This window comes from Mastigoproctus giganteus, chromosome 11, assembly GCF_048544385.1.
Source record: "Mastigoproctus giganteus isolate SK-2022 chromosome 11, ASM4854438v1, whole genome shotgun sequence".
NCBI classification, from domain to species: domain Eukaryota; kingdom Metazoa; phylum Arthropoda; class Arachnida; order Uropygi; family Thelyphonidae; genus Mastigoproctus; species Mastigoproctus giganteus.
The window spans coordinates 90,846,232-91,134,589 of record NC_143585.1 but is presented as its reverse complement, the minus strand read 5'-3'; the positions used below and the strand labels follow the sequence as shown (position 1 = coordinate 91,134,589).

The 288,358-nt window shown below is 38.3% G+C and overlaps 2 protein-coding genes and 1 pseudogene across 2 annotated transcripts in view; all 3 read right to left on the bottom strand.

The window, feature by feature from the left end:
* Positions 1–104,199, bottom strand: part of LOC150078253 (exonuclease 3'-5' domain-containing protein 2-like) — a 163,514-nt gene extending 59,315 nt beyond the window's left edge. The window contains exons 1-7 of the mRNA XM_090384514.1: positions 104,022–104,199; positions 83,755–83,897; positions 58,638–58,798; positions 44,064–44,195; positions 26,180–26,291; positions 9,783–9,983; positions 3,727–3,892 (exon numbers count right to left, since the gene is read on the bottom strand). Coding sequence (XP_090240640.1) covers positions 3,727–3,892; positions 9,783–9,983; positions 26,180–26,291; positions 44,064–44,195; positions 58,638–58,798; positions 83,755–83,897; positions 104,022–104,028 — 922 coding nt within the window. The 5' untranslated portion in view covers positions 104,029–104,199. The remainder of the gene's footprint in view (positions 1–3,726; positions 3,893–9,782; positions 9,984–26,179; positions 26,292–44,063; positions 44,196–58,637; positions 58,799–83,754; positions 83,898–104,021) is intronic.
* A 2,100-nt stretch (positions 104,200–106,299) lies between these two features.
* LOC150078252 (uncharacterized) lies at positions 106,300–106,823 on the bottom strand (annotated as a pseudogene).
* A 19,639-nt stretch (positions 106,824–126,462) lies between these two features.
* LOC150078251 (sperm flagella and cilia-associated protein 1-like) lies at positions 126,463–261,144 on the bottom strand. Its single transcript, XM_090384513.1, has 7 exons — positions 261,030–261,144; positions 220,421–220,532; positions 212,250–212,449; positions 205,678–205,750; positions 177,353–177,433; positions 152,959–153,082; positions 126,463–126,579 (listed from the first exon to the last, which is right to left on the bottom strand). The coding sequence occupies exons 1-7, from the start codon at positions 261,142–261,144 to the stop codon at positions 126,463–126,465; spliced, it is 822 nt and encodes a 273-aa protein (XP_090240639.1).
* Between the last annotated feature and the right edge of the window lie 27,214 nt (positions 261,145–288,358).

The window sequence follows — 288,358 nt, the reverse complement described above, 5'->3', positions numbered from 1 at the left end:
TAATCTAGTTTGGAATGAACTATAGATCGATAAAGTTTGAAAAGTGTATATCGATCTGCTCCCCAAGTTGTTGCGGAAAGAACTCTGAGAATGTTTAATTTCTTTAAGCAAGAAAGTCTGAGTTGTTTAATGTGATCAAGGAACGTTACTTTCTTATCCAAGAGAAGTACTAAGAATCTTATGCTTGGTATTACTGGAATAATATGTCCGTCAAGTTTCAACTCAGGATTAGGTTTCATTTCGTTTTCTACAGAAGTGTATACACAGTTTTTTTGTGTGGAAATCCGGAAGCCATTTGTTTGAGCCCATTTGCTTATTTTGTTTATTGTTCCTTGTAGCTGCCATTCTATACTTCGCATATTCTGAGAGTGATAGGAAATGCTGAAATTGTCAACGTATAAAGCTGCATCAACGATTCTTGGAATGTGCTCGGTTATTGTATTTATTTTAATAGCAAAATAGGTAGTGCTAAGCACAGACCCCTGAGGCACGCCTTCTTCTTGGTTGAAAATCTTTAACAGGGTTGTCTGCAGCGTAACTTGGAATGTCCTGTGTTGCAAGAAATTTTGGATATATTTAGGAAGATGTCTACGTAAACCAAGGAGGTATAGGTTTTGGAGAATTCCATAATGCCATGCCGTATCGTAAGCCTTTTCTATATCAAAACAGATCATGACGTGATGTTCCTTTCAGATGAAGGCATTCTGTACACTGTTTTCTAATTTGATAATTAAATCTAGAGTTTGAACGATTTTTTCTGAAACCATGCGGTGCTGGATCGAGAAGGTTATTTCTGTTTAAATACCAAGTTAAACGAGAATTGATAATTTTTTCCATAACTTTATCTAGGCAACTTATTAAAGCAATTGGACGGTAGTTGCGTGGGTTAGAGAGATCCTTTCCCCATTTTGGGAAAACTAGAATTATTGCATGATGCCAACTATCTGGAAACTGGTTTGTTTGGAAGATTTTGTTATACAGTTCAAGTAACGCCATTTGGGATTGGTGGTCAAGTTCCTTTATCATCATGTAGTGAATTTGGTCTGGTCCTACAGCGCTTTGCTTTGTCTGCGACAGAGCTGTTTTTAATCCATGAAAAGTTAACGGAAGGTTGTAACATCATTTCTTGTGGAAAAATTCAGTTTGTGTTTTTCTATTCTTGCCTTGTATATTTGAAAACTAGGAGTATATGATATGGTTGCTGATGTTTTTGCAAAGGTTTCAGCCAGTACATTGGCTATTTCTGAAGGCTGTGTGGTGATTTGTCCATTCCAGTTTAGGATTGGAGGTGGATTAATCTGGTATCTGCCATTCATTTTGCTGGTGATATTGTAATTATTTGGTTTTTAGGAGCATTAGCAACTAAGGCCATATTGCTCTGGGTATAGCGGTGGTCATTCCATGACCTTTCCGCATTCTCTGTATTTGGTAGTCACGGGCTCGAACCCCGGTCTAATCAAGAAGCGTGTGCTATGCACTGCTGCTCCTGCCCACCTGGCTACAGAGGCGCCTTCATTTTGCTGATTTTATTCCAGACGGTTTGAGATAGTGTGGAACTTGTTAAAGTGGATGCAAATTTTATCCAGGATGCCTTCCTACTGGATCTTCTAACATATCTGGCTCGCGCCTTTTTGAATAATACAAGGTTCTCTGTAGTGGGACATCTTCGGAAATTATTCCAGGTTTTATTTCTTTCTCTTTTAGCTTGTAAACATTCTTCATTCCACCATGAATTTTGGATGTGTTGGAAAGTGTCATGATGTTTTTGGAATAGTCTGCTCAGCAGCTTGGATTAGTTTATTTGTTTCATACTGTACTGCTGAATCTAATGGTTTTTGCTTGATAATATCTGCGTCTAATTTTGCAATAGATTTATACATTTCCCAATCCGCTTCATTTACTTTCCATCTGGGATTTCTAGGTGACTGACATGTGGTTTCTAATGTCATGGTAATGATTATCGGATAGTGATCGCTGCTGAGAGGATCTCTGTATACAGACCAATCAAGTATTGGAAATAATGTTGGAGAGCATATTGATAGATCGATAGCTGTGCTGTTTCCCAATGGAGGACGCGTGTATGTATGTGTGCCGTCATTCAATACGGTTAAGTCATTCTGTTCTATCCATTTTTCAATGTTTTCCTCTCTGGTCTATAGCTGTGTTACCCAACAAAGGGATGTGTCCGTTGAGGTCTCCCAGTATACAGAAGGGTGGAGGTAACTGAGTTAGTATATCTTCTAAGTCTTGTTCTTGTAATTCTTGGTTTGGGGGAACATAAATTGTTATAATAGTTATGAGAGATTTAATGACTATGCGTACTGCAACTGCTTCAAGGGTTATGTTTAGTGGAAGAAATGTGTGAATTTACCAAAATTGCCACACCAACCATGGGTCGTGCCGCCTGTTACTCTGTCTTTATGATATATGATATAGTTCTTTACTCTGGGAGAGTCTTGAGGTCTGAGATATGTTTCTTGCAGGCAAAGACACAGCGAGGTATGCTGTGCAATCAGATCATATATATCATGTACATTAGTGCGGAATCCTCTGCAGTTCCATTGGATTATAGTCCTCAGTATTTGGTTTTGGAGAATGTGTCAGACTGTTTCTTAGACGTTGCTTTAAGCTTTTCAAACTTAGGTTTTTCCTTTGGAAAATATGGTTTACCGGTATCCATATCTTCTTCTGCAAAAATCTCTAGTAATGATTCCTCTGCTTGATTGGTCGCTTCTGTATCCATGTGTTCCGTTGGCTTCTGGCTTGTGATATGTTTTTCTGTGGCTTTTGTTTCCGAGTGTTTTGCATTGGGAGGTACAGATAGTGGTGTGTTTGTGAGTTTCTCTTTTTGTTTTGGCTGGGATGTTATAAGTAGAGCTTGTGCCCAGTCTGAAATAGACTTCTTTGGAGGAATCATGAAATCTATTTGGGTCTTATGCCGATTCTTTATGACTTGTGCATAGGAATGTCTGTTTAAGATAGTCGGGAGTAAAGTTCAGTTAGCTTCTTGGTATGTGACAGAGTGTTCTACTTTATATCATTGAATCTGCTTTTCTCTTTTCCAATATTCACAGTCCTTAGAATAGGCGGAATGGTCCCCCTTACAGTTTGGCCACTTTGGTTGCTCGGTTGGACAGTGATTGGTGTGATCTTGAGATCCACAGTCGGAACAGATAGCAACTCCACAGCATGCCATTTGTGAATGACCATACTTTTGGCATTTAAAGCAGCAGAGAGGATTCGGAATGTACAGTCTGATGTTACAATTTAGATATCCGGCCTTTACCATTGTAGGTAGTTTGGGAGTGTTAAAGGTTAGTATCAGATTTCTGGTTGGAGTAAGTATACCATCTCTAGTAATTTTAATCTTTCTCACGGCTATGACACCTTGATCTTCCAGCTCATTTTTAATTTCTTCTTCTGAGATGCTAATAAGGTCCATCAAGACATCACAGCGATGGAACAAAGATACAAAAGCAAATTGAGTGCCACAATGTTAGCCGATTATTGTTGGGTGGTGAAAACGGATGCTCCCAAAGCTGAATACAAGCGAAAGGCAAAACGGTCCGGTGTTTGATTTCCGGGTTTAGCACCCCAAAATCTATAAAGTAAACTTACTTTCAAGCCCGTAACAAGATATGATGCAAAATTTGTTGTTCAGTGTAATCTAAAGAAAGAAAGAAAACAAAAAACAAAAAAAAAAAAACACAGTAAAACAAACTCTACCTCCCAGATTTTTTTCTAGATACCACCGAGCTTTTTTTACATCACAAGTGCAGAGCAACTCATTGTCTGGTGCTAAAATGTAACAGTTATGGTACAATGGCTTCTTTCGACTGGTGTAAGCACGAGTGAAATGACATTTATGACCAGATACATTATGAAGTTGAGCCTGGAAATACAAAACAATAGTAATATAATACATTTGATATAAAAAGGTAAGCACATTATAAAAGTCACTTTAAATTAGAACATTACTGTATTCTCTGGTCACGTAGATTTTAATTGTAGTCGTTTACAATGCGTGTGCTACTGGACTGCTGCTTAACTATTACGTAAGTTAGGCGACTAAATAAGGAAGGCACTAACTTAAGGAAATTTGAAGTACCTTTTCCCATTTTCTTAATTAGCTGTGGTTTTCGTAGTGATGGAATACACCAGCAAAGAGATTAAAAGGAAAAAGATGCTTTTTTTCAGTAAAATCATTACTGATATTTCAGGTGCTTTAAGAGCTATGTTTTCAATTTCAGTGATGCTACTGACTTCCAGGAATGCATCATTAATTTATGTATTTGGTATTAGGAGAAATCTTCAGAGTAAAGAGACTTGTGGCCATTTTAAGCCCTTTGTTTTCAGGGGAAAAAAGTAGATATTAGCATAAAAAAATACGGTATCTTTGATTGATTTCAATATTAATTTAATGATTATTATTTGTACCAGCATGTTAGAGAAAATACTAGTGGTGAGAATATTCTTGACCTCATCATTACTAATGAATCAGATGGTATCACAGGGCTTAAAGTACAGGAACAATTGTCAGGAAGTAATCATGCAATTGCCAGTTGGAAGATGAAGAGAGATGTTGCAATAGTTAAAGGGTAAAGGTTTGGTGTCAGGAGAGAGGACTTTGACAGTTTAAAACTATATGGCATCTGTGAATTGGATGGATTGCTGAGGGATGGCACATACATTTGAATTATGGAATACTTTTAGAGAAAAAAAATCACAGAAGCCTTCTTAAAGGTATGCATGTGTTCATGCTTACCATTAAGAAAATATTGCAGGAGGAGGATGCTGAAATGGATGAATGCGGAGCTGGCTGGTGAAATAGACAGAAACAGATAGCATGGGACAGTTATAGAGCAATGAAAAGTACTGAAGCCTGCAACAGGTACAAGTTAATAAGCTGATCTGTAATAGTACCACAAATAAGGTCCAGAGTAGCCAAGGCTGCATATAAGAAAGCATTGGCTAAGACAGCAAAGAATGGGGACAAGGAACTTTTCAGGTATGTGAATATAACAAAGAAGAAAGCTAATCTGATCAGACCCTTGTGCACTGGGTGTGGGAAAGTCTTAGATAACCCAACTGATTTTGCAGATGATCGAACTTTGCATCAGTCTTTACTGACGAAAGACTCTCCATACTAAGAAGAGGCTAAGCTATATGAAATTAGTCATGTCGTAAGACATGACTAATTTATGTATTGGTGATACATTTACCAATATATCACCAATACATAAAAGCGGTTCTAAGAGTGAAGTTGGTAACTACAGACCGGTTAGTCTGACTTCAGTGGTAGGAAAAATCTTAGAGGCAATGATTAAGAGTGCAATCCAGAGATATTTAGATAGATTTGGCATTCTGAAGGACACACACTGACATAGCTTTGTTAAGGGAAAATCATGCTTAACTAACTTAGTATTTTGACACAGATACTCATGAGCTGGATTTAGGGAACAATTTCGACATAGTTTATTTGGATTTTAGCAAAACATGTGACTTGGTCCCTCATGAGAGGTTACTGTATAAACTTGAACAGAGATTACTGGTAAGATTCTAAGATGGATTTATGGGTGGCTGCAGAGCAGAAGACAGAGGGTTGTGATTAATGGATGTTCTTCAAGACTGCGTAATTTCAGGAGTGGGGTCCCACAAGGATCAGTTCTTGGACCACTGTTGTTTCTCAATTTCATAAATGACATTGATGAAGGGATAGAAGTCATGATGACAAACTTTGCAGGTGATGTAAAGATTGACATAGTTGTTAATGATCGGTGCCAAGTAGCACTACTTCAGGATGACTTGAAGAGACTTCAAAGGTGGTCAGAGAGGTGGCAGATGTGTTTTAATGCTGCTAAATGTAAAGCCTTATGCTTGGGGAATAGCAACCCACAAATAAATTGGTGGGATTGAATTAAAAACAGCAGAGGAGGAAAGGGATCTGGAAGTTACAATACAGGCAGATATGAAGTTTTCTGAAGAGTATAAACAGGCAGCTAGGAAAGCCCATAGGGTCATATCTACGATTTATCGAATATTATCCTGTAGTGATAGGGTGGTCATAATCTCACCATATAAGTCAATTGTAACACCACATTTGGAATAATGTGTTCAAGTATGGAGATCTCACCTGAAAAAAGACATTGAGCTCTTGAAAGAGACCAAAAATGGGAAACTCACAGGTTAAATCAGCAAAATGGAAACCATAAGGAAAGACTGTATATGTGGACTTCAGTGCTTGCAACCAGGCACCTCAGAGGTGAGGTGCCTGAGGTTTATAAGGCTCTGAGAGGATTAGCAAAATGAATATATGTACAATTCTAACTGTTATAAAGAATTCCAGAACTAGGGTAAGAAAAAATCTTAGACACTACAAAACATCTTTCATGAAGTCATTTTATCTTAACTATTATTTATTTACTATTATTTTTACAATTTTATTAACGTATTATTTTACTAGTTTGAGCTTTTCAAACTATTTTGCTCATTTAAAAACATGACCACTGGTATATGTATTTTGAAAAATCTGTACACTAAAATAAATGAATTGCCCATTGTTTACTGACATTGGTATATTGGATGCTATAAAACAAAATAAAGATTTAAACTCCTCTGGTCACCTTTGGACTGCATTTTTCTACAAAGAGAAACTTTAAACATTAAAAAAAAATTTAAAATACATTTTGAAATTTACAATACTATTAATATATATAAAAAGGAAAATATAGAAAAATATGGAGGGGTGACCTTAAGTAATACTCTTGATCTAATTATCAGCAGTGATTATTCATGCATTAAGAAACTTCAGATAAAGAAATCAACTAGGTGGCAGTGATCACAGTGTACTGATGTGGGGTTTACTTAAAAATAACCTACCATCAGGGGTAAAGGAAAGGCTTTTTGCTTTCATAACAGTGACTACAGTGGTCTCAGAGATTTTCTATTGATGATGTTACCAATATACTGTTCAAGGCAGATGAACTAATAACAAAATCAGCAATGAAGAAAAATGCATGGGACACACAAATTATCAGGTGACACAGTAGCTTATGGCAGATATAAGATAGTCTGTAATCAAGTCATAAAGGACATTAGTCAAGCGAAGGCGGATTACTAGAAATCTTCGGCAAAGGATGTAAAGTAAAACAGCAAAGGCATCTTTACATATGTAAACTCTAGAAGGAAGAGGATGAATCAGACTGTTCCACTTGATATCTGTGATTCGACTGTTGATGATTCTGCTCAGGTAGCTGACAAATTGAATAAGTATTTTGCATCTACATTCATACATGAGGAATTCTGGGGGAAGTGGAGGCCAGAAGCTTATCAAACTTCAACAGGGGGCTAAATGATTTTGTAATAACTGAGAGTAAAGTGGAGAGGAAATTGTTGAAGTTAAGCATAAGAGTATATGCTTAAGATCTCATTCATCCCAGGTGAATGGGATCTATCCAGCTATATTAAAGAAGGCAGCAAAAGAAAAGCAAACCCTTAGCCATAATTATGAGAGCATCCTTGGACTCAGGGAAGGTCCCCATGGACTGGAGATGTGCAAATGTATCCCCAATTCGTAAGAGGGATCAAAGGGGATGTGAGTAATTACATACTGTATACAGGTCTGGAGGCTTCATTTCAAGAAGGATATAGAGATGCTGGAACGAGTACAGAGAAGGGCAACAAGATTAGTGAATGGAACAAAGGGTTGCTCTTATGAAGAAAGGCTTAAGTTTTGCAAATTACAGTGTCTGGAGACTAGGCACTGGCGAGGTGATCTGATAGAGGTGTATAAAGGCCTGAATGGTTTGAGCATGCTGAATGCTGATGGGATTCTGCCTCTTGCTCAGAATAATCACCTGAGAGGGCATAAATTCAAATTGAGGAAAGACAGATGTAGGATAGATGTGTGGAAATTTGCCTTTAGACAGCAGGTAGTTGGTTGGTTGGTGGAACAGACTTCTATCCCTTGTTGTGGAAGTTGATAGCCTAAATAAATTTAAGGCTCAGCTGGACAGGTATTTCGAATGAACGGAGGGATGAAGTCGAAGTTTTTTTTTTTTTTTTTTTTTGGCTGATGCTGCATAAGCTTGCTTTCTTGCATCATATGCCTCTACTAATGCTAATGCTAAATATCACCTGCAAAAAAACAAATGGCATGGCATGTACTTTAAGATGGCATATTTGTAATTTGACAAATACCAATTCTTTATTTAATTACCGAGTTTTTAAAATTGCCTGTTTCCCTGCCTCACTCTGTACTTACCTGACAACACTGTTCATTGAAGAACAGTGAAAACACTGATATTTAAGTTTACCCTAATTACTAATATTTGTTTGTACAAATGGCATCACCAAGAGCATCAACCAGTATTTGTCTAAAACTCAGGATACCATTCTGACTGCTCTTTCAAGGTTTGCCAGTCTCTCATCAAATGACCAGTGACCTCTATTAGTGAACATATGCAATCTGTGAATAACATTGAGTTTATGTGGGCAGACAAGCTTACTTAGATTCAATATGAAAGAGAAACTTCCAATGAAATCCAAAAAAGGTTATATGCTTCTTTAACCCCTGATACTGGCCAAACCATCCCTAATGAGCAAAACAGTAACGGTTATAGGGGTTATAATTCAATGCTGTCATTGAAATAATTTGAAATTGTACACATCTCTTATGTTTCATTTTTGTCTTGAGGATGCACTGATCCTTATAACAACATAGGTTCACTTTTGGCCACTACAACTTTAGCTTATGCTCACATTAGATCAAAAAGCATTATTCAAAGGTTGACCTAAATAGATAATATCATTTCATATAAACAGCATCACGAATAAGTGAACCTACTATTTGTCTAAAACAGATCAACATATACTGACTAACTGAGGCCAGTTATTGATTAATTTTCAGACTTACAACAAAGAAGTCTTGAAACAGCTGTCACAATAATGCTGAGTTTTAGATAAATTATGGATTCACTTTCTGTGATGTTATTTCTACAAACAAAATCACTCCCAGGGGCTCACATCTGGTGAGTATGGGCTTGGCACACCCAGGGTCCTGAGCTGGATATCGTCATTCTTCTCTTTCTTGGTGATTTCCTTTTGACTCTCTCTCTCTCTCTCTCTCTCTCTCTCTCTCTTAGATAAATTATGGATTCACTTTCTGTGATGTTATTTCTACAAACAAAATCACTCCCAGGGGCTCACATCTGGTGAGTATGGGCTTGGCACACCCAGGGTCCTGAGCTGGATATCGTCATTCTTCTCTTTCTTGGTGATTTCCTTTTGACTCTCTCTCTCTCTCTCTCTCTCTCTCTCTCTCTCTCTCTCTCTCTCAGGGTAACTCGGGAATTTTTTTTTGGCTGGTGCAGCATAAGCCTCAGGCTTATGCTGCACCATAAAGCTAATAATAATAATAAAAATATTAGCAATATAGGTTGATCTGTTGATAATAATTCAGCTTCTCTAATGGGAGTATAAACCTAAACATTGATGACTTTGTCACTGAATGGGCCAAACCAACCCTAAGATGGAAAATGAATATACAGATTCATACAGGTTTTTAAATTATGTCAATGCCTATGATGAAATATAACCCTGTGACCTTTACTATTAAATATAGTATGAAATGTACCACAACTGGTTATTTATCTTTGAGCAAGTAACAGGAAGATTAAATTTATGAATAAAATTAATATTATAATGAAACATTTCCATTTTCCATTCAGTTCTAATCAATTTCGTGGATATCAACTTAACTAATGTGAAACTAAACAATATACCTTTGGAGATGAATGAGAAGAACAGGCTTTAAACTGTACATCAATTCTACCATTACACAGTCTTCTGGCTTCTTTCACAATCTCATCTTGTGTGGGATACTTAAAATAAGACCAAAACCATCTTCTTTTAGTTAGATGATGTTTTACCAATTCCTCAAATATCTGAGCCGCTATAAATGCATCTTCAGCAGCATATTTTAACTAAAAATTTTTTAGAAATGAGAAATCCATAACAGTCATACATAAGAGTAATATTAAAAGCAAGAGCTACTAAAAGAATGAAATATTTAAGTTTTTATCTCTTGGTCATCATATTAAAGATCATTAGTAATGAAAAATTTATCATCATAATAAGTCTAACGCTGTTCATATGATATACACATCTTTTATTAATCATTTTATATTTTTGAACTTCATATATAAGGTTTTAGATCTTAACTGTATATTTTGATTTCATATGTCAGCACTTTTCAACCTTTATACCCTTTTTCAAACCCAAAATTTCTTCAGAACTCCATTCCGTTCTCCTTTAAAAAAGAACTCCTTTAAAAAAGATGATACAGACTGAAAATCACTGTCAAAGCCAAAAGCTAATTCAAAAGTAAAATGCAGTTCTGAATTACTGTAGTAATGCTATCTCCATATATAAACTAATAAAACTATAAAAAGTTAATAAAATACACTTTTATTAATATATGGATATGTTGGAAAAACATACACAAATCTGCCCTACCATGGAATACTGTTCTCACATCTGGGCCAGTGCCCCCAAAACCTCTCAGGCTTCTAGATTCCATTCAAAAGATGGCAGTTAGGTTAATTTAATGACTCCTCTCTAACAGAGTCTCTCCACTCGCTGTCTCATAGACGTACTGCTTCTGCTGCATGCCTTTTCTACGGATACTTCCATGGGCACTGTTCTTCTGAATTGGCTTCTATAATTCCCACTCTCTCTTTCAAAACAGTCCAAACACGTGCCACCACCACCAGCCAAATCCATTTACTGTCCAACTTCAAACTCACTGAACCAACTTTTCATCTTCCTCGTTTATTCATTCAACTGCCGTTTTCTGGAACAACCTTCCTTCATACGTATTTCCCGAAAATTAGAGTCTACAGAAGTTCAAGTCTAATGTCAACAAATATCTTCTTTCGTCTTCTCAACCTCCAACTCAAGCACAGTACTAAGTACTATAGGTTCTAATACCTCTCGTGTTTGGGGTTTTTATAAAAAATAAAATAAAAATACTCTTTCCAACATAGCCTAATATATAACCATCATCACTCAGCAAGAATAGTAAGCATACAAATATGCCACAAGCATACCACAAGACTGGGTTTAAGGTATAGTGAACAACAGTGAAAATTGAGCTCCTAAAAATGGATAAGATTTTGGAATTTTTTTTTTTTTTTTTATACTTAATTAACATACTAAATTGTCCAGATCATGTATATTTGCTTGTTTTTGAATTTTGCTAAAGATTTAATAAGTAACAATGTAATAATCATAGAAACTTTGTTATCATGATTTTGGCATAAAAAAAACATAACCAATAGCTTGCAATGTAGTACACAATAGTAGTTACACTATTTTAAATTGATTGTAGTAAATAACTAGTCCAAAAGTCTTAATAATGTAGGTTAACATATTCCTATATTTAGCTAAGCAGTTCGAAAGTCAGTAATGATATTTGGAAATGTAACAGCATGGTATGTACTTCACAGTATAATCTGGGAATAGCACAGTATTATTATACTCTTATCCCTTAATTCGTGCAATAACCTTAAATTAAATTTAGACTAGAATTGTGCATAAAACAAGAGCAGCAAAACAAAAAGGTCAAAGTTGTAGGAATGGAAATCGTCTTGTAAATCAGAGCTGCAATCATTGTGCTAACTGTTGTCTTTCTGCTGAGTTCTCTAGTGGGAACCAATACAGCCAAAGGGGATGTCTCTGAGGATTTTTGTCACAGAGAGTGTGAAGAAATAAATTAAGTGCTGATTCAGCATTCTGACTGCTTATATGAGAGCTTGAGAAACGAAGTTGATGCCCTCAAGGAATTAAAAAGAGGGACCCATCATGCACTCAGCCACCTAGCACAATGTTGAAGACTACACTCATGCATCACACAACACAACGAAATCTTCCACAGCAGAAAGCACTGGTTCCACAGGAAGTAGTCACTGTTGATGACTATTTGTCAGGAAAAAGGGAAATATATTTTGTAAAAAGGATAGGCGGAATATGACCAGGGTATGTCTTCCTGGGGCAAAAGTTGAGCATACACCAACAATCATCTTTTAAGGGCACAAAAGATGATATTGTAAAAATACAGGGCACCATCCAAGTTAAGATTAAATTTTAAAGTGTCTGTAATTCTTCAAAGACATGACAGGAAAGATTATTGATGAGAGCCTTGTCAATCAATTTGGCCCTGGAAAGAATGTGCAAGACTCATGGGATAGAATTTTTCTTAGTGCGGTCTGTGCTTGTTAACAAGAGAGATTGTTTTAACAGGGATTGTATACACTTAAATAGAAGGACTACAAGAATATTTGCTGATGTTACTGAGGGCAGGATTAGGTGGGTTGGAAAACTGCTAGCAAGAAGAGATACACAAGCTAATAGATTAACAGCAGACACAGCCAGAAGTGAAAGTGATTCTTGCACTGCTTCTATTGGTACACAGAGGTCTGGAAAGCAAGGTGTCCAGGATTAGAAAGCCTGCTAGGAGTACTCATAGAACAAGCAAATACAAGGGCGTGTTAGGATTACTAATAGTAAAAACAGATACATATATACTTGAATGTACAATGATGCTAGGAGTATAGTAAGCAAATTTCGTGAATTTGAAGTACTGGTAAAGTCATCAAACACAGACATTGTAGGAATAGCTGAGACATGGTGCCAATCAGACATAATGGATACAGAATTAGAAATGGGTAGTATAATTATTTTTCTGTACACATAATGCATACAGAAAAAACATACAGGGCAGGGGGGAGAAGAGATGCTCTTAATTAAGAAGCACACAAAATCTGATGAAATGATTTGACATGGGTAGTCAGTGCAATATTGAATCGGTTTGGTGTGACATAAGGCCTCTGTAGCAGAGTGCAGTGGCACACTCTCTTTGAGTAGACCGGGGTTTGAGCCTGACTGCTAAATACGGTCAATCTGCCGACCTGCACTGAACCAGTGTGGCAGATTATGGTCCATTTCCCTCAACATGAATTGTTGAGGAGGCTTCCATCCTGCAGTGGGTTGATAATGGCTGCAGTTTACCTTTATTTATTATTATTTTTTTTAAGTACTGGGAAAGAAATATGAGAGGAGTGTGTTATGTATGCCAAATGACTGTGATCCGTATAAAGTGCTCATATGGAGTGAGCCAGTAATTCAAAATGTCTTATAACGGGGATTTTACCTTTTCAGATACTGACTGTAAATGGCAGATTTAGTCACTCACACGGTAGTAGAAAATTTCTGGAGTTGCTGGATGACTCTTTTCTATATACTAGAGAGGCAACAAGAAAAAGAAATTCTCTCAATCTGATTATCCACAGCAACTCTTCATGCATTAGGAATTTGTAGATAGAAGAACCATTAAGAGCAAAGATCAGTGTAATGATGTGGAATTTGCTTAAGACATAACTATTGTCAAGGGTAAAGGGAAGGGAGTGGTTTTTGCTTTTCTAAAGGTGACTACAAGGTCTCACAGTTTTTAAATTCTATTCAGTGAATCCAACTGAGATTGTTCAGCAATTTCTAAATATGAAGCAGTCAGGGAATTAAATGCAGAAGCTACTAGGCAATGTTCACACAGGGTGTATATAAGTTATCAGGAAATACATATGAAAGCATACTAAATATACACTAGTATGCAATCAAGTCACAAAAGGAGTTAGGAAAGCTAAGAAGATAATGAGAAGTTGCTAGCAAAAAATGCAAACAAAAAAAAAATGTAAATAAATGTTTGAAAGAAAGGAATGAAGCGCATTGGTCCACTAAATATAAATTATATCACTGTTGACGATCCTGCTCGGGATGCTGACAAACTGAATAGATATTTTGCATTTACATTCATACATGATGAATTTTTTAAGGGTGGTGATGCCAGAAGTATATCAAATTCTAACATGGAGCTAAATGATTTTGTAATAACTGAGAGAAAAGAAATTGTTGAAACTAAAAGTGAATAAGGCACCTGTATCAGGCAAGGTCCATCCATTATATTAAGAGCATGAGCAAAGGCTTCAGAAATAATTATTAGAGTACCCTTGGATTCAAGTGAGGTCCCTATGGTGTGGAGATGTCAAAACTTTCCTCAATTCCCAAAGGGAGGTTAAAGAGCGAAGTGGGTAATTACAGACTTGTAAGTTTCACTTCTATTCCAGAGAAAATAATAGAATCACTGGTTAAATAAGTAATGCAGGACCACTTAGAGAGGAGTGAAGTTATACAACAGTCACAGCATGGATTTGTTAAAGGAAGAGCTCATCTGACAAATCTGACTGGATACTATGATGTAGCCACAAAGACACTTGATTCAAAATGGTATTTCTTAGTTGGTATGAAATGTCTAGTAGCTTTTATGATTTTTTTCCCTGAATATTTCCCATTTAGAATTTGTTGTCAGTAATAACGTTCATTGGTCCCATTGTATAGAATTTAAAACTGTCAGAGACCACTGTAGTCACCTTTATGAATGCAAAATTCCTTTCCTTAGCTAGCCTTGATGGTAGTTACATCTTTAAGTAAATCCCACCTCACATTGTGATCACTGCCACCTAGTGGTTCTTTTATCTGCAGATTCTTAATGCATGAATTATCACTGCTCATAATCAGATAAAAAATATTACCCTCTCTTTTGTTGACTCTCTAACGTGCTGCTGTAGAAAACAGTTATCTTTGCTTTTTTCAAGAAACGAGTAGTAAAATTCTGTTGATAAACAAAGAGATCCAATTTTCTGCCAAAACTTAAAATATTTTATTTGATGTAGATTATTTGAATTCCTTTATGTACTTTTTGATAAGATTGAAAACATAGTCACATTCTGAATTACTGTGAGAAATAATGGGGATATACAAAGCAGTTTTATTTATTCTAATCTTACTTCCAAATTTCACTGCCCATTTTGCATCAATAATATCTTCTATTGTGATAATTGATATATTGTCCATTTTCAGAAGCAATTATTGCTTCTGGACATCTGCATGTAAGCAATGGAAGAATTTTTTATAGCTTCTTAGGTGCTTGACACCAATGCATTTGAAAACTACATTGAAAATAAATGAATCCTCATGTAAATTTGCATATTCCCAATTCCTTGCATATAACCAATATTTTTTTTCAAAAACAAATTAGAATTAACCTAACAAATTTTAGTAAAACTAAACAATATAAAAGAGCACAAATCGCAGAATACATGGACACACTAATACCACCTGACATTAAAACATAACCTAAAGCACATAGCAGATCTCACACACTCAGAATACAAAATACTCTTTGCTAAAGATGAGTAGAATCACCTAACAGTGGCTATGACCTCCACATTAATATAGTTAGTAAGGTCTGTATTTGTAAAACATAACAAATATGTACATTTTAAAAACATATACAGTAGAACCCAGGTAAGAAGTTCTCCAAGGGACTGGAAGCTTAGAACTTCTTATGCAGGAAAACTTCTTAGAAGGAAAAATGACCTAAGGGTATAAAATATTAACTACACAAATAAAGATGAAAAGATACACATACATAAGTTAAAGATCATTTTTAAGTACTACAGGCTGGCCTTATAATTGGTCCTTGACCTTCTGGAATGTCCATAAAGAATTTTAAAAATAACTTTTTAACTGTATACAATGTAAAAGATAATGAAAATAATTATGGAATTAAATATTTATTGCATAAAACAGCAGTTCCCAAACTGTGCGCTGCGGAATATTTTAAATTTTCGAGGGAAACACAGTGATACTCGACATCTGTCGGACACCGCGAGAACTACTAGCTCGAGGTAATTTACAGTTTCAACATTTCTTATTAAGTTGTTTGGACCTAACTGCTAAACGGAACTGTTGGGTATTTCTTTTGGTCTGGGTGTGCCGTGAAAAAATTACTGAGACACTAAGGGCACTGTGAACCGAGAGAGAGATTGGGAACCTCTGACATAAAATACATAATGAAGAAATGACTGTTGCGGAAATATTTGAACAGTGTTGATTTTCTCTTTTCATCAATCAATTTCCGATAGCCGACAACAATCTTCTCTGGGCTCTGACCAAATAAATATTGTGGAGAACCTCAAACCCTTTGTTTGAGGTTTTCTGTGATATGCAAGATTTCATCTAGTTCTTTTACCGTTATCTCCTTCACAGTAACATTTTCATCTGGCTCATTTAAAATTTTGAATTTTTAAATGCAAGTCTGCATTGACTTTATTAGCAGGAGACAAACAAGTAACACGTCTTCTTCTGATGGTTGATGGAACACACTGAGGCGGGCAGCAGGCAAATGTTTGTTTATTGCCCATCCGACGCACGATTCAAATCTTTTTCGACTATTGCATAAAAAAAAAAAAGATCGAGTTAATTGGAAATTTGCATCGTGTAAAGTGAAAAGTGGTATAATTTTTTTCAAATAGCGGTAACTGAAAAACGCATTAATCGAACTCGCGTTATGCGAGGCCTGGCTGTATTTCCGAATTTATAAATATTTTACTCTGCCTAGGGGAAACCTTTTTACACTAGATTTCTAATTGCTAAACATTCTGTTCATTAAACTCATTATCAAGTTGGAAGGATGAGCTCCTTTGAGGTTTCAACATACCTTAAAAGGTTACAATACAATTACAATAAGACACAGCAAAAATACACTAAGCAGTTAAAAACTGTTCACAACCATCACAACTTAACAGCAAATGCTTCACTGTGCTTCATGCAGTCAACACTATCCAATTATGGATATCAATGTAAACAATTGGAATATGTCACTTCCATTATATCAAAATGTTTATACTAAAAAGGTTTTAGCACTGAAAGCCTCAGTCTATGGAAAATTCACTAATCGAACAAGTTAGTGTAAAGCATCATTTTAGTTCATAGAAAAGAAGTAGGCAAAATGGCATCATTTATGTGATATCTCATATTGTGAATGCCACAAGTTGCCCTGATATTGAACTATCTTGAATAAGTAATGCTTCGACACTATATTCTCGAACAGGCAACACTTTGCCAGTGGATTCTCGGCAAGAATAAGTAACTAATGTTACTTATTCACTTAATGAGAATAAGTAACATTAGTATTCCCAATTGGAGGTAGTGCAATATCAGGGCAACTCGTTGTGAAGGCAATCATAATATGAGATACTGAATATCAAAAACGATGACATTTCACCTACTTTGGTGATTTACTACGAACTAAAATGATGCTTGGCACTAATTTGTTCAATTACCAAATGTTTATATTGTTTATATTTTTTAATATTAAAAATAAAGAATTTCTATATTTAAAAAACATTATGTGGGAAAAAAGTCATTATAATAATGCACTGTGTATTCTTTATCATGAACTTTTTAAGCAGGAAAATTTTTTTTTCACTCGGGAAACTTCTTGCACAGGAAAATCATACATTATAATATACAGAGTTGAAATCAAGACTTAAAAAATCAAACCTAGTACAGGGGAAAACTTGTTATGCGGGAATTTCTTATCCAGGTTCTATTGTATTACAAACTTGACTAAAATTTGGAAGTAATGTGAATGTTCTCCATAATGCAAAAATTTTCTTTAAAACTTAAAAGAATTTCTGGAAATTTTCTGGGAAAACCAAAAAAACTGACAGGTACAAATTACCAATAAAAGCCAGAAATATATATTATTACTTCCTGGCAGAAATGTGCCCAAAATATTATATGTAGTCAGGTATGCTACAACGAAACGATGCTACAATGAACGAATGTTACAATGAACAGTTTTTATGAATAAAATCAGGATGCTACAATGAACGTGGAGAAATACTATCGGCTGACGTAGCATGCATGTGCGCATGACGTGTTGGGGTCTTCCTGCTTTGATTAGAGTGTCAATTATCATTTTTCTTATCATTTGAAAGGTTCAGTTATTAGTTTAGTTCAGTTATCTGCCCTTTAGCAGCAAAAATATTTTTAAAAATTATTCTGCTATATAATTTTAGCCATGAGCCAGCAAAATAGAGTGAGAAAGCTAATTAACTTAGACATTAAGAAAGAAATAATCTCCAAGTGAGAAAGTGGAAAAAGTGTAGGAGATCTAAGTGCTGAATATGGTATGGATAAATCAACAATCAGTACAATTTTTAAAAAACAAGGAAGAAATAAAAAGTGCACAGGTTGCAAAGGGAATCTCTAGGTTACGCAGTTCACGTTGTAATATCACAGAAAAGATCAAAACTCTTCTATTAGTGTGGATTAATGAAAAACAAATGGCAGGTGATTGTGTCAGTTAAGCGATTATTTGTGAAAAGGCCAAAAAATTGTTTGAGGAACTTGGTGCTAAGGCTTCTAGTACAAGTACTGGTTCTGTGAAGGAGTTTTTTGGCACCAAGGGATGCCAAAAAACCGGATTTAGGAAAAGGACTGGATTACATAGTGTTGTGAGGCTGCCAGTGCAGATAGGGATGCTGCTGAGCAACATCGTGAGAAATTTAAGATTGAGGCTTTCTTTCGCAGCAGGTGTTTAACTGCGACGAAACTAGCCTTTTCTTGAAGAGAATGCCACGTAGAACATATATCATGAAGGAGGAGACCACCTTGCCTGGCCATAAGCCAATGAAAGACTGGCTTACATTGCTCTTTTGTGCCAATGCTTCAGGTGACTGCAAGGTCAAACCACTGCTCGTGTACAATTCGGAGAATTGCAGAGCTTTTAAAAACGTCAGGAAAAACTGCCTTGGAGTTTTGTGGCATTCCAACCACAAGGCTTGGGTGACCAGGAGTCTTTTCCCCGACTGGGTGACTGAGGTGTTTGGCCCCACTGTCCATGACTACCTTAGGGAGAAGGTTCTTCCATTGAAGGTTCTTTTGGTCATGGGAAATGCTCCAGCCCACCCTCCTAATTTGATGGAAGAATTACCAAATAAGTTTGGTTTTATCAAGGTTCATTTCTTGCCACCTAATAGAATGCCTGTCCTGCAGCCTATGGACCAGCAGGTGATCGCAAATTTAAAAAAAAAAAACTCTACACTAAGGCACTGTTCAGGAAATGTTTTGAGGCCACTTCTTCCAGTGATGTGACTCTGAAGGACTTTTTGAAGGGTCACTTCAATATAGCGGATGCTGTTTTCCTAATTGTGGTTGCTTGGAAGGAGGTTTCTGTTAGCTGCTTGAATTCGGCTTGGAGGCCATTGTGGCCTGACGCTGTGGCTTCAAGGGACTTTCAACAATTGGGACTTCCTCCAACTGTTGAAAGCCTTCAACAGTTGGAGGAAGAGCCTGTTATGCAGAAAATTGTGTGTCTGGGCAGTTCCATGGGCCTGGAGATCAATGAGGAGGACATAGAGAAATTGGTGGAGGACCACAGGAAAGAGCTATCATCTGAGGGGCTAGCAGAGCTTCACAATGAATAGGTACTGAAGAAGAGGAAAGCTTTTGGGGACAAGAAGTAAGAGGACAAGGAAAAAAGTCACAGCATTCCAGCTGAGGACCTTGAAGAAGTGTTCTCTTGCTGAAATAAACTGTCCAAATTTATAAAAGATTATCACCAGGTATTGCTGCTGTGGAAATGGGCTTTAATCATTTTAATGACACTTCGATGGCCCACTTTTGGAGGGTCCAAAAATCCAGGGTAAAGCAGTCAACCCTGAATTCATTCTTCAAAAATGTGACCTCCAACTGATGAACCTCCCACAGGACAGTCACTCAAGATGAGTAGGAATGATGATTCCTCTCCTTCAACCTCTGTGATTTTTTAATTTTTATTAGAGAAAATTTGTTTATATTTTCACTGGGGGAATATCGTTTATCCTTTTCATGTGCATTAGATTGTTTATGCTTTTTATTAGGGGAAGTTTGTTCATATTTTTCACTCAGGAAAACAGTTTATGCTTTTCAAATTTTATGTACAGTATATAAAAATTAAATAAATTTAATAAAAATTAAATAAAAACTAGATTTTTTCCTTCGCTCCCAGCATTACTTTTCTTCCAAACAGCTGTAATCTCTCTGTACAAATTGCAAATCTGCCCTAAGATGGAATATTGTTCCCACATCTCGTCTGGGGTGGTGCTTCCAAAAGCTCTCTCAAGCTTCTAGATTCCATTCAGAAGAGGGCAGTTAGGTTAATTAATGACTTCTCTCTAACAGAGTCTCTCCACTTGCTGTCTCATGGACATACTGTTTTATATTATTTTATATTATTATATTATTTTTTTATATTATTATATTTTTTTATATTATTTATTATTTTTACTCATATTTTTCATTTTGAATTATATTTTTCCTGTTTAAATCGTTGTATTCAATGGTAACTTTGCTCTAGACTGTGGGCCTGGAACAGATTACCCCTAAATACATATATTTTAATGTATGCGAATAGATGCTATAACGAACGAGGTTCTAGAACCAATTACATTCTAGCATACCCACTGTATATTATTAATATTTTATATTTTTTCTCTAATGCTTCTAGTAAGCATTCTTTACTTGTGGTTCTGTTATTAGTATTAGTAATGGCCACATGGTGCAAGGAAACCTATGGCTTATGCTGCACCAGCCAAAAAAAAAAGAAGAAAATAAATAAATAATAATAATAAAATAAAATAAGAAAAAATACATAAAATAAAATATAATAAGAATAAAAGCAAAAATTAATAATAATAGAACAAAATTTTTAAAAAAATAAATAATAATAATAATAAAAATTAATAAGACAAAAGGAAGTGGACAACCTATCCAGCTGACCTTTGAATTTCCCCAAACTGTCAGCCTCTACCACCCGTGTAGGTAACTTATTCCAGTAATTTATAACTCGCTAGCTAAAATAAAACTTCATGCAATCCAGTCTAAACAACTCCCCCGGTAACTTGAAATTATGGCCCCCTATTTCTAGAATCATTTATAACCATGAAAATTTCATCCTTATGCTTATTCATCATCATCATTTTGCTTATGCCTCTCAGAATCTTAAACACCTCAATCAAGTCTCCTCTAAGGTGCCTAGTTTTCAAGCTCTGCAACCCATATATTCGAAGTCTTTTCTCATATGGACACCCTTTTGCTGGTCTCACCAGGTGAGTTACCCATCTTTGGACCCTTTCAAGAAGAACAATGTCTTTCTTTAGGTGCAGTCTCCATACTTGAACACAGTATTCCAAGTGTGGTCTAACAAAAGCCTTATATAATGGGATTACGACGTCCTTATCTCTACTAGCGATTGTTCAATAAATCATCGATAGGACACCATGGGCTCTCCTCGCAACCAGTAGACAATGCTCGGAGAATTTCATATCTGACCGTATCGTAATACCCAAGTCCCTTTCCTCCACTACCGGCTTTAGTTCAACTCCGCCAAGTGTATATGTTATTTTAGGATTACTGTTCCCCAGGTGCAACACCTTACACTTTGCTGGATTAAAGCATAGCTGCCATTTTTCTGACCATCTCTGAAGTTTATCTAGGCCATTCTGAAGAAGCTCTGCTTGGCAACAATCATTAACTACTCTACCAATCTTTACATCAAATTTAGACATCACACCCTCTATCCCTTCATAAATGTCATTTATAAAAATCAAAAACAACAATGGTCGTAATACTGATCCTTGCAGAACCCCACTGCTTATATCCACCCAATCTGAGGAATAACCATTTATCACAACTCTCTGCCTCCTGCCCTGAAGCCACCCTGCTATCCACCTAAGCATTTTCCCTGTGATTTCAACCTCTTCCAGCTTATAAAGTAACCACTCATGTGGGACTGAGTCAAATGCTTTGCTGAAATCCAAATAAACAACATCAAAATTATTCCCTAAGTCCAGCTCATGAGTGACCCTGTCAAAATAGCTAATCATATTAGTTAAACATGATTTTCCCTTTACAAAACCATGGCAAGGTTCAGACGGTCTGTGACAGCCAAATCCTCTGCTTGCACCTTCATGATGGTGGGACTGTTAGTAAACCGGGGTATAAACTCCATGCATAAGCACACAGTGGGTGACCACCCAGATGTGAACCAACGTAAGCAGGGTTTTGAGGTGTGGCATCTACACCACATGGAGGAATGCTGCCCATCTGAGTTACCAGGCAATACTAGGTGGCGGATGACTCTCATCAACTGGTGCAATACCACCACTTTGCTTATTGGAGGCTTGAAGTGGTGGAACTCATGTTTAGTCTCCAGAGCTAAGTTCCAGTCAACCCTTTCCCATCTCTTCCATCATGCAGTATGACTAACGACGTTTAAGGTTACGATGAACATCATAGCGAGATCCAGCCTTCCTTACGTTTCGAGGGTACAGCTCTAAAATGGTGTTCGCAGGCCGGCCGCTAGTTAGTACACCAGACCGAACCTATTGGTAACTCTTAAGGAGGCTTCCAGAGCAGCTGGTGTATAATCCTGCTGCTACTACTCTGCCAGATAGTGAGTCCAAGCAGAGTGTATACAGGGGGCATTGTCGAGGTAACGTTAAGTCAAGGATCTGGGTATATTCTTACCACGTGTACGCCATATCCAAAAATTTCATTACTTCATACAGCATGTCCCCCCCACTTTTTACTTACTATTGAATACACCATGAATTGCCAAACGAATACAGTAAGCTTATCTGCAAAAAGATCTAAACCTCCCAAACACTTTCTAGTTCATTTCAAAAATATACGTGGTCTCAATTCTAATCTCAGCGATATCCATTTCCACTTGAAGTCTGCCAAACTCCATGTACTTTTTCTGACAGGATCTCAGTTATCGGTTGATTCAACTACTGCTCATCTCAATTGCCGAAATTATTCGCTGTATGATTCCTTTCGTGTCAAAGGTGGTACTTGTGCATATATTCTTTCCAATATTCCCTGTCAGAGACTTGGTAATTTGGAATCTCCATTTTTTGATCTTCTCTGGTTTGAAATCTCTCTACCTCATTGTGTAAAATTCAAGTGGTGTCCCAACTCCACTAATCACTTGGAGCTCTTTGACTTTCTCCAGTCCAACTTTCCTAACAGTGAGGTAATTTTCCTTGGTGATTTTAATGTTCACAACTCCAGCTGGCTTCCATTTTGTACTCACACCGAACCAGCTGGTCAAGATGCTGAGGCTTTTGCAATTACTAATAACCTTGCACAGATTGTTCATTTACCTACAAGAATAACGGATGATCCTAACCATACAGCCGACACGCTTGATCTTTTTCTCACAAACAACCCTTCTAAGTACATGGTCGAAGTGAGTGGTCCTTTAGGCATCTAACATCACAATTTGATGATCATCTCTTCTCCAATGGAGCCTTTATCTCATGGCTATTCCCAACCTCATATTTTTTGGCATTACAAGAATGCAAAATGGGATGACCTGCGAGATTTCTTTTCTTCTTTTCCTTGGTCGGATTACTGTTTCAAAACTTCTGATATCAACTCAGATCATGTCAGTGAAATTATTCTTGTAGGAATGGAATCCTTTATTCCACACTCCACTTTAAAATCTCGTCCTTTATCTAAACCTCAGTTTTCCAATAAATGTGCTAAGGCTGTTCAAGAGAAGAACGTTGCATATCGTGATTGGCTTGTTTCCAATTCTTCAGTTTCATTTTCTGCCTACAACAAAGCTCGCAACAATTGTAAAGCAGTTATTAACCAGTCCAAACTAGATTTTAAACAGACTAAGAGTAGAAAACTTGCTTCTTGCCCTAATGGTAGCCGAGCATTCTGGTCTCTTGCCAAAACTATTGGCTGCAACTTTTGCCCATCTCTGCTCCCAACTCTGTCAAAACCAGATGGTTCTGTTGGCACTTCAGCCAAGGATAAAGCTGATCTGCTAGCATCCCAGTTTTCTTCCAACTCATATATTAATGATCTTGGTAAAATACCTCCCATCATTCTCAACACGCCCCATTCAATGCCTCCTATGGTCTTCCATCAAAAGGATGTCAGAAGGATTCTAACGAATCTTGATGCTAAGAAAGCTCCAGAACCTGATGGTATTTCTCCACTTGTTCTCAAAACCTATGCTCCTGAACTTATTCCTGTTCTTTGCCGCCTTTTTTCACTTTCTTATTCCAAAGGTGTTTTTCCTTCTGCTTGGAAATTTGCTTATATCGAGCCAGTTCCTAAAAAGGGTGACAAATCCCTCCCATTCAATTATCATCCGATTACAATTACTTCTACTCTTTCTAAAGTAATGGATAAATTAACCGCCAACTCAAACTACCTAGAAACCTTCCATCTGATCAATGATCTCCAGTATGGATTCCGTCAGTGTCGATCCACTGGTGATATTCTAGCTTATGTTACCCATTTATGGACAAATTCAATGAAAAAGTTTGGTGAAACACAAGCAGTTGCTCTTGACATCTCTAAGGCTTTCAATCGTGTTTGGCATAAAGGTCTTCTAAACAAGTTTCCATCTTATGGTTTGTCAACTGTTTTTTGTAATTGGTTATCCAGTTTTCTCTCTGACTGCTCACTGAGGGTGATGGTAGATGGCTCTCTGTCTTCTAACTTCTCCACTAATGCTGGTGTCCCCCAAGGTTCAGTTCTTTTCCTCTTGTATATTAATGACCTTCTTCCATTGACTGGAAATCCTATTCATAGTTTTGCCAATGATAGCACATTGCATTCCACATTTCATTTTGAGAAACCTTGCCCTGCTCAATGAGCTTCAACTTCTCAAATATCCACTACCAATTCCTTAAATGCCGATCTCCAGGTAATCTTCCAGTGGGGCAAAGACAACTTAGTTGATTTCAATCCTTCTAAAACTCAGTCTTGTCTTATATCTCGCAAAAAGGATTCTTCTATGCTTATCTTTGGTGACACTCCGATTTGTTGGCACAATGTTATATCTCTTTTGGGGATTACCCTGACTTCTGATCTCTCTTGGCACAAGCACATTACAAATATTGCTTTCTGTGCATCTAAAAAACTAGATTTTTTCCTTCGCTCCCGGCGTTACTTTTCTTCCAAACAGCTGCAATCTCTCTGTACAAATTGCAAATCTGCCCTAAGATGGAATATTGTTCCCACATCTCGTCTGGGGTGGTGCTTCCAAAAGCTCTCTCAAGCTTCTAGATTCCATTCAGAAGAGGGCAGTTAGGTTAATTAATGACTTCTCTCTAACAGAGTCTCTCCACTTGCTGTCTCATGGACATACTGTTTCTGCTGCATGCCTTTTCTACAGATACTTCCATGGGCACTGTTCTTCTGAATTGGCTTCTATAATTCATTCTCTCTCTTTCAAAACATCCAACCACATGCTGCCACCAGCCAACATCCATTTACTGTCCAACTTCAAACTCACAGAACCAACTTTTCATCTTCCTTGTTTATTCATTCAACTGCTGTTTTCTGGAACAACCTTCCTTCATACGTATTTCCCGAAAATTACAGTCTACAGAAGTTCAAGTCTAATGTCAACAAATATCTTCTTTCATCTTCTCAACCTCAAACCCAAGCACAGTACCAAGTACTATAGGTTCTAGTACCTTTTGTGTTTGGGAGTTTCATTAAAAAAAAATCAATTAGAGGCAAATTGAAGTCACCCATAATAAGACATTCACATTTACTTGCCCATGCCATTTGCATATAGAGGCTCTCATCATAATCACCTGGCCTGTAGATTACTCCCACTCTCATTATACCTTTGCTTCCAGCTAATTCACACCATACAGATTCTATACTAGCAAGCGAAACGTCTGAATCCGGGAAAGCTTTTGTCATGCTCAGGTTACTTTTGATAAGAAGCATGACCCCACCTCCCCTTCTATCTTCCCTGTCCTTCCTAAATACACTATACATACCATACTGAAACTCATCATCCCTTATCTCAGGGTGACACCATGTTTCTGTAAGGTTAGGATAAGCATTACTTATCCTAACCAGCAGTTCGAATTTACTCATTATAGTTCTTAAAGGGCAAAACAAGGACTACAAACAGAACAGTTTCAAAAAAAAAAAAAAAAAAAAAAGCATGTAGCATCCAAAAATTTTCACTATTAAAAATTCACAAAAATCAATGTAAAATTTGGAAAAATATTTGATTTATTAAATTTATTTCTTAAGAAGGGCCAACATTTTCAAATTAAAATTAACTGCAAAATAATTTTTAGAATTTCAGAAAGGCACAAGTTTTAAATCTGCAATGGTTTGCACTTTAGAGTAAAAACTGTTAACTGTTTTTATATATATATATATATATATATAAAGTGCATACTTGTTCTTGGCTTAACACATCAGCTTCCCAATCACTACATCGTAAATGTGATGATTTGTTAAGCTTTACTCCAAGCACATTAGCAGCTAAACTCCTCAACCCACTTTTTTTACTGAAAAATAAATATTCGTAAAATAAAAATTACCAACAAATGAATCTGAATACAATTTATATAACAGAAACCTGATAATCCAGCATCCAGAGACCACAACAGAACTGGATTATCAGATATTTTTAATTATTGAACATTTATCTAAAAATACTTATGAAGTGTATTCATGTAACCCAAAAATTTTGGGGTATCTGTATGATACTTAATTTATATTTTATCTAGCTATTATTTTATGCAATTAAAATAATAAAAATTAGAAAATTTGTAAAGTACAGAAACAAAATTAACCTTCAAATGCTTTAATTGTTAATTTTTGCTCTTTCATGTCATGCATAATAGAAAAGGCATTATTAAAACTCAGCCATGATACTGATTTTCAGCAATCATACAAGGAACTTGATCCTATGGAAAAGAGCTGGATATCATCATTCTCCTCTTTGTTGGTGATTCCTCTCTCTCTCTCTCTCTCTCTCTCTCTCTCTCTCTCTCTCTCTCTCTCTCTCTCTCTCTCTCTCGGGGGGTAACTTGGGAATTTTTTTTTTTTTTTCGCTGGTGCAGCATAAGCCTCAGGCTTCCTTGTACCATATGGCTAATAATAATAATAATAATAATCTGCTGTAGCACAAGCCTTCCTAAGTAGCATATTCATGATAATTCACATTATGATATGAATCAATCCATTGATAATTAAACTTGGAAAATTAAAAACCTTTAACTTTCTCTATAAATAACCTTTATCCTGTGCACTAAATTAATTAAAAATTAAGAATAAATTCAATTACTTCTGGCATATTGAAACATTACAACCTGAAAATTTACATGGTTCTCCCCAAGCTTTGAATGCCTGACTCATGAACATTGTGCAAAGCTCCATAAAGATTAGTGATGAGTATAATCAATTATTTCAATTATATTTATTTTTATTGTATTCATATCATTCAACAATTCATTCAATTATGGAAAATGTTTTATCGTTTGAATGATATAATCAAATGAATAGTAGATTAGTTACTACTATTCATTTAATTATTTTGATTATTGAAAAATCCTGATTACTAATGATTCGATTATGCCCATCACTAATAAAGACTGATACAAACTACCTACGCTCTTTACATCATGATAAAATCATTTATTATTCATAAAATTCCTCCATTTTTTGTCATTGATTAAGGAATTCTATATGCAGCCTGACTTTACTGGTTTCTTCCCCCCTATGTTTTTCTTTTTCTTTCACCATAAATACCATGTGCAGTCCTTAATTAACTTTAATCAAGACTTGGAATGAGTTCCTTTCTTTGTGAGAATATCCATAAATGTCAATACAAATTATCTACACTCTTTAGACCAAAATAAAATCATTTCATTTTATTTAAAGAGAAAACAACTTTTTGGATAAACCCCATGAAGAAAACAATTTGTTCAAAGTTTTGATTAAAGCTCCATTAGATGTACTGCAACTGCTGTCATGAATGAACCACCATTTTTTATTCATGATAAATATAAATGTGTATATGAAATATAATAGGTGAAATTTGTTGTACAGGTTTTGTTTACAAACACAATAATAAAAATGTATGTTATTGACATGACTGGAGCAAAAATTAGAATCAGAAGATTTAAAACTAGTTGAACCAAGGGGAACAGATAAGGCAAAGAATGGCCATGAAGAGGCTTTATTGGAGAAGAGCCCATTATCAAGTTATTAAATGAGGTACCTAGAGGACAATTATCATTAACTGTATACTTTGAAAGTTTGTTGATGAGAAAAAAAATATGAAGAATGTTAGGTGTGTCACTAAGGTTGTCTTGTATTCTAGTATGAAAATAAACGAATTGTGTATGTTAGCATTAGCATAGGCATATGATGCAAGAAAGCCAGCTTATACAGCATCAGCCAAAAAAAAAAAATCTTCCTAATTCACCCATCCATTTGCTCCAAAAGTTTGTCCACTTCTTCCCTGAATTTATTTAAGCTATCAACTTCTAAAATGACAGATGGAAGTTTCTTCTAGCAATCAACTAACTGCTGGCTAAAGTCAAATTTCCGCACATCTATTCTATAACTATCTTTCCTCAATTTGAGTTTATGCCCCCTCTGGTTTGTAATCAGAGCAAGAGGAAAAATCCCATCAACATTGAGCCTGCTCAAACCATTCAAGGACATATACACCTCATCAGATCACCTCACAGGTGCCTAGTCTCCAGATGCTACAGTTTGCAGCATTTGGAGACTAAGCACCTGCAAGGTGATTTCAGACTAGCTTATATAAGATTACAGTCTATCTTATAGCTATCATACAAAGGGTACTAGGAAAGTTTTGCAATATGACGCAACAATGAATCACAGGAAGCTGCTTGTTGCTGCATGTTGAGACATGTTCATACGTGCATAGTAGCCGCCGCGCCAAGTCGATGGGCTCAGTTATTCATTAGTAGTGAGAGTGTAAAGTGCTTGCGATGGCATCGTGGTCACGAAATGAGATAAGGACAGTTTTGTGGTATAATTTCGTGCGTGGTTTAACCATAGACCAGTGCTTAGAAGAAATGACTCTTGCACTAGATGATGATTGTCCACATCGTACAACGATATTCAGGTGGTATAGAGAATTCCAAAGGGGAAATTTCACTCTGGAGGATTCTGAGAGGCCGGGAAGGCCACGAACGTCAGTTACGGAGGAAAACGTTACTGCTGTGAGGAAAATGCTTGACGAAAACAGGCGAGTGACCTACCAACAGATAGAGGATACTTTGGGCCTAAATGCACCAGCAATTCGTTTGATTCTGCAAGATCATTTGCACGTGAAGAAACTTTGTTCTCTCTGGGTGCCGCATCAACTGACTGAAGAGCAGATGACACGACGTGTGACTTGGTGCCGGGAGATGTTAAAAAAGTTTGATAAGGGACAATCTCGGTATGTGAACAACATCGTGACAGGTGACGAGACTTGGCTGTACTATTACGATCTGCCGACCAAGGCTCAAAACAAAGTCTGGGTCTTTGATGATGACGACACACCCGTAATTGTCAGAAAATCCTGATCTGTAAAGAAGAAAATGATAGCTGTATTTTTCAAATCGAGTGGAATTGTGGAACGTGTCGTTTTGGACACGCAGAAGACAGTCACAGCTAAGTGGTATACTGAACAATGCCTGCCTAAAGTCATTGGATCTATGAAGAACCTGCGGCCAAAGTCAAGAATGGACACCTGGTACCTCCATCACGAAAATGCTCCAGCTCACCGCGCCAAAGCCTGCACCGAATATTTGACCACGACAGGACTGAAACTTCTCGAGCACCCTCCCTACAGTCCAGACCTTGCTCCCTGCGACTTTGCACTGTTCCCGCATGTGAAAATGAAGCTAAAAGGGAGGCGGTTTTCCAGTGATGAGGACCTTCTACGGGCTTGGGACAACGAGTGTGCTTTACTCCCTAGTGAAACTTGGCAGAACTGGTTTAAAGATTGGTTTCGGAGGATGGAGAGGTGTATTGAATGTAGAGGAAATTACTTTGAAAAAATTAAATAAACAAAGCTGTATTGCAAAACTTTCCTAGTACCCTTTGTATAAAGATTACACTACCTTATAAATATTACAGACTAGCTTATATCTATATTCATAATAATTACACAATACACCAACCGATGTTATAAATAGTGTAATATTTATTAAGATTAGTGAATGGAACAAATCATCATCATCATCATCAGCCATTTTCAATCCACTGCAGGATGAAGGCCTCTCCAGCAACTTTCCAGTTCCTTCTGTTTTGAGCACTGGCCATCCATTTACTACTCAAAAACTCATGAATTTCATCTATCCACCTCCGCCTTTGTCTTCCAGGTTTTCTTCTAGCTCCTCTTGGGTACCATTCTGTTATTTTCTTAGTCCATCTGTCATCATGTCTTCGAGCTATGTGTCCTGCCCAAGACCATTTTAGTTCTTTAGTTTTGATAAGAATGTCCTTTACTTGAGTTTGCTGCCTAATCCATGTGTTTCTCTTCTTATCTAACAGTCTGATTCCCAATATAATTTGTTCCATTCTTCGCTGTGTAGTTCTTAGCTTCTCTTCCATTCTTTTGGTGAGTGCCCAAGTTTCACTTCCATAAGTCATGGTGGGGAGTATACATTGATTCATTATTTTACGTTTCAGACAAACTGGGATATTGCTCTTCAGTATGTGACTATATTTCCTGAATGCTATCCATCCAAAATTTATTCTTCTCTTGACTTCCAGCCATTTATCATTATTACAGCTAATAACTTGTCCCAGATAAGTATATGACTCCACCTTTTCAATTACTGCTCCTTCAATCATTATTTCCCTTTCCGTGGCATACTTGTTCATCATTACTTTTGTTTTAGCCATATTCATCTTTAGTCCAAAATCCTTACTAACTGTGCATAACTGATTAAGATTTTCCTCTAATTCTTTGGGATCGTGGCTTATGACCACAATGTCATCTGCAAATCGTAAATGGTTTAGGTACTCTCCGTTCACATTGACTCCTTTCTGCGACCAGTCTAATCTTCTGAAAGCTTCCTCAAGGGCAGCAGTAAACAGCTTCGGAGATATTGTGTCTCCTTGTCGAACTCCTTTCTCGATTTTAAATTTGCTACTGTCTTTGTCTAGTCTAATAAAGGATGTAGCACTCTCATATTTTCTTCAAAATCATAATATATGGAGTATCTATGCCTTGTCTTTCCAGTGCCCGAAACATTGCCTTATGCTGTATGGAGTCAAATGCCTTTTCATAATCCACAAATGCTAGGCATAATGGTGTTTTATATTCATTTGCTTTCTCCATTAGCTGTGATATTACGTGAAGGTGATCCATAGTTGAGAATCCTGTCCTAAAGCCAGCTTGCTCTTTCGGTTGATTCTCATCAAGTATTCTTTCTAATCTGTTAGTAATGACCCTTGTGAACAACTTGTAGATATGGGATAACAAGCTAATTGGTCTATAATTTCCAATTTCTGATTTATCTCCTTTCTTATGCAGCAAAACTATGATTGCATTATTCCACTGCTTAGGCATCACACCTTTTCTAATGCACTTTGTGAAGAGCCTTGCCAGTTTTTGTGTTATGTCTCTTCCTCCCAATTTTAACAACTCTACAGTAACTTCATCTTCCCCCGGGGCTTTCCGATTCTTCATTTTCTTCAATGCATGTTCTACCTCATCAGGAAGAATATCGGGTATGTCGTGTGTGTTGCTACTTTGCAATCCATCTTCCTCACTGCTGGTATCATTCCCTCGCTCCTTGTATAATTCTCTATAGTAGTCTTCTGCTATTTGAATTATGCCTTCTCTGCTGTTTATAAGTACACCATCGCTATTCTTCAGTTTCAGTATCATTTGTCTTTCTGTATTACTGCTCATGGCTGCTGATTTAAATCCTTTGTTTTCCCTTAATGCTTGTTCTACTTTTCTTGTATTAAATCTTCTTATGTCCTCTCTGAGTCTCTTTCTAATGGCTTTGCATAACTCAGTATACTCAATTTTCTCCCTGGCAGTGTTTTTCTTGCTCTTCATTTGTCGTCTTTGGTTCATCATGACAAGTGTTTCTTGACTAATTTTTTCTTCTTTGGATTTCTGTTTCCCTATAGGTTTCTTGGGCTTTATCACTTTCAGAAAGTTGTAATATTCCTCGTCGATATCTTGGTCCTGAGCAGTCTGCAGAAGCTCAAACTTGTTCTTAAGTTCCAGTACATACTGCTTTTTCTCCTCCTCTGTTATTTCAAAGACCTTTGTATTATTTACTCGAGTCAGTTTTTTCCTTTCCTTTCCTACATCTATATCAAGTGTACATCTTACCATTCTGTGATCACTTCCAACATTTACCTTATTCAGGACGGTAACATCATTCACAATATATCTTCTGTTAGTGAGGATGAAGTCGATTTCATTAGTTGTTAATCCATTTGGACTCTTCCATGTCCACTTTCTGTTCACCCTTTTCTTGAAAAAAGTGTTCATTACTGACATTCCTTGAGATTCTGCAAATTCCACAAGTCTTTCACCTCTTTTATTTCTTTCACCAATTCCAAAATTTCCTATAGTTCCTCTTTCTGCACTGTTTTGCCTTTTTCCAACCTTAGCATTGAAGTCGCCCATAATAATAGTGTAGTGGGTTTTCTGCTCATCTAGAAGGCTCTCAATTTCAGTGTACATTTCTTCAACCTCTTCATCATCATGGCTCGATGTTGGTGCATAAATCATAATCTTTAGCTTGTACCTCTTAGAAATCTTGAGTATTAGTCTTGACACCCTTGGTGATGTACTTTTGAATTCCAAAATGTTGTTTTTAAAATCTTTATGGACCAGAAACCCAACTCCACCTCCACTCCTTTCACTGTTTCCATTGGTGTACAGCAGATTTCCACTTGATAAACTTATAAGTGATTCATTTCTTCTTCTTGTTTCAGCCAAACCGATGATATTCCAATTCACATTTTCTAATTCCTTTTCCAGCTCTAATATCCTGTCTTCACCGATGAGTGATCGTACGTTATAACAGGCCAAGTTCAATTTCCGTGCATGGCAGCCTGGTCGTACCCAGAGATTCTTAGCACCCTCTGCTTCCACTCTGATCCTCTCGCTGCCGTAAGAGGGAGAGTGAAAGCTGCTGGGGACTGAGGGCCATTTGTATTGTTGTGCTCTCATTGCTGGAGGGTTTGGTCTTTTCCTCTTCACGCTGACCAGGCGTCTTGAAGAGAACCACTCTACACGTTCGTTGCCACCTAAGTGACGTAACAGGGCTTACCATCGAGAAGGTGTGCATGAGTGGATTTTAGGGAGGCAGGCCAACCGGACTTCTCCTAAATCTTCTGTAATAGAGAGATATTGGATCCATCAGTGTTTTAGGCTGAGTGTCTGATAACACACAGGATACCTGTTCCCCTCTAAGCCCCCTCTAAGAATGGAACAAAGGGGTGCTCTTACGAAGAAAGGCTGAAGTTTTGCAAATTACAGTGTCTGGAGACTAGACACCAGCGAGGTGATCTGATAGAGGTGTATAAAGCCTTGAATGGTTTAAGCATGCTCAATGCTGATGGGATTCTTCCTCTAGCTCAGAAAAATCACACGAGAGGGCATAAATTCAAATTGAGGAAAGACAGATGTAGGATAGACGTGCGGAAATTTGCCTTTAGCCAGCGGGTGGTTGGTTGGTGGAACAGACTTCCATCCCTTGTGGTGGAGGTTGATAGCCTAAATAAGTTTAAGGCTCAGCTGGACAGGTATTTTGAACGAACAGAGGGGTGAAGTGGAAGTGGTTTTTTTTTTTTTTTTTTTTTTTGGCTGATGCTGCATAAGCTTGCTTTCTTGCATCAAATGCCTCTACTAATGCTAATGCTAAAATAATGTTATAAATAAAATAAAATTCCAATAAAAACTGACTGTACGATATAATATGAATTTAAACTGCAAAGAATTATTTACAATAAAACAATGTAGACGAAACACAGGATGATAAAAGCACTAAAATACCGTAGCTTTCAGAGGCATCCACCTCCTTTTTTCCGATGATCCCTCCTAATCTGCCAATTGCAGAAGTAGATATGGGTATTGAAAGGGCAGTGAGTAAATTACCTGAGGTCGTGACCAATGAAATCCGCCTAAGAACCTCAGCCATCTTGAGTCAGGCTAGGGCAGCTCCCTCCAACCTCAGCATTAGCCAGAAGAAAGCGCTTAAGGAGCTTAGACGAGATGATAGTATCGTGGTCTTGCCCGCAGATAAAGGTAGGTCAACGGTGATTCTTGATAAAGAAGAGTATAATAGTAAAGCTTTAGAACTTTTGAATGATAGAGCAACACATAAGGTTACTCGTAGGAATCCGCTGGTGGGTCTGGAAAGTCAGGTAAACAAGATTTTACAAGTTTGGCTAAAGGCTGAAAAGATTTCCAAAGATGTATATTGGACATTGCATGCAACAGGTTGCCGATTACCTAGGTTTTACGGTCTTCCAAAGACTCATAAGGCGGGGGTTCTGCTTAGGCCGATTGTGTCATTTATAGGCAGTCCTACACATGCTTTGTCCAGGTTTCTAGCCAGACTGATTTCCCCAATAATGTAGTTGGACGTTCCGATTTCACCATCAGGGATAGTGGAGACTTCGTGCGATTCGTAAGGGATCGGGCTATAGAAGAGGGCGAGGCCATGGTATCATTTGATGTGATATCCTTATTCACGTGTATTCCTATTGACCATGGGGTCCAACGTGCATGCATGGCATTAGAGAAGGATGACACTCTAAATAATAGGACTCCGTTAAGCGTGGAGGACATTTGTAGAGGGGTAAAGCTATGTCTCAAGCACCACTATGGTGTTTCAAAACACAATGTACAAGCAGGTTCATGGCGCGGCAATGGGTTCCCCTATTAGTACTATCATAGCAAATTTAGCGATGGAGGAGCTTGAAGACAGGATTTTTGACGGGTTGGCTTTCCCAATGTGCGCATGGAAATGATACGTCGACGATACATTCACAATTATTTGGAAGGGGCAAGAAGATGAAGTGCTTAGTTTCCTTAATAGCTTCTCCCCATTTATTCAGTTTACCTCGGAGGTGGAAACAGAGGGTACCCTCCCTTTCCTTGATGTGTTGGTGCATAGGGAAGGCCCTAGGCTAAAAACTAGTGTATATAGAAAGCCCATGTGCCGGGGCCAATATACGCATTGTAATACGGCACAAACCAACCTTCACAAGAATAGTGTTATCAGGGCATTGTTAGATAGAGCTGGGTCCCATTGCAGCACCTCCGAGAATAGAAAAGAAGAAATCAAACGTCTCACAGCGGATCTCAAAAAATGCGGCTACCCCCAGAAGATCACAGACAAATACATCCGAGGTGAGCACGAACAAAGAGAACCATTCACACCAATGGCCACGGCATACATTCCCTACTATCCGGACCTAACTGAACGCATACCTCGTGTATTGCGTGATTGCCAGACACGCTGTGTGCAGATTCTAGGGCGTAAGTTGCACACAGTTGTCACAGGTTAAGGACCCTGTACCAAGGGAATCTACAAGTGGGGTCGTGTATGAGATTAGATGCCCGGATTGTGGGGAACGTTATGTTGGTGAAACGAAACGGCAGTTCAAAGATCGTCTGGGGGAGCATATGAACGCGTTAAAGACCGTGGATTATGGAAGATCTGCTGTGGCAGAACATTTTTGGGAGGAACACCATCAAATCTCCCCAGACGAAGCTGTTCGATCAGCACATAGATTTTGGGACTGCAAGTGGCTCGAGAGCTTGCGGATTTGTTCCTCTGAGAGCAATACCGTTAATAGAGACAGGGGAATCCACATTCATCCCCTCTTCGAGGCAGTGGTTCTTGAATGGGATGAGTGGTTCCACTTGGCACGCTCCCGAGCCATTTCCGGTTCCAGTGCACATGGGGAGAGCGATGCCCATGTTCCTGTGGAACCACGTGCCGAGAACCGTGAGCCTACTGATATTTAAGGATGTGCCGTATGATAAGCCTCACTGTTGAAAAAGGAGGCGGATGCCTCTCAAAGCTAAGGTATTTTAGCACTTTTATCATCCTGTGTTTCATCTACATTGTTTTATTGTAAATAATTCTTTGCAGTTTAAATTCATATTATATTGTACTGTCAGTTTTTATTGGAATTTTATTTTATTTACAACAGTTTAATAAACATTACACTATTTATAACATTGGTTGGTGTATTGTGTAATTATTATGAATATGAATATTTCCAAACCCAGAGGCCTATTTGAAGATTTAGCTTATATCTACCATAGGCTTCTGCATTGACTGATAATTTATAAGCATTCCATGCATTTTTCTTCTCTGCCATGAGCGTCATTAATTCATCTGACATCCAATTTGAGCCTAAACCTTGAACAGTGTTTATTAGTTAGTATGAAAAGCCTAGTAGCTTCCAAGATTAATTCCTTGAATGCTTCCCAGTTAGAATTTGCTGTTGGTAACATTATCAGTTGGTCCCACTGTATACAATTTAAAAAATCTCTGAGACCACTATAGTCACCTTTATGAAAGCAAAAACCCTTCCCTTTACCCCTGATGGTAGTTACATCAGTAATCACTGATGTGGCACTCCATCAGAGATCACTCCAGTGAATCCAGCTGGAGTTGTATACATTAAAATCAACAGGAAACATTACTATACTATTATGAAAGCCAGACTAGTGAAAGTCAAGTTTCAAAGAAAGTAAGTCAAAAAAGCTCTTTAAGGAGATTCCATATTAGAAATATCGTGAGAAAAAATCAGATCATGGTTGAGCAACCTGATAATTGGGATTTTTAATTCATATAATTCAAAGATGTCAATTTGGAAGAATTCACATCTTTGGGAATATAAATATAAATAGCAGAAACTAAACATCTATGAGACAAATAGTAAAGAGATCTCTTGAGGTAGATCATTAATTAACTTGACTGCTCTCTTTTAAATAGAGTCAAGGACCTGAAAAGAAATTTTGTGTGCACCATCACAGATATAGGAACAATATTCCAGAGTAGGGCAGATTTGTACAGAGTAAGCAGCTATCTAAATGAAAAGTAACAGAGTGAAAAACCCAGTTTCTTTTAAGGAGAGGAAGCAATTCTGTGATGTTCTTATGCCAGGAGAGATTAGGTCAGGATGATTACCAATAAAGACAAGTAATCTTGTCTAGAAATCTGAGTGTTATCAAAAATGAACAAGGGAGTAAGTTTTTTTTTTTTTTTTTTTTTTTTACGAGAAATAATACAGGACTGAGTTTTAGGATTGAAGTTAACTATATTTTCTTTGCCCCTTTTAAGAATGATCTTGGGATTAGTATTTCTGGAATTACCAGTGGTTATTCAAGAAGAAGCTGTTTGTGCCAAGCAAAATTTCTGGAACCAGAAGGTAAATTTTAGTGTGCTGTCATCGGCAAAACTATGGAAAGACCTCCACTCAGTGGAAGAAGGGCATTAAAATACAAACAGAAGAGAGAGAGAGAGAGAGAGAGAGAGAGAGAACAGAACCTTGGGGAACATTGGCATTAGTTGAGAAATTAAATAATTTATTTAACAAACAGCTAAAAAGAGAGCGCTGCCTTCACTTGCAGTGAGAAAACTGACTAAAGAACTGAAAAAAGCAGAAGACAAACTATATATAATCAAAAGCCTTGGAAACATTAAGAGCAACTGCTTCTATATCAGAGAACTTTTCCATTGAATCTGTCCAAAGATGAATAACACAAGCCAAGGTATAACCAGTGATCCATCCTGATGGAATTCATATTGGAAATCATTAATCTGATAGAAGGTTTCAGATAGTGTAAGAGTGGGTTATTGATGGATTTCTCCATTACTTGTGGAAAGAGTTAGAAGAAAAGTAGAATGCTAGTAAGTCAGCTTTATCTTTAGCTGAGGACGCAATAGAATTGTTTGTTTGTTATTTGGTTTTTAGGAGCATTAGCAACTAAGGCCATATTGCTCCGGGAGATGCGGTGATCATTCCCTGACCTTTTCGCATCCTCCGTATTTGGTGGTGACGGGCTCGAACCCCGGTCTAATCAAGAAGCGTGTGCTACGCACTGTTGCTCCTTCCCACCTGGCTACGGAGGCGCCTCGCACGCAATAGAACTATCGGGTTTTAACAGAGATGGCAGTATAGGTAGACAAAAGTTGCAGCCAAAAATTTCACAAGGGCCAGAATGCTCAACATTTGGATCAGTTGTTATGTTATTTGTTATTATTTGGTTTTTAGGAGCATTAGCAACCAAGGCCATATTGCTCCGGGGATATGCAGTGGTCATTCCCTGACCTTTCTGCATCCTCCGTATTTGGTGGTCACAGGTCAGAATTCAGCATGCTCAACCCATTCAAGGCCTTATATACCTCAATCAGATCACCGCGCAGGTGCCTAGTCCCCAGCCACTGCAATTTGCAGAACTTAAGCCTCTCTTGGTAAGAGGATCCCTTCATTCCCCTCACCAATCTTGTTGACCTTCTCTGTACACGCTCAAGTAAATCTACATCCTTCCTAAAATGAGGCCTCCAGATCTGTAAGCAGTACTCAAGGCGTGGCCTGACCATTGCCTTATACAGAGGGATAATCACCTCCTTTTCCCTGCTAGAAATTCCTATATATCATTGACAAAACCCCATGACCTGCCCTGGCAGCCTGCCTACATTGCTCAGAGAACTTCATATCTGACTGCACAATTACTCCCAGGTCTTTTTCATTTTCTACCACCTTAAGTGTAGTACCACACAGTTGGTACGTTTCTCTGGGGTTACTTCTACCCATATGCAGTACTTTGCATTTGTCAAGGTTAAACTTCAGTTGCCACTTCTTAGCCCATCTGCCCAAATTATCTAGATCCTGTTGCAGTAGCACACTGCCATTACTGTCATTAACAACCCTGCCAACCTTTGTATCATCTGCAAACTTCGACATTAAGCCTGATATACCTTCATCAATATCATTGATAAATATACAAAACAACAGTGGACCTAACACCGAACCCTGTGGGACTCCACTAATAACATTAGTCCAAGAAGAGCAGCACCCATTGATTACCACCCTCTGTCTTCTCCCACTTAACCATCCTTTTATCCATTGTAGCAACTTACCCTTAATACCATTCTGCTCCAATTTGTACAATAGTCTTCCATGCGCAACAGTGTCAAAAGCTTTTCTGAAATCCAAATATATGATATCAAAATTATTTTTTGCATCCAGTTCCTTTGTAACCACATCATAATATCCTATCAAATTTGTCAGACAAGACTTTCCCTTAACAAACCCATGCTGTGTCTGAATTATTGCTGCAGTCTTGTCTAGATGATCCTGCAATGCATCTTTAACCAGCGACTCCATTATTTTACCCGGAACAGAAGTTAAACTAACTGGTCTGTAATTACTCGTGTCACCCTTCGATCCCCCTTTGTGAATTGGGGATACACAATACATGCACATTGCATATTTTAATCCATATTTCGCTATTAAAGATGTGTGGAACTCTGTTACATGAGTGTCATGTGTAGCTAATAATAATAATAAAATGATGGCTGTATAAAATATGTACATAAAGGGTAAACATACAAAAATTACAAATGTATTCAGCTTACACTATGCTGCACTGATGTGTGTGTTTTTTTTTTTTTTTTTTTTTGCTATTATATGAAATTTGCAGACCCAATCTAATTGCAGCCATAATTTTCTCAATGGCATTTTGAACTTTAAAATGTGGAAGGTCATATCATGTCAGCAATTATTGTTTATTCTCTTATACTTTATTTCACAAATCCAGCAACCTTCAAAAGCACTAGATGCAGAGGAGATGAGATTATCTCAGCAAACTGAAATGTATTCTAATGAGTGCTTCTAAAGATAATTTCTTTCAGTCCCAACACAAAGTAAATTCAAGTGGCAAGTATCTTCAAGTATTGTCTTTTATCTTCTCGACCTTTAACCTATGCATGGTATTTAGTATTACATGTTTGGAGTTTTCACTAAAAAAAAAAAAATTAGTAGATAAAGTTATGGCTGTTCAAGAACATAAACAGAAATAATAATTAACAGATTCTGTGAAGTTTTAAAGTTAGTAGTAGTAGTAATAGTGGCATGTGATGCAAGAAAGCAAGCGTATGAGGCTTATGCAGCATCAACCAAAAAAAAAAAAAAAAAAAAAAAAAATTACACAATTCCCTCTAAATGTTTGTCCAGTTCCTCCTTAAATTTATTTACTATCAACTTCCACAACGACAGATGGAAGTTTGATCCAGAAATCAACCACCTGCTGGCTAAAGGCAAATTTCCACACATCTATTCTACGTCTGTCTTTCCTCAATTTGAATTTATGCCCCCTTAGGCTCGTAATCTGAACAAATGGAAGAATCCCATCAGAATTCAGTGTGCTCAACCCATTCAAGGCCTTATACACCTCAATCAGGAAATACATGTGAAGTGTGCCTAGTCTCCAGCCGCTGCAATTTGCAGAACTTAAGCCTCTCTTGATAAGAGGATCCCTTCATTCCCCTCACCAATCTTGTTGCCCTTCTCTGTACACACTAAGAAAATCTACATTCTTCCTAAAATGAGGCCTCCAGACCTGTACGCAGTACTCAAGGCGTGACCCGACCCTTGCCTTATACAGAGGGACAATCACCTCCTTTTCCCTGCTATACAAATACTATATGCAAAATTCCTGTATACCATTGACAAAACCCCATGACCTGCCCTGGCAGCCTTCATATCTTTATATGCTGAAAATTGCATAATCTTCATATGAAGAAAACTGCATATCTGACTGCACAATTACTCACAGGTCTTTTTCATTTTCTACCACCTTCAGTGTAGTACCACACAGTTGGTATGTTCCTCTGGGTTTACTTCTACCCATATGCAGTACTTTGCATTTGTCAATGTTAAACTCTAGTTGCCACTTCTTAGCCCAGCTGCCCAAATTTTCTAGATGCTGTTGCAGTAGCACACTGCCATTACTGTCATTAACAACCCTACCAACTAGGTTACTAGTATAAGAATCTTCCTAAAATATGGCTTGATAAAGCCAATGTGCCTGGTTAGATTTATTCCTCAGCAAATTTTTCTGACATTCATAACTGAAAAATTTTATATTGTAAAATAAAATATATCTCCATAAGATTTAGTTATGTGTGCATTAATATACACATCAAATCATGCGGATGATTTGATGTGTATATTAATATAACACGGTTATTAGGTTCCTGTAAAATGCTGTGTTGTGTTCCAAAAGCAAACAAAAATACCCTATTTTGTTAACGAAATGTGAACAAAACTAACAAAAATCTTCTACTCTAAAAAAATCAGTAATCTAGGGAACTAAGCATTTTTGAAGTTCCCTTTTGAACTTTGGGCTCCTTTCATTCAAGAACCTACATTCAAAAAATAAGATTCTCATTGCAGGGGTAACATTATGCCTTCCCATATGCTTTTTAGTGTAAAATGTGGAAGTTTAGAATTTTCATCTGTGCTATCAATCTTCTGAATTGATTTAGTTTTACCTCCGATGTCATTTCCACGAATCCGCTTCGCCAGCCTCTTTTTCTACTAGTAATACTTGAACATCTTCAGTAATATCTTCTTTTATTTTTTTAGGAGCATTGCCGACTAAGGCCATATTGCTCTGCATATATTGTCTATAAATTGCATGTCCTGAGGCCGATTTTCTGTTTTTCTGGAAGAAAAACCTGAGTTTCCAGAAGAAAACACCATGCTACCCTCGCCCGACTAACTCAGCCACGTTGCGAAAAAGACCCATAAAAATTGCTCCTTTCATCAACGAGATTCGAACTCTGGTCTTTTCTACCTGGTGTGGGGAGGAGGGCGATTCTATCAACTGTGCTACCCACGAGGGCTTCGGTAGTCATATCATCAAAACCTTCTTCCCCTTCTACCTATCGCACCAATTCCGTTTTCTGCCCGTTCAATCATATTTCCTGAATGAACTGATTCTGGCCATACATTTTTCCACACGCCTTTAACATTTATGGTTTTACTTCTTTCAGTGATAAAGCTATGATTCTGATACAGTCCACAATTGAGAAATGTTTCCATGCCTCCATTACTTCAATAGATTCGGAATCAATTTTTTTCAAAATCCATTGTAATAATTTTCTGATGGAATGAGTTTTAAAGGTGGATATAATGCCTTGATCTAATGGCTTAAAGAAAGAAGTTGTATTAACCCAGTACAACTGTGGTGGTAGGAACATAACTTCAACGTTTGGATGACTTAAATCTTTTGGATGGCCTGGTGTGCTTTTTACTATTGCTATCCAATAGTAATATAACTTTGAAATCTAGATTTTTCCACAAGTTCAATAGCATGGAACGTAACATGGGAATTTCCCAACAAAATAAAATACACAGATTTCTCAAAAATTTTTTTTGACTAGCGAGCCAACAGCGGGGATTCAAAAAGAGTGCGAATGCTGAAAAATTACATCCAACATAATAGCAGGGGTTCCCCCACACAAAAATACCCTGCAAAATTGTCTAACCGTGTTAGAACGAAACTGTGTTATTTGAGTACCATTTTGTGCAAGAATTGCTGCAATTTATCAACCGTGTTAGAGTGAAACAGTGTTTTAGAAGTACAGTGTTATACGGGGGTTGCCTGTACTCACAAATATCTGCATCAAATCGTGTGTGATATGCATACCACATACAAGAAATTGTATCTGATTTTGAAACTTTAATAAGAATAGGTAATATATTCCATTTAGATTCTAGATTTCATTAATTTTTGATAAAAAGTGTATTTACAACCAAGAACAAATATGTGATTCATAATTGATGCCACCATAACTTTATAAACATAATTAAAATAAAATTACAAATAAAAAATATAAAATAAATAAATAAATAAAATACAGAATCGAATGTAAAATATAATATAAAATACAATAGATGATATAACTAAGAATATAAAATATATATATACTGTATTAAAAGCATTAAATCTGTATTACTATAAAAACTTTAAAATACTATACATTAAAAGCATTAAACTCATACTACTGTAAAACTGAAGCTTTCGGCAGCATCTGCTGCCTTCCTCAACATAAGAAGTGCTGCATCAACAATTCATTATAAAGTACTAAGCCTTCCCAGCAGGTCCAGGGCGTGCTATGGTACCTGCACATGCTCCGTTTCCTGTATATCAAAACCGGAAGTGGCATGGGGCTGTACGACCTTAAAACAATCATCCCTATCCAGGATAACGGTCTCAAAAATTACACTGATCCTACAACCCTTATCCCTATTCAAGCTATGATCACCCAAGGAACAAATCCTTAGGCTCTCCAGCCACTTCCAGTTCCAGAAACCCTCTACCTTATCTGTAATTACAGCTCCTTCGGCTGTTATACCATGCTCAGTTTCCCAGGCATGTTCTGCCATGGTTGATCCTGAGACATTAGCCAACCTAAGGATCGGCTGTGGGATGAGCGTTTTAAGGTCATACAGCCCCGTGCCACTTCTGGTTCTGATATACAGGAAACGGAGCATGCGCAGGTACCATAGTACACCCTGGGCCTGCTGGGAAGGCTTAGTACTTTATAATGAATTGTTGATGCAGCACTACTTTTGTTGAGGAAGGCAGCAGATGCTGCCAAAAGTTTCAGTTTTACAGTAGTATGAGTTTAATGCTTTTAATGTATAGTATTTTAAAGTTTTTATAGTAATACGGGTTTAACGTTTTTAATGTATAGTATTTTAAAGTTTTTATAGTAATACGGGTTTAACGTTTTTAATACAATATATATATTTTATATTCTTAGTAAATTTATATCATCTATTGCAGTGGTCTCAAACTCAAATTGCATGTGGGCCGAATGCACGATCTAAAAGCAGCTGACGGGCCGGAATTTTTTTTTTTTTTTTTGGCAAAATGAGAGTGAATATAAGCACCATATTTACAACAAATACATAATTGAAATGTATTCGCGGGCTGTGTAAAATTGCTTCGGGGGCCAGATGCAGCCCACCAGTTTGAGACCACTGATCTATTGTATTTTAAATTATATTATATTTTACAGTCAATTCTATGTATTTTATTTATTTATTTTATATTTTTATTTGTAATTTTTAATTTGTAATTTTATTTTAATTATATTTATAAAGTTATAATTGGTCGGGGCTGGCGGCATCAATTATGGATAGATTTCCTGACCACAGAGGCCTTTTTAGTGAACCAATTTGTGATGTCTGAGTTTCCAGTTAAATGGAGGGGAGAGAATTAATGTTCTTACTCTTGTCCATGCTGGATGTCTTCTATTCTTCCAACTAAATGCCGAAGATCCAAGCACCCTTCCACAGCAATTTTATAGTCTTTCAAAAGTTTTCGGCTGTCATTATATATGCCAACTCCAACTTTCAAAATACTGAAAATTAAAAAAAATATATATATATTTTTTAAATAGCATAGACAAGAATCACCATAAAAATTAGTAACTTAAATACAGGGTAAGTCAAAAGTAGTGTTACAGATTTGGGTTGTTGTGTTTATATAAAAAATGCACATTATACTGGGAGAAAATTAGTGTGCAAATCCAAAGTTGCAGGGAAAGTAACAGTTACAACATTTTACTTCCAGCAGTAATACAGCACACATCCAAACAGTAATTTTTTTTTTTATTGTTTTATTGGTAGTTGTTGGCACATAGGCTTCTGTGGCCATAATGCACCTCCCAAGGTTTTTGCAGTACTTTGTTCCAAGCCCGAGGCGGGAATCGAACCCGCGACCTTTGGGTTGCCAGGCAGGCACTTTACCCACCCGGCTAGCCCGGTCGGCCAAACAGTAATCAATCTCATGACAGATGCAAGAGACTAGGGGATTTTAACTTTCTAGATATTGACTAGAACTTTTGGCTTGGTCACTCACACACTAGCAAGACCTTTGCAGATTTATCAGATGACTGTTTTCTATAGTAGCTTGTTAGAGAGGCTACAAGAGAAAGCTGTACTCTTGATCTGGTTATCAGCAGCAATTCTTTGGGCATTAAGAATCTACGGGTAAAAGACCCACTGAGTGACAGTGATCACAGGGTACTGATGTGGAATTTATTTAAAGATGTAACTACTGTAGAGGTTAAAGGGAAAGGCATTTTTTTTGTAAGGGTTATCAGAGTGTTCTCAGACAGTTTTTAAATTCTATACAGTGGGACCATCTGAAGACATTACCCACAGCAAATTCTAAACTAGAAACATTCAGGAAAGTTATCATAGAAGCTACTAGGCTTTCCATACCAACTAAGAAATACCATTCCAGGCTTAGACCTAAATGGATGTCAGATGAACTGAACAGACTTAAGGCAGAGAAAAAAAAATATGCATGGGATATGCATAAAGTATCAGTTGATACAGAAGCCTATGGTAGGTATAAACTAGTCTATAAAAAAAGTCACAAAGAAAGTTAGGCCAGATTGTGAGAAGCCTCTGACAAAGAATGCAAAGACTTCTTTTCTGATATTAACAGCAGAAGAAAGGGGTCTGAATCACAATTGTTAATGACCCTACTCAGGTTGCTGACAAACTGAATAGGTATTTTGAAACTATATTTACACATCAGGAATTCTTTAGGGAAGGGGATGCCTGAAGTCGTCCATCAAAATCTAACAGGGAGCTAAATGATTTTGCGATAACTTAGAGCAGTAGTGTCCAACCTTTTTCTGTACTGTATTCAAACTTTTCCTGGGCTGTATTCAAAGTTAGATTTGTTTCGCGGGCCACAGAGTGATTCGAGGAAAAATTGTCACATTTTCTATATCTTGTTACTCGTAAAAGGAAGTTTCTATTTTCATTTTACCGCTTTTTCTTTTCAAGCTATATATAAAAAATGCAAATTCCCAGCACTTTTATGTGCAACAAATCTATGTCAGTGATTTATTTTTTAGATCTTATTAAAATTATAAACATATGACTTACTCTTTTTTTTAAATACTTTACTTTTGTTTCTGTTGGAAATACTTCACTTTTGTTTCTGTTGGAAATACTTCACTTTTGTTTAAAAGTAAAGTAAAATACTTTACTTTTGTTTTTAAATGCTCATTTTAGAAAATTTACAACCTGAAAAGGATCATAGCTTTTCAATATTAAGGTGAATAAATAAATATAATGATAAACCTAAAATTGAAATATTCGAAAATTTTATTATGTACAATAAACAATAACATTTACTGAACAAAACTTAACACTTAATGAGATGATTGAGGCTGGATATTTTTAAATAATTGTTCAAAATTTGGTTGTAAGTTTGTGACACCAATCTCAATACATAATGAAGATTATGTCCTGATAGTATTTCTCGATGGAGCTCCACTTGTTCTCAAAACCTGTGCTCCTGAAATTACTCCTGTTCTATGCCACCTTTATTCACTTTCTTATTCCAAAGGTGTTTTTCCTTCTGCTTGGAAATTTGCTCATATCTAGCCAGTTCCTAAAAAGGGTGACAAATGCCTCCCATCCAATTATCGTCCCATTGCAATTACTTCTACTCTTTCTAAAGTAATGGAGAAATCACTTAACCGTCAACTTTTAAACTATCTAGAAACCTTCCGTTTTAAAAACGATCACCAGTATGGATTCCGTCAGTGTCGATCCAGAGGTGATATTCTGGCCTATGTTACCAATTTATGGACAAATTCAATGGAAAATTTCGGTAAAACGCAAGCAGTTGCTCTTGACATCTCAAGGGCTTTCGATCATGTTTGACATAAAGATCTTCTAAACAAGCTTCCATCTTATGGTTTGCCAACTGTTCTTTGTAATTGGTTATCCAGTTTTTTTTCTCTGACCGCTCACGGAGGATGAGGGTAGACAGCTCTCTGTCTTCTAACTTCACTACTAATGCTGGTGTCCCCCCCCCAAGATTCAGTTCTTTCCCTCCATTCTTTTCCGCTTGTATATTAATGACCTTCTTTCATTGATCGGAAATTCTATCCACAGTTTTGCTGATGATAGCACATTGCATTCTACTTTCTATTTTGAGAAACCTGCACTGCTCAATCAACTTCAACTTCTCAAATATCCGCTACCAATTCCTGAAATGCCGATCTCCAGGTAATTCTCCAGTGGGACAAAGACAACTTAGTTGATTTCAATTCTTCTAAAACTGAGTCCTGTCTTATATCTCGCAAAAAGGATTCTTCTGCTTCTATGCTTATCTTTAGTGACATTCTGATTTCTAGACAAGTTGATATATCTCTTTTGGGGATTACCCTGACTTCTAATCTCTCTTGGTGCAAGCACATTGCAAATATTGCTTCCTCTGCATCTAAAAAACTTGGTTTTCTCTTTCGCTCTTGGTGTTACTTTTCTTCCAAACAGCTGTTCACTCTGTACAAATCGCAAATCCACCCTACCATGGAATATTGTTCCCACATCTGGGGTGGTGCCCCCAAAACCTCTCCCAGGCTTCCATTCAGAAGAAGGCAGTTAGGTTAATTAATGAATCCTCTCTAACAGAGTCTCTCCACTCTCTGTCTCATAGTCGTACTGTTTCTGCTGCATGCCTTTTCTACAGATACTTCCATGGGCACTGTTCAGAAGAACAGTGCCCATAGAAGTATCTGTACCAAAACAGCCCGAACATGTACGGCCACCAGCCAACATCCATTTACTGTCCAACTTCAAACTCACAGAACCAACTTTTCATCTTCCTCGTTTATTCATTCAACTTATGTTTTTCTGGAACAACCTTCCTTCATATGTATTTTCTGAAAATTACAGTTTACAGAAGTTCAAGTCCAATATCAACAAATATCTTCTTTCATCTTCTCAACCTCCAACCAATGCACAGTACTATAGGTTCTAATACCTCTCGTGTTTGGGGTTTTCATAAAAAAAAAAAAAAAAAAAAAAAAAAAATGCTCATCTGTTATTCTGTTTCTTTTTAAATATTTATTTGATTTTACGAGTGAAAAAAATCTGTTTGCAAACATATGTTCGGATTTCATGACATTTTCTTTTTTTAGGGGAAAATCTTCAGATGGGAAAGCCTTATAGAATTCAAATAGTTTAGTTTTGCAGCCTATATACTTATTTTTGAATCATATTTTGGCTTGAAGATCAATAATTTCAAGTTGCAATCTGGGATTGTAGTTTTCAGCCATAGAAGTAAATTGGTTCTGAAACAAAAGTTTGTTTTTTCATGGGATTTGATATCAGAAAATCGACTTTCAAACTTGTCAAATAGTAACTGGAATCACGAACGGCAACGATTCTTTGGAAATGTGTTTCTCCTTTAGCTCAGCACAACATTCAAAGTGAACTAAATTGTCCTGTTTGACTGGGATTTAAATAATAACAACTTATTCTGAAATGATTTGATGTCACCAAACAAATCAGACCAATTTTCCTTTCCCTTGAAGTTTTAAATTAAGAGCATTTAAATAACTAGAAATGTATGTATGAACTGCAAGATCAGACAGCCACTCCATATTTGATAGTTGTTTTATTGGTTTCCCTTTTTCTGTGTTGAAACATTCGGTGATGTTTCAACAACCACATTAAAGGCCATGCGATCTTGTAAAATTTACAGTTGAAATAACCACATTCATAACGTGTTGGAGATCCAATACTTTCCCATAAAGAGCTTCTTGATGCACAATGCAATGAATTCCAATCAGAGTTTCAGCTCCGATATTTATCATTTTCTTGGTTATTCTACCCATGACCCAATGTTTTAACTAATCATATTTTTTGCACTGCCAGTGGTGACACCTACCAGGTTTTTAATATTTAATCCTAAATTTTCGACAGATTGGCAAAAATTTTCAAAAAGATTTTCACCTGTAGTTGTTCCGCGCATACTCTGTAGATCAGCTAAATCTTCAACTGGTACAAAATTATCATTAATTCCACGTATGAAGATGAGGAGTTGGGCTGTGTCATTTACATCAGTATTGTCACCCAGTGCCACACTAAAATATTTCATTTGTTTTATGTTTTTCAAAAGTTGTTCGAACAAATTCTTTCCAATACTTTCTACTCTTCTCATAATTGTTTGTCGAGACAAACTAATGTCTTGTATCATTGTTCGTTTCTCCAGACAAATTTCTTCCACAACTTTTAACAAACAACACTTAACAAATTCACCATCATTGAATGATTTAGTTTCAAAAGCGATCAAACGTGCAACAAGATCTAGAAAATCTTGATAACTGGCACGTACAGCAGATAAATTTCTTGACTGATACGTTTTCAGTATGTTTTGTTGTTGTTTTCTTAATTCGTTTTGTAACTTTGAACACTTTTCTTTTTTGCAGCACTCCTTTATGTTGATCATAAGATTTATGATTGGAATCGGTGTCGTTTTAAATTATATTCTTTAAAAACTCCCACAGTCTCCTGACGCACCAAACACACTGCTTTTTCATGGTAATCAATGAAGAAATAGTCTTCAATTCAGCTTGGATCAAAAACACGACACTCCAAATCGATTTTCCCCTTTTGGAGCATTTTTAATGATTTTTTTTTAATTCAATACAAATTAATAATTAATTCAGTGCAATGGACAAGCTATATCAAAATACATAACTGTATTTAGCCTACATATGACGGCACTGAACCACTGTACATGTTTGATACAGTCGAGCTGGACACTTGCATGTCCTTTACATGCAGTGGCGATTGATGCTGTTTTAGTTCACTTTCTGCGCGGGCCTTATAAAAATTATTCGTGGGCCGGATCCGGCCCGTAGGTTGGACACCACTGACTTAGAGGAAAGTAGAAGAGAAATTACTGAAGCTTAACATAAGGTGGTTGGGATCTATCTGATTATATTAAGGGAGGAAGCAAAGGAGGTACCGTATTTCCCTGAAAATAAGACCAGGTCTTATATTAATTTTTGCTCCAAAAGACGCATTAGGGTTTATTTTCAGAGGATGTCTTATTTTTTCATGCACAACAATTTACATTTATTCGTTTACAACAATCTACATTTATTCATATATTCATGTACAAGAATCTACATTTATTCATATATTCATGTACAAAAATTTACATTTATTCAAGTACAGTCGTGTCATCTTCTTCTGGAGTATTGTATCATTTCGCAGTTCATATCGCTGAAGGAAGCCATCCATCCAGTGTTGTGATGCTTTGAATTCTTCTGGGGATATGTCTAACTGTGGTGCCATTGCAAGGGCAAATGCTTGAATATCAGCCCTGCGAACAACCAAAACCTTTGCTCTTCTGTCAGCAATCCATTCATAGATGATGTCTTCCAACTCAGGAAATAATGGTTGCCGACCTGATCCACACTTGTGCTTCTTAGCATTTCCCTCGTCCACCTGTTGACTGAAGTTATCGTACTCTGATCACCATTTTTGGACTATTCAGAGATCCAACTTCTTCTCTTTGCAGAAAGCTGTAAGATCCTTGCCCCGGGAGTTCTCCACGATTTTAGACGCCTCCGTAGCCAGGTGGGAAGGAGCAGCAGTGCTTAACACGCTTCTTGATTAGACCGGGGTTCGAGCCCGTCACCACCAAACACGGAGGATGCGGAAAGGTCAGAGAATGACCACTGCATATCCCGGAGCAATATGGCCTTAGTTGCTAATGCTCCTAAAAACCAAATAACAATAACAATCTCCACGATTCCTTTCTTGTACTTGACGGAATAGCTCTTTCTTTTTGCACTCATCTTGTTTAGGAATCAAAATATTATTCCCTTTAAATCTATTATTAAATCAAGTGTTAATTGAAGACTTACGAGACAGGAGTGGCAACAAAAACTGTTAAGAATGATGGACCACACAAAAGCGACGAAAAGCTACAGGCACAAAATTCAGAAAACGTTTCTTTATTTCACACGAGTGCATCAGCATGTGCCTTTGGTAGTGCATTTTCAAATTCTTGATAATGTTTTTGTCCATTGGCTGCAGTTTAGATGAAGTATTCAGAGGGATGAAAACAAGCTTCACATTTGTAAGTTTCGAAATTACCAAGTGAAGGTGGGCAGGGCAGTTGTCAACAATCAAAGTGATTTTTCTGTTTTCTTTCATCATCTTTCTGTCGAAATTTAAAATACACCGTTCAAAAATTTCACTTTTCATCCAAGCTTTTATGTTGTAATTGTAGTTCAACTCTAATGACTTTACTCCTTTGAAACATCATGGTTGTTTACTTTTGCCTATTACCAATAGCTTTGGTTTTTCATTACCAGCCATATTTGCACTAACCAAGACTGTAATTCTTTCCTTACTATTTTTACCAGCTACACATTTGTCACCTTTAAAAGGTCAGTGTCATGTTCAGCAAACATTTAAAAAATAGACCTGTTTAATCAACATTGAATATGTCTTTGGGTTCGTAGTCCTCCAAATTTTTTTTCAAAACTGTTTCTTTCCAACGAGTACAGTCTTCTCCAATTAAAACCCCACTTTCACCAGAAATAATTTTTTTGAGTAAGTCATGGCACTTTTTAAATTTGTCCAGCCAACCAGAACTGGCTTGGAAAGTTTTATGCCCCAGAAAAGATGCAACTTCATAGCCTTTTCTTTTATTAATGGCCCTGATACTGGCATGTTTTGGTCTCGAATCAACTTTACCCACTTAAAAATGGCTTCACAACATTTTCACACAGGCATAATTTCGCACGCTTCCGAATGGGTCCCGTTTCCTCAAATAGTCTGAAAATCGAAACATGGTTTTTCAGAATGATTAGCACACTACTGGCAGGAATAATGAATTTTAAAGCAATTTCTTTTTTTCTTTACGCCCCGATCTACACTATTAAGCACTTCCATTTTTTCCACTACACTCAAGGATTTCCTCTTAGACATTGTAAAGTTACTTGCAGAGCAGCTAAAACAAAACTGATTTACAGACAACTTGTACCTACCATACAGAGACAGATGAAATTTAGTGAAAGTATGGATGACTCATTTCTGCAGAACAACAGATGAATTTCTGGGATAAAGGAAAATCACTCTCTCCTAATTCTCTAATAGGGTGCTTGCAATAGAAAACAGGTTGACCAGAACCAACATCCGTGTCGGGAATATTCCTTAATCTTTACCAATGGCTGTGGACACATAGATAGCAGTTGCCGAGCGCGAGTTCTCGGTACAGCAAATGCTTTACGGGCAACACTAAATTTTGGAATGATCTTAAGGATTAAACCCTTTAGCTATTAAAAGCTAAAGTGATTAATTCTTAATCCTTTTAGCTCTTAATTCGTGATTTCTACAGCGTCAGCCCTATTGTCTAAAGGCCAGAGGTGTGAACAATGCATACCCAGGTCTCTCGAAATCAGTTCGTTATGTAGAAATTTTATTCATTATACGATAACTGTTTTCGATGTAATGACCAAGGGGAAATCAAAAAAGTTTGCTATATAGATGCTACACAGAAGTTTGTTAAAGAGAGGTCCGACGTACTTGGATTTCAGGAAAGCTTCTGATACTGTTGCACATGAAAAACTGCTATACAAATTGGAGCAATGTGGAATTAAGGGCAAGTTCTGCTATGGATAAAAGTTTTATTTAGAGGAACAAAACAGAGAGTGGGTATTAATGGACACTGCTCTTGAGGACAAATCATTAGTGAATCCTCCAGGGTTCAATGGCTGGCCCATTCTAGTTTTCAATATTTATTAATGATACTGATGAAGATTAGTATTAGTAACGGCCGTATGGTGCAAGAAAGCCTATGGCTTATGCTGCACCAGCCAAAAAAAAAAAAAAAAAAAATCCGAACAAAACAATGATATAAACAAAAATTAAATAAATAAATAAATAATAATAATTAACAAATAAATAAAAATAATAAAATGAAATAAAAAATAAATAAAAAGGAAATTAATCCTATCATCCTATGCGCTTCCCTTACCCGAAAGTACTATCCAGATGACCTTTGAATTTCCCCAAACTGTCGGCCTCTACCACCCATGAAGGCAACTTATTCCAATAATTTATAACTCGCTGGCTAAAATAAAACTTCCTGCAGTCCAATCTAAACATTTCCCCCCGTAACTTGAATTTATGTCCCCTAGTTCTAGCATCATTTATAATCTTGAAAATTTTGTCCTCATTCATTTTACTGATGCCTCTCAGAGCCTTAAACACCTCAATCAAATCTCCTCTAAGGTGTCTAGTTTCCAAACTCTGCAACCCACATATTCGAAGTCTTTCTTCATAAGGACGCCCTTTTGCCGATCTCACCAGGCGAGTTACCCTTCTTTGCACCCTTTCAAGAAGCTCGATGTCTTTCTTTAGGTGCGGTCTCCATACTTGAACACAGTATTCCAAGTGTGGTCTAACATAAGCCTTATATAATGGGATTATCACGTCCCATCTCTACTTGCAAAAGTTCGATAGATCATCGATAGGACACCATGGGCCTTCCTTGCAACCTGTTTACAATGCTCAGAGAATTTCATGTCTGACCATATCGTAACACCCAAGTCCCTTTCCTCCAGTACTGGGTTTAGTTGAACTCCACCAAGTGAATAAGTTATTTTGGGATTACTGTTTCCCAGGTGTAATACCTTACACTTTGTTGGATTAAAGCACAGCTGCCATTTTTCTGACCATTCTTGAAGTCTATCTAGGTCTCTCTGAAGAAGCTCAGCTTGACAGTGATCATTAACTACTCTACCAATTTTAACATCATCTGCAAATTTAGACATCACACCCTCTATCCCTTCATCAATGTCGTTTATGAAAATTAAAAACAACAGTGGTCCTAATACTGATCCTTGGGGAACCCCACTTCTTACATCAACCCAATCTGAGGAATAGCCATTTATCACAACCCTCTGCCTCCTACCCTGAAGCCATCCTTCTATCCATCTAAGGATTTTCCCAGTGATTCCAACCTGTTCTAGCTTATAAAGCAACCGTTCATGTGGGACTGAGTCAAAAGCTTTGCTGAAATCTAAATAAACAATGTCGAAATTATTCCCTAAATCCAGCTCGTGAGTGACCCTTTCGAAATAGTGAACCAGATTTGTTAAACATGATTTTCCCTTTACAAAACCATGCTGAGTATCCTTGAGAATTTCAATTCGATCCAAATGATCCTGAATTCCACCCTTGATCATTGCCTCCATGATTTTCCCTACTACTGAAGTCAGACTGACAGGTCGATAATTTCCCACTTCACTTTTAGAGCCACCCTTATGTATGGGTGATACATTTGCACTTTTCCAATCCAAGGGAATCTCCCCAGAGTCTAGTGATGCTCGCATAACCAGCCTCAGTGGTTCAATGCACTCGCTTGCCGCCTCTCTCAAGATTATAGGGTATATTCCATCAACTCCAGGAGCCTTACTGGTCTGTAGGCTTGAAAGTTTTTTCATTAAATAATCTTGCGAAATTTCAATATCATTAATTACATATTTTTTAACTTCGCTCCCACAATTTCCCATTGCCACAAAAGGCTTTTCATTTGTAAATATCGATGCAAAATAACTGTTGAGTTCATCTGCAACGGCAGCTGGTGTATTTATTACTGTCCCCTTTCCCTTACGTAAAGGTCCGATCTGGTTTGTCCTGCTCTTCTTGGCATTTATATATGTGAAGAATTCTTTATCCCCCCTCTTTGCTCTGTTTGCTAGTGATTTCTCATAAACTGCCTTTGCCTGTCGAACCTTTTCTGTGGCTCTATTACACATCACCTTGTAGCTGTTATAGGCTTCAGTACTTTTTATTGCTCTGTAACTTTTCCATGCCACCTTTTTCTGCTCAAGTAATGTGGCAACTTCACTATTCATCCAACTTGGAACCCTTCTCGTGGAGTATTTTTTTAATGGTATATACGCATTCAAGGCATCTGTGATTAATGTTTTAAAAGCGTACCACAGTTCAATTGTATTCATTCTCTGCGCGATATCTACCCAGTTAATAGAGGCCATGTAGTACCTTAAGGCATCATAATTTCCTTTTCTGAAATTAAAACCCATTCCTTTGCCTTTTACTTCTGCTACCTCTCTCGTCATCATCCACCGTAGAACTCCATGATCACTTCCTGCTACTGGTTCCTCTACTGTCAGCCCTGTTATGTCATCTGATTCATGTGTGATGATGAGGTCTAGGATATTCTTTTCTCTAGTACTTTCCCTGACATGTTGATACAAATAACAGTCATCTAGTTGATTTAAAAATTTTGTTCCCCATGTCGAGTTTCCTTCCCATTTACTCCAATCAATTAGAGGCAAATTGAAATCACCCATAATAAGACATTGACGCTTACTTTGAAGATATATAATAAGCCATCATAGCCGAGTGGTTAAGTATAAGGGTGCACAAGTACATGTGCATTGAGTGGGCAAGGTTCAAGCATGGCCACTCAATTTATTTAAAATTTATTTAAATCAGGCTTAATGTCTAAAATATGCAAATGATACAAATGTTGTAGGGGTGGTTAATAACAGTAATCAAGGTAAGCTACTGAAACTGCAACAAGTTCTAGAAAAATTAGCAGATTAGCTGAAAATGGCAGTTGAAATTTGACATGTGAAAGGTACTCCATATGGGTAGCAGTAATCCTGGATTAACATACCAACTGTGTATTACTACACTCAAGGTAGTGGAAAATGAAAAACCTGGGAGTAACTGTGCAGTCAGATATGAAGTTCTTTGAGCAGTGGACAGCTTACAGGGTTTTGTCAATGATATACAGAAACTTTGCTAGCAGGGTAGATGTGATTACCACTTTGTACAAGGCAATGTTTAGGCCAAATCTTGAGTACTGTGTACAGGTCTGGAGGCCTCATTTTAGGATGGATGTAGATCTTCTGGAATGGGTGCAAAGAGATCAATGAGACTGATGAGAGAAACAAAAGGGTGGTCTTACCAAGAAAGGTTTCAGTTCTGCAAACTGCAGTGTCTGCAGAGTAGGCAACTGCAAGGTGATCTGATGAGGTGTTTAAGGCTCAGCATGGATTGAGCAAGCACCATACTGATGGTATTCTTCCTCTTGCTAAGACTACTCACATGAGGAGGAATAAATTCAAACTGATAAAGGCTAGTTGCAGAATAGATGTGCAGAGGTTTGCCTTCGGCCAGAGGTAGTTTGAATGAATAATTCGAGGAAGACCTAGAAACAAATTTTAGAAAACCACTGGAAGGAGGCCAGGTGATGTGAGGATTTTTTTTTTTTTTTTTTTGGCTGATGCTTTATCAGCTAGCTTTCTTGCATTATTTGTCATTAAATAACCACATGCATTGAGCAAGCACCATAATGATGGTATTCTTCCTCTTGCTAAGGCTACCCACATGAGGAGGCATAAATTCAAACTGATGAAGGCTAGTTGCAGAATAGATGTGCAGAGGTTTGCCTTCAGCCAGAGGTAGTTTGAATGAATAATTCGAGGAAGATTTAGACAAACCATTGGAGGGAGGCCAGGTGATGTGAGGATATTTTTTTTTTTGGCTGATGCTTTATCAGCTAGCTTTCTTGCATTATTTGTTATTAAATAACCACAGAAGCCATTAGGCTTTTTATCCCAACTAAGAACTACTGTTTAAGTCTTAAACCTAAATGGATGTCAGAGGAACTGATGAGACTTGTGGCAAAGAACAAAAATACATGGGATGCATATAAATTATCAGGTATACAGAGGCCAACAGTAGATATAAACTAGTTTGCAATAAGTCCCAAAGAGGAGGTTAGGCAAGCTAAGGTAGTTTACGAGAAGTCTTTGGCAAAGAATGGAAAGAAAAGCAGCAAAGCCTTCTTTACTTATGTAAACAGTAGAAGGAAGGGATTGAATCACATTGGTCCACTAGACATGAATGGATTAACTGCTGATAATCCTGTTTAGGTTGTGGATAAACTGAATGGGTATTTGGCAATTTATACATTCACACGAGGATTTTTTTGCAGATGAGGATGTCAGAAATGAGACAAATCTTTGCAGGGAACTGAATGATTTTGTGATAGCTGAGAGCAAAGTGGAGGATAAATTGCTGAGGATAAACATAAAAAAGGCACCTGGAGTACATGGGATTTTGCCAGTTATATTAAAGGCAACAAAAGAGGTAAGCAATCTTTTAGCCATGATTATGCAGGCATCCCTGGATTAAGGAGAGGTCCCTACAAACTGGAATGTGCAAATGTATCTCTAACCATAAAAAAGATCAAAGGGTTACACGTGTAATTACCGACCCATTAGTTTGACTTCTATTCCAGGGAAAATAATGGAATCACTGGTTAAAGAAGTAATGCAGGACCACCTAGACAAGAATGCAGCTATACTGCAGTCACAGTATGGATTTGTTAAGGGATGATCTTGTCTGACCAATCTAATTGGATACTATGACACAGTTCAAAGGAAACAGATGGAAAAAATATTTTTAAAAACAGATTTCAGAACAGTTTTTGATACTGTTTTTCATAAGAGACTGCTATACATCACTTATGTCCGAGTGACACCATGTCTCCACTATCCCTGCAAAGTCTGCATTTGATGACTATATCAGTACTTCAAATTCATGAAATTTATTTACAATGCTCCTAGCATTAGTGTACATGCAAGTATGTACATGTTCTTACTCTTAGTTATGCTTACACAGACCATGTATTTACTTGTTCCATTATGATCCACAGCAGGGCTCAAAATCCCCAACACCTTGCTTTCCAGGCTGCTGCATTTTCTGATTTCTATTGGAAAATGAGGCAGCTTCGCCTCTGCCTGCAGCTCTAGTTAATCTATTAGTCTGTGCATCTCACCAAACTAGCAATTTTCCAACCTACCAATCACTACCTCAATAGCATCAGCAAATATTCTTGCACCCCTTCTATTTAAGTATATCCTATCCCTTTAAAAACAGGCTCTCCTGTTAATAAGCACAGACCATGCTGAGAAAAATTCTACCCCATGAGTCTTGCATATTCTCTTCAGGGCCAAACTGATCGAAAAAGTTGTCAACATGTATTCCCTACTATCATGTCTAGGCAGAATTGCAGACACTTTCAAATTCGATCCTAACTGCGACTTTTTCCCAACGTTGCCCTGTACTTTTTAAGCAAGTCCTCAGATCTCCTACTCTTAATATCATTAGTGCCAACACGTACAACAATATCACCTTTTGTGCCCTTAAAAGGTGAGATCTGCTCGACGTCATCTACTTATGCCCCAGCAGACAGAAGGATAGGTGGAATGGAACCCCCGGTCCTATTCCACCTCTCCTTCTTGCCCAACATATTTCCCATTTCCCTGATAATAGAGTCATTGAAAATAACCACCTCCTGTGGGACCAGTGCATTCTGCCATGTAGATTGCCACTGTGTTGCCTGATGTACAAGTGTGAGCTCTTTCACACTTGTACATCAGGCAATAAGCTGTCAGCTGCCCAACTCAATCTGGCATTGAGTTGGGCAGCTGACAGCTTAATGGAACTCCCATTTTAATTCCTTCGAGAACATCTACCCTATTCTTCAAACTCTTATAAACCCCCATCAGAATGCTGAGTTGGCACTTAATTTCTTCGCACTCTCTGCAACTAGCACACACATGGATATTCTCCTTGGCTGGATCATATCCTGTTCCAAAAAAATCCACAATCATGGCACAAGTTTGCACATTCCTAATTGTGTGATAACTAATGAAGATTTATAGAAATTTTAGTGGAAAAATCAAAGGGAACATTTTCAAAAACAGCTATTAGGAGTTTCAGTTGTGTGGACAAAGTAGATGAAGAGCATGAGTTGCTGAAATATTGTCTGGGAGTTTCATGTAATAGGTTTGGAGTTAAAAATGTCTGCTATCAATGTAATATATTCAAAATAAAATAAGTCATACTTTAAAAACAATCTGCTGAAAAAGCTTCTAAAACTAAAACTTAAAAAAAATAATTATCATGCTGTAACTAACCTACTGTCAGCAAGTACGCATAACAAATTTTCTGGAAGTGGCATTTCCATGGAATTCAAACGAAATAACACACATATTTCTTTAGATGTTGACAACTGAAGAAGGGATACTGGATGAGGCTGAAAATCTTGAGATACCCACTCACAGTCAAGACCAATAATCTATGGTATTAGTTAAAAACATATCAGATATAGCACATGATCATATGAATTAGTTATTTTAAAATTAAATACTATTAAGCAGTCAGCTGAACATAATCTAATACTGATCTGAACTAATTCATGGCCTAATCTAAATAATCCAAAACTATCAAAAATACACAATAAAAATAAAGAAAAATTATCAATAAAACAATTCTATTAATCCTCTAGTTGGCTTGCTTTATGCACTGCATCAACCAAAAGCAGAAAAACTTAAAATATCTGTTAGAATTAACATCAGTGTGAATTTTAGTATTCTTGTAGTTTGGTATTCACTTTTGATCTATACCATTAATTATTTTACAACTGGAGAAGTATAGCTGTAAAAACTTCTGTATGGTTCAGTATTTGTGTATAAAGTGCACTATGTGTCCCTCCTGCAATGATTTTTCACAAAGCTTTGGTTTGGCTTCAATTTCTTTCACTTGGTGTGTATTAGAAATGAGGTAGTCAGAATTTTTTTTTTTTTTTTTTTTTGGATAACAAGACTGCTGTTACTAAAGATATTATTTGTTATCATTTAATATGGTGTCCAAATAAAGAATAAGATTATTAAGTGCTTTTTACACTATTTATTGCCTTTTGCCACAAAAAAGACAATGTGTGAGGTAAACGATGCACCTAATCTTAGATTTTTTTTTTTTTTGAAGTGCCAACTACACAGTTAACCCTCAAGTAAATAGTAGTATTAATTTTCTAAACAAAATTTTTTGGATAACAATGTTGTTTCTAGAGAAAATTTTTGATATTATTTAATAGTGTCAGAATTAAGAATAACTTTTTATAATTTTCCAGTTTCAACTATTTATTGCCACTTATCTGAAAAACCCAAGTGGTGAACTTTGTTCACCAACTGCTGCCATGACTTTAAAAATTTGCCAGCAAAAGGGGTTAATTCAGTGGTTTTCAACCTTTTTTTTAATAATGGCACCCTTAAGTAATTTATTTTATTTTGTGGAACTCCTACTCAATTTTCTGCCTGTTAGATCCGATTCTCTCTCTCTCTGTATATATATAATGTTAAAAAAAATATGTTATATGATAGTTATTATAATAATATAATTATAAACAAAATTACAATTCATAATACAAAAGGATGTACCTTTTCATAATAAAATAAATATATAAATTAAAAAATATATATATATAAGTTTAAGTAACTTTAACCAAAATTACATGCCACCCTGGAATGTTGTTGTGACACTCCAGTTGAAAACCACTGGGTTAACTAATGGATAGCAAAAAAAGCAAGATAGCAAAAAAAGCAAGCAGTGCCGAATGATTCAAACATGCAACAAGATGGCTATCAATCATGATATAGTTTAGGGCTAAGGCCTCAGGTTACGTAAATAGTTTAATTAATACAAGTTAGTGCATTTGCATCATTTCTGTACATAGCCAACTACATAAGTAGTTATAAATTGGCATCATTAAGTATATCTCATATTGTGATTACCTTCACAATGAGTTGCCATGATATTGCCCTACCTCGAATAAGTAACGCTTCACCATAGGAGGAGACTATTCTTACTTATTCTCAGCAGATACCATCACCCATAGCACCATTTCGGAGCTTATTGGCTCCTCATCGTGGGGTGGGCAGGTACCCTGGTGTTGCAAAGATGACAACTCTGCAATTGAGTTGTTATCATTGAAACAACTATGGCTCTCGGCAAAACGCATGGCAACACCAGTTTCAGTACCACCTTTTCACGTGATCGGCAACTGTCGTCTTGCTCTGTATCACACGATAAGCTGTTGTCACCTCAAATGAGTCTTCAACTCTGTTGCAGTAATTCTCAAATATGGCTAGGTGTTGGGTGATTTATTCTCAGTTAACGGTTGTTTTATATGAGATTCCGACTTTCTGCATAGTATTTGCATCATTTAAGATTAATATGCCCTGTAATTGTGTGAATATTCTGGATGACTTCTGTTATGTACGTGGAGAAGTCACATTATGTTCAAAAAAGCATCCCTTAACTCGAGCCATAAAAAGGCCTACTTCTTGTACTTTGGATGTAAAGTAGGTGAAGAATTGGGCTCCACACATATGCTGCACTACCCGTTCATCAAAACTCAATGCATGGGTGAATCGAAAGGGGAATTTTATGCCTTTCACAGTGCCCATGATATGGAGGGAGTCAACAAATTATATCACAGACTGTTACTTCTGAATGGTGCCTCCTATTAAAAAAGGGACAACAATCATGACCATACTTATAAACAGGCACATGAGGCACTAGCCTCCATAATCATCACAGAGGGGGAGCCTCGCATCGCCTCTGTAATCTCTAATTTTTAAAGCAAAATTAGTAATTACACTAATTTGTCATACTTATTTGTGTATTATACTTTGTTGTTGGGCTCCCCCATAGCTCAGTGCTGATGCTCATGTCTTCGGTGCAGGCAGCCCACTTCGATTCCAGTGGGGCACCAAATTTATGGTGTTCACCCACCATCGTGAGGTGAAATTAGGAACTACTTATAAAAGGGCAGCAGACACTGGTCACGAAAGCCAGAAACACTACCGGTCATTATATCCTCACGAGCTATTGCAAACACAGAGTTTAGTTCAGTACTGTTCTTTACATTTCAGAGTATTTTAACATTCATATTTAAACAGATTGGTAAAAATAATTGTTTTTTTTTCTGATTAGCATTAGTAGAGGCATAAAAGAAAGCAAGTTTATACAGCATCAGTCATATGCAAGTTTTTTTTAGACTCTGGTATCTTTAAAGGGGGTCCAGCAAGAGCTTAGTGCCTCAGGCCTCAAGATGTGTAAGTACGGTCCTGATGACAATCAAGAAAAAGGCGACAGTGATGTACCCAAATATACTATCTGCAATTTGTTCTGTGCTTCACAGTGAAGTACTACCTATTCCTGAAGTTTGAGAATAGGTAGTCCTGAAGTGCTACCTATATAGGTTGTACTTAAAAGAATAAGCAGTTCTGTGCCTCGTGGTGAAGTACTACCTATTCACAACCGTTTTTCTTTACTTCATATATATCAAACTGATGAACATCAACTTGATATATATGAAGAAGTACAGCAGCCATCTACGTCAATGGATCCACCATTTTGTCCAAACCTTTATCCTTCTGAACCACATAAGATCACAGAAAGTGAGCTTAATGACCTTATCAGGGATTTCAAACTGCTGAAGAATAAGGAAGAGCTTTTGGCCTAGAGGCTACAATAGTGGAATCTTCTAGATCATTCTGTGAAAGTGACAACATTTTGTACTCAAAATAAACACCGTGATAAATTCCATCAAACAGAAGATGAACTCACTCTTTATAAGGATGTTGATGGTCTAATGGCAGCAATGAACATGAAGCACGCTCCCGAAGAATGTCAAATATTTTTAGATGCTTCAAAGGTTAGCCTTAAGGCTGTGTTATTACACAATGGAAATATGCTGCCTTCAATACCTCTTACATATGCCGTCCACAAAATAGAAACATATGCATATAGGGAAAACATCCTCTTAGGTGTACATTATCAGAAACATGAGTGGTGGATATATGGTGATTTAAAGGTAATCAATATTTTGTTAGGACTACAAAGGGGTTACACTAAATATTATTGCTTTCTCTGCGAGTGGGACAGTCATGCCAAGGATGCTGGGAATGAGATTAGCTCGGTGCGGGTGAAGTTTTTACGGCTCCAGCTAATAGAGAAGTTTTTCTTAAATTTTTACCATTTTATTGACTTAATTGGCATATTAATTTGTTTTCTAGAAGTAGCTTTATTTATTTATTTTTTTTTTTTTGTTAGTTGTTGGCACATCGGCTTCTGTGGCCATAATGCACCTCCCAAGGTTTTTGTACTACTCTGATCCAAGCCCAAGTCGGGATTTGAACCCGTGACCTTTGGTTGCCAGGCAGGCACTTTACCCACCTGGCTAGCCCCGTCAGCAGAAGTAGCTTTATAGTCCTCGTTACGATACTTAGTTTATTTATTTTGAACTTAGATAGAGATTTTGTGGGTTATTACTTAGTATCAGTAAAACTTGTACCGTTCGAAACTTGTCGCCATTGTATAGTATCAATACGGAATAGCATTACATATATCTTGAACTTGATAGCATAAGGTATAACGTAAAACTAGATAGATAAATAAGTAGCACTGTAGTAGGAATCTGTTAGCATAGTATAGTATTGGCAATTAATCAATTAAATTTATAAATCCTTTTAATTTTTATTGTAATTAAATCGAATCAGTCATTCGTGGAAATTTTGTAATCACACACCAAAGCAATGTGTGCAAAGTAGTGAAATTGCCATGGTTCAGGGGAGAACTGAAGGGGGCGATTTTTGTCTGCGTTAGTAGCACTGGTTCATCACCGTCCTCCCCACACCAAGCGGAAAAGGCCCAGGTTCGAATCCCATTTAATTACATGGGCCTTTTTCAATCCATGGCCAAGTTGGTCTCGGGTATCTATAATGCTAATAACGCATCACAATCTAAAAAAATGTGCAAAATGCGACATGTCTGCGGATCTCTTGAACAGGACATGATCTAGCCATAGAGGATGTCTTTGTGTGTGCTAGGTGCAGAGAATGTGAAGAAACTAAGTGCCATCTATGAACATCTCATAGATGCCCATCTATGAGAACTTAAAGAGTCAAACAGAAGCCATCGAAGGAATTAAAATGGGAGGCTCATCAAGCTCTCAGCTGCCCAACTCACTGCCAGAGTTCATTCTTATGCACCAGACAATACAGCAGCAATCTTAAAGGCAGAATGCAATGGTCCCACAGGAGCTATTGTTGGTGACTCAATTGTCAGGGAAACGGGATATATATTGTGCAAAAAAGAATAGGTGGAATAGGACAGGGTATGTCTGCCAGGGCAAAAGTTGCAGAGCAGATATATTTTAAGGCACAAAAGGTGATAGCACTGTTTACGTTGACACTAATGACATTAAGTGTAGGAGATCTGCGGATTTACTTGGGAAGTACAGGTCAATGTTGAAAAAAAGTCGTGAGTTAGAGTTAAATTTCAAAGTGTGATGAGAGCCTTGCCAATCAATTCGGCCCTGGAGAGATTGTGCAAGGCTCGTGGGGTAGAATTTTTATCAGCATGGTCTGTGCTTGTTAACAGGAGAGATTGCTTCTGTAGGGATGGGATAAACTTAAATAGAAAGGGTGCAAGAAAGGGTGGGTCGGAAAACTGCTAGCTTGGGCGATTCACAAACTAATAGATTAACAGTAGCCACAGGTGGAAATGATTCTTGCACTGCTTCTACTGGAATGAGCAGCAGCCCAGAAAGCAAGTTGCTGGGGATTTCAGGAACTGCTGGGAGTCATGAAACAACTAAATACATGGGCTATGTTAGAGTAACTAAGAGTAAGAACAGGTGCATGTATGCTTGCAATACATGCACCAATGCTAGGAGTACAGTAAATAAATTTGATGAATTTAAGGTTTGTTTGTTATTTGGAGAATTAGCAACTAAGGCCATATTGCTCCGGGGATATGCGATGGTCATTCCATTACCTTTCCACATCCTCCGTATTTGGTGGTCACGGGCTCGAACCCCTGTCTAATCAAGAAGCGTGTGCTACGCACGGCTGCTCCTACCTACCTGGCTACGGAGGCGCCATTTGATGAATTTGAAGTGAGGGTTTAGACATCCAAGGTGGATACTGTTAGGTTATCAGAGACGTGGTGTCACTCAGATATAAGGGATGCAGAATTAGAATTTGGAGAGTACAGTGTGTACAGAAAGGATAGGAAGGGAGGAGGGGTTAAGCTGTTAGTTAAGAAACACAAAATCTAAGGAAGTGCATCCAGCTGACATAGATAAACAGTGCAGTCTGGTGTGACATAAGCACTAGGTAAGCAAAAATGAGGGCAGGAGTTTGTTATAGGCCTAATAACTCTGATGTATCAGTAGTGAATAACTCTGACTTATCAGTAGTGATTATTCATGCATTAAGAATTTACAGATAAAGAAACACTAGGAGGCAGTGATCAAAGTGTACTGATGTGGAATTTACTTAAAGATGTAATTACCATCAGGCATAAAGACAAGAGTGTTTGATTTCGTAAAGGTAACTACAGTGGTCTCAGAGATTTTTTAAATTCTATACAGTGGCACCAACTGATGTTTTACCAACAGCAAATTCTAAATGGGAAACATTCAAGGAAGTAATTTTGGAAGCTACTAGGCTTTTTGTTCCAACTAACAAATACTGCTCTAGGTTTTGGCCCAAATGAATGTCAGATGAACTAATGAGACTCGTGGCAGAGAAGAAAAATGCATGAGATGCACATAAATTGTCAGGCAACACAGAAGCCTATGGTAGATATGTTGTTTGGTTTTTAGGAGCATTAGCAGCTTAGGCCATATTGCTCCGGGATATGCGGTGGTCATTCCCTGACCTTTCCGCATCATCCATATTTGGTGGTGACGGGCTCGAACCCAGGTCTAATCAAGAAGCGTGTGCTACGCACTGCTGCTCCTTCCCACCTGGCTACAGAGGCACCATGGTAGATATAAGCTAGTCTGTAATGAAGTCACAAATGAGGTTAGGTAAGCAAAGGCAGATTATGAAAAATCTTTGGCAAAGGATGCAAAGAAAAACAGCAAACACTTTACTTATAAACTCTAAATGGATGGGAATGAATCAGATTGGTCCACTTGATATCAATGGTTTGACTGTAGATGATCATTCTCTGATAGCTGCCAAACTAAATGAGTATTTTGCATCTACATTCACACGAGGAGAGGGACAGATGTTTATCAAGCTCTAACAGGGAGTTAAATGATTTTGTAATAACTAAGAGCAAAGTGGAGGAGAAATTGTTGAAGTTAAACATAAGAAAGGTTCCTGGGGTAGATGGGATCTATCCAGTTATATTAAAGGAGGTGGCAAAGGAAGTAAGCAAATTAGCTTATTTGCCAAAATTATAAGAGCATCCTTGGACTCGGAGGAAGTCCCCACATACTGGAGATGTGCAAATGTATCCAGAGGCGGATTTATAGCGGGCGCACCGGGCGCGCGCCCTGGGCCCCGACTTCTGAAGGGCCCACGCAAAACCCCAACAATTTAGTTGAACATATTAGTTCAAAACTTTGTGATTATTATTATGCTATTATTAATTATATTATACATATATTATATTCAAATTTTTTTGGAAATAAAACATTAATAGTACATAATATTTTTTATTTATTTAAAAAAATGGTTAACGTGTATTTTTATTTTCCCTGTCTCTTTTTTTTAAGGGGCCCAATATTTTCTTCTGCACCCAGGGCCTCAACCGACCTTAATCCACTCCTGAATGTATCTCCAATTCACAAAGAGGGATCAAAGGGCGACACGAGTAATTACAGACCTGTTAGTTTGACTTCTGTTCCAGGGAAAATAATGATGTCACTAATTAAAAACCGCTGCAGGATCATCTAGACAAGACTGCAGTGATAATTCAGACACAGCATGGGTTTGTTAAGGGAAAGTCTTGTCTCACCAATTTTATTGGATACTATGACGTGGTCACAAAGGAACTGGATGAAAAAAATAATTTTGATATCATATACTCTGATTTCAGGAAAGCTTTTGATACTGTTGCACATAGAAGACTACTGTATAAATTGGAGCCGTATGGCATTAAGGGCAAGTTGCCACAATGGATAAAAGGATGGTTCAGTGGGAGAAGACAGAGTTGTAATCAATGGGTACTGCTCTATATGAACTAATGTTATTAGTGGTGTCCCTTGGGATTCGGCCCATTGTTGTTTTGTATATTTATCAATGATATTGATGAAGGTATATCAAGCTTAATGTCAAAGTTTGCAGATAACACAAAGGTTGGCAGGGCTGTTAATAACAGTAATGACAGTATGCTGCTGCAACAGGATCTGGAAAAGTTGGACAGATGGGCTGAGAAGTGGCAACTGAAGTTTAACATTGACAAATGCAAAGTACTGCATATGGATAGCAGTAACCCAAGAGATATGTTCCAACTGGGTGGTGTTACACTTGGGGTAGTGGAGAATGAAAGAGACCTGGGGGTAATTGTGCAGTCAGCTATGAAGTTTTCTGAGCAGAGTAGGTCTTGGGGTCTTGTCAATGACATACAGGAATTTCGCGAGCAGGGATAAGGAGGTGATTATCCCCTTGTATAAGGCAACGGTCAGGCCACACCTTGAGTACTGCATACAGATCTGGAAGCCTCATTTTAGGAAGGATGTACAGTTGCTAGAAAGAGTACAGAGAAGGTCAACAAGACTGATGAAGGGGGGGTGCTCTTATGAAGAAAGGTTTAAATTCTGCAAATTGCAGCTTCTGGAGAGTAGGCCCCTGCAAGGCAATCTGATTGAGATGTATAAGGCCTTGAATGGATTGAGCAGACTCAATGCTAATGGGATTCTTCCTCTTGCTCAGATTACAAACCTGAGGGGACTTAGATTCAAATTGAGGAAAGACAGTTGTAGAGTAGACTTGCGGAAGTTTGCCTTTAGCTAGACGGTGGTTGACTGCTGGAACAAATGTCCATCTGTTGTTATGGAAGTTGATAGCTTAAATAAATTCAAGGCAGAACTAGACAACCATTTGGAATAAATAGATCAGTGAAATAGGAAGGGGTTTTTTTTTTTTTTTTGGGATGAAGCTGTATAAGCTTGCTTTCTTGCATCATGTGCCTATACTAATATTAATATGGACTACGAGAAGAGGAGTTGGCTTCAACAAAAATCATTAACACCTGGAATGAGAAACGTAGCAATTGAACCTCTGGTAGGTCCAAACAAAGTTTTGCTTCCACCACTCCACATCAAACTGGGGCTTGTGAAAAATTTCATGAAGGCTTTGAAAGTGAATGGTCCTGCATTCACATACTTCCAAGAGAAATTCCCAAGACTTATTACATTTTTTAATTTTTCATTTTTATTAGTAAGACTTAGTACAGAGAAGATTAAGGCAGGCACTTTCATTGATCCACAAATAAGGCAACTTTTCAAAGACGAACAGTTCCAAAGTACCCTTGGTGATAGCGAGAAATCAGCATGGAAAGCCTTTAAAAATGTTTTGACTAGTTTTCTAGGAAATGTTAAAGCTGGAAACTACAGGCAGCTTGTGGAAGATCTCATTATTTCTTATGAAAAACTGGATCATAAAGTGTAAAGAGTTTTGGGTCTAATGGGCAGCAGGGGCTTCCTCCCATCTCTGTGTTGTGTACTTTGTGAAGATGAGAGATTTTACTAAAAAGTGTGTGTTGTTCCTCCCTTTTAGCCATTGGGCTGCCAGTCAGACCCCATGTTGCCCACACTTCGCCCTGAAGAGGCAGGTCAGGCATAGAGGGATCGCAGTAGAAGTTCTTACTCTGACAGGCCCTGCCATCTAGTTTCCTAAGATTTCAGTGGCTATGTAGTGGTATACAATATATATATTGTATATACATACAATATATATATACTGTATATATATATATTCAGTGGTATACAATATATATAGATGCAACATTAAGCTTAATTTAGATTAAGAGTAGGGAAAAAAATTAGAGTAGGGAAGAAGATTGAAGGCTGGGGGGGAACAGATAGAAGTATGGAGACGATAGGGAAGGCAGCCCCCAGAAATATCACTGGGGATAAGTCCCATTAGGGGAAAAAGGGGCAGCAGGGGAGGAGACAGGAACCCATCTTTCCCCCACTAGGGAAAAGGGAGTAAAGGTATTACACAAGGGAGCAAGATTGCCAGATGGCAATGGCAGCAGAGCTGCATGTTGTCAGGTGGGGGAGAGACATTTACTTCATTCATAATCTGCATTTTCACTATTTTTATACTTTTTTTTTAACATTTTATAGTAATTTTTTTTTTAATATTTTCTGTTAAGTTATATATATATATATATATATACATATATTTTTTTTTACTCACTCATCTTTTTTTTTTTGCACACACGGGGGGGGATGCAATAGTGTGTAATGCAAATTTAATACTAATGCATAATAATTAAGCTAAGTAAGAATATAAACAATTAAAACTAGGGTTAGTGTGTACTTAACTGTAGCATTTATCGATTGTGTTCTTTCTCTCACACACACTCATTCTTCTGGCTTTCATTTTAATTTGTTTGACTCTTGCTTTCTGCACTGCACTCTCTGGGCACCTCAACTTACTGTTATTTTTCAGTTTATGGTGCAGGCCTAGCCATAAGTGTTTGCAGGCCAGGGGACAATGCAGAGAAAGTGTTTGTGTTGTTGGCGTTGTGTTGTTAAAAACTGGGATGCAACACGTCATCGAAGATGCATTTCTTGCACTCACACCTAGATTTCTTCCCACCAAATTACAGTGCTGTCAACGACAAACATGGTGATCACTTCCATCAAGACATTTCAGTGATGGGAACAAAGATACAAAAGCAAATGAAGTGCCGCTGTGTTAGCTTATTATTGTTGGATGGTGAAAAGGGATGCTCCTGAAGCTGAATACAAGGGAAAGGAGAAAAGGTCCCGTGTTTGATACAAGTATGTTCGTAGCTATAGCTTACCACCCATAAATAAAAAATACCTTGTACAAATATAAAAAACTACTTTTTTTCAAAAACAAGGGCAATCTGCCATTTTAAACACCATTTCCATGTTTAGCACCTCAAAATCTATAAAGTAAATTTACTTTCATGCCTGTAACAAGATATGACCTAAATTTTTTGTTCATTATAACATACTATATTATTACATTATAATATATACAATGTATTACTTATTAATATAATTTGCAGTCTGCTAAGCCCCATGTACTTTTTCTCACAGAATCCCAATTATGGATTGATTCAACCAGTGCTCATCTCAGTTGTCCTAATTATTTGCTGTATGATTCCTTTTGCTTCAAAGGTGGTACTTGTGCATATGTTCACTCTAATATTTTCTGTCAGAGATTTGGTAATTTGGAATCTCCTCTTTTCAATCTTCTCTGGCTTAAAATCTCTCCATCCCATTCTATCAAATTTGTTTGTTGCCTCTATCGTTCTCCCAACTCCACTAATCACTTGAAATCCTTCGACTTCCTCTCTTTAAAACTTGACTTTCTCCAGTCCAACTATCTTAACAGTAAAGTGATCCGTGGGGATTTTAATGTTCACAACTCGAGCTGGCTTTTTAAAGTCACATGGATCCAACTGTTTGAGATTCTGAAGCTTTTGCAATTACTAATAACCTCACACAGTTGCTCATTTACCTACCAGAATACCAGGCAATCCTAACCACACAGCCAACACTCAATATTTTTCTCCAAAACAACCCTTCCAAATATATGGTCGAGGTGAGTGGTCCTCTAGGCACCTCAGATTGCAACAAGTTTGTTTGTTTGTTATTTGGTTTTTAGGAGCATTAGCAACTAAGGCCATACTGCTCCGGGATATGCGATGGTCATTCCCTGACCTTTCTGCATTCTCCGTATTTGGTGGTGGCGGGCTCAAACCCCGGTCTAATCAAGAAGCGTGTGCTACGCACTGCTGCTCCTTCCCACCTGGCTACAAAGGCACCTTGCAACAAGTTAGCATTAGCATTACTTGAGGCAATGAGGCCAGAAAGCAAGCTTATACAGCGTCACAAAAAAAAAAAAAAAAAAAAAAACAAACCCTTCCCATTTCACCCATCCAGTCACTCCAAATGTTTGTCTAGTTCAGCCTTAAATTTATTTAAGCTATAAACTTCCACAACAACAGATGGAAGTCTGTTCCAGCAATCAACTACCCATTGGCTAAAGCACATCTTCTACAACTGTCTTCTTCACATCTTCTACAACTGTCTTCCCTCAATTTGAATCTATGCCCCCTCAGGTTTTTAGTCTGAGCAAGCAGAAGTATCCCAGCATTGAGCCTGCTCAAACCTGTCCACCTCTGTCAAAGTTGAAGGTCTATTCTCCAATTGGACCTTTCTCTATTCTTCTTTTCCTTGGCTGGATTACTGTTTAAAAAGTCTTCTGATGTGAGTATTTTGCTCAGGTCATGCCAGTGAAGTTATTATTGTAGAGATGAAACCGTCTATTCCACACTCCACCTTAAAATCTCTTCCTGTATCTAAACTTTAGTTTTCATATAAATATGCTAAGGTCTGTTTCAAGGTAAGGATGTTGGCATATCACAATTGACTTGTATCCAAATCTCCAGCAATTTTTGCCTACACCAAAGCCTGCAACAATTTTAAAGCAGTTATTAATCAGTCCAAACTTATTTTGAACAGAATAAGAGTGGAAAACTTGCTTCTTGTCCAAATGGTAGTCAAGCATTCTGGTACTCACCTCTGCCAAAACTAGATGGTTCTATTGTCACCTGAGCTAAAGATAAAGCTGACCTACTAGCATCCTACTTTTCTACTAATTCATGCATCGATGACCTTCATCAACCACCTCCTACCTTCCCCTTTCCTGATACATTCCATTCAATGTCTCCTATGGTCTTGATGCTATGAAAGTGTCAGGTCCTATGATATTTCTCCACTTGTTCTCAAAACCTGTGCTCCTGAGTTTTTTGTGTCACCTTTTTACATGCTTTTATTCCATTGGTGACCCAAATTTGCCAAGTTTTCCCCTTCTTGGAAATTTGCTCATATCCAGCTAGTTCTTAAAATAGGATAACAAATCCCTGACATCCAATTATCATCTCCTTGCACTTACTTCCAGTCTTTTTAAAGTAATAGAGAAGTCCATTAACTGCCAACTCAAACTACCTAGAAACTTTTCTGATCATTTAAAGCCAATCTGGATTCTGTCAGAGTTGATCGATATACTAGTTTATATTACCCATCTATGGACAAATTCAATGTAAATTTTTGGTGAAGCTCTTGACATTTCAAAGCCTTTCTAAATAAGCTTTCATCATCTCTCTCTCTCTTTCTCTCTCTCTCTCAGGGTAACTCGGGAATTTTTTTTTTTTTGGCTGGTGCAGCATAAGCCTCAGGCTTCCTTGCACCATATGGCTAAAAAAAAAAAAAATAATAATAATAATAATAATAATATGGCTTGCCAACTGTTTTTTGTAATTGGATATCCAAGTTTTCTCTCTAACCGCTCATGGTGGGTGATGGTAGATGGTTCTCTGTCTTCTAACTTCTCCACTAATGCTCGTGTTCTCCCCAAGGTCCAATTCTTTCTCCCACTCCAACACATTGTCCACCAACCAATTTTAGAAACCCTGCACAAACAACTTCAGCTTCTTGAATATCCACTACCAATTGCTTGAATGCTGATCTCCAGGTATTTCTCCAGTGGGGCAAAGATAATTTAGTTGATTTCAATCTTTCAAAAACTCAGTCTGGTCTTATATCTCACATGAAGGATTCTTCTGCTCTAGAATTATTATTTTCAATGACACTCAGATTTCTAAACAAGATCACATATTTTTATGTGATTTGTTTGTATAAGCACATCGCAATTATTGCTTCCTCTGCATCTAAAAAAATTGGGTTTGTCTTTTGCTCTTGGCATTACTTTCTTTTATACAGCTGCTCACTCTGTATAAATCGCATATTTGCCCTACCATGGAATATTGTTCCCACTTTTGAAGCAGTGCCCCAAAACCTCTCTCATGCTTCCAGACTCCATTCAAAACAGAGGAGTTAATGACTGAACTCTAACAAAGTTTCTCTACTCTGTCTCACAGACATTGTTTCTGCTGCATGCCATTGCTATAGATATTTCCATGGACATTGTTCATGTGAGTTGGCTTCTATAATTCCCACTCTCGTTTCCAAACTGGTCCAAACATGTGCTGCAGCCAGTCAGCATCCATTTAATGTCCAACTTCAAACTCACACAACTAACTTTTCTTCTTCCACATCTATTCCTTCAACTTCCATTTTTTTTCTGGGGCAGTCTTTCTTCATACCTATTTCCTGAAAATTCAATCTACAGAAATTCAAGCCAAACATCGACAAGTATCTTCTTTCATCTTCTAAACCTTCAACCTTTACACGGCATAAGTACTGTAGGTTCTAATACTTCATGTGTTTTCATAAAAAAAAAAAAAAAAAATCACACCATGGATTTGTTAAGGGGAAATCTTACCTGATCAGTGTGATTGCAAAGTATGATACAATAAGTAAGAAAGAAACTGAATGAAAAAATAATTTTGACATCAAACTTGGATTTCAGAAAAGCTTTTGATGCTGTTTGACATAAAAGATTGCAATACAAATTGGAACAGTATGGCATTAAGGACAAGTTGCTGCTATCATTAAGTGGAAGAAGACAGAGTGGTAATCAATGGACAGTGCTCTTCATGGACGACTAATAGTTATTAGCAGAATTGCCGGGTTTTACTGTCGAGCTCATTGAATGAATATGTTGTTTTCTACATTTATTAAATGATATTGATAAAAGCATATCAGGCTTAATGTCGCAGTTTGCAAATGATACAAAGTGGGCAAGATGGTTAGTGATAGCAATCAGGGTATACAACTACAACAAGGTCTAGAAAAATTAGGCAGATGAGAAGTGGCAACTGAAGTTTAACAATGACAAATGCAAGATACTGCATATGGATAGCAGTGATCTCAGAATAACATACCAACTGTGTGGTACCACACTGAAGGTAGTGGAGAACACAGAGACCTTCGGATAATTGTGCAGTCAGATATGATGCCGTCTGAGCAGGGCAGACAGCTCAGGAAGTTTTATCAGTGATATACAGGAATTTTGCTAGCAAGGATAAGCAGGTAATTATCCTGTAGTATAAGGCAATGGTTGGGCCATAACTTTAAGTACTGCATATACATGTGAAAGCCTCATTTTAGGATGGATATGGATCTACTGGAATGGATATAGAAAAGAGCTGTGAGATTAGTGAGAGGAACAAAGGGTGCTCTTACCAGGGAAAGTTTCAGTTCTGTTCATTTATTCTTCATTAGGCAACCATTCTTTTTTTTTTCAATTTACTCTCTCTAAATGTTATTAGAGCTTTTGCCAGTCAAGGGGTTATCATCTCGCTGGCATTCCAAATTTTTCACTTCTGAAAAATTTTCTCCCTTTCACTCTAGTCTATTTATGGAAACCATAAACTTGCAAAGAAACATACCGTTTTACTTGTTTTAGTATTTTCCTTCTCTTCCTATTTTATTTGTTTTATATATATATATAGGTAGACTTTATTTTACTGTTAAAAAAATTTTTAATTTTTCTGTCCAGTCAGTGTCAACAAGAATATTTTTTGTAAATTATAAATTTGTCATTAATCATTAATATTATTACAGTAATCATTTGGAATGTATTTTGCTACAAAGTAAGTATGATTAGTTTATTCTTTATTATTTCTTAATAATTAGTTATCTGTTGTATGTTTTTATAAGCAATTTTTATTATATATATATATTTTTTTTTTTTTTTTGAGAAATTTTCAACTGTTCTTTTTAAAGTTGTAATGGGCAGGATGTAGTTCTAAACATTCATGTCTTTTGAAAATTGGATTTTTTGATAATGTATTTCATTTGATGATTTCACTTTGTGATTTGTTAGCCACCTGAGCAGGATCATCAACAGTTTCACTGTTGATGATCCTGCTCAGGTGGCTAACAAACTAAATGAGTATTTTGCATCTACATTCACCCCTGAGGGATTATTCAGGGAGGGGAATGCCAGAGGTGAGTTAAACTCTGGCAGCGAGTTAGATGATTTTGTAATAACTGCGAGGAAAGCGGAGGAGAAATTATTGAAGATAAACATAAAAAAAGGCACCTAGGGTGGATGGGATCTATTCAGTTATATTAAAGGAGACAGCAAAGGAAGTAAGCAAACCCTTAGCCATAATTATGAGAGCTTCCCTGGACTCAGGAGAGGTACCCATGGACTGGAGATGTGCAAATGTTACCCCAATTCACAAAGGAGGATCAAAAGGCAACATAAGTAATTATAGACCTGTTAGTTTAACTTCTGTTCCAGGAAAATTAATGGAGGCAATGGTTAAAGAAGCACTGCAGGATCATCTAGACAAGACTTCAGCTATTGCTCGGACACAGCACAGTTTTGTTAAAGGGAAAGTCTTGGCTGACCAATTTGATTGAATACTATGATGTGGTCACAAAGGAACTGGATGCAAGGAATAACTTTGATATCATATATTTGGATCTTAGAAAGGCTTTTGATACTGTTGCACATGGAAAACTGCTGCACAAATTGGAGCAGTGTGGCATTGCAGGAAAATTGCTGCTATGGATAAAGGGATGGTTGAGTGGAAGAAGACAGAGTGGTAATCAATGGAAACTGCTCTTCGTGGACTAATGTTATTAGTGGAGTTCCTCAGGGTTCAGTGTTGGGTCCATTGTTGTTTTCTGTATTTATAAATGATATTGGTGTTGGTATATCAGGCTTAATATCCAAGTTTGCAGACGATATGAAGGTTGGCAGGGTTGTTAAGGACACTAATGACAGTACACTGCTGCGACAGGATCTAGAAAAGTTGAGCAGATGGGCTGAGAGGTGGCAAATGAAGTTTAACATTGACAAATGTAAAATGCTACATATGGGAAGCAGTAACCTCAGAGTAACATATCAACTCTGTGGTACTACACTGACAATGGTAGAGAATGAAAAGGACCTGGGGGTAATTGTGTAGGCAGATATGAAGTTTTCTGAGCAGTGCCGAAGGTCTGCAAGAGTAGCTCATGGTGTCTTGTCAATGATATACAGGAATTTTTCTAACAGAGATAAGCAGGTGATTATCCCCTTGTATGAGGCAATGGTCAGGCCACACCTTGAGTACTGTATACAGGTCTAGAGGCCTCATTTTAAGAAGGATGTGGAGCTGTTGGAACGAGTACAGAGAAGGCCAACAAGATTAGTGAATGGAACAAAGGGTTGCTCTTACAAAGAAAGGCTTAATTTTGCAGATTACAGTGTCTGGAGACTAGGCACCTGTGAGGTGATCTGATTGAGGTTTTTTTGGCTGATGCTGCATAAGCTTGCTTTCTTGCATCATATGCCTCTACTAATGCATTTACAAATTTAGACAAGGATAAGGAAGATGCTAGAACAAAATTACAGAATAAAGAAGATGCTATGGCAAAACTGGAATGTAGGTGACTATTCAAAAAAAAAAAAAAAAAAAGTTAAGAATCACTGCTCTGGAGCTTTAGCATAAAGGCATTGACTATGAGTCATATGGAAATTTTATGAATTATAACAATTTCCATAATCAAATTGAAATTACAGTAATACAAGATAATGTAAACTAGTGTTCTGAAAGTAGGAAGACTATAAAGTATTTAAGGGCAAAGGCCTCACTGCTACGAGGTAGAATGACTAATATTAGTGCAAATGCATCATTTTAACATAGCTATCTACCAAAGTAGTCTGGGTGAGTCTGGGTACGAGGTTATCCTGTGCGGACGAAGCTCCTTGAAGCTCTTGGAACAGAGAAGTTTTTCCTGATTTATTTTCTGATTTATTAGCATAAATTGTCATATTAACTTATTTTCTAGAGTAGCTTTATATTCCTAGTTACGATACTTAGTTTAAAGTTTAACTTAGACAGAGATTTTGTAGGTATTACTTAGTATCGGTAACGGTATCAAATCCACGTGTTACAAATTGAACGAGAAGTCTTTTTTTTAACCAAATTTAGTCGATTTATTAACCAATTGTTATATCAAATTATCTTCTATAAGTAGATTATAGACCTACTGAGGATCCTTAGTATATTCTAAATTGAGATAGCGAGATTTGGAAGCTAATCAATACTTACGAGTCCGTAGAAGTACCGTTCGAGAATTCCCGCCATTTTTACATGATAGCATAAGCTTAGTGTAGTATAGTGCCAATAGAATACAATTAAATTGACAATATAATATAATATTGTCAATTAATCAGTAAATCTATTAATCTTGATAAACTTTATTGTCGATTAAATTGTATTTTTAACTCTATATATTTATAACAACTTAATCGTAACAAATAATTAATACATAACTATAGTGGTACACGTGATACGGAAGTTCTATAAAAGGGAACTTGTAGAAAACACTAGATACCGAAAAAAAAAATAATAAAAATAAAAAATAACATAACTGTTTTTGGATATAACTTAAGGATTTAATTTTTGTTTTGAAATTTTATTGAATTAAATCGGAATCATGACTCTGACCAGAGCAGCAAAGCAAAAGGCTCAAGCTAATGGGAGTGCTGTGGTTCAGGGGAGAACTGAGGGGGGCAGTTGCCCTCTGAATCACAGTCTTTTAAAATGCACTGTTTGCTTGATGTTTGCGGAGCAGTCGGGTACGGGACATGGATGCTGCCAAGGGGGATGTCTTTGTGTGTGCCCGATGTAAGGAGTGCAAGGAAATCAGGCGACAACTCAGCGTTGTTATGGGCCTTTATGAGAGTTTGAAGGACAGGGTGGATGCCCTCGAAGGAAATAAATTGAGGGGCCCATCAAGCTCTCAGCTGCCCACATCAACGCCAGAGCTTGCACTTGGTCATTAGGCAACACAGAGGCAGCCCCCTAGGCAGAATGCGCTGGTCCCACAGGAACTAGTAGTTGTTGGTGACTCTATTGTCAGGGAAACGGGGAACATGCTTTGTAAAAAGGATAGGTGGAATAGGACCAGGGTATGTCTGCCAGGGGCAAAGGTTGATGACGTTGTAGAGCGGATATCATCTTTTAAGGGCACAAAAGGTGATATAGTTGTACACGTTGGCACTAATGACATTAAGAGTAGGAGACCGGCGGAATTACTTAGCAAGTACAGGACACTGTTGAAAAAAAGCCATGAATTAGGGTTGAATTTGAAAGTGTCTGCAATTCTGCCCAGACACGATAGGAGGGAGTATATGATGAGAGCCTTGTCGATCAATTCGGCCCTGGAGGGATTGTGCAAGGCTCGAGGGGTAGAATTTTTTTCAGCCTGGACTGTACTTGTTAACAGGAGAGATTGCTTCTACAGGGATGGGATACACTTAAATAGAAAGGGTGCAAGAATTTTTGCTGATGCTGTCGAGGCAGTGTTAGGTGGGTCGGAAAACTGCTAGTTGGGGGGGGGATACAAGGACTAATAGATTAACAGTGGCCACTGGCAGAGGTGGAAGTGATTCTTGCACTGTTTCTATTGAAATGAGCAGAAGCCTGAAAAACAAGATTCAGGATATTTCAGAGACTGCTGGGAGCCATTGCGGTACAAGTAAACACATGGGTTGTGTTAGGGTAGCTAAGAATAGAAACAGGTGCATGTATACCTGCATGTACACCAATGCTAGGAGTTTGGTAAATAAATTTGAGGTATTGCTCAAAACATCAAAGGCAGATATTGTTGGGATATCAGAGACGTGGTGTCACACAGATATAAGTAATGCGGAACTGGAATTTGGGGAATACAATGTGTATAGAAAGGATAGACAGGACAGGAGGAGAGGAGGGGTTATGCTATTAGTTAAGAAACACATAAAGTCCAAGGAAGTGAAGCCAGTCAACATCGATGGACAGGGCAGTGTCGAGTCAGTTTGGTGTGACATAAGCATAGGGGAATCAAAATTGCGAGTAGGAGTGTGCTATAGACCTAATGACTCTGATGAGTATAATAAGATATTGTACAGGGAAATAGAGTGGGCCAGTAAATCAGAGAGTCTTATAATGGGGGATTTTAATTTCCCAGATATTGACTGGAATTTGTGAGTTGGTCACTCGCACACTAGCAAGGCTTTTGTGGATTTATTGGATGATTGTTTTCTACATCAGCATGTTCGTGAGGCAACAAGAGGGAGCAATACTCTTGATCTGATTATCAGTAGTGATTCTTCATGCATTAAGAATCTGCAGATAAATGAACCACTAGGTGGCAGTGATCACAGTGTGTTGAAGTGGGATTTACTCAAGGAGGTAACTACCATCAGAGGTAAAGGGAAGGGTTTTTGTTTTCGTAAAGGCGACTATGATGGTCTGAGACAGTATTTAAATTCTATACAGTGGGACCAACTGATGATGTTACCAACAGCAAACTCAAAATGGGAAGCATTCAAGGAACTAATCTTGGAGGCTACCAGGCTTTACATACCAACTAAGAAATATTGTTCAAGGTTTAGGCCTAAATGGTTGTCAGATGAACTAATGAGACAGGTGGCAGAGAAGAAAAATGCATGGGATACATACAAATTAATGGGTGACATGGAAGCCTATGATAGATATAAGTTGGTCTGTAACCAAGTCACAAAGGAGATTAGGCAGGCAAAGGCAGACTACGAAAAATCCTTGGCAAAGGATGCAAAGAAAAACAGAAAAGAGTTCTTTACATATTTAAACTCAAGAAGGAAAGGGATGAATCAGATTGGTCCACTGGATATTGATGGTTCAACAGTTGAGGATCCTGCTCAGGTGGCTAACAATCTAAACGAGTATTTTGCATCTACATTCACGCATGAGGAGTTATTCAGGAAGGAGAATGATGTAGGTAAAGTAAACATTGGCAGTGAGCTGGATGATTTTGTAATAACTGAGAAGAAAGTGGAGGAGAGATTGTTGAGGATAAACATAAAAAAGGCACCTGGGGTGGATGGGATCTATCCAGTTATATTAAAGGAGGCAGCAAAGGAAGTAAGCAAACCCCTAGCCATAATTATGAGAGCTTCTTTGGACTCAGGGGAGGTACCCATAGACTGGAGATGTGCAAATGTAACCCCAATTCACAAAGGAGGATCAAAGGCTGACACAAGTAATTATAGACCTGTTAGTTTAACTTCTGTTCCAGGTAAATTAATGGAGGCACTGGTTAAAGAGGCACTGCAGGATCATCTAGACAAGAATTCAGTTATAGCTCAGACGCAGCATGGTTTTGTTAAGGGCAGGTCTTGCCTGACCAATTTGATTGGATACTATGATGTAGTCACAAAAGAACTGGATGCAGGGAATAACTTTGATATTATATATTTGGATCTTAGAAAGGCTTTTGATACTGTTGCACATGGAAGACTGCTGCACAAATTGGAGCAGTGTGGCATTGGAGGCAAATTGCTGCTATGGATAAGGGGATGGTTGAGTGGCAGAAGACAGAGTGGTAATCAATGGACACTGCTCAACGTGGACTAATGTTATTAGTGGAGTTCCTCAGGGTTCAGTGTTGGGTCCGTTGTTGTTTTCGGTGTTTATGAATGATATTGATGATGGGATATCAAGTTTAATGTCCAAGTTTGCAGATGATACAAAGGTTGGCAGGGTTGTTAAGGACACTACTGACGCTATGCTGCTGCAACAGGATCTGGAAAGGTTGAACAGATGGGCTGAGAGGTGGCAAATGAAGTTTAACATTGACAAATGTAAAGTACTACATATGGGAAACAGTAACCCCAGAGCAACGTATCAACTCTGCGGTACTACACTGACAGTGGTGGAGAATGAAAAGGACCTGGGGGTAATTGTGCAGGCAGATATGAAGTTCTCTGAGCAGTGCAGACGAGCTGCAGGAGTAGCTCATGGTGTCTTGTCAATGATATACAGGAATTTTTCTAGCAGGGATAAGGAGGTGATTATTCCCTTGTATAAGGCAATGGTTAGGCCACATCTTGAGTACTGTATACAGGTCTGGAGGCCTCATTTCATGAAGGATGTAGAGCTGCTGGAACGGGTACAGAGAAGGGCAACAAGATTAGTGAATGGAACAAAGGGTTGCTCTTACGAAGAAAGGCTTAAGTTTTGCAAATTACAGAGTCTGGAGACTAGGCACCGGCGAGGTGATCTGATAGAGGTGTATAAGGCTTTGAATGGTTTGAGCATGCTCAATGCCAATGGGATTCTTCATCTTGCTCAGAATAATCACCTCAGAGGGCATAAATTCAAATTGAGGAAGGACGGATGTCGGATAGATGTGCGGAAATTTGCCTTTGGCCAGCGGGTGGTTGGTTGGTGGAACCGATTTCCATCACTTGTTGTTGAAGTTGATAGCCTAAACAAATTTAAAGCTCAACTGGACAGGTATTTCGAACGAACGGAGGGGTGAAATGGGAGTGGTGTGTGTTTTTTTTTTTTTTTTTTTTGGCTGATGCTGAATAAGCTTGCTTTCTTGCATCATATGCCTCTACTAATGCTAATGCTAAAAGTAGTTAAATTAATTGAATTAATTAATTAAATTGGCATCGTTTTGGTTATATCTCACAGAATATGGCAACTCGTTGTGAAGGCATTCACAATATGAGATATAACCAAAACGATGCCAATTTAATTAATTTAACTACTTTGGTAGACAGTTATGTTAAAATGAAAGTAGGAAGTTAAAATAAATTTGAAAGATTGGTCATTATTAGGAGTGGACAAAGGAACTGGGTAATTTTTTTTTTTTTAATAAAAGGTTGCTTCCTTGCATTCTGCTAATACTATTCCCACATTTTCTGAATTCAATTAAAAATTGAATTCATAATTGGTATTTTTCTTTATTATCTGCTACTAAATGTCTGTCAACAATCTGTTTTGATTCTCAATTCTTCCAGGAAGCAGCACCAGACAACTCCTTTACCCCACTCAAGAAAAGCAAGAGAAAGAAAAGTCTCTTACTCAGTTTATATTTCTTTTATACAAAAAATGCAGCAATACAAACATTGAACCACAACCTTTGGTTTGCCAGGCAGGCAGGCACTTTACCCACCCGGCTAGCCCGGTTGACAAAATTCTATTTATACTACAGCAGAACACTAAGTCAGAGGAGTTTATTACTAATCGTTTTGTCAATGAATGCAATCAATTGTATTTAGCGGTGACATGACCTGAACCACAGTCAACTCAAATGAAAGTGCTACTGCACTTGACCACTATTATCAAATCACTGTAACTTAACCACTCAGACCAAGTGATTGTGATTCAATGTTTAAAATAATGTTTAATACAGTCTTGGATCAGAGTACTGATGACTAAGTATTTAGCCATTTCATGTGTCTGAGAATGCTAACATCTTTCACTGATTTTCATTGTGATATATTTTAAATTTCCATTTTGTATTTTTAAGTTCCATTTTCATACAAATTTCCATTGCAGACAGTATGCTAACAAAATAAAATAATAGAATCCTTTATTCATTTAACTACATGCTAATTTCTTCCTCTTAAATGTAAAATCTTTTCTTTGAATGTTATCAATGGAAGTCAAATTAAAGTACACATTTTATTCTCTTATTTTAAAATAAACAATGCCACAGGATCTCCTTTGACTCAGACAAAGGAAATGAAAATCTGCTGAAATACAGGGTGGTTATAGTGTCCTTGTGCAACTTTAAACTTTAAAAACTTTGGATGTACACATTTGGATGTGTAAATGGCATAGAAAAGCTGAAATCTTAAAGTTAGAAAGCAATACAGTTTGATTTTTTAACCTTCAACATAACTGCCATCATTTGTGACACATTTTTCAAACAAATTTTCCAACTTGTTGAAAACATTCCTTAGCTCAGTAATTTCATGAATTGCATTTGTGATCCTGACCTTAAGTTCATCCAAAGAACATTGTTTTGTTGAGTTACACAATGGTTTTAACATGACCCCCATAAAAAGTAGTCTAGTGTGGAGTCAGATCAGACGAACGAAGTGGTCAAGAAATTTGTCCAGCTCTATCGATCCACCTGTCTGGAAAGACATAATTCAAAAACTGTCGCACATTCGTAGCAGAGTGGCAGGGTGCACAGACTTGCTGAAAGGTGCTGTCAGAAAGATTTAACTGCCATAGTTAAAGGATGGGGGAATTCAGCAACATTTTAAGATAACATTCACCACTGACTGTTGCTTTTTTAAAAAAGAAAGGACTGATAATGCATGATTTCCTGAGAGTGCACCAGACATTGATTTTTGGACGTCTCTCATGTTGCTAGACTTCTCGAGGTTTCTCTTTTCTGCAAATACGGCTATTGTGGTGGTTGACTTTGCCATTAATGTGGAAAGTAGCCTCATCAGAAAGCGTCAACTCTTCAAGAAAGTCATTGGACTTGTCCATTTTTGATTTCATCTGCTGACAGAAATCCAATCTCGCTTGGTATTCTTCTTCCTGTAACATTTGAACTACCTGAATCTCATAAGCATGTTCATGCAGTTTCACTCTTAGAATTTTGTGCAGTGTCAATTGTAGAATGTTTAGTTCAGCAAATGCACGCCACACCAACTTGTGTGGACTCCTTTCAAATGCTTCCCGGACTACGGCCACAGTCTCTTTGCTAAGTCATAGATCGTGGTTTGTAATCCACAGAACCAGTTTCTCAAAACTTTTTCATCCAACTGTTAACTGAGCTCATGTCATGCATCTTGTCTGTAATGAGCAGTGAATCTTCTTTTCACAGCTGTTATGGACTTCAATTCTGCAAGCCATAATACACAGTTGACCTTTGCTTCTGCCGTCAGCATTTTCAATCAGTTGAAGGATCTGAAAAGAAATAAAAATTAATTAACCCAAAATTAACATCACTAAATACATAAAACTTTAAGAATTCACCTTTTATATGCCATTTACGGTATGCTTCTATCATCTGTACATCCAAAGTTTAAAGTTGCACAAGGATTTTATAACTACCCTGTATAATACTATATAATTTGGTTTTGTAACCTTTTAAAAATAGCATAATAATGCTATTACACTATTTTAATCATAATGTTGGAGTCATTAAAAAAGCTTTAAGTAAAACATTCTGTTGAGAAAAAAAAAAAAAAAAGAGGGGAGGGAATTGCTCTACTCGTTTACCCTCCCAACTGAGCCGTAATTCTGGACTGACTCTTAATGGGCTAAGTTATAATAGCACAGTGTTCTGATCAGTTCAAGAACAGAATAAACACACATTATTCTAATTTATATATCTCAATGTCTTATGCAACTTTTGTATAAGACATTGAGATCATTGTCTTATATAATTTTAATATTTTACAGACTCAGTCTGCAAATTAAAAACATAAAAAAAAAAAAAAAAAAAAGTTATCTTTTGTTATGTCTACTATACAATGCTACCACATTGCCATTTACCTTTTCTTTCTTGCAGCATGCCAAAAATTTATCTTCCACAGCTTTCCAATCAGAAACATTACTGCAGAGATGTAATTGGGGTGATGGACTATTCACTGCTTTCACATCATATGTACGGCATTTATGAAGTTTATACACAAGTGCTACAAATCAAAATACAATCAGTTTTTGCTATTTATAAAGTTTATTTCTATTATGTGATTATTTTATTATTAAAGTTACAGTTGCTGTATTCATCGCATCAGCAGCTCCTAACCTATGTGGTACATGCATTGCTGCATTACACTAAGCAGGAAAAAATTAACACTTATTCAATTACAAAAAAAAAATTAGGAATAACTATCTTTTTTTGAAAGCAGTACCAAACTAATCACAGTTGGGGATCATCATGTATTATATCTACCAAATGATACAATCACATATATTAATAAATAAATATGCAATAATAATAATAATAATCTGCTGATGGCTTAAGTACAACAGGATTAATGTTTAGTATTCACAAATGATATGAGAAAGCAAGTTTATACAGAATCAGCCAAAAAAAAAAGATTTTCATTATATTTGGGTATATATTGATTTAATAAATCAATTTAATGATTTAATAAATCAATATATACCCAATTGAAATATATCAAGTTGTTATACTCACAGGCTGAAAGCAAATTTTTGCACATCTTTCCTACAACCATTTTGTTTCAATTTAAATTAATGCCTCCTTATGCAAGGATGAAATTGGCAAACTCCATTTATTGTCATCACAGAATCAAAAATTGAAACATGACCTTCAGAAATTTTGTGCTCTTCTACTTGGCCCACACAGTGGAAACTCTCAATACCTTTCAACAAAAAGGTCTGATTTTTCCATTAAATTCCAAAAATCTTTGTTAGTTATGCAAAAAGTAAAAATGCAGCACCAAATTAAGCCTAGTCTCAATAATTACAATCAGTGATCACTGAATTATGACCACCCCATACATAATAGACTATGCTGCATAACTTTGAGTACAAAAAGCCAAACATACCACTAGAACAGTGGTAATTTGCATCTGGTTATGATCTTTGTATCTAAGTCAAAGTGATAAAGTAGCAATTATATGATATAGTATATCATGGAGTTTCAAAAGGGCATGATTGTGGGAGCTCGAGAGTCAGGTGCTTCCGTATTGGAAACAGCATGTCTTGTTGGTTGCTCACGACCCACTGCAGTTAAGGTGTACAAAGAATGATGTTGAACAGGTCAAACCATCTCCTACTGACAGAACAGTAAATAATTATGCAAGGTGGATGTTCGTGGTGAGCAAAGGGTACATGTGTTGTACAGGTTCAACAGCAGGTCACTGTGTGATAGCTGACATTGTAATACAATATAGCGAATGCAAGAACATTCCAGCCGACCGGGCTAGCCGAGTGGGTAAAGTACCTGCCCGGCAACCCAAAGGTCGCGGGTTCGATTCCCGCCTCGGGCTTGGATCAAAGTACTGCAAAAACCTTGGGAGGTGCAATATGGCCATAGAAGCCGATGCGCCAACAACTACCAAATCAAAATCAAAAAAAAAGAACATTCCAAATGATATGCCACACACTCAAACGTATAGGATTCCACAGTAGAACCCAAGGGATGCCTTCTACTCATTGCTGATCATTGTCAGCAGCAAACACTATGGTGTCAACAACATGCTGGTTGGACACTGGAGGGCTGGAAACAAGTGTGCTGATCAGATTAACTGCACACCATGTGCAGTAAAAGAAACATGAGTCCATTGTGCTTGTGTCCATTATCCAGGCAGGTGGTGGTTGTTGCTTAATATGGGGCATATTTTGCTGTCAAGAACTAGGTTCCTTGGCGTGCATGGATCAACATTTCACTGGTGAGGTCTACTGGCAGCTCTTAGGAGACCATGTACATGCTGCATTTTTTCCCAGACAGAATCTTCCAAGACAATAATGCGCTGAGTCATCGGGCCCACACTATGCAAAAGTAGTTCTAGAAACACAGCGAATATATCACCCATCTTGATTGACTCCAAACTTGACTGACCTCAATCCAATTCAGCACCTCTGGGATATTTTGTAATGGGAAGTTAGACATATGGACATCCAACCATCATTTATTCTGACACTGAAAAGCCTTGCAGGCGATGCAGATCTGTACAGATGTCTGGTGGAGTCAATGCCTACACAAATAGCAGCTGTTATGTGTGAATGGTGGCCCAACACGATATTAGGTAGGTGGTCATAATTCAGTGAATGTGCATAAGAATGTGACTTTAAAATCAGCACATAGCTCATCAAGTCTCTTTGGATTTACATCATGGAAGAATCTTACTAATATCCAATTGCTGAGACATGCAGGTTTTTTGATTGAAATTTCACTTGAACGCAATAATGGAGATAATATTTGAATAAGAGAATATAAAAAAAAAATGCATAAATGCTGCAGGGGGTTTTATTTTGAAAAATAATTTAAAATACTGTACATGTTTTTAATATAAAAATATGGATTTTTCACAGTTGTTTTCAGAAAAGATTGAAAATAAAGATGACATCCAAAAGTGTGAAATTTTGAATTATTTTTCTTGATGATTTTTAAGGTATAATTGGGGTAACTTTTTACTCCATTAACCGAGTATGTGTGAAGAGGAATAGAAAAATCACCAGAATACCCAATTACAGGTTATAGGATACCAGGCACTAAGCCATTAAAGTTTATATCCACAATTAAATCTAACAAGCTTTGAAGGTTTAAAGTTTCTCAGCACCTCTGTTAACTAAGGACAAAGTGCCAAGTCTAAAGTCAAGTTATAAAAATACATCAATGATTATCCAACAATCTATAAAATAAGTCCTTGGGAACTCGGAAAATACAATGATATATACTGGTTAGTATTGGTAGTAGAAAAATTATACAAGGAAACATGCTTATACAGCATCAGCCAAGAAAATCGCAAAACATCAGTCTATCTTTCTAATAATTTGTTTAGCCCTTCATTAAATTTATTAAAACTATCCACTTCCACAACATCAGACAGTTCAAAGGTGTCGAAATTTTGAAAAGGATCAGCACTGCCATTTTATATTTATTGCAATGTTTCTATAGGGGAGTTGGGGAAGGGAGCTATGAAACTGGGCCTAAAGTTTCCACTAGGGCCAACACAACATGCAATGAAAATTTAGCATTTGTCTGACTTTTCCTTCTAGAGCGGGGATTCTCAACGGGGGCAATATCTCACCGAATGGGGCGAAAAAAATCATGGGTTTGTGGTCCTCTAAAGTTCAACCCCACCCGACATCTTATTCCTTAATATTTAATTTTTCTCATTGGGTTTTCTTTTCCCCTGAGACAACCGATTTTAAACATAAGTATATTATGTTAGGAGTGAGAGAAATTGATAAAACGAAGATAGTGGACATGATTTAATTCAACCACCTTTGCAATTCATAGGCATTAAATGCCTAAGTGCTTTCAAAAATAATGTCTTCGCAATCCAGTGGCATAACTATGCCAATGCAGCCAAACTGGTGCATTGGGACCACGACCGAAAGGGGGCCCACTGTCCTCCTGCCCGAAACATAAATAAAGCTGCTGCTTCCAGGGCACTCTTTAAGGATTTGTGACTACAGGGGCCAAAAACAAATATAGGCCTATTTATCGGGGTCAGTAATATTGAGTATAGTATAGTATAACTATTGCACCTATTTTTCGGGGGGGGTCTACGCTAAACTTTGCATTGTGGTTCACCTTTTCTAGTTACGGTACAGTCACAATCCTTGGCGGTTGCGCCTTTCTGAGACCTTGGTAGCAGCATAGTTTATTTATTTATTTTTTTTGTTTCATTGGTCAATATATGAGGCATAGATGAGATGGAGAAATGTTTCAGTCTACTGTTTCTACTTGCTAAGCGACAATTAGCATTGATTTATTATTTCCTTGTGGAAGTTTATTTTTGATCCACAGTACTTTTGTGAGTGAAATGGGCTATGAGAGTCAAATAAAAATAGTTTATATTTTAATATTTAATACTTTGTAGTTATTCAACCCAATATCAATCATGTCAAGTGCTGGAAAGAAAGTGTCGACAGTATCTGGATGAATATGTAGTTTATGGTTTTATTGAAAGCCCATTCGACTCAAGAGAGTTGATGTGGCTTATGTGTAATAGTTCTTTTTCAAATGAGGCTATGAAACCATCAAGACTTTTAGATCACTTAAAAAAGGAAAACATCCTGATAAAATTGGTAAACATATCAAATATTTAAAAATGAAATTTTGAGCAACATAACACTGTTACTTCCTTATTTAAAAAGAACATACAAACAAAAAACAGATTGTGTCTTATAAAATTGCAGAAATAATTGCAAAAACAGGTACAGTAATGCTCATGCAGTTTCTGAAACTGTTATATGACCTGCAATAGACTGTAATTTCAACAGTGATGCATCAAAATCCTTCCGGTATTTTAACAGAATTGCTATTGAACAAAGATTTAATTTGAAGACAAATCGATGAGATTTCAGTTAACATTGAAGAACAACTAATTGGCAAACTAAAAACGAGAAATTTTTTTCTATTCAGATTGATGAAGCCACAGTTAAGGACAATAAGGCCCTTCTAATGGCATACGTTCCTTATTTCAATGATGATTGTAAATTGCAAGAAGAGATGTTTATAAAATCTACAGAAACTGACTACAGTAAACCCTCGCTATTCGCGGGGGTTATGTTCCTGAGAAATGCCACGAATACTGAGTTATAGCTCCCATAGTAATAAAGGGGTTCCATTCCAAAGTATGAAATATATAAGAAAAACTAGTCTAAAATTTTGTCTATGTATGTATTATATGTACCTTCATAATATGAATATGTATATAGACAGTACATAGTGAAATGCAGGCATATGGCATCGAAATGAAAATAAGAAACAATTTAATATTAAATGTAATATTAGAAATTTCAAACAAATCTTTCAAACCAGCGTCTTTGCTAGCTAAAAAAACGTATCCCGCCAGTGCTATCACCAGTTTCGCTAAAGTGTTGATAAAGGTGTTTTGCCTTTTCACGAATGATGAGTACACTTAACGGAATTTTATTTTGAGTTCGGTCTTCTATCCACAGATTTAAAGCTTTTTCCATTTTTTCTAATTTAACATCACGAGTTACAGAGCAAATTTTTGAAGCAATTATCATGGACACTACGGTGATTTTCTTCCGATTTTTTGATTGATCTTACCGTTGACTCATTGATTTTATAATGTTTTGCCACTGAGGAGACACTTTCACCATTAGAAATTTTGTCTAATAACTCAATTTTATTCGCTAATGTCATCATCTTCTTTGATCTTTTCACATTTCCCTTGTTATTCGTAGCCATATTTTTGTACGGATTAGAAAGAACTTGTCCACAATGTCACTTTCTGCCGTTAACACACTCGAAAAAGTCTGTTTTACACTGCAAAACGGTAGATTTATCACTTTTGTAAGCAATAAATTGATAGATTTATCAATTTATTATAGCAATAAATTGATAAATTTATTCAATTTATAAGCATATAAATTAAAAGCAAACGATGACAAGCGCATAACACATACTGAACAAGGATTAGCGAGAAACATCCGTGCTCGCGAATTTGTCACTCCTCACCCCCCCCACCCACTAAGCGCTGTTTTGACCGGGAAAGATAATTTTAGCCACGCCCACATTTTTTTATGGCAGAAAATGTTCACGGCGCTTTAAAATTCACATTTTTTTAGGTTTCATTTTATATTAAATCAGCGACCGCGAATACAGATACCGCGAATAGCGGGGGTTTACTAAATCAAGCCATCAACCTTGCAGTTATATTACAAAACGCTTTTCCTTCCTACCATATGCTACGCCGCAGGGGCCTGGGCCCCTAGTGTCTGCCGGGACCAAGTAAACAAAATCCTTACTAGGGCTCAACGCTTCTTCCTCCTGGCCACATCCAGAGCCTGCCGCACAATATCATCAGCAGCCCTAGAAGTCATATGTGGGAAACTCCCAATCAAATTTGAGCTCATAAACTCATTCCTAAAATACCAACGCAAACTAGATACACCAAAGGAAATTGGACAATACAGCATAGACCAAAACCTATCAGGAAAGGAAGACAGCACCCGTCTAAGATGCCAATTCCTGCAACAATGGCAGGAAGAATGGGCCACAAACACAAAAGGAAGAACCACGCTCCTATACTTCCCTGAAGTCATGGAATTCGGTAAAAACTGCAAACCCTGGCTTAACCCAAGCTTATACACGATGTTCTTACTATCAGGACATGGTAGCCTGAACTTCAAGCTCTACTCCTTCAACTTGACAGCGTCCCCAAACTGCCACTGTGGCTCCCCAGAGACAGTACAACACATCCTATTCGACTGCACACAATATACGGACCTGAGGATGCCGCTGCAACTTGTTACTAATGTTTACTTGCCAAGTGAGCTACCAATATTGGTGGCCTCCCCGGACCATTTCTCTGCCCTCTCCCTATTTGCAGAAAAGGTCTTCTCCCGCAGATCAAGACTACTGAACACAAGAGAACAGACCTAGGTCGAAATTTGATGGAGGTCTGCACTCTACATCTGTATGAAACTGTAAGGAGCTGGTGAGTACAGCCGCATTGCCTACCAAGTAGAAGACTCAGTCAATGTGGGCACATGCCTGAATAGGAAACTCAAACCTGTTGTTGACAAGTGCGTGAAGTGAGTGATTGTGACCAGCATAACCACATCCAAAAAACCATTAAAAAACTGACAGCAACTTAAAGACTGACTACAAGAAGAGGTTGAACACTCAACCTACTGACTGTTAGGTAACTGATTCTGATGCACATAAACTGGTGGATCAGATACTCTTCCTTGTACTAGACAATAACTAACACAAACAACCAAACACAGGCTGCCAGCTCTAGGACAGGATGCGCCCTGCGGGAACTGTGCTGAAGCCTGCCATGTCAAACAGCCACAACCACTAGAAGAATCAGAGACAAGAATGGTGGACACAACCATATACTATGCCCCACTCTGGACAGGACTGAGCCCTGCGAGCTGAGGGACGAGTCTCAACACACTGGACTCATGCGACAGGATTCTAAGCCATGCACTGAAGCAACTGGCTCAGTACAGGTAAACCTTGTAATAGCTTTCTCCTCCCTCCCTCACCCAACTGCTGGGTGTGCCAGTTCCAGGACAGGATTGGGCCCTGCAGGAACAATGCACGTTTAGGGATTTTATTATTCTATTACACATTGTTATTAGCTAAAATAGTAGAACCTGGCTGCCTCCTCGTGGCTAGGGATGGGAGCGGGGGGGTTGGGGCACACCTCGCCTTCGACCCCCTGCTGCTAAATGCCAGGCGCCAGCCACAACCAACATAAAACAACACACAACTCACACTAACCTACAAACTAGTAATCAATAAATTAAAATCAGAACAATTAAACATAAATTCAAACTTAAATTCGAACTCAAACTTAAATCTAAACTTTATCTATAACTCAATCTTAACTTAGACTTAAACTTGAACTTAAAATTAATCTTAACCTCAACTCTAACCCTAACTTCAACATAAACTAAAACTTAAACTTAAAACTGAACCTTAATCTAAACTTAAACTTGAACTTTAATTTAAACGAAAACAATAAATTAAACTTCAACTTACTTCAAACCTTAGCTTGAACCTAACTTAAACGTTAATCTAAACCTTAACTTAACCTTATTAGTGGAATTTCACAACACTGCTGGCAACAAAAAACGCTTAACATACGGCGGACATAGGGGACACCCTGGAAACGCCAGTAACCTACATAAATACTTTGCAGTGTCACTACATTACTTGGCAAAAAGCCTTGTAAATGTAAATGTCATCACATTACTTGGCAAAAAGCCTAACAAACGGCGGATATAGGGGAAACCCTGGAAGCCGCTAATAACTCACAAATACACTTTTTTCTGTATACATGTCGCAAATGGATATATATGTGAGAATGTATATAAATTGTATATAAATCTTGTATCATGTATATATAAATGGATGTATAAATCTTGAGAATGTATATAGAATTGTGTGTATAAATAAAATGTAAAAAAAAAAAAAAATGTATACTGAACATCCATTTTTGCTGCTGTAAAAACATGGTTTTATGAAAAACAAGTACCATTGCAAAATTGGTATCCTATGCCACTGGTGTGCTACCTCCATGGTTGGAAGACAAAGGTTTTATAGCCCACCTAAAGGAAGTATATCCCGGAGTTCTTGCAATATTGGTGTAATTTGTACACCAACATCATCTGGATGATAAAAAAAATTAGTCCACTTCTTTATCAATCTCTCAGTATAGTTATTAAAACCATTAATAAAGTATAAATTATATAAAGCATAAATTGTATAAAGCATAAATTATAAAATAAAGTCACATTGCAAATATAATCACCTTTTCAGAAAATTTTGTGTTGATAATAAGAATAGTATGTGAGGCTTCTTTTACATACAGAAGGCAGATGGCTTTCTAAAGGCAACTGTCTAACAAGATTTGTAAATGTTTTTGATATGATAATTAGTTTTTAAGAAAGAAAAGGAGACACAATAACATCACATGGCTACATGGCTTGGATTTTTCAAAAACTTAATGAAATATCACTTCAACTTCAAGGGAAATTAATTACGGTAATAGACTGCAAACGCAAACTAAAAGTCTTCACTAAAAAACTAGAAATATTTGAAAGCAATTTAATAAGAAAACATTTTTCACAGTATGCAAGAGTATACATTTGTGTTCTTTAAAAGGTGAAATGTAAAATAGATTTTTAGATTTAATTTCTTTTGAAGTGAAGCCATGGATGTTAGACCCAACTGGATGTGATGTTGGGTCTGCTAGAGAAAAAATTCAAGAACTCATTGAATTTTTTTTTATGTAAACCCCAAACACGAGAGGTATTAGAAACTATAGTACTTAGTACCATGCTTGGGTTGGAGATTGAGAAGATGAAAGAACTTCTGTAGACTGTAATTTTCAGGAAATATGTAAGACGGAAGGTTGTTCCAGAAAACGGCAGTTGAATGAATACACGAGGAAGATGAAAAGTTGGTTCTGTGAGTTTGAAGTTGGACAGTAAATGGATGTTGGCTGGTGGCGGCACGTGTTTGGACTGTTTTGAAAGAGAGAGCGAGAATTATAGAAGCCAATTCAGAAGAACAGTGCCCATGGAAGTATCTGTAGAAGAGGCATGCAGCAGAAACAGTACGTCTCTGAGACTGAGTGGAAAGACTGTTAGAGATGAATCATTAATTAACCTAACTGCCCTCTTCTGAATGGAATCAAGAAGCCTGAGAGAGGTTTTGGGGGCACCACCCCAGATGTGGGAACAATATTCCATGGCAGGGCAGATTTGCAATTTATACAGAGTGAGCAACTGTTTGGAAAAAAAGTAACGCCGAGAGCGAAAGAGAAAACCAAGTTTTTTAGATGCAGAGGAAGCAATATTTGTAATGTGCTTGTGCCAAGAGAGATTAGAAGTCAGGTTAATCCCCAAAAGAGATATCTCATTTTGCCTAGAAATTGGAGTGTCACTAAAGATAACCATAGGAGCAGAAGAATCCTTTTTGCCAGATATCAGACAAGACTGAGTTTTAGAAAGGTTGAAATCAACTAAGTTGTCTTTGCCCCACTGGAGAATTACCTGAAGATCTGCATTTAAGGAATTGGTAGCAGATTTTCGAGAAGTTGAAGCTGATTGAGCAGGACAAGGTTTCTCAAAATGGAAAGTGGAATGCAATGTGCTATCATTGGCAAAACTACGGATAGGATTTCCAATCAATGGAAGAAGGTCATTAATATACAAGAGGAAAAGAGTGGGAGAAAGAACTGAACCTTGGGGGACACCGTCATTAGTGGAGAAGTTAGAAGACAGAGAGCCATCTACCATCACCCTCAGTGAGCGATCAGAGAGAGAAAACTGGATAACCAAATACTAAAAACAGTTGGGAAACCATAAGATGGAAGCTTGTTTAGAAGACCTTTATGCCAAACACGATCGAAAGCCTTTGAGATATCAAAAGCAACTACTTGTGTTTCACCGAACCTTTCCATTGAATTAGTCATAAATGGGTAACATAAACCTGAATATCACCAGTGGATCGATACTTACGGAATCCATACTGGCGATCGTTGATCAGATTGAAGGTTTCTAGGTAGTTTAAGAGTTGGCGGTTAATTGATTTCTCCATTACTTTAGAAAGGGTAGAAGTAATTGCAATGGGACGATAATTGGATGGGAGGGATTTGTCACCCTTTTTAGGAACTGGCTGTATATGAGCAAATTTCCAAGCAGAAGGAAAAACACCTTTGGAATAAGAAAGTGAAAAAAGGCGGCAAAGAATAGGAGCAAGTTCAAGAGCACAGATTTTGAGAACAAGTGGAGAAATACCATAGGAACCTGGAGCTTTCTTAGCATCAAGATTCATCAAAATCCTCCTGACATCCTTTTGACGGAATACCACAGGAGGCATTGAATGGAGCGTGTTGGGAATAGTGGCAGGTGTTTTACCAAGATCATTAATACACGAGTTGGAAGAAAAATGGGATGCTAGCAGGTCAGCTTTATCCTTGGCTGAAGTGACAACAGAACCATCTGGTTTGGACAGAGGTGGAAGCAGAGATGGGCAAAAGTTGTGGCCAATGGCTTTGGCAAGAGACCAGAATGCTCGGCTACCATTAGGGCAAGAAGCAAGTTTTCTACTCTTAGCCTGTTCAAACTCTAGTTTGGACTGATTAATAACTGCTTTACAATTGTTGCGAGCTTTGGTGTAGCAGAAAATGAAACTGGAGAATTAGAAACAAGCCAATTACGATATGCAACATTCTTCTCTTGAACAGCCTTAGAACATTAATTGGAAAACCAAGGTTTATTTAAAGGACGAGATTTTAAAGTGGAGTGTGGGATAAAGGATTCCATTCCTGCAAGAATAATTTCACTGACACGACGCGAGTTTTGAAACAGTAATCCGACCAAGGAAAAGAAGTCTCGCAGGTCATCCCATTTTGCATTCTTGTAATGCCAAACAACACGAGGTTGGGAATAGCCATGAGATAAAGGTTCCATTGGAGAAGAGACAATCACCAAGTTGTGATCTGAAGTGCCTAAAGGAGCTTTCACATCGACTGTGTACTTAGAAGGGTTGTTTGTGAAAAAAAGATCAAGCGTATTGGCTGTATGATTAGCATTGTCCGGTATTCTTGTAGGTAAATGAACAATCTGTGCAAGGTCATTAGTAATTGCAAAAGCCTCAGCATCTCGACCAGCTGGGTCGGTGTGACTAGAAAACAGAAGCCAGCTAGAGTTGTGAACATTAAAATCACCAAGGAAAATTACCTCACTGTTAGGAAAGTTGGACTGGAGAAAGTCAAGTTGCAAAGAGAGGAAGTCAAAGAGCTCCAAGTGATTAGTGGAGTTGGGAGAACAGTAGAGACAACAGATGAATTTGAGACAATGAGGTAGAGAGATTTTAAGCCAGATAAGATCAAAGAGAGGAGATTCCAAATTGCCAAGTCTCTGACGGAGAATATCAGAACAGACATATGCACAGATACCACCTTTGAGGCGAAAGGAATCATACAGCAAATAATTTGGGGAACTGAGATGAGCAGTATTTGAATCAACCGATAACTGAGATTCTGTCAGAAAAAGTACATGGGGTTTGGTAGACTGCAAGTGGAAATGGACATCATTGAGATTAGAATTGAGACCACGTATATTTGTGAAATGAATTAGGAAGTGCTTGGGAGGTTTAGATCTTTTCACAGATAAGCTTGCTCTATTAGTATGACAATTCATGGTGTATTCAATAGTAAGAAAAGGTGGGTGGGACATGCTGTATGAAGTAATGAAATTTTTGGATATGGCATACACACGGTAAGAATATACCCAGATCCTTGACATAATGTGGCCTCGACAATGCTCCCTGCATACACACTACTCGGACTCCCTCCAGTCACCATCTGGCAGAGTAGAGGTAGCAAGATTATACACTAGCTGATCCGGAAGCCTCCTAGAGAGTTACCGATAGGTTCGGTCCAGTGTACTAACTAGCGGCCGGCCTGCGAACACCGTTTTAGAGCTGTACCCTCGAAATGTAAGGAATATTGGATCTCGCCACGATGTTCATCATAACCTCAAAAGTCATCAATCATACTGCATGATGGAAGAGATAGGGAAGGGTTGACTGGAACTTAGCTCTAGAGACTAAACATGGGTTCCACCACTTCAAGCCTCCAATAAGCAAATGAATTGAAATGTAACGAAGAATGCAAATACAAATTCGAAAAAAGTGGAATGGCTGAGTTGTGGGGAACAAAAACAACTTTATTCAACATCATCAGCCATTTTCAATCCACTGCAGGATGAAGGGCTCTCCAGCAACTTTCCAGTTCCTTCTGTTTTGTTCATTTACTACCCAAGAACTCGTGAATTTCATCTGTACATTTCTGTCGTTGTCTTCCAACTCCTCTTGGGTACCATTCTATTATTTTCTTAGTCCATCTGTAGTCATGTCTTCGAGCTGTGTCCTGCCCAAGACTATTTTAGTTGTTTAGTTTTGATAAGAATGTCCTTTAATTGAGTTTGCTGCCTCATCCATGTATTTCTCTTTTTATCTAACAGTCTGATTCCTAATATAATTCGTTCCATTCTACTCTTCCATTCTTTTGGTGAGTGCCCAAGTTTCACTTCCTCATGTCATGGGGGGGGGGGAGTATACATTGGTTCATTATTTTACATTTCAGACAAATTGGGATATTGCTCCTCAGCATGTGACTATATTTCCTGAATGCTATCCATTCAAAAATTTATTCTTCTCTTGACTTCCAGCCATTTATCATTATTACAGCTAATGACTTGTTCCAGATAAGTATATGAATCCACCTTTTCAATTACTGCTCCTTCAATGATTATATCCCTTTCTGTGGCATAGTTATTCATCATTACTTTTGTTTTAGTCATACTCATCTTTAGTCAGAAATCCTTATTAACTCTGCATAACTGATTAAGATTTTTCCTCTAATTGTGTGGGATCATGGCTTATGATCATAAATGTCATCTACAAATCGTAAAGGGTTTAGTTACTCTCCATTCACTGACTCCTTTCTGCGACCAGTCTAATCTTCTGAAAGCCTCTTCAAGGGCAGCAGTAAACAACTTTGGAAATAGTGTGTTCTTGTCAAACTCCTTTCTCAGTTTTAAATTTGTTACTATCTTTATCTAGTCTAATAAAGGAGGTAGCATTCTCATATATTTTCTTCAAAATAATAATATATGGGATATCTATGCCTTGTCTTTCCAGCACCTGAAACATTGCCTTATGCTGTATAGAGTCAAATGCCTTTTCATAATCCACAAATGCCAGGCATAATGGTGTTTTATATTCATTTTCTTTCTCCATTAACTGTGATATTACGTGAAGGTGATCCATAGTTGAGAATCCTGTCCTAATGCCAGATTGCTCTTTTGGTTGATTCTAATCAAGTATTCTTTCTAATCTGTTAGTAATGACCCTTGTGGATATGGGATAACAAGCTAATTGGCCTATAAGTTCCGATTTATCTCCTTTCTTATGCAGAAAAACTATGATTGCATTATTCTACTCCTTAGGCATCACGCCTTTTCTAATATATTTTGTGAAGTGTCATGTCTCTTCCTCCCAATTTTAAGAACTCTACAGTAACTTCATCTTCTCCAGGGGCTTTCTGATTCTTCATTTTCTTCAACGCATGTTCTACCTCATCAGGAAGAATATCGGGTATGTCGTATGTGTTACTAATTTGTGATCTATCTTCCCCACTGCTGGCATCATTCCCTCGCTCCTTGTATAATTCTCTATAGTAGCCTTCTGCTATTTGAATTATGCCTTCTCTGCTATCCAACGTGGTCTGAAATAGTGAAAGTACTTCTTTGTTTTCCTACATCTTGTATGATTGAAAGTGATTTTAGTCAGTAAATAAAATATTAACAAAGGAAAGAAACAGAAGTGATATATGATCAAGAGGAGACAGAAGTAAACTTACTAACATCATACTGAACATTGAACTTTTGGCTAAGAAGGATCAGGCTCAGGGATCCCATTGAATAAAAAGAGTAAGTATAAATTATTTTCTTCTTTAAAATTGCATGGGGACGATTACGAAAAAAAAATTGTTTTAAAAAAACCCTTTAGGGGACAATATTTACAAAAATGTTGAGAAACATTGTTCTAGAGTAATGCCAGAAACACCATATATAGATTTCTTTTGTGGAGTATGAAAATAGGAGGGGTTATGGGATCATAATTAGTCTTAAAAGCTTGTAAAGGGCCAATGAAATGTGTTAAAAATTTGGTGTCAATCTGAGTTTTCCTTTGAGTAATGCTTAAGCATCCAAAACTAATAGGGCTTTCTGTTGGAGGGGAATGGATTCTAAAGCCTTTCCAAGGACTAACAAAACACAGAAAATCTGGCAATTTCTTGTTAAGTAATTGGTCAAATATCTGAAAAATACTTCAGATTTTATTTATAGAGAACTGAAATTTTACCGAAAAAAAAAAAAAATCCTACTTTTTATCAATCGGACAACAGACAGAAATCAGGCAATTTTGGATCAAGAGAAAATAGGCAATTTTGGATCTTTTTTTTAATTAAATTTGAAATGTCATCACAAATCAATCTAAGAGACATTAATATAAAATTTCATCAAATCCATCTATTGTGAGTTATGTGGAGACAGATAGATATTGTTAAGACAGTGAGCATACCTAAAAAAAACTTGAGATATAACAAAAAATGGTATACCCAATTACTTATAAGAAAACTGAAGTTGCTGACCAGTGTTATTATATGTAATTCATAAATACTATTATATTTAACACAAACAGTAAATGAAAATCTTATGCAATTAAAATCCAATCTGAATAATTTGACTGAATAAAATTATTCAAAACAATATCTTGAAGAAGAGTAACAAATTCTAACAATAATTCAGAATGTTCATAGCGAGAGAATAACTGTTACCAATCAGTATGTTAAAGAGATAAATTACTAATTATAACTGAGTGAGCATATTATTATAACCTCTCAGTTATGCCCATCACTCCTAACCACTAATTGTTCAAATGATACAATTGAATGAGTCAAATGATTTGTCATAACTGAATAAATCAATTATATCCTCTTGATTATGTCCATTTGTAGTTAGTAACTGCTACTCATTTGAATGAGTTTAACTGAATGAATGGCATTCATTTAAATTTGAATGACATTAGTATAACTGAATGACTTACTACAATCAAATGAATCTGTTGTAACCTCTAGATAATGTCCATCATTAGTATATATACCAAGGTTGTAATGATAATATAATTGTAACGGCAATGTTGTTGTTTATACTCTGGCATGAACACTAAGCCAGAGGCATTTACAATTAACTATTCTGACAATGAATACAATCATTAACTATAACTACCAGCCATGCAAGCTTGAATCACAGTCCACTCAGGCACATGTGCACTGCTATGCTCTCACACTTGACTATGTCAGGCGATCATTAAACAAAATGTCAAAAGCCATCCAAACCACTTAAAAGTAGTTGACAGATTACAGAATTATACCTGAAAAAAAAAAAAAAAAAAAAAAAAAAAACCAAGTTTACAGTGGTTTATTTAGAATGTATAGGTGATCAGAGGGGAACACACATTCTGTGTGTTATCAGATATTCAGCCTAAAACACTGATGGATCCAATATCTTTTTATTTTAGAAGATTTAGGGAAAATCCGGTTGGCCTTCCTCCATAAAATCCACTCATACATACCTTCTCGATGATAAGCCCTGTTACATCACTTTGGTGGCAACGAACGTGTAGAGTGGTTCTCTTCAAGATGCTTGGTCAGTGTGAAGAGGAAAAGACCAAACCTTCCAGCACATTACAACATGACGAAACAAATGGCAGCAGCAGCAGCTTTCACTTTCCATCTTACAGCAGTGAGAGGATCAGAGTGAAAGCAGAGGGTGCTAATAATCTCTGGATACAACCAGGCTGCCATGCACGGAAACTGAACTTGACCTGTTACAACGCAAGATTGCTGATCGGTGAAGATAGGATATTAGAACTAGAAAAGGAATTAGAAAAATCATCGACTTGGCTGAAAGAAGAAGAAATGACTCACTTATAAGTTTATCAAGTGGAAATCCACCATACACTAATGAAAAGAGCGAAGGTAGAGTTGGCTTTCTGGTCCATAAAGATATAAAAAACAAAATTTTGGAATTCAAAAGTACATCACCAAGGGTGTCAAGACTACTAAGGATTTCTAAGACGTACAAACTAAATGTTATAATATATGTACCAACATCAAGTCATGATGATGAAGAGGTTGAAGAAATGTACACCGAAATTGAGACTTCTAGATGAACAGAAAATTCACTACACCATCATTATGGGGGAATTCAATGCTAAGGTTGGAAAGAGACAAAACAGCGCAGAAAGAGAAACTGTAGGAAATTTTGGAATTGGTTAAAAAAATAAAAGAGGTGAAAGACTTGTGGAATTTGTAGAATCTCGAGGGATGTCAGTAATGAACACTTTTTTCAAAAAAAGGGGGAACAGAAATTGGACATGGAAGAGCCCAAATGGATTAACAACTAATGAAATTGACTTCATCCTAACTAACAGAAGATATATTGTGAATGATGTTACTGTCCTGAACAAAGTAAATGTTGGAAGTGATCAGAGAATGGTAAAATGCACACTTGATATAGATGTAAAAGAAAGGAAAAAAAAAAAAAAAAAAAAGACTCGAATAAATAATAAAGGTTTTTGAATTGACAGAAGAGAAAAAGCAATATGTACTGGAACTTAAGAACAAGTTTGAGCTTCTGAAAACCTTTCAGGACGGAGATATCGAAGATGAATACAACAATTTTCTGAAAGTGATAAAGCCCGAGAAACCTAGAGGTAAAAAGAAATACAAAGAAAAAAAATTAGTCAAGAAACACTTGTCCTGATGAACAGAAAACGACAAATGAAGAGCAAGATAAACACCGACAAGGATGAAATTGAGTATACTGAGTTAAATAAAGCCATCAGAAAGAGACTCAGATAATGAGCAGCAGCCTGGAAAACAAGATGTAAGGTATTTCAGAGACTGCTGGGAGTCATTGCGGTACAAGTAAACACATGGCTTGTGTTAGGGTAGCTAAGAATAGGAACAGGTGCATGTATACTTGCGTATACACCAATGCTAGGAATTTGGTAAATAAATTTCATGAATTTGAGGTATTGCTCAAAACATCAGAGGCAGATATTCTTGGGATATCAGAGATGTGGTGTCACACAGATATAAGAAATGCAGAACTGGAATTTGGAGAGTACAATGTGTACAGAAAGGATAGGAAGGGAAGAGGGGTTATGCTATTAGTTAAACACAAAATCCAAGGAAGTGAAGCCAGTCAACATTGCTGGACAGTGCAGTGTCAAGTCAGTTTGGTGTGACATAAGCATTGGGAGATCAAAATTGAAAGCAGGATATGTTATAAACCTATATCTTATAAATCTGATGAGTATAATAAGAAACTGTACAGGGAAATAAGAGTGGGCCAGTAAATCAGAGAATCTTATAATGGGGGGATTTTAATTTCCCAGATATTGGCTGGAATTTGTAGGTTGGTCACTCACACACTAGCAAGGCTTTTGTGGATTTATTGGATGATTGTTTTCTACATCAGCATGTTTGGGAGGCAGGCAACTAGAGGGAGTAATACTCTTGATCTGATTATCAGTAGTCATTCTTCATGCATTAAGAATCTGCAGATAAAGGAACGACTAGGTGGCAGTTGATCACAGTGTGCTGAAGTAGGATTTACTCAAAGAGGTAACTACCATTAGGGGTAAAGGAAAGGGTTTTTGCTTTCGTAAAGGTGACTGCGGTGGTCTGAGACAGTATTTAAATTCTATACGATAGGACCAACTGATGATGTTACCAACAGCAAATTCAAAAATGCGAAGCATTCAAAGAATTTATCTGGGAAGCTACTAGGCTTTACATACCAACTAAGAAATATTGATCAAGGTTTAGGCCTAAATGGATGTCAGATGAACTAATGAGACATACGGCAGAGAATAAATATGCATGGGATACATATAAACTAATGGGTGACATAGAAGCCTATGATACATATAAGCTAGTCTGTAACCAAGTCACAAAGGAGAGGCAGGCAAAGGCAGATTATGAGAAATCTTTGGCAAAGGATGCAAAGAAAAACAGAGTTCTTTACCTATGTAAACTCTAGAAGGAAAAGGATGAATCAGATTGGTCCACTGGATATTGATGGTTCAACTGTTGATGATCCTGCTCAGGTGGCTAACAAACTAAATGAGTATTTTGCATCTACATTCACACATGAGGAGTTATTCAGCGAGGAGAATGCCAGAGGTGAAGTAAACCCTGGCAGTAAGCTAGATGATTTTGTAATAACTGAGAGGAAAGTGGAGGAGAAATTGTTGAAGATAAACATAAAAAAGGCACCCAGGGTGGATGGGATCTATCCAGTTATATTAAAGGAGGCAGCAAAGGAAGTAAGCAAACCCTTAGCCATAATTATTTTTATTTTATTTTTTTTTTTTTTTGATTTGGTAGTTGTTGGCGCATCGGCTTCTGTGGCCATATTGCACCTCCCAAGGTTTTTGCAGTACTTTGATCCAAGCCCGAGGCGGGAATCGAACCCGCGACCTTTGGGTTGCCGGGCAGGTACTTTACCCACTCGGCTAGCCCGGTCGGCGCCATAATTATGAGAGCTTCTTTGGACTCAGGGGAGGTACCCATGGACTGGAGATGTGCAAATGTGACCTCAATTCACAAATGAGAATCAAAGTACGACACAAGTAATTATAGACCTGTTAGTTTAACTTCTGTTCCAGGAAAATTAATGGAGGCACTGGTTAAAGAAACACTGCAGGATCATCTAGACAAGACTTAAGTTATAGCTCAGACACAGCATGGATTTTGTTACGGGAAAGTCTTGCCTGACCAATTTTATTGGATACTATGATGTGGTCACAAAGGAACTGGATGCAGGGAATAACTTTGATATCATATATTTGGATCTTAGAAAGGCTTTTGATACTGTTGCACATGGAAGACTTCTGAACAAATTGGAGCAGTGTGGCATTAGAGGCAAATTGCTGCTATGGATAAAGGGATGGTTGAGTGGGAGAAGACAGAAAGTGGTAATTAATGGACACTGCTCGTTGTGGACTAAGATTATTAGCGGAGTCCCTCAGGGTTCAGTGTTGGGTCCATTGTTGTTTTCTGTATTTATAAATGATATTATATCAAGCTTAATGTCCAAGTTTGCAGATGATATGAAGGTTGGCAGGGTAGTTAAGGACATAATGACAGTAAGCTGCTGCTGCAACAGGATCTAGAAAAGTTGAGCAAATGCGCTGAGAGGTGGCAAATGAAGTTTGACAAATGTAAGGTGCTACATATGAGAAGCAGTAACCCCAGAGTAAGCATATCAACTCTGTTGTACTACACTGACAGGGGGCAGGGGTTGCAAAATTTGCTATTATGGATAAGTTGTTCAAAATTAAAACTTTTCAGCAGCCTAGAAAGTGAGGAGGAGTAGACGAGTGTTGTTTTCGCTTCCACCAATATTAAAAATTAATAAAAAACATTAAAATATATAAGAAATATTGTATTGCCTAAAAATCAGAGTATCTTTGTAAGTGTGCACTGGTGGCACATTATCAAGATACTCTATAAAAATGCAGAGATTAGAGAACTGACCATCCCATCCTATGGATAATACATCTGAAGATGTAAGAAAGCATAAAAAAACATTTTTCAAGATTTTTAAAATTTTTTTTTTAAATGCGTCGGCAATATTAGATATATCATTTATAAAAACAAAGTCTCGTTCCAATTTTCTAAACTGTAAAAAATTATATTAATTAAGATCGAAAATCGTTTTGAGACTGGCATTATGAAGGAGAAAATTTCGCATTTTCAGAAATATCTCAACATATTTAAACCATTTTGCAGTTCTGAAATCCTTTGTAAAAGTTGTTTGCAAACTGATCGAATGAGTCTTCAAATACGCATTTTTAAACCTTTTTCAGTTATAAATTCTAGAATTTGTTCGATATCGGCCATTCGGGCTCATGGACAATACTTGACAAGTCTAAAATAAAGTATAAGTATAAAAGCGGCAACCATGAAAAATAGTACATATCATGTCTGGTATCCCTCCTAAATCCAGCCCTTGGAGAATTTGACCCTTTCATATTATGCGGCCAACATAAAACATAATGCTCTATTTGTTGCGTAATACTTGGGAGTTCAGTCACTAGCAATATCTTCATAAACAATTCTCACCACCTAATATGACGGAAGAACCAACAACGGAAAAGGCAACAACTTTGTCTAGATGAACATTCATGGCAAGAGAAATAATAACTAGTCTTGAAATAACTTTTACTTGATATGATAGTGAAAGATGAAATAAAACACACACTATTGTCACTTCACGCGACTACACAAGTCAAACGTCAAATATATGGGAGCTGTATTTACCATTCAGTTAATTGCTCTGGGATCCTCAATTGTTATTGGCTGTATTCACACGATAACACGTCGGACCACAAGGCCGAATGACTTTTTCGGGTGTTCACATTTTTCTGTTTAAACAGAAATTTCGTCCGCGTGATAAGAGAAAAATAGAGAAAGTGAGATTGCACGAGGTGCTATAAAATATTAAGGTAAAACTCAAGAACACGGTGCCCCTTTGAAAATCACGTCGAGAAGAAGAGCAGTGACGTACGGTTTGCAACTCCGCCCACTCAGTGCGTTCCCCCTCTTCTTTTCGACGACTGCACGTGGCGAATGTCACGCGACATAACAGTATGGCGGAGCTGAAAAACAACGAAATTAACGGCAATACAGCAATTTTTTCGGAGCAGCAACCAAAATAATTATACATAAAAAAGCACAGTAATTTTTTTTCAAAACGAAACAAGCTAATGAGACGCAGTAAACGACCAATTTTCACCAAATAACTCCCGAAGTCGCGTAAAAAAGGTAACCTAAAAACTTGACCATTTTTCACTAAACACAAAGGCGCCTCCGTAGCCAGGTGTAGCAGTGCGTAGCACACGCTTCTTGATTAGACCGGGGTTCGAGCCCGTAACCACCAAATACGGAAGATGCGGGAAGGTCAGGGAATGACCACCGCATATCCCCGGAGAAATATGGCCTTAGTTGTTAATGCTCCTAAAAACCAAATAACAAACAAACTAAACACAAATGAAAGTCGATTAAAAACGTGACTCCCATTATATATACTGTATAGTTTTTTTTTTCGTCCAACGACTGGTTTTTGCTTGAATCTCTCCCGAAGTCGCGTAAAAATCTAACCTAAAAACTTAACCTTTTTTCGCTAAACTGAAACGAAAGTCAATTAACACATGCAACGAACAATAAAATTGCTCTTTGCATAAGTACAAAACGGCAACATAGATTTTTTTTTTTTTTTTTTTTTGAAAAGAACGCAACGGACACAATACTAGGTTAATGATACGTGAAAATAACACAGAAATACAAATTAAACTCACCTCATCAGTCATCGGCTGTAGACTTGTTATTTGGTTTTTAGAAGCATTAGTAACTAAGGCCATATTGCTCCGGGATATACGGTGGTCATTCCCTGACCTTTCCGTATTTGGTGGTGACGGGCTCGAACCCCGGTCTAATCAAGAAGCGTGTGCTACGCACTGCTGCTCCTTCCCACCTGGCTACGGAGGCGCCTGCCTGTAGGCTTGTATATCTCCAAACAGGATAACGACACAAACTCAGGCCCACGTGACAAGTAGTAGCAAAGAACCGGACAAAACAGCAAGAAGTAGTAGCAAAGAACCGGACAAAACAGCAAGAAGTAGCAGCACAGCCCATAACAGAAAGCAGCATTCAAAAGAAAGAATGCGCAACGAAATTTCGCATTTAGCGCTCCAGTGACGTCCGCGTGAAACGAAGAGGGAATGCAGTCAGTGGGCGGAGTCACAACCTGTCAATTTTTCCCAAACTTTCCCCCGTTCTGACAGCCAATTACCAGGATGCACCGTATATTGGAGAACGGCCTTTTTTATTTTTATTTCTTTATTGGCTTTATACATCTATATGATTATAATTAGGAAATAAACATTTTCAAGTTATTGTGAAAGATAATAGGAAATTATTGTGAATTTTGGTGTTGTTTAAATTTTTAATTCTTCCACGACGAACTCTTGCTTGCTGCCATGGTACCGAACCAGCAGGAGATACAAAATAGTCCTTAAATGCTTCTCGCATTTCGAAAGCTTCACTTGTAGCATTTCTTCGAATGAAACCTAAATTCTGTAGACCGGCATTGCGTGGCAAAGGTTCTATTTCCACAGGCATTTCTCTTTCCTTGCATAACATATTAAGGCAGCAGCATGCTGCTAGCACCACTTTATCCACTGTTTCTAAAGGCTTAAGAAAAAACTCTCCATCGAGCAGTTAGAATGCCAAAAGCGTTTTCTGCAACTCGTCTAGCTCTAGACAACCGGTAATTGAAGATTTTCTTATCCTCATCTCCTCCTAAACGATGTCTGCAATAGGGTCAAAACAAGTACGTTTTTAAAGGAAATGCTTCATCTCCTACAATTACATGTGGTTGTGGCTCACCATTTTCAAATAAGGGAATGGCAGCAGGAACAGCGAGTTGATTTGACTCCAGTTTTTTTTTTTCCAAAGTGCGAGTTTTCAAAAACACTTCCATCGCTATTTCGGCCATACGAACCTACATCAACTGCAATAAATCTATATTTAGGATCTACAAGTGCTAGCAGCACAACAGAATGAGTTCCCTTATAATTGTAAAATGTTGAGCCTGCATTAATTGGGCATTGAATATTTATGTTTTCCGTCTATGGCAGCAATGCAGTTTGTGAAATTCCATAGTTCCTTGTATTTAGCTGCTGATTTTTTCCAAAGCTCTTCGCTTGGTTCTGGCATTGCAATGGGTCCCAACTTATGCCAAATGGCATCACATACATCGATCACTATTTTTCGAACTGTACTGAAACCTAGGCTCCGAAAAGAGTTACCGGTTGCCGAGTATTTAGCTCAATGTTTAACGTATGGAAAAAGGATAAAGGATAGAAATAAATTAGCCCTAAAGAATGTTGAAGGAGAACTGTTGCAGAAAACCAATCACAATATGTCATGCAAAGAACTTTACGTTACGCATTATGTACTAAAAAATAAAAAACCGTTAAAGAAAATTCGCTCAAATGAAAAGTAAATATTTTCTTTTTGATAAAATAAATCAGGTTTATTGACTGTGTATTGTAAACAATTATGTAAGACATTTGATGTTAATATTTATAAAAGTTTCCTTTAGTGTTTATAACTTTTGCAATAAAATTTTCCGAATTAAAGCACAGGCTACAATTCGGCTAATTGACTAATTTATTTGACTAATTTTGCATTCCACAAACTTGTAAAAATCAACAAAATATAGAAATAAAATGGTTGTTATTAAAATATGTTCCGTTTTCTTTTTTAAGATATAATGCGAGTACCAACATAAGCATGAGTACCTCGAGATAAAATTTTTAATCTGGCCACCCTACGTTACGTTACAGTGACGACGCTTCTCCGACCGACTTCGCAGTTTACATTAAACAGGACCATGGAGTACTACTTTTATGACGAGATTCACGTGACGTGATAATAGTGTGTTTCCTTCCATATCCACACCGTTTCAGCGTTCAGAAATATATAACGCATAAAAAAATATGCATGTATTATTTAGTCTATGATACTACTAGCCACCGTTAGCGATTTCTACGAAAAAGTATACAAGTCTACTAAATCACATTTATTCAAACTTCATAAGTTAATTAAAGGCAGAAAAACAGTTATCACGTCACGTGAATCTCGTCATAAAAGTAGTACTCAGTGGTCCTTGTTTAATGTAAACTGCGAAGTCGGTCGAAGACAGAAAGTCATGTAACGTAGGGTGGCCACATTAAAAATTTGATCACGAGGTATTCATTCCTCGTTTAGGGGTACTCGCATTATATCTTAAGAAAACTGAACAATTTTAACCGTATTCTTAATAACAACCATTTTATTCCTATATTTTGTTGATTTTTACAAGTTCGTGGAATGCAAAATTAGTCAAATTTAAATAAAATTAACCGAATTATAGCCCGTGCTTTAATTCGGAAAATTTTATTGCAAAAGTTATAAACACAAAAAGAAACTTTTATAAATATTAACATCAAATGTTTTTACATAATTGTTTGCAATATACATTCAATAAACCTGATTTATTTTATCAAAATGAAAATATTTATCTAGCCATACTTTTCATTTGAGCGAATTTTCTTTAACAGTTCATTTTTTAGTAAATAATACTTAAAATTCTTTGCATGACATATTGTGATTGGTTTTCTGCAACAGTTCTCCTTCAACATTCTTTAGGGCTAATTTATTTCTATCATTTTTCCACGCGTTAAACATTGAACTAAATTACAGTACTCGCTCACTCATTGCATTTGAGTGAGGCAAACCAAAAACAAAATTAATATTTTTTTTCTGTATTACGTACGCATTTAAAATTTTTATCGAAACATCTTCGGTATTTTTCAGGTCTTTTGTCTCAATATTTCTACGGAATGATTTCAACAGAACATATTCTTCATACAGCAAATCGATATTGATATTGGGAATTTTAAATAAAAAAAGTTTGTTGCCTGAGCCTTAAACCATTACAACGAAATAAAAAAAGAAGTCAGGTAGAATGTAAAAGGGTACAAAGTAAGCATAATATAAATATTCTGTAACCCCCTTTGTAAATAGGATAAAATGTGCCATTTTTGGGTGCATATCAACAACTTTATCGTCAGTTAATTCTTTCTTTCTAAATAATCATCTCAACAGGTTGATTTATGCTTTTTCAAATTCCCCATTTCAAACGTTAAAAAAGGGGTATCTTGTAAATTTTATTATAATTCCAAAAGGGGTACGGCTGGAAACCTGTAACGTTGTATATGTGTCATTCTCTTTGAGGAAAGCTGAAGCGAAATGAATTGCCACAGTTCATCCTCCTCTTCAGATTTTGAAGAACATTTAGAAAATGCATGCGCTTTTCTTATAGCCGAAAAAACAAAAGAGAGTACGCAATGGATACACGACATCAAATGGAAGAGAACAGAAAAAGGGGATTTTCATCATTTACTGCAGGACTTAGAAGAAGGTGAAAATCGTTACATGGATGGATAAAGAAGAATTTAATTTCCTATATAATCCAATTAAGGATGACATTCAAAGGCAAAATACGCAATTTCGAAATTCAATCAGCGCTAAGGAAAAATTAGTTGTATGTTTAAGGAAAGTTGAAATACTGCAAGTTTAATTTTGAATAAGGATTTATTCTGTCAAAATACGAAACAAACATGAAATTTAATTACAACGAAAAACTTCTTCTCAACCCCAAAAATTGAACTTGTAAGAAATTGTTATGTATGAATTGTTCAAATTGAAATGATGACTTGTTCGGCCTCTCAATTTGTTAATTGGAATTCTTTTGATCTATTTTCCTCCTTTGGCCAATTTTGAGCGTCCCTGTGACTGGACATTTGGGGTAAGCATGCTTTGGAACAGGCACAGGTGCAACATCCTTGATGTTGTTGTTATTTGATTTTGGATATTCTTACTTGTGCCCTCAAAACAGATTATTTACTTCAAATTTAATTTTCTATTAGCATTTACTGCATTTTCCTCTTGTCACGCCTAACGAAATTTCTGTTTGAACAGAAAAACCTGACAATGTCATTCGGCCTTCAAGCCCGACGTGTTATCTTGTGAATACAGCCAATCACGACGGTGCTCTCCACAGTTGTGATTAGCAATACACTAATTGTTTAAATATAGCTCCCCCACATTTGACTCTAGACATGTATACAAGTGAAGACAGTGTTTCCGCCCTAAGATTAATTCCAACCCTGTGCCGGTTTCCCCATACGTGCATCATGTGTTCGAGAGTGTGCCACCGGCTGGAGTTATCACAAAAAGTACAGCCAGGCTTCGCATAACGCAAGTTCGATTAACGCGTGTTTCAGTTAGCGCTATTTGAAAATATTAGTTGCATTTTTCACTTTACACAATGCAAATTTCCAGTTAATGCGATTTTTTGTTTTTTTTATGCGATACTTGAAAAAGATTTGAATCGCGTGTAGGACGGGCAATAAACAAACGTTTGCCTGCTGCCCGCCTCGGTGTCTTCCATCCGCTAATAAAGTCAATGCAGACTTGCATTTAAAAATTCTAATTTTTAATTAAATGAGCCAGATGAAAATGTTACCGCGAAGGAGATAACGGTAAAAGAACTAGATGAAATCTTTCGTATCGCAAAGAAAATCAAACAAAAGGTGTGAGGTTCTCTGCGATATTTATTTCGCCAGGACCCAGAGAAGATTGTCGGCTATCGGAAATTGATTGATGAAAAGAGAAACTCAACACTGTTCAAATATTTCCGCAACAGTCATTTATTTCTTCATTGTGTATTTTATGTCAGAGGTTCCCAAACTTTCTCGGTTCACAGCGCCCTTAATGTCTCAGTAATTTTTTCACGGCACACCTACACCAAAAGAAATACCTAAGTTCCGTTTAGTAGTTAGGTCCAAACAACTTAATAAGAAATGTTGAAACTGTGAACTACCTAAAGCTAGTAGTTCGCGCGGTGTCCGACAGATGTCGAGTATCGCTGTGCTTCCATCGAAAATTTAAAATATTCCGCGGCGCACAGTTTGGGAACCGCTGTTTTATGCAATAAACATTTAATTCCATAATTATTTTCATTATATTTTACATTGTATACAGTTAAAAAGTTATTTAAAAGGTATTTTTAAAATTCTTTATAGACATTCCAGAAGAGCAAGAACCAGCATAGCATCAGTAGTGTCCTTAACAACCCTGCCAACCTTTGTATCGTCTGCAAACTTGGACATTAAGCTTGATATATCATCAATATTATTTATAAATACAGAAAACAACAATGGACCCAACACTGAACCCTGAGAGACTCCACTAATAACATTAGTCCACGATGAGCAATGTCCATTGATTACCACTCTGTCTTCTCCCTCTCAACCACCCCTTTATCCATAGCAGCAATTTGCCTCCAATGCCACACTGCTCCAATTTGCGCAGCAGTCTACCATGTGCAACAGTATCAAAAGCCTTTCTAAGATCCAAGTATATAATATCGAAGTTATTCCCTGCATCCAGTTCTTTTGTGACTGCATCATAGTATCGAATCAAATTGGTCAGGCAAGAACAAAACTTAACAAAACCATGCTGTGTCCGAGCTATAACTGAAGTCTTGTCTAGATGATCGTGCAGTGCTTCTTTAACCAGTGCCTCCATTAATTTTCCTGGAACAGATGTTACACTCACAGGTCTATAATTACTTGTGTCAGCCTTTGATCCTCCTTTCTGAATTGGGGTAACATTTGCACATCTCCAGTCTATGGGTACCTCCCCTCAATCCAAGGAAGCTCTCATAATTATGGCTAAGGGTTGGCTTACTTCCTTTACTGCCTCCTTTAATATAACTGGATAGATCCCATCCACCCCAAGTGCCTTTCTTGTGTTTATCTTCAACAATTTTTCCTCAACTTTACTCTCAGTTATTACAAGATTATCCAGCTTACTGGCAGAGATCAATACACCTCTGGCATTCCCCTCGCTGAATAACTCCTCATGTGTGAATGTCGATGCAAAATATTCATTTAGTTTGTTAGCTACCTGAGCAGGATCATCAACAGTTGAACCATCGATATCAAGTGGACCAATCTGATTCATCCCCTTCCTTCTAGAGTTTACATAAGTAAAGAACTCTTTGCTGTTTTTCTTTCTATCCTTTGCCAAAGATTTCTTGTAATCTGCCTTCGCCTGCCTAACCTCCTTTGTAACTTGGTTACAGATCAACTTATATCTATCATAGGCTTCTGTGTCACATGTTAATTTATATGCATGACATGCATTTTTCTTCTCTGCCATATGTCTCATTAGTTCATCTGACATCCATTTAGGCCTAAACCTTGAACAGTATTTCTTAGTTGGTATGTAAAGCCTAGTAGCTTCCAAGATAACTTCTTTGAATGCTTCCCATTTTGAATTTGCTGTTGGTAACATCATCAGTTGGTCCCACTGTATAGAATTTAAATACTGTCTCAGACCACCGTAGTCGCCTTTACGAAAGCAATAACCCTTCCCTTTACCCCTGATGGTAGTTACCTCTTTGAGTAAATCCCACTTCAGCACACTGTGAATCACTGCCACCTAGTGGTTCCTCTATCTACAGATTCTTAATGCATGAAGAATCACTACTGATAATCAAATCAAGAGTATTACTCCCTCTAGTTGCCTCCCGAACATGCTGATGTAGAAAACAATCATCCAATAAATCCACAAAAGCCTTGCTAGTGTGTGAGTGACCAATACACAAATTCAAGTCAATATCTGGGAAATTAAAATCCCCCATTATAAGACTCTCTGATTTATTGGCCCTCTCTATTTTCCTGTACAGTTATTATTATACTCATCAGAGTCATTAGGCCTATAGCACACTCCTACTCTCAATTTTGATCTCCCAATGCTTATGTCACACCAAACTGACTCAACACTGCACTGTCCAGCGATGTCAACTGGCTCCACTTCCTTGGATTTTATGTGTTTTATTAACTAATAGCATAACCCCTCTTCCCTTCCTATCCTGTCTATCCTTTCTGTAGACGTTGTACTCCCCAAATTCCAGTTCTGCATTCCTTATATCTGTGTGACACCACGTCTCTGATATCCCAACAATATCCGCCTTTGATGCTTTGGGCAATACCTCAAATTCATCAAATTTATTTACCAAAATCCTGGCATTGGTGTACATGCAAGCATACCTGCACCTGTTCTTTTTCTTAGCTACCCAAACACAACCCATGTGTTTACTTGTACCGCAATGACTCCCAGCAGTCTCTGAAATATCCTGCATCTTGTTTTCCAGGCTTCTGCTCATTCCAATAGAAGCACTGCAAGAATCACTTTCACCTCTGCCAGTGGCTACTGTTAATCTATTAGTCCTTGTATCCCTCCAAGCTAGCAGTTTTCCGACCCACCTAACCCTGCCTCGATAGCATTAGCAAATATTCTTGCACCCTTTCTATTTAAGCGTATCCCATCCCTGTAGAAGCAGTCTCTTCTGTTAACAAGTACAGACCAGGCTGAAAAAAATTCTACCTTTTGTGCCTCACACAATCTTTACAGGGCCGAATTGATCAACAAGACTCTCATCATATACTCCCTCCTATCGTGTCTGGGCAGAATTGCAGACACTTTCAAATTCAACCCTAATTCACGGGTTTTTTTCAACAGTGACCTGTACTTGTTAAGTAATTCTGCCAGTCTCCTACTCTTAATATCATTAGTGCCAATGTGTACAACTATATCACCTTTTGTGCCCTTAAAAATGATATCTGCTCTACAATGTCATCAACCTTTGCCCCTGGCAGACATACCCTGGTCCTGTTCCACCTATCCTTTTTACAAAGCATGTTCCCCATTTCTGTGACAGTAGGGTCACCAACGACTACTAGTTCCTGTGGGACCAGAACATTCTGCCTTGGGGGTTGCCAATTGAGGTGTATAAAGCCTTGAATGGCTTGAGCATGCTCAATGCTGATGGAATTCTTCCTCTTGCCCAGAATAATCATTTGAGAGGGCATAAATTCGAATTGAGGAAAGACAGATGTAGAATAGATGTGCGGAAGTTTGCCTTTAGCCAGCAGGTGGTTGGTTTGTGGAACAGACTTCCATCCTTTGTTGTGGAAGTTGATAGCCTAAATAAATTTAAGGCCGAGCTGGACATGTACTTGGAACGAATGGAGGGGTGAAATGGGAGCGTGATTTTTTTTTTTTTTTTGGCTGATGCTGCATAAGCTTGCTTCCCTGCATCATATGCCTCTACTAATGCTAAAGTTTCATATTTGATATACATCTGGAAGAACTTTCTTTTCCAGCTATATATTTCTGAATGCACAAAAATTTAAAAATGGATTGAAAATTATTTAAATGCAATTTGCATCGAGTGAAATTCGTAGATCGGATCGTCATTGAGTAACTCTCAACATTGAACCCCAGGGGCTCACATCTGGTGAGTATGGGCTTGGCACACCCAGGGTCCTGAGCTGGATATCATCATTCTTCTTTTTCTTGATGATTCCCTTCTACTTCTCTCTCTCTTTCTCTCTCTCGGGGTAATTCAGAATTTTTTTTTATTTTTGCCTGGTGCAGCATAAGCCTCAGGCCTTCCTTGCACCATATGGCTAATAATAATACAATACAATACAATTTTATTTATCAAGAGAATTTGTTTACAATAAATGAACTTGTTAAGAAAAGTAAATTTCTTGACAACAAGTTGTTATTCTTCCTTTAAAACAGTTTTGTACATTCCCTTCTACTTCTCTCTCTCTCTCTCTCTCTCTCTCTCTCTCTCTCAGGGTAACTCTAATTTTTTTTTGGCTGGTGCAGCATAAGCCTCAGGCTTCCTTGCACCATATGGCTAATAATAATAATATTTGTTATCTTACAGAAAAGACTATGAAGTCACTACACATAGTATATTCCACACTGTAAACAGAGGTAGTAGTTTATCTGCATATCAATTCTAATCTACTGTGTCATTGAGTATCAAAAATTTTCTTATTAGGAATTTTAATTTGGAGATGGGGTAACTTCTCCTGAGCCTGAAATCAATGCTAGCCAACAAGTTGTTTATTATATTCATTGTGTGCCTTTCTCCAAATCTATTTAGTATCCTAGGGTGAGGCAAAGTAATTGTTTTTGGGTTCCTTAAATTTTGTAAGACATTTCTTTGCAGATTCGACTCTTCAAAAATAGTGTTAAGATTTTTTAAGAATAGATTTAACTTCAGTTTTTGAACTGGATACAGTATTTTATGTTTCAACAAAAATTGCCTTCTCTTCTTCAGGTCATTCCAAGAGTTTGTCCCCATTAAAAGTTTCAGAATCCTATTCATTAAGTTGTTTATTGCCCTTATTTCTGTTTTATTTGCTCGTGCTCATATATTTACTAAATAATTGAGTTGGGAGTCCACTAATGCATAAAATAAGGTAACTTTTGTTCTAAGATTTAACTTATTCTTAATGTAGTAGAAAAAGTACACATAAAATCTCATTTTTTTGTACAAGTTTGTTATATGCATTACCCAACTTAGACTGTAGTCAATCCATAACCCAAGGTAACAATGATTTGAAACTTCTTCCACAGTTAGACATTTGAAATTCTGATCATGTAGGCAATCATGTTTGTGCAATTTGATAGAGGGTTGAATGTCCAAGGTTTGATGAGGAGGTCTTATTACCAAAAATTTTGTTTTTTCAAAGCTGAGTGCTAATTTATTATCGTGCAACCAAGTTTGTAAATGTATTGCATCCTGTTGTAAATCATTCGCCATTTTTGTTAGGTTCTTTCCTATTGTATATAAGATTATATCATCTGCATAAATTTTTATAAAGGAGTTCTTAATTACTTCGAATATGTCATTTATATAGATGTTGAACATGATTGGCCCAGCATGAGTGCCCTGAGGTACTCCTCTCTTTACATTATAAGATTTTCCCTTTGTATTTTCTACTTCTACTGTTATTTTTCTCTTGGTTAAATGATTTGCTAGGAGTTGATTGAGTCTTCCCCTTATACCATATTTCAGTAATTTCTGTTGCAATATTGGGATATCAATTAGGTCATATGCTTTGGTCAAATCTATAAATAAAATCAATATGAAGTTATTGTTGTTTAAAAGTAAGTTTAGAGAGTCTACTAAGTTCTCTAATAATGTCTGTGTGCTCTTGCCCTTCTGATATGAGAATAGAGTTGTTTAACAGTCCATATTGATGTAAATATTTGCTTATATGGGAAAATATATAATTTTCTATTATCTTATTTAAAACTGACTGTATTGTTATTGGTCTGTAATTGCAAAAGTCATCAGGCGGTCCCTTTTTATATATAGGAATTATCTTAAATGAGAGTAAATTTGTAGGATAGCTTCCCGACTCTAACATCCGTGCTATTAGCTCTACCAAGAGAACAGAGAACTGTTCTTTGTTTCACTTTACCTCAGTTACTCTAATACAGTCCAGTCCGTAAGATTTCTTGTTCTTTAATTGTTCTATAATTTTAAGAATCGCAGTATAATGTGGAGCTAAGACTACACAAGAATTCATTATCTGAGGAAGCCTATCTTGTTGAGTAAAGGAATCTTGGCAATAATGTATTAAATATCTGTTGAGATCTAATACAGCTTTGGCAAACCTATTTGCAGCCTCATACTGTTTGTTTGCACCAGAAATCTGTTCTACTAGTGTTTTAATTTGGTTTCCCCTTGACTTTTTCTTCCTTGTAATTAACATGTTATTTATAATGCTCCATTTATCCTTTTGTGTATCTGCTTATCCATGAAAAGATGATTGTAATAAGTGTTTTTTTGCTTTTTTATCATACCTGTCACTTTATTTCTGAGCGTTTTATAATTGTGATAATGTTCTTTCTTTGATGGACAATTTCTATACTGCCTGAAATATTTATCCCTTTGTACCATTAGTTCTTCTATTTCTTTAGTCATCCAAGGTTTCCTAAGCTTAATCCTGCTACTCCCAGTGTTTGTGTTGTTGGTTGTGTGATTAACTTTTCTCTTGGTATTAAACCTCGAATTGTTTATAATTTGTATTATCTTATTTGAAAAAACATTTACATTTGTTGTGTAAGATGCTTGATCTTGTATTAACATGTTTTCTCTGTTCTGTTTCAGTTTACCTGTTAATAAATAATTTTTCTTCGTAGCATTTGTTAATTTTATATCTTCATATGGATGTTGTTTTGAATACATATCTACTATTAGTATACATGTTCTGTGATCTGAAAGTTGATTTAATAGTATGTAGGAATTAGCATACTTCAACTTGATATTTGTAATTAGGTGGTCCAAACATTTCATTTATTAATGTAGCTCTTTCCATGTAAGGTAGATCCATAACTTTGTTAGTTGTAATTTCTCGTTTATATCTGAATTTGTATAACATACATAGTAATACAGGTAGTAATACACAGCAATTCACATGCACTCAAGAACATTGTAGGTTTTCCTAATTGATGAATCATGGCAGACACATCTCGTTTACATTGATAATAATAATAATAATAATAATAATAATAATTTGCTATACATGGAAATGAAAATTATGAGAATGCATACTGTAGAACATTTGCAAATTGCATTTAAATCAGTAGGAATAACAGCTAACAATACTTGTTCTATATTGAATTGAAAGAATTTATAAACAAGTTATTAGAGTCTAACTTGACATTTCTAAAATCAATTCCCAACTCAGCATATTATTGGAGTCAACGTAAACGAGATGTGTTTGCCATGATTCATCAATTAGGAAAACCTACAATGTTCTTGAGTGCATGTCAATTGCTGTGTATTACTACCTGTATTACTATATATGTTATACAAATTCAGATATAAACGAGAAATTACAACTAACAAAGTTATGGATCTACCTTACATGGAAAGAGCTACATTAATAAATGAAGACCCCGTAACATGTGCCATATATTCACAATTTTAAAATCGCAAACCTATAGTCCTTTGGGAAATATTATGTTGTGAATTTCTTTAAACGCATTGAATTTCAACATCAAGGAAGTCCATATGCACATATATTATTATGGATGAATAATGCACCCTCTGCACCATTAGAAGAAAAAGAAGGTGGGATGGAAGAAGCAATCCAAGTGATAGATGCATTATGTTCTATAGAGAAAAACTTCAGATTATTCAAATTTACAGCAACATAAACATACTTTTACCTGTTATAACAATGCAAACCAACACAAATGTCGATTTAAAGCACCTATTTGGCCAATGTTGCAAACTCATATATTGATACCGATGGCCACAGATGACAATCAAAGATTAGCAAAAATTAGATTATTGCAATAAATATTGTAAAATGCACGACTCATTAGAATTGGATAATCGTGTTAATTTCAAAGAATTCCTTAAATCAAACCAATGCCAATCAGAAGAAGAATATCTAAATATTTTGAGGGCTGATATCAAACGACCATGTGTATTTCTTAAATGCAAGATAGAAGAGAAATTTATGAATAATTACAATCCTTGGATTTTAGGAGTGCTCAAGTCTAATTGAGATTTACAATTTATCATAGAAGAATATTCATGTGCAGCATATGTATTTGAATATGTGAATAAAACTAACAGAGGAATAAGCAACCTGCAAAGAAAAATTATAGAGCTACAAGAAGAATATCCTGATATGGATATATCTGATCTAACATGAACATTAAGTGTAGATGTATTGAATTCTGTGGAGATGAGCTCACAAGAGGCAGCTTAGTATTCATTACGATACCCAATGTCTGTGTCTTCAAGAGTGATTGAATACGTGCCAATGGTATGGCCACATGAGCGTCAGAAATTACGTAAATCAAAAGCTGAATTGGATGAACAATTTGATAGTGAGTCTTTGGATATATGGAAAGATAGTATTTACTTGATAAATATGAAAAAGGGGCCAAACGTTAAAAGATATAACCCTTGCACAATTTACTGCTTGTTATCAAAAAGTAAATGGTGGATGGGTGAAAAGACAATTTCCTAAAATAATTCAGTATTGGAATTATAATGCAACATGTCTTCATGAACATATACACGAAATGGTAACTTTATACATAATTTTAGTTTCATAATGAGTTTCTGCAGTAAAGATGTTTTTAACTGCTGCCACTGTGACATTATCAGTGAAACTATCAGTCTCAGAGTGGAGCAGCAGCAACTCATTATGTACTTGGTACATAATTACATACCTGGCACATATTTATTTTAGCCACCTCCGTAGCCAGATGGACAGGAGCAGCAGTGCGTAGCACACGCTTCTTGATTAGACCGGGGTTCGAGCCCGTGACCACCAAATACGGAGGATGCGGAAAGGTCAGCGAATGACCACCGCATATCCCCGGAGCAATATGGCCTTAGTTGCTAATGCTCCTAAAAACCAAATAACAACAACACCTTGGGACTGTATTACAAAATGACATTTATACCAGCCATAACTTACTCGTCACCCGTCTGGTTCCAGAAAGCAACTACTGCAATTAACAGATGGACACTAGGCTCCATCCAGCGGACAATACTCCTCTCTATTACACAGGCCTGCTGCACTGTGAGTACACATGCTCTACAGGTTCTGGTGGGAGCACTCCCCCTTGACCTTGAGGTGGTGCGTTGTGCCATGATGCAGCATCTCATAAAAGGTGCAGCATCCCTGCACCTTCCTGGGCCACTCCATTGACCCTACAGGACACCTGAAAACAGAGAAAACAAAACTCGCCACCCACCTGCAGCAGGTCTGGCAGGACAGGTGGTCAGAATCCACAAAAGGGGAAATAATGAGGAAATTTTTGCCTAATGTTGGAAGATTATACCCAAAAATACCATCATGGTTTCATCCTGGACTGTACACAACGTATCTGTTAACAGGTCATGGGGCCCTGAATGCCAAACTAAACAGTTTTAAATTAGTGAATAATCCCTGCTGTGTCTGTGGGGAAGTGGAGACATGGTCTCACATGATGTACAACTGTGAAAACTATGTGGATCTCCGCTGCCTCTTGACGACAAAACTGACTTACTTCCCACACGACAGGGAATCAAACCTGTTGGACTCGCAAGAGGAGTATAAGGAGTTGACAAAATTTGCCCAGGAACTATTCACCCGAAAGAGGACACTTATTGCTATCTACAGGGATCAAGAACAGACACCAAAACAAAACTAACCATCCTTGGACCATACTTTGTAAAAAGGATAGGTGGAATAGGACCAGGGTATGTCTGCCAGGGGCAAAGGTTGATGACGTTGTAGAGCGGATATCATCTTTTAAGGGCACAAAGGGTGATATAGTTGTACACGTTGGCACTAATGATATTAAGAGTAGGAGACCGGCGGAATTACTTAGCAAGTACAGGTCACTGTTGAAAAAAAGCCGTGAATTAGGGTTGAACTTGAAAGTGTCTGCAATTCTGCCCAGACACGATAGGAGGGAGTATATGATGAGAGCCTTGTCGATCAATTCGGCCCTGGAGGGATTGTGCAAGGCTCAAGGGGTAGAATTTTTTTCAGCCTGGACTGTACTTGTTAACAGGAGAGATTGCTTCTACAGGGATGGGATACACTTAAATAGAAAGGGTGCAAGAATTTTTGCTGATGCTTTCGAGGCAGTGTTAGGTGGGTCGGAAAACTGCTAGTTGGGGGGGATACAAGGACTAATAGATTAACAGTAGCCACTGGCAGAGGTGGAAGTGATTCTTGCACTGCTTCTATTCAAATGAGCAGAAGTCTGAAAAACAAGATGCAGGATATTTCAGAGACTGCTGGTAGTCATTGCGTTACAAGTAAACACATGGGTTGTGTTAGGGTAGCTAAGAATAGAAACAGGTGCATGTATACCTGCGTGTACACCAATGCTAGGAGTTTGGTAAATAAATTTGATGAATTTGAGGTATTGCTCAAAACATCAAAGGCAGATATTGTTGGGATATCAGAGACGTGGTGTCACACAGATATAAGTAATGCGGAACTGGAATTTGGGGAATACAATGTATATAGAAAGGATAGACAGGACAGGAGGGGAGGAGGGGTTATGATATTAATTAAGAAACACATAAAGTCAAAGGAAGTGAAGCCAGTTGACATCGATGGACAGGGCAGTGTCGAGTCAGTTTGGTGTGACATAAGCATAGGGAAATCAAAATTGAGAGTAGGAGTGTGCTATAGGCCTAATGACTCTGATGAGTATAATAATATATTGTACAGGGAAATAGAGTGGGCCAGTAAATCAGAGAGTCTTATAATGGGGGATTTTAATTTCCCAGATATTGACTGGAATTTGTGGGTTGGTCACTCGCACACTAGCAAGGCTTTTGTGGATTTATTGGATGATTGTTTTCTACATCAGCATGTTCGTGAGGCAACAAGAGGGAGCAATACTCTTGATCTGATTATCAGTAGTGATTCTTCATGCATTAAGAACCTGCAGATAAATGAACCACTAGGTGGCAGTGATCACAGTGTGTTGAAGTGGGATTTACTCAAGGAGGTAACTACCATCAGAGGTAAAGGGAAGGGCTTTTGTTTTCGTAAAGGCGACTATGATGGTCTGAGACAGTATTTAAATTCTATACAGTGGGACCAACTGATGATGTTACCAACAGCAAACTCAAAATGGGAAGCATTCAAGGAACTAATCTTGGTGGCTACCAGGCTTTACATACCAACTAAGAAATATTGTTCAAGGTTTAGGCCTAAATGGTTGTCAGATGGACTAATGAGACATGTGGCAGAGAAGAAAAATGCATGGGATACATACAAATTAATGGGTGACATGGAAGCCTATGATAGATATAAGTTGGTCTGTAACCAAGTCACAAAGGAGATTAGGCAGGCAAAGGCAGACTACGAAAAATCCTTGGCAAAGGATGCAAAGAAAAACAGAAAGGAGTTCTTTACATACTTGAACTCGAGAAGGAAAGGGATGAATCAGATTGGTCCACTGGATATTGATGGTTCAACAGTTGAGGATCCTGCTCAGGTGGCTAACAATCTAAACGAGTATTTTGCATCTACATTCACGCATGAGGAGTTATTCAGGAAGGAGAATGATGTAGGTAAAGTAAACATTGGCAGTGAGCTGGATGATTTTGTAATAACCGAGAGGAAAGTGGAGGAGAGATTGTTGAGGATAAACATAAAAAAGGCACCTGGGGTGGATGGGATCTATCCAGTTATATTAAAGGAGGCAGCAAAGGAAGTATGCAAACCCCTAGCCATAATTATGAGAACTTCTTTGGACTCAGGGGAGGTACCCATAGACTGGAGATGTGCAAATGTAACCCCAATTCACAAAGGAGGATCAAAGGCTGACACAAGTAATTATAGACCTGTTAGTTTAACTTCTGTTCCAGGTAAATTAATGGAGGCACTGGTTAAAGAAGCACTGCAGGATCATCTAGACAAGAATTCAGTTATAGCTCAGACGCAGCATGGTTTTGTTAAGGGCAGGTCTTGCCTGACCAATTTGATTGGATACTATGATGTAGTCACAAAAGAACTGGATGCAGGGAATAACTTTGATATTATATATTTGGATCTCAGAAAGGCTTTTGATACTGTTGCACATGGAAGACTGCTGCACAAATTGGAGCAGTGTGGCATTGGAGGCAAATTGCTGCTATGGATAAGGGGATGGTTGAGTGGCAGAAGACAGAGAGTGGTAATCAATGGACACTGCTCAACGTGGACTAATGTTATTAGTGGAGTTCCTCAAGGTTCAGTGTTGGGTCCATTGTTGTTTTCGGTGTTTATGAATGATATTGATGATGGGATATCAAGTTTAATGTCTAAGTTTGCAGATGATACAAAGGTTGGCAGGGTCGTTAAGGACACTACTGACGCTATGCTGCTGCAACAGGATCTGGAAAGGTTGAACAGATGGGCTGAGAGGTGGCAAATGAAGTTTAACATTGACAAATGTAAAGTACTACATATGGGTAACAGTAACCCCAGAGCAATGTATCAACTCTGCGGTACTACACTGACAGTGGTGGAGAATGAAAAGGACCTGGGGGTAATTGTGCAGGCAGATATGAAGTTCTCTGAGCAGTGCAGACGAGCTGCAAGAGTAGCTCATGGTGTCTTGTCAATGATATACAGGAATTTTTCTAGCAGGGATAAGGAGGTGATTATTCCCTTGTATAAGGCAATGGTTAGGCCACATCTTGAGTACTGTATACAGGTCTGGAGGCCTCATTTCAAGAAGGATGTAGAGCTGCTGGAACGGGTACAGAGAAGGGCAACAAGATTAGTAAATGGAACAAAGGGTTGCTCTTACGAAGAAAGGCTTAAGTTTTGCAAATTACAGAGTCTGGAGACTAGGCACCGGCGAGGTGATCTGATAGAGGTGTATAAGGCTTTCAATGGTTTGAGCATGCTCAATGCCAATGGGATTCTTCATCTTTCTCAGAATAATCACCTCAGAGGGCATAAATTCAAATTGAGGAAGGACGGATGTCGGATAGATGTGCGGAAATTTGCCTTTGGCCAGCGGGTGGTTGGTTGGTGGAACCGACTTCCATCACTTGTTGTTGAAGTTGATAGCCTAAACAAATTTAAAGCTCAACTGGACAGGTATTTCGACCGAACGGAGGGGTGAAATGGGAGAGGTTTTTTTTTTTTTTTTTTTTTTTTTTGGCTGATGCTGAATAAGCTTGCTTTCTTGCATCATATGCCTCTACTAATGCTAACCAAACTGGTCACCCAGATACAAGACTTTCCTTTGGGACTGAACTAGCATAATAAGGGACTCGCAGGACCCGACCCAAGATAGTGAAGGAACCCGCTCAAGATTAATACCGTGGACCTGACAAACCACAGACAGACTCCAAACACCAGACTGCACGGATGGGATTTATCCCACGAATGACCTTATAATTGGTCTGATCCCTGCTGGGATCAGACTGGGACAACCGGGCAGATTGCAGCTCTGCTGCCAAATGCCATTTGGCAATCTGAATAGGGTGCTCTAACTCTATTCACTTTTAATTACCAAACCCCTGGTGGGGGGAGACAGTTTTTTTCTGTTTCCTCCCTCCCCTGCCGTCTCCCTTTCTTTACCTGGTGAGGCATGGGGCCTGCCTCACTGATCTTCTGGGGTCGCCTTCTCTGCCTTCTCTATCATCCCCATACTTCTGCCTTGCCCCCAGTCTTCACTCTCCCCCCCCTACTCTGCCTAACAAGCCAGCATTATCCTCACACAACTTATCAAAAATTCAAAAATGTCCAAATTTTAACAGCACTTATGTAAACCTTTTGGCCTTCTCTATTTCCTAGCGTTTACCCCCCCCCCCTTTTTATAGGCCCTAGCCACTGAAATCTCAGGAAACTAGGTGGCAGGGCCTGCCAGAGTAAAAAAACTTCAAACTACTGGATACCTGGTCTGCCTCCATGGGGCCAAGTGTGGGCAACATTGGGCCCCAGCAGGGGTCTAGTGGCTAAATGACCAGAAGAACAATGATACATAACACTACACTTACAAAATCCATACACTTTTAAATCTCTGGCCTTTACAGTGAACTATTACACCCACAATGAAAGCAATGCAGAGATGAGGGGAACCCCTGGTGCCGTTAGACACGAATACACTTTACCCTTCACAAAAGCTCATTAACTCACACTATCTGGCCTTTATAGAGAACTGTATAAGTCTCAAAGTACCAATTGCGGAGTTGGGAGAAACCCTTGGTGCTGCTAGTCAAACTACACTATACACTATGTCCTTTCTGTACACATTATATTCTTGATATTCAATTTCTGTATCCCTTATGTAATTTATAAATGGATGCATATGTTTTGATGTATAATACATAATTTCTTAATCATATTACCTATGATTCATTAAACTAAAATATTTTTTGGGGTGAGAAGTCTGGTCTTCTTGTTTCATCCTACTGTCACTCTTCAAGTGAACTTTTTTCTTTGTTGGGGGGTTAATGGTTAATTTTTTCCATAAATAATGACACACTGATGCGCTCAAATAATAGATTTAAATTCCATACAACCAAGATTTTTGCAGTCGTGACAACTAGTCATATAGCTCATTAGCTGCATGGCTAGTTATAATGGTGGCAAAAGGGAAATTAAATTTTTTACAGAATTTCTTTCATTATTAAAATCATAATGTCATGTAAATTGATAAAAAGATTGCCTAATACTTCATTATAATTATTCCTTAAGAACAGTTTATTTTTTTTTATTCTTCAGTGCAAAAGTATTTTTTTTCTCTAAAGCTAACTGATATTCTTTGATAACATAATAGACACACATTTAAAACCAACATTAAAATATATGATAACATTTGCTCTGACTCTGTTTATTGTCATTTATTTACATTTAACAAACTGAACTGTTATTCACATTTTTAAGTACCAGCACACAGCCAAGTAGTCAGCCAAGTGAGACTGAAATAGCAAACACATCTGAGTTCACCGTGGCTCCAGCCCATGGGACTGCAAAATATTCTTTGTTAAACAGTAGTTATAAACTCCCCCTTACTCTGTGTTCATGCTGGAACATCTTTGATGAATCATCATAAATGTTTATAGATATAATTAAGTTCATCTGTTAGTGGTTAATACTCATTGAAATGTGTTTCTCCTTCAAAACCACTAGATATATCTCTCTAAAATCTGACATCTCTCAGTCCCCAAGGGTGCTAGATTTTAAAGAATTTACTGGGTATACACATATATAAAATGAGATAATTTTAAGGGAAAAACTACTAAAGCAAAAGGAGAAAATAAAGTATCAGACATGATTTATTCTATAAAAAATTAGGAAGATTTAAAAACCAACTAGCTTGACATTTTTCCATGCCTATTTACTGTAATACCAGGATCCCATTTTATGGATAAGGCAGTTAAACTCCCAGTCAGTTTGAGCATAATTGTTAATAACTGTTCCTACTTGAACTTGCTTTTGACTGTATGATTCTTATTTTATACCTTGCAATCTATTAGAGTATTCAAACGAAAGCAAGGTGCTATTTCTGTTCTTATTCTACTATTCTTTACCTTGTTAACATTTGCTTCCATCGATATAGTTCATCATGGTCTCTGCCGGAGTGCACAGTTCACTCTATCAGCAGACATTCTCCATGCATCCTCCACACCCACCTGATCGTAGTAAAGCACAGAACTGATTTTCACCGCTCTATGGACCAATTACGACATTGCTTGCATTATATTTGGTGATAACACTAATTGCAATTGATGTTTTGCTTAGATACCACCACTCTCCCATGAAAACCAAGGCTATCAAGCTCTATAAATGGTGTGCATTCATACAGACCTCAACCACCATTAAACTTCTGGTTGGTGTTTTGCTCACTGGGAGTGTAAGATCTCACATCGGCAGATCTTACTATCTCTTTATACCTCGACAAGCCAGCAATGTGGTCTTACTATCTTATTAAACATCAACAAGCCAACAATATGCCATCCTACAATAAGACTTCTCCCAAAATCAGTCAGCTCAGCTCTATATGCCATGATGAGAACAACTAACTTGTACGACTCATATGCCTTCCTTATATACCATCTAAGTCATTGGTTCATCTGAAAAGGTCCAGTGGACTACAAAAACAGATATGTGGCGTCCAAAATACTTTTGGAGGTAGTGTAGACACAAAGAAGAGTGAATACTTTCACAGCTTATAATATCCTTGTAGATCAAAAAAAAAAGAAACAAAGCTTCATTTCATGAATTTTATTAATGTATTTTCAATATAGTTTCTTAGACATCAAGGTCATAAATTTTAACATTTTATCACACATATACACAGATTTTTACGCTAGGTTATTAATACAGTGATACATTTATGACCAGTATGTTCAAAAATATCATAATGCAGAGTTCCAACAAACTAGTTATCGAATATCAGCTTTTTCAACCTTTATTTCATTAAGTAAATGGGTTAATTCTTCAATTCTAACATCCTTCATCCGGATCTGATGTTCTAGGCGGCGTATTCTGGTTTGAAGAATCTAAAAATAACAATACATAATGACACATATAGGATTTAGAGCTAAAAAGTCTCAGACTGCAAGAAGAGTTTACTCTCATAAGTTACTACAATTGCATCATTTCTATATAGTAAACCAATGAAATTGTGAAGTGGCATCATTACACAACATCTCATTTTGTGAATTCCTACACAAGTTGCCTATCTCATTATATCTCAAATAAGTAATGCTTCCCCAGTAGAGAAGACTATTATCACTTAATCTTAGTGGGTACCACCACCCAGATGGCCATTTCGGGGTATATACACACACACACACACACACACACACACACACACACACACACACACACACACACACACACACACACACACACACACACACACACACACACACACAGGGATGTGATGCTCTTTAACCTGCAGGCTCCTAGAGCCACATCCTTGGGATCCATTAGTAAACTGGATACCTATTGAATTTTACTCACACTCACTCATTAATACTTAGCCAGTTCTCATTACTCATTCATTCACTCATTCCCTGGAGAAGCCCTGTCTGAGAAACCCAAGGCTAGGACTGTCTTGAGTAAGCTTTCTCTGCTCAGATTCGGGATTCAGATTTGTATTTCTGTCACTCTCACACATCAAGGGCAGATGAATTATGGGCCACCCTCCCATTTTAGCAGGAGACCACCTATCCATGCCCCAAATGGCATGAATACATAGCTGGCGCCTGCTCAGTTAAAATATTGGGTTATACTATCCACCTACACACTATACACCAGGTTGTTTCAGGGATACTTCATCCCTCATCGGTGGGTGGGCGGGTAGGCACATAATGTGAGGGTCTGCTTGCAAGATACTTTCACAACATGAGATGCTATGAATAGGTACTCTTGCTAATAGTAACCTATGCTGTGCATTGCTTTAATAACCTTGATTAAATTTGAAGTGTCTATAACCTAGTGTTAAGCATGGTACATGATTGACTACTCTACAAACATTTGGTATATGCACCATTACCTAATAAACTTATCCTCGCCCAGTCTAGCATACTCAACAAGAAAAAGGTATTTCATCGAGGCTGTAGCCCATTTCCTGCTACTTTATGCTTTCTGATTTTCCACAAGTGATGATTTATCTCATTAATAAGAAAAATATGAAGTTTTACTTCTCTAGAGACTGGAGAAGGAAACTACAAATGCACAACTTCAGCAAATATAAGGTGGGTATTCCCAGCTCTGTGTGTAGGTGCACCTAAATCTGCACTACCTACTCACCAGGCCAGATCTATTCTGGATGGGTAACCAAGATCTTTGTGTTTAAAAGCATACTTCAAGGGACCCTAGGACCCAGCGGGGGTTCCACAAAGCAATTAAGGAGTATCTAATAGAGTGTCTTGGCAGGAACCTGTACTGTCAATGACCATCCAGTAAATATTAACCTGAGGCATATTTTCAACATTTTCTTATAAAAGAGCGGAAAAATGACAGACTGTGGGCAATTACCTAATACGCCAAACGACCACCCCTCAGTATCTGAGATAGTATTTTGCTAAACTGGATGCTACATTTGTACTCAAAAGAATGGCTTGCATTTGTGTAATCCCATGAGCAAAGTGAAGCCAGCCCAACTCTGGCACAGCAAAACCACCCTATCCTTTGAAGCACCAACACATTCTGTTTCATCTTGTTGCTTTCTTCTCCAGAAGAAATGGAAAAACAGCTTCTTAAATTTCTGACAGACACACAACAGATTTCATTGGCTCTATGTGACATACCCATGATGATGACATGGAACAGTATAGGTGTCAGAATAGTCCACATTACAGTTACTCTTGCAATGGAAAAGATCACACCGATATCCCCCTGATTCATTTTGTCTTCCAAGGATTTGCAGAGTTTTGTCAGATTCAAGATTGGTTCTTGAAAAGGTACCCTTAAAATAGTAATTTGTTCTCATTCCAGCTTCAATGGATCTAAGTCACACCTAAAAAACTATTTCCCCTATAGTTTTAGTTTTGTTTTGGCTACATTGATGGTGAGTCCAGAGGCTAACCCAAAGTAACTACTGTACATGTATTAAAAGACTCTGTTACAGAACAACCAGTAGTGATTGTAAAAATGACATCATCAGCATAAGCAAGTATTTTAGTCTCCATAAGGTTTAGGTAGGGTATTCTATGAATTCAGGGGATATTATCTAGTCTCTTAAGTAAAGGTTCCAGAGCTAACAAAAACAGGGCTAGACTAAACAGACAACCTTGTCTTACTTCCTGCAAAACATCACAGCAGGCTGAACGATGGCCATTAATTACCAAACATGCTGGCTTTGTATATAAGCTGCAAATAGATCTAGCCAAATAAGATCTAGTTTGAACTTTTGCTATGATATTAAATAGATTTATGTGCTAGTAATCAAAAGCTTTTTATAGATCAGTTTGAATGACTATCATGCCATACTTGTTATGTATAGTGTAAAAACTTAGATCCCATAAGAAAAAATAAACTTAATTGGATTGCCCTGGAACCCATATGTTTGATGAACCTCATTCAGGTGCATTGTTAGTCTGCAATTCAAGATTTTTGCATACATTTTTTAGCCTATTTTATGAAGTGTAAAGGGTCTCCATGAGTTTATCTGAGTATTATTACACCCCTCCTTTAATAAGAAAATTATTTAATCCTCTAAAAAAGCTGCTGTACCACTCCTGTTGTAAAGAAACTGTTTGTCAGGGCCAAGAGTTGTGGGGGAAGGGTTAGAATTTCCCAAAAGATTTTATATAATTTCACTGGCACCAGAGGTGGATTTAACGGCAGGCACGCCCTGGGCCCCGACTTCTGAAGGGCCCACGCAAAACCCCAACAAATTAGTTGAACATATTAGTTCAAAACTTTGTGATTATTATTATGCTATTATTAATTATATTATACATATATTATATTCAAATTTTATTGGAAATAAAACATTAATAGTACATAATAGTTTTTATTTATTTAAAAAATTGGTTAACATGTATTTTTATTTTCCCTGTCTCTCTCTTTTTTTTAAGGGGCCCAATATTTTCTTCTGCACCCGGGGCCTCAACTGACCTTAATCTGCTCCTGACTGGCACCCTGCCCATCTGTCCCTGGAAAGTGTCTAGTACCCCTAAGATCAAGTTCTAACTCATGTGATGTTATGGATTGATTGTGAAAATTCTGTTCCTGAGCTGTAGAGCTCAACAACATCCAATTATCTGCCAGATCTATACCTATGAAAGCTCTAGTCATAGTTTTATATTGCTTACATGTTGTCAGTGCTGTGTAGCAAGTGATGCTGTACTGGAGTGATGTAATTGTTTGTGAAACTTGCATTTTGCAGATGCATAAATCAAAAAAGGCTGCATTCAGCCTATCAGCTCCTCTTAGTGCAATACAGTTCTTACCTTGAAGCTAACACTTTTGCCTGTTTTCATGCAAGAGACAAATTTCCTCTCAACATCTCTCATCTCCACTGTAATGCAAAAGTCATAGCAATTTTTGCAAATGATGCATCTCACATCTTTTTCTGTTTGCTACTGTTTTAGCTAATTTTTGAAAAAAGGTATGTAAGGTATTTTATATGTATGCCCAGGTAGCAAATGTCCATTCATTGTAACAGTGGCATGTCAGATCTGCTTTCAAAATTATTTTCAAGAAGAATAATATTTAAATACCAAACTCCTGCCCTGGATACCAGGAGCGCACCAGGAATGTGCAGCGCATGTGTGCAAAAATTTATACGGCACCCCATTAATTAAAAACATCAGAAAATAATATTCTAAAATTAAACGAATTTTACCTTTGGCCTCCTGGGGCCTGTGTGCACCACACTCACTGCACATGTGGACGGCATGCCCCTGTTGATCCACTGTAGGAAAAGGAAAAGTCTAGCGATTAGTAACTTGTAATCAGTGAAACTGATTTACAGCTACATTTATATGTCAAACCAAATCAGCCTCATGTGCTACTAAACTTGGAGCATAAATCCTATCCAAAATGATTACTCTGATTCAGTTGGCCCCACAAGTAGTAGGAATGTGAAGCTGCCAGATATCTACCAAGTCTCTTCCAGCATAGATATCATGCAGCATGCAAGCTCCACCTGTTCCTGGATTATGAAAATTCTGTCCAGTTCTATTCATAATGGGATCTAGAATACAGTTCCAGTCCCACCCCCTTGCCACTGTCAACCATTGGGCTCCTCAAACTATTAAAGATCCTTATAAATTTGGCCGTGAAGTTCAGCACATGAAGTTTAATAAATCTGACAGTATGACCATTACATTGCCAGTCTATGGAGACTATTCTTCCTTCCATATTTCTTTGTAAATTATCAAATTTTCCTAAAGTGGGAAGGTTTCACAAAAATGTCTACTCCCTGTGCCCTTTCAGTCCCTAAACTGTAACATCTAAAGTGCCACTGAAACTGTCGGATTTGTCAAAGATTAGCAAAATGAGCTTCCTGAATAAATAGGATGTGGAAACATAATGTAATCGTCAACCTACACACATACTGTTGTTTAAATATTTTCTTAAAACTCCTGATATTTAAAGTATCTATGATTATGATTCATTAGATGGGCTGTAAACGTTACTAAAGTCCTTTATGTCCCCTTCCACTCACGGATCATATTGTTTACAGCGTAGTCTTCATAGTTGAGTGAGTGTCTTATGCGATATATTATTTACTAAATAGTTGGCCCACACGCCGACCGGGCTAGCCAGGTGGGTAAAGTGCCTGCCTGGTAACCTAAAGGTCACGAGTTCGAATCCCACTTCGGGCTTGGATCAAAGTACTGCAAAAACCTTGGGAGGTGCATTATGGCCACAGAAGCTGATGTGCCAACAACTATCAAAAAAAAAAAAAAAAAAGTTGGCCCACATGAACTTAATTTTATTGATTTTTCCCATTCTCTGCCTTCTCTAAATATAACCATGGTGGCTTAGATAAATTAAATTCTCGTGCGTTCAGTGTTTCACCGAATGATATACGATCCTCACCTAAATGAAGCTACGAGTGTTCGCCCCATATAGCGTTTTCACTCCCTCCAGAATTCCATCATCCGACTCAAAGTCCACTAGAATCGAATAAACAGGCTCTGCCAAGAGAGATACCTTCCCTCCTTTTCTAAACTCTACATATGAATGCATTTTGCAATTTTTTTCCAAGAATCAGTCTCTTCTATAAATTCATCTGGTCATTTTAGAAAGTTCATTCCTTCTCTTTGTTCCTCCATCAAGGTGGGAACATTACCTCCTTCATTACAGCCTAGAATAGTTTCCCGATTCATCACCATTTCTGATTCCTATACTTGCACAACCCCTCTGCGTGGGACTAATTTTTCTGATCTCGCCTCTGCATACATTCGAGATAGACAAAGGTTTGCTTATGATCAGAATTTCCACAAACTTTAGTACAAGAGTTTAATATATGCTCAACCTCTTTACAATTGTAACACCAAATTTGGGTGCATTGGGCCCCTAAGTGCTCTTTACTTCCACACCTCAAACAAATTTTCTGCACTCCACGGTAGTTTAGCACTAGCCAGTATCCCATTACATGAATGACATTCAGTACATGAATATTTCTACTACTGTTTTCCTGGAACAAACCCATGAATTTTTTTTTCCATACATTTCCTCCATCTGTTTGATAGTGCCAAATTTACTTAACTCTGTTTTAATATTCTTGTCAGGTAGCTCTTAAGGATAGCGGTCAATAGTAACATATTTCTGAAAGCTATCTACCAAATGCAGTCTCGCAATTTCATTCCCAAGTGGGAATTACTCCAACAATTTGTCCTTCATTCTTTATAATCTGCCCAAAGTACATGACACCTGAAGTTTGACATGTCAGTAAAACCTTAAATATCTCTGAGGTTCACCCCTTAGCAATACACTCCATTATGTCTCTAATGGAATGTTCCATTTCAAGCACAAACTATAAAGTACATTCTCTAATAAATACACATTTATAAAAAAATTTTTCTTCTATTTAATTGACTAAAGAAAGAAAATTCATCTGATTTTCTTTTTTCTGAAATTCTGATTCATCTGAAAAAGAATCTATTCATCACTACCCTTCAAGAGTTTACTTATGTAAACTCTAGAAGAAAGGGAATGAATGAGATTGGTCCACTTGATATCAATGATTTGTCTGCTGATAATCCTGCTCAGGTAGACTGACAAACTGAATAAGTATTTTGCATATACATTCACACATGAGGCGCTATTCAGGGAGGGGAATGTCAGAAGTTTATCAAACTCTGGCATGGAGCTAAATGATTTTGTAATAACTAAGAGCAAAGTGGAGGAGAAATTGTTGATGTTAAACATAAGAAAAGCACCAGGGGTAGATGGGATCTATCCAGCCATATTAAAGGTGGCAGCAAAGGAAGTGAGCAAACCCTTAGCCATAATTATGAGAGCTTCCTTGGACTCAGGGAGGTCCCCATGGACTGGAGATATGCAAATGGACACTGCTCTTCTTGGACTAATGTTATTAGTGGAGTCCCCTAGTGTTTGGTCCATTGTTGTTTTCTGTATTTATTAATGATATTGATGAAGGTACATCAGGCTTAATGTTCAAGTTTGCAGATGATACGAAGGTTGGCAGGGTTGTTAATGACACTAATGACAGTACACTATTGCAATAGGATCTAGGAAAGTTGAGCAGATGGGCTGAGAGGTGGCAACTGAAATTTAACATTGAGAAATGTAAAGTACAGCAGACCCCCGTTATAACGTGGTTCGCTTTACGCTGATTCGCTATAACGCTGTTCTTATATTATAACCCATATCTGACTATAACGCTGTCACAGATCACTATAACGCTCTTTTACAGATTGCATTTTTGGTATATTTAACGAAATCGTTTTATTTAATGGAGTCGATAGCTTGAAAATGAATAGCAAAACAGCATTAAAACGTTTCCCACGCCGATTTGCGAAATTTTCCCACGCCCTGTGAAATTTTCTCTCACGCTAATTTAATTGCAGTACAGTGACTTGTTACATAGTTCCGAGATCAACATTTTAAAAATGATCAAGTATATTGCTTGTAATATTTGCGTTATATGCATTTATCCGAAGTCTAGTCATCACTCAGTACAGTATTAGACATCGTGAGTAATGGGCAGTTTACTTGAATATTGTATCATAATTAATGCAACCAACGCAGTTACATTTTCGAAGAGCTAATAATGACCGATAGGAATGAAAAAGCAACAATCTGGGCACAGTACGAAGACTATAAATGTAAGAAAAAGACGAATTTGAAAATTAAATTAGACGTGTTGAAGTGAATCGATTCCGGTCAGTGACAAGCGGATGTATGCCATAATTTAGGACTTGCAACTTTAACTGTAAGAACAATTATAAAAAAATAAAGAATTAATTTTAGCAGCGGGAAAGATAGCTGTTCCACTGCAAGCAACTAGGACTAGGCTGGCTATTAGGATTGAAATGGAAAGACTATAATTTTATTGAAGATAATATTTCAATGCAGAATTCAGTTAAGTTAAATATTAAAAAAAAAAAAAAAAAAAGAAAGAGAGAGAGAGAGAGAGAGAGAGAGAGAGAGAAAGAGATTAGCCAATATGATGATCTGAAGAAAACTTGCCTAAAAAAAAAAAAAATGTGGAACCATTTAAAACTGGTAAGGGCTGGTAGAATAGATTTAAAATCCAGGGAGAAGCCTAGCGGCTCGCTAAAATTATTGAAGAGGGGTATTATGTGTTACGCTTCTCAACAAGTTTTTAACATAGATGAAGCAGGACTTTTATGGAAACGAATGCCTAAAAGAAGTTTCATATTGACAGAAGAAAACACATGCCAGGTTTCAAAGCGGCAAAGGATTGGTTGACTATTGTTGGGTGGTAACGCTGCGGGGGATTTAAAATTAATACCCCTTTTAGTTTATTTGGAAGAGGGCCAAAGTTCAACCCAAAATCCACACATTTTTCATGATTAAATTCATTATTTTAATTGGAATTTTAAGTTTACTTTTGATACGTAAGTAGTTACAACATAATTATATATGTATGTAATGCAGAATATTTTATATGTACAAATATTTGAATATTAAATATTTTGACCGACATTTGTGCATCTTTTCACTACCGCTTATTATTGATTAGGAAATATCCTATGGCACCGACCGCAACTCACAAATACATATGTTACTTTATGGGAATGCAGCGCTCGCTTAGTGCGGATTCACTTAGCGCTCTGTTTTTCCGGAACAAATTATCAGCATTAAGCGGGGGTCACCTGTACTGCATGTGGGTAGCAGAAACCCCAGAATAGCATATCAACTGTGTGGTACTACACTCAGGTTGGTAGAAAATGAAAAAGACCTAGGGGTTATTGTGCAGTCAGATATGAAGTTTTTTGAGCAGGGCAGACAGTCTGCAAGAGTAGTCCATGGTATCTTGTCAATGATATACAGGAATTTTTCTAGCAGGGATAAGGAGGTGATTATAAGGCAATGGTCAGACTACACCTTGAGTACTATATACAGGTCTGGAGGCCTGATTTTAGGGAAGGATGGAGAGCTGTTGGAAAAAGTACAGAGAAGAGCAACGAGATTGGGAAATGGAACAATGGATTGCCCTTACGAAGAAAGGCTTAAGTTCTGCAAATTGCAGTGTCTGGAGACTAGGCACCTGCAAGGTGATCTGATTGAGGCCATAATTATGAGAGCTTCCTTGGACTCAGGGGAGGTCCCCATGGACTGGAGATGTGCAAATGGCAATAAGCTACTACGAAAGCTACTTAATAAGGCTTTGAATGGTTTGAGCAAGCTCAATGCTGATGGGATTCTTCCTCTTGCCCATATTAATCACCTGAGGGAACATAAATTCAAATTGGGGAAAGACAGTTGTAGAATAGATGTGTAGAAATTTGCTTTTAGCCAGTGGGTGTTTGATTGCCAGAAAGAACTTCCATCTGTCGTTGTAGAAGTTGACAGCTTAAATAAATTCAAGGCAGAATTAGACAAACATTTGGAGGGAATGGATGAGTGAAATGGGAAGGGTTTTTTTTTTTTTTTTTTTGGCTGATGCTGTTAAGCTTGCTTTCCTGCATCATATGCCTCTACTAATGCTAATGTACTTGAACCTGACCTGTACTGTTTATACCTTGAATGGGTTGAGCACGCTGAATTCTGATGGGATCCTTCCATTTGTTCAGATTACAAACCTAAGGGGGCATAAATTCAAATTAAGAAAAGACAGATGTAGAATAGATGTGCAGAAATTTGTCTTTAGCCAGCAGGTGGTTAATTGCTGGAACAAACTTCCATCTGTCGTTGTGGAAGTTGATAGGTGGAATAAATTTAAGGAGGAACTGGACAGGCATGGTGGAGGGAATGGTGTGATTTTTTTTTGGCTGATGCTGCATAAGCTCATACACTTGCTTTCTTGCATCACATGCCACTACTACTACTACTACTACTACCTGCAACCCAACTCACAAACCACAAAAAAAAGAGACATATTAAGAAAATTTCTATTAATTTTTTTACACATCAGTAAAAATGCATACTTAGCTTAAAATTAAAATAAATCAATCAGTGATATTAATATTTTATTGTATAATATATAATACATAAAAATAACAAAAAATATATAAATTTAAAAAATATGTACAGTATAACATATTCATAATATAATTTGCAAATTCTTAGTAAGTTGCTGTGCAGAAACAGGATATTAGCAACTTCTGGGTTCAGCTGTACTCTTCTTCCTTGGGTGAGAAATTCAGATGCAGAAAACCCTTTCGTTTACTGCATTGGCACTGTTGACAGGGGTGGCAAGAATTAAATCCAGACAGTAAAAAATGAAAATGCACACAATTTTGTATGTATGACAATAAAGCTACTTAAATTATACAGTAATTTGAATTTACCACAATGAATGCAGTCCTAGGTTAGTATTCTTTATATCTGTAATTTTTGGTAAACTTTTAATGTTCTTCTTTCAGTTTTGTGCTGAAAGATATCATTTTTATCATTGATTTGATTTCTAATTCTGAAGTGCTGAGTTCAAAGTTCATAATCAGGAGCAATATAGTATAACAACAATAATATATTTAGAGCCCTCATGGGTAGCACAGTTGGTATAATCACTGTCCTCCCAACACCGGACAGAAAAGATCTGAATTCAACTCTTGTCAATAACGAGAGGAATTTCTATGGGTCTTTTTTCACAATGTGACCAAGTTAATTGTTCTCAGATGAGGGTAGTTTGGTTTTTTCCCCCTGGAAACTCAGGTTTTTCATCTAGCAAACAGCAAATTAATCACAGAATACACATACAGTTTTAACAGACTAAGTCACTGATGCACCTAAAATTATACAACAACCAACCACCATAATTGGAGATAATTCAGAAATTAAAAAAGGACATGTACGAGTCTTATGTTTTCATCTTCTTTTCATATCTACAGAGCAATATTGAGGCGAGGGTTAAAAAAATAATTTTAAATCTAGAAAACTAATCATACTTTTTTGAATGTGTGCAATTTATAAAGATATCTGTACTGGAGTAGCATTGTATGTAATTAAAACCACAAACAAAAAAAAAAAAAACAAAAAAAACATGATACACACATAATTTAGTAAATAATCTTACTTAGAAAAACTAATAAAAACAGCTACTTTATATAAAAGTTAATATATTAGTTTTTAGTAGTATTATATTAAATTATTTACATTCAAAAAGTAGAACTACACCCAACCAGTGAACAGCAAAATTTCTGGAGACCCAACCCTCACTGCAGGTAATCTGTGGGTACCCAGCCCAATGCAGGACACAGCAAATATATAAGGTTCAGATATGATATTATAAACAGACCTTCATCCACAAGGCTTGTCATAGATGTTCTTCCAGGTATGACAAAGAGATTGCTACTTGAGACTATAAAGTGCAAATGAAACTGATATTTAGGTCTCATTTGTGAGTCAAGTGAACCGAATTTTGGTGAAGTCCAATCATTCTGCAACAACCAGATCATATTCATGCACCTTCACGATGGTGAGACTATTAGTAACCCTGGATCGGTCCCAATGTTCATGTTCAGGAACAACGTACCCTATATACTGGGGATGACCACTCAGATGTGAGCAGACATCAAAATGTGGCATCCACATCACAGTGGACTGAAGTTATTGGTAACACTCTAGAATGCATCCAAATCAGCTGGTGTATAATCTTATTGTTTCAACTCTGCTAACTAGTAACTGCGGCGACTCTGAGTAGTGTGTATGCTGGAGGCATTGTTGAGCCCATATCAAGTCAAAAGAGCTGGTATCTTCTTTCTGTATATATTTCATATCAAAAATTTTATTAATTCATACAACTTTCTACTTTATCTACTGAATGCATTATGAATAGTCAAACTAATAGAACAAACTTATCTGCAAAAAGATCTAAACTTCCCAAAAATTTCCTCATTAATTTCATAAATATACATGGTCTTAGTTTTCCAATCTCACTGATGTAAATTTCCACCTACAATCTGCCAAGTCCCACATATTTCTTTTGACACAATCTCAATTATTTCTTGCCTCAACCACTAGTCATATCAGTTGCCCTAATTATTTACTCTACAACTCCTTTCACTTAAAAGGTAATACTAAGTGAAACCAAGAAAGAATATCAGAGAAGACATATCTGCTTTGATATTCCTTGTCAGAGACTTTCTAATTTGGAATTTCCTTCTTTTGATCCTTCTGGCTTAAAACCTCTGTACCGAATTGTATCTAATTCATCTTTTGACTCTATTATTCTCCGAAATCTAGGAACTCTTTCACAGAAGAGGAGCAAGGAACTTGGAACTCTTTCACATCCTTTCTTTGAAACTCTACTTTCTTAAATTTTCAAGTTATATGGACCTACCTGAGACTTTTTGGGATTACTAATGACTTTTATCTTTTTTATTTGTCTACAGGATATCAGACAATCTTAACCCAACACTCTTGATCTTTTTCTCACTGGCATCCCTTTAGAGTACAAAAATGAATTTTTTGTGGTCACCTAGGAGCCTCAGATCACAACTTGGTGATGATCTCTTCTCCAGTGGAGTGACTCTCGCATGGCCATTCTCACCCTTATGCCATTTGTTTGACATTAGGAGAATGTGAAATGGGATGGTTGCATGATTTTTATTATTCTTTTCCTTGGTTGGATTATTGTTTTAAATATTCTAATCCCAATCTGTGTTCAGATCATATTGGTAAAATTATTCTTGTTGGGATGAAATCCTTTATTCCACATTCAAACCTAAAATCATGTCTTTCATCCAGCCATGGTTTTCCAAAAAAATGTGCTAAGGCTATTCAAGATAAGAATGTTGCATATTGCAATGACTAGTATCCATATCTCCAGTTATATTTTCTACCTATACTAAAGACAGCAAAAATTGTAAAACAGATATTAATCAACTCAAACTTGATTTTGAACAGGCTAAGGGTAGAAAACATGCTTTATGTTCAAATGGTAGTTTAGCATTCTCATCTCTTGCCAAAACTATTGGTTGCAACTTCTATCCATCTATACTGCTACCCCTGTTAAAATCTGATGGTTCTAATTACATCCTCAGCTAAAGATAAAGCTGACTTACTGGCATCCTACTTTTCTTCTACCACTTGAATCAATGATCTTGGTAACACCTCCTACCATACCCAATATGCTCCTCTCAGTGTCTCCCATTGATTTTCCAACAGAAGGATGTTAGAAAAATTCTGAACAATCTTAATGTCAAGAAAGCAACAGTTTGTGATGTTATTTTTCCACTTGTTCTGAAAATATTCCTGAGCTTGCTCTTCTTCTCCTGTCACCCTTTCACATTTCATATTTTACTGATGTTTTTCCTTCTGCTTGAAAATTTGCTCATATCCCATTTTCTTCATATTTACTGCCCCATTTCACAAAAAACTGGCAAGATTCAGATAATGGAAACTCTTAAACTATCTCAAAACCTTCCATCCAATGATTGTCAAAATGGATTCTTTAAGTGTCAATCCAGTAGTGATATACTGCATTAATAATAGTAATAGTATTCTCCATACTGTGCAAGGAAGCCACAGGCTTTTGCTGCACTGGCAAAAAAAAAACCAAAAAAAAAAAAAAAAAACCAAGCAGTAAGAAAACAAATTATAAGCTTCCGTTCCTCACACAGGTAACAGTATACAATTGATCTTTGAATTTATTGAAACTCAGCCTCAACTATTTATGAGGACAACTTGTTCCAGCTATCAATGCTCACTGGCTAAAAGAAAACTTCCCACAATCTAATCTAAACCTCAAGCCCTGTAATTTGAATTTATGACCCCTAGTTCTGGAATTCTTTATAACAGTGAGAATTCCATCTTCATTCATTTTACTAACCATTCTCAGAGCCTTATAAATCTTAATCAGGTCACATCTTAGATGCTTTTTTGCCAAACTCTGTAGCTCACGTAATTGGAGTCTTTCCTCATACGGTTGTTCTTCTGCTGATCTCACCATTCAAGTTGTCCATCTTAGAACTCTTTCAAGAAGCCCAATATCTTTTTTCAGATGAGGTCTCCATACTTGAACACAATATATTCCAAATGTGGTCTTACAATTGTATTATACAGTGCGATTATGACCTCCCTGTCTCTACAGGATTGCATTCAATGTATCACAGATAGGACATCATGGACTTCCTTGGTTGCCTGTTTCACTGTTCAGAAAACTTAATATCTGACCATATTGTAACTACCAGATCCCTTTCCTCCTCCACTGTTTTCAACTCAACCCCAACAAGTGTATAAATTATTTGTGGGTTGCTGGTCCCCAAGTAGAGCATCTGCAGCCGAGCAGTCAGCAGTGGGAGTGCAGTAGCACACGCTCTTTGAGTAGACTGGGGTTCAAGCCCCTGACTACTAAATATGGTCAATCTGTCAACCTGCACTGGACCGGCATGGCAGATTATGGTCCATTTTACTTGACACGAATCATTAAGGAGACTTTCATCCTACAGCAGATTGTAATGGCTGCAGTTTTTTTTTTTTTTTTTAATTCCCCAAATACCTTGCATTTAGTGGCATATAGCTGCCACTTCTTGACCATCTTTGAAGTCTGTTCAAGTTATCCTGAAGGAGTGCTGCTTGGCACTGATCATTAACAATTCTGGCAATCGTTACATCATCTGCAAATTTTGACATCATGCCTTCCATCCCTTTGTCGACGTAATTTATGAAAATAAGAAACAACAGTGGTTGAAGAACCAATCCTTGAGGGATGCCACTCCAGACATTACACCAATATTAAGAATATCCATTAATCACAACCCTCTGTCTTCTGCCCTGCAGCCACCCAGCAATGTATATTAGAATCTTACCAGTAATCCCAACTTGTTCAAGCTTGTACAGTAACCTCTCATAAGGGACCAAGTCAAATGCTTTGCTAAAATCCAAATAAACTATGTGGAATTTATTCCCTGAATCCAGCTCAAGAGTAACTGTGTAAAAATATCCTACTAAGGTAGTGAAGCATGATTTTCCCATAGAGCACTTTACGGCTGTAAGCCTTTTGCAAATTAGTTAACTGATGTGTAAGTTAGCATTAGTTGAGGCATATGATGCAAGAAAACAAGCTTATACGCATCAGCAAAAAAAAAAAAAAAAAAAACCTACCTCATTTCGCCCATCTAGTCACTCCAAATGTTTCACAAGTTCAGCCTTAAATTTATTTAAGCTATCAATTTCCACAACAACAGATGGAAGTCTGTTCCAGTAATCTAATCAACTACCCGCTGGCTAAAGGCAAACTTCTGCACATCTATTCTACAACTGTGTTTCCTCTATTTGAATCTATGCCCCCTCAGGCTCTTAGTCTGAGCAAGCAACAGTATCCTAACAGCATTGAGCCTGCTCAAACCATTCAAGGCCTTATACACCTCAATCAGATCACCTCGCAGGTGCCAAGTCTCCAGAAGCTGCAATTTGCATAACTTAAGACTTTCTTCATAAGAGTACGCCTTTGTTCCTCTCACCAATCTTGTTGCCCTTCTCTGTACTCGTTCCAGCAACTCTACATCCTTCCTAAAATGAGACCTCCAGACCTGTATGCAGTACTCAAGGTTTGGCCTGACCATTGCCTTATACAAGGGATAATCATCTTCTTGTCTCTGCTAGCAAAATTTAATTCCATGACCTACTCTAGCAGCCCATCTGCACTGCTCAGAGAACTTCATATCTGACTGCACAAGTTAGTGAAAGTGCATCATTTCTGCACACAGCCAGCTAATAAGTAACTAGGAATTGGCATCATTAAGTACATCTCATATTTTGAATGCCTTCACAATGAGTTACCATGATATTGCACTACCTCGAATAAGTAACGCTTCACCAATGGAGAAGACCACTGTTACTTATTCTTGGTGGATACCACCACCCAGATGGCACTGTTTCGGAGCTTGTTGGCTCCTCATCGGTGGGTGTGCAAGTACCCTGGCGATGCAGTGATGACAACCCAGTTGTGAAGTATAACTCCACAATATGAGAGATGCCTAGTGCTCTGCAAGTAATTAAGATCATAGTGCACTTTAGGGCAATAAGCCTCAGGTTACGAAATAGTTTTTTTTATGAAAACCCCAAACATGAGAGGTATTAGAACCTACAGTACTTAGTATTGTGCATGGGTTGGAGATTGAGAAGATGAAAGAAGATATTTGTTGACATTAGACTTGAGCTTCTGTAGACTGTAATTTTCAGGAAATACATATGAAGGAAGGTTGTTCCAGAAAACAGCAGTTGATGGAATAAATGAGGAAGATGAAAAGTTGGTTCTGTAAGTTTGAAGTTGGACAGTAAATGGATGTTGGCTGGTCGCGGCACATGTTTGGACTGTTTTGAAAGAGAGAGAGCGGGAATTATAGAAGCCAATTCAGAAGAACAGTGCCCATGGAAGTATCTGTAGAAAAGGCATGCAGCAGAAACAGTACGTCTATAAGACAAAGAGTGGAGAGACTCTGTTAGAGATGTCATTAATTAACCTAACTGCCCTCTTCTGAATGGAACCTAGAAGCTTGAGAGAGGTTTTGGGAGCACCACCCCATATGTGGGAACAATATTCCATGGTAGGGCGGATTTGCAATTTGTACAAAGTGAACAGCTGTTTGGAAGAAAAGTAACGTAGAGAGCGAAAGAGAAAACCAAGTTTTTTAGATGCATTGGAAGCAATATTTGTAAAGTGCTTGTTGACGGATATGTAAGTTAGTGCAAGTGCATCATTTCTACATGCAGCCAGCTACTTAATGTACTTAATGATGCCAATTCCTAGTTACTTAGTAGCTGGCTGTGTGTAGAAATGATGCACTTGCACTAACTTACATATCAGTCAACTTTTTCGCAACCTGAGGCTTATAGCCCTAATGTGCTCTATGATCTTAATTACACACCATTAGACATCTCTCATATTGTGCAGTTATACTTCACAACTGGTTGTCATCATTGCATCACCAGGGTACCTGCCCACCCACTGATGAGGAACAACAAGCTCCAAAACTGTGCCATCTGGGTGGTGGTATCTGCCGAGAATAAGTAACCATAGTCTTCTTCGTTGGTGAAGCGTAACTTATTCGAGGTAGTGCAATTTCATGGCAACTCGTGAAGGCATTAACAACATGAGATGTACTTAACGATGCCAATTCCTAGTTACTTAATAGCTGGTTGTGTGTAGAAATGATGTGTAATGTGTAATGATGTGTAAGTTACTTGCAGTAACTTACACATCAACATGATTTTCCCTTAACAAAGCCATGTTGCGTGTCCTTCAGAATGCCATATCTATATAAATGTCCCTGGATTGCACTCTTAATCACTGCCTCTAAGATTTTTCCTACCATTGAAGTCAGACTAACCGGTCTGTAGTCTAGGAACCACGTTTATGTATTGATGATACATTAGCACTTCTACAATCCAAAGGAATCTTCCCAGAGTCCAAAGATGCCCTCATAATTAATCTCAATAGTCCAATACACTCCCTCGCACTCTCCCTGAAAACTACAACGTAACTCTCCCTCGCACTCTCCCTGAAAACTACAACGTAACTCTCCCTCGCACTCTCCCTGAAAACTACAACTCAATAGTCCAATACACTCCCTCGCACTCTCCCTGAAAACTACAACGTATATGACATCAACTTCAAGAGCCTTACTTGCCTTTATGCTCAAATGTGTTTCTAATAAACAATCATCTGTAATTATGACACCAGCGGAATTACTTAGCAAGTACAGGTCACTGTTGAAAAAAAGCCGTGAATTAGGGTTGAATTTGAAAGTGTCTGCAATTCTGCCCAGACACGATAGGAGGGAGTATATGATGAGAGCCTTGTCGATCAATTCAGCCCTGGAAAGATTGTGCAAGGCTCAAGGGGTAGAATTTTTTTCAGCCTGGACTGTACTTGTTAACAGGAGAGATTGCTTCTACAGGGATGGGATAAACTTAAATAGAAAGGGTGCAAGAATTTTTGCTGATGCTGTCGAGGCAGTGTTAGGTGGGTCGGAAAACTGCTAGTTGGGGGGGATACAAGGACTAATAGATTAACAGTAGCCACTGGCAGAGGTGGAAGTGATTCTTGCACTGCTTCTATTGAAATGAGCAGAAACCTGAAAAACAAGATGCAGGATATTTCAGAGACTGCTGGGAGTTATTGCGGTACAAGTAAACACATGGGTTGTGTTAGGGTAGCTAAGAATAGAAACAGGTGCATGTATACCTGCATGTACACCAATGCTAGGAGTTTGGTAAATAAATTTGATGAATTTGAGGTATTGCTCAAAACATCAAAGGCAGATATTGTTGGGATATCAGAGACGTGGTGTCACACAGATATAAGGAATGCGGAACTGGAATTTGGGGAATACCATGTGTATAGAAAGGATAGACAGGACAGGAGGGGAGGAGGGGTTATGCTATTAGTTAAAAAACACATAAAGTCCAAGGAAGTGAAGCCAGTCGACATCGATGGACAGGGCAGTGTCGAGTCAGTTTGGTGTGACATAAGCATAGGGAAATCAAAATTGAGAGTAGGAGTGTGCTATAGGCCTAATGACTCTGATGAGTATAATAAGATATTGTACAGGGAAATAGAGTGGGCCAGTAAATCAGAGAGTCTTATAATGGGGGATTTTAATTTCCCAGATACTGACTGGAATTTGTGGGTTGGTCACTCACACACTAACAAGGCTTTTGTGGATTTATTGGATGATTGTTTTCTACATCAGCATGTTCGTGAGGCAACAAGAGGGAGCAATACTCTTGATCTAATTATCAGTAGTGATTCTTCATGCATTAAGAATCTGCAGATAAATGAACCACTAGGTGGCAGTGATCACAGTGTGTTGAAGTGGGATTTACTCAAGGAGGTAACTACCATCAGAGGTAAAGGGAAGGGTTTTTGTTTTCGTAAAGGCGACTATGATGGTCTGAGACAGTATTTAAATTCTATACAGTGGGACCAACTGATGATGTTGCCAACAGCAAACTCAAAATGGGAAGCATTCAAGGAACTAATCTTGGAGGCTACCAGGCTTTACATACCAACTAAGAAATATTGTTCAAGGTTTAGGCCTAAATGGTTGTCAGATGTACTAATGAGACATATGGCAGAGAAGAAAAATGCATGGGATACATACAAATTAATGGGTGACATGGAAGCCTATGATAGATATAAGTTGGTCTGTAACCAAGTCACAAAGGAGATTAGGCAGGCAGAGGCAGACTACGAAAAATCCTTGGCAAAGGATGCAAAGAAAAACAGAAAAGAGTTCTTTACCTATTTAAACTCAAGAAGGAAAGGGATGAATCAGATTGGTCCACTGGATATTGATGGTTCAACAGTTGAGGATCCTGCTCAGGTGGCTAACAATCTAAACGAGTATTTTGCATCTACATTCACGCATGAGGAGTTATTCAGGAAGGAGAATGATGTAGGTAAAGTAAACATTGGCAGTGAGCTGGATGATTTTGTAATAACTGAGAGGAAAGTGGAGGAGAGAGAGATTGTTGAGGATAAACATAAAAAAGGCACCTGGGGTGGATGGGATCTATCCAGTTATATTAAAGGAGGCAGCAAAGGAAGTAAGCAAACCGCTGGCCATAATTATGAGAGCTTCTTTGGAATCAGGGGAGGTACCCATAGACTGCAGATGTGCAAATGTAACCCCAATTCACAAAGGAGGATCAAAGGCTGACACAAGTAATTATAGACCTGTTAGTTTAACTTCTGTTCCAGGTAAATTAATGAAGGCACTGGTTAAAGAAGCACTGCAGGATCATCTAGACAAGAATTCAGTTATAGCTCAGACGCAGCATGGTTTTGTTAAGGGCAGGTCTTGCCTGACCAATTTGATTGGATACTATGATGTAGTCACAAAAGAACTGGATGCAGGGAATAACTTTGATATTATATATTTGGATCTTAGAAAGGCTTTTGATACTGTTGCACATGGAAGACTGCTGCACAAATTGGAGCAGTGTGGCATTGGAGGCAAATTGCTGCTATGGATAAGGGGATGGTTGAGTGGCAGAAGACAGAGAGTGGTAATCAATGGACACTGCTCAACGTGGACTAATGTTATTAGTGGAGTTCCTCAGGGTTCAGTGTTGGGTCCGTTGTTGTTTTCGGTGTTTATGAATGATATTGATGATGGGATATCAAGTTTAATGTCCAAGTTTGCAGATGATACAAAGGTTGGCAGGGTTGTTAAGGACACTACTGACGCTATGCTGCTGCAACAGGATCTGGAAAGGTTGAACAGATGGGCTGAGAGGTGGCAAATGAAGTTTAACATTGACAAATGTAAAGTACTACATATGGGAAACAGTAACCCCAGAGCAACATATCAACTCTGCGGTACTACACTGACAGTGGTGGAGAATGAAAAGGACCTGGGGGTAATTGTGCAGGCAGATATGAAGTTCTCTGAGCAGTGCAGACGAGCTGCAAGAGTAGCTCATGGTGTCTTGTCAATGATATACAGGAATTTTTCTAGCAGGGAAAAGGAGGTGATTATTCCCTTGTATAAGGCAATGGTTAGGCCACATCTTGAGTACTGTATACAGGTCTGGAGGCCTCATTTCAAGAAGGATGTAGAGCTGCTGGAACGGGTACAGAGAAGGGCAACAAGATTAGTGAATGGAACAAAGGGTTGCTCTTATGAAGAAAGGCTTAAGTTTTGCAAATTACAGAGTCTGGAGACTAGGCACCGGCGAGGTGATCTGATAGAGGTGTATAAGGCTTTGAATGGTTTGAGCATGCTCAATGCCAATGGGATTCTTCATCTTGCTCAAAATAATCACCTCAGAGGGCATAAATTCAAATTGAGGAAGGACGGATGTCGGAAAGATGTGCGGAAATTTGCCTTTGGCCAGCGGGTGGTTGGTTGGTGGAACCAACTTCCGTCACTTGTTGTTGAAGTTGATAGCCTAAACAAATTTAAGGCTCAACTGGACAGGTATTTCGAACGAACTGAGGGGTGAAATGGGAGTGGTGTGTTTTTTTTTTTTTTTATTTGGCTGATGCTGAATAAGCTTGCTTTCTTGCATCATATGCCTCTATTAATGCTAATAGTCTTCTTCGTTGGTGAAGCGTTACTTATTCGAGGTAGTGCAATATCATGGCAACTCGTGAAGGCATTAAGAACATGAGATGTACTTAATGATGCCAATTCCTAGTTACTTAATGGCTGGTTGTGTGTAGAAATGACGTGTAATGTGTAATGATGTGTAATCATGTTGATGTGTAAGTTACTTGCAGTAACTTACACATCAACATGATTTTCCCTTAACAAAGCCATGTTGCGTGTCCTTCAGAATGCCATATCTATATAAATGTCCCTGGATTGCACTCTTAATCACTGCCTCTAAGATTTTTCCTACCATTGAAGTCAGACTAACCGGTCTGTAGTCTAGGAACCACTTTTATGTATTGATGATACATTAGCACTTCTACAATCCAAAGGAATCTTCCCTGAGTCCAAAGATGCCCTCATAATTAATCTCAATAGCCCAATACACTCCCTCGCACTCTCCCTGAAAACTACAACGTATATGACATCAACTTCAAGAGCCTTACTTGCCTTTATGCTCAAATGTGTTTCTAATAAACAATCATCTGTAATTATGACATCACTAATTTCATATGGCTCAGCCTAACCTATTTATTAATTTAATTGTAGTAAAATTTTATGATTAGCACAAATAATAAAGGTAAGTGTTTTTAACTTATTAAATAAAAGGGTCAGTTAAAATTACTCAAATATATTAGAGCAAAATACACTAAATATTAATTTTTAAAATCATTAAAAAATTATTGGATTAATTACCCATGGAAAAAATTAAGTGGAGCAGAATATAAAAAAAGAACAGAAAAACAAGAAGAAACAAAAAAAAAACAAAAAACAAGAAGGAAGTATGTTAAAGTATTGTAAAAATACTACAACTATTGCACATGCAGAAAAAGGTGATGAATTGAAGCAAATTTCTGATAATGATAAAAAGGACAACCTATATTGGAGCAAGAAAATTATGCTTCAATTGGAAATGAAAAATCAGAAGCAGTGAATGAAAATATTCCCATAGAAGCTATCAAGGATCCTGGTCATTGGTCCAAAATTTTATAAAAAAAAAGCGGATAGACATGTTGGTGGAAACTGGACCTAAACATGTGAATAATATTTCATTTCTTTCGAATGAAAAAGGACTTTTTTTCAAGCGTATATTACACAAGGACATTTGCAAACAACAAAAAAATAAATTGACTGGTTAATCTATTCACTATTCAACGAATAGTATATATTGTTTTTGTTTAACAACCACTAAATATTTAGGCGCATTGGCAACTAAGGCCATGTTGCTCCGTATATACTGTCTGTAAATTGCGTGTGTTCTTAGGTCGATTTCCCGTTTGCTGGATGAAAAACCCAAGTGTCCAGGAGAAAGAAACTGTGCTGTCCTTGCCTGAAACCAACTAATTCAGCCACACTGCGAAAAGGACTCATAAAAATTCCTCCCACCATCGATGGGATTCGAACTCGGATCTTTTAAGCCCAGTGTGGGGAGGATAGTGACCCTATCAAGTGCTACCCACGAGGGCATAAAATATTTGGAACTGCAAATATTCAATTATGTTCAAATGGCTTTTCTGATTGGAAGCATGCTAGTATTAATTTGCAATGACATGAAATATCTTCTACTCGTATTTCTAATTAACAAAACGAACAATTGTAGATAAAGAACAATGTCGCTTGTATGAACTAGAGAAAAATAGGTGGACTGAAATTTTGAAACGAATTTTTGCTGTTATTCAATATTTAGCTGGCCAGTCTCTTGCATTTCGAGGCTTCTCAAGTGAATTGTATGTTCTCAATAACAGTAATTTTTTGAAAGCAATTGAAATGTTAGCTAAATTTTATCTGTACATAGTGGATTACTTTACAATATTTAAAAAATATATTAGCTGTATGCCTCATTATCTGGGAAGTCAATTTCAGTATGAAATTATTTCTTTGATTGCTGACAAAATAAGAAAAGAAATATTAGGTGAATAGCAAAGTATTTTTCAATTATTCTAGATTGCACCCCTGACAGTAGCCATGTTGAACAATTAACATTTATCATATGTTTTGTTGTATATTCAGGCAATGACATAGAAATAAGGGAACATTTATTGGGATTTCATCAAATTAATTACACAATAGGCAAGGGGCTATGGACATTAGTATTAAATGATTTATTCCCAAAATATAACTTAAAACTAAATAACATGAGGAGTCAAGGTTACGACAACAGTTCCAACATGAGTGGAAAATATATTCGCCTTCAAAAACTTATCAAAGATGCAAATAGTCATGAAATGTTTATACTATGTAATTTTCATACTTTAAATTTAGAAATCAATGATGCAGCAAAATTTTTTGATATTGTGCGAGAGTTATACATTTTCTTTTCTTCCTCATACAGATGGGAAAAAAATTCATTAAAATCCGTGAGCATTAAAATATGCATTGGGAAAGTAGAATAAAAGCAGTTACAACATTAAGATTTCAACTTGGTGAAATTTATGACACATTGTTACAATTAATATCTGACCAAAGTAGAGACAAAAATACTAAAAATCTTGCTCAAACCCCTGGCACAAAGATTTAAGATTCATTCTTTTAAATTTGTTATATTGAATTATTATATTCTAAATAAAGTCAATGTTATTAGTAAGATATTGTAAAATAAATACTGCAGAATGTACAGAAGCCTTGAACAATTTGATAAAATATTTTGAAATGAAAAGGTCTGATGAATATTTTGAAAAGTACATTTCCGAGGCTTTCTTATTATAGAATGACTTGGATTTGGAAACCACATTTCCTGCAATGGCAGCTTTGAGAACGAGACGCAAAAAAAAATCAATTTGACTATGAGTCGCTAGATGACCCTATCACACACTGAAAATTAAAATACAAGGTGGACTTTAATTTTACACTTTTAGATACAGCAATATATTCAATACAAGCTGGATTTGTCATGTTAGCAGATATAGATGCCTGTTTCAACTTCTTTCTGAAGTTTCTGATTTAAATGATGAAGACCATAAAATGCATTGCAGCAATTTAGATACAAAATCAACAGATAATTTTACATGTGACAGTAATATAAATAACAAAGAACTTTTTAAAGAGCTGAAATCATTAAATATTAGTAGTGATGATCCAAAAGAGTTTCTTAAAATGATATGTAACAATTATATAATAAATGCATTTCCAAATGTTGCAATAGCACTGAGAATTTTTTTGACTCTTCCAGTTTCTGTTTCAACTGGTGAAAGATTTTTTCTAAATTAAAGGTTATTTAAAATCTACAATGCTTCAAGAAAGACAAAGTGATCTTACAATAATTGCTGTAGAAAATGATATTTCAAGAGATATTTCACAGACCATTGATATGGATGATTTAAACAAAGTATTTGCTACAACTAAAGCATCAAAATTTATGTAAAATTAAAAGTTGTGAGCTGAATGCATAATTATTTTTTAATATTGTTTTATTATTTGTTTGGAGTTTAGTGTCTTTTAGTTTTATATTTAAATTCTCAATAATACTATATATATGCACCTGTATAAAATTATTGAAATTGAAATAAAAAAATTCTAAGCTAAAATTGTTTATTGTTTCCTACTTTAAAAGGTGTACTTTTTAAATTAAAATGCAGGTGCACATACCCCTAGGAACCACAAATAATAAATTACATTCATTATATGAATTTTTATTCTCTGAGAGTTATAGTATACAATTAGAAAATTAGTTATGATAAAACATAATTAGTAGGAAAATGTATTGAGCTCTTATCATTGTATCGAAGAACGTATGCAGCAAGAATAGAACCCTGACACTCCATAATCATTTTACTGGCATCTAATTCCATAAGTTTACCTGCTAAATAAAGCCTAGAAAATCAATATGAAGTTCATTTTATGGAAATTATTAAAATTTTGTCAAATTATATTTTAAATAAAATAAGTGTTGGTGAGTGATAGGCTAAAATCTGGGACCCAAAAGTGATTTCATTTTCCGACTGTGAACTTTTTTTAAAATGTCTATCATTACTATTCTTGGATATAGGAAAATAGGAAATTTCAAGGTCATTAAATTTTTAAGAAACTATAATCAGTCACTGGGAATTATTAGCGGAATAGTTATGCTACCCGATAGCTTTGCGGTAGAAGTTTTCAGGATACCAAATTGTATGTAAAAATACTCACGTGTTGCTGAGTTATTTATTACTGTTATTTTAAAGGTCACAGTTATTCTACCGAGTCAGCCATTTTCATGAGATAAAAGAACTACAGCAGTGCCACTTGCTTGTTCAGTGGGATTAGAAATTCGGCATAAATTGCGTAAAATTATTAAATTGCGACATCACCATTGTATAAGAGCTACCACTTCTATATAGCTGCGTAAGGCTTGGCAGATCGGCAGCTTAAATCCCTAGCCCGGATAAATGGTGAGGGTTGACGTCAGGAAGGGCATCCGGTCGTAAAAACTATGCCAAAACAAAAGGTGATTGATGGAAAATAGATGTGTCAGGGATGCCGAACAAAGGATGGGTCGGTTAAAGAAGTTAGTTCAGCTGAAGATGAAGAAGGAGTTAGAATAGGAACATTGAGACGATGAATGGAAAGAGCAGAGTGCCGACCCCATATGAACGTTGGAAGAAGGCGAGGACAAAGAAGAAGAAGAAGATTAAAATTTTGTCAAATATTGTTTCAGAAACTTACTGGACAAACTGGTTTGCTGCTACCGCAGTTTCTCCCTGCATTCTTGGTAAATAGACAGTGTGTGTTATTGGTAGCGGCAGTAGAAGTCGAAAACAATATGCTCATTTTTTTTCTGAAAAAGCACTCTTCTGTTCATTTTTATTTTCTTTATTATGTTTTTTCTCATTATTAAAAGCAGATTATTGAAGTTCATGAGTGTTTTTGCTATTAAAAAACAATATTACTGATTTCTTTGTATGATTTTAAGGTTAGGAAAAAAGGAATAGGTTTCCTTATATTTTCTAATATAACCTTCAAGGTTAGGTTAGGATATAATAGGAAAATACAGAAAGAATCTTTATATACATAAGTATCATAATGTCAATCAATCACTTAGCGCTATGATGTTATCATCTGTTGTGTTCACGTACCAATCAGTACATTGACTGTCACGCCTGCATGTCAATCAATAAATCGTTCTTCACTTCTACTGCTGCAACCGATAACATGCACCATCTGTTTACCGAGAATGCAGGGAGAAACTGCAGTAGCAGCAAACCAGTTTGTCCAGTAAAGTTACCCGTAGTTTTACGTGGTTCTCATGTTGCTTTTCTTTACCTTAACCATTAAATTATAATCTGTAAACGAAAATCAACCATCATGACAAAGAACACATATTAATAATATACCATAAAGCTAATAAACTGAACATAGTATATGGTACAAAAAATATGCAATGTGCATGGCAACAAAAATGTGTAATGTGCAGCCAAGAAAACTTCCTACCAGGCACGTAACAGCTTCCAAGGTGATTGGAATGAAACAGTATTTTACAAATGACATTCTTAAAAACCTATAAGAAATAATAAACTCAATACCACAGTTCTTTTGTTTGTATTACCATATAGCAACACATTACACTTTAAAAAATATATGATATCAGAATAAAGCATCAAGTTGTACTCTTCTAGAACAGAGTACAACCGTTAACTGTGCTTGAAATCCAGAAGCATCAACAACCATACTAACCACAGTAATACACCAATAAATCTGGAAATTGCATATTTAGAAAAAGTACTAAACTGTCTCTCTTACTTGAATACTTTCCTCTTTCATAAGCAATTCCTGCTGCTTTTGTTCATACAAAAAATTTGGAACAGTATCAAGATCATTTCCTGTAAGCATCTTAGAATCATATCTTGAATGTACTGGCCAGGACCTACACATTTTAATAAATGATCATACAGACAAGATAATTATTAACTTTAATATATGCTGATTACAAATATTTTACATTATTATATATTATTTCAAGCAATTTTATTAAAAACACTATTAATTTCCCACAGATTGATTTCAAATACAAACAAATTCAGATCGAATCTAAAAACCAGATATTTTTATGATTCAGATCCTCCCCCTCCTCGGTATCACGAAACTTGATTGGTACTGCTGATGTACTGGTCACTTTTGCTTTCCATTTCAAAGGACAATATCCGACAACCTGCTTCTAGCTGGTTTCTTTTCTTTGAGTTATTGAAATGTTAAGTTAGCTCAATGTATATTTTTTTTTCCCTGTTAAATTTAAGTATATTGATAAAAAAAAGATTCTCCATTACAGGAGATCAGTACAAGCAAAATGCTTTTAAGTTGACCTGTAACCAAGTTACAAAGGAGGTTAGGGAGGCGAAGACAGATTACGAGAAATCTTTGGCAAGGGATGCAAAGAAAACAGCAAAGAGTTCTTTACTTATATAAACTCTAGAAGGAAGGGGATGAATCAGATTGGTCCACTTGATATCGATGGTTCAACTGTTGATGATCCTGTTCAGGTAGCTAACAAACTAGATGAATATTTTGCATCGACATTCACATATGAGGAGTTATTCAGGAAGGGGAATGCCAGAGGTAAAGTAAACTCTGGTAGTGAGCTAGATGATTTTGTAATAACTGAGAGGAAAGTGGAGAAGAAATTGGTGAAGATAAACAAAAAATAGGCACCCGAGGTGGATGGGATCTATCCAGTTATATTAAAGGAGGCAGCAAAAGAAGTAAGCAAACCCTTAGCCATAATTATGAGAGCTTCTTTGGACTCAGGGGAGGTACCCATGGACTGGAGATGTGCGAATGTGGCCGAAATTCACAAAGGAGGATCAAAGGGCAACACAAGTAATTATAGACCCGTTAGTTTAACTTCTGTTCCAGGAAAATTAATGGAGGCACTGGTTAAAGAAGCACAGTAGGATCATCTAGACAAGAGTTCAGTTATAGCTCGAACACAGCATGGTTTTGTTAAGGGAAAGTCTTGCCTGACCAATTTGATTGGATACTATAATGTGGTCACAAAGGAACTGGATGAAGGGAATAACTTTGATATCATATATTTGGATCTTAGAAAGGCTTTAGATACTGTTGCACATGGAAGACTGGTGAACAAATTAGAGCAGTGTGGCATTGGAGGCAAATTGCTGCTATGGATAAAGGGATGGTTGAGTGGGAGAAGACAGAGTGGTAATCAATGGACACTGCTCATTGTAGACTAACGTTAGTGGAGTCCTTCAGGGTTCAGTGTTAGGCCCAATGTTGTTTGCTGTATTTATAAATGATGATGGTATATCAAGTTTAATGTCCAAGTTTGCAGATGATATGAAGGTTGACAGTGTTGTTAAGGACACTAATGATATTACGCTGCTGCAACAGGATCTAAAAAAGTTGAGCTGAGAGGTGGTAAATGAAGTTTAACATTGACAAATATAAAGTACTATATATGGGAAGCAGTAACCCCAGAGTAATGTATCAACTCTGTGGTACTACACTGATAGTGATAGAGAACAAAAAGTGGGTAATTGTGTAGGCAGATATGAAGTTTTCTGAGCAGTGCAGACGGTCTGAAAGAGTAGCTCATGGTGTCTTGTCAATGATATACAGGAATTTTTCTAGCAGGGATAAGGAGGTGATTATCCGATTATATTAGGCAATAGTCAGGCCACACCTTGAGTACTGTATACAGGTCTGGAGGCCTCATTCTAAGAAGGATGTAGAGCTGTTGGAATGAGTACAAAGAATTGGAACAAGATTAGTGAATGGAACGAAGGGTGCTCGTACAAAGAAAGGCTTAAGTTTTGCAAATTACAGTGTCTGGAGACTAGGCACCTGCGAGGTGATCTGATTGAGGTGTATAAAGCCTTGAATGGTTTGAGCATGCTCAGTGCTGATAGGATTCTTCCTCTTGCTCAGAATAATCACATGAGGGGGCATAAATTCAAATTGAGGAAAGACAGATGTAGGATAGATGTGCAGAAGTTTGCCTTTAGCCAGCGAATAGTTGGTTGGTGGAACAGACTTCCATCCCTTGTTATGGAAGTTGACAGCCTAAATAAATTTAAGGCTGAGCTGGACAGGTACTTGGAGTGAACAGAGGATTGAAATTGGAGCGTTTTTTTTTTTTTTTGGCTGATGCTGCATAAGCTTGCTTTCTTGCATCATATGCCTCTGCTAATGCTAAATAACTTTACATAAAGACCAGCCCAAGTCTTATCATTAAGTAATAACATAAAGCCTAAGGAACTTGAAAGACATGACCAATGCAAACATAAAAGAATAAAACAAATTAGCATAAAAAGTCATCCTTTGGAAGAGGAGCGGGAGTGCAGTAGCACACGTTCCTTGAGTAGACCGGGGTTCAAGCCCCTGACTGTTGAATACGGTCGATCTGCCAACCCGCACTAGACCAGCGTGGCAGATTATGGTCCATTTCCCTCAGCATGAATTGTTGAGGAGGCTTCCATCCTGCAGTGGGTTGATAATGGCTGCACTTTATCTTTTTACCCCAAAAAAGCAGAAGAAAGGCCAACCCAAATCATGACAATCACTTTTCAAAAAACCATCTTCAAAGTGTTCCTTCCTTGCCCTCTTTCCTTAAAAAATTGGGGAAAAGAAAAAAATTAGAAATAAAGGAAAAGAATATGAAAAATATAGAGAAAAAGCTGAAATGCTTCATTGGAAATATGAGCACATAGATACCCATCCTATTAGTTGAGATTCTAAATAATGATTTGAGGGGAGGGAGTAATTCATCTTCTATCCATTACAAAAATACATAATATTATAAGAAACACACTGAAGGTTCCATTTCTCAGATAGAATGATATGAACTCTTTTATGCTTTTATTATTATGTTAATAATATTATATTATTAATATTATAAGCATTTTATTGTCTATAATTATAAATTTATTACAATAAAAAAGATAATTTTATAATGTAATTTTATAATATAATAATGTAATATTTTTAGCTGAGTTCATACTATTTGTCACATAAGCTTGAAATAGTGTAGCATTATTATTGTGCTTATATACCTTTTGGTTTAATGTGGTATTTTTAAATTAAATTTAAAATGAAATCATGCTGAGCTAGAGCAGCAAAGCAAAGAGCTTAGAGTAGTGGCAATGGGGAATTCGGGAAGGGTGTTGAATTTTTGTCTATTTTTAACAAAAAGAGTTAAAGGATTATTATTATTATTATTATTATTATTAGCTATATGGTGCAAGGAAGCCTGAGGCTTATGCTGCACCAGCCAAGTTACCCTGAGTCCCAAGTCCCAAGTTACCCTGAGAGAGAGTCAAAAACAGAAGGGAATTGCAAAAAAAGAGAAGAATGATGATATCCAGCTCAGGACCCTGGGTGTGTCAAACCCATACTCACCAGATTAAGTGAAAATTCAGTGTTCTGATGTGTGCAAATATGAGAGCGTGAAAAAAACGTTTGACACCAATAAAGGAATTAAAACAAGATACCCATCAAGCACTTAGCTACTCAATTCAACAATAGAACTTACACTCATACATCAAACAAAAGAGTGGAACAGGCAAGGGCAGAAAGTGATGGTCCCACAGAAAGTAATTGTCACCAGTGACTCTATTCTCAGGGAAAGAGCAAACATATTTTGCAAAAAAGAAAGTGGAATAGAACCATGATATGTCTGCCAGGGGCAAAAGTTAATGATGCAGAACAGTCATCTTTTAAATGCACAAAAGTTGATATTGTACAGAATTTTGCTAGCTTGGTGGATTCACAGACTAATAGATTAACAGTAGCTGCAAGCAGAGGTGAAAGTGATTTTTGCACTGCTTCTATTGGAATGAGCAGCAACCTGGAAAGCATGGTGCTGTGGATTTCAAGAACTGCTGGGAGTCATCATGGAACAGGTAAATACTTGGGCTATGTTAGGGAACTAAGAATAAGGACAGGTGCATGTATATTTGCATGTACACCAATACTAGAAGTATAGTAAATAAATTCAATGACTTTGAAGTGCTGGTCAAGACATCAAAGGTAGGTATTATTGGGATATCAGAGATATGTTACACAGATATAAGGAATGCAGAATTTGAATTTGGGGAGTACAATGTGTACAGAAAGGGAGTAGGAGTTATGGTGTTAGTTAAGAAACACGTAAAATCTAAGGCAGTGCATCCAGTTGGCATTGATGGACAGTGCAATGTTGATTCAGTTTGGTGTGAAATAAGCACTGGGAAAGCAAAAATGGGGGTAGGAGTGTGTTATAGGACAAATGATGCTCTGATCAGCACAATGAAAAACTATACAGAGAAATAGAGTGGGCCAGTAAATCAGAATGTCTTATAATGGGGGATTTTAACTTCCCAGATATTGACTGGAAGTTGTGAGTTGGTCACTCGCACACAAGATTTACTGAATGACTGTTTTCTACAGCAGCATGTTCAAGAGGCAACCAGAGGGAGTACTACTCTTGATCTGACTATCAGCAGTGATTATTCATGTGTTAAGAAACTGCAGATAAAGTAACTACTAGGTGTCAGTGATCACAGTGTACTGATGTGGGGTTTACTTAATGAAGTAACTACCATTAGGAGTAAAGGGAAGAGTTTTTGCTTTTGTAAAGGTGGCTGTGATGGTCTCAGACAGTTTTTAAATTCCATACAGTGGGACAAACTGATAATGTTAACATGTGCAAATACTAAATGGGAAGCAGTCAAGGAATTAATCTTGGAAGCCACTACGCTTTTCATACCAACTATGAAATACTGTTCAAGGTTTAGACCTAAATGAAATGTCAGATGAACTAATGAGACTCATGGCAGAGAAGGAAAATGCATGGGGGCATGTAAGTTATCAGGTGACACAGAAGCCTATGGTAGATATAAGCTAGCCTGTAATCAAGTCATAAAGGAGGCTAGTTAAGCGGGCACCTCCGAGCCAGGTGGGCAGGAGCAGCAGTGCGTAGCACACGCTTCTTGATTAGACCGGGGTTCGAGCCCGTGACCACCAAATACGGAGAATGCGGAAAGGTCAGGGAATGACCACTGCATATCATTAGCATTAGCATTAGCATTAGTAGAGGCATTTGATGCAAGAAAGCAAGCTTATGCAGCATCAGCCAAAAAAAAAAAAAAAAAATCCACTTCACCCCTCTGTTCGTTCAAAATACCTGTCCAGCTGAGCCTTAAACTTATTTAGGCTATCAACCTCCACCACAAGGGATGGAAGTCTGTTCCACCAACCAACCACCCGCTGGCTAAAGGCAAATTTCCGCACGTCTATCCTACATCTGTCTTTCCTCAATTTGAATTTATGCCCTCTCAGGTGATTTTTCTGAGCTAGAGGAAGAATCCCATCAGCATTGAGCATGCTTAAACCATTCAAGGCTTTATACACCTCTATCAGATCACCTCGCTGGTGCCTAGTCTCCAGACACTGTAATTTGCAAAACTTAAGCCTTTCTTCGTAAGAGCACCCCTTTGTTCCATTCACTAATCTTGTTGCCCTTCTCTGTACTCGTTCCAGCAGCTCTACATCCTTCTTGAAATGAGGCCTCCAGACCTATATACAGTACTCTAGGTGTGGCCTAGAGTACTGTATACAGTACTCTAGGCCATCTCCGGAGCAATATGGCCTTAGTTGCTAATGCTCCTAAAAACCAAATAACAAACAAACAGTTAGGTAAGCGAGGGTGGATTATGAGAAATTCTTTACCTATGTAAACCTTAGAAGAAAGGGGATGAATCAGGTTAGTTCACTTGATATCGATGGTTCAACTGTTGATGATCCTACTCAGGTAGTAGACAACCTGAAGGAGTATTTTGCATCTACATTCAGACATGAGGAATTCTGTGGGAAAATAGAGGTCAGAAGTTTATCAAGTTCTAACAGGGAGCTAAATGATTTTGTAATAACTGAGCAAAGTGGTCTATCCAGTTATATTAAAGGAGGCAGCAAATGAAGTACGCAAACCCTTAGCCATAATTATGAGAGCATCCTTTGACTCAGAAGAGGTCCCCACAGGAGCTGGAGATATGCTAATGTATCCCCAATTCACAAAGGGGGACATGAGTAAGTACAGACCTATTAATTAAACCTGTTTCTTGGAAAATAATGGAGTCACTGATTAATGAAGTAATGTAGGTTCATCTAGACAACATTGCAGTTATAGTTCAGACATAGCATGGGTTTGTTAAGGGGAAATCTTGTCAGACCTATTTGATTGGTACCACGATGTGGTCATAAAGGAAATGGATATAAAAATAATTTTGATATCATATGCTTAGATTTCAGAAAAGCTTTTGATACTGTTGCACATGAAAGACTGCTGTACAAATTGGAGCATTATGGCACTAAGGGTAAGTTGCTGCTATTGTCTGTTTATCCTATGGATAAAGGGATGGTTGAATGGGAGAAACAGAGAGTGATAATCAATGAACACTGGTCTTCGTCATCTAATGTTATTAGTGAAGACCCCCAAGGTTCGGTGTTGGGCCATCGTTGTTTTCTATATTTATCAATGATATTGATGAAGGTATAGCAGGCTTAATACTGCATATGGGTAGGAGTAACCTCAGAATAATATACAAACTGTGCAGTACTACACTCAGGGTACTGGAGAATGAAAAAGACCTTGGGTAATTGTGCAGTTAGATATGAAGTTTTCTGAGTAGTGCACAGAGCAGCTCATGGGGTCTTGTCAATGATATACAGGAATTTTTCTAGCAGGGATAAGGAGGTGATTATCCTTTTGTAGAAGATAATGGGCAGACCACACCTTCAGTAATGCATAGATCTGGAAGCTTCATTTTAGGAAGGATGTAGAGCAGCTAGAATGAGTATAGAGAAGGGTAACGAGATTAGTGCGGGAACAAAATGGTGCTCTTACCAAGAAAGGTTTAAATTCTGCAAATTGCAGCATCTGAAGGCTAGGCACCTATGAGGCAATCTGATTGAAGTGTCTTAGACTTTGAATGGTTTGAGCAAGCTCAGTGGTGATGGGATTCTTCCTTTTGTTCAGATTATGCACTTGAGGAGGAATAAATTCAAACTGAAGAAATACAGTTGCAGAACAGATGTGTGCAAATTTCACTTTAGCCAATGGGTGGTTCAATTCTGGAACAAACTTCCATATGTCATTGTGGAAGTTGACAGTTTAAATAAATTCAAGGAAGAACTGGACAAATGTTTGTGCCGAATGGATAGGTGAAATGGGAAGTGTTTTTTTTTGGCTGATGCTATATCAGTTTGCTTAAAATAATAAATAATAAATAAATATATAAATAATAATAATTAATTAAAGAAAAGGAAATTACCTATCATCCTGTGCACTTCCCTGACCCAAAGGTACTATCCAGATGACCTTTGAATTTCCCCAAACTGTCAACCTCTACCACCCATGTAGGCAACTTATTCCAATAATTTATAACTCGCTGGCTAAAATAAAACTTCCTGCAGTCCAATCTAAACATTTCCCCCGTAACTTGAATTTATGTCCCCTAGTTCTAACATCATTTATAATCTTGAAAATTTCGTCATCATTCATTTTACTGATGCCTCTCAGAGCCTTAATCACCTCACTCAAATCTCCTCTAAGGTGTCTAGTTTCCAAATTCTGCAACCCAAATATTCAAAGTCTTTCTTCATAATGACGCCCTTTTGCCGATCTCACCAGGCGAGTTACCCGTCTTTGCACCCTTTCAAGAAGCTCGATGTCTTTCTTTGGGTGAGGTCTCCATACTTGAACACAGTATTCCAAGTGTGATCTAACAAAAGCCTTATATAATGGGATTATCACGTCCCTATCTCTACTTGCAAAAGTTCGATAGATCATTGATAGGACACCATGGGCCTTCCTTGAAACCTGTTTACAATGCTGAGAGAATTTCATGTCTGACCGTATCGTAACACCCAAGTCTCTTTCCTCCAGTACTGGGTTTAGTTGAACTCCACCAAGTAAATAAGTTATTTTGGGATTACTGCTTCCCAGGTGTAATACCTTACACTTTGTTGGATTAAAGCATACCTGCCATTTTTCTGACAATTCCTGAAGTCTATCTAGGTCTCTCCGAAGAAGCTCAGCTTGACAGTGATCATTAACTACTCTACCAATTTTAACATCATCTGCAAATTTAGACATCACGCTCTCTACCCCTTCATCGATGTTGTTCATGAAAATTAAAAACAATAGTGGTCCTAATACTGATCGTCGGCGAACCCCACTTCTTACAAACCCAATCTGAGTCTGCAACCAAGTCATTAATAGAGGTTAGGAAAGCTAAGGGAGAGATTATGAGAGAACTTTGGCTATGAATCTCAAAAAAGCAGTAAAGAATTCTTTGCTTATATTAGCACTAGAAAGGGGATAAGTCAGAGTGATCCACTAATATATGCATGCCGTAACTATTGATGATCCTGTTCACGCTGCTGAAAAAGTGAATGAATATTTTGCATCTACATTCATATATATGGATGGTTTTTAGAGATGCAGATACAAGAAGCATATATATAATTATAACTGGGATCTAAATGATTTTGTGATAATCATTTAGATCCCAGGATGAAAGTAGAGGAGAATATATGGAAGCTAAAATTAAATAACGCGCCTGGAGCAGAGAAATCTGATCAGTTATATTGAAAGAAGCAGCAAAGGAGGTAAACAGACCTTCAGCCATAATTATGAGAGCATTCTAAAATTCAGGGGCAGTCTCTGTGGACTGGAGACATGCAAATGTATCCCCACTTCACAAAGAGTGATCAAAGGCTGACATGAGTAATTACAAACCTGTTAGCTTAACTTCTGTTCTAGTGAAAAAATAGAATTGCTGGTTAAGGAAGTATTGCAAGACCATCTAGACAGGAATGCAGTTACACTGCAGACACAACTTGAATTCATCAAGGAGCAACCTTGATTGATTACTATGACACAGGAACAAAGGAACTGAATGCAAAAAATAATTTTGATACCACATACTTGATTACAGAAAAGATTTTTGTACTATTGCACATAAAAAACTGCTTTACAAATTGGAGCAGTGTAGCATTAAGGACAAGTTACGGCTATGCATAAGGGATTGTTGAGTTGGAGAAGACAGAGAGTCAATTATTAATGGGAACTGTTCTTCTTGGACAAATATTATTAATGAAGAGTATGCTGGGGTTCAGTACTGGGCCCATTGTTATCTTCTGTATTTATTAATGACACTGATGAAGGCATATCAGACTTACTGTCCAAGTTTTTTGATGATACAAAGGGTGGCAGGGTGATTAATGACAGTAACCAGTATGTGCTATAGCAACAAGATCTAGAAAAATTAGGCAGATGGACTGAGAAGTGACAATTGAAATTTCACACTGACAAATGCAAGGTACTGCACATGGTAGCAGTAATCCCAGATTAACATACCAGCTGTATTGTATCACACTCAGGATAGTGGAAATTGAAAAAGATCTGAAGATAATTATGCTTTCAGATATGAAGCTCTCTGAGCATTGTAGACAAGATGCCAAGACAGTTCATAGGATTTGACAACAATATATGGAAATTTTGTCAGCAGGGATAAGGAGGTGATAATCCCACTGTATAAGGCACTGGTTAGGCCATGTCTTGAGCACTGCATACAGGATCAGCCTCCTAAAAGGAGGATGTGGGTTGTGGATCTGTTGGAACAGGTGCGTGGAAGAGCATCAAGTTAGTGAGAGGATCTCACTGAGGTGTTTAAGGTTTTAATGGATTGAGTAAGCTCAATGCTGATGGAATTATTCTTCTTGTTCACACTACACATGAAGGAACATAAATTTAATTAAGGAATGTTGATCACAGGATATATGTGCAAAAGTTTCCTTCAGCCAGCAGATAGTTGATTGTTAGAACAAACTTCCATTTGGTGTTGCAGAAGTGGGTAATCTGAATAGATTCAAGGAAGAAGAACTGGGCAAAATGTTTGAAGGGAAGAATAAGTGATATGGTCAGTGTTTTTTTTTTTTTTCTTTTGGCTGATGCTGTATAAGCTTTCTCTCTTGCATCATTTGTATAAGACAATGGTCAGGCCACACCTTGAGTACTGCGCACAGGCCTGAAAGCCTCATTTTAGGAAGGGTGCAGAGTTGCTAGAATGAGTACAGGGAAGGGCAACAAGACTGGTGAGGGGAACAAAGGGTTCCCCTTTGTTCTTACACAGAAAGGCTTAAGTTCTGCAAATTTCAGCGTCTGGAGACTAGGCACCTACGAGGTGATCTGGATTGAGGTGTATAAGGCCTTGAATGGATTGAGCAGGCTCATTGCTAATGGGATTCTTCCTCTTGCTCAGTTTTATGCCTCCTCAGGTTTTACAAACCTGAGGGGGCATAAACTGAAATTGAGGAAAGACAGTTGTTCAACAGATGTGTGGAAATTTGCCTTTAGCCAGCGAGTAGGTGATTGCTGGAATAAGCTTTGATGTGTTGTTGTGGAAGTTGATAGCTTAATAAATTCAAGGAAGGAGTAGACAAACTTTTGGAGTGAGTGGATGTGTGAAATGGGAAGTTTTTTTTTTTAGTTGTTTTTGGCTGATGCTGTATAAGCTTGCTTTCTTGCATCATATGCCTCTACTAATGCTAATTGCAGATATTGAAGGGAAATCGAAAACATGGTGTCATTTAGATAATATGAGCATGGTGTCATTTAGATAATATAATAGACGCACCTGCAAGGTGATCTGATTGAGGTGTATAAAGCCTTGAATGGTTTGAGCATGCTCAATGCTGATGGGATTCTTCCTTTTGCTCAGAATAATCACCTGAGAGGGCATAAATTCAAATTGAGGAAAGACAGATGTAGGATAGATGCTTAGAAGTTTGCCTTTATTCAGCAGGTAGTTGGTTGGTGGAACAGACTTCCATCCTTTGTTGTGGCAGTTGATAGCCTAAATAAATTTAAGGCTGAGCTGGACAGGTATTTGGAACGAACGGAAGGGTGAAATGGGAGTGTTCTTTTTTTTTTTTTTTTTGGCTGATGCTGCATGAGCTTGCTTACTAATGCTAATGTAAATATAGATGCAAAATATTTATTCAGATTTCAGAAATCTTTTCAGAATAATCAATACTGTTACCTTCAATATCATGAAGTGGGCCAGTATAGTCCATTTTTTTTTTCCTTATAACATTCACAAGTAAGTAAAAAATTCTTTGCTGCTGTTCCTTACATGCTTGAACATAAAATGCTCAATCTGTCCCTTGATATGTCTTATCCCTTGAGTAACTTTATTATAGACTAATTTATACTTATTGCAGGAATCCCTGATAATTTATAATCACGCTACAAAAATCAACCCCAGGTGCTCACATCTGGTGAGTATGGGCTTGGCACACCCAGGGTCCTGGGTGTGCTGGATATCATCATTCTTCCCTTCTTGGCGATTCCCTTCTACTTCCTTCTCTCTCTGGGTAACTTTGGAAATTTTTTTTAAGCTGGTGCAGCATAAGCCTCAGGCTTCCTTGCACTACATGGCTAGTAATAATAATAATAATATAAGATATGGAATTTGAATATGGTGAGTACAATGTATATAGAAAGAATGGACAGAAGAGGAGAGAGGGGAGAGTTAAACTCTTGAATGAGAAGAACTTAGAATATAAGACAGTGCATCCAGTTGATGTGTTAAGGGAATGGCCAATACAATGCTGAGTCAGCCTAGTGTGACATAAGCACTGGAAAACAAAAATGAGAGTATTAGTATGTTATAGGCAAGTTGTCTGTGATGAGTATAATGAACATCCATACAGACAAACAGAGCGGACCAGTAAATCAGAATATCTATAATGGAGATTCTCTTGTTATCTTTGTAACACTACTGTAGAAAACAGTCATCCAACTTTTCCTGAAATGTTCTGCAACTGTGTGATGATGTTACCAAATGCAAGTTCTAAGGAAGCATTCAGAGGAGTAATCATTAAAGTTACTATGCAATTTATATCAATTAAGAGATATTGTTCAAGATTTTAAAATAAATGGATGTCAGATGAACTGATGAAATGAGTGGCAGAGAAGAAAAATGCATGGGATGTTTATAAATTATCTAGGGGACACAAAAACTTGCAGTAAGTATAAACTAGTCTGCAATTAAGTCGCTAGGGAATTAGTTGGGCTACAGAAGATTATCAGAAGTCTGAACCACACTAACCCACTAGATATTAGCATTAGCATTAGTAGAGGCATATGAATATGATGCAAGAAAGCAAGCTTATGCAGCATCAGCCAAAAAAAAAAAAAAAAAAAATCCACTCCCATTTCACCCCTCCTTTCATTTGAAATACCTGTCCAGCTGAGCCTTAAATTATTTAGGCTATCAACTTCCACAACAAGGGATGGAAGTCTGTTCCACCAACCAACTATCTGGCTAAAGGCAAATTTCCACACATCTATCCTACATCTGTCTTTCCTCAATTTGAATTTATGCCCTCTCAGGTGATTATTCTGAGCAAGAGGAAGAATCCCATCGGCATTGAGCACACTCAAACCATTCAAGGCTTTATACACATCTATCAGATCACCTCGCCGGTGCCTAGTCTCCAGACACTGTAATTTGCAAAACTTAAGCCTTTCTTCATAAGAGCAACCCTTTTTTCCATTCACTAATCTTGTTGCTCTTCTCTGTATTCGTTCCAGCAGCTCTACATCCTTCTTGAAATGAGGCCTCCAGAACTCTATACAGTACTCAATGTGTGGCCTGACCATTGCCTTATACAAGGGAATAATCACCTCCTTATCCCTGCTAGAAAAAATCCTGTATATCATTGACAAGACACCATGACCTACTCTTGCAGCCCGTCTGTACTGCTCAGAGAACTTCTTATCTGCCTGCACAATTACCCCAGGTCCTTTTCATTCTTTACCACTGTCAGTGTAGTACAAAAGAGTTGATACGTTGCTGTGGGGTTACTGTTTCCCATATGTAGAACTTTACATTTGTCAATGTTAAACTTCATTTGCCACCTCTCAGCAATCTGCTCAACCTTCCAGATCCTGTTGCAGCAGCAGCATAGTAGTAGTAGTAGTAGTGGCATGTGATGTAAGAAAGCAAATGTATGAGTTTATGCAACATCAGCCAAAAAAAAAAAATCACACCATTCCCTCCACATGCCTGTCCAGTTCCTCCTTAAATTTATTCAACCTATCAACTTCCACAATGACAGATGGAAGTTTGTTCCAGCAATTACCAACCCGCTGGCTAAAGGCAAATTTCCGCACATCTAATCTACATCTGTCTTTTCTTAATTTGAATTTATGCCCCCTTAGGTTCGTAATCTGAACAAGTGGAAGGATCCCATCAGAATTCAGCGTGCTCAACCCATTGAAGGACTTATATACCTCAATCAGATCACCGCTCAGATGTCTTGTCTCCAGCCACTGCAATTTGCAGAACTTAAGCCTCTCTTGATAAGAGGATCCCTTCATTCCGCTCACCAATCTTGTTGCCCTTCTCTGTACACGCTCAAGTAAATCTACATCTTTCCTAAAATGAGGCCTCCAGACCTGTACGCAGTACTCAAGGCATGGCCTGACCATTGCCTTATACAGAGGGATAATCACCTCCTTTTCCCTGCTAACAAAATTCCTATATATCATTGACAAAACCCCATGACCTGCCCTGGCAGCCTGTCTGCATTGCTCAGAAAACTTCATATCTGCCTGCACAATTACTCACACGTCTTTTTCATTTTCTACCACCTTAAGTGTAGTACCACACAGTTGGTACGTTTCAGTCAGTAGTGTCCTTAACAACCCTGCCAACCTTTGTATCGTCTGCAAACTTGGACATTAAGCTTGATATACCATCATCAATATCATTTATCAATACAGAAAACAACAATGGACCCAACACTGAACCCTGAGGGACTCCACTAATAACATTAGTCCACGATGAGCAGTGTCCATTGATTACCACTCTCTGTCTCCTCCCCCTCAACCACCCCTTTATCCATAGCAGCAATTTGCCTCCAATGCCACACTGCTCCAATTTGTGCAGCAGTCTTCCATTTGCAACAGTATCAAAAGCCTTTGTAAGATCCAAATATATAATATCAAAGTTAATCCCTGCATCCAGTTCTTTTGTGACTGCATCATAGGATCCAATCAAATTGGTCAGGCAAGACTTTCCCTTAACAAAACCATGCTGTGTCTGAGCTATAACTGAAGTCTTGTCTAGATGATCCGGCGCTGCTTCTTTAACCAGTGCCTCCATTAATTTTTGCTGGAACAGAAGTTAAAATCACAGGTCTATAATTACTTGTGTCAGCCTTTGATCCTCCTTTGTGAATTGGGGTCACATTTGCACTTCTCCAGTCTTCTCCAGTCACATTTGCACTTCTCCAGTCAAAGAAGACTTTGGACTCAAAGTCTTCTTTGAGTCCAAAGAAGCTCTCATAATTATGGCTAAGAGTTTGCTTACTTCGTTTGCTGCCTCCTTTAATATAACTGGATAGATCCCATCCACCCTGGGTGCCTTTCTTATGTTTATCCTCAACAATTTCTCCTCCACTTTCCTCTCAGTTATTACAAAATCATCTAGCTCACTGCTAGAGTTTACTTCACCTCTGGCATTACACTTCCTGAATAACTCCCGATGTGTGAATGTAGAAGCAAAATATTCATGTAATTTGTTAGCCACCTGAGCAGGATCCTCAACTGTTGAACCATCAATATCCAGTGGACCAATCTGATTCATCCCTTTCCTTCGAGAGTTTACATAGATAAAGAACTCTTTTTGCATTATAGCCAAAGTAGCTTATGTGCCATCAAACCCCCATATCAACAAGAACTCTTTTCTGTTTTTCTTTGCATCCTTTGCCAAGGATTTCTCATAATCTGCCTTTGCCTGCCAAATCTCCTTTGTGACTTGGTTACAGACCAGCTTATATCTATCATAGGCTTCCATGTCACCCATTAATTTATATGTATCCCATGCATTTTTCTTCTATGCCATATGTCTCATTAGTTCATCTGACATCCATTTAGGCCTAAACCTTGAACAATATTTCTTATTTGGTATGTAAAGCCTAGTAGCTTCCAAGATAAGTTCTTTGAATGCTTCCCATTTTGAATTTGCTGTTGGTAACATCATCAGTTGGTCCCACTGTATAGAATTTAAATAGTGTCTCAGACCATCTTAGTTGCCTTTACGAAAACAAAAACCCTTCCCTTTACCCCTGATGGTAGTTACCTCTTTGAGTAAATCCAACTTCAGCACAGTGTGATCACTGCCACCTAATGGTTCCTTTATCTGCAGATTCTTAATGCATGAAGAATCACTACTGATAATCAGATCAAGAGTATTACTCCCTCTAGTTGCCTCCCGAACATGGGGATGTAGAAAACAATTATCCAATAAATCCACAAAAGCCTTGCTAGTGTGTGAGTGACCAACCCACAAATTCCAGTCAATATCTGGGAAATTAAAATCTCCCATTATAAGACTCTGATTTACTAGCCCACTCTATTTCCCTGTACAGTTTCTTATTATACTGATCAGAGTGATTAGGCCTATAGAACACTCCTACTCTCAATTTTGATCTCCCAATGCTTATGTCACACAAAACTGACTCGACACTGCACTGTCCAGCGATGTTGACTGGCTTCACTTCCTTGTATCTTATGTGTTTTTTTAACTAATAGCATAACCCCTCCCCCCTTCCTATCCTGTCTATCCTTTCTGTACACATTGTACTCCCCAAATTCCAGTTCTGCATTCCTTATATCTGTGTGACACCGTCTCTGATATCCCAACAATATCTGCCTTTGATGTTTTTGAACAATACCTCAAATTTATTTACCCAACTCCTAGCATTGGTGTACACGCAAGTATACATGCACCTGTTCCTATTCTTAGCTACCCTAACACAACCCATGTATGTGTTTACTTGTACCGCAATGACTTCCAGCAGTCTCTGAAATATCCTGCATCTTGTTTTCCAGGCTGCTGCTCATTCCAATAGAAGCAGTGCAAGAATCACTTCATGAATGGCATAACTACTGATGATACTGTTGAGATTGTTGACCAAATGAATAAAAATTCTGTATCTACATTCCTATGTGAAGAGCTTTTAAGGTATAGTAGTAGTAGCATGTGATGCAAGAAAGCAAGCTTATGCAGCATCAGCCAAAAAAAAAAAAAAAAAAAAAAAAAAAAAATCACACCATTCCCTCCACATGCCTGTCTAGTTCCTTCTTAAATTTATTTAACCTATCAACTTCCACAACGACAGATGGAAGTTTGTTCCAACAATTAACCACCCTCTGGCTAAAGGCAAAGTTCTGCACATCTATTCTACATCTGTCTTTTCTTAATTTGAATTTATGCCCCCTTAGGTTCGTAATCTGAACAAGTGGAAGGATCCCATCAGAATTCAGCGTGCTCAACCCATTGAAGGACTTATATACCTTAATCAGATCACCGCTCAGATGTCTTGTCTCCAGCCACTGCAATTTGCAGAACTTAAGGCTCTCTTGGTAAGAGGATCCCTTCATTCCCCTCACCAATCTTGTTGTCCTTCTCTGTACACACTCAAGCAAATCTACATCCTTCCTAAAATGAGGCCTTCAGACCTGTATGCAGTACTCAAGGTGTGGCCTGACCATTGCCTTATACAGAGGGACAATCACCTCCTTTTCCCTGCTAGCAAAATTTCTATATATCATTGACAAAACCCCATAACCTGCCCTGGCAGCCTGTCTGCATTGCTCAGAAAACTTCATATCTGCCTGCACAATTACTCCCAGGTCTTTTTTATTTTCTACCACCTTAAGTGTAGTACCACACAGTTGGTATGTTTCTCTGGGGTTACTTCTACCCATATGCAGTACTTTGCATTTGTCAAGGTTAAACTTCAGTTGCCACTTCTTAGCCCATCTGCCCAAATTATCTAGATCCTGTTGCAGTAGCACACTGCCAATACTGTCATTAACAATCCTGCCAACCTTTGTATCATCTGCAAAGTTCGACACTAAGCTTGATATACCTTCATCAATATCACTGATAAATATACAAAATAACAGAGGACCCAACACCGAACCCTGTGGGTCTCCAGTAATAACATTAGTCAACGAAGAGCAGCACCCATTAATTACCACCCTCTGTCTCCTCCCATTCAACCATCCTTTTATCCATTGTAGCAACTTACCTTTAATACCATTCTGCTCCAATTTGTACAATAGTCTTCCATGTGCAACGGTGTCAAAAGCTTTCCTGAAATCCAAATATATGATATCAAAATTATTTTTTGCATCCAGTTCCTTTGTAACCACATCATAATATCCTATCAAATTTGTCAGACAAGACTTTCCCTTAACAAACCCATGCTGTGTTTGAATTATTGCTGCAGTCTTGTCTAGATGATCCTGCAATGCATCTTTAACCAGTGACTCCATTATTTTACCCGGAACAGAATTTAAACTAACTGGTCTGTAATTACTCGTGTCACCCTTCGATCCCCCTTTGTGAATTGGGGATACATTTGCACATCTCCAGTCCGTTGGGACCTTCCCTGAGTCTAAGGATGCTCTCATAATTATGGCTAAGGGTTTGCTTAGTTGCTTTGCCGCCTCCTTTAATATAACTGGATAGATTCCATCCACCCCAGGTGCCTTTCTTATGTTTAACTTCAACAATTTCTTCTCCACTTTGCTCTCAGTTATTACAAAATCATTAAGCACCCTGCTACAATTTGATAACCGTCTGCCATTTTTAAACCTTAATAACTCCTCATGTGTGAATGTAGATGCAAAATACTCATTCAGTTTGTTTGCTATCTGAGCAGGATCATCAACAGTTGAACCATAAAGTGGACCAATCAGATTCATCCCCTTCCTTTTAGCGTTTATATAAGTAAAGAAATCCTTGCTGTTTTTCTTAGCATCTTTTGCCAAAGATTTCTCGCATTCTGCCTTCACCTGCCTAACCTCCTTTGTGACCTGATTACAGACTAGCTTATATCTGCCATAGGCTTCTGAGTCGCTTGATAATTTTTATGCATCCTATGCATTTTTCTTCTCTGTCACGAGTCTCATTAGTTCATTTGATAACCATTTAGGCCTAAACCTTAAACAATATTTCTTAATAGGTATGAAACTTTTAGTAGCATCCACGATTAATTCGTTGAATGCTTCCCACTTAGAATTTACTGTTGGTAACATCGGGAACACTAGAAGTATACTGAGTTATACTGGGAGTTATACTGAGTATACTGAAGTATACTGGGAGCTAAATGATTTTGTGATAACTGATAATAAAAGTGGAATAGACATCGTTGAAGTTAAAAGTAAATAGGGTACAAGACTAATGGAATCTATCCAATTAAATGAACAGAAACAGCAAAAGAGTTAAGCAAACCCTTAACCATAATTAGGAGAGCATCCTTGGATAGTTGGAGGTCTGTACACATTGCATATATACAAACATCTCTCCTATTCATAAAGGAGGATCAAAGGTAGGGTGAGTAATTACAGCCCTGTAAGCTCCATTTTCCCAGAACTTTTACTCCAGGAAAAATGGAGTCAGCAGTTAAACGAAAGTACTGCAGGACCATCTAGACAGAAATGTAGTTATATGGAAATTACAGCATGCATATGTTAAGGGAAGATCTTATTTGAACAATTCAATTAACTATGGTGCAGTAACAAAAGAACTGGAGGGAAAAAATAATTTTGACATCATATATTAGATTTCAGTACAGCTTTTGATACTGTTTCATATGGAAAGACTGCTGCAGAATATCAAGAAGTATGGCAGTGGCAGTAATTTACTGCTACAGATAAAGGGATAGTCAAGTAACAGAAGTCAGAGGGTGGTTATAAATGGGTACTGCTCTTCTTGGGCTAATGTTATTAGTAGAGTTCTTTAAGATTAAGTGTTTAGCCTCTAGCTGTTTTCAATAATGAATGAATTTATTAATGATTTGATGAAACTATCAAGCTTATTGTTTACGTTTTCAAATTATATAAAGGCTGGCAGAGTATTTAATAACAGAAATCAAGGCAGACCACTGCAACAAGGTCTAGAAAAATTAGGCAGATGAGCTGAGAAGTTGTCACTTCTCAGCTCATCTGCACACAGAGTAGTAGAAAAGTGAGGTTTAATACCGGTAAATGTAAAGTACTGCAAAAGGATGGCAGTAATCCCAGAATAATACCAGAATAATGCCATTTGGGTAGTGCTGGACTCAAGCTAATGGAGAACAAAAGAGATCTTGGGATAATTGTAAAATCCAACATGAAGTTCTTTGAGCAGTGCAGACAGGCTGCTAGAGTAGCTCATGAGGTTCTGTTAATGATAGGCAGTAATTTTGACAGCAAAGAAATGCTGGTTATCCTGTTGTAAAAATCATAGACTTGTCTGCATCTTGAGTACTGCATAACAAGTCTGGAAGGATGTGGATCTGTTGGAATGAAAAGAAGAAGACCAACAAGCTTAGAAAGGGCACAAAAGAATCTGCAAGATGATCTGACTATAATGTTTAAAGCTTTGAAAAGGATGGTTGTAGGTTAGATGTGTCAAATTTTGCTTTCAGCCAGAGAGTAATTTATAGACAGAACAAACTTTTATCTGTTATTGAAAAGCATAGTTTTAATAAATTACTAGATGGACAAATTATGTAGTTTTTTTTTTGGCTGTATAAGTTATTATATATTATTTGCTACCCCTAATACCAACTTGACTGCATTGCTTATTTACCAGAAAAAAGTAAAGGTGGCAATAGTGCTTATTTATCAATAAAATAACCAGAAAATAAAGTGCTATACAGACAAATATAGTGAGCAAACCAGAATGTGTTAATTATCAAAATTTAATTTTCATGAATTAACAATCTTCAGATAAAGGAACCACTAGGGAAATAAAGGAACCACTAGGTTCCTAGTGGTTCCTTTATCAGTGATCATAATTTATTGATCTGGGATATACTTAAGCATATCACTGCTGTCAAAAGTGAAAGAAAAGGCTATCAAATTGTTTTCAATGGGATAAAATGAAGATGTTACCAACAGCAACTTCTAAGTGGAAAACATTCGGGGAAATAATTAGCATTAGCATTAGTAGAGGCATATGATGCAAGAAAGCAAGCTTATGCAGCATCAGCCAAAAAAATAAAATAAAATAAATAAATAAAACCGCTCCCATTTCACCCCTCCGTTCATTCCAAGTACCTGTCCAGCTCAGCCTTAAATTTATTTAGGCTATCAACTTCCACAACAAAGGATGGCTAACTTCCACACATCTATCCTACATCTGTCTTTCCTCAATTTGAATTTATGCCCTCTCAGATGATTATTCTGAGCAAGAGGAAGAATTCCATCAGCATTGAGCAGGCTCAAACCATTCAAGGCTTTATACACCTCAATCAGATCACCTCGCAGATCCCTAGTCTCCAGACACTGTAATTTGCAAAATTTAAGCCTTTCTTCGTAAGAGCAACTCTTTGTTCCATTCACTAATCTTATTGCCCTTCTAGCTACTAAGCATTTTATACAAACTAAGAGATATTTTTCAAGGATTAGACCTAAATGGATGTCAGATGAACTTATGAGACTAATGGTAGAGAAGAAAGATGCATGAGATGATTACAAGTGTAGTGTTTAAAAATTGAATTTATAATAAAAAATGTAAATGTTATGTATTCACTTACATTGTAAATGAATACACAACTTACTTAGACTGGAATTATGTTTTATGTTTTATTTTTAATAAAATACTTTTTAATTAATTATTTCATTATAGCATTGTATGATCATTATCAGGAAAAAAATATTAAAATAAATTCAGCATAAAAGTTCTAATATATGCCACACTTTAGTTTCTAATAGTTTTGAACAACCTGTTATACCATTTATATTAAGAAAATTAAAAGAAAATGAAAATATCGCCATGATGAATAAATGTGGTGTTTTCTTACATAGTTTAGAGTAATAATAACTAGGAAAAAATTAATAATGCAAAAAGTTTACAGAAAGCTACATTATTTATAGTTTTCTAATATTGGGGTATTATTATCCACACGGAAGCAGATCTAGACTATTTTTATAGGTAGTGGTATAATAGTAATGATATATGGGTTAGCAGTAACTGAATGTTAAGCCTGAATTTAGCTAAAATTTTTAAATAGTGATATGCAATACAATCATTTGCCATATGTTTATCATTTGCCACAATATGTACACCAATAATTAAAACCATTTACCCAATGACTTCAATTATAAAACACAGTATTTTCTTGTTCTTGGGTGTGATATCCCACCTCCCATCCTAATCTGCCACTAGCACACTGTGTTAAAATTTGTGTTACAAGAATGCATATAATATACCTTTATAAGCATTTGTGTATCTTACAACACAGTGCATAACTTCATTTATATTAAAATTAGGCAATTATTTTACTAAAGCGCATTTAGGGCTAGAGCCTCAAGCTGGGAACAAATTTGGACTATGTATATATAAAGTGCTTTAGCATCATAATACACAGCCATTTCTGAATAAACAGAAAATTTTTAAGGCGGCATCGTTTTAGGTTATATCTCATATTGTGAATAACTTCACAACAAGTTGCCATGATATTGCACTACTTCGAATAAGTAACGCTTCACCTAAGGAGAAGACTAATGTTACTTATTCTCAGATAGGTACCACCACCCAGACGGCACCGTTTCAGGGCTATTTTGTATATGTGTGGGATAATAACTCTACTATCCACTTGTCCCTATTAGACTTAGAAAAGCAAAAAGGTAGAGGGAAAGTAATAGTAGGAGTGGAAGAGGAAAAGAAACAGTGTAGAAGAATGAAAGGGACAGTAACTCCTTCAACTCACACCACTCAAAAACTCATAAACTCCTCAAATAGGCAACGCTTCCCCAGTGGAAAAGGCTGTTGTTACCTATTCTTGGAAACTCCGGACATCATCAGGCTCCCCCTAGTACCGTTTCAGGGCTATTTGGCCCTTCTTCGGTGAGTGGGTAGGTACCCAACTGATGCAATGATGGCAAAAACAGTTATGAAGTATAACTCCACAATATGAGATATGCCTGATGGTGTATGATGTATTTAGACTAAGGTGCATTTAGGGCTAGAGCCTCAAGCTGCGAACAAATTTGGACTATGTATACATAAAGTGCTTTAGCATCATAATACACAGCCATTTCTGAATAAACAGAAAATTTTTAAGGCGACATCGTTTTAGGTTATATCTCATATTCACCTAATTATAACCTAATTAGGTTATTCACCTAGATATAACCTAAAACGATGCCGCCTTAAAATTTTTCTGTTTATTCAGAAATGGCTGTGTATTATGATGCTAAAGCACTTTATGTATACATAGTCCAAATTTGTTCGCAGCTTGAGGCTCTAGCCCTAAATGCGCCTTAGTCTAAATACATCATACACCATCAGGCATCTCTCATATTGTGGAGTTATACTTCATAACTGTTTTTGCCATCATTGCATCACTTGGGTACCTACCCACTCACCAAAGAAGGGCCAAATAGCCCTGAAACGGTGCCGCCAGGGGGAGCCTGATGATGTCTGGAGTTTCCAAGAATAGGTAACAACAGCCTTCTCCACTGGGGAAGCGTTGCCTATTCGAGGAGTTTATGAGTTTTTGAGTGGTGTGTTGAAGGAGTTACTGTCCCTTTCATTCTTCTACACCGTTTCTTTTCCTCTTCCACTCCTACTATAACTTTCCCTCTACTTTTTGCTTTTCTAAGTCTAATAGGGACAAGTGGATATTCGAGTAGATATTCACATACATACATAAATAGCCCTGAAACGGTGCCGTCTGGGTGGTGGTACCTATCTGAGAATAAGTAACATTAGTCTTCTCCTTAGGTGAAGCGTTACTTATTCGAAGTAGTGCAATATCATGGCAACTCGTTGTGAAGGTATTCACAATATGAGATATAACCTAAAACGATGCCGCCTTAAAATTTTTCTGTTTATTCAGAAATGGCTGTGTATTATGATGCTAAAGCACTTTATGTATACATAGTCCAAATTTGTTCGCAGCTTGAGGCTCTAGCCCTAAATGCGCCTTAGTATAAATACATCATACACCATCAGGCATCTCTCATATTGTGGAGTTATACTTCATAACTGTTTTTGCCATCATTGCATCACTTGGGTACCTACCCACTCACCAAAGAAGGGCCAAATAGCCCTGAAACGGTGCCGCCAGGGGGAGCCTGATGATGTCTGGAGTTTCCAAGAATAGGTAACAACAGCCTTCTCCACTGGGGAAGCGTTGCCTATTCGAGGAGTTTATGAGTTTTTGAGTGGTGTGAGTTGAAGGAGTTACTGTCCCTTTCATTCTTCTACACCGTTTCTTTTCCTCTTCCACTCCTACTATAACTTTCCCTCTACTTTTTGCTTTTCTAAGTCTAATAGGGACAAGTGGATATTCGAGTAGATATTCACATACATACATAAATAGCCCTGAAACGGTGCCGTCTGGGTGGTGGTACCTATCTGAGAATAAGTAACATTAGTCTTCTCCTTAGGTGAAGCGTTACTTATTCGAAGTAGTGCAATATCATGGCAACTCGTTGTGAAGGTATTCACAATATGAGATATAACCTAAAACGATGCCGCCTTAAAAATTTTCTGTTTATTCAGAAATGGCTGTGTATTATGATGCTAAAGCACTTTATATATACATAGTGCAATTATTTTACTTAATTACATATTATACAACTTCCAAGAACTTCACCAATTTCATTTCATTTTATGAAAGTAATCACAGATTTATAGGCACTAAATATTTAGATTAGCGTCAACACTTTTTTTTTTCCAATATGAATGTAATTGCTGAAACTACAGCAAGTGTTTTGTATTTACTAGGAAATCAATGTTGCCTGTGTGCAAACAAAAAAAAAAAAAGAATTAATGAACAATTGAATTAAAAAAGTAAAAATTAAAAGCATAGAAGAACTTTTATCTGTTGTTTTATCCACTCTTACTACAAGAAAGAAAGAAAGAATATCCACTTTCACTACAAGAAAGAAAGAAAGTTTTTTGACCAGGAAATGGTGGTTTCCTAGCAAACAAAAACACTTGCTCTAGTTTCAGCAACATATTCATGGGAGAAACAAGTGATGAAGTTAATCTAAATATTCTGTGATAATTCCATGTATGTTTCTTCTTTTACTTAGTAATTAATTGTAGATACTTACCCAGAATCTCTACGTGGTAAAGGCAGTGGCTGACCGGCATGCTCACCAGCTCCTTCAATACTGTCCAACCAGTGTGATTGTCTACATAAACAATAAAAAATGTGATAAGTTTGAAAACAATATTTACAATACAATAATATGATATTTTGTTAATTTTTAAAGTGAACATTTTGAAAATTAAGCATTAGGACTCATCGGTCAAGTTCCTTTTTAAAGCTAAAAGTGTAATTATAAAGAAAATTCCATTTGTGATATTTAATCTAAAATAAGCCCTTGTCATTTCATTTCTAATGATCTCAATTTCTTTTTAAAACAACTGTTTTTCAAAAATAATTAAGTCTAAATATTTAATTACTTTAATGGTCCTATTAAAATATCTAAATAGCCAAAGTTGTGTATAGAGTTTCAAGACCTTAAAAGTTATGAACTCACGCTTCTTGGTGGTGCATTACAATTTACTTCAGTGATTTTTGGCTGCTGTAAAGGGATAAGTATTTTTAATTTTTACCCTTTTCTTTGTTAATTAACATACTACATTGTGTTTTACAAAGATTAGTGTTCGTTAGCTTCTTATGAAATTATGTGATTTTTGGAAGTTACGACTCCCTGTGTTGGCACCAATATTTTTGAACTAGCCGCCATATTGTAGTCGATAAGAAATAGCAGAACGTATATCTCGAACTGATAGCATAAGGTATAAAGTAAAACTAGATATTGTAATACGAAGCACTCAATTAGAAATCTGTTAATCAATTAATCAAAAATATTATTAATCTTATTAAATTTCATTGTTAATTAAATTGTATTTAAACGGAAATCATGAACCAGACTAGAGCTGCGAAACGAAGATCACAGACTAACGAAAGTGCGTGCTGTGAGTTGGGGGAGAAAAAGTGCAAAATGTGAAATGTTTGCAGACCTTTCTAAAACAGGACATAATCTAGCCAAGGAGGATGCCTTTGTGTGTGCTAGATGTCTAGTGTCAAGAAATTAGGTGCCAACTCAGCATTCTGATGGGTGCTTATGAGGGCTTGAAGTGTAGGGTAAATGCTCTCAAAGAAATAATATGAGAGGCCCATCAAGTTCTCTGCTGCCCAGCTCAATGGCAGAGCTCACTCTTGTACATCAGACAACTCAGAGGAAATCTCCAAGGCAGAATATGCTGGTCCCAAAGAAACTAGTTATTGTTGGGAACTCTATTGTTAGGGAGATGGGGAATATACTATGCAAGAAGGATAGGTGGAACAGGACCAGGCAATGCTGCCAGGGACAAAAGTTGATGACGTGTTCAAATATCATCTTTTAAGGGCAAAAAAGGTGATATTGTTGTACACGTTGGAACTAATGACATTAAGACTAAGAGAGCTTCAGATTTACTCAACAAGTACAGGTCAATGTTGAAAAAAAGTCGTGAGTTAGGGCTGATTGTGAAAGTGCCTGCAATTCTGCCCAGACACGATAGGAGGGAGTATATGATGACAGCCTTGTTGATCAATTTGGGCCTGGAGAGATTGTGCAAGGCTCAAGGGGAAGAATTTTTTTCAGCCTGGTCTGTGCTTGTTGACAGGAGAGACTGCTTCTGCAGGGATGGGGTACACTTAAATAGAAAGGGTGCAAAAATATTTGTTGATGCTATCGAGGAAGTGTTAGGTGGGTCGGAAAACTGCTAGCTTGGGGGGGGGAATACACAGACTAAAAGGTTAAAAGTGGCCGCAGGCAGAGGCAAAAGTGATTCTTCCACTGCTTCTATTGGAATGAGCAGCAACATGGAAAGCAAGGCAATGGAGATTTCCAGGAGTCATAATGGAACAAATAAATAAATGGGCTGTGTTAGGGTAACTAAGAGTAGAATCAGGTGCATGTATACTTGCATATACACCAATGCTAGGACTACAGTTAATAAATTTGATGAGCTTGAAGTGCTAGTCAAGACATCAAAGGAAGATATTGTTGGGATATCAGAGAAGTGGTGTCACACAGATATAAGCAGTGCAAAATTGGAATTTGGCAAGTACAATGGGTACAGAAAGGATAGACAGGACAGGAAGGGAGGAGGGGTTAAGAAACACATAAAATCTAAGGAAGTGCATCCAATTGATGTTGGTGGGCAATGCAATGTTGAGTCTGTTTGGTGTGACATACCATTGGGAAAATAAAAATGAGGGTAGGTGTGCGTTATAGGCCTAATGAATCTGATGAGTATAATGAGCAATTGTGCAGAGAAATAGAGTGGGCCAGTAAATCAGAATGTCTTATAGTGGGGGATTTTAACCTTCCAGATATTGACTGGAACTTGTGGATTGGTCACTTGCACACTAGCAAGACTTTTGTGGATTTATTGTATGACTGATTTCTACATCAACATATTCGAGATGCAACCAGAGAAAGTAATACTCTTGATCTGATTATCAGCATGATTATTTATGCATTAAGAATTTGCAGATAAAGGAACCACTGGGTGACAGTGATCATGATGTACCGATGTACAAGGCTCAAGCTAATGGGAGAACTGAGGGGGCAGTTGCCCTCTGAATCACAGCCTTTTAAAATGCACTGCTTGCTTGATGTTTGTGGAGCAATCGGGTACGGGACACGATATTACCATGGGGATGTCTTTGTGTGTGCACGAAGTAAGAAGTGTAAGGAAATCAGGCGACAACTCAGCGTTGTTATGAGCCTATATGAGAGCTTGAAGGACAGGGTGGATGCCCTCGAAGGATCTAAATTGAGGGGCCCATCAAGTTCTCAGCTGCTAACATCAATGCCACAGCTTGCACTTGATCATCACGCAACACAGCGGCAACCCCCAAGGCAGAATGCACTGGTCCCACAGGAACTAGTAGTTGTTGGTGACTCTGTTGTCAGGGAAATGGGGAACATGGTATGTAAAAAGGATAGGTGGAACAGGACCAGGGTATGTCTGTGAATGGCAAAGGTTGATGACATTGTAGAGCAGATATCTTTTAAGGGCACAAAGGGTGATATTGTTGTACATGGCACAAATGATATTAAGAGAAGGAGACCGGCGGAATTACTTAACAAGCACAGGTCAATGTTGAAAAAAAGACGTGAGTTAGGGTTGAATTTGAAAGTGTCTGCAATTCTGCCCAGACACGATAGGTGAGGAGTATATGATGAGAGACTTGTCGATCAATTCAGCTCTGGAGAAGATTGTGCAAGGCTCAAGGAGTAGTATTTTTCTCAGCCTGGTGTGTGCTTGTTAATAGGAGAGACTGCTTTTACAGTGATGGGATACACTGAAATAGAAAGGGTGCAAGAATATTTGCTGATGCTATTGAGGCAGAGTTAAGTGGGTCAGAAAACTGCTAGCTTGGGGGATACACAGACTAATAGATTAACAGTAGCCACTGGCAGAAGTGAAAGTGATTCTTGCACTGCTTCTATTGAAATGCAATTGAGCAGCAGCCTGGAAAGCAAGGCAATGGGGATTTCCAGGACTACTGAGAGTCATAGTGGAGCAAGTAAATATATAGGCTGTGTTAGGGTAACTAAGAGTAGAAACAGTTGCATGTATACTTGCATGTACACCAATGCTATAAGTATAATTAATAAATTTGATTAGCTTGAAGTGCTAGTCAAGACATCAAAGGCAGATATTATTGGGATATCAGAGACTGCACTGCTTATGTCACACAGACATAAGCAGTGCAGAATTGGAATTTGGGGAGTAGAATGTGTATAGGAAGGATTGACAAGACAGGAAGGGATGAGGGGTTATGCTGTTAGTTAAGAAACACATAAAATCTAAGGAAGTGCATCTAATTGATGTCCGTGGACAATGCAATGTTGAGTCTGTTCAGTGTGACATAAGCACTGGGAAGGGAAAAATGAGAGTAGGTGTGTGTTATAGGCCTAATGAATCTGATGAATATAATGAGCAGTTGTGCAGAGAAATAGAACAGGCCAATAAATCAGAGTGTCTTATAATGGGGGATTTTAATTTCTCAGAGAGTGACTGGAATTTGTGAGTTGGTTGCTCACACACTAAAAAGTGTTTTGTGAATTTATTGGGTGATTGTTTTCTACAGCAGCATGTTCGGGGGGCTTCTACAGGGAGTAATACTCTTGATCTGATTATGACTAGTGATTCTTCATGCATTAAGAATCTGCAGATAGAGGAACTAGTAGGTGGCAGTGACCACAGTGTGCTGAAGTCGGATTTACTCAAAGAGATAACTACCATCAGCTGTAAAAGGGAAGGGTTTTGCTTTCGTAAAGGTGACTGTTGTGGTCCGAGACAGTATTTAAATTCTATACGGGGGGACCAACTGATGATGTTACCAACAGCAAATTCAAAATGGAAACATTCAAAGAAATAATCTTGGAAGCTACTAGAATATTCATACCAACTAAGAAATAGTGTTCAAGATTTAGGTCTAAATAGATGTCAGATGAACTAATTAGACATTAGCATTAGGAGAGGCATATAATGCAACAAAGCAAGCTTATGCAGCATCAGCCAAAGAAAAAAAAAAAAAAAAAAACGCTCCAATTTCACCCCTCTGTTCACTCCAAGTACCTGTCCAGTTCAGCCTTAAATTTATTTAGGCTACCAACTTCCACAACAAGGGATGGAAGTCTGTTCCACCAACCAACTACCCGCTAGATAAAGGCAAACCTCCACACATCTATCCTACATCTGTCTTTCCTCCATTTGAATTTATGCCCTCTCAGATGATTATTCTGAGCAAGAGGAAGAGTTCCATCAGCATTGAGCATGTTCAAACCATTCAAAGCTTTATACACCTCAATCAGATCACCTCACAGGTGCCTAGTCTCCAGATACTGTAATTTGCAAAATTTAAGCCTTTCTTCATAAGAGCAACACTTTGTTCCATTCACTAATCTTGTTGCCTTTCTCTGTACTCATTCCAATAGCTCTACATCCTTCTTAAATGAGGCTTCCAGACCTGTACACATTACTCAAGGTGTGGCCTGACCATTGCCTTATACAAGGGGATAATCACCACCTTATCCCTTCTAGAAAAATTCCTGTATATCATTGACAAGACACTATGAGCTACTCTTTGAGAGCGTCTGCACCACTCAGAAAACTTCATATCTGCCTACACAATTACCTCCACGTCCTTTTCGTTCTCTACCACTCTCAGTGTAGAAACTCAGAGTTGATACGTCACTCTGGGGTTGCTGCTTCACATTTATCATGATAAACTTCATTTGCCACCTCTCAGCCCATCTGCTCAACTTTTCTAGATCCTCTTGCAGCAGCATACTGTCATTAGTGTCCTTAATAACCTTGCCAACGTTCGTATTGTCTGCAATCATGGACATTAAGCTTGATATACCATCATCAATATCATTTATAAATACAGAAAACAACAATGGACCCAATACTGAACCTTGAGGGACTCCACTAATAACATTAGTCCACGATGAGCAGTGTCCATTGATTACCAATCTCTGTCTTCTCCCACTCAACCATCCCTTTATTCATAGCAGCAATTTGCCTCCAATGCCACACTGCTCCAATTTGTTCACCAGTCTTCCATGTGCAACAGTATCAAAAGCCTTTCTAAGATATATGATATTAAAGTTATTCCCTGCATCCAGTTCCTTTGTGAAAACATCATAGAATCCAATCAAATTGGTCAGGCAAGACTTACCCTTGAAAAACACATGCTGTGTCTGAGCTATAACTGAAGTCTTGTCTAGATGATCCTGCAGTGCTTCTTTAACCAGTGCCTCCATTAATTTTCCTGGAACAGAAGTAAATCTAACAGGTCTATAATTTCTTCTGTCGCCCTTTCATCCTCCTTTCTGAATTGGGGTCACATTTGCACATCTCCAGTTCATGGGTACCACCCCTTAATCGAGAGAAGCTCTCATAATTATGGCTAAGGATTTGCTTACTTTCTCTGCTGCCTCCTTTAATATAACTGGATAGATCCCATCCGCCCCGGGTGCCACATGTGGCAGAGAAGAAAAATGCATGGGATACATATAAATTAACAGGTGACACAAAAGCCTATGATAGATATCAGTTGGTCTGTAACCAAGTGAAAAAGTAGGTTAGGCATGCAAAGGCAGATTACGAGAAATCTTTGGCAAAGAATGCAAACAAAAACAGCAAAGAGTTCTTTACTTATGTAAACTCTAGAAGGAAGGGGAAGAATCAGATTGGTCCACCTGATATCAATGGTTCAACTGTTGATGATCCTGTTCAGGTAGCTAACAAACTGAATGAATATTTTGCATCTACATTCACACATGAGGTGTTATTCAGGGAGGGGAATGCCACAGGTGAGTTAAACTCTGGCAGCGAGATAGATGATTTTGTAATAACTGAGGGTAAAGTGGAGGAGAAATTGTTGAAGATAAACATAAGAAAGTCACCTGAGGTGGATGGAATCTATCCACTAATATTAAAGGAGGCAGCAAAGGAAGTAAGCAAACCATTAGCCATAATTATAAGAGCTTCCTTGGACTCAGGGGAGGTAACCATGGATTGGAAATGTGAAAATGTGACCCCAATTCAGAAAGGAGGATCAAAGGGAGACACAGGAAAGTACAGACTTGTTAGTTGAACTTCTGTTCCAAGGAAATTAGTGAAGGCATTGGTTAAAAAAGCATTGCAGGATCATCTAGACAAGACTTCAGTTATAGTTCGGACACAGCATGGGTTTGTTAAGGGAAAGTCTTGTCTGACCAATTTGATTGAATATTATGATGTAGTCACAAAGGAACTGGATGCAAAGAATAATTTTGATATCATATATTTGGATCATAGAAAGGCTTTTGATACTGTTGCACATGAAAGGCTGCTGCACAAATTGGAGCAGTGTGTCATTGGAGGCAAATTGCTGCTATGGATAAAGGGATGATTGAGTGGGAGAAGGTAGAGAGTGGTAATAAATGGACACTGCTCTTTGTGGACTAATGTTATTAGTGGAGTCCTCCAGGGGTTCAGTGTTGAGTCCATTGTTGTTTTCTGTATTCATTAATGATATTGATGATGGTATATCAGGCTTAATGTCCAAATTTGCAGACAATACGAAGGTTGGCAGGGTTGTTAATGACACTGATGACAGTATGCTGCTGCAACAGGATCTAGAAAAGTAGAGTAGATGGGCTGAAGTGTAATATTGTCAAATGTAAAGTACCGCTTATAGGAAGCAGTAACCCCAGAGTAACATATCAACTGTGTGGTACTACACTGACAGTGGTAGAGAATGAAAAGGACCTCGGGGGTAACTGTGCAGGCAGATATGAAGTTCTCTGACCAGTGCAGACGACCTGCAAGAGTAGCTCATGGTGTCTTGTCTATGATATACAGGAATATTTCTAGCAGGGATAAGGTGATTATCTCCTTGTATAAGGCAATGGTCAGACCAAACCTTGAGTACTGTATGCAGGTCTGGAGGCCTCATTTTAAGAAGGATGTAGAACTGTTGGAACGAGTACAGAGAAGGGCAACAAGATTAGTGAATGGAACGAAGGGGTGCTCTTACAAATCAAGGCTTAAGTTTTGCATATTACTAGGCACCTGCGAGTTGATCTGATTGAGGTGTATAAAGCCTTGAATGGTTTGAGCATGTTAAATGCTGATGGGATCCTTCCTCTTGCTCAGAATAATCACCTGAGAGGGCATAAATTCAAATTTAGGAAAGACCGTTGTAGGATACAGTTGTAGCGGCAACCCCCAAGGCAGAATGCGCTGGTCCCACAGGAAATAGTAGTTGTTGGTGACTCTATTGTCAGGGAAACAGGGAACATGCTTTGTAAAAAGCATAGGTGGAACAGGACCAGGGTATGTCTGCCAGGGGCAAAGGTTGATGACATTGTAGAGTGGATATCATCTTTTAAGGGCACAAAAGGTGATATTGTTGTACACCTTGGCACTAATGATATTAAGAGTAGGGGACCGGCGGAATTACTTAACGGTACAGGTTACTGTTGAAAAATAGCCGTGAATTAGGGTTGAATTTGAAAGTGTCTGAAATTCTGCCCAGACACGATAGGAGGGAGAATATGATGAAAGCCTTGGCGATCAATTCGGCCCTGGAAAGATTGTGCAAGGCTCAAGGGGTAGAATTTTTTTCAGCCTGGTCTGTACTTGTTAACAGGAGAGACTGCTTCTACAGGGATGGGATACGCTTAAATAGAAAGGGTGCAAGAATATTTGCTGATGCTATCGAGGCAGTGTTAGGTGGGTCAGAAAACTGCTTCCTTGGAGGGGATATAAGGCCTAATAGATTAACAATAGCCACTGGCAGAGGTGAAAGTGATTCTTGCACTGCTTCTATTGGAATGAGCAGCAGCCTGGAAAACAATATGCAGGATATTTGAGAGATTGCTGGGAGTCATTGCGGTACAAGAAAAAACATGGGTTGTGTTAGGGTAGCTAAGTATAGGAACAGGTGCATGTATACTAGTGTGTACACCAATGCTAGGAGTTTGGTAAATAAATTTGATGAATTTGAGCTATTGCTCAAAACATCAAAGGCAGATATTGTTGAGATATCAGAGACGTGGTGACACGCCGATATAAGGAATGCATAATTGTAATTTGGGGAGTACAATGTGTACAGAAAGGATAGACAGGATAGGAAGGGAGGAGGGGTTATGCTATTAGTTAAAAAACACATAAAATCCAAGGAAGTGAAGCCAGTTGACATTACTGGCCAGTGCAGTGTCGAGTCAGTTTGGTGTGACATAAGCATTGGGAGATCAAAATTGAGAGTAGGAGTGTGCTATAGGCCTAATGATTCTGATGAGTATTATAAGAAACTGTACAGGGAATTAGAGTGGGCCAGTAAATCAGAGAGTCTTATAAAGGGGGATTTTAATTTCCCAGATATTGATTGGAATTTGTGTGTTGGTCACTCACACACTAACAAGGTTTTTGTGGATTTATTGGATGATTGTTTTCTACATCAGCATGTTCAGGAGGCAACTAGAGGGAGTAATACTCTTGATCTGATTATCAGTAGTGATTCTTCATGCATTAAGAATCTGCAGATAAAGGAACCACTAGGTGGCAGTGATCACAGTGTGCTGAAGTGGGATTTACTCAAAGAGGTAACTACCATCAGGGGTAAAGGGAAGGGTTTTGTTTCGTAAAGGCGACAATGATGGTCTGAGACACTATTTAAATTCTATACAGTGGGACCAACTTATGATGTTACCAACAGCAAATTCAAAATGGGAAGCATTCAAAGAACTTATCTTGGAAGCTTTACATACCAACTTTACATACCAACTAAGGCTTTACATACCAACTAAAAAATATTGTTCAAGGTTTAGGCCTAAATGGATGTCAGATGAACTAATGAGACATATGGCATAGAAGAAAATTGCATAGGATACATATAAATTAATGGGTGACATGGAAGCCTATGATAGATATAAGCTGGTCTGTAACCAAGTCACAAAGGAGATTAGGCAGGCAAAGGCAGATTATGATAAATCCTTGGCAAAGGATGCAAAGAAAAACAGAAAAGAGTTCTTTACCTATGTAAACTCTAGAAGGAAAGGGATGAATCAGATTGGTCCACTGGATATTGATGGTTCAACAGTTGAGAATCCTGCTCAGGTGGCTAACAAACTAAATGAATATTTTGCATCTACATTCACACATGAGGAGTTATTCAGGAAGGGGAATGCCAGAGGTGAAGTAAACTCTGCAGTGAGCTAAATGATTTTGTAATAACTGAGAGGAAAGTGGAGGAGAAATTGTTAAGGATAAACAGAAAAAAGGCACCTGGGGTGGATGGGATCTATCCAGTTATATTAAAGGAGGCAGCAAGGGAAGTAAGCAAACCCTTAGTCATAATTATGAGTGCTTCTTTGGCCTCAAGGGAGGTACCCATAGACTGGAGATGTGCAAATGTGACCCCAATTCACAAAGGAGGATCAAAGGCTGACACAATTAATTATAGACCTGTGAGATTAACTTCTGTTCCAGGAAAATTAATGGAGGCACTGATTAAAGAAGCACTGCAGGATCATCTAGACAAGAATTCAGTTATAGCATGGTTTTGTTAAGGGGAAGTCTTGCCTGACCAATTTGATTGGATACTATGATGCAGTCACAAAAGAGCTGGATGCAGGGAATAACTTTGATATTATATACTTGGATCTTAGAAAGGCTTTTGATACTGTTGCACATGGAAGACTGCTGCACAAATTGGAGCAGTGTGGCATTGGAGGCAGATTTCTGGTATGGATAAATGGGTAGTTGAGGGGAAGAAGACAGAGAGTGGTAATCAATGGACTCTGCTCATTGTGGACTAATGTTATTAGTGGAGTCCCTCAGGGTTCAGTGTTGGGTCCATTATTGTTTTCTGTATTTATAAATGATATTGATGATGGTATATCAAGCTTAATGTCCAAGTTTGCAGACGATACAAAGGTTGGCAGGGTTTTTAAGGACACTATTGATGCTATGCTGCTGCAACAGGATCTGGAAGGTTGAGCAGATGGGCTGAGAGGTGGCAAATGAAGTTTAACATTGACAAATGTAAAGTACTACATATGGGAAACAGTAACACCACAGCAACGTATCAAATCTGTGGTACTACACTGACAGTGGTAGAGAATGAAAAGGACCTGGGGGTAATTGTGCAGGCAGATATGAAATTCTCTGAGCAGTGCAGGCGGGCTGCAAGAGTAGCTCATGGTGTCTTGTCAATGATATAAAGGAATTTTTCTAGCACGTATAAGGAGGTGATTATTTCCTTGTATAAGGCAATGGTCAGGCCACACCTTGAGTACTGTGTACAGATCTGGAGGCCTCATTTCAAGAAGGATGTAGAGCTGCTGGAACAAGTACAGAGAAGGGCAACAAGATTAGTGAATGGAACAAAGGGTTGCTCTTACGTAGAAAGGCTTAAGTTTTGCAAATTACAGTGTCTGGAGACTAGGCACCGGCGAGGTGATCTGATAGAGGTGTATAAAGCCTTGAATGGTTTGAGCATGCTCAATGCCGATCGAATCTTCCTCTTGCTCAGAATAATTACCTGAGAGGGCATAAATTCAAATTGAGGAAAGACAGATGTAGGATAGATGTGAGGAAATTTGCCTTTAGCCAGCGGGTAGTTGGTTGGTGGAGCAGACTTCCATCCCTTGTTGTGGAAGTTGATAGCCTAAATAAATTTAAGGCTCAGCTGGACAGGTATTTCGAATGAACAGAGGGGTGAAATGGGAGTGTTTTTTTTTTTTTTTTTGGCTGATGCTGCATAAGCTTGCTTTTATGCATCATATGCTTCTACTAATGCTAATGCCAATGATAGACGTGCGGAAGTTTCTCTTTAGCCAGCGGGTGGTTGATTGCTGGAACAAACTTCCATCTGTTATTGTAGAAGTGATAGCTTACACAGATTCAAGGCAGAACTGGACAAATATTTTTGGTGTGAGTGAATGGGTGAAATGACAAGGGGGTGTGTGTTTTTTTTTTTTTGCCTGATGCTATTTAAGCTCGCTTTCTTGCATCATGTGCCCTTGCTAATGCTAATACATCCTTGGAGTCCCTTGTTTCCTGCTGTACATTATCTACCTTTCGACTGTCACTTCTAGGCTTTGGTAAATTCAATAAAGGTTATCTATTTATTTATTTATATTTTATAGTAATTTATTTTAAAATATCAATCAGTCTTGTGCTATAATGGAGCGTTTGAAATTCATACTTTATTGTTGTTCAAGGGGAAGTCTGTATGCTATTCCCTTCACTGCCATAAAGCCAGGGATTGTACCATATCACACCATTCCACATGGCATGCATATTGTCCAATATAATCCATAAACCCTCACAAAAAATGCAGTCCATTATTAACTGTGCTGCCTTAAGCAGTTACAATAAAATTTTAAAGCACATAGATAAAAAAGACATTTATTTATTCATATGGTTTACCTTAATAATGAAACCAATGGTAGAGAAGAACTAGTGGTATTGTAACTTCTTCTTTCAGTCACATAGTTCCCTGAGGAGCTGTTGTGGCCACTAACAAATTCCTCCCACTACATCGATTAAGTGCTATACGAGCGGCATCACCAAATGTTATGCCCAGAAGTTCATTGATCCCATCCTTTCACCTAGTTGCAGGTCTTCCTTTAACAGCAGTTTTTGGAATTTGTTTTGTTATGGTCTTTATGGCATCATATAATGTGGTGATATGCCATTGCCTACCACATGGCCGGTTTTAAAAGGAGCCAGCTTTAATCATAGGAAAGAGTCCTCGTGCATCCCATGAGATGCTCTTGAAGAGGAAAGGTGACTACAGCAGAGCCCCACTTAGTGCAGAAGGCTGATTTACAACTGGTTTACACCTGGTTAGACATCATAAATCTGAGTTAGGAGGGTGGGGTCAAAGAGACCTAAACAATATTTCTGGAATTTGTGCTCTTCATCTACTAAGTCCATGCAGCTGAAATGGATTTTTTTTAAAAAATATTTTCTTTGATTTCTCCACTGAAAATTCCAGAAATCTCTGTTAATTATCACACAATTAGGAAAAATTCATTAATTAAGTTAAGCTTAATTATATGCACATGCTGATTGGCATCTGTTCACTTAAAGTCATCGATAGCAAGCTAGGTTTATTGCCACACACTTTCCTTTAATCAGTAACTTTCTCTGGCTTTGTGACATTGAAGCATCATCTAGAATTGAACTGTTGATGCATGTGCTTCACGTTTCATGTAGCAGGCACTCCTGTTACTGACAGGCTGGCATCCAATTCTAGAGGTTCACTGAAGCGTGGGTTTTTCAACTTGCATTTTGCTTGCTGATAGGTCTAAAGGGAGTTTTAATTTCAAAAATTAATTTAAAATATAGGTTTTTTATATAAAAAATAGATTTTTCACAGTTATATTCAGTAATTATCAAAAATAAAGATGGCAACAAAAAAAGTGAACAGTTTTGAATTATTTTTTTCTGATTTTTCAAATGTAGGTGTGCAGGGTCTAAGCGACCCGGTCTGGAACCTTTTTGCGCCTAATGGGTTAAAGATATCATACTTCAAAATTCAATCTGCTCCACAAATATTGATTAACCTAAACAATTTTGGATCAGCAGTCATGCCTTCTACATATACATCTTCTAACTTCATCCATAGTCATATCATTCCTGTTTAAACATCCTCCACATGCAGAATGAAAGTAAGCAAGTTCAAAAAGTAATTGATGAAAGAAAAAGCTGCATTGTCAATGTCACTGATTCTGGCAATTTGTACATTTTTTAGCATTTCACTTTCAATGAAAACTTATTCACACGGTAGTCAAAGTAACACCTAGGAAGCTAGGAAGCTCTACTTGATGAAAAGAAAACTGTTTTCTCTTTTTCTTGAACTCAGTTTGTCAAGACTATCTACCAAATAACTGGATTTTTTTTTAGTTTTGAATGAAGAGATAATGTACTTCAAAGCAATGGACTACTTTTAGTCACACTGTCTTTGCAAATTTTGAGAATACTCTTGGCAGTTCCACTAGATATCTTGAACTGTGAATCTATGGAGAAGCTGTCTGAGTAAACAGCATGTTGCATGCAGGTAAGACTGAACTGGAAGCCAAACACTGTTCTGCATGGTAAAAAAAAAATATTAAAATAAAGGTTAACTGCTCAATAAGCTTAAAAATTTAGGTTAATTTGAAACTAATATGCAACAAAATTTTAAAATAATAATAACAAAATTCAATGCAACAAAATTTTAAAATAATAATAACAAAATTCAATGCAACAATATATAAAAATAACAATAAATTTTAATGCAAAAATTTAAAAGTAACATGAATTTAGGGGTAAACTACCCATAAATTATGATCTTTCCTTTGAAGAAAATGGGGGGGGGGGGGGTTTAGTCCAAAACAAAAAAAGCTTGTAAACAGTAGTTTCAATATAGTGTAAATTTTTGCAATACACTGTATTGAAATCAGAAGAAATGTTCTGGAAGACACAGAGGAGATAATAATGTGTCAACAATGATTGCTGACCCGTTATTATCTCCTCTGCAGCTAGCACTCACTTTCAATGGTTGTTTTTTTTTTTTTTTGTAAAAATTAAGATACCAAACAAAGTTTATTTTTTGTAACGAGCTATTTTTGTCCTAACATTCCAATCATAGTTTCCATTAAGAGGGTATTATCAGGGGAATTATTGCAGTACAGACTGTCACACAATCTATACTGCAATATCTTTTTCCAATGCCACAGCTACTCGGTTCAAGGCCTATGGACAGGGTTTAGGAGATTACTGAGATGCTAATGTCATTTGGTTTTTTATCATTCGCCAGTCTTGTAGTAGAGGAAAATTCTTTCTTTATATAATTTCTATCATGTGTTGTTTGATTTTTGTTATCTTATTTTTTAAAATTCACAGTTCAAAAGCACTAGCTGCAGAGAAGTCAATGTCATAATAAGCATTGTGAACTTTCCTAAGTGCCTTCCAAAATATACCTTCTGATTTCAATGCAGTGTAGTATAAAATATGTACATTTATAATTCCTTGTACATTCACTATCCGTGTACATATACACACACAAATGGGCTAAGGTATTATGACCACTGATCTAATAGCATGTTGGGCTGCCTTTTGCCATGATAACCACTTGCACTACCAGACAGCATCAAATCTACAAGACTGTGGAAAGTATCTTCAGATATCTGGACCAGCTGGACAGAAGGGCATCCCTAAGTTCGGCAACAGAGCAAGGCAGTGGCATGGACTGGTGAATGCTGCATTCCATCAAATCCCATAAATATTCAATGAGATTGCTGTTGGGAGAATTTCAAAGCTAGGGTAGCATATGAAATGCTTGGACATGATCCTCAAACCATTCCTTCATAATGGGGGCTTAATGACACAGGGCAATATCTTGTTGAAAGAGTCCAATGCTATCTGGATACACAGTTACAGTGTAGGGCAAAACTTTGTCCAAAACAATGCTGAGGTAAGATCTGGCAGTGAGGGTGTGTTCAATAGGGTTTGAGGGGAACCAATGATATCCACAAAAACATACCCCAAAACATGATACCACCACTGCCACTCTTGTTTTCTTGTTCACCTGCTCACTGTCAAATATACACCCATCCATCAGCATGATGAAGCTGGAACCTTGATTCATCAGACAGGTGTCACTTTTTGATGTGAAACATCCTTGGGGGCACCTACAACCGAGTAAATCTGATTGGTCACGAAAAAATGCATCACAGAAGTGACATCATTCGCGGCTTCCTCCAGAGGTGCAGATTTGTTGCATAATGATTCTTTATTATTAACTGCTCCTGAGTGTTTGAAGTTTAAGAAAAGAAAAGAAACCTAACCAAATTTAAAACTTGATTGTTGCCATTAGTAAATTATCGTGCTATGCAATTTTTAAAAATAAGTTTTAATATGAGACAACAATGAAATGGAACACTGACATTTGATTACAGGTTGTTTCATATCTTATTTCACACTTCTCGTACATATCACCAAACTTATCACTAAAGGTTCTGTGAAACCACTAGAAATCAGATTATTCTGAAATTTAAATACTTCTCTGTGGCCGAGGGCTGCATTGAAGTGGTCCAGGGGCCGCTGATTTCCTGCTCAACAGTGTCGAGATCACAAGTCAAGAAGCTGACTGGTACTTGCTATGTCAGCCCATGTCTGAGTGCTCCTCAGTGGTAATTTACATTCCCACTGTTTGGCAGATCAAGCAACAGAGAGTAAGTCCAGCGAAGAGATGAATGAGGAGAACCTTGCAGAGGATTTGTGTGACATATGGAAAGAGAATTGGTTTGACAAATATGAGAAGAGACCACACCACTTGGATCATGTTACTCTGTCATGCTTTGTCGCAAATTAAGCATGCAGAGCTAACAGGATCTGCAAGAAACTAGAGTATCCACACATAATATACTATCAAAACTATGACATGGCTCATGATCTCAACAAGTACAAGTGAAAAATGGCAATGTTGCACATTCCATTTCACAATGAGGAAACAGAGATATTGTCAGAGATGGCATATCAAGATCTATGACAACAATGAAGAGCTCATACTAGAACAGTGTAAATTGTATGAATTGGACATTGACATTCGCAAAACAATGGAAATTTGTACTGCTATGTGTCAAGACAATGATGACCCTAATGAAGCAAGAAGCAATCACCTGCCTAGCCTTGGTACGCGATGGCAAGAAGCCCCCTTTCAAGACTTTACAATCATCCAGACAGCGAGATGAATGAGGATCTAAAGCTCACTATGATCAACTGATTCAGTGCAATTACAAAGAAATGCAAAAACGTAATGACCAACAAGGACTTTTGTAACTTAATGAGAATGGCCAAGCAAAAGATTTTACTCATGCATGTCATTTGGAGTCTGTTATCTCCCAATCGTAAACCAATTCAGATATTCTTAACTGGCCCAGCTGGCTGCAGCAAAACATTTGCGATTCGCCTCTTGATGGAAATATACAACCGTTCAGCAATACAGATGGGTATTGTAATGCTTTACACATTGCCTTATCAGTTGAAGCATTACACATGCTTCAACTGATAAGGTAATGAGAAGTCTGCCTCCGCCAGTGAAAGTTGCACAACAATGCAGATAGCTGTTTAAGTACATCAGAGTGCTAATAATCAACAAAGTCAGTATGACTGATGCCGAGCTGTTATCGCAAATGGATGTGAGGCTAAAACAGATAGCTAGAAATATCAAAAAGAGCTTCAGTGGATTAGAACATGTTCCTAGTCGGAGGCTTATGCCAGCTGCCTCCGGTTCTTGTGACCCTGTTTCATAAACAGATAAAGCAGAGTATTGCCGGCCCCACTCTCTGGCACAGCCTCAAATACTACGAGCTCAATCGAGTTATGTGCCAGCCGAATGTCGCGTTCTCGTCTGTACACGATTCCATCCCTTTGCAGATTTCAGAAGATGTATTTTGGAGGAACTAATAGCTTCATGTACCTTGGAAATTATGAACCTACCCGATTAACCTTTTACTTATTGTTCTACCACTGGTGAGAAGAACATTGATGTTACCCTCGTCACACCTTCCCTCAGTAATGTCATTTCGAACTGGCACATTCATGAATATGCTAATGCTAATAGGAGATAAGGAGATAAGCAATCATTACCTTATCTCCTGCAAAAAAACAATTCTTATATCCAAGGAACCAACGATGACATGATCAGATATGCAATAAAGCATGCCAAGGTATTAGGTATTAGGTATTAGGTATGTTCGGGGTCTGACGGCACCTGGGATTTCTCCCATCTCCGCGTATGTTCTCTGTATCGGACAAGCCAGAGATTTAAAAGTGTGTGGGATATGTACTGTGTAATTTGTTGTGCCCATTGTTCGTCCGGCCTGTTAGCCGCCGGTCCCCTAGCGAGACCCGACGTTACCAATACCCGCCACGGGGAGGCCGGCCGGGTGTTACCAATATTTGTACTCTGGCTCTTGCCACTTACTTTCCTGGGATTTCAGTGGCTAGGACCAAAAAAAAAAAAAAAATAATAATAATAATAAATAAATCGAGGTTGATATTAGTGATACTTTACAAGTTAGTATTAATAGTATGCGACGTGGGGCTGTGCGGTCAAAGTGAGTTTTAAAAACGAAATAGGTTCGGGCAAGAATTTTGATGTTCTCTTTTGATTTTGACATGTAGGGCTAAATGCTGTGCAAGACAAAAGTTTGGGGGAGGATGAAGACTGGGGGGAAGAAATTGGAAATAAGGGGCCGACAGAGTAGATGGCCCCTGTAGGTGGTGAGGCATGCCCGTGCCCCACCAGAGTGAGAAAATTGGGGAGGCAAGCCTCTCCTCCCCAGGAGTTTGAAAAAAAAAAAAAAAAAAAAAAAAAAAAGATCTGCTCAAGAGAGTGCGGATTTGGGTCGCCAATAGGCTGTTCCGGCGGGAGAGTGCCACTGGATGTCGTCTCCATCAGTTTGCAGGCCCTAAAAAGCTGGCCGTTGAGTCTCATCTAGGTGGGACACTAATAGGGGGTTAAATCTGAGATGTCATCCTTCCAGACTGCATGTGGTTTGGGGCCTATTTTCTGGTCATTATCTTGGGGTCATAATCAAGTCTACTGGCTGTCATTATGGGGTTTTATCCCTTCCATGATGTTTGCTAGTCCTTACACTACCTTTTGTCATTTTGTAGTGGGTCTAAGCTGCAAGGTCTTGGGGCACTTTGTTCTGATGTCACGACTATTTAAAGGTTTTTTCGCTTCCATTGGCGGTAATCATGACTCTTGTAGTTAGACAATCTATTGTCACTTGTCTTTCCCAGTGCATTTTGTAGTCAGTCCAAGGTCTTTATAGTCGGCTCCTCTATGTCGTCTCGCTGCTATTTGCAGGTTTGCCGTTAAGGTCTTCTGTATATGGCGGTTAGTGTTTGGCGCCTGGTAAATAATCCCTGGGCAAAATCAGTTAAGGCTAAATATTCTTCTTGCGTATCTAGTAGATGTGACTCGAGATCCCTCGGTAGATAGTGAACTCTAGTTATTAGTCTGCATCTAAGGTCTTCATATTGGACACACTCAAACATAATGTGCACCCAGCTTTCTTGTTCCCCGCAAGTACAACGTGGATCCTCCACTATTCCCAATGCTGTAAGCTTTGCATTGAAAGCCCCATGACCCGTAAGGAGATAGGTCGTGTAAAGTCCGGGTTGCAGCCAGGTTGGAAGAATGGGGTATACTCTGTCTACGTCCGGGATGAACTTTTTGGTGATATTCCCTTTTGTTGTGTTTGTCCAGCGGTCTTGCCAGGTTTCTTTTAGGTATTTCTGCAGCCTGTTCTTTTCAGCCTTGTGGGTTGCATTGTTATCCACTGTGTAGTCTTGGTGGGTGCAAGGCATTCCTTTGGTTATATAATAGGCTATTCCAGTACGTATGATGTCCAGATCAAGGGGAAGGGCTCCGGCCAAGACCTGTAGGGCAACAGTGCTAGTGGTGCTACAGGCTCTGGTAATGGTTAACAGGATAGTTCTATGGATTGAGTCGATTATGCGTCTATTTACGGCGGTTGATGCCTTGTGATACCAAACCGCAGAGGCGTATGTTATAGCTGGTAGGAATGTCGTTTTATAATATAAGGAGAGCACGCAACGTTTAAGTCCCCAGTCACGACGGACCACACGTGCTAACAGTGCAGAGTACTTCCTTATCTTTGTTCTTAAATGTATGAGATGCTGCTTGAAGGAAAGATTACAATCTAATATCACCCCCAGGTACTTAAGCTGGCTTTGGAGTTTCACTGTGGTGTTGTTCACCTTTATTTGAGGCGGCCTGTGCAGGTCAAGGGAGCCTTTCAGTAAGATTGAGGATGTCTTAGTTGGTGAGATTTTTAGGCAGTGTAAGATGGTCCAGTCCTGTAGTATCCTGATGGCATGGTTTGCTTTTACCTCCAACTGGGTTCTACTGTCAGCAGCAATTTTCAAGATTAAGTCATCGGCAAAAGCTTGGGTTTGGACATCACCAAGGTCCATGGCCAGGAACTCATCCAAGACAATGTTCCACAACAGCGGCCCCAGGACAGAACCCTGGGGGCAACCCCTGCAGACACGGCGGTTTACCCTACCATAGGGTGCCACGACACTGATACTCCTATCGGTAAGGTAAGACTTGATAGTGAGATACAGATTGCAGGGAATGTTCGCCCGCCTTAGCCTTGCCAGGACACTTGGCCACCAAATGGTGTCGAAAGCCCCGGCAAAATCTATGGAGATGATTAGGTAGTATTTACTGTTGCAACTGGCCACACCGTGCAGCAGATGTCTAAGTGCCTCTACTGTCGAAGACTCAGGCTTAAAGCCGAATTGGGTAGACATGTGCAGTTCAGCACTCTTGTAATGTGTGTCAATTCGGGTATATAGCATTCTCTCAAATAGTTTGCTGATCACTGGTAGCAAAGCTATCGGTCTGTAAGTGGTTGGCTGTTGTGGAGGCTTCGTGGGTGTTTTTGGGATCAGCTTCAGTCCTGCAGTCTTCCAGTTTCTTGGGAAGATGCCTTGATGCAAACAGTTGTTAAACAGATTTAGGAGGAGTTCGGGGGTCAGATCCGTTACTTTTTTGACAATTTCCGGTTCGAGATAGTCGAGGCCAGGGCACTTATTATTTCTTAAGTGATTTGCTGCGGATTTGATGTCATCTAACGTGAACGGTGGTTCACGGGAGTCAGTGCTGTATATGTCATTTTCTTGGCATATTCTATGCTGTTCAGGTGAAGTAGGCATGGCAGTCTCTGGGAAAATAGTGCCCAGAATATTTGTGATTGACTGTTGCCATGTGGTGGTTTGGCTCCCCTGTGGTGTCAATGTGGTAGAAATAACTTCCCCCCTGGGGAGTTTGTTTGTGATTATCCTATAGACTACTCCCCATGGCTCATTATTTCCTGTTATGCCTGCCAAGTTTTCCCAGGCTCTTTGTTTGCTCTTGTTTATCGCATCCGTATATCTGTTTCTTGCTTCTCTATAGCGCTCCTTTAGTATCTGGACCTCCGCAGCAGGCTATGTGCGTCTTGCCCGTTGGAAGAGTTTTCTTCTTCTCATGGTCTCCCTTCTGAGTTGCTGGATCTCGTGAGTCCACCACGGGACTGCTCCAGGTTTGGGATTTCTCCTCTTCATTGATGCTTCACTCGCCGCAAATATTATTTCCGTTACCCTCTTTTGATTCTCGTCTGGATCCCCATTCTGGTTTGTTGTTTCCAGGTGTTGGGCTGCAGCGGGCATTAAAACCTCTCTGAACCTTTCCCAGTTCGTCCAGCGGATGGCGAAGCGATTTAGTGTTTGTTTAGGTATCAGCAGCCTGTTTAATAATCTTCTGATTTGGCAGGTAATCACCCTGTGGTCGGAAGTCGTCCACGAGTCTCTGACGATCCAATCATCAACGTAACCTGCAAGGTTTCCCGTGGACAACGTGACATCAATAGTCGCCTCCCACAGGGTATTACAAAATGTAGGCATCTGGTGTGGTCTGTTCAGGATAGTGAACCGGGAGTTGGAGAGAAAGTCCTCTAAAATCTGTCCATTTCTGGTACCTCTCCTGTCAGGGGTCAGACTATGCCAGGCTGGTGAGCGGCAGTTTACATCTGCCCCAATTATGATCCTTTGATCAGGGAGCATGTCGGTCAAGGCCTGCAAGTACCTGGTGATGGGTGCGATGTCCTCGCCCGGCCTGCTGTAAAGGGCCACAGCATAGATTTGGCCCAATGGCGTTAAGATGTGGGCACACGCCGCCCAGGGTGCACAAAGCTGTGTCACTTTAGTCACAGTATAATTGGGATTGCGCACCACAACCGTAGCCCAAGGGGTGTCACTCTCATCATGGACTATTTTGTATGCAGCCGGATATCCGCACACTCGTTTTGAGTGGGTATATGGTTCCTGTAGTAGTAAGACGTCAGCTGCTTCTTCGTCTGCTATGACCCTAAGTTGCTGGGCCACTGCTCTAGCTCTCTGCGCGTTATGCTGTATTATTGAAATTTTGGATCTGTTGTACTCTTTAGGGCGTCTCTCCATAGTCAGTTCGTGACTGGTATAACCCTTTTACTTTAAGATAAACTGGACAGTTCGGGTCTCTAATAGAATGCGAATGGTCCATTTTCCCTGCCTTGCAGTTTGTACAGATTGGATCTTGCTCCTTGTTTGGACACGTTTTATATTCATGTCCCCTGCCAGAGCAGTGACCGCAGGTTGATTCTGTTTGTGTACAGGTATGGGTTGTGTGGCCGTATTTACAACACCGGAAGCATTTCGGGACTGCCACATGCTCCCGGAATCGGTGGAATCCCCATTCAATGTAGATTCTCTCTTGTTTCTTTAATTGCTGCCAGACAGTCGGGGCCAGCTCTAGAACCCAGTTTCTGTTTGGTCCTGCCCTAGATCTGGTGGAGTACCTAGGCTGCACCAGGGTTCGCTGTTCCTGTAGTTGCTGGGGGGTCGGTCTCAGATTTCTGCTTATTATCTCTGTGGCTAACTGTTCTGGGGTTAGGTCTTTGTCAATGTCAAAGACAATGATAGCAGGTCCTCTCTTTTTTGGCAATTCTGCAGTCAAACCCAGGGTGGCAATTTTTGGGTTTTTCATTATCGTCTGTATGTCTTCATTTCCCTCCGTTTCAATAACGAGTCCTACATTCCTCGTTTTCCGGATGGACTTTATCTTAGTAGCTTTGAGGTCATCCCTTAGTTCCTTCATCACAGTTGTCTTTATTTCTTCACTAGTTCTCTTTTCCTGGGGGCCATCTGTGGCCACAGGTCTAAGCACAACCAAATTGGGTGTCATCAAGAGAGGTTGCTTCCTTTTTGGGGGCCCGCACTGAGTTTGTTTTCCCTGATTTTGGTTACTCCTCAGCGTTTCAGCATATGTGGGCGTACGCTGTTGCATTTTATTTGTCCCACATTCTTTATAGGCCTGCAGCCTCGTGGTGACCTTTTCATTTTCAACATATGTCTTGAAAAGGATAGTCTCCATCTTGTTAAAGATTGTGACGATTTGTGACCTCACAAGGGTGGTTATTCTGTTATTCGGTTCTTTAAATATTGACTCCAGTGCTGTTTTGAGTGCCAGTGACTTTTCATAGACAGTGCCCACCGGTAGGGAGGGATCTATGGGGGGAGTTTCCTGCTGCTCTTCGTTGTTTGTTTCTTCGTTTGCATTGACATTTTCCTGAGTGTCCTTATTCTCAGTTTGGGAGCGTGTTCCCCGCTCTATTTTCGCTGTTAACAGCTTTTTGTTTTTACGCTTGCTTTTTGTTTGGGGGGGTCCCTGGACAGGCGTCTTCTGTGTCCTGCTGTTGTTCTGGGGGGGTTATCTCGTCGTCCTGCCCTTTTGGCTCAGTTTCTTTCAGTTTGTGATTTTTTCTATCCATATCAGCAAAGGTTCCGGATAATCGGACGTGCGGATTATCGGGGTTGTCAATCTTTATATCAGTTTGTGGCTGTAATATGCTGGTGAACAATACCCGCTACACGCATATAGGGCCAAGTGGGATGCCTTTGACCACACTCTTCTTGATATGATTAACGCAACTCCACCCGAGCACTATCAACTTATGAGTGGAAAACAAAACGCAGGTTACATTCAAACACTCCTCCAGTGTCTTCCAATGCTTCTATGAGGAAGTGCTCACATCTCCCAAACAGTGTTCTACAGTGTTCCTTGGTAGAGGCAGGAAATTGCCACCCTCAGGTCAGTCCTTATAAAGACACGGAAGGATCTTCAGAAAAGGACAGGCCCACAGCATCTGATGGACAGCCTTTTTGATTGCTTCAAGGAATTGCATAGACAATATACAAATCTGATCTACCGTGAAAAGCAAAATTCTTGGAAGAATCTGGTCTAAAATGATGGAAATACCAATCTTTGGGGCATTATTCGTAGGATCATCCGTAACAATATTTCCATTGGATATTATTGATTCTATAACAATTCAAGGGTCTGTTGAAACCACTACCTGGGTTACTACTATGGATAAGATCCTTGATGCTCTAGTGATTCAAGATCATCCAGACCGTAATACTGAAGACCAAAGGAATATCATCACAATCTGAATAACAGTTACTTTTCCTCACTTATGGATGAAGACTTCTCACATGATGAAATTGATAATGCCATCTCCAAAATCAAACCTGATAAAGCTGCAGGCCTAGATATCATTGAGGGTGAAGCTGTTCAACGTCTGTGGGTTATTCACCCTAATTTGCTAATCCAACTATATAATTCCTGTCTTCGGGATGGTATCTTCCCCACCAGATAGAAACATTTCAACATTTGCTTGATCCCAAAGAATAGTACAAATCCTTCACAGTATTCCAAATCCTACCATCCAATTGCCCTGTTTCCCTTCTTAGGCCAAGTTTTTGAGTAGCTTCTGCTTACCAGGCTGTGATTCTTTTATGGCAGGAAATTAGCATTTGCATTAGTTAGGCATATGATGCAAGAAAGCAAACTTATACACAAAAAAAACAAACCTTCCCATTTCACCCATCCAGTCACTCCAAATGTTTGTCTAGTTCAGCTTTATATTTATTTAAGCTATCAACTTCAACAACAACAGATGGAAGTCTGCTCCAGCAATAAACTACCCGCTGGCTAAAGGCAAACTTCCACACATCTGTTCTACAACTGTCTTTCCTCAATTTGAATCTATGCCCCCCCCAGGTTCTTAATCTGAGCAAGCAGAAGTATCCCATCAGCATTGAGCCTGCTCAAACCATTCAAGGCCTTACACACCTCAATCAGATCACCTCACAGATGCCTAGTCTCCAGATGCTGAAACTTGCAGAACTCAAGCCTCTCTTGGTAAGAGCACTCCATTGTTCCCCTCCAGTCTTGTTGCCCTTCTCTGTACTCATTCTAGCAACTCTACATCCTTCCTAAAATGAGACCTCCAGACCTGTATGCAGTAATCAAGGTGTGGCCTGACCATTGCCTTATAGAAAGGTATAAGGCAATGGTCAGGCCACACCTGACCATTGCCTTATACCTTATAGAAAGGTATAATCACCTCCTTGTCTCTGCTAGCAAAATTCCTATATATCATTGACAAAACTCCATGACCTGCTCTGGCAGCCCGTCTGCACTGGACATCTGCAAATGGATGAATGCCCCAAATTTTGTCAATTTCCATAGTGCATTTGATAGCATGTGGTGGCCTAGTGTTCTCAAGCATGCCAGGGAATCAGAATGCTTAATTGGCTTGTACACGTGTCGCACCAACTATTTTGAGCACAAAAAGATCTCTATTAAAACAAAATACCATTGTATTACTATGAAAATTACAAGGGGATGTCCTCAAGGATCCATCCTGCTGTCTGGAATATGGTTAATGATGTAGTTCCAACACACTTCTACCCTTTCCTCTGCAGATGATCTCATTCTCCTCATCGAGGCCCATCATGCTCAGCACTGGAAACGCAGGCCAACATTTTTTTCTCTGACCTAGCTGTCTGGACACCAGTTCACAAGTTTACCACCTCCATCAAAAAGTGCATCACCCTCATGCTGAAGGGCAATCATGACACCCATCATCCTCCAACTATAAGGATTAGCGAGCAGTCACTCACCAACCACCATTCTGTGAAATTTCTTGGTGTCACCCTCAGTGACCGCTGGTCCTTTATCCCTCACCTGAAGGCAATTAAAGACAAGACAAGGTAGTTTAACACCATGCTCTCACGTGTCACTAAGAGAGACTGGGAGTTGAAGGGTAGATCCCTTCAGTTCATATACCCCACCATCTTCATTCCAATTTTTTCTTTGGTGCAGAAGTATGGTACCACCAGACCAACAAACGATTCATCCAAGCCTATCTCAAACAGACAACAAAAATCATTCTACTCCTTATGACCCATGCTTACAGATCTCTGCTGTGGCTCTCCAAGTACTCACTGGTAATCTTCCCTTAGATCTTCACCATTTTTCAGGGTTAAATTTATTGTGTTTGCAAGAATCAAGTTGCCTCCTTCCTTGGTATACAAATACAGGTTGACACTGGCATCACAGCAGAAAGAAAATGCATTTGGGCTGAAGTATTCTCCATCTGGCAGACTTGTTGGTCAACTGGGGATAAGGGTCATATTACCAGGAACTTTTTTCCCTTGGTTTCTTCCATTAATAAGAAGTGCCTTCAATGGTTTACACCAAACCTAGAGACCCCATATCTCTTAACATATATATTTATATATGCACATTAATATATTTCTGCTTATTATATGCATAAATAGTTTTTTAAAAAAAATTAATATATATATATATATATATATATATTATTAGATAATATTATTTGCTTCCATTTTCAAAATTTATTTCAAATCTGGCATGCCCTAAAATGCATGAAATTTAATCATTGAGCATGGTGCTAACTCTCTATCACAGTGAATGTTGCCTTCCATGTTTTTGTATTTATTATTTAAAAATAATTACAAATCTTTTAAAAAAATTTGTGAACATTGGTATGTTGATAATTGTTTGATTGTATGGGAGAGTTTTATAAATAATGAACTAGAAAGAAACATAATTCCAAGATTTGTGACTGTGCAGTTAGGTTCTCACGCTAGCGTTATTATGAGTTTTTTGATTTTTTTTTTTTTGGTAGTTGTTGGCGCATCGGCTTCTGTGGCCATATTGCACCTCCCAAAGTTTTTGCAGTACTTTGATCCAAGCCCGAGGCGGGAATCGAACCCGCGACCTTTGGGTTGCCGGGCAGGTACTTTACCCACTCGGCTAGCCCGGTCGGCTTATTATGAGTTAAAAGCAAAACAAATATGATGGGCAGCACCTTCTGAGTACACTCACACTATAACTCTAGAAAAATGACAAAAAATTTACAAACCATACCAAGAAAGGATTTGTCTATACTTAGGAATGTATAGAAAATCAAAATATTTGACCAACAGTTAACACGGGTTCATCATTTTAGAGTTATACCTTGGAGATGCAGCACCAACACTGCAGGGTTAATGACATCAAAGTCACAAAATGTAGCCCAATACATCACAAAATATAGGCATTCAAAATTGTTGTGTTTTCTTGACCACTCTGCATATTTCACAAAAATGAGCTTACACTGTTGATGCCATGTGAGTTCCATGTGCATCCAATCAGGGAAAAACAATTATCTTCAAAGGGGCACCATCAGGACACCTACATAGAGTTCAAGGGGCCCAGGTATGAGAATTAATGTTAGGAAAAAGGGCAGTAGGAGAAGTTTTTCTTCTCTGGATTGAAAGGTCCTCGCCCTTTGTTAGAATTTAAGGCCCTTTTTAACCCGGGGTCTGGATTCATTGCACCCACTGTACATCCCAACCCCAAGGACAGTCCATAGGCACTACCATCACCAGAATATATTACTCCAACTTTTTTGCATGCAATGCAATTGTTAAGAACTACTCCATAGCAATGGATTTGAAAATTGTGTGCGAGGATAGCCAATTTCAAAGCCAAGGTTGTTTTAAAAATGTTTTGTAACCTGCCATATTCTGCTGATCTTGCTTCCTCGGAGTACTTCCTTTTTCCATCCCTGGACTCTCTTATTATTATTATTATTATTGCTAGCCATATTGTGCAAGGAAGCCTGAGGCTTATGCTGCACCGGCCAAAAAAAAAAAAAAAAAATTTCTGAGTTACCCTGAGAAAGAGAGAGAGAGAGAGAGAGAGAGAGAGAGAGAGAGAGAAGTAGAAGGTAATCACCAAGAAAGAGAGGTGTCTCCGTAGCCGGGTGGGAAGGAGCAGCAGTGCATAGCACATGCTTCTTGATTAGACCGGAGTTCGAGCCCGTCACCACCAAATACGGAGGATGCGGAAAAGTCAGGGAATGACCACCGCATATTCCCGGAGCAATATGGCCTTAGTTGCTAATGCTCCTAAAAACCAAAATAACAAATAACAACCAAGAAAGAGAAGAATGATGATATCCAGCTCAGGTCACATCTAGTGAGTATGTGCCAAGCCCATACTCACTAGATGTGAGTCCCTGGAAGCATTTTTTTTTTTTTTTTTTTTGATGGCACTAATACACTGATTTCTGAAAATGAGTCATAGTTTCAAAGGAGAAAAACCAGAGATATTCTGAAAAAATGGCATATTTGTCAGTAGTAGAAATATACCCCCCCCCCACTCCTGGCTGGTGGCTAAGCAGGAAAAAAATAAACTTCTGTTATCTGGGGTTCTAAGTGAACATGGATCTTAATCGACATATCCTGTATGTTCACTTGGTACTGTTTCCAAGTGAGCATCAACTGCACAATCAGCATTGATTATGTACACCTATTTGTTGATGACCAGCAAAGCCGTGCCGAGGGTGAGGCAAATGAGGCTCTTGCCCCAAGTGAAAAGGTGAAAGGGGCGCAAAAAGAAAGATTAAATAATTTCCAATGTTGCTATCATTGACAGCAGGGTGCAATTTTTTATTTTTGCCTCAGGTACTAAAATGGCTTGGCATGACCCTGATGACCAGTCTCAAGCCTTCTACCAGCTTTCCAGCATATTCAAACAGGTTGTTCATGTTCCTTTAGATATTCTTAACATATTGGCAACCCTGATATGACAGGTTTGTCCATAAAATGAGAAAAAGCCTGATTTCCTGCTTGTTCCCCTATAAAGTGCTGTTTCTAGATATTTCTAGAATTTTGTGACCATGGTAATCAGTATGTGAAATCAGCACTATCTTTTGAGTATATAATAATTTGTTCATTGCATGTTTATAATACATCTAGAAAGTATATTACAAAGTATTTGATTGCTTTAGTTTTGGAAATCAGTGAAGCATATTAAAACAAAAAATTTCATGCTGTGTACAGTGCTTTTTTAACCACTTTAAACAAACATAATAACTCATCATAAATGACATACTCTTTATCTTTCTGTAGACCTTGCTGATCTTGAACATCACTGTTCACCATCCCACATGGTTCATATGGTTTTCCTAAAAAGAAAGTAAGAATTTTTTTAAAATTCAAGTTACCATAAACAATATGGGTAACTTTTATGCAAAAAAAAAAAAAAAAAAAAAGCAAAAAGCAAAAAAGCATTTTTTACGCATAAACAATATGGGTGAAAACCCATATTTTTTATGAGTAAAAGAGAAAGAAAAAAAGAGATAGGAATTATAAAAAATAAATACTACCTTTTATTTAACCTTCAGTTGCCTGTGACAGATGCCATTTTTTAAAAGTTTTTCTGTTCCTTTTTTTTAAACTTGTAAATGAAATCAAATCCTCCCGTGTACCTTTGCCCACCAATATTCTCTAGCTTTCTTCTCTGTTTTCATTTCAATTCATTAATTTTTTTTAATGTCTCATATATTATGAGATATTAAAAAATTAATTATGAGAATTATGAGACAAATTTTTGCTTAGCATTTAACAGATGCAGGCAACAGGCATCTCTATTGAACAGTTCCTAATCCCACATGGCATCTGTGAAACACCAGTGACAGGTGTGTAATCTCGTTGTAGAACTTTGGTTTTGCCAGCTAAACGCAAACGGATGACAAATATAAAGATGTTCACATTGAGTCTGCCATGCTATCTATGTTTCAATCCAGGGATCAGTGACTTTGAAAATTATAAATAATACAGTAAAAACTTTCTTTATTATTATTATTGGTTTTTATCATTTATTTTCATTCAACATTTTTTAATTTAGTTTAGAAAATCAAAATTAGCATTAGCATTAACATTAGTAGAGGCATATAATGCAAGAAAGCAAGCTTGTACAGCATCAGCCAAAAAAAAAAAAAAGAAAAAAAGTACCCATCCAGCTCAGCCTTAAATTTATTTAGGCTATCAACTTCCACAACAAAAGATGGAAGTCTGTTCCACCAATCAACCACACATTGGCTAAAGGCAAACTTCCGCACATCTATCCTACATCTGTCTTTCCTCAATTTGAATTTATGCCCTCTCAAATGATTATTCTGAGCAAGAGGAAGGATTCCATAAATGGTTTTTTTTCTTTTTTTAAATCAATTTGCTGTACATACAAATTTTAGGATAATATACATATAAATGTTAGTAAAATATTTATTTACTAATATGAAATTTTTAAATATTGTAAAGTATAGTTTTTCTCTGAAAAAGTACAACTTTCCGACTCAGAATGGATTACGCCCTTGACACATTTCATATACTTGATTAATGATAATTTCAGTTGACAGTCATTTTCACAGAACCAAATACAATCATTAATAAAGAGACCAATGTATACAAATTGAGGTGAAAGAACATCCCATTTTAACTAAAGTTGAACTGAGGTGAGAACTTTTACAAATTACAAAAAGTATCCTAAAAATCCAATGACTTTTTTACTATTGACTTGTTATGGTAAAAATCTAAATTTAATCTATCATAGAAAGAAAGTGAAATTATGGAACTCAGCCAGCTCTATTTTTTAATTATTAAAAATAATAAAAAAATTAATTTAATAATAATATTATACAGTATATAACTGTGTTATGATAGTATGAACCAAAGCTATAATACTCATTACGTTCTACGATGATATCAATATTAACACAACATCATCATCATCATCAGCCATTTTTAATCCACTGCAGGATGAAGGCCTCTCCAGCAACTTTCCAGTTCCTTCTGTTTTGAGCACTGGCCATCCATTTACTACCCAAAAACTCATGAATTTCATCTATCCATCTCCGCCGTGGTCTTCCAGGTTTTCTTCTAGCTCCTCTTGGGTACCATTCTGTTATTTTCTTAGTCCATCTGTCATCATGTCTTCGAGCTATGTGTCCTGCCCAAGACCATTTTAGTTCTTTTGTTTTGATAAGAATGTCCTTTACTTGAGTTTGCTGCCTAATCCAGTTCGATGTGTTTCTCTTCTTATCTAACAGTCTGATTCCCAGTATAATTCGTTCCATTCTTCGCTGTGTAGTTCTCAGCTTCTCTTCCATTCTTTTGGTGAGTGCCCAAGTTTCACTTCCATAAATCATGGTGGGGAGTATACATTGATTCATTATTTTACGTTTCAGACAAACTGCGATATTGCTCTTCAGTATGTGACTATATTTCCTGAATGCTATCCATCCAAAATTTATTCTTCTCTTGACTTCCAGCCATTTATCATTATTACAGCTAATAACTTGTCCCAGATAAGTATATGACTTTGTCCCAGATAAGTATATGACTCCACCTTTTCAATTACTTCTCCTTCAATCATTATTTCCCTTTCCGTGGCATCTTTAGTCCAAAATCCTTACTAACTGTGCATAACTGATTAAGATTTTCCTCTAATTCTTTGGGATCGTGGCTTATGACCACAGTGTCATCTGCAAATCGTAAATGGTTTAGGTACTCTCCGTTCATATTGACTCCTTTCTGCGACCAGTCTAATCTTCTGAAAGCTTCCTCAAGGGCAGCAGTAAACAGCTTCGGAGATATTCTGTCTCCTTGTCGAACTCCTTTCTTGATTTTAAATTTCCTACTGTCTTTGTCTAGTCTAATAAAGGAGGTAGCACTCTCATATATTTTCTTCAAAATCATAATATATGGGTTATCTATGCCTTGTCTTTCCAGTGCCCGAAAGCAGTGCATTTCCTTTCCAGTGCATTTGACTCCATACAGCCTTATGCTGTATGGAGTCAAATGCCTTTTCATAATCCACAAATGCCAGGCATAATAGTGTTTTATATTCATTTGCTTTCTCCATTAGCTGTGATATTATGTGAAGGTGATCCATAGTTGAGAATCCTGTCCTAAAGCCAGCTTGCTCTTTCGGTTGATTGTCAAGTATTCTTTCTAATCAAGTATTCTTTCTAATCTGTTAGTAATGACCCTTGTGAACAACTTGTAGATGTGGGATAACAAGCTAATTGGTCTATAATTTACAATTTCTGATTTATCTCCTTTCTTATGCAGCAAAACTATGATTGCATTATTCCACTGCTTAGGTGTCACACCTCTTCTAATCCACTTTGTGAAGAGCCTTGCCAGTTTTTGTGTTATGTCTCTTCCTCCCAATTTTAACAACTCTACAGTAACTTCATCTTCCCCTGAGGCTTTCCGATTCTTCATTTTCTTCAATGCATGTTCTACCTCATCAGGAAGAATATCGGGTATGTTGTATGTGTTGCTACTTTGCAATCCATCTTCCCCACTGCTGGTATCATTCCCTCGCTCCTTGTATAACTCTTTATAGTAGTCTTCTGCTATTTGAATTATGCCTTCTCTGCTGTTTATAAGTACACCATCGCTATTCTTCAGTTTCAGTATCATTTGTCTTTCTGTATTACTGCTCATGGCTGCTGATTTAAATCCTTTGTTTTCCCTTAATGCTTGTTCTACTTTTCTTGTGTTAAATCTTCTTATGTCCTCTCTGAGTCTCTTTCTAATGGCTTTGCATAACTCAGTATACTCAATTTTCTCCCTATTATTTTTTTTCTTGCTCTTCATTTGTCGTCTTCGGTTCATCATGACAAGTGTTTCTTGACTAATTTTTTCTTCTTTGGATTTCTTTTTCCCTATAGGTTTCTTGGGCTTTATCACTTTCAGAAAGTTGTAATATTCCTCGTCGATATCTTGGTCTTGAGCAGTCAGCAGAAGCTCAAACTTGTTCTTAAGTTCCAGTACATACAGCTTTTTCTCCTCCTCTGTTATCTTAAAGACCTTTGTATTATTTACTCAAGTCAGTTTTTTCCTTTCCTTTCCTCCATCTATATCATTTTACCCATCTATATACATCTTACCATTCTGTGATCACTTCCAACATTTACCTTATTCAGGGCGGTAACATCATTCACAATATATCTTCTGTTAGTGAGGATGAAGTCGATTTCATTAGTTGTTAATCCATTTGGACTCTTCCATGTCCACTTTCTGTTCACCCTTTTCTTGAAAAAAGTGTTCATTACTGACAGTCCTTGAGATTCTGCAAATTCCACAAGTCTTTTACCTCTTTTATTTCTTTCACCAATTCCAAAATTTCCTATAGTTCCTCTTTCTGCGCTGTTTTGCCTTTTTCCAACCTTAGCATTGAAGTCCCCCATAATAATAAGTGCAGACGAGCTGCAAGAGTAGCTCATGGTGTATTGTCAATGATATATAGGAATTTTTCTAGCAGGGATAAGGAGGTGATTATTCCCTTGTATAAGGCAATGGTCAGGCCACACCTAGAGTACTGTATACAGGCCTGGAGGCCTCATTTCAGGAAGGATGTAGAGCTGCTGGAACGAGTACAGAGAAGGGCAACTAGATTGGTGAATGGGACAAAGGGGTTCTCTTACGAAGAAAGGCTTAAGTTTTGCAAATTACAGTGTCTGGAAACTAGGCACCAGCGGGGTGATCTGATAGAGGTGTACAAAGCCTTGAATGGTTTGAGCATGCTCAATGCTGATGGGATTCTTCCTCTAGCTCAGAAAAATCACCTGAGAGGGCATAAATTCAAATTGAGGAAAGACAGATGTAGGATAGATGTGCGGAAATTTGCCTTTAGCCAGCGGGTGGTTGGTGGGTGGAACAGACTTCCATCCCTTGTCGTGGAAGTTGATAGCCTAAATAAGTTTAAGGCTCAGCTGGACAGGTATTTCGAACGAACAGAGGGGTGAAGTGGAAGTGGTTATTTTTATTTATTTATGTTACTTTTTTTTTTTTTTTTTTTTTTTTTTTTTGGCTGATGCTGCATAAGCTTGCTTTCTTGCATCAAATGCCTCTACTAATGCTAATGCTAATGCTAATAATGTAGTGGGTTTTCTGCTCATCTAGAAGACTCTCAATTTCAGTGTGCATTTCTTCAACCTCTTCATCATCATGGCTCGATGTTGGTGCATAAATCATTATAATCTTTAGCTTGTACCTCTTAGAAATCTTGAGTATTAGTCTTGACACCCTAGGTGATGTACTTTTGAATTCCAAAATGTTGTTTTTAAAATCTTTATGGACCAGAAACCCAACTCCACCTTCACTCCTTTCACTGTTTCCATTGGTGTACAGCAGATTTCCACTTGATAAACTTATAAGTGATTCATTTCTTCTTCTTGTTTCAGCCAAACCGATGATATTCCAATTCACATTTTCTAATTCCTTTTCCAGCTCTAATATCCTGTCTTCACCGATGAGTGATCGTACGTTATAACAGGCCAAGTTCAGTTTCCGTGCATGGCAGCCTGGTCGTACCCAGAGATTCTTAGCACCCTCTTCTTCCACTCTGATCCTCTCGCTGCCGTAAGAGGGAGAGTGAAAGCTGCTGGGGACTGAGGGCCATTTGTATTGTTGTGCTGTCATATGCTGGAGGGTTTGGTTTTTTCCTCTTTACGCTGACCAGGCCTCTTGAAGAGAACCACTCTACACGTTCGTTGCCACCTAAGTGACGTAACAGGGCTTACCATCAAGAAGGTGTGCATGAGTGGATTTTAGGGAGGCAGGCCAACCGGACTTCTCCTAAATCTTCTGTAATAGAGAGATATTGGATCCATCAGTGTTTTAGGCTGAGTGTCTGATAACACACAGGGTACCTGTTCCCCTCTAAGCCCCCTAACACAACACCACTTTCAATTCAGTAAAAAAAGCTAATTTTTTTTATCATTAAAGCAAAAAGGGATGTCTCACAGATACCACATGAGTATCCCCGGTAAATTGAGGGTTCAAGCGATGGAAGATTAACCATCTGATTGTAAATAAATAAATAAATAAATTTTCTGTTTATACTCCGGGATGACCAAACGGTCAGAGGAGTTTACAAGATACACAGAATACAGAATACAAGAAACAGCACCGTATTCAGCAGTCACTGGCTTGAACCCCGGTCACTCAAGGCATGTGCACCTGACTACTAGGCTACGGCGGCCTAAATGAAGGCTGCCGTATATATATATATATAATTTTTTAAATCTTATCTATAACAAACCTGTTAAAAAAGATGGATAGCACAATTTGTTACAAAATGACAGTATATTCACAATTGTTTGTGACTGAACTTAGTGGAAAGAAAGAATACAGAAATCATAATTCTGAAAAAAAAAAAAAAGGTAAATACTACAGGTGATTTCTATTTGTATATAGGACACAGACAAGCAGATGGTGGCAGTAGGGGGGGGGGGGAACAGGCTGAGTGTAGCATCTGCCATAGCAAGTTATAGTTAGTGTGCAACATCCAAGAAATTCACTTTTCTTCCCAACAAATTAGTTGATAAAAAGGTGAAGAGTTGGAGCACTTCTCGTTTTTCACATACACTGAAGGCTAGCATCCGCAGTCAAACATTGTTGCATCTGAATGCAATTAAGATTTACCTCAATCGTATTAAAAGTCCATGCCAAATCTTGTGATCTTTCCTGCTGCTTGCTGATATCAAAGAAAGTCATGGAAAAAAGCTATAAAGGCAGTAATAACTAAAACTAACCTAGCCCCTTCCAGTAATAGTCAACATTAAAATATGTAGTCAGCTAAAATACTGATCAAATCTATAAAAACTGTACCTGTATTTGACTGTGACCACTGATGCTGCTGCTGCTGCTGCTGCTGCTGCTGCTGTTGACGAAGCTGCCGTTCTCTCAATGCTAACTCAATTTTATTGCGCAGGACATAGAGAAACTGTTCTGTGATATCCCTCTTGGATGTTGATAAATCATGTATAGTCAGGTCAGGAAGGATATAATCTAGCTTTATGAGAACCTTTCTGTGGAGGGGAATAGATAAAAAGTAATTTAATTTTGGTTTCTTTATAGCACTGAAAATTATTAAAACAGGATAATAACAAGAAATGCTAACTAGAATACTAACAGAGATTAATGGATATTAACAACCAATGAACGTTGCCTTAAACTTAACTACAGGGTGTTTCAAAAGTGATAGTCCTCAGCTGGATATCATCATTCTTCTCTTTCTTGGTGATTTCCTTCTACTTCTCTCTCTCTCTCTCTCTCTCTCTCTCTCTCTCTCACACACACACACACACACACACACACACACACACACACACACACACACACACACACACACACACACACACACACACACACACACACACACACACACACACACACACACACACACACACACACACACACACACACACACACAGGGTAACTAAAAATTTTTTTTTGGCTGGTGCAGCATAAGCCTCAGGCTTCCTTGCACAATATGGCTAATAATAATAATAATAATAATAATTTAAAGGTGAACTGTACAGACTACAATATGCAAAAAAAGCCTAGTAAACATGGGTCCTTAAGTGAATCATTTTCGAGATATTGCACATTTCTAGTTGGGATCCACCACTGACAAGGTGAACTGTACAGAGTTGGGATCCACCACTGACTTGCTTGTTTAAGTTAGACTCATTTTCTCCCTTTCTCCCCACTCAATGTTCTGAGACATAGCAGGCATACTAGTACTTGTCAGAGGATAGTCAACATGGAAAGAGGTTACAGCAACGAAGAGTATGGAGACATGCACTTCATGTATGGTAAAGCCAACGGCAGTGCACTCAAGGCTGCATGTTTGTACCAAGAAGCATTTCCCTGCCAAAGGCAGTCCAACAGGTGCACATTCATTAGGGTACATCAGCGCCTTAGAGAACATGGGCACTTCGCACATGGAGTATGAGCAGGTAGGCCCAGAAGCATAACACCTGATGTTGAGGAAATGGTGTTAGAAAGAACAGAACAAAATCCAGGAATTTCGACAAGGAGGGTTGCTCTGCAAGATTGTGTACTGAATCATTGCAGTGTGTGGTGAATTTTACATCACCAATTACTGTACCCCTGCCATATTCAGCGAGTACAAGGTCTCAGCAATACAGAGTACCCTCCCAGAGTGAACTTCTGCCAGTGGATGCAACAACAGTATGTCCTGAACCCCCAATTTTTAAACAACATTTTGTTCACTGACAAAGCTGGGTTTATTCGTGATGGTATTTTTAATTTTCATAACTGTCACGTTTAGTCCGACAAAAATCCTAATGCAATTCACGAATCATGACATCAGCAATGTTTCTTGTTGAATGTCTGGGCAGGACTACTAGGAGACCATCTAATTGGACTACGCTTTCTGCCAAACAGGCTAACAGGAGAGCTGTACCTTCAGTTCCTGTAGAATGTTTTCCAGACCTCATTGATGATGATAATAATCCATTTCAGCAATGCCAGAACATGTGGTTTATGCATGATGGTGCACCGGCACATTTTGCTCCAGTTGTTTTTGTTGGGTTTTTAGGAGCATTAGCAACTAAGGCCATATTGCTCTGGGAATATGCGGTGGTCACTCCCTGACCTTTCCGTATTCTCCATATTTGGTGGTGACGGGCTCGAACCCCCGGAGTAATCAAGAAGCGTGTGCTATGCACTGCTGCTCCTTCCCACCTGGCTACGGAGGCGCCACTCGAGTTGTGACTCGGTATCTGACTAGAAGATATGGTCAGTGGTGGATGGGTTGTTGTTGGGTTGGTTTTTTAGGAGCATTAGCAACCAAGGCCATATTGCTCCGGAATATGCGGTGGTCATTCCCTGACCTTTCCGCATCCTCCGTATTTGGTGGTGACGGGCTCGAACCCCAGTCTAATCAAGAAGCCTGTGCTACGCACTGCTGCTCCTTCCCACCTGGCTACGGAGGCGCCTCAGGTGGATAGGTAGAGGTGGGCCTGTAATGTGACCTCCCAGATCACCAGACTTAAATCCTATGGATTTTTGTATCTGGGGTCATGTAAAAAGCTTGGTGTAACTTCTGACATTAACACAGTTGAGGAATTGCAGCGTCGGGTTGAAGGAGTCTTTCAGCAAATCATAAATGACCTAGGAATGCCTGAGAAGATTCACAACTCAATGCAGAGAAGACTACAAAGCTGCGTATGGATGCAAGGACAGAATTCTCAACACCTTTTGTAACATCCTGTAACATATAACATCTGTGGTGTTGAAACCAAAAATTAAAAATGTATTATCTTATGTTTAATAAAACCACCCTTAGCAAAGAATTCACAGCTTTTTGCCAAACTAGTGCTCCCATAGTCAGTGGTGGATCTTAACAGAAAATGTGCATTATCTCAAAAACGGTTCATTTGTGGCCCGATGTTCACTGGGACTTTTTTGTTTATTTCAGTTTGTATTTTTCACCTTTAAATTATTGACCATCATTTTTGAAACACCCTGTATAATGAAAAAAATCAAATAACAGTTATTGGCATAACTCTGTGAGGGTATTTAGTGGAGGATTTATGTAACTGCGAAAGTGATGGTTTTGTATTTTGAGTGTTCAGTTTGTTACAATCTATTTGTCACATCATTACTGGTGAATAAATGTTATGCTCTATATGAATGGTATAGATACCATTCTAATGTGTTTTTTAGAATACTACTTGGAAATTAGTTTATTCTGAATTGAGACATCGGGATTTGGAAGTTAATTAATACTTAAGTGTCTGTAGATTTACCGTTCATAACTTGCCGCCATTGTTATACGACACAACATTATATCCCGAACTAGATAGCGTAAGCTTAGTTTAGTACAGTATATAATATAATACTGTCAGTTAATCAGTAAAATCTATTAATTTTGTCAAACTTCGTTGTCAATTAAATTGTACTTTGAACTAAATACATATAACGACTTACATTACAAATGTAACATAATTAATTAATACATACCTTGATACGGAAATTATATAAACGGAACTTGTAGATAATACTTGATACTGAAAAATACATATGGCGTTATAACTGTGTTCGGATACAAGTTTAGGGTTATAATTTTGTACTGAAATTTTATTGAAATTAAATCGAAATCATGACTCAGACCAGAGCAGCGAAGCAAAAGGCTCAAGCTAATGGGAGTGCTGTGGCTCAGGGGAGAACTGAGGGGGGCAGTTGCCCTCTGAATCACAGCCTTTTAAAATGCACTGCTTCCATGATGTTTGTGGAGCAATCAGGTACGGGACATGATATTGCATGGGGGGATGTCTGTGTGTGTGCACGATGCAAGGAGTGTAACGAAATCAGGCAACAACATAGCGTTGTTATGGGCCTATATGAGAGCTCGAAGGACAGTGTGAATGCCCTCAAAGGATCTAAATTGAGGGGCCCATCAAGCTCTCAGCTGCCCACATCAACGTCAGAGCTTGCACTTGGTCATCACGCAACACAGCGGCAACCCCCAAGGCAGAATGCGCTGGTCCCACAGGAACTAATAGTTGTTGGTGACTCTATTGTCAGGGAAACAGGGAACATGCTTTGTAAAAAGGATAGGTGGAACAGGACCAGGGTATGTCTGCCAGAGGCAAAGGTTGATGACGTTGTAGAGCGGATATCATCTTTTAAGGGCACAAAAGGTGATATAGTTGTACACGTTGGCACTAATGATATTAAGAGTAGGAGACCAGCAGAATTACTTAACAAGTACAGGTCACTGTTGAAAAAAAGCCGTGAATTAGGGTTGAATTTCAAAGCGTCTGCAATTCTGCCCAGACACGATAGGAGGGAGTATATGATGAAAGCCTTGTCGATCAATTCAGCCCTGGAAAGATTCCGCAAGGCTCAAGGGATAGAATTTTTTTCAGCCTGGTCTATACTTGTTAACAGGAGAGACTGCTTCCACAGGGATGGGATACACTTAAATAGAAAGGGTACAAGAATATTTGCTGATGCTATCCAGGCAGTGTTAGGTGGGTCGGAAAACTGCTAGCTTTGGGGGATACAAGGACTAATAGATTAACAGTAGCCACTGGCAGAGGTGAAAGTGATTCTTGCACTGCTTCTATTGGAATGAGCAGCAGCCTGGAAAACAAGATGCAGGATATTTGAGAGATTGCTGGGAATCATTGCAGTACAAGTAAACACATGGGTTGTGTTAGGGTAGCTAAGAATAGGAACAGGTGCATGTATACTTGCGTGTACACCAAAGCTAGGAGTTTGGTAAATAAATTTGATGAATTTGAGGTATTGCTCAAAACATCAAAGGCAGATATTGTTGGGATATCAGAGATGTGGTGTCACACAGATATAAGGAATCCAGAACTGGAATTTGGGGAGTACAATGTGTACAGAAAGGATAGACAGGATAGGAAGGGAGGAGGGGTTATGCTATTAATTAAGAAACACATAAAATACAAGGAAGTGAAGCCAGTTGACATTACTGGCCAGTGCAGTGTCGAGTCAGTTTGGTGTAACATAAGCATTGGGAGATCAAAATTGACAGTAAGAGTGTCCTAGAGGCCTAATGACTCTGATGAGTATAATAAGAAACTGTACAGGGAAATAGAGTGGGCCAGTAAATCAGAGAGTCTTATAATGTGGGATTTTAATTTCCCAGATATTGACTGGAATTTTAGGGTTGGTCACTCACACACTAGCAAGGCTTTTGTGGATTTATTGGATGATTGTTTTCTACATCAGCATGTTCGGGTGGCAACTAGAGGGAGTAATACTCTTGATCTGATTATCAGTAGTGATTCTTCATGCATTAAGAATCTGCAGATAAAGGAACCACTAGGTGGCAGTGATCATGTGCTGAAGTGGGATTTACTCAAAGAGGTAACCATTAGGGGTAAAGGGAAGGGTTTATTCTTTCATAAAGGCAACTACGATGGTCTGAGACAGTATTTAAATTCTACACGGTGGGACCAACTGATGATGTTACCAACAGCAAATTCAAAATGGGAACCATTCAAAGAACTTATCTTGGAAGCTACTAGGCTTTACATGCCAACTAAGAAATATTGTTCAAGGTTTAGGCCTAAATGGATGGCAGATGAACTTATGAGACATATGGAAGAGAAGAAAAATGCATGGGATACATATAAATTAACATGTGACACAGAAGCCTATGATAGATATAAGTTGATCTGTAACCAAGTTACAAAGGAGGTTAGGCAGGCAAAGGCAGATTATGAGAAATCTTTGGCAAAGGATGCAAAGAAAAACAGCAAAGAGTTCTTTACTTATGTAAACTGTAGAAGGAAGGGGATGAATCAGATTGGTCCACTTGATATCGATGGTTCAACTGTTGATGATCCTGCTCAGGTAGCTAACAAACTAAATGAATATTTTGCATTGACATTCACACATGAGGAGTTATTCAGTGAGGGGAATGCCAGAGGTGTATTCAACTCTGGCAGTTGACAGATATATGATACTCTAGGTGGTAGATGACTTTCATCAACTGGTGAAATACCACCACTTTGCTTATTGGAGGCTTGAAGTGGTGAAATCCATGTTTAGTCTCTAGAGCAAAGTTTCCAGCATCCCCCCCCCCCCCATCCTTCTCCTTCAACCCATGCACGGTACTAAGTACTATAGGTTTTGATACCTTTCGTGTTTGGGGTTTTCATAAAAAAAAACATGTGCGGAAATTTGTCTTTAGCCAGCGGGTAGTTGGTTGGTGGAACAGACTTCCATCCCTTGTTGTGGAAGTCGATAGCCTAAATAAATTTAAGGCTCAGCTGGACAGTTAATTCGAATGAACGGAGGGGTGAAGTGGAAGTGGTTTTTTTTTTTTTTTTTTTTTTTGGCTGATGCTGCACAAGCTTGCTTTCTTGCATCATATGCCTCTACTAATGCTAATGCTAATTAAGTTTTACAATGAGTGTCAAGAATTTGTCAAAAAATGCCTTAACACTAACCATTCATGCAAAGCTAAAATTTTCAAGATAATAAAGAAGTTTCATGGTTGTGGACTGCTGGATATAAGGAATGTGAAATAAGGAGTGTTCTTATGTAACACTTTAGATAACATTAGACAAGAGGTTCCCAAACCTTAAAATTTCTTAAAACCAGCTCCACTGCACCCTGACTGATGTTCAGCCACCACTTTGTCCATGATGACTCCACAAATAGGTGTCTTTTGTGAATTTTCCATTCCATTGCAGAACTGTAGGTCTACTTTGTGGCCTATTTTTAAACCATGTTTGAAATTTATAATAACAATTGTAGCAGACTTCAGCCCGTTAAACCAAATTACACACAGCACTTTCTCAGGATTGGAAAATTCCACTACAATTATAGTTTTGTGATTATGCTGCCCTCTATAACAGCATACACATTTTCTGGTTGGTGAACAGAAACTTGAAGATATCCTTGATTACCTATAAGTGGTTTCAGGTTTGCATCATTTGTCCCATCCACAAAATAACATGTTAGTTTTGTAAAGGAGGTATGTGGACACCCTGTGAACACATTCCAAGATATTATATATAAAAGTTTTATGATGTCACTTCTTGTTCTTGTACAAATGTATATGATATTATCTCTGCCCATACATGGGCAGAGATAATATCATATACATTTATGGGCTGTACAATATATATCACAGCCCATTTTACTCTTAGTACCTCTATCACAGCCCATATATGGGCTGTGATAGAGGTACTAAGAGTAAAAGCAGGCATACACTCAATCACAGCTGACCTTTCACTGGTAGAGCATATTTAAGAAGCTCAGTGATACTGAAATCTCCTCAGGTAGCTCCAGACAGAATGAATGAATGAATGAATTTTCTGTAGTCTGTAGCTTTCAACACTAAAACCTTTTTAAGTCTTTACTATTGCCCACCATCTAGCATCGCTCATATTGTGAAGTTATACTTCACAACTGGGTTTACATGTATTGTAACACCAGGGTACCTGATACTGAAATCTCCTCAGGTAGCTCCAGACAGAATGAATGAATGAATGAATTTTCTGTAGTCTGTAGCTTTCAACACTAAAACCTTTTTAAGTCTTTACTATTGCCCACCATCTAGCATCGCTCATATTGTGAAGTTATACTTCACAACTGGGTTTACATGTATTGTAACACCAGGGTACCTACCCACCCACCGATGAGAAGCAAAAAAGACTTGAAATGGCACTGTCTGGAGGAGCCTGATGTTTCTCTTTGTTAGCAAGAATAAGTAACAACAGTCTTCCCTACTGGGGAAGTGTTATTGCCTATTCGAGGGATTTATGAATGAACTAGTGGTGTGATTTTGAAGAGTAACTGCTCCTTTCCTCTTTTGATGGCATTTCTTCTTCTTCCTCTCCTACTATCACTGCCCTCCACCTTTTTTGCTTTTCTAGGTCTAACAGGAACATAGATATGGATAACAGAGTTTTTATCCCATACCCATTTACAAATGGTGCCATCTGGGTGGTGGTGGTATCCACCAAGAATAAGTAACATTAGCCTTCTGTACTAGTGAATCATTGCTTATTTGAGGTAGTGCAATATCAGGGCATCTCACGATGCCATTTCACCTACTTTGGTGATTTTATATGAACTAGCATGATGCTATGCACTAACTTGTTCCATTAATTTTAAATTACCGAATTCTGAAAACTTATAATAAACTATACATATTATGTACATAAGTAAATATATATAATTAAGACCACTTATTTTTTTTACCATGTGAAATGAGAACAAAACAAGTTTTATTTAAACTCATTTAAAATACAAGCTCAATAGCTACATTATATTGTTTGTAGGTACATTTCAGGATTCTTACTGAATCGTAAAATGGTAAGAATCACTAATAATATGTATATTTATATATAGCATATATACCTTGTGGACAAAAGATATTTTATATATACCTTATGGATAAAACCGCATAATGTAATTTCCCAACCATATTACTTAAACTTATTTCTAATGGAATGAAATATTAAAATTCAGATCACCTGTTTAGAGTTTCCCAGTTAATCTTCTTCATAGCAACAGAATTGGATGTAGGATAATTGTGCAGTTGTACCATGTAGGGAAAGTAATGATGTATAAGCTCAGCTGCTAATACTGAAAACAAAAACATACAATGTGACTTTTGATAATTAGAAACATTTCCAGAATGATGAGGATATAGTTGAACATGCAGATATATTTCTTTTAAAAGGAGTTGGACAAAATAAGTATTTCTAAATTTTTCTCAGAATGGCCAGTGTTTGTTAAAAGAATGGATTGTGTTTATTGAAATGAATTATATTTAAATAGAAGGGGTGAAAGAATATTTGCTGACAACATAGAGGGAATATTAGGTTGGTTGTAAAACGATTAGACTGGGGAGATACACAAGACTAAAGATTTAACAGCAGCCACAAGCAAAATAATATCTTGCATTACTTCTATTGGGACATGCAGCAGACTGAAAAGAAAGTTGTGGGGGACAGCTGGTCAAAAAGGGGTCCTCATGCAACAAGAAAATATATGGCCTATGATAGGGGTACTAAGAGTAATAGCAGGCACACACATTAGCATTACCATTAGTAGAGGCATATGGTGCAAGAAAGCAAGATTATGCAGCATCGGCCAAAAAAAAAAAAAAAAATTCTCCAGTTTCACACTTCCATTCGTTCCAAATGCCTGTCCAGCTCAGCATTAAATTTATTTAGGCTATCAACTTCCACAACAAAAGATGGAAATCTGTTCCATCTAAAAGCTAAAGGCAAATTTCTGTACATCTATTCTACAACTGTCTTTCCTCAGTTTGAATCTGTGCCCATCAGGTTCTTAATCTGATAAAATGGAAGAATCCCATCAGTGTTCAGCTTGCTCAACCCATTCAAGGCCTTAATCAGATCACCTAGCAGGTGCCTACTCTTCAGGCACTGCAATTTACAGAACTTAAGCCTTTCTTGGTAAGAGCACCCCTTTGTTCCCCTCACCAATCTTGTTGCCCTTCTTTGTACTCGTTCTAGCAACTCTATATCCTTTCTAAAATTAGACCTCCAGACCTGTACACATTACTCTAGGTATGGCCTGACCATTGCCTTGTATAATAGGATAATCACCTCTCTGTTCCTGCTAGCAAAATTCCTAAATATCATTGACAAGACTCCATGACCTGCCCTGGCAGCCTGTCAGCACTACTCAGTGAACTTCATATTTGACTGCACAATTACCCCCAGATCTTTTTCACTTTCCACTTGCCTGAATGTAGTACGACACAGTTGGTACATTTTTCTTCTGTTATTGTTACCCATATGCAGTACTTTGCATTTGTCAATGTTAAACTTCAGTTGCCACTTCTCAGCCCATTTGCCCAACTTATCTAGATCCAGTTGGAGTAGCATACTGTCTTTAACAACCTTGCCAACCTCTGTATCACCTGCAAACTTAGACATTAAACCTGATATCCCTTCATCAATATCATTGATAAATTTGCAAAACAACAATGGGCCCAATACCGAACCATAGGGAGCTCCACTAATAACATTTCTCCACGAAGAGCATTGCCCATTGATTGCCACTCTCTGTCGTCTCCCACTCAACCATCCCTTTATCCATTGTAGTAACTTACCCTTAGTGCCATACCTCTCCAATTTGTACAGCAGTCTTCCATGTGCAACAGTATCAAAAGCTTTCCTGAAATCCAAGTATATGATATCAAAATTATTTTTGGCATTCAGTTCCTTTGTGACTACATCATAGTATCCAATCAAATTGGTCAGACGAGACCTCCCTTTAACAAACCCATGCTGTGTTTTAACTATTACTGCAGTCTTGTCTAGATGATCCTGCAATGCTTCTTTAACCAGTGATTCCATTATTTTCCCCGGAACACAAGTTAAACTAACAGATCTATAGTTACTTGTGTCACCTTTTGAACCTCCTTTGTGAATTGGTGATACATTTCACCAACTCCAGTCCAAGGGGGAACTCCCCTGTCCAAGGAAGCTCTCATAATGATGGCTAAGGGTTTGCTTACTTCCTTTGTTGCCTCCTTTAATATAACTGGATAGATCTCATCCACCCCAGGTGCCTTTTTTATGTTTTACTTCAACAATTTCTCCTCCACTTTGCTCTCAGCTATTACAAAATCACTTAGTTCCCTGTTAGAGTTTAATCAACTTCTGGCACTCACCTCATTGAATAACTCCTTATGTGTGAATGTAGATGCAAAACACTCATTCAGTTTATCAGCTACCTGAGCATGATCATCAATAGTCAACCCATCTATGTTAAGTGGTCCAATCTGATTCATCCTTTTCCTTCTAGAGTTTACATAAGTAAAGAACTGTTTGCTGTTTTTCTTTGCATCCTTTGCCAAGGATTTCTCGTAATCTGCCTTCATCAGGCTACCCTCCTTTATGACTTGATTACAGACTAGTTTATATCTGCCATAGGCTTCTGTGTCACCTGATACTTTATATGCATCCCATACATTTTTCTTCTCTGCCACGAGCGTCATTAGTTCATCTGACATCCATTTAGGCGTAAACCATGAACAGCATTTTTTAGTTGGAATGAAAAGCCTAGTAGCCTCCAAAATTAAGTCCTTGAAGGCTTCCTACTTAGAATTCAACTTTGGTAACACCATCAGTTGATTCCACTGTACAGAATTTAAAAACTGTCTGAGACCCCTATAGTCACCTTTACAAAAGCAAAAGCCCTTCCCTTTAGCCTTGATGGTAGTTACATCTTTAAGTAATTCCCACATCAGTACATTGTGATCACTATCACCCAGTGGTTCCTTTATCTGCAAGTTCTTAATGCATGAATAATTACTGCTGATAATCAGATCAAGAGTATAACTCCCTCTGATTACCTCTTGAACAATTATAAGACATTCTGATTTACTGACCCACTATTTCTCTGCACAATTTCTCATTATACTCATCAGATTCATTAGGCCTATGACACACACCTATTCTCATTTTTCCTTTCCCAGTGGTTATGTCACACCAAACAGACTCAACATTGCATTGTCCACCAACGTAAATTGGATGTACTTCCTTAGATTTTATATGTTTCTTAACTAACAGCATAACTCCATCTCCCTTCCTGTCCTGTCTATCCTTTCTGTACACATTTTACTTGCCAAATTCCAATTCTGCACTGCTTATGTCTGTGTGACATAAGCAGTACAGTCTCTGATATCCCAACAATATCAGCCTCTGAAGTCTTCTATACAGTGGGACCAACTGATGATGTTACCAACAGCAAATGCAAAATGGGAAGCATTTAAAGAACTTATCTTGGAAGCTACTAGGCTATACATACCAACTAAGAAATATTGTTCAAGGTTTAGGCCTATTGAGAGTAGGAGTGTGCTATAGGCCTAATGACACTGATGAGTATAATAAGATACTGTACAGGGAAATAGAGTGGGCCAGTAAATCAGAGAGTCTTATAATGGTAGATTTTAATTTCCCAGATATTGACTGGAATTTGGGGGCTGGTCACTCACACACTAGCAAGGCTTTTGTGGATTTATTGGATGATTGTTTTCTACATCAGCATGTTCAGGAGGCAACTAGAAGGAAGAATACTCTTGATTTGATTATCAGCAGTGATTCTTCATGCATTAAGAATCTGCAGATAAATGAACCACTAGGTGGCAGTGATCACACTTTGCTGAAGTGGGATTTACTCAAAGAGGTAACTACCATTAGGGGTAAAGGGAAGGGTTATTGCTTTCGTAAAGGCGACTACGATGGACTGAGACAGTATTTAAATTCTATACAGTGGGACCAACTGATGATGTTACCAACAGCAAATGCAAAATGGGAAGCATTCAAAGAACTTATCTTGGAAGCTACTAGGAATACATACCAACTAAGAAATATGGTTCAAGGTTTAGGCCTAAATGGATGTCAGATGAACTGATGAGGCATATGGCAGAGAAGAAACATGCATGGGATACATACAAATTAACACATGACACAGAAGCCTATGATAGATACAAGTTGATCTGTAACCAAGTTACAAAGGAGGTTAGGCAGGCGAAGGCAGATTACGAGAAATCTGTGGCAAGGGATGCAAAGAAAAACAGCAAAGAGTTCTTTACTTATGTAAACTCTATAAGGAAGGGGTTGAATCAGATTGGTCCACTTGATATCAATGGGTCAACTGTTGATGATCCTGCTCAGGTAGCTAACAAACTAAATGAATATTTTGCATCGACATTCACACATGAGGAGTTATTTAGCGAGGGGAACGCCAGAGGTGTATTCAACTCTAGCAGTAAGCTAGAGAATCTTGTAATAACTGAAAGTAAAGTGGAGGAGAAATTGTTGAAGATAAACACAAGAAAGGCACCCGGGGTGGATGGGATCTATCCAGTTATATTAAAGGAGGCAGCAAAGGAAGTAAGCAAACCCTTAGCCATAATTATGAGAGCTTCCTTGGACTCAGGGGAGGTACCCACAGACTGGAGATGTGCAAATGTCACCCCAATTCACAAAGGAGGATCAAAGGCTGACACAAGTAATTATAGACCTGTGAGTTTAACTTCTGTTCCAGGAAAATTAATGGAGGCACTAGTTAAAGAAGCACTGCAGGATCATTTAGACAAGACTTCAGCTATAACTCAGACACAGCATGGTTTTGTTAAGGGGAAGTCTTGCCTGACCAATTTGATTGGATACTATGATGCAGTCACAAAGGAACTGGATGCAGGGAATAACTTTGATATTATATACTTGGATCTTAGAAAGGCTTTTGATACTGTTGCACATGGAAGACTGCTTCACAAATTGGAGCAGTGTGGCATTGGAGGCAAATTGCTGCTGCGGATAAAGGGGTGGCTGAGGGGGAGAAGACAGAGAGTGGTAATCAATGGACACTGCTCGTCGTGGACTAATGTTATTAGTGGAGTCCCTCAGGTCTCAGTGTTGGGTCCATTATTGTTTTCTGTATTCATAAATGATATTGATGAGGGTATATCAAGCTTAATGTCAAAGTTTGCAGACGATACAAAGGTAGGCAGGGTTGTCAAGGACACTACTGACACTATGCTGCTGCAACAGGATATGGAAAGGCTGAGCAGATGGGCTGAGAGGTGGGAAATGAAGTTTAACATTGACAAATGTAAAGTACTACACATGGGAAACAGCAATCCCAGAGCAACGTATCGACTCTGTGGTACTACACTGACAGTGGTAGAGGGACCTGGGGGTGGTTGTGCAGGCAAATATGAAGTTCTCTGAGCAGTGCAGACGGGCTGCAAGAGTAGCTCATGGTGTATTGTCAATGAGATATAGGAATTTTTCTAGCAGGGATAAGGAGGTGATTATTTCCTTGTATAAGGCAATGGTCAGGCAACACCTAGAGTACTGCATACAGGTCTGGAGGCCTCATTTCAAGAAGGATATAGAGCTGCTGGAACGAGTACAGAGAAGGGCAACAAGATTAGTGAATGGAACAAAGGGGTGCTCTTATGAAGAAAGGCTTAAGTTTTGCAAATTACAGTGTTTGGAGACTAGGCACCAGCGAGGTGATCTGATAGAGGTGTATAAAGCCTTGAATGGTTTAAGCATGCTCAATGCTGATGGGATTCTTCCTCTCGCTCAGAATAATCACCTGAGAGGGCATAAATTCAAATTGAGGAAAGACAGATGTAGGATAGACGTGCGGAAATTTGCCTTTAGCCAGCAGGTGGTTGGTTGGTGGAACAGACTTCCATCCCTTGTCGTGGAAGTTGATAGCCTAAATAAGTTTAAGGCCCAGCTGGACAGATATTTTGAATGAACAGAGGGGTGAAGTGGTTTTTTTTTTTTGTTTTTTTTTGGCTGACGCTGCATAAGCTTGCTTTCTTGCATCAAATGCCTCTACTAATGCTAATGCTAATGCTAATGCTACTTCAAGCTCATGAAATTTATTAACTATACTTCTAGCACTGGTGTATATGCAAGTATACATGCACCTGTTTCTACTCTTAGTTACCCTAACACAACCCATGTATTTATTTGTTCCACTATGACTCCCAGCAGTCCTGGATATCTCCATTGCCTTGCTTTCCATGTTGCTGCTGCTGCTGTTCATTCCAATAGAAGCAGTGCAAGAATCACTTTTGCCTCTGCCTGCGGCTACTGTTAACCTTTTAGTCTGTGTATTCCCCCCAAAGCTGGCAGTTTTCTGACCGACCTAACACTGTATCAGCATAGCATCAGCAAATATTCTTGCACCCTTTCTATTTAAGTGTACCCCCATCCCTGTAAAAGCAGTCTCTTCTGTCAACAAGCACAGACCAATCTGAAAAAATTCTACCCCTTGAGCCTTGCACAATCTCTCCAGGCCCAAATTGATCGACAGGCTCTCATCATATACTCCCTCCAATCGTGTCTAGGCAGAATTGCAGACACTTTCATATTCAACCCTAACTTGCGACCTTTTTTTTCAAAATTGACCTGTACTTGTTGAGTAAATCTGCAGATCTCTTACTCTTAATGTCAATAGTTACAATGTACAACAATATCACCTTTTGTGCCCTTAAAAGATTATGTCTGCTCTACAACGTCATCAACTTTTGCCCCTGTTATACATACTCTGGTCCTGTTCCACCTATCCTTCTTGCATAGTATATTCCCCGTCTCCTGACAATAGAGTCACCAACAATATACTTGCTTGTTTGATGCTAGGAGTACAGTAGTAAATAAATTTGACAAATCTGAAGTATTGGTGACATGTAGTATAACAGAAACACAGTGTCATTTTGATGTTGGCCATGCAGAATTTGAATATTGTTATTATAATGTATAATCACCATATTGAGAGGTGAGATCTGTTCTTCCTAAAATAAGGTTTACAAGCCTATATGCAATATTCTAATTGTGGCCTAACCATTGCCTTATACAATGGGATAATCCCCTCTTTGTCCCAGCTGGAAAATTTCCTGAATATCGTTGACAGAACTCTATATGCTGTTTTAGCAGCCTGTTTAAACTGCCCACAGAATTTCATGTCAGACTGTACAATTACTACCACAAGTTTGATGATGAAATATTATTAAGGAATTACTGCTATCCACATGCAGTACCTTGCATTTATCAATGTTAAACCTCAGTCACAACTTTTTATCACCCATTTAGTTTATTTAGATCTTGAAGCAGTATGCTCTGATTACTCTCATTAATGACTGTGCTCACCTTTGAATATGGTTTTTATAGACATCAGACTTGAAATACCTACATCAGCATCATTAATAAATATTAAAAATATTAAAGGGCCCAACACTTATCCCTGTAGTACTCCACTCATCACATGGGTCCACAAAAAGCAGCAGCCATTTATAACTACCCTGTCTCCCATCACTTAACCATCCCTTTATCTATAGTACCAACTTGCCCCTTATACCAGACTGTTCCAATTTATACAATTTATACATGTGGTGCAATATCAAGGGCTCTCTGAAATCTAGGTACATGACATCAAAATTATTCTTTGCATCTAGTTCTTTTGTGATGACCTCATAGTAGTTAATCAGGTTGGCATGATCAAGCATGATATACCTTTAAGAAATCCATGGTGTGTTTACCTTATGGCTGCACATCTATCAAGATGATCTTGCATTACTACTTTTAAGTACTGACTCCATTATTTTCCCTGACACAGAAGTCAAACTTGCACATCTGTAGTTAGCCACTTCAACCTTTGAATCAACCTTTAAATAGGCAATACATTTGCACACCATCAATGTTTAGGGGCTTCTCCTGAGCCTAAGGTTGCTCTCGTTATCATAGCCAAAGGTTTAACTACCTCTTTTGCAACTTATTTTAATATAACTGTTCAGATTCCATCAACCTCCTGTGCTTTGTTTGCTTTTAGCTGCAGCAGTTTGTTTTCCATCTTCCTTTCCATTATTATAGATTCTTTTAACTCCCAACTATATTAGATAGACTCCTGCTAGCTCTGTCTTATAAACTTTTTCATGTGTGAACACAGACACAAAATATTTATTCAATTTATCAATGATCTGTATAGGATCATCAATAGTTGTTGCAATTTATATCCAATGGACCAATGTGATTTGACCTGTTCTTTCTTGTGTTCACATATCAAGTTTCTAGAGACAAGATAAGCAGAAATATAATACAAATTTGGACCTAAATGATTTTATAATAACTGAAAGGAAAGTGGAAGAGAAACTGCTGCAGATAAAAGTGAACAAAGTAGCTGGGACTGACTGAATTTATTCAATTATATTAAATGAAGCTGCAAACAGAGGTAGCTAAACCTTCAGGTGTACATAAGGATTTACACCTGAAGTGCACCCTTAAATTCAAGAGGTCTTTGCAGCTTGGAGATATGCAAATATACCTACTATTCAAAAGGATGACTCAAAGGGTGAAGTAGGTAACTATAGCTTGTGGGTTAAAATCTGATTAACTACTGTCAGGTCATCACAAAGCAAATGGATGCAAAGAATAATTCTAACATATACTTAGATTTCAGTAGAGTGTTTGAAATGGCACCATATGTACAAATTGTAGAAATTAGAGCAATGTGGTATTTAGGGCAAGTCACTACTGTAGACATAGGGATGGGTACAAATAAGTAGTTATGAATGACAACTGCTCTTCATAGAATAATGTGATGGATGGGTATCACAGAAGTTGGCATTGGGCCCACCTTACTGTTTTTAATATTTATTAATGATGTTGTTATTTCAAGTCTGATGTTTAAATTTGCTAATGATTCAAAGGTGGGCACAGTCATTAATGGCAATAATCAGGGTATGCTACTTCAAGAAGATGAAGATAAACAAAATGGATAGTAGAAAGTTCCAAGGTTTATCATTGATAAATGCAAGGTACTACATATGAGTAGCAGTAATCCCAGAATAACATACCATTTAAATAGCATTAAACTCAAGGTAGTTAGAAAGGAAGAAGACAGAGATAACTGTACAGTCTGATATGAAATTCTCTGAGCAGTTTAAACAGGCTGCTAGAACAGCACATAGAAATCTGTCAATAATATGCAGGAACTTTTCCAGCAAGGACAAAGAGGATGATTTTCTCATTGCATAAGGCAATGGTTAGGCCACATCTGATATATTGCATACAGGTTTGCAAACCTGATTTTAGGAGACACATAGATCTCTTGGAAATAATGCAGAGAAGAGCAATAAGATTAGTTCATGGGCACAAAAGAGTATTCTTGCAAAAAAAGGCTGGAGTTCCGTAAATTTTAATCTCTGAAACTAAACATCTCCATGGTGACCTAACTGAAATGTATAAGGCAGCAGGGACATCAAAAGCCTTATACATTTCAATTAAGTCACCAGCAGTGGGTATAGTCGTCCATTCCTCCTGCAGAATAGTGGACAGTTGAACTACTGATGTGGGAAGCATTTATGCCCTCCCCTAATGTTCCAGTTCATCCCATAGGTGGGTTCAAATCAGACACGAATGCTATTACAACTTTTGTACATTATATCTATGAATCATTCTCGAACTGCAGCAGCTGTATGACATGATAAATTTTCCTGTTGAAACAAAAATGGGGTTTGTATACAAAAGAAGTGCTACATCATATATCAGGCTTTCTACAATTGTCCAAAATATTAAAGTAGTTGTTGCCTTCCATGGATCACTGCACAGCCATGAAAAGTCCTAGGACATACCATAAGGAACCTCCCACGCTATAACCCTGCTTCCTTCTGAATATCATTGTTGGCACAATGTACAAGGCAGCAGATGTTCTTCAGTCACCTCCACACTCACGCCCATCTGATTGGAATAGGGTGTAGCGAGATTTTTCACTCCGTAGATCTAATTTCCACTGCTCTATGGACCAATCACAGCATTCATTGCACCATTCAAGGCAAGTCCACTGATTATGGTTGGTGATGTTTGGTTTATGCACTGCCACCCTTCCATGAAAACTGAGGCTGTGGAGCTCCACATGTACAACAGATCTCAACCACCACTGACAACTTAAATTCTCTGCTGACGTTTTACAGGGATTCCTGATGAGACTGTAATGCTACCCTCTAACATGTGGAGTGAACTTCTGTGGTTTTACTTTATGTTGCTGGACAGTGTTCATGCTGTCATGTCATTAAAACATCACCAATGAGTGACTTTGGATTGTGTAAGCTCACAGCAATTGCATAAATTGACACACTAGCAATGTGGCATGTGACAATAACACTCCACTTTAAATCAATTAGCTTGCCTCATGTGACAATAACACTCCACTTGAAATCAATTAGCTTGTCTCATGTGACAATAACACTTCACTTGAAATCAATTAGCTTGCCTCATGTGACAATAACACTCCGCTTGAAATCAATTAGCTTGTCTCTGCATGCTATGACGAGAACAACTTACTTGTGTGACTCGTACACTTTTCCAGTTAAGTTGTTTGTACTGGTCTGAGTTGTTTGTTTATCTGGAAAGACCCAATGGATTATGAAAATGCTCGTGTCCAGTTACTTTTTGGAGTATAGCATGTGTGATATTCAAAGATATCCTGGCATTCACATTGCCCTTGAGTGTAATCAGTGTACTAAGTGCATGCTGCAAAAATTGCAGCATACACTTGGTACACTGTACAAAAATCAATATATGCACTGTTTCAATGGTACTGAATAACATAATCAGGACTCATCAGATCACAACTTTCCTTCAATCCTCTTACATCCACCCTTTGAGCTTCTTGCACCAATGCAACTGTACTTCCTGGTTGGTGTACAAGATCAGTATCATCCATGAAAGTTTCCTCCTTCCATGGTGTGGGTATTGATGGCTAGTGTTGTTCTAGCATTTTTAAATGCAGAAGTTATTCTCACTGAGCAATAGTTGCACTGATAATACACTCAAGAAATCTTGCACTTCATTTCATCACCTTATACTTTTGGTCATGGGTGTATCCATTCACAGATGTTCCCCAGGCATTTTTCCATTTGTTAAAGATGTGGATGCTACTAATCTTTGAACATCTAGAAAGTGTAGCTGTCTTCTGAGCTCTAGCTTCTGCTAAATGTTAACTAACAATATACCTCTTTTGAAATTTGTTACATCATCCATTCTCATTCAATTATTGATCAACACAGTGCAGTGAGTTCACATACTTAACTGAGTTCACTTGTTTGAGCTAAACTCACTGCAAGCATCAAGAGCATTTGTGATTGCAGCTGTCCTCCATTATGTTACTTATTTTTTAGTTAAGCTGCAGTTTTTAGTATCATAAAGAAAATTGCAATGTCTTTTTTTTAACCATTTTTTGCTTACCATTTTGTATGGGATCATAATTTTGCACTTTCAAAATTGGATATATCATTATAACACAGCCACTTTATAGCAATGTGTTCCAATTTGGATCACAGAAAATCTGGTCACTTAAAAAATATCCAGCTAATAATTAATTTCCTGCCAGGTTCATTGAGGCATAAAAGTATCTATTATAGCAATGGTATTTGTGATATGGGTCTTTAGGTCATCAATCCCAGTGACTGCTGTGTGGTATTCTATGTCCTTAAAACATTTCTACATGAAGAAATCAAGGAGTTATGTCTGTGAAAGAGGGTGGCAAAGGAATTGGCCCATCTCTGCAACCCTTCCCGAAAATTGATTCTGAGGTTCAAGAAAACACCAGTACCCCAGTGGGGAGGGGATTCCTCTAGGTGTAGAATGATGTTATTCTCGATCAAGATTAGTGAAATCATATGTTTTGATATAATGGAATTTGAATTGCTGGTATTAATTATTTTATAATCATTGCTAATGATCCAAGTAAAAGGAAGATTGTTATTAATGATCATTAGAAGTTTAAAAAAATTGTTAGTGGAGTCATAATAACCATTGTGTTTGTCCCTTTTGATGATTCTTAATCGAGTAGGGTGTTTATGGAATTTGATAATCAAATAAAGATAAGGCAGACTGATATTAATTATGATGGCAATTTGAATTGTTGGTAAGGGTATTAATTATTTTATAATCATTGCTAATGATCCATGTAAAAGTAAAATTGCTGTAAATGATCATTAGAAGTTTGAAAAATTGTTACTGGGGCCATAACAACCACTGTTTTTGCCACTTGTGATGATTCTCCATTTGTGATGATTTCTCCATGAAAATCATTTAATAGCCACATCTCCTATAGTTATCTCCTTATCAATTAATTACTAAGATTATAACCTTATAGAACACTTAATAAAGCTCTATAGTTTTACCTTCTTTAAATTTAGCCATTCAGTTTTATTTCAATTGTATAATATTTATTAGTCTCTCCCATATATTTTTAAGTCACTTTGATCTCTGTGTACAAAGTGTGGCCATAAAGTTCCTGGACTGGTGCAATAAAAAGAAGTATGGAGCTCAAAAATGGTTTTAGTTTTATTCAAAGTAATGACTACCTGATTGAATGAACTTATTACACCATTCTAGAAGTTTCTGAAAAAGTCAGTGAAGGCATCCAAAAAGATGATGTTCAGCTGGCAGTAATTTGGTTTTTTTTTTCTTTATGGCCTCAACATCCTGAAATCTCTTTCCTTTGAGGGCAGGTTTCACCTGGGAAAAGAGGAAGAAGTCTGCTGGTGCTAGATTGGGAGAGTAGGGTGGTTGGTTGATCTGTAGAATGCCATGTTTCTTCAGAAATGTCTTCACAACAAGTGTGGAATAAGCAGGTGCATTGTTGAGCAAAAAGAACCAGCTGCCTTTCTCTTGAAATTGTAGTCTTACCCAGGAAGTGCACTTCAGTAGTCTGTGCAAAATTTATGCCTCACAGAGGAACAAGAGCAATCATCTGTCATCGTGCAAAAGCTTCATCCAGCCTTTCAAGACAATTTCTTTGACACTGTTGTTACTGGAGATGAGTGTTGGGTATTTCGGTACAACCCAGAGACGAAGTGTCAGTGCATGTAGTGGACTTCAAAATTATCACCAAAGCCCAAAAAGTTTCGTTTACAGATGTACAGGATCAAGATGATGCTGATTGTGTTTTTGACAAACAGGGTGTGATTCACAAGGAATTTTTATCTGAAGTCAATGCTGCATTCTATGTACGGATGTTCAAAGATTACTGTACTGCTAGCAGGGAAAAGGTGATTATCCCTTTGTTTAAGGCAGCGGTCAGGCCATGCCATGAGTACTGTGTACAGGCCTGGAGGCCTCATTTTAGGAAGGATGAAGATCTGCTTGAGTGTGTACAGAGAAGGGCAACAAGATTGGTGAGGGGAACAAAGGGGTCCTCTTAGGTTCTGCAAATTGCAGCGGCTGGACACAAGGCACCTGTGAGGTGATCTGAGTGAAGTGTATAAGGCCTTATATGAGTTGAGCATGCTGAATTCTGATGGGATTCTTCTGCTTGCTCAGATTACGAACCTAAGGGGACATAAATTCAAATAGAGGAAAGACAGCTGTAGAATAGATGTGTGGAAATTTTCACTTAGCCAGCGAGTGATTAATTGCTGGAACAAACTTTCATCTGTCGTTGTCAAAGTTGATAGCTTAAATAAATTCAAGGAGGAACTGGACAAACTTTTAGAGGGAATGGTTGTGTGAATTTTTTTTTTTTTTTTGAATGAAAGAAGTGACACATGAAGTGTTACTTCATTCACCAGTCTTAGGGTTCTTACACGTAGAATGCAAGTGACCGCTTACCTGGAATCAGCAGCAACATGCAGCTTAAACTGTTCACCAGCAATGGACAAATAAAAAGCTGTTGACGAGCATGAGTTTTCAGTATGTAACCTCTTAGTTGGGCAGGCTTTACTGGCACCACTGAATTGTGGAACTTTTAATCCCTTTAGCTCTCTCAGGTAAACTGGTATCCTAAAACTGACTACTAAATTGCAAAACTCTCCAGTAATTTTCAGATGAAAACTTATCACAAGATAAACAGTTATGGGGGAAAGAGAGGGAGGGAGTGGGTGGTTTTCTAATGCCCATGGCAGGAATTTCAATGAAATGTTTGTTGGAATGAGCACTGAAATAACTGAAAGTGGAGGGGAGAAATATTTATTGCAGGTGAATGATTTTAAATTTATCAAATAAAACAAAGTTAAAAAGTGGCTAAGCCTTCAGAAGCTATATACAGGGTGATTCAAGAGGAATAGTAAATATTTTGGGAGGTTATAATCAGAGGTGTATTGCTAAAACAAATAGTACCAGAATGCTCGTCATAAAAAATATAGTACCGGAACGCTCGTTCTCCACAAGACTATATGATAATGCCACATCGACTGTACAGTAACTGAATCAGGCTTCAGACTTACGGTTCATAGAACAACCAGTTCTAGCGTTCAGCTCATGGTGAATCAAAATGCAGCATTCGCACGCATCACAGTATATTTCATTCATTGGATCTCTTTATCTAACACATTGTACTTTAGTAAGAAACGTTCAAGTTTCATTGGGAAATTTATATTTTTGTTTTGAAATAAATTTCCATACGGAGGATATGGAAAGGTCAGGGAATGACCACCGCATATCTCCGGAGCAATATGGCCTTAGTTGCTAATGCTCCTAAAAACCAAAATAACAACAACAACAATTTCTCCCCCCTTTCATTATGCCATTGTTTCATAATATTAGGTGTATCAATTTAATGATTTTCTATTATGACATTTAGGGAAAAAAGTACCGGAACATTGTTTCGGTGCGTTCTGGCCTGAATACACCATTGGTTATAATATCGATTATTCTGAGTAAAAAAGTTCATATAAACATGTGTCTAATTCTCAATGGATATGGAGATACAGCTGTTTGAAACTGGTGCGCACAGCTCCCTGAATCAGATGTGACCAAGAAGCAGTTATAACTTGACGTTGTTTGGTGTTGGAAGTGTTGTTGAGAATGCCGCACATCTTCACACATGCTGAATATACTGATATGGTGTTTATCTACGGTTTTTGTGGTGGAAGTGCTACTGCTGCTTGTAGAGAATACCGCTGATGGTTTCCTAACTGCAGAATACCAGATTCAAAAGTGTTTGCTAGTGTTTACACCAAACTGTGTGAGACTGGTACATTTCCCAGTGCTCAAATTTCTTTTGAATGTGGAAATGAACAAAATGTGGATGAAATAGAACCCATTCTTCAGTTGGTAGAACATAGTCCTACTATTAGCACACGAAGAATTTCTACAAGTATTGGTGTTCCACAGACAAGAGTATGGCGAACATTATGTGAGCACAGCTTGTATCCATTTCACTTATAGTAGGTGCAACACCTTCAACCAGGAGATGATGATCGGCAATTGCAATTTTGTCGGTGGGTAAATGCTAATTGCAAATTAATTCCATTAATACTGTTCAGCAATGAAGCTACTTTCACCCGTGACGGTATCACCAACATCCATAACTCTCATAGGTGGTGAAACAAAAATCCACATGCCACTGTAGAAACAAATTTTCAACATCGTTTCTCTGTGGTATCATCGATAATCAGTTGATTTGGCCTGTTGAGTTACAAAAAAAGCACACCCATGGTCCTAAACTGGGTATCATCATTCTTCTCTTTCTTGTTTCTTGGTGATTCCCTTCTACTTTTTACTCTCTCTCTCTCTCTCTCTCTCTCTCTCTCTCTCTCTCTCTCTCTCTCTCTCTCTCTCTCAGGGTAACTGGGGAATTTTTTTTTTTTTTTTGGCTGGTGCAGCATAAGCCTCAGGCTTCCTTGCAACATATAGTTAATAAAATCGTCTTTCAGGGCCCATTTACCCAGAATTTCTGCAATATGAACTTCCACTACTATTGGAGGATATTTGCTTGGCTACACGGATTGGTATGTACTTTTAGCATGACGGAGCTCCTGCACATTATACCCGTCTGGTGATACAGTATCTAAATTGACTTTTCCTGAACGATGGATCCGCCGCAGTGGTCCCATTCATTAGCCACCAAGATCTCCAAGAGCTGTCCAGCCACTCCAGATAAAGAATCTACCTTGACAACTTTGGTGACTGCTCCTTAGATCTGCTTTCCACACATCACTGCTAAGACAACCCAAAGCCAAAATTTTAGTGTGGGATCCCACACTGGCCACACTGGAAATTATAAGAATAAAGTGTATTTTTCCACATCTGCTGCTAACCCCTGTTTGGAGTAGGATGAACTGGTGAGGTACCATCTCTGCAACTTCTCACTCCTTCATCAATAATGCCTATATCCTCACCCCTAAGTTCTCTTCTCACTATGGGTGTTTAAGGAGAGTAGGCTGGGCAAACTTTGCCACCTGGCCTTCTGTTTGCCTTCAGGACACTATCTGGAAACTCAATATACTTTCAACTTTTCAAAGCTTCCCTCACTAGTGACCTGATTTTTCTGTTTGCCTCAAGGGATATTCTCTTATATTCCTCCTTTTACTTCCTCTTTTCTTCTCAATTCTTAGTCTAATTCCCCATTTCGCTCTTTGGCCACTCTCCTCCTGCTCCCTGCTCTTCTGGACTGATGATCCCTGGCAGGCATCCCTCCCAGAGATGATCTGTCCCAGCTCCTCGTGCTAGTGGACACATGCTAGAAGACCCTTTTCATGGTGATTGAGCCTCCTGGTAACTAAGTGGCCATTTGAACAACATAACAATACACAACTCACAGTACCCTACATAACTCATACACCCATCTGGCCTTGGCAGAGCTATACTTCAGCATAGAGATACATCTCGTGGTTTTGTGGGTTACCTAGCACAGCTCACAGTTGCACACATTACACACTAAACCTTTGAAATTAGAGCTTCAATATCCATGCTGAAATCAAAGACTAGCACTGACAACCAGGAGCAAGCTTAAAATAAAATTTGTTTCAGTAAGTAGGGGAATTAACATAACTAGCATCAACCAATTCTGATATGTCTGTGCCGCATTAATTTCCATATGAGAGATTAAGGTACCGATGCCAAGAATACCTATCCATACTGGGAGCACAGAGTTAATGAAATTCATGGGACGTGTAATTTTGTGCGAAATGCTTCTTCCTGAGATGTGTGAGCAGAAAAATCTACATTTCTGCCCAGACATAATTCCCCACCTGGGACTTGGTGCGAGAGGGGGGGGGGGGGGAAGAGGAATCACTTTTTACTGTCAACAGGTTAATTATTTAAATAGTCATTGATTTTAGCATTAGCATTAGTAGAGGCATATGATGCAAGAAAGCAAGCTTATGCAGCATCAGCCAAAAAAAAAAAAAAAAACCCACCCATTTTACCCCTCCGTTCATTCAAAATACCTGTCCAGCTGAGCCTTAAATTTATTTAGGCTATCAACTTCCACAACAAGGGATGGAAGTCTGTTCCCCCAACCAACTACCCGCTGGCTAAAGGCAAATTTCTGCACATCTATCCTACATCTGTCTTTCCTCAATTTGAATTTCTGCTCTCTCAGGTGATTATTCTGAGCAAAAGGAAGAATCCCATTGGCATTGAGCATGCTCAAACCATTCAAGGCTTTATACACCTCTATCAGATTACCTCGCCGGTGCCTAGTCTCCAGACACTGTAATTTGCAAAACTTTAGCCTTTCTTCGTAAGCGCAACCCTCTGTTCCATTCACTAATCTTGTTGCCCTTCTCTGTACTCATTCCAGCACTCTACATCCTTTTGAAATGAGGCCTCCAGACCTGTATACAGTACTCAAGGTGTGGCCTGACCATTGCCTTATACAAGGGAATAATCACCTCTTTATCCCTGCTAGAAAAATTCCTGTATATCATTGACAAGACACCATTTCACATGTTACTGTTGCAGCCTGTCTGCACTGCACTGCTTCATATCTGCCTGCACAATTACCCCCAGGTCCTTTTCATTCTCTACCACTGTCAGTGTAGTACCACAGAGTTGATACATTGCTCTGGGGTTGCTGTTTCCCATATGTGGTACTTTACATTTGTCAATGTTAAATTTTATTTATTTAGGGTTTTTCAGGATTACGTGTATGATCAGGTGTATGATTTCTATTTCTAAGCTAAATAAGTTTCATTTTAATGTTGACTGCAGATGGAAAAACTTAGCTTAATTAGGAGATAGGAAATATGAAACTGGTGAATATTAGCAATTACTGTCTTTTTAGGCCACGGCCAGATGATAAAAAATAAGGCATATTTAAGCACCGTGTGTGCACCAATTTGTAGAAGAAAACAAAACGATAAGAAACTTTAAGCAAAAAACAAGCATTTATTTATAAAAAATCAATGATAATAAAATGAAATGTGATATTTTTTAAATAAGACACAGAGTAAATATAAATCTAAAAACTAAAATACTTTATTTCTTTGTTGTCATACTGATTAAATTTTGCTCAAAATATTTCTCAAGATTTCAAAAAAAAATAAGGAACTGGTGTATGCCCTGTATATTACAGTAGACAAAATTTCGGTACATGTCATAATTTATGTAAGAAATTGAAAGAGTATGAAAGGCAATTAATTGAGAAACTTTAAATTATGTTTTAAGGGTTGAACATCGATTAATAAAAACATCTTAACTGATTATTTCTATTTATTTATTAGTACTGAACAGTACAGACAGACAGACAGACAGACTGCCAGGACAGCTCATGGAGTTTTGTCAATGATTTGCAGGAATTTTGCTAGAAGAGATGAGGTGATTATACTACTATATAAGGCAACAGTCAGACCACATCTTGAGTACAGCATATTGGTCTAGAGGCCTCATTTTAGGAAGGACATAGAGCTACTGAAACGAAGGACGATTGGTGACGTGAAAAAAGGGGTGGTCTTACCATTCTTGGGATTCAATTCTGCAAATTTCAGCATCTGTAGACTAAGTACCTGCAAGGTGATCTGACTGAGGTGTTTAAGGCTTTGAATGGTTTGAGAAAGCTCGATGCTGATGGGATTCTTATTCTTTCTCAGACTACGCACTTGAGGGGACATAAATTCAAACTGAGGAAGGACAGTTGCAGAATAGATGTGCAGAAGTTTGCCTTTAGTCAGTGAGTAGTTGATTGCTGGTACAAACTTCCACCTGTTTGTATAAGTTGATAGCTTAAATAAATTTAAAGAAGAACTAGACAAACCAGTTACGTAACTTGAGACTTACTTATATTTTTTTGGTAAGATTGTAAAGATACTGTCTGTATAATTTTTAAGAGTGAAGTCGAAAGAAGGAATGATAAGTATAAGTTTTTATTTTCATTTCCATACAATCTATGTTGGTAGGTGAAATGGGAAGTGTTTTTTTTTTTTTTTTTTTGCCTGATGCTGTATGAGCTTTCTTTCTTGCATCATATGCTACTTCTAATGCTATATACCAGACAAAAGAACTGTTGTTACTTTGAGACAATAAAATAAATGGTATTCATCTTTTTGCTTGCCAGCATTTCTCCTTTTTGGATGTAGTTTTACACAAAGTGTCAAACAGCATTCAAATGCACAATATGAAACTTTTGTTTCATATTGTACATTTGACATAAATCTTTGAAATTAAATAATGGCGTCTATGCTTAAAACATCTGCTTTACAAGTTTTCTTTATGTCACCATGAATTTGGTAAGAAAAACTCTTGCCTCAGAAATTTGATTTTTGAGGCAAGAGTTTAATAACTGCCTAAAGACCAGGGGTGCAAACAATGCATATCCAGTTGAGTAACATCTGAACTTCCACTGGGAAGTCTACAGACAATTAGCGAGCTCAAACTAAAATTTGTACTGGTGGATTAACACAAGAAGAAATGACCAATGATGACACATTGTCATTGTGTGCACTCCCATTATCTTACATGATTCATTTAGGCTACTTGTGGCTGCTGGTTCCAGGTAAGTGTGCATGCCACCTCCGCTCTCCATGTAAGCATGCTATAACCCCAGGGACTCACATCTGGTGAGTATGGGCTTGGCACACCCAAGGTCCTGAGCCAGATATCATCATTCTTCTCTTTCTTGGTGATTCCCTCCAACTTCTCTTTCTCTCTCAGGCTAACTCAGAAATTTTTTTTGGCTGGTGCAGCATAAGCCTCAGGCTTCCTTGCATCATATGGCTAATAATAATAATAATAAATAATATAGTTAGTCTCTGAGTTATGTAAGCCCCAGTTACGTAACTTGAGACTTACTTATATTTTTTTGGGAAGATTGTAAAGATACAATCAAAGATACAATTGAGGAAAGACAGATGTAGGATAGACGTGCAGAAATTTGCCTTTAGCCAGCGAGTGGTTGGTTGGTGGAACAGATTTCCATCCCTTGTCGTGGAAGTTGATAGCCTAAATAAGTTTAAGGCTCAGCTGGACAGGTATTTTGAACGAACAGAGGGGTGAAGTGGAAGTGGTTTTTTTTTTTTTTTTTGGCTGATGCTGCATAAGCTTGCTTTCTTGCATCAAATGCCTCTACTAATGCTAATGCTAATGCTAAGTAAGATACTGTCTGTATAATTTTTTAGAGTGAAGTCGAAAGAAGGAACGATAAGTATAAGTTTTTATTTTCATTCCCATACAATCTATGTTGGATAATAACCTGCGGCGTAACTAGAATCTAGGTAAATAACTAGAGTGAACCGGGTGACAATAACCATGTTCGAAGAATGGTTTCTAAATGTTTGTCCCTGAAGTTGAAATATATTGCTTACATATGTCAGTGCCTTTAAGATATTAATGCTCCGTGACAACATTCTCAGGCATCCTAAATATCTGCATGACAACGTCAAGCTGATACATTCCATCCAAATACAACCACTTTGATTCAGGGAGTTACATGAGCATTCAAAGATTATTACAAAGGACAACCTTTTCTGAGGGTAAATGCAACAGAGCAATGGAAGATGGATCTTTGGCAATTTTGGAAGACATTTAACATCCTTGATGGAATAAGCAACGTTTCAAGAGCCTGGAATGATGTAACAACCACTTGAGCAAAGTTTGTTAAAACTTCTAAAACATTCCAAGCTTAACAACAAAGGCTTCAAAAAAGATGAGCTCATGTCTTCTGTTACCTAAGAAATTGTAAACAGCCTAGGAGTTGCTGTTTTGTCCACCAGAACTACAGCTGTGGTCCTGGAGGACAGAGATGTAAACGAGATTATGGATGAACGAGGTGAAGATTTAACAACAGAAGACCTAGCCCAGTTGAACGCACAAAGAGTTGAGCAGCTAGGGAGACCAAATCTATTAAGGAACCTGAGCAACCCAAGAAGTAATTCATATTAAAGGAAATGGCAAGAGCATTTTTGTAAAATTCAGGAAAGTCTCTATGTTTGATGGAATGGATGAAAACACTGAATGTTTCTTGAAAATAGAAAGAAAAGTTCAAGATTTTTCAATCCTTGGCAAAGGACCCAAAGAAAAACAACAAAGAGTTCTTTACCTATGTAAACTCTGGAAGGAAAGCGATGAATCAGATTGGTCCACTGGATATTGATGGTTCAACTGTTGATGATCCTGCTCGGGTGGCTAACAAACTAAACGAGTATTTTGCCTCTACATACACCCATGAGGTGTTATTCAGGGAGGAAAATGCCAGAGGTGAGTTAGACTCTCGCAGTGAGCTAGATTCTTCGTCTTGCTCAGAATAATCACCTGAGAGGGCATAAATTCAGATTGAGGAAAGACAGATGTAGGATAGATGTGTGAAAATTTGCCTTTAGCCAGCAGGCAGTTGGTTGGTGGAACAGAATTCCATCCCTTGTTTTGGAAGTTGATAGCCTAAATAAATTTAAGGCTCAGCTGGACAGGTATTTCGAACGAACGGAGGGGTGAAATGGAAGTTGTTTTTTTTTTTTTTGGCTGATGCTGCATAAGCTTGCTTTCTTGCATCATATGCCTCTACTAATGCTAATGCTAATGATTTTGTAATAACTGAGAGAAAATTGGAGAAAAAATTGTTGAAGATAAACATAAAAAAACCACACGGGGTGGACGGGATCTATCCAGTTATATTACAGGAGGCAGCAAAGGAAGTATGCAAACCCTTAGCCATAATTATGAGAGCTTCTTTGGACTCAGGGGAGGTACCCATGGACTGGAGATGTGCAAATGTGAACCCAATTCATAAAGGAGGATCAAAGGGAAACACAAGTAATTATAGACCTGTTAGTTTAACTTCTGTTCCAGGAAAATTAATGGAAGCACTGGTTAAAGAGGCATTGCAGGATCATTTAGACAAGACTTCAGTTATAGCTGAGACACAGCATAGTTTTGTTAAGGGAAAGTCTTGCCTGACCAATTTGATTGGATACTATGATGTGGTCACAAAGGAACTGGATGAAGGGAATAACTTTGATATTATATATTTGGATCTTAGAAAGGCTTTTGACACTGTTGCACATGGAAGACTGCTGCACAAAGTGGAGCAGTCTTCCAAAGTGGCATTGGAGGCAAATTGCTGCTATGGATAAAGGGATGGTTGAGTGGGAGAAGACAGAGAGTGCTAATCAATGACCACTGCTCATCGTGGACTAATGTTATTAGTGGAGTCCCTCAGGGTTCAGTATTGGGTCCATTGTTGTTTTCTGTATTTATAAATGATATTGATGATGGTATATCAAGCTTAATGTCCAAGTTTGCAGACGATACGAAGATTAGCAGGGTTGTTAAGGACACTAATGACAGTACGCTGCTGCAACAGGATCCAGAAAAGTTGAGCGGATGGGCTGAGAGGTGGCAAATGAAGCTTAACATTGACAAATGTAAAGTACTACATATGGGAAGCAGCAACTCCAGAGTGACATATGAACTCTGTGGTACTACACTGACTGTGGTAGAGAATGAAAAGGACCTGGGGGTAATTGTGCAGGCAGATATGAAGTTTTCTGAGCAGTGCAGATGGTCTGCAAGAGTAGCTCATATTGTCTTGTCAATGATATACAGGAATTTTTCTAGCAGGGATAAGGAGGTGATTATCCCCTTATATAAGTCAATGGTCAGGCCACACTTTGAGTACTGTATACAGGTCTGGAGGCCTCAATATAAAAAGGATGTAGAGCTGTTGGAACGAGTACAGAGAAGGGCAACAAGATTAGTGAATGGAACAAAGGGTTGCTCTTATGAAGAAAGGCTTAAATTTTGCAAATTACAGTGTCTGGAGACTAGGCACCTGCAAGGTGATCTGATTGAGGTGTATAAAGCCTTAAATGGTTTGAGCATGCTCAACGCTGATGGAATTCTTTGTCTTGCTCAGAATAATCATCTGAGAAGGCATAAATTCAAATTGAGGAAAGACAGATGTAGGATAGATGTGCGGAAGTTTGCCTTTAGCCAGTGGATAGTTTGTTGGTGGAACAGACTTCCATCCTTTGTTGTGGAAGTTGATAGCCTAAATAAATTCAAGGCTGAGCTGGACAGGTATTTAGAACAAACTAAGGGGTGAAATGGGAGTAGTTTTATTTATTTATTTTATTTTATTTATTTTTTTAATTTTTGGCTGATGCTGCATAAGCTTGCTTTCTTGCATCATATGCCTCTACTAATGCTAATGCTAATGATTGCTTATTGCAAAATTTATGAAGGGGAAAAAAAAGCATACGAAAAGATGAAGATCGAAGAGTGCATATCACATACTACTTCCCTGATCCCTACTCAGCCTTCAACACCTGTGATTAATGTGCCTTATTAATGCTTCACATTCATTTTAAGTTTCCTTCAGTTCAATACGTAAAGTGTGTAGACTTTGATTCATTGTGTGGTTAACACCAATTTTCTTAAATATGTACACTTTGGTTTTGATTCCCTTAGTATCTCTTATAAAGCCTACACGGCATACATTATACATATCAGTTTTTACAGTACAATAACATGCATTTTTTCTTCGTTTTATGTTTTCTTTTCTTATGTGCCACTCCAACTACTTCACCGCTGTCCCCAAATAAAGTTTTAATTGTTACGGTATATAAATATTTTTCTTCATTCTTCTGAATATATTGTATGGTTTTTGTAATTTTAGCATATCAAGGATATGGTAGCAATTTTTTATTAGTCATTCCCGAGTTAACGTAAAAATCGGCTTACGTAAGAAGTCCTGGAACGTATCTCTTACATATGTCGGGAACAGACTGTATATAACAATACATGCAGATAGTGCATGGACTCTTTAAATTTTAAAAGTACTGCATTAAAACTACATTTTATCTATTAGTTTCTTTTTTTTCTTGCAATATATAGACAAAAGACATATTAATTGCCTGATTTCGATTATGATGAAATTTGGAAGAGATCAAAAAATATTTTTAAATATTTGTCGATCTGTGCCAAATATAAAATTTCGTGGAAATCCGTGCACTGAGAATTTCTCTGTTACATGCAGATGAGCAGACATGGTGAAGACAATACACCATTACGATGAGCCAAAACATTATGGCCAACGAGTCATTATGCAAATTAAAGTAACTGCAGGTGAACTATGGCACGTTTACGGGTCGGGACATTGTATAAAAAACACCTGATACTGAGCTCCATTACTCAGTGTTACTCTTGTTCTTCAGATGGGAAAGGCAGTGGACTTAAGCGAGTTTGACAAAAGCCAAATTGTAATGGCCAGACAACTGTGTCAGAGCATATCCGAAACTACATGGGTGGTGGGATGCTTACAGTCAGCAATAGTTAGTACCTACCGAAAGTGGTCCGAGGAAGCAAAACCTATGCACCGCCGGCGAGGTGTTGGACGACGGCAGTTCATCGATGCTCAAGGTGAGCAAAGGCTCTCCCGGATGGTGCGTTGTAACAGAAAGGCGGCTGTTGTGCAACTAGCCGATTATTGGAATGCTGGTGATGGGAGCAATGTGTCACAATACACAGTACATCAAACCCTGCTGAAAATGGGGCTGTGAAGCTGCAGGCTGCTCTGAGTGCCCATGCTAACCATGGTTCACTGGCAACAGCGCCTACAATGGGCACGCGGGCATCGAAACTGGACCTTCAGTGATTGGAAGAAGGTCGTCTGGTCCGATGAATCAACATTTCCTGTTGCACCATGCAGACGGCCAGGTACTTGTGTGTCATTTACCTGGGGAAGTGATGGCACTTGGATGCACCGTGGGACGAAAACAAGCCGGTGGAAACAGTGTCGTGCTTTGGGCGATGTTCTGTTGGGATACTCTGGGTCCAGTCATCCATGTGCTGGGCACTCTGATGTCTACCACTTACCTAAACATCATTGCTGACCAGGTACACCCTTACATGGCAACGGTCTTCCCCTCTGGCAGTGCCGTCTTTCAGCAGGATAATGCGCCATGCCACATGGCCCGGATTGTTCGAGACTGGTTCATGGAATATGAGGAAGACTTCCAGGTATTGCCCTGGCCTCCAAATTCCCCAGACAACATCAATCCCATTCAGCATCTGTGGTTTGTGCTGGAACAGCAACTCCGATCTGTGGCATCTCAACCACGGACCTTACAGGAGTTAAAGGTTCTGCTGGTTACGTGTTGGTACCAGATACCACAAGACATGTTTAGAAATCTTGTAGCGTCAATAGCTCGCCGGGTATGAGCTGTTTTGGCTGCACATGGAGGACCAACATCATATTAGGTAGATGGTCATAATGTTTTGGCTCATTGGTGTATATGCATGTACATATACAAACAGTATATGAGAGAAGTGGCCAACTTAATTTGTGATGCGATCTACTTTTTTTCCTTCAAAATGGGCAGCGATCTACCATCTCAAAAATTTCATTGCACAAGGTGCACAAATCGAGGGATGACTGTATATTTAAAATTCGTGGTGATCGACCGAAATTAAATCCGCGATCGACTCGTTGGCCACCTCTGGTATATGAGAACTGCCTAAAAACGGGTTAGCTGACTTGTTTGGAGCGCGATCAATTTTTTTTCTCTAATTAAATGATTTTTTTTTCTGTGATTAGTAGAAATGAAAAGTAAATATTTATCTTCTTTTCAATTAATTACTAAGATTATAATTTTATATAACATTTTAATAAAACTCTACAGGTTTATGTACTCCAAACTAACCCATTTAGTTTAATTACAATTGTATATCTATTACTCTCCTCCCATATTACTCTTTTTTTTTTCTTTTTCTTCATTTTTTTTTTAGTCTCTTTTCACAAGCGACGTCATATTCGTGAGTCTTGCAACACACGTACACGCCAAGCATGCTCGAACCTATCAAAAGCTAACAATACTGCATTGAAACTACATTTCATCTATGAATTTCTTTTTGCCATACATACATAATGTTAATTATAAGCAATCATTCTCTCTCTCTCTCTCTCTCTCTCTGTTTTTTTTTTTTTTTTTAACTTTACTATAATTTTTAAAATTTGTAAAGTCCAGGGGTTCACATCTGGTATGGGTTTGGCCCGCCCAGGGTTCCTGAGCTGGATGTCATTCTTCTCTTTCTTGGTGATTCCTCTCTCTCTCTCTCTCTCTCTCTCTCTCTCTCTCACTCAGAGGAATGCGGAATTTTTTTTGGGCTGGTGCAACATAAGCCTAAAAAAAAAACAAAAAAAAAACTTATTTTTAGGCCATCCGAATAATTAAATTCATCTGCCGTGGTTTGTGTATTATGTCTGTAAATTGTGTGTGTTCTATGGTCGATTTGTCTGTTTTGCTGAACGAAAAACCCGAGTTGCCGGAGAAAAAACTTGCAATCTACGCCTGAGACCGACTTACTTAGCCAAAAACGTCAATAGAGTGAAAAAAGCCCATTAAAGTTCCACGCGTCATCGACAGGATTCAAACCCGGGCCTTTTCCACTCGCCAGCACAGTGGTTTTCAACCTGTTTTAAATAACGGTACCCCTAAGTATTTATTTTATTTTGGGCACCCCTACTCAATTTTCTACCTGTTAGATCCGATTAACTCAGAAAATATATATATATTCTCTCTGAATATATATATATAGTTATTACAATAATATAATTATAAAAATTACATTTCATAATACAAATTATATGTATACAGTATATAATAATTTTATTCTTTATATAGAGGTACTAAGTAAACATCACTTATAGATCACCACAAAATTAAAAAGATACTGTACGCATTTTTATAATGAAATAAACATATAAATTTTTAAAAAATAATAATAAGTTTAGTAACTTAAACCCAAATTACGTGGCACCCCAAGAATGTTTTGGCGGCACCCTGGTTGAAAACCACTGCGCTAGCGTAAGCCTCAGTCTTCTTTGCACCATATGGCTAATAAAAATAATAATAATGGACACATTGAAGCAGAACCTCATCGCACTCAGCAAGCGATTACACCGATACAAAAAAGAGCTCCCAGAGGAAAATAAACAACCGAATCTTCGATGAGGGCCAAAGAGGCTTCTACAGGAGTCTCGGAGAAGACGGAAGAGGAGGGAACGGACCACCAGAGCAGAAGACGATTGAGGATCTCTGAGGCAACATATAAAGCAGGTAAGTAAGACATAACAGCTGAGCCTCCTGGATAGAACTAGAACAGGAGAAAACCAAGTACATACAAGAGATGAGAAAGCGGGAGATTCGGAAGGAAGAAGTTAAAACAGACGATAAAGAACTCTCACACCTGACGAACTCCAGGAATAGATAACATCTAAAACTACTGATACAAGGCGATCACTTGCAAACACAACAACCTGGCAGAGCAGTTCACTTAGCAGTTCATGAAGGGACCCTCTTACCAAGAGAGGCTTAAGTTCTGCAAATTGCAGTGGCTGGAGACTAGGCACCTGCGCGCTGATCTAATTGAGGTATATAAGGCCTTGAATGGGTTGAGTACGCTGAATTCTGATGGGATCCTTCCACTTTGTTCAGATTACAAACCTAAGGGGGCATAAATTCAAATTAAGTAAGGACAGATGTAGAATAGATGTGCGGAAATTTGCCTTTAGCCAGCGGGTGGTTAATTAGCATTAGCATTAGCATTAGTAGAGGCATTTGATGCAAGAAAGCAAGCTTATGCAGCATCAGCCAAAAAAAAAAAAAAAAAAAAAAAACCACTTCCACTTCACCCCTCTGTTCGTTCAAAATACCTGTCCAGCTGAGCCTTAAACTTATTTAGGCTATCAACCTCCACCACAAGGGATGGAAGTCTGTTCCACCAACCAACCACCCGCTGGCTAAAGGCAAATTTCCGCACGTCTATCCTACATCTGTCTTTCCTCAATTTGAATTTATGCCCTCTCAGGTGATTTTTCTGAGCTAGAGGAAGAATCCCATCAGCATTGAGCATGCTTAAACCATTCAAGGCTTTATACACCTCTATCAGATCACCTCGCTGGTGCCTAGTCTCCAGACACTGTAATTTGCAAAACTTAAGCCTTTCTTCGTAAGAGCACCCCTTTGTTCCATTCACTAATCTTGTTGCCCTTCTCTGTACTCGTTCCAGCAGCTCTACATCCTTCTTGAAATGAGGCCTCCAGACCTGTATACAGTACTCTAGGTGTGGCCTGACCATCGCCTTATACAATGGAATAATCACCTCCTTATCCCTGCTGGAAAAATTCCTGTATATCATTGACAATACTCCATGAGCTACTCTTGCAGCCCGTCTGCACTGCTCAGAGAACTTCATATCTGCCTCCACAACCACCCCCAAGTCCCTTTCATTCTCTACCACTGTCAGTGTTGTACCACAGAGTTGATACGTTGCTCTGGGGTTGCTGTTTCCCATGTGTAGTACTTTACATTTGTCAATGTTAAACTTCATTTGCCACCTCTCAGCCCATCTGCTCAACCTTTCCAGATCCTGTTGCAGCAGCATAGTGTCAGTAGTGTCCTTGACAACCCTGCCAACCTTTGTATCGTCTGCAAACTTGGACATTAAGCCCGATATACCATCATCAATATCATTTATAAATACAGAAAACAATAATGGACCCAACACTGAGCCCTGAGGGACTCCACTAATAACATCAGTCCACGATGAGCAGTGTCCATTGATTACCACTCTCTGTCTTCTCCCCCTCAACCACCCCTTTATCCATAGCAGCAATTTGCCTCCAATATCACACTGCTCCAATTTGTGTAGCAGTCTTCCATGTGCAACAGTATCAAAAGCCTTTCTAAGATCCAAGTAAATAATATCAAAGTTATTCCCTGCATCCAGTTCTTTTGTGACTGCAGCATAGTATCCAATCAAGTTGGTCAGGCAAGTCTTCCCCTTAACAAAACCATGCTGTGTCTGAGCTATAACTGAAGTCTTGTCTAAATGATCCTGCAGTGCTTCTTTAACAAGTGCCTCCATTAATTTTCCTGGAACAGAAGTTAAACTCACAGGTCTATAATTACTTGTGTCAGCCTTTGATCCTTCTTTGTGAATTGGGGTCACATTTGCACATTTCCAGTCTATGGGTACCTCCCCTGAGTCCAAGGAAGCTCTCATAATTATGGCTAAGGGTTTGCTTACTTCCTTTGCTGCCTCCTTTAATATAACTGGATAGATCCCATCCACCCCGGGTGCCTTTCTTGTGTTTATCTTCAACAGTTTCTCCTCCACTTTACTCCCAGTTATTTCAAGATTCTGTAGCTTACTGCTAGAGTTGAATACACCTCTGGCATTCCCCTCGCTGAATAACTCCTCATGTGTGAATGTCGATGCAAAATATTCATTTAGTTTGTTAGCTACCTGAGCAGGATCATCAACACTTGACCCATCAATATCAAGTGGACCAATCTGATTCATCCCCTTCCTTCTAGAGTTTACATAAGTAAAGAACTCTTTGCTGTTTTTCTTTGCATCCCTTGCCAAGGATTTCTCGTAATCTGCCTTCGCCTGCCTAACCTCCTTTGTAACTTTGTTGCATATCAACTTGTATCTATCATAGGCTTCTGTGTCATGTGTTAATTTGTATGTATCCCATGCAGTTTTCTTCTCTGCCATATGCCTCATTAGTTCATCTGACATCCATTTTGGCCTAAACCTTGAACAATATTTCTTAGTTGGTATGTAAAGCCTAGTAGCTTCCAAGATAAGTTCTTTGAATGCTTCCCATTTTGAATTTGCTGTTGGTAACATCATCAGTTGGTCCCACTGTATAGAATTTAAATACTGTCTCAGTCCATCGTAGTCGCCTTTACGGAAGCAATAACCCTTCCCTTTACCCCTAATGGTAGTTACCTCTTTGAGTAAATCCCACTTCAGCACACTGTGATCACTGCCACCTAGTGGTTCATTTATCTGCAGATTCTTAATGCATGAAGAATCACTGCTGATAATCAAATCAAGAGTATTGCTCCCTCTAGTTGCCTCCCGAACATGCTGATGTAGAAAACAATCATCCAATAAATCCACAAAAGCCCTGCTAGTGTGTGAGTAACCAGCCCCCAAAATCCAGTCAATATCTGGGAAATTAAAATCTCCCATTATAAGACACTCTGATTTACTGGCCCACTCTATTTCCCTGTACAGTTCCTTATTATACTCATCAGAGTCATTAGGCCTATAGCACACTCCTACTCTCAATTTTGATCTCCCAATATTTATGTCACACCAAACTGACTCCACACTGCACTGTCCAGCGATTTCGACTGGCTTCACTTTCTTGGTTTTTATGTGTTTCTTAACTAATAGCATAACACCTCCCCCCTTCCTATCCTGTCTATCCTTTCTGTAGACGTTGTACTCCCCAAATTGCAGTTCCGCATCCCTTATATCTGTGTGACACCACGTCTCTGATATCCCAACAATATCTGCCTTTGATGTTTTGAGCAATACCTCAAATTCATCAAATTTATTTACTAAACTCCTAGCATTGGTGTACGCGCAAGTATACCTGCACCTGTTTCTATTCTTAGCTACCCTAACACAACCCATGTGTTTACTTGTGCCGCAATGGCTCCCAGCAGTCTCTGAAATACCATGCATCTTGTTTTTCAGGCTTCTGCTCATTCTAATAGAAGCAGTGCAAGAATCTCTTTCACCTCTGCCAGTGGCTACTGTCAATCTATTGGTCTTTTCTATCAAACTTCCATCTGTCGTTGTGGAAGTTGATAGGTTGAATAAATTAAGGAGGAACTGGACAGGCATTTGGAGGGAATGGTGTGATTTTTTTTTTTTTTTTTTTGGCTGATGCTGCATAAGCTCATACACTTGCTTTCTTGCATCACATGCCACTACTACTACTACTACTACTACTACTACTACTACTTGAGTGATTGGCACCTTGAAACAATCCCGAAGTTTCTCATTCAAGGAATCACATATCTGAAGCCCAAAGACAAAGATACAAAGGCGAAATACAGGCCAATCACTTGCCTCTCAACAATGTACAAGATCCTGACTAGCTGCATAACCAAGAAGATATCGGACCACTTGGAAAGCCAGAACATAATGGCCGAACAGCAGAAAGGATGCAACCGTCTGATCAAAGCAAGCAAGAAGCAACTGACCATAGGTGCCGCGGTTATAGCAAGCACCCTATATATATATATATATACACTGGGCTGCCACCCCTGTTGTGCACACAAATGGTTCTCCTACAACGTTGCAAGTCACATGACCACAGTTGTGGATATAAATGCAGCAGAACAACCTTTCTAGTATCAGTTAAGCGTACAAACCGTAGCAACAATGGGGAAAAGGAGTGATCTAACGGACTTCGAACAAGGAATCTTAGTAGGTGCAAGACGTGCTGGACAAAGGTTCTCTGAAACGGCAGTTCTCCTGAACTTTTCACGCACAGTTTCACGGGTGTATCGAGAACTGTGCAAGGTGGTAGGGGCAGTGTTATGGTGTGGGGAGTGTTTTCTTGCCACACGTTGGGTCCATTGATACCCATAGATTCACGACTGAATGCCACATCGTACCTAAACATCGTTGCTGACCAAGTGCCTCCGTTCATGTTGACTGTTTACCCTCAGTCAAATGGTTACTTCCAACAGGATAATGCGCCGGTGCACAAAGCCCGAATCACTTGTGTGTACACCAATGCTAGGAGTTTAGTAAATAAATTTGATGAATTTGAGGTATTGCTCAAAACATCAAAGGCAGATATTGTGGGGATTTCAGAGACGTGGTATCACACAGATATAAGAAATGCAGAACTGGAATTTGGGGAGTACAATGTCTACAGAAAGGATAGACAGGATAGGAAGGGAGGAGGGGTTATGCTATTAGTTAAAAAACACATAAAATCCAAGGAAGTGAAGCCAGTCGACATCGCTGGACAGTGCAGTGTCGAGTCAGTTTGGTGTGACATAAGCATTGGGAGATCAAAATTGAGAGTAGGAGTGTGCTATAGGCCTAATGACTCTGATGAGTATAATAAGAAACTGTTCGGAGAAATAGAGTGGGCCAGTAAATCAGAGAGTCTTATAATGGGGGATTTTAATTTCCCAGATATTGACTGGAATTTGGGGGCTGGTCACTCACACAGTAGCAAGGCTTTTGTGGATTTATTGGATGATTGTTTTCTACATCAGCATGTTCGGGAGGCAACTAGAGGGAGTAATACTCTTGATTTGATTATCAGTAGTGATTCTTCATGCATTAAGAATCTGCAGATAAATGAACCACTTGGTGGCAGTGATCACAGTGTGCTGAAGTGCGAGTTACTCAAAGAGGTAACTACCATTAGGGGTAAAGGGAAGGGGTATTGCTTTCGTAAAGGCGACTACAATGGACTGAGACAGTATTTAAATTCTATACAGTGGGATCGACTGATGATATTGCCAACAGCAAATTCAAAATGGGAAGCATTCAAAGAACTTATCGTGGAAGCTACTAGGCTTTACATACCAACTAAGAAATATTGTTCAAGGTTTAGGCCTAAATGGTTGTCAGATGAACTAATGAGGCATATGGCAGAGAAGAAAAATGCATGGGATACATAAAAATTAACACGTGACACGGACGCCTATGATAGATACAAGTTGATCTGTAACCAAGTTACAAAGGAGGTTAGGCAGGCGAAGGCAGATTACGAGAGATCCTTGGCAAGGGATGCAAAGAAAAACAGCAAAGAGTTCTTTACTTATGTAAACTCTAGAAGGAAGGGGATGAATCAGATTGGTCCACTTGAGATCGATGGGTCAACTGTTGATGACCCTGCTCCGGTAGCTAACAAACTAAATGAATATTTTGCATCGACATTCACACATGAGGAGTTATTCAGCGAGGGGAATGCCAGAAGTGTATTCAACTCTAGCAGTAAGCTAGAGAATCTTGTAATAACTGAGAGCAAAGTGGAGGAGAAATTGTTGAAGATAAACACAAGAAAGGCACCTGGGGTGGATGGGATCTATCCAGTTATATTAAAGGAGGCAGCAAAGGAGGTAAGCAAACCCTTAGCCATAATTATGAGAGCTTCCTTGGACTCAGGGGAGGTACCCATTGACTGGAGATGTGCAAATGTGACCCCAATTCACAAAGGGGATCAAAGGCTGACACAAGTAATTATAGACCTGTGAGTTTAACTTCTGTTCCCGGAAAATTAATGGAGGCACTGGTGAAAGAAGCACTGCAGGATCATCTAGACAAGACTTCAGTTATAGCTCGGACACAGCATGGTTTTGTTAAGGGGAAGTCTTGCCTGACCAATTTGATTGGATACTATGATGCAGTCACAAAAGAACTGGATGCAGGGAATAACTTTGATATTATATACTTGGATCTTAGAAAGGCTTTTGATACTGTTGCACATGGAAGACTGCTGCACAAATTGGAGCAGTGTGGCATTGGAGGCAAGTTGCTGCTATGGATAAAGGGGTAGTTGAGGGGGAGAAGACAGAGAGTGGTAATCAATGGACACTGCTCATCGTGGACTAATGTTATTAGTGGAGTCCCTCAGGGTTCAGTATTGGGGCCTTTATTGTTTTCTGTATTTATAAATGATATTGATGATGGTATATCAGGCTTAATGTCCAAGTTTGCAGACGATACGAAGGTTGGCAGGGTTGTCAAGGACACTACTGACACTATGCTGCTGCAACAGGATTTGGAAAGGTTGAGCAGATGGGCTTCGAGGTGGCAAATGAAGTTTAACATTGACAAATGTAAAGTACTACATATGGGAAACAGCAACCCCAGAGCAACGTATCAACTCTGTGGTACTACACTGACAGTGGTATAGAATGAAAGGGACCTGGGGGTGGTGGTGGTGCAGGCAGATATGAAGTTCTCTGAGCAGTGCAGACGAGCTGCAAGAGTAGCTCATGGTGTATTGTCAATGATATATAGGAATTTTTCTAGCAGGGATAAGGAGGTGATTATTCCCTTGTATAAGGCAATGGTCAGGCCACACCTAGAGTACTGTATACAGGCCTGGAGGCCTCATTTCAGGAAGGATGTAGAGCTGCTGGAACGAGTACAGAGAAGGGCAACTAGATTGGTGAATGGGACAAAGGGGTTCTCTTACGAAGAAAGGCTTAAGTTTTGCAAATTACAGTGTCTGGAAACTAGGCACCAGCGGGGTGATCTGATAGAGGTGTACAAAGCCTTGAATGGTTTGAGCATGCTCAATGCTGATGGGATTCTTCCTCTAGCTCAGAAAAATCACCTGAGAGGGCATAAATTCAAATTGAGGAAAGACAGATGTAGGATAGATGTGCGGAAATTTGCCTTTAGCCAGCGGGTGGTTGGTGGGTGGAACAGAACTTCCATCCCTTGTCGTGGAAGTTGATAGCCTAAATAAGTTTAAGGCTCAGCTGGACAGGTATTTCGAACGAACAGAGGGGTGAAGTGGAAGTGGTTATTTTTATTTATTTATGTTACTTTTTTTTTTTTTTTTTTTTTTTGGCTGATGCTGCATAAGCTTGCTTTCTTGCATCAAATGCCTCTACTAATGCTAATGCTAATGCTAATCACTATGGAATGGTCCAAGGAACATGACAATGACTTTTCTTTGCTGCAGTGGCTCGGTCAGTCCGCGGATTTCAATCCTATTGAACATCTTTGGGATGAGCTGAAAAGGGCTGTAGGCTGCAGACCTACACTTCCGTCGAGTCTCAAGGAACTGCGTGACACACTCGTGTCTGCACGAGTGTGTCACGCAGTGTCTGCATTCCTGAGTGTCTGCATTCCTGCACGTTTTCAGAATCTTGTTCAATCCATGCCTATAGACGAATTCAGGCTGTTTTGGGCGACAGCACGCTATTAAATACACGCTCAACACTTGTATTTAATAAAGTGGCAGCATAGTGTACATACTGTATATATATATATATATATATATATATATATATATATATATATATATATATATATATACACACACACACTGTGAACAGATATATATATATATATGCAGGGGCTCACATCTGGTGAGTATGGGCTTGGCACGCCTAGGATCCTGAGCTGGATATCATCATTCTCTCTCTCTCTCTCTCTCTCTCTCTCTCTCTCAGGGTAATTCAGAACTTTTTTTTTTGGCTGGTGCAGTATAAGCCTCAGGCTTCCTTGCACCATATGGCTGATGATAATAATAAGCCTACAAGATGCGCCGCAACCTGTACACCACCTACTTCGATTACCGAAAGGCCTTCGACTCCGTGCCTCATAGCTGGCACTGAACATCTAAAAAGTCAATCCGATAGTGACAAACTTCCTAGAAGAAACGATGGCGAAATGGAGTACCACCATTAAAGTCGACAACGTCAAAACCAGGCCAATCCCCATCAGGAGAGGAATCTTTCAGGGAGATGCCCTGAGCACACTGTGGTTCTGTCTAACACTTAACCCGCAATCCACCATGCTCAACAGGAGCAAATATGGATATAACCTCAAAGAAGGAAGGAAGAACCTGTCCACCCTCACCCAACTGTGGTACATGGATGACATCAAGCTTTACGCAGGAACCGAGAAGCAACTCCAACAACTACTCCAGTTCACCGAAGAATTCAGCAATGATATTAAGATGGAATTTGGTCTTGACAAATGCAAGACCCACGGATTGCACAAGGGAAAATTGGTCAACGGAACTACTAGCTGCAGACTGGTAAAGAAATCGAAGTCATGGCGGAGGGAGAGGCCTACAAATACTTGGGGATGATATATGCTCAGCCGTTACAGCTCAAGGAAATTAAGGCCTGCCTGAAAGAAAATTACCATCAGAGACTCATAAAACTGCTGCAAGCAAAATTGAATGGAGGGAACACAGTTAAAGCCATAAACACCTATACAGCTCCAGTACTAACATACACCTTCGGGGTCACAGATTGGACTAACACCGAGCTAGTAGATATCATGCGAAACAAAAGGACAACGATGACCAAGAGCCGCCAACACCACCTGAAGTCAGCAATGGAGACTCTAAGAATAGCTCGGAAAAAGGGAAGAAGGGGGCCTGATAGAGCTGATAGAGCAACAAAAAACAGCGATAATTAACCTGAAGGATTACTTCGAGAACAACACAGCACTACTCCACCAGGCCATAAGGAAGATAGATAAGTGATATACCCCACTCAACCTAAGCGAGGAAACCCCTCCCGCCCAGACAGTAAAAGAAACAAAGTTAGAAAGATGGGCAAAGAAGACACTACAATGACCTCCATCAAGATCATATCGATAACATTGGTTCTAATACATGGCTCACAAGTGGGACGCTCTTCCCTGAGACTGACGGATTCATGCTGGCCATCCAAGGCCAGGTAATCAACACCAGAAACTATAGAAAATACGTCGAACAGGAGCCAGAAATGTCAGATGACACATGTCGACGATGCCACTTGGCCTCAGAAATGATCCAACACATCACCTCGGGTTGCAAGGTGATCACTCAGACTGAGTACACTCATAGACACGACCAGTTAGCCGGGAAAATACATCAGAAACTAGCCAGGAAATACCAGTTGACCAAAGAATGTGTACCATACTACAAGAGCGATCCCCAGGCAGTACTAGAGACCTGAACCCACAAGCTGTACTGGGACCGCGCCATAATAACGGATAAGACCATCACGCACAACAGACCGGAGATAACCCTTGTGGACATCATGGGAAAGGCTACCTCCTTCATTGACATTGCGTTGCCCAACACCAGCAATGTCCAGAAAACCCCATGAGGAAAAAATTAGGAAGTACACGAACCTGAGACATGAAGTCAAGGAGATGTGACATATGCAAGAAGTATCGACTATCCCGATCGCCGTGTCAATCACCGGTATGGTGCCAAAGACCCTACATAGCAGCCTAGCAGCAATAGGTCTCCCAGAGAACAGCTACAAGGAACTCCAGAAAGTCGCAATCTTAAACACCTGTAGCATAGTCAAAGATTTCCCCGACCAACAGTAACAGCAGGCATAACTACCACCCTGTGCACTAGGTAGCAGTACCCGTCACGGAGTGGAATCCCCCAATCAGGGAGAAATAATTAAGAGCGACAAGAACAATAATAATAATAATAATAAATGAGACTTCAAAAACCTGTATGTAGTAATGAAGTTTCGGCTTAAGCATTACCTGATAAATAGTTATAACGGATTTTCATTGTATTTCTAAACATTTACGAAGTTATATCTAACGCCAAATATCTAGATCAGAGATATAGCTTAGCTACAGATATGGTTGTCTAATTAAATTAGATAACTATAGAATGGAATATGAAATTTCCTTTCTTAGGCAAATTTTAACAATTTTTAAAGCTCATAATTTAGTAATGATGATGTTACCAACATCAAATTCAAAATGGGAAGCATTCAAAGAATCTATTTCGGAAGCTACTAGGCTTTACATACCAACTTCTGCCCAAGCAGATGCTCGCTGTCCTCAACCGTGTGGACGCCGACATCGACACGATAATAAGTAAAAAGAAGGACAGACACAACTTTATCAAAGCTCTTGAAACCTGAATCACTGCCAAGTTGTATTTGTTTTTCTTTATTTGTGTTCAGCTCCTTGTTTTTATGATGTATTTGTATTTCTTTTTGCATTTGTAATCTGTATTTTGTAGCCTTTTGTATGTGTTCGCTATATTTTGTAGCCATTTGAATTTCTACTTATGTTATCTATATGTGAACCCCTGGCGCTCGTCGCCGTGATGGGATATTGTGCTGTAATTCTACTTCACAATAAAGATTTATTTATTTATTTATTTAACAAGAAGTATTGTTCAAGGTTTAGGCCTAAATGGATGTCAGATGAACTAATGAGTCATATGGCAGAGAATAAAAATGCATCGGATACATATAAATTAATGGATGACATAGAAGCCTATGATATATAAGCTGGTCTGTAACCAAGTCACAAAAGAGATTAGGCAGGCAAAGGCAGATTATGAGAAATTTTTGGCAAAGCATGCAAAGACAAAACAAAAAAGAGTTCTTTACTTATGTAAACTCTAGAAGGAAAGGGATGAATCGAATTGGTCCACTGAATATTGATGGTTCAACTGTTGATGATCCTGCTAGGTGGCTAAGAAACGAAATGAGTATTTTGCATCTACATTCACATATGAAGAGTTATTCAGGGAGGGGAATGCCAGAGGTGAAGTAAACTGTAGCAGTGAGCTAGATGATTTTGTTATAACTGAGAGGAAAGTGGAGGAGAAATTGTTGAAGATAAACATAAGAAAGGCACCCAGGATGGATGGGTTCTATCCAGTTATTTTAAAGGAGGCAGCAAAGGAAGTAAGCAAACCCTTAGTCATAATTATGAGAGCTTCGTTGGACTCAGGGGAGGTACCTATAGACTGGAGATGTGCAAATGTGACCCCAATTCACAAAGGAGGATCAAAGGGCGACACAAGTAATTATAGACCTATTAGTTTAACTTCTGTTCCAGGAAAATTAATGGAAGCACTGGTTAAAGAAGCACTGCAGGTTCATTTGGACAAGACTTCAGTTATAGCTCGGACAGAGCAAGGTTTTCTTAAGGGAAAGTCTTGTCTGACCAATTTGATTGGATACTATGATGTGGTCACAAAGGAACTGGACGCAGCCAATAACTTTGATATCATATATTTGGATCTTAGAAAGGCTTTTGATACTGTTGCACATGTAAGACAGCTGCACAAATTGGAATAGTGTGGCATTGGAGGCAAATTACTGCTATGGATAAAGGGATGGTTGAGGGGGAGAAGACAGAGAGTGGTAATCAATGGACACTGATCATCGTGGAGTAATGTTATTAGTGTAGTCCTTCAGGGTTCAGTATTGGATCCATTATTGTTTTCTGTATTTATAAATGATATTGATGATGGTATATTAAGCTTAATATCCAAGTTTTCAGGCAATACAAAGTTTGGTAGGGTTGTTAACGATACTACTGACAGTACACTGCTGCAACAGGATCTAGGAAAGTTGAGCAGATGGGTTATGAAGTGGCAAATGAAGTTTAACATTGACAAAGAATTGTAAAGTACTACCTATGGGAAACGGTAATCCCAGAGTAACGTATCAACCTGTGGTACTACACTGACAGTGGTAGAGAAAGAAAAGGACCTTGGGGTAATTATACAGGTACATATGAAGTTTTCTGGGCAGGGCAGACGGTCTTCAAGGGTAGCTCATGGTGTCTTGTCAATGATATACAGGAATTATCCTAGCAGGGATAAGGAAGTGATTATCCCATTGTATAAGGCAATGGTCAGTCCACTGACCACTGCCTTACACAAGGGGATAATCACCTTGAGAACTGTATACAGGTCTGGAGGCCTCATTTCAAGAAGGATGTAGAGCTGCTGGAACGAGTACAGAGAAGGGAAACAAGATTAGTGAATAAAACAAAGGGTTGCCCTTACGAAGAAAGGTTTAAGTTTTGAAATTTAAAGTGTCTGGAGACTAGGCACCTGCGAGGTGATCTGATTGAGGTGTACAAAGCCTCGAATGGTTCGGGCATGCTCAGTGCTGATGGGATTCTTCCTCTTGCTCAGAAATAATCACTGAGAGGGCATAAATTCAAATTGAGGAAAGACAGATCTAGGATAGATGTGCGGAAGTTTGCCTTTATCCAGCGGGTAGTTGGTTGGTGGAACAGACTTTCATCCCTTGTTGTGGAAGTTGATGTTGCTGTTATTTGGTTTTTAGGAGCATTAGCAACTAAGGCCATATTGCTCCAGGAATATGCGGTGGTCATTCCCTGACCTTTCCGCATCCTCCGTATTTGGTGGTGACGGGCTCGAACCCCGGTCTAATAACGAAGCGTGTGTTACGTACTGCTGCTCCTTCCCACCTGGCTATGGAGGCGCCTCGTGGCAGTTGATAGCCTAAATAAATTTAAGGCTGAGCTGGAGAGGTATTTGGAACGAAGGGAGGGGTGAAATGGGCGTTGTTTTTGTTTTTTTTTTTTGGCTGATGCTGCATAAGCTTGCTTTCTTGCATTGTATGCCTCTACTAATGCTAATGCTAATTTCTAATTTTTTTAAATTTATAATTTATTTAAGTTAAAAAATTTTAAAATGTTATAACTACTATATACGTGTTGAAACTTTCATCAAACTAAGCGGATTACTATAAGGGGAGTGCTGAAAATTAAGCTAAGCTATATCTACAGTCTAGTCATTACATCACAGTACATAAGGATTCCTTGATATATCATCAGTCAATCTAACTCCAAAATAATTCATTTTAAATTTCCAAACGAAGATCGTGTCAAGACGGAAGCTTGAATGCGATAGCACCCAAGCTCCAGTTTTCTGGGGCAACAAAATAATTATCAATGGGACTACTCGATATAGGTGGCACAACAACGTTTGCATGTAATACAACAGAAAATCAGCACCGTATTTTAATTTAGTTAGGCGAAGGAGAGAGAAAGAGAAGCCTGTTAATAATTATAAATATATTAGAAATAAATTTCTAACCTGCATCTGAAAAATCTCTTGCTATGTTCTTTTTTGGTCTTGAAAGGGGAATACTATCAACCCAATCGTATAAACTTTCTAAAGCTTTGTCATCTAATTCAACAGCGCAAGTCATGTACGTTTAAATTAACGAACAATACATGCAGAAATAAAATTGACTTTCACCGAGTCTCTTCAGCTTTTAAAATTAAAGCTTCAAATGTTAACCAATGTAAACATTAAATGCCCTTCCTGTTCTTCCCAAAAAGGTTTTTCACTTATGGCTACCCTATAAAAAAAGAGAAAATTTCTAAATGCATCCGCGAAACGGCAACGATAAACAGCACTGAAGTTAATAAGCGTTTCACACTTTTTCACTAGAGGCTCCCTCGAAATTAAAAAACAGACTACTCGCAATGCGTTGAAAACCAATTTTCATTAATTTGATAATTTAAATACAGCATTAGTATTAGAAAGGTCGAATGATACAAGGAAACAAACTTTTTCTGCATCAGCCGAAAATAATAATAAAAATAATAATATAATATTAATAATAAAAAATCAAGCAAAACAGAATCTTCATACTATTCCCACACCAAAAATGAAATAATACTCAGACAGCAATACCAGGAGGTCAGGAACCAATGCTCAAATAAAAACAAGAAAGGGACGCTCCTGGGCAGTAGTAGTAGTGGCATGTGATACAAGAAAGCAAGTGGCATGTGATGCAAGAAAGAAGCAAAAAAAAAAAAAAAAAATCACACCATTCCCTCCAAATGCCTGTCCAGTTCCTCCTTAAATTTATTTAACCTGTCAACTTCCACAACGACAGATGGAAGTTTGTTCCAGCAATTAACCACCCGCTGGCTAAAGGCAAATTTCCGCACATCTATTCTACATCTGCCTTTTCTTAATTTGAATTTATGCCCCCTTAGGTTCGTAATCTGAACAAGTGGAAGGATCCCATCAGAATTCAGCGTGCTCAACCCATTCAAGGCCTTATAGACCTCAATCAGATCACCGCGCAGGTGCCTAGTCTCCAGCCACTGCAATTTGCAGAATTTAAGCCTCTCTTGGTTAGAGGATCCCTTCATTCCCCTCACCAATCTTGTTGTCCTTCTCTGTACACGCTCAAGCAAATCTACATCCTTCCTAAAATGAGGCCTACAGACCTGTACGCAGTACTCAAGGCGTGGCCTGACCATTGCCTTATACAGAGGGACAATCACCTCCTTCTCCCTGCTAGCAAAATTCCTATATATCATTGACAAAACCCCATGACCTGCCCTGGCAGCCTGTCTGCATTGCTCAGAAAACTTCATATCTGCCTGCACAATTACTCCCAGGTCTTTTTCATTTTCTACCAACTTAAGTGTAGTACCACACAGTTGGTACGTTTCTCTGAGGTTACTTCTACCCATATGCAGTACTTTGCATTTGTCAAGGTTAAACTTCAGTTGCCACTTCTTAGCCCATCTGCCCAAATTATCTAGATCCTGTTGCAGTAGCACACTGCTACTACTGTCATTAACAACCCAGCCAACCTTTGTATCATCTGCAAACTTCGACACTAAGCCGGATATATACCTTCATCAATATCATTGATAAATATACAAAACAACAGTGGACCTAACACCGAACCCTGTGGGACTCCACTAATAACATTAGCCCAAGAAGAGCAGCACACATTGATTACCACCCTCTGTCTTCTCCCACTTAACCATCCTTTCATTCTTTTATCCATTGTAGCAACTTACCCTTAATACCATTCTGCTCCAATTTGTACAATAGTCTTCCATGTGCAACAGTGTCAAAAGCTTTCGTGAAATCGAAATATATGATATCAAAATTATTTTTTGCATCCAGTTCCTTTGTAACCACATCATAATATCCTATCAAATTTGTCAGACAAGACTTTCCCTTAACAAACCCATGCTGTCTCTGAATTATTGCTGCAGTCTTGTCTAGATGATCCTGCAATGCATCTTTAACCAGCGACTCCATTATTTTACCCGGAACAGAAGTTAAACTAACTGGTCTGTAATTACTCGTGTCACCCTTCGATCCCCCTTTGTGAATTGGGGATACATTTGCACATCTCCAGTCTGTGGGAACCTCCCCTGAGTCCAAGGATGCTCTCATAATTATGGCTAAGGGTTTGCTTAGTTGCTTTGCAGCCTTCTTTAATATAACTGGATAGATCCCATCCACCCCAGATGCTTTTCTTACGTTTAACTTCAATAGTTTCTCTTTCACTTTGCTCTCAGTTATTACAAAATCATTAAGTATCCTGCTACAATTTGATAACCTTCTGCCATTTTCAAACCTTAATAATTCCTCACGTGTGAATGTAGATGCAGAATACTCATTCAGTTTGTTTGCTATCTGAGCAGGATCATCATCATTGGAACCATCGATGTCAAGTGGACCAATCAGAGTCATCCCCTTCCTTTTAGAGTTTCTATAAGTAAAGAAATCCTTGCTGTTTTTCTTAGCATCTTTTGCCAAGGATTTCTCGTAATCTGCCTTCGCCTGCCTAACCTCCTTTGTGACCTGATTACAGACTAGCTTATATCTGCCATAGGCTTCTGAGTCGCTTGATAATTTATATGCAGCCCATGCATTTTTCTTGTCTGTTACGAGTCTCATTAGTTCATTTGATAACCATTTAGGCCTAAACCTTGAACAATATTTCTTAATAGGTATGAAACTTTTAGTAGCACCTTGTATCCACAGTGGGAAATGCAGACCTTGTATCTACAGTGGGAAATGCAGACCTTGTATCCACAGTGGGAAATGCAGACCTTGTATCCACAGTGGGAAATGCAGACTCCTGGGGAGTGGTATATAAAATCACCACCAGTAAATTCCCCAGGGGAGAAGTTGTTGTTGTCATCTTAACATCTCAAGGGTCATACACCAGATCCTGTCACTCTTCCATTAATAATATATTGGACCATATCCTCCTACCTTCAATAATTTCATACACTCACGAACAGAGAACTCTCTGTGAGGGGAATGATAAATACTCCAACCAGACAGTGGAGCCCCCTTTCACGATAACGGAACTCAACATAGCTGCAGCCAAAATGCAAAACAGGAAAACTCCCGGCGAAGATCAAATAGAGCCGGAAATACTAAAAAAGGCAGTGGAAATTATACCAGATACTATATTAAACCTAGCAAATCAATGCCTCACGGAGGGTTTCTTTCAAACTTTGTGGAAGACAGGCCGAGTCTGTCTTATCCTGAAAAACCCCACTAAACCCCAGGACATGCCAGGCTCGTACAGGCCTATCGCTCTGCTCTCGATGCTGAGCAAACTTGTTGAGCGACTCATCTACCACAGAATTGGAAACCGTTACCAGAATGCTCAATTGATGTCAAGAAACCAACTTGGTTTCAGGATGGGGAGGCCCTCGAGAGGATCATCGATGTAGTCAGAACCTGTAACAGGAAATATTTCCTCCTCATCTCAATTAACTTCGCTGGAGCCTTTGACTCCAGCGAAGTTAATTGACTCCCTCTGGCTGCCCAGTGTTCTGGCCAGGCTCTGACGGGCTGAAATCCCATCAAATCTATTTCGCTGCATGAAATCTTACTTGGAAAACCGAAGAATCACTGTCAGCACTCCCTTTACCTCTGTATCCAGATCGGTTTAAAGGGGCTGCCCCCAGGGATCCGTCTTGAGGCCGCTCCTGTGGAACCTGGTGCTTGATGAGTTTTTAAATCTGGATATTCCAAATGTCATTACACAAGCATACGCTGATGATCTGATTATGATTCTTCAAGCAGACAGCAGGACTCAACTGGAGGCCATAGGCAATCATGCCACACACATGCTACAGGATTGCGCCAAGAGGAATCTTCTAACGATCTCAACCGAAAAAACAAACTCAATACTCAAGACCTCATTTCTGGACTTGGACCTCCAACAGACTAATGCAAAGACGAAGATTGCAACTTGGACTCGGACCTCGAAGATTGCATCTTATGATGCCATACAGCCATATAGTGCCCCAGTTCTCTCTAGCCTGCTTTTTACTCGTCTTTCCGTAACAGGGGGGAGGAGACGGCCTGCTGTCTCCTCCCCATCCTGCCACCCCTCTTTCTCCTCTGGTGGGGCATGGGTATGTTCCACTATTTCAACAGGAGTCATCTTCCCTATAGACCCCTTACTTCCAATTTCTAACTCCCCCAGTCTTCCACCCTCCCTTCCATCTCTTTCCCCTTACAACAGCGCCTGCTCCACACGTACAAATTTAAAACACCAAAATTCATGCCCGACCTATTAGGAAATCTTATCACCTCCAGCGCTTATCCCATACCTGGGAACATCTTATAGTCCCTCTAAGCAGCGTATAATGTACCATCTGTGCCCAAAAGAAAGCAAATCCTTAGCCATAATTATGAGAGCTTCTTTGGACTCAGGGGAGGTACTCATGGACTGGAGTTTTGCAAATATGACCCCAAAAGAAAAGAAGAATTTTTATTTTAATTATTTTTTATTTATTTATTTTGTTTTTCATTATTATTATTTTATTTTATTTTATTTATTTATTTTTTTTTAGGTCCTAGCCACTGAAATCTCAGGAATATAGGTGGTAGGACCTGCCAGAGCAAACTTTAAGGGAACACCTGGCTGGCCTCCACGTGGCGGAGTACGTAAACGACAGGTCCCATCTGGGGCCTGCGGCTAACAAGCCAGAGGAACAAGGGGCACAACACATTACACAACACATGACCCACACACTTTTAATCCTCTGGCCTTGACAGCGTACTGTCCTCGATACAAAGAACATATGCGGAGATGGGGTAAATCCCTGGTGCCGTTAGACCCAAAAATACTCTGTACTCTATACAAGGTGTATATGCGGAGATGGGAGAAATCCCAGGTGCCGTCAGACACGAACACACCTGTACAAAGTGCATTATTCTACTATTTATTTTTATGTTTTGTAAATTTTGTTCTATCTTTTTTCTGCTCTGTTATACACTTTAATTGGGCGCTTGCCTGTTGTGTATATTTTATGTTAAAAATAAATAAATATAGCTGAAAGTAACAGCTGATGCAATATTACGTCATCACTTATGTGTGTCAATCCTATCTAATGCAATCTCTAAGAAATATTTATAACCATATACTTAGGTTATTCGGCAGTATATGGCCATTGACGGCAATTACAATTTTAAGGGGTGATGCTTTTCTTTGAACACCAGTGTATAAAACATTTCATGTCAGATTGAATCATATCGAATCAGTTTGAATCATTTTTCAGTTATAGCTCGGACACAGCATGGTTTTGTTAAGGGGAAGTCTTGCCTGACCAATTTGATTGGATACTATGATGCAGTCACAAAGGAACTGGTTGCAGAGAATAACTTTGATATTATATACTTGGATCTTAGAAAGGCTTTTGATACTGTTGCACATGGAAGACTGCTGCACAAATTGGAGCAGTGTGACATTGGAGGCAAATTGCTGCTGTGGATAAAGGGGTGGCTGAGGGGGAGAAGACAGAGAGTGGTAATCAATGGACACTGCTCGTCGTGGACTAATGTTATTAGTGGAGTCTCTCAGGGCTCAGTGTTGGGTCCATTATTGTTTTCTGTATTTATAAATGATATTGATGGTGGTATATCAAGCTTAATGTCTAAGTTTGCAGACGATACAAAGGTTGGCAGGGTTGTCAAGGACACTACTGACACTATGCTGCTGCAACAGGATCTGGAAAAGTTGAGCAGATGGGCTGAGAGGTGGCAAATGAAGTTTAACATTGACAAATGTAAAGTACTACACATGGGAAACAGCAACCCCAGAGAAACGTATCAACTCTGTGGTATTACACTGACAGTGGTAGAGAATGAAAGGGTCCTGGGGGTGGTTGTGCAGGCAGATATAAAGTTCTCTGAGCAGTGCAGACGGGCTGCAAGAGTAGCTCATGGTGTATTGTCAATGATATATAGGAATTGTTCTAGCAGGGATAAGGAGGTGATTATTCCCTTGTAGAAGGCAATGGTCAGGCCACACCTAGAGTACTGTATACAGGTCTGGAGGCTTCATTTCAAGAAGGATGTAGAACTGCTGGAACGAGTACAGAGAAGGGCAACAAGATTAGTGAATGGAACAAAGGGGTGCTCTTACGAAGAAAGGCTTAAATTTTGCAAATTACAGTGTCTGGAGACTAGGCACCAGCGAGGTGATCTGATAGAGGTGTATAAAGCCTTGAATGGTTTGAGCATGCTCAATGCTGATGGGATTCTTCCTCTCGCTCAGAATAATCACCTGAGAGGGCATAAATTCAAATTGAGGAAAGACAGATGTAGGATAGACGTGCTGAAATTTGCCTTTAGCCAGCGGGTGGTTGGTTGGTGGAACAGACTTCCATCCCTTGTCGTGGAAGTTGATAGCCTAAATAAGTTTAAGGCTCAGCTGGACAGGTATTTCGAACGAACAGAGGGGTGAAGTGGAAGTGGTTTTTTTTTTTTTTTTTTTGGCTGATGCTGCATAAGCTTGCTTTCTTGCATCAAATGCCTCTACTAATGCTAATAACGCCTGAGTCGATTTCGTCTTGATCTACTTTTTGTTCCTTTTCCTCTTCCTCTAGTATGTTGTTGTTGTTATTTTAGGCGCAACAGCAACTTAGGCATATTGAACCTTACTTAATATCTCTGTATATCGCATGCATTCCTTGGTCGATTTGCTTTTTGCTGGAAGAAAAAGCTAAATTTCTGCAAGATAAATCCATGATACCCTCTCCTAAGACCGACTAATCAGCCACGTTGTGAAAACAACCCATAAAAATTCTTCATGTCATTGACGGAATTCGAACTCAGGTCTTTTCACCCGGTGTGGGAAATGACGTTGATGATACCGAGTGCTACCTTCTAGGAGTCCTATAGCTTATATATGACTCCAGATTTTCCATTCCCTAAATGCGTAACGTTGCATTTTCAAACATTAGGTTCCACTTTTCTGCACATTTCTGATGCAATCTCTAAGAAATATTGCCATATACTTTTTTTTTTTTTTTTTTTTTTATGAAAACCCCAAACACGAAAGGTATCAAAACCTATAGTACTTAGTACCGTGCATGGGTTGAAGGAGAAGTATGGGGGGAGGGGGATGCCGGAAACTTTGCTCTAGTTATTCGGCAGTATATGGCAATTTACGACAATTACAATTTTAAGTGCTTTGAACACCAGTGTATAAAACATTTCATGTCAGATTGAATCATAACGCCTAAATTAATGGGTGACATGGAAGCCTATGATAGATATAATCTGGTCGGTAACCAAGTAACAAAGGAGATTAGGCAGGCAAAGGCAGATTATGAGAAATCCTTGGCAAAGGATACAAAGAAAAACAGAAAAGAGTTCTTTACCTATGTAAACTCTAAAAGGAAAGGGATGAATCAGATTGGTCCACTGGATATTGATGGTTCAACTGTTGATGATCCTGCTCAGGTGGCTAACAAACTAAATGAGTATTTTGCATCTACATTCACACATGAGGAGTTATTCAGGGAGGGGAACGCCAAAGGTGAGTTAAACTGGCAGTGAGCTAGATGATTTTGTAATAACTGAGAGGAAAGTGGAGGAGAAATTGTTGAAGATAAACATAAAAAAGGCACCCTGGGTGGACGGGATCAACACAGTTATATTAAAGGATGCGGCAAAGAAAGCAAATCCTTAGCCATAATTATGAGAGCTTCTTTGGACTCAGGGGAGGTACTCATGGACTGGAGTTTTGCAAATATGACCCCAATTCAGAAAGGAGGATCAAAGGGCGACACAAGTAATTATAGACCTGTCAGTTTAACTTCTGTTCCAGGAAAATTAATGGAGGCACTGGTCAAAGAAGCACTGCAGGATCATCTAGACAAGACTTCAGTTATAGCTCAAACACAGCATGGTTTTGTTAAGGGAAAGTCTTGCCTGACCAATTTGATTGGATATGATGTGGTCACAAAGGAACTGGATACAGGGAATAACTTTGATATCATATATTGGATCTTAGAATGACTTTTGATACTGTTGCACATGGAAGACTGCTGCTAAATTGGAGCAGTGTGGCATTGGAGGCAAATTGCTGCAAAAGGGATGGATGAGTGGGAGAAGACAGAGAGTGGTAATCAATGGACACTGCTCATCGTGGACTAATGTTAATAGTGGAATCCCTCAGGGTTCAGTATTGGGTCCATTGTTGTTTTCTGTATTTATAAATGATATTGTTGATGGTATATCAAGCTTAATGTCCAAGTTTGCAGACGATACGAAGGTTGGCAGGGTTGTTAAGGACACTAATGACATTACGCTGCTGCAACAGGATCTAGAAAAGTTGAGCAGATGGGCTGAGTGGTGGCAAATGAAGTTTAACCTTGACAAATGTAAAGTACTCCATATGGGAAGCAGCAACCCCAGAGTGACGTATCAACTCTGTGGTACTACACTCACAATGGTAGAGAACGAAAAGGGCCTGTGAGTAATTGTACAGACAAATATGAAGTTTTCTGAACAGTGCAGACGGTCTGCAAGGTTAGCTCATAGTGTCTTGTCACCTACTAGATCTGTGCAAGTGTCATTATATTCTTTGTAGTGATCGTTTGTCTCCAAGGTGTTAACTGCAACCGCTCCATCCCTGCTAATATTTGTAATTATAATAGGTCCTGAAATCTCCCTGAACGTTTGATTGGCAGTAATTGATGTGAACTGAATGGGCATCTATGTACCACTCTTCTGACTGCTCCTTTCTCGTTAATTTCTGCAGTCTACCAAGCTTTTGTTGTCCGTTGTAACACCATTGTGTTTCCAATTGATGACAGCCACCGTTTATCTAGGGTGTTGCAGTTTTCTGCGATGGTATGAAAAAATTGATTGATAATATGTAATCGTACTGGCTTTTCCATCCCAATGCCATGATCTACCTAATGTATTGTGTTGATCTTTTTACTACTAATGTGAATTGTAATTTTAATAATAAACTCAGAATTTCTTCCAATAAGAATGTAATGATGTTACAGAAAGGTAAACTGGGCTACAGGAGACCACCCCGATTAATTATTAATAGTAAACAGATACCTTTGGTGTCTCAGGTAAAATACTTAGGGATTTTGTTGGATGACAATTTATTTTTACACCCGACTTGGAATACTTGAGTGGTAAAGTAAAGAAATACACAGCGTCTTTAGTCCGGATTACCAGGAAAGACTGGGGGCTCGGTAAAAGGCTCCTCAGTCTTTACAATAAGGCTATTTTTTTTTATCCATTGTAGCTTACGCTGCCTCTGTCTGGTTTAAGGATGTGAGCAATGTCAAGTTTAGAAATAAGCTGAATTCATTACAGCGTACTGTATTATGTTATTAACAACTCTGAGAGTGTGTAAGACAATATCGACTAATGCCCTTCAGGTGTTTGCTGGGGATTTGTATATTGTACTCCCTTTAGATTTGTATATTGTATATAGAGCTTTTAGTTACCTTTTTAAGGAAAGGCAGACAAGTTACAATCATGGGAATTACGAATGATATTTTGGTTGATCGGAAGAGAGAGGAAAAAATATTTTATTGAAGTTAACATATGGCAAGAACGTTGGAGCACTAGCGTGACTGGTGCTGTAACTAGGCTTTTTATTCCTGATGTGTTTTAATATTGGAAATAAACATAATGAATGGTTCTTTCCCTGCATGGAAGCCTCTTATATAATCACAGGGCATGGTTCGCTTAAATATAAGTTATGTGAATTAGGTTTGGAGGAGGATCCTTTCTGTATATGTAGATTACTTGCAATATGGGAACATATTTTTTATGATTGTTCTCTTTATGAGGAATTTAGGCATAATTTAAGATCAGTTATACGAGATTTTAAAGGAGCTGAAGCTTAATGGGTGCAAGGTTCAGATAATTTTTCAGTATTGCAGGAATTTTGTAGAAATGTATTTAAAAAAAGGAAACAGCTATCTGTACTGAACCACACAACTTTGCTGGAGTTTTTTTTTTTTTTTTTTTTCGATTGCTTTTGCAGGCATCAGAAAGGAAACTGATGCTGGATTTAAACTCTTGCAGGATGTTTTTTTTTAATCAATTTTTTTCTTTCTTTATTTATTATTTTTAATTAATTAATTTATTTATTTCCGTATTTATTTTTATTTATTTATTTTATTATTTATTTCATATTTTTTTATTTAATTTTGTAAAATTTCTTTTTTATTTTTTTTTCCAAACTCGTTTGAGTTTTTTTTTTTTTTTTTAGGCCTCCAGGTTTGGGCAGCCTGGTAGTGGGATTGTTGGCACCCACTGGTATTGCACCACCTCCGGTGGGTGCAGGATGTTAGTGCAAACAGCACAGGCAGTGAAGGAGACCCTTGACCGGGGGGGGGGGCTTCACGTGCGTAGGGATAGGCACCCGGTAACAGATACTCAGGTGGTGCTTGCTCCCTAGTGTCATAGAGCCTTGTTTTATTTTTTTCTTATAACATATTACACACACTTTACATTACAGGCCCATTAGTAGAATACTTGAATACAGAATATACAGGTGGAAATGGACGTTAGTCTGGTGGCAAATAATTGCCACCTCAAACAAGTACATATATAATGAATAATGTAAATAATTGAAAAATTCGACTGGAGTGGTGCACCCAATGCCAAGACTGGGCTTCACAACAGTGGTAAAAGAGTATGTGATCTGACAAGTCTCGATTTGCACTATTTTACACCATCCTCCGAAAGCTCTTTTGTATTACTGTTTACTGTACATTTTGACATTAAACCTATTTTAACTGCATCTTGTTATTTTTATTTTCGTTCCGCTATGCATCGCATAGTAAAATATATGAATAACAATTATATTTTGCACCAATGATAGGGTGAAACTGCAGTCAAACCTCATAGACATTTTTATTATTAGCCATATGGTGCAAGGAAGCCTGAGGCTTATGCTGCACCAGCCAAAAAAAAAATTCCTGCATTACAAACACAGGAATTTTTTTTCCCCTGAGAGAGAGAGAGTCAGAAGTAGAAGGGAATCACCAAGAAAGCAAGAAAGGGAAGAATGATAATACCCAGCTCAGGACCCTGGGTTTTCCAAGCCCATACTCACCAGATGTGAGCCCCTGGAGTTAAATGTATCTAGATTGTCTCATGTCCACCACTCAAATGGTTGGAGGTGGTATCGTCGTATGTTCTATTAGTATTTAGAATGTCCACTCATGCTATTAGACAGTCTTGATTACCTCCATTAAATATCTTTCTCTCATGTCGAACCAACTTAATACTTCAATGTTTCGTTCTTACCTGGATCGTGATGGATTTTCAAGACAAAGACCCAAATATCCACCATGCAAAAATTGTATATAAATGATTCTTTAAACATTCCTAATGTCTATCCAGGTCACCTAATTCTATAGATGTGATTTGAACTGAGAATATGTTCTTAAAGGCAGGTTGGCTTTGTGGTTCTTCTACTGACTACAATACAGTAGCTGACATATATCCTTATGGAAGAATAGTGAAACCTAGAGCTAGACTCTCCCAGACACTTAGTGGAATCCTTGCCACATATTTAGGCTATAAGAAAAGGTGGCCCAAGTAGATATTGAATAAAGGTTTTGCAATTTTGTGTCCAGACAGTGTAGTTTAGCTGTGGTTTTATAGGGCTCGAGTGATAGAATGTGATGCTGTTGTTATTTGGTTTTTAGGAGCATTAGCAACTAAGGCCATATTGCTCTGGGTATATGCAGTGGTCCTTCCCTGACCTTTCCGCATCCTCCGTATTTGGTGGTCATGGGATCGAACCCCGGTCTAATCAAGAAGCGTGTGCTAGGCACTGCTGCTCCTGCTCACCTGGCTACGGAGGTGCCTAAATGCGATGCTTTCAGTGAGATACTAGTGTCCCTACTTCACTGTAAAGAACCTAGGGATAAGTATTGAAAAAGCCTTGGTTGACTATGAAACTTAATATATGCCTGTATAACTCCATATGTAAACATGAAACACTGGAAGGAAAGTAATTGGCCAAAAATCATTTTACTACCTTATCTTTATATACAAATGGACGTTATGGAACATATTTGATGGGCGTCTATGAGAGGTTCAAAAGTAGGGCAGATGCCCTCGAAGGAATTAAAATGGGGCCCATCAACCTCTTAGATGCCCAACTGAACGCGGGAGCCCACTCTTGTGCATCACTCAACAAAGTGGCAATCTTCAAGGCAGAATGCAATATATTGCATTCTGCCTTGAAGATTGCCGAGTTACCAAAAAAAATTCCCGAGTTACCAAGGCAGAATGCAATATATTGCATTCTGCCTTGTTAACTCGGGAATTTTTTTTAATAACATCATGACAGTTTTAGTAGATGAAATTTTTAGTTTGTTTAATGTAGCCCAATGAGTCAAATCCTGAACAATAACTTCCATTCTATTTTCTAAGACTGCTCTAGATCTTCCTGTCATGCACAAAACCAAATCATCAGCATAAGCCATCTTATAACAATTAGGGATTGTTCTATTTAACCACTGGTTTAAGATCAGATTCCATAAAATAGGACCCAACACAGATCCCTGTGGACAACCGCGATCAATAACTCTATTAAATGTTAGATGTTGGGATCTTATAATAATCTGCCTATCCATTAAATAACTTTTAATAATTTGGTATAACAAATCAGGACAATTTAATTTTCTTAATGAAAAAAAGAACACTTTGATACCATACAGTATCAAATGCTCCTTCAAAATCTATGAATAATGCTAGCACATATTTCTCACCAGAATTTACACTAAACTTAATCAAATTACATAGGGCATCCTCTGTTGAGCTATTTCTCTTAAAACCATATTGATATTTAAAATGAAGATTTTCTTCATTGAACAATTTCTCTAGCCTTAACAACAATAATCTTTCCAATATTTTGCCCAAATTTGCTAACAAAGAAATGGGTCTATAACCCCTAGGATCAGTCAACAATTTGCCAGGTTTTTGGAATAATTTTAACAGCAATTTTCCAAAATCCTGGAAAAACTCCTTTCAATAAACACTTATTATACATATTAACCATTATTTCTGGATACAACTCAACAAACTTTTTAACACAATTATTTTCAATCAAGTCTAAACCTGGTGTTTTATTATCCCCAACCTTAGAACATACAAATTTCACTTCATCAATATTAAACAATTCCATCTCAGATGATCCAGTATATTGTTCATTCCCCTGTCTAATTTGTTGCTGCTGTACACTATCTTCCCCACAATTGTCATTCAGAAATAAAGTACTAGTAATAGTAGCAATTGTAGAGTACCAATCAATAGACTCAGTATCATTTGAATACAGTATTAATTAAATTATTAACATTCAACTTGTTTCTGGTTAACTTAAACAACAATCACCATGGCTCACTATTTCCAGTAGTACAAACCAGTTCTTTCCATGTATTAAATTTGTGTTGAGAGATTGCCTTATGATATTCTCTTCTCTTAATTTTATACATTTTATACCTTAATGCTTCATTATTACTTCTACCCCTAACCCTCTGAAAAAGCTTTCTCATTCTAAACACTTCCCTTCCTAATACTGATAGCTCCAAAGACCACCAAGGTACTTTATAACCTCTCTGTTTCCTTCTCTTAGCAGCCAAATTTAAAGCATTAAAAATAGAAGATTGAACAAAAAATGCATATTCAGAAGCAGTTAATGAATTTAAATTGTCCCTAGTATAAAATTGAAAAGCTATGTAACACAGCACCTTTAAATTTATCTCACTTAATATTCTTATAATTAAATCTCAAAGTATCATCTGTTGACATATCTGTATTGCTAATTTCTGATACATTTATAATTATTACAATAGCTCTGTGATCACTGTTAGTCATATTTGTAACAACATCCCAAGAACTGACTCTTCTATTTAATTGATTATTTACCAAGGTGATATCAATATTGGAAACACCATGAATGTTATCAAAAGTATATGGTTTAAAAGGTTCATTCAAAACACTTAAATTATGACATAAAATGAATTCCTCTAATTGAACACCTCTATAATCAACCATATCACTATACGACAAATGTAATTTTGCATTAGCATCCATTGCTAAAATAAGATTACTAGAAGCAACAAAATTCATTACATTTTCTAAGTATTGCACTGAAATATCAATATTAAATGAAGGTGGACAGCATAGAGATACTAAATAGAATATCACATTAGTTGAAACATGAATACAAGTAGCATGTTCAGAGCAAAGACTAGATATAACAGTGATATTAAAACTCTTATTAAAAACTACAATAGCAGTTTTAGGTTTAACTACAGTAGTGTGTATAACATGAGCAGTTATTGGAAATCCAGTGACCTTAAAAGAGTTTGCAAATGTGCCTACATAAGGTTCTTGGAGACACAGAATATCATAACCTCCTTCAATCATACCAACTTTAATTTCATCCATGACATTTCTTGATTTTTGACCATTCAATTGAACAATTCTTAAATAATTTACTCTATGATCATATGTACTAGCATTATTCATCATAATTAATTCGCATACTTGCAATTTCCAATGCCCGGATATATTCAGGGCAGTTAAGATCTCTTATAGAATGATCATGAATCCTTCCCTTCCTTTTACAATTAACACATTTTGGGGTACCATCCTTATCTTGACAATCACTATATTTATGTCCCCCCTGGGCACAATGCCCACAAGACACAGTCCTATGTGTACAGTTACCAGCTGAATGCCCGTATCCCAAACATTTAAAGCATTTGGATATTATTACAAACTTTCTGAATTTAAGAGGCAAACCCAATGTATAACCTATCACAAGCTAAGATACACCTGTATAATTTTGGATTCATACTTATAACCCAATTTTTATACCTGGCTTTAGATCCAGTACAAAATCTAAATAATACACCCCCTTTAACTTCCAATTCAGTAAAACCAAAATCCTTAAAGTTCTTATAAAACAAGTCCTCAAAAAATTCCTACCTTTTCCACATTCTTTGGCACATCATATACTAAAATTGAAGGGTCTGAAAGTTTAATGTTGTCAAGTTTTAAACCTTTATTTACTAAATGTTCAGAATTGATAATTTTATTCAAATCCTCCCTTTTAACTGTTTCAATCAACACTCCCTTATTTCTTATCATTTTTAAATTTCTAATTTTAATGTCTTTAAAGCCTTCTTTCAGGGATTGACATCCTTCACCTCTTGACTAGAAGTAAATTGAGTATTGTCTTCTGCTCGCAATATAAGAGTATTGCCCTGTTTTTGCTGAATGTTTTTAGTTTGATGCCAATTACTTCCATCTGACACACCTTCATGATCCTCTAAATCAACTTGAGCACCCAATTGCCCCTTTACAACATCTGATTTCAATTTATCTGCATAAGAAACTGTCTGTTGTTCTCCAATTGTTGACAGCTTGGGCTGATCTCTAATGAGATCATCAAATAGATTGGCTCTTAATTGTAGCTCATCAACCCTAGCTTTCAAACGCTCATTATCAATGACCAAAGCTGCAGTGATTATCTTCATGTTAATCCATTTATCTAGTATAAAATTTGATGATGTCTTTATAACTTTATTGGCTTCGTTCGTGGTGTAATCAACCACAATCTTCTTTAACTTTGTAATCAACTCATATATTGTATTTACATCCCCATACCTGCATCTTTGCTCATATATACTGTTGACTATTATGTCACTCTCTCTGACATTGGTACCTATGCTTCGTCTGCTAATATCCCCAAAAAACTGTCAACATCAACATTACGAAATTCTGAATGAGCCTCTGAAGCAACTGTAAATCCTGTATACCCTCTCTGATCTCTTCAATCTGTATTCCCTGATCCATAACACCAAGTTGAACCTCAGCAGCTGTCACGGAACCTACATCATCATCCTCATTCCTTGTACCACTAACTCCTGGATTAGAACTGAAAGTTGCACCTTGAACGGAAGTTGAACCAGCTTTAGCACTCTTAATTTTATCCTTTGGATCTGTTGACTTTTTAGCCACCTCTCTGTGTAGCCAAGGAACTCGTGGGGGGGGGGAAGTGCCAGGATCTTCTTATCTTCCTCCCCCACCTCTAGGATTTTTCTTCTTATCCATATTTTAAACCAGATAATTGATCAACCCAGTAACTCAGAAACACCAGAAATACAGTAACTTTCTTGATCTATCAGCGGGAAAACCTGATTACGTTTCCCGCCAAATTACGTGTCTGCCAACGACGATCATTACCACATGGCGGCCAAATTGGCTCTGCCAATGGAGTAATCCACACACACTTAACCAAATAGCAATATTACAAAAGTTGAGTATTATTTCACCTTGAAACTATTTAAAAACAGCTAAAGAAACTCTTCCACAGTTGATGTCCAGCCACTAAATATGAACAGCCAACAATTCACCTTGGCTCGAACCACCCACCTCTGCTCTCTGGACAGATTTTAGAGGATTTTCTTTCAAACTCCCGGTTCATTGTCCTGAACAGACCATGCCAGATGCCTACATTTTGTAATACCCTGTGGGAGCGTCGCCACCGTAATATTATTATGGTGGCGACTATTGACGTCACATTGTCCACTGGAAACCTTGCGTGGTACGTTGAGGATTGGATCATCAGAGACTCGTGGATGACTTCCGACCACAGGGTGATTACCTGCCAAATCTCTCAGGGTAATTCGGAAATTTTTTTTTGGCTGGCGCAGCATATCCTTATGGAAGAATAGTGAAATCTAGAGCTAGACTCTCCCAGACACTTAGTGGAATCCTTGCCACATATTTAGGCTATAAGAATAGTGGAATCCTTGCCACATATTTAGGCTATAATTTAGGCTATGCTGCGCCAGTTGTTTCTGGCCTCCTTGCCACCGGACAGGCGATCTCCTGAAAATCGTGCCCAGTGCCCATCTACACCACGAGGAGTTGGGCCAAAACTAGATACACTGTGCTGCCACTTTATTAGGTACACCTACCTAGTAGTGTGTTGAGCCTCCTTTAGCCTACAAAACAGCTTGAATTCGTCTAGGCATGGATTGAATAAGATGCTGAAAACGTTGGGCAGGAATGGAGTACCATGCAGACATGAGCACGTCACTCAGTTCCTTGAGATTGGATGGAGGTGTAGGCTGGCAACAAACAGCCCTTTCCAGCTCATCCCAAAGATGTTCAGTAGGATTGAGATCCGTGGACTGAGCGGGCCACTGCAGCAAAGAAAAGTCACTGTTATGTTCCTGGAACCATTCCATAATGATTCAGGCTTTGTGCACTGGCGCATTATCTTGCTGGAAGTAACCATCTGACTGAGAATAAAACTGTCAACATGAACGGATTCACTTGGTCAGCAATGATGTTTAGGTAAGATGTGGCATTCAGACATGAATCTATGGGTATCAATGGACCCGTGTGCCAAGAAAACATTCCCCCACACCATAACACTGCCCCCACCACCATGACAGTAGTCGTCAGGCATGTTGTCAGGTCCATGGATTCATGTTGTTTTCGCCAAATTCTGAGCCTTCCATCAACATGATGCACCAGGAACTTCGACTCATCAGACCAAGATATTTTTCCAATCCTTGATGGTCCAGTGCTGGTGTTGCTGCGCCCACAGGAGGCGTGCTCTGTTGTTCTTCATTGATAACAAAGGTACGCGATGTGGCTGTCAGCTGTTATAGTCCATTCGCGACAAAGCGTGACTGGTGGTCCATTGCGATATTTTGATCTGCACACCAAAGTTGTATTCTGACACGATGTACGACATTGTGGCCCGTCTGTTTGCTTGTACAATTCTAGCCATCCTCCCTGTCCTCTATCAACAAGCGATTTTCGTCCACAGGAGTGCCGTTGAGAGGATGTTTTCTGTTCGTTGCACTATTCTCAATACACCCTTGAAACTGTGCATGAAAAGTTCAGAACTGCCGTTTCAGAGATGCTTTGTCCAGCCCGTCTTGCACCTGCTACCATGCCACGTTCGAAGTCTGTTAGATCACTCCTTTTCCCCATTCTTGCTATGGTTTGTACGATTAGCTGATACTAGAAAGGTTGTTCTGCTGCATTTATATCCACAACTGTGGTCATGTGACTTGCAACGTTGTGGGACAAACCATTTGTGTGCACAATAGAGGCATGTACACATATATATAGATGTACATGATTGCTTACATGTGTATGTGCTATGGAGAAATGACTGTTCATAGGTATGTGTGTGCATACAGATATGTTTATGTGTGCTTGCATATATAAAAGTCTATGAGTGTATGTGGGTATGTGAATATATGTGAGTGCATGATATACGTTCATTTGTGTGTTTAGGTTGGGTGGAAAATGAATCCACAACCTGCAACAAAAAAAATCTGTCCCTGTCCTATTCAGGGTGCTGTACTGAGTGAAATAAATGGAGAAACATGGGGAAGGAATTTCCATTAAGTGATTAACATGTGTTAAATTATACCCAGCATATGTATATTGACAAAAAAAAAAAAATCTCAAGCTTGCACGTTAAGTTGCTAAAATGTGCACAAATAGCAAGTCATCTATGTAAACTGTGCAGTGCCTGAGTGAATGCCTGTGACCAGAAAAAAAGTGGGTGTCTCAGTATATATTTACATAGTAACCATGCTATGTCTGGTTGAATGTAAGGTGGCAAATGAGTGAGAGAAAGTTGTCATAAGCAATTAGTTTACTTGGCCTTAAATTTATGTTAGGAGAAAAAAAGTATTATGTGCAAGTGTGACAGGTGGATGATCAGAGTATGTGTAGTGTTCTGACAGGCCCCCAATTCAGAACGCAGTAGTAGCAATCTACTTAGGAACCCTCCACCTTGCTGGCATCATTCCTCTAAAGAGGTGGGACGCTGACACTGGCTGCAATTGGTCTTGAAAGAGATTTCTTACCACATTGTAGCCATTGTTTTTGTATATAGTGGTAGGGAATTCAAATTTTTTAATTGAGGTAGCTCTAAGGCATAATTATATAGTAATACGCGTCACTGTTTCTATTTAATAGTTTCTATTCAAATACTATTGACATTTAATTTATTGATTTTATTAATTTAAACTACCATGCCCCAAACTAGAGCAGCAAAGCAACGGGCACAAAGTGGCAGGAGTGCTGTGACTCGAGGGAGAACTGAGGGGGGCGATTCTCCAACGCATCACAGCCTAAAAAAATGTGCAGCTTGTGAAATGTTTGCCGAACTCTCTGGAACGGAACATGATATTGCCATGGGGGATGTCTTTGTGTGTGCGCGATGTAAGGAGTGTAAGGAAATCAGGCGACAACTCAGCGTTGTTATGGGCCTATATGAGAGTTTGAAGGACAGGGTGGATGCTCTCGAAAGATCTAAATTGAGGGGCCCATCAGGCTCTCAGCTGCCCACATCAACTCCAGAGCTTGCACTTGGTCAACACGCAACACAGTGGCAACCCCTAAGGCAGAATGCGCTGGTCCCACAGGAACTAGTAGTTGTTGGTGACTCTATTGTCAGGGAAACGGGGAACATGCTTTGTAAAAAGGATAGGTGGAACAGGACCAGGGTATGTCTGCCAGGGGCAAAGGTTGATGACGTTGTAGAGCGGATATCATCTTTCAAGGGCACAAAAGGTGATATAGTTCTACACGTTGGCACTAATGATATTAAGAGTAGGAGACCGGCGGAATTACTCAAGTACAGGTCACTGTTGAAAAAAAGCCGTGAAATAGGGTTGAATTTGAAAGTGTCTGCAATTCTGCCCAGACACGATAGGAGGGAGTACATGATGAGAGCCTTGTCAATCAATTCGGCCCTGGAAAGATTGTGCAAGGCTCAAGGGGTAGAATTTTTTTCAGCCTGGACTGTACTTGTTAACAAGAGAGATTTCTTCTACAGGGATGGGATACACTTAAATAGAAAGGGTGCAAGAATATTTGCTGATGCTATCGAGGCAGTGTTAGGTGGGTCGGAAAACTGCTAGTTTGGGGGGATACAAAGACTAATAGTTTAACAGTAACCGCAGGCAGAGGTGAAGGTGATTCTTGAACAACTTCTATTAGAATAAGAAGCGACCTGGAGCGAGGGGTGTTGGGGGTTTCAGGGACGGATGGCAGTCATCATGGAATAGTTGGGTATATGGGATGTGTTAGGGTAACAAGGAATAGGCATAGGAGCATGTATGCTTGCATGTATACCAATGCTAGAAGTATAGTAAATAAATTTGATGAATTTGAAGTGTTGGTCAAGACATCAAAGGCGGATATTGTTGGGATAGCAGAGACGTGGTGTCACAAAGATATAAGGAATGCAGAACTGGAATTTGGGGAGTACAATGTGTACAGAAAGGATAGACAGGACAGAAAGGGAGGGGGTGTTATGCTGTTAATTAAGAAAAACATAAAATCAAAGGAAGTGCACCCAGTTAATATAGATGAACAGTGCTCTGTTGAGCAAGTTTGGTGTGAGATAAGCACTGCGAAAGCAAAAATAAGAGTAGGAGTGTGTTATAGGCCTAATGACTTGAATGAGTACAATGAACAATTGTACAGAGAAATAGAGTGGGCCAGTAAATCAGAATGTCTTATAATGGGGGATTTTAACTTCCCAGATATTGACTGGAACTTGTGGGTTGGGCACTCACACACTAGTCAGACTTTTGTGGATTTATTGGATGATTGTTTTCTGCAGCAGCATGTTCGAGAGGCAACCAGAGAAAGTAACACTCTTGATCTGGTTATCAGCAGTGATCATTCGTGTATTAAGAATTTGCAGATAAAGGAACCACTAGGTGGCAGTGATCACAGTGTGCTGAAGTGGGATTTACTCAAAGAGGTAACTACCGTCAGGGGTAAAGGAAAGGGTTTTTGCTTCCGTAAAGGGGAGTTCAGTGGTCTCAGACAGTTTTTAAATTCTGTACAGTGGGATCAACTGACGATGTTACAAACAGTAAATTCTAAGTGGGAAGCATTCAAGGAATTAATCGTGGAAGCTACTAGACTTTTCATACCGATTAAGAAATATTGTTCAAGGTTTAGGCCTAAATGGTTATCAAATGAACTAATGAGACTCGTGACAGAGAAGAAAAATGCATGGGATGCATATAAATTATCAGGCGACGCAGAAGCCTGTGGCAGATATAAGCTAGTCTGTAATCAGGTCACAAAGGAGGTTCGGCAGGCGAAGGCGGATTACGAGAAATCTTTGGCAAAAGATGCTAAGAAAAACAGCAAGGATTTCTTTACTTATATAAACTCTAAAAGGAAGGGGATGAATATGATTGGTCCACTTGACATCGATGGTTCGACTGTTGATGATCCTGCTCAGATAGCAAACAAACTGAATGAGTATTTTGCATCTACATTCACACGTGAGGAATTATTACAGTTTGAAAATGGAAGAAGGTTATCAAATTGTAGCAGTGTGCTTAATGATTTTGTAATAACTGAGAGCAAAGTGGAGGAGAACTTGTTGAAGTTAAACATAAGAAAGGCACCTGGGGTGGTGGGATCTATCCAGTTATTTTAAAGGAGGCGGCAAAGCAACTAAGCAAACCCTTAGCCATAATTATGAGAGCATCCTTGGACTCAGGGGAGGTTCCCACAGACTGGAGATGTGCAAATGTATCCCCAATTCACAAAGGTGGATCGAAGGGTGACACGAGGTAACTACCGTCAAAGAGGTAACTACTCAAAGAGGTAACTACCGTCAGGGGTAAAGGAAAGGGTTTTTACTTCCGTAAAGGGGAGTACAGTGGTCTCAGACAGTTTTTAAATTCTGTACAGTGGGATGAACTGACGATGTTACAAACAGTAAATTCTAAGTGGGAAGCATTCAAGGAATTAATCGTGGAAGCTACTATACTTTATATACCGATTAAGAAATATCGTTCAAGGTTTAGGCCTAAATGGTTATCAAATGAACTAATGAGACTCGTGACAGAGAAGAAAAATGCATGGGATGCATATAAATTATCAGGTGACGCAGAAGCCTGTGGCAGATATAAGCTAGTCTGTAATCAGGTCACAAAGGAGGTTCGGCAGGCGAAGGCGGATTACGAGAAATCTTTGGCAAAAGATGCTAAGAAAAACAGCAAGGATTTCTTTACTTATATAAACTCTAAAAGGAAGGGGATGAATATGATTGGTCCACTTGACATCGATGGTTCGACTGTTGATGATCCTGCTCAGATAGCAAACAAACTCAATGAGTATTTTGCATCTACATTCACACGTGAGGAATTATTACAATTTGAAAATGGAAGAAGGTTATCAAATTGTAGCAGTGTGCTTAATGATTTTGTAATAACTGAGAGCAAAGTGGAGGAGAAATTGTTGAAGTTAAACATAAGAAAGGCACCTGGGGTGGATGGGATCTATCCAGTTATTTTAAAGGAGGCGGCAAAGCAACTAAGCAAACCCTTAGCCATAATTATGAGAGCATCCTTGGACTCAGGGGAGGTTCCCACGGACTGGAGATGTGCAAATGTGTCCCCAATTCACAAAGGTGGATCGAAGGGTGACACGAGTAATTACAGACCAGTTAGTTTAACTTCTGTTCCGGGTAAAATAATGGAGTCGCTGGTTAAAGATGCGTTGCAGGATCATCTAGACAAGACTGCAGCAATAATTCAAACACAGCATGGGTTTGTTAAGGGAAAGTCTTGTCTGACAAATTTTATTGGTTATTATGATGTGGTCACAAAGGAACTGGATGCAAAAAATAATTTTGATATCATATACTTGGATTTCAGGAAAGCTTTTGACACTGTTGCGCATGGAAGACTACTGTACAAATTGGAGCAGAATGGTATTAAGGGTAAGTTGCTACAATGGATAAAAGGATGGTTAAGTGGGAGAAGACAGAGGGTGGTAATCAATGGGTGCTGCTCTTCGTGGACTAATGTTATTAGTGGAATCCCACAGGGTTCGGTGTTGGGTCCACTGTTGTTTTGTGTATTTATCAATGATATTGATGAAGGTATATCAGGCTTAATGTCGAAGTTTGCAGATGACACAAAGGTTGGCAGGGTTGTTAATGACAGTAATGGCAGTGTGCTACTGCAACAGGATCTAGATAATTTGGGTAGATGGGCTAAGAAGTGGCAACTGAAATTCAACCTTGACAAATGCAAAGTACTGCATATGGGTAGAAGTAACCCCAGAGAAACGTACCAACTGTGTGGTACTACACTTAAGGTGGTAGAAAATGAAAAAGACCTGGGAGTAATTGTGCAGTCAGATATGAAGTTTTCTGAGCAGTGCAGACAGGCTGCTAGGGCGGATCATGGGGTTTTGTCAATGATATATAGGAATTTTGCTAGCAGGGAAAAGGAGGTGATTGTCCCTCTGTATAAGGCAATGGTCAGGCCACGCCTTGAGTACTGCGTACAGGTCTGGAGGCCTGATTTTAGGAAGGATGTAGATTTGCTTGAGCGTGTACAGAGAAGAGCAACACGATTGGTGAGGGGAATGAAGGGATTCTCTTACCAAGAGAGGCTTAAGTTCTGCAAATTGCAGTGGCTGGAGACTAGGCACCTGCGCGGTGATCTGATTGAGGTCTACAAGGCCTTGAATGGGTTGAGCACGCTGAATTCTGATGGGATCCTTCCACTTGTTCAGATTACCAACCTACGCGGACATAAGTTCAAATTAAGAAAGGACAGATGTAGAATAGATGTGCGGAAATTTGCCTTTAGCCAGCGGGTGGTTAATTGCTGGAACAAACTTCTATCTGTCGTTGTAGAAGTTGATAGGTTAAATAAATTTAAGGAGGAACTGGACAGGCATTTGGAGGGAATGGTGTGATTTTTTTTTTTTTTTTTTTGGCTGATGCTGCATAAGCTCCTACACTTGCTTTCTTGCATCATGTGCCACTACTACTACTACTACTACTACGAGTAATTACAGACCAGTTAGTTTAACTTCTGTTCCGGGTAAAATAATGGAGTCACTGGTTAAAGATGCATTGCAGGATCATCTAGACAAGACTGCAGCAATAATTCAGACACAGCATGGGTTTGTTAAGGGAAAGTCTTGTCTGACAAATTTGATTGGTTATTATGATGTGGTCACAAAGGAACTGGATGCAAAAAATAATTCTGATATCATATACTTGGATTTCAGGAAAGCTTTTGACACTGTTGCGCATGGAAGACTACTGTACAAATTGGAGCAGAATGGTATTAAGGGTAAGTTGCTACAATGGATAAAAGGATGGTTAAGTGGGAGAAGACAGAGGGTGGTAATCAATGGGTGCTGCTCTTCGTGGACTAATGTTATTAGTGGAGTCCCACAGGGTTCGGTGTTGGGTCCACTGTTGTTTTGTGTATTTATCAATGATATTGATGAAGGTATATCAGGCTTAATGTCGAAGTTTGCAGATGACACAAAGGTTGGCAGGGTTGTTAATGACAGTAATGGCAGTGTGCCACTGTAACAGGATCTAGATAATTTGGGCAGATGGGCTAAGAAGTGGCAACTGAAGTTTAACCTTGACAAATGCAAAGTACTGCATATGGGTAGAAGTAACCCCAGAGATACGTACCAACTGTGTGGTACTACACTTAAGGTGGTAGAAAATGAAAAAGATCTGGGAGTAATTGTGCTGTCAGATATGAAGTTTACTGAGCAATGCAGACAGGCTGCTAGGGCAGGTCATGGGGTTTTGTCAATGATATATAGGAATTTTGCTAGCAGGGAAAAGGAGGTGATTGTTCCTTTGTATAAGGCAATGGTCAGGCCATGCCTTCAGTACTGCGTACAGGTCTGGAGGCCTCATTTTAGGAAGGATGTAGTTTTGCTTGAGCGTGTACAGAGAAGAGCAACACGATTGGTGAGGGGAATGAAGGGATCCTCTTACCAAGAGAGGCTTAAGTTCTGCAAATTGCAGTGGCTGGAGACTAGGCACCTGTGCGGTGATCTGATTGAGGTCTATAAGGCCTTGAATGGGTTGAGCACGCTGAATTCTGATGGGATCCTTCCACTTGTTCAGATTACGAACCTACGGGGCATAAGTTCAAATTAAGAAAGGACAGATGTAGAATAGATGTGCGGAAATTTGCCTTTAGCCAGCGGGTGGTTAATTGCTGGAACAAAATTCCATCTGTCGTTGTGGAAGTTGATAGGTTAAATAAATTTAAGGAGGAACTGGACAGGCATTTGGAGGGAATGGTGTGATTTTTTTTTTTTGGCTGATGCTGCATAAGCTCATACACTTGCTTTCTTGCATCACGTGCCACTACTACTACATTGCACTGTGTCGACAGCATGATCTTCCTCACCATATAGGGCACTCTGACCCTATGACTACTCCACTTCTGAAAGCCACCTCCCATCCACACATTTTGTCTGGTGGATCCTACCATCCCATTTCTCTGTTCTGAACAGTCACACCCCTGTGGGACTCCACTAATAACATTAGTCCAGGTAGAGCAGTGTCCATTTATTACCACTCTCTGCCATCTCCCACTCAACCATCCCTTTATCCATTGCAGTAACTTACTCTTAATGCCATACCGCTCCAATTTGTTCAGCAGTCTTCCATGTGCCACAGTATCAAAAGCTTTCCTGAAATCCAAGTACTGCACATGACATCAAAATCATTTTTTTGCATCCAGTTCCTTTGTGACCAAATCGTAGTATCCAATCAAATTGGTCAGACAAGACTTCTCCTTAACAAACCCATGCTGTGTCTGAGCTATTACTGCTGTCTTGTTTAGGTGATCCCGTATCACCTCTTTAACCTGTGACTCCATTATTTTCCTCGGAACAGAAGTTAAACTAACAAGTCTATAATTATTTGTGTCACCCTTTGAAACCCTTTTGTGAATTGGGTTTACATTTGCACATCTCCAGTCCTAGGGGACCTCCCCTGAAATATCTTTGACATTAGTATACATCCATGGAGATGTTAGTTGGACAGTCATATAGAACATGTGCCCAATTCTCATCTGCTTCACATGTACATTTAGGATCCAGTGAGAGTCCTAGTTGCCATAGTTTTGTATTCAGGGCACCATGTCCTGTAAGCAAGAAAGTTGCACAGAGACTAGAGGGGTGGTTTGGGAGAAACTTGGTTTATCTGTGGAAGGAATCTCTTAGTGGCTTCTCCTTTGGCAGATTCTTATGCCATCTGATCTGCTATATTTGGTAGATAGTATCCAGATTTTCTTTCTCTCTTTAAATCACGCTCCAAGTTTAGGGTTATACCCAAGAAGTCCGTTGGTATTCATCTTTTAAGCTTATAATTAAGGCCTTTTCTTATTACTTCTAAATCCAGAGAGAGAGTGTACCAGCTAGCATCTGAAGAGCAGATGTGCTTACAGTACATGTCCTTGTGATGGTCAATAACATGATCTACTAGATTGTGAATATGTGTTGTATATAGTGTATAGTGTTAACTGTAATGTGGCTCCATGGGTTTGTGTGATTTGTTTTGACTGGTTCACTCTAAACTTGTATGAATGTTTTGGTCATGTGTGTGATGACCAAATGACTGCTTGTGTTCTTGGAGAAAAAAAAATGTATGCTGTTCATATTCGTGGTGCTGTGATCCTCTCAACATGCAAGATAGTTGTGTGAAACAAGGAAAATGTGAGAGTGAATGTGGTGCTTTTTCCTCTTTGTGGTACTCCTGAATCTATGTACAAAAAAATAAACCTCATCTTGTGTACTCATCTAATGATAAGTGTATGACTGAAGTGGGTTGTGTACTTGTCTGTTTGATAATGCCACCACTTCCAAACACGACTGCAGTGGAAGATGCAGTCAAACTAGTTGTTCTCTCACTGCCTGTGCTGATGTCATTCTCATCCCCATGGATTGTATGGCATGAGATTTGCTGACTCTGGCTTCAGCTGGTCTGGCCAGTGTGGGATTACACTGTACTGATAGCAACCTCCACTTCCACACAGGGCACTCTGACCCTATGAAAAACTTCCTTCAACACCAAAAGTACTATTAAGAAAGAAACCTAAACTACATATCTCAGTTTGGCTTCACTGCTGAGATGTCTACAGTGGATGCCATTAACCTAGTTATTAATACTGTTTCAGTCTCCGATGAAAAGTATGTCCTAGGCCTCCTTGTGGACTTTAACTGGGCCTTTTGACACTGTTTGGTGGCAAATTTCCTGGAGACTGGGGTCTCCGTGCCTTTTTATCATCTCATAACAGATTATTTCCAGAATCGCTCACTTGTGGTCTCCAGTGGATCCTGCTCTGTTGCGAGACCTGTGACTCGCGGTTGTCCTCAGGATCAGTTCTTGGACCAGTATGCTGGAACGTGGTCCTTGATGTGTGGCTGGCTACCGAATATTATTGCACTACTAAGATCATTTACACAGACAATCTAATTATCCTTGT

What these genes read in the sequence shown, in the direction of transcription:
- LOC150078251 (XM_090384513.1), bottom strand. Translation starts at nt 261,144, where the DNA reads ATGACTTGCGCTGTTGAATTAGATGACAAAGCTTTAGAAAGTTTATAC. An exon ending in GGTCTACAGAAAGATAAAGA is followed by an intron (nt 177,434 to 205,677) that starts GTATGTCATTTA and finishes TTGTTTATGTAG; the next exon opens with ACAATCACACTGGTTGGACA. An exon ending in TGAAAGAGGAAAGTATTCAA is followed by an intron (nt 126,580 to 152,958) that starts GTAAGAGAGACA and finishes TGTTATTTTTAG; the next exon opens with ATTCTTCAAACCAGAATACG.